This window comes from Oreochromis niloticus, linkage group LG11 (genome assembly GCF_001858045.2).
Source record: "Oreochromis niloticus isolate F11D_XX linkage group LG11, O_niloticus_UMD_NMBU, whole genome shotgun sequence".
NCBI lineage: Eukaryota > Metazoa > Chordata > Actinopteri > Cichliformes > Cichlidae > Oreochromis > Oreochromis niloticus.
In genome coordinates, this window is record NC_031976.2 from 7,731,308 (window position 1) to 7,948,144 (window position 216,837).

Consider the following 216,837-nt stretch of genomic DNA (forward strand, 5'->3'; position numbering starts at 1 on the left):
TTGTCTGTGTATCTGGTCAGTAAACAGAGTGATACATACACAGGAAATTAAAAGCCATGGCACAGAAACCTAAGAACCACCTGGACTTATTTTTACTCCGGGGATGAGACAAAAAGAATGAGATCAGAGTAAGAACATTTAAACCAGCGATTCAGGGAATCGTCAGATGTGTTCATTTAGCAGAGTCGATCTGAAACGGTCGACTTTTACAAACCGCAGTGATTGTATAAGTTTCTATTCTGGGAGAAATGTGTGGCAAACAGGAGTGATGTTTTTGGAGGGGAGGTGAACATTTTTATTGGCAGATTATGTTCTGTTCATGAGGTCTTGGAGAGTAATGTGTTGACACAACGTGACGTCGATCGTGGATGCAGGATCGCAGTCGTACTGCCAAAGTTGGGAGTCCAGCTGGGGCCAACACACAAAAAAATGCAAGTCCTCTGAGATCCTGAGATTAACTTATTCACTCTGTGGTCTAAATTACTTTATAAGATCACATTCAGGCTTGAAAAGCCCAGGTGGTCCAATTAAAGTAACACCGGTAGAGCAGAAGAGCCAAAATCAAATCATTAATACATATAAAAAAAAATCTCTCTTGTGACAGTGACAGCATCCAAAATAGGAAAGTTAAGTAGAAATGTGAAGCATATTGAAAGCTGCTGGGCTGCTTTTAAAGACATTTCTTTTCAGACTGTATTTTTTTTATAACACTGTGTCCTTGATTATGAGTAAAAGTGATGAAAATCCTGCAAAGGCCAAAACTGGGTTTATGAAAAAATGAACTGAATGAAGTGTTGGGATTATTTGTTGCACCAGAAGCCTTTTCTCACTTTGTTCTAGGATTTAAATAGTCAGAAACTACTCTTTCAGTATTTTTACATATTAGGACATAAAAATATGTCTAGTAGTTATCAGGATTTAAAGTTGTGTAAAAACAGCCTCAGATGAACACAACATATGATATGTTACACCCTGTCAATATTTATTTAACGGAAACTGAACTAAAAGTAGTGTGTGAAACACCAACTATGCCCCATAATCTGGTAGTTTGTAGAACCACTGTTAGCACCAATAATGTGAAGTAATCGTTTTCTGTTTGACTTTATCAGTCTGTGAAGCAGCTGTAGAGAAATATTGGCCCACTCTTTTTTACAACGTTGCCTCAGTTCTTTGAGGTTTGTAGGCATTCATTTATTCACAGCCCTCTTAAGGTCACAGCATTTCAATCAGGTTGAGGACTTTAGGCCATTTCAAAACCTTGATTATTTCCTTTTTTTAGCTATTCTGTTGTAGATTTGCTTAATGACATTGACAATGATGGCAATGTGTTTGGCCTAATTGTCCTGTTGCATTACCCAGTTATAGGCTTTAATTGTTGAACACATTTCCCCCTTGAATATTTTGGTATATAGGGGAGGTTTTGATTGACTCGGTGAGTGCAAAGTGCCCAGGTCCTGTGATTTAAAAAATAAAGCCCAAATCATCACCCCTCCACCACCGTGCTGACTGTTGGTATGAGGTGTTTGGTTTTTGCCAAAGATGTCACTGTGCAGTGATTCCAAACATCTCCACTTTGGTGTCATCTGTCCAAAGGATATGGCTGCAGATGTCTTGGAGTTTGTTTAGATGCAACTTTGGAAACCTAAGCTTTGCTGGCATGTTGCTTTCAGAGTGAAGAGGCTTTTTCCTGGAAGCTCTTCCGAATAAGCCGTACTTGTTCAGTCTCTTACAAACTGTCAAAATGTACCGGCATGAACTTTAACATTTTACATGTTAAGTGGCCTGTAGAGGCTGAGATGTGTCTTTTGGGTATTTTGCTGTTTCTCAGGGCTTAAGTTCAGTGCTGATGTATTTCCACTTTGGCACTGTGTTAGCACACACATTAAATGCTCCACAACAGCTAACTGCCAAAACTTCAGGTTTTGTTTTGTTCTGTTTTTCTTAGAGGTGTTCAAATCACTTAATAACCACTTCATGAAGTTCATTGGATTGGCTGCTATTTACCCTCCTAATTCCTATGGAAGCCATGATAAGGGTGTACTTCACTATGTTTTTCACACACTGTTTCTGTATTTTGACTTAACTAATGACATATTGTAACATGTCATGTGTTGTTGTTAATTTCAGGTTAAAAAACTCCTTTTAAGATTATTTGTATTGTGTCCTGATTCATATAAGGTTAGAATTTAAAGAGGCTGTACTCTAATTTTCTTTTACCATGACTGTACTAATTGTACCTATGTGTATCAAGTTATTCATTGCACATTTATCACCCCTGCTTTCAATGCATTAATGCATACAAAATACCTTGAAATTAAAAATATATCCAAGAATATAAAAACGTCTAGTAAATAATTTATTTCCTCTGAATTAACCATAAATATCTGCTGTGCTGTGTAGTGTTTTTCTAGTATTTTTATTGTATGTTTTTTGCTTTCTGAGAGTGGAAATAATGAAGCAGAAAAATTCACTGGAACAGTTTAATTAGCTTTTTGACACAGAGCGCCAAAGAGTGTGACTACTGCCTTAATTAAATAAAGGTTATCTGTGTTATCGTGTGAGAAATAAGGAACCTTTGAATATTACTTAGAAAGGAAAGAAAAGAGGAGAAGAAAAAAACCCCAATGCCTCAGTGATTGCTCAGGTTAATGAGCAGAATGGCTTTCAGGCATGACTACAGTGTTTTCAAGTGAATTGTCTCCTGTCCTCCACTTCTCTTCTCACAGGATGAGCTCAGGACAAGTCACAGCAAGCAGAACTGTTAGCTGCCTGCCAAATGCTTCTTGGGCTGTGGCTGCAAGCTCTGTGAATTTGGCTAGCTACTCTGGCAAGAAGTCACCTTTGGCTCACACAGAATTTCCTATTTCAAACGTATTTTAACAAGTTAATGGCAGAGAAGTGAAATCAATATATTAGACACTGTTTTTAGTTGCTACGATTGACTATAAATGCAGATTTCTTTTCTTGTGAAATTGTAACATGCAGTGTTTTAATATCAGTCTGTGTTGTTTTTCCATTTCTGGAATTGGACATTCAAAGAACCTAAGCATCTGCAGCCACACTAGAAGTTCTGTTGGGCTGTTTGATGATGCACAGTGAGGATAGTGAATATCATCATTATTAACTAGCACTTAGCATGCGCTAGGACTTGACTTTATGCTAATTGCTACCATGGCTAAAGCTTTGAACTGAGGAGCTCTGGTGAATGTGCATGCATGAGATACCTCAGCTCATAGGCACTCAAACAGCCACCTTTGCCCAGAGTTTTCAAATAAATAACTTTACGAGTTAATCACCTCTATCTGCGAGCTGCACCATGAAGTGCTGCTTTGTGACCTTAAGAGCTGTCGGGTTAGCGGCACTGAGAATGGCAGGCTTGGTAGCAGATGACAAGATTGCTAATAACTGTGGCTAGTGGACTAATCAGTAGGCTGTGGTCACTTATGTCTCCTGCTGCCCTCATATTAACCTGCTGCTTGTCATTAACACAACGCTCAAGAGCAATGTGTGTGTCCGGCGTTCACACATCTGCGTGTGCGTAAGCTTGGCCTTGAATGTGTCAGCTCTATTTGAACTTGTCCTGGTCTTTAGCTTAAGCCTATAAGACTAACAAATTAAGCTCTTCTGCTGGTTTAAATGCAGCTTTGTGTGTGTGTGTGTGTATGTGTGTGTGTGTGTGATACAATGAGTTGTTTTCTCTCACTGGGGTAGAGAACAAAGACCCAATGCCTCAGGTTATCTCTGCATCTTAAACATGTCAACCAGCGGGCTTCAGGTGTGTGTTTGTGTGAAATGGAAAGAGAGCACTAAGTGGAGGAAGTGGTTGTTTAAATTTGAGTGTGTTTGTAGATTTTTTGCCACCGTTTGTGTGTGAAAAAAGACACGAGAATGAATGTTGTTGAAATTATGCATTGTGTGAGCGTGTGACCTGACATGCAGAATCTAATGAGCATTACTTCTTGTCGCAGCTTTTGAACTGCAAAAAGGTTGTGCTTTTATTTAGGGATGTTTTCAAGAAACCAGCTTTTTCTTCTTTCTTTTTTCTGTTTTTGTTTTCGGAAAGAAGGGCGTGAGTAAATTCATGGCCCTCTTACTCATTGCTGATTGATGCCACACAATGAACATTCGTCTTTCACACACGTCGAGCTTTAAACATGTGCTGATTCACATAAATGAGGGGGTTTGTGTTTCCTGGGGAAAATCCTCCACAGCACTGGAAGTGAGCCTTTCTCTGTTTGTCTAAACAACATTGGCGGCTTGCTCCTAACAATTACAGTAAAATAAAGGAACCGCGAAAGACCGTGGTGTACTTTGATCAGTTTTTATTACAATACATTGACCAGGTGTAAACAGGAGGTCTTAAACACCAGCGGAGTGACCAAAGGAATCACCAAAAGAAAACAGCTGTTATGGGGATTACAAACCTTGGAGGTTAAGTGTGCCTTATGAACACTTTTATTTTATAAAAGAAACAGTTTTTAGTGTGAATAACACTATGACATATGACGTCTCTCACATACCATCTGAATGCAATTGTCCACAAGTAGACGATTTGGTGGACATTATTTGGTTTATAATGAAACATTTCTTGCAGTGCTGCAGTCTCCCGGGCTCTGTCCTTATCACAAGGTAGAGTATATGCAGTTTTTACAGATATCAGTAGCTGTTTTGTGACTTTAAAAACTTTATGAAGCATCACAGTTGGACCATATGGCACCGAGCTAAATGACCTGCAGATCAACTTCACCATGTGAGTGATTTATTTATTCAACAAAGCCCCAGTCGGGATGGACAGTGATGGCAGAGGAGACAGAAGGAGGATGAAAAGATCAGTAAGGGGGGTGAAAAGGGAGGAAAAAAATGGAAAGGACATTGAGGAAGGGAAAAAAGGAGATGATAACAAGGTGAATAAAGAGAGGACATCAAGAGGAATGAATAGGAGGAAAGGGACCTGCGGTGAGGACAGTGCTGTGGTTCATACATCGGGCAGGTCTTCAGGTCCGTTGGCCTGTAAGTCAGTAGAGCAGAGCTGTCAGTCAGATCCCTCTAAGGACTCGGAATATAAAGTGACATCAATAAGGATTACACATCACAGCCAAGCTGGATTTATCTGGTTTTAGTGCCTCTTTATCTGGTAAATAAACCAGTTTGTCAAATTCCTTTTCCATTCTGAATTATTCACATGAGTAACAAAGACATGGTGAATGGACTGGTTGTTGTATAGTGCTTTTTAACTCAGCTTGAGTAACCACAGTGGTTTATACTACAATCCTCATTCACACAAAGGTTCATGCAAGCACTTTATCCCCTTAAGCATAAATATATGAATATATAATGAATATATTGTGGAATTTTTAGTTACAGAAGTACCACTGATTTATTATCCTTATGTCTTAACCTCAGTCCCTGAATATGACAGCAGACACTGTGGCGCAGTGTCTACACGCTCTGCACTTGTCTGCTGTGTGGTCTTCTACAAACAGAAAACATGAAGGGAGAGGGGACAGCAGAAGGACAGGAAGGGAGGACGGGAGAGAGGGACGTGGACGCAGAATCCTTATCCACCTGATTATAGTGTTTATGACATCTGGACAGTACTTTGGCGCTAAAACGTGCATGTCTGTGCTAAGAGTATTTATGTGCCCCAGGGACACACCTGGAGTGTAGCTGCTCAGCGTTTCAACTCAGCCACTGGCACATTTCACCTGTCTCAGTTTCCCATGACTCCCATTCTTCCGCCCTCAGGGCAAATTTCCTCAGTTTCTTCAAGAGCAGCAGAGCTGAGTGCATAAACAGAATTTCAAAGTGCGCTCAAGTCTTTTTCTCAGCCTGATGGAGGAACCCGTGGTGCTGGCTAATCCATTTTAATGCTCATTTAGTTTGAAAGAATAGTTTGTTGAAGAACACAAAATGTTCTCATCATATAATGCTGTTTTGTCAGGTATGGCTAATTCTCACTTTGAGCGTTTTGCCTTCACTTTCACTCACTGATAAGGTCTAGGCCCTGAAAACTGTTTGGTTAGGTTTTGGTAAAGGTTGTGGTTTCAGGAAACATCCCGAATCCTGCAAAATGACAGGTGGGGATGACTACTCCGTCTGACTTTTGCCATAATCCTGTGCATCATGCTCAAAGGACACCTTGAATGCATAAATGTGGATAAATGTGACCCACCACAGACTTTGACAAAACAACATTAGTCAGCAACATTAGTCGTGCATCAGTATTCACATTTCTCAGCAAGAAAGTCAAAACTAAAGGATTCATTTAAAAATGTCACCTAAATGTGTCACATTTTGGACAGCATTGTGTAAACTGGCAAAAAATTTGCAGTCATCTATCTGAAACCAGGTTTTTCAAGTGCTTGAGAGTCTACATCAAGCACCATAGGCTGTTTATAAAAGGTATATGTAGGCGTCACCCACTGGATTTAGACGCTGCACTCTGAAGCCTCTATGTTTGACCACAGCGATGTTGGTTCACTGGACCATAGATGTTACCATAGCTGGACTACATGTCCAGGGCTGGTTAGGGCTTTTTCCCTCGTCTCTTCTTTCTCTTAACTATCCACTCTTCTCCTTTCCCCTGCCCTCAGGTGGAGTTTGGGCAGACCCACCCTGCAAGTGAAGCCTGCTGCCTTTCCACTCTGCACCTGTGTGCTGTCAGCTCATTACCTTCCTATACTTAAGGACCAGCTCGAGCCCACTCTTCTCGCCAGATTGTTGTTGTATCAGGCTCTCTGATGTTTGTTGAAGCTCCCTGTGAATTCTCCTCATAAACGCCTCGTTCCCCTCTGCTTCCTAATGACTCTCTCAGTCGGCTGAAGGAGCTCTCCCACCAGAAACCGTCTGCTATCCTGAGCTGGTTAGTTTTTGTGAAAGGAATAATCTAGTTAAAGCTCACCTGTCCGCCTTCCACTGCCTTACCTTCTAGAAAACCCCAGTCTGCAACTCTCTCCTGCACACTGGAACAAGAATTCTTTTTAAAGCGCTCCCGTTCAGTGAACTGTTACTCACCAGTGATTTCCCCGCTTCACACTCTTTCCCTGCTGACAAGAATATCTGTTAAATAAACTTAAAAAAAAAAAAAAACCCATACTGCACACTGTGGACTGTGGTCTGCTTTAAAGTCCACTGTATGACACAAGAGGGTGTAGTGCTATGCTATCTGCTAAGCTGGAAGGCCAGTCATAAACCATACGGTTGGAATTCACAGAATCACTCCAAATTAGTAATTAGTTCCAAGTAAAAGACTAAAATACTTGAATTGCACTCAACAAAACTGAAGCACAAACTTCTTGGAAGGTCAGTACCTTACAGTAAGCCATATTATTAGTCATATAATAGCTCAACTAATGCTTCAAATGGCACCAACAGTTCATAGTTGAGAGTTCAGACATTGGCTCTCTTCCACAGCATGTCTTTTGTCCTGTCTTCCTCAACCCCAAATGTTTGGGAGTGAGGGGAGAATGGCCACCACATGGCTGGCCCTCCTGAGCCTGGTTCTGCCAGAGGTTTCATCTTGTTAAAAGGGAGTTTTTCCCTCCAATTGTCGCCAAGAACTTGCTCAAAGGGGGTTATCTGACTTTTGGAACTTTTCTCTGTATGATTATTTGTATGAGTGTAGGGTCTTTACTCTGGTGGTATAAAATAAAATAAAATTGAACTGAATTGAATTTATAGAGGCCAAAACTATTTTGTACCATGCTTGTAAACTTGCTTGAAATTCGATAAAACTAGGGTTTTTAACATGGGAGTCTATAGAGAATGGCTTTTTTAGTCGGCCTCAAGTGGCCATCAGAGGAACTACACAATTTGGCATTTTAAAGTTGGATCCAATTTTGGATAACTAATTCCAATAGCTAGCTGACTGAAGAATAATACATTACAAACTTGAAATTAAGTCAACACCCAGAGGTTTGGGAGACGCTGTCTTAGGTTAGGAACAATTAAGAATCTTATAATTAGATTAAGCCAACATTGTGCACTTATTTATTTGAAAATCTTTTGTACTAGATACAAATTTCTGACACAGAAGAACTTGAGCTCGTATTTGAATTTGAGAATTTCAAGTGATTTCCAAGCTTTGTTCACGAACCCAGAGCTGAACATTTAGGCCTATGGATGCAATAAAGTGAAACTGTGAAACTAAAATGTTCCATATGGTTCCTGTCAGATTCTTTCTTTTAAACTCCAGTTTTGAGCTGAGGTGAAAACCTGTGTCATTGTGCCTTCAACATCAAAGCTGGCAGCGCAGCAGGGCATGGCCAGACACCTGCTCTGAGCGCACAGAGCCTTTTTCAGACTGACTTTTTTCCCCCTACAAGTATGAAGAAGAAAAAAGACCGCGCACACACAATAACCGTGTGGGTCCTTTAAAGCCGCAGATTACAGATACGTCCTCCACGACAAGTCCCGTCGTGACCGCGGAGGCGCACATAAGGGACCCTGAGGGGCTGAAGCCGATTTAAAACCTGCAGGTTGGCAGCGGAGGATTTTGCGCAGCGCCACTGGTTCGCTCCTCTCTCTCTCTCTCTCTCTCTGTCTCCCTCTTTCTCTCTATGAGATGAATCCGGGTGAAGGAAAGGGTTGGGACAGGGAGGAATAGCCGGAGGGAGGGATGGCTGAATAACGAGGAGAGAAACACCCACTCCGGACTGAACGAATTGTATCCGGAGAGAAGGAGTGAGAGAAAGGAAGAGGGGAAGAAAGAGTGAGAAGAAAGAGGAAGCCTTTGGGAGGCAGAAGCAGGAGCGGTCTTTGGTATTCACGGGATTTCCTTTGGGGGATAAAAGGACGCTTTGAATTGATGACTGGAGAGGTATGAAAGGCGATTTCATTCATTGTGCGGGCAACTGAGTCGGTCTCAGGTGTGCTGCTGGCGCTGGAGTATTTCGACCAAATCGGTTAATTTGAATAGGTCTGATAGTTTGAGTGAAATCTGCCTGAGAAACTTAAATTAAATCAGTCGGGAGCACTTGAGCATGATCACCGGGGACGCACTCATGCTGCGGTCATGAAATCAAACTTGCGGGCATGAGGGCAGGTGGAAAATAGACAAGTAATTTGCCGTATGTTTAAAAACAATATCTTAAGCTAAGGAAAATTTCACCTACGAAACAATCAGTTTGTATTTTACTCCTGATGTGTTAAAATTATTTACTCTTAACTGATCCGCGTGTCTTTCTCGGTCTTTCCTATTATATTTAGTATTTGTCTAAAAAAAATCAAGCAACAAATTGCTAGATTTGATTGAAGTTGACGCCTTTTGTCTGGTCTTCAATTAAAGCACTAAACCGGTTGCAAAATTTCCCCTCGAATTAAAAGACGGTTTATCATCACCATCAATCCAATACGGAGACAAGGGGAACTTTGGTGCCTATATAGAGGTTTGCTTTTCATAGGACCGCGGGAGGACCGTTTAAGCTCCCTCTGAGTCTAATCATCTTACTTTAGCAGCCCCGACGAAGTTTTTGTGTGTGTAAAATGTTGCATTGTCAGCGTGTGTCTATGTGTGTGTACGTGTGTGTGAAAGATTTATTATAAGTTAAGTCGTTTCACTTTTCCATCCCTCTCCATAAGTGTGAAAAACTAGGACAAATAATCCCCCATTCTTCGGTATTCTTATTAATTTGCATTGTAATTTTTCTGCTTCTGTGACAACGTCTGAATGAAAGACCTGCTGCTCATTCAACACCACAGAGCGATCGATCATCATCAAAGAACTTTTTTCTTCTTTCGCTCACATGTCCTTTAATCCATGCGGCTACACGTGTGACTGTAGTGAGGTGGGTCTAAAAGAGAAAATCAGAAGGTATCTGTGTGTGTCCATCAGTGCTCATACTAAAGAGTGGCAGAGAGGTGGGAGAGGAGGCAAGGGGTTAGGGGTAATGTGGAGGAGAGAGAACAAAAAAGTGAGGGGTGAAAGGAGGAGATGAGATAGGGAAGAAGTGTTTGCTCTTTTGGTTGAACAATGGCTTTGTGAAATGTTCCCTCTCTGGACTGTCAATCAAACTGACTGTCACTCTGTCTGACCTCTTCTCTTCTCTTCTCTTCTCTTCTCTTCTCTTCTCTTCTCTTCTCTTCTCTTCTCTTCTCTTCAACAAAGTGCTCCACTGTTTTGCCTCTGGCTCGTTTTGTGTAGGCGGGAGGCTCAGCTGCAGCTCTGTGGTCAGTGTAGACTGTGAAGCTTCTGCTCTGTAACTGTTAAAAAAGTTGATATTAAACAAAATAACTGATTCTAGATCAGTGAACTGAAGCATTGAGTCGCCCTGCGGCCGAGTGACATTCATGGAGTTAAATCTCCCCTCTTGTTTCTTTCTTTCTTGCTGATCTGTTTTCTGTCCTTGCAGGTCTAGACTGCTGGTTGTGAGGATGTTGTCAATGGGGCAGATCAGTTGGTGTTTGTGGGCTCCACTGGTGTTACTGGCCCTTGTTTCCTATTACCCCAGTAAGGCACAGGGACAAGGTAAGCACATTTTCCTCTTCTCCAATTCCCCTTGCTCTCTCATTTCCCTTATCCCCCCGATCAGGTCACCCCATCCAATCCCCTTACTCTTACCTGTTTGACCTCCACTATCTCCACATCACCCACCCCCCCTTCTCTTACCTGACCTCTCTGTGCTTTCTCATCCTCCGCCTTTCTTCCCTCATCCCCCCCTTCATCATCTCGCTGTTTGACGTGCGGGCTCAGTCCAATCACATCATGCTCTAGTTCATATCACCTTCATATCATCATGCCGACTCACCCTGGCAGCATGGCAACACTTGCCACCCCGTTGCTGATGCTGCCACGCTTCAGAGGGGCTTTAATAAAAGCGTTGTAATAGTGCGCTTCATGCTGGGATGATTTGCTGCATGATGTGCTGCACAGTATATAACACTCCAGTATGCTTTGCAATTATCTTCACCTCAGCAAACCTGAGTTTCATCAAAATGTGCATTGTTGTCCGATTTGTGCCATATTTTTGATCACATTAAGTATCTGAATGGCATCCACTTGAACATGTGTTATTATTATCATTATGAGGATATATCAGCATATTTGTGTTAAAATGAAACAGTGTGTGTTTTTGAATGATACTGAGACTCTTCCTGCTCGTCCTCCCCAATATCTGTTGATACATTTACTTTATTGGCTTCAGGGAAACAAACAGAAAGAAAGTTTCCACAGGACTCTTCGCTGTCATGTGAAAACTAAGTACATCACAGGAATTAAGATCGTAAATATCATCAAGGTCCCGCTAACCAAATACATTTCATTAAGTGACCATCAGGAAGTCTGAGCACCTTTATAAAAGCAGAAGCTTTGGCAGTTGGCTGGTCTGGAGCAATCAGTCTCACAATCTTCCAAGTAAATTCACCCCAAAGTCCGACTGTGCAATTCTCAAAGAAACTGCAAGCCCCACCCCCCAAACAAACAGAACAACAACAACAACAAAAGCTTTAGTTTTAGTTGCATCTGAACGAACCACAAAACTTCTGTAACAATGTCCTTTTGACAAACCAGCATACCACCTCATACCACCTCTGAAGCACGGTGGTGGAGGGGTGATGATTTTGGTTTGTTTTGCAGCCATAGGAGCTGGGCAGCCTGCAGTCACTGAGCTGTATACCAAAGTATTCTAGAGTCAAATGTGAGGCCGTCTGTCCGACAGCTTAAGCATAAAAATGGGTCATGAAAAAAGACAATGATCCCAAGCACAGCAGCAGATCTCTAACAGAATGAGTGAAAAAAATATTTTGCTGCTAACGGTGGCTCTACAATCTGCTGAATCATAGGGTGTACTTTGTTTTTCACACAACTCTGTGTGGTCCTGTGAAAACATTTAAACATGTCTATAAGATAGCCAGTCCTTTTCGATGAGGTTATTCATGTTGTGGTACTTCATTGGTATTCAGATGGTAAATATTACCACCTGATATCTCCTCTATGGCTGTAGGATGCATTACTGGTAGATTATTATGACTAATGGATCCAGAGGCTCTATACTCAGTCTTATGGATGCAGTGGATGAGTGTGTGTGTGTGTGTGTGCCTGTGTGTGTGTTTAAGTGGATTTTGTGCATAAGTTGGCTCTGTTTATGTGTATTTAGCAAGCTTGTACAGATGGTCAGACCTTTCACGATCAAGATAGTGATCATATTCAAATGACCCTGAGGGAAGATGAAATATTTAGTTGAATGTTCTTTGTTTGTGTGTGTGTGTGTGTGTGTGTATGGGTGTGTATGGGTGAGCCGCTCATATTCCTTCCAGGTTGTGACGTTCAAAATTCATTAGCCACATCTGTCACGATCCCTTTATCGATCTGCTTTTTACAGCTACATTAAAAGAATTCCACCTTAAACATGCGTCAATCACTGGGTGGTGTTCCAGAGGTTACATAGCTTTTGCTTAAAAGCTAATCTTTTAAAACTGGAACTGATTAGCACGTGGCTATTTGTATCTGACCATTGGGAATCCCTAATAAATAGCAACTACTTTAAAATGAAAACAGGAATTTTGCCGATAAGTTGTCACTCTTTTCTCTTATGCTCTCTTTCTCCCACACCTTCTCCATCATCCTGCTCTGTATGTTTATCATTATGTCAGCCTCACCCATTCCCCACCGCCGCCTCCTTTTGTCAAAGATCTTTCTCTGCAGTGTCGATAGTTCCATAGGTCACATTTTTCACTGCAGACGGACAGAAATAAGAGGTGAGACAGAAGTGGGACACAATTAATTTGATGCCAGTGAACCACAGCAGAACATGGACGACCTCCCAGACACTACAGGACTGTGCCCTGTTCAATCCCTTCATTAGGGAGCATGTGATAGCCATTAATTTTGTGCCCAGTCTGTCCCTGTAAGCTGCAACATCTGGTCAGAGGGGATTTTAGCTTGAGGATTAGCATGTGCCCTTCCCATGCAGGATGTCTGTATGTACAGAGCAACCGTCTGGATATTGTCAGGAAGTCCCTTTAATGAGGGCACCGGTCCACCAAGTTTTTTTTTCTTTTTCTGCAAGAATTATAGAAAATTATTGAACATTCAACAGTATTATCAGAAAATAATACTCTAATCTCATTGTTGCTTAATATTAGTTTATTATTTTGGAATAAAATAAAACTAATATCAGTGATTGTATAGCTTGTTTTTACATTTTAAAAAAGTTAGTGTCAGTTACATCATAAGTGACTTTTTCTGAGACCAATGAAATGACAGCTTACTGCTGAAACTGATATGGTGTAAATTATGTACTCATGATTTTTTAGTCTGCTACAAGTCTGCTCCAAAAATATGCTTATTGTAAGATTTGTATCCAGTGAATACCCAATAAGAGTTACGTGTCACATTTGTTGTCCAGATGTAGGCTTACTCTGTACTTACTGATAACATTAACATTAAATTGATGATGTCTGTAAAGCAATATTGGGTTTTTTAATTAGTTTTTAGCTGAAGTTCTGGCAGATGTCTTTAGCTTTGCAGGTATTTTTTAAATTAACCAGTTGATTTGATAAATAGAAACCTTGTGCTACTGTTTGCACTAGAAGGCCAGTTAGAGAATTTAGAGAAGTATGGCACTGTGCTTGAGCCAGGAAATACAGTATATAAGGTATATAAAACAGAGAGGTACAATTCTAATCCGCTGAAAGTCAACATTTGCTATGATCACCTTTAGTCCTCAACACAGCCTCTCAGGCAAACTTTCTAGTAGATTCTTTAAGTACAGTATTGTTCACAGATGGCTGTAGACACTCAGTGTTGTACCTCTCTCCTGACCTCGTCTGAACATATTGATGATAATTTGAATAAAAAATTTCAGATTTGGATTCATCACTCCATCAGACCCATTGCCACTGATTTTCAGTCCAGTTCTTGTGTAATTTGGCATACCTCACCCTGTTCTTCCTGTCCGCCTTCATTATGAATGGCTTCTTGACAGCCATTCATCCACTGAGACCATTTTTGATGAGGCTTTAGTGAACACTAGATGGATCTACTCAAGGGCCAGATGCATCTCTTTTTGCTATTTCTTAAAAGACAGAACTTTCAGATACTTTTCATCTGCTGTAAATAGTTTTTAGGCCAGCTGCTTTTTCTTTTGTCCTCCTCTTGTCCAAATTACTCAGGTTTTTCGAGGAGAAATGCACACTGTGCCACAATATGCCAAGTTTCCAGCTCTTTAAATCATCTTGTTGGTGCTAAAACACTAATTTATGTCTGTCAAACCGTGTTATCTTTTGCAAAAATATGGGAAACAAATTGTGTTCTTGTAACAGAGTGCTTGTAACAAAGTATCAAAAAAGACACAATTTAAAATTTTAAATACATTTTCTGTTGTGTTTAAACACAACATTGGTTCATCTATCTCACACATCCATCCATCCATCCATCCTCTTCTGCTTAACCAGTTCAGGGTCACGAGGGCCTGGGGTCTCTCCCAGCTATCACAGGGTGAGAGGCGGGATATACCCAGGACAGGTTGCTCAAGAGATTCACAAAGTACTGTGTCATAGTGAAAATGTTTCATTATAAGCTAAAGATATTAATTATGTGGTAGCACTAAAGGAAAACAAACAAGATCATCCAAAACATCTGAGTTTCTCCTCACAGGACCATAAATATTGTCTTCACTGTTTTGTGGCAGTCTGTCCAACAGTTTTGGTGACCACTTCATTTCTCTAAATGACCACCGGGCCCTGCTGGTGACGCTAAGTACGTCTGAAAAACTGAGAGAAATTTAACCTGAACTAATCCTTCAGGACAAGATAAATCTCTCTCACAGACATTGTCATCCGGTGTTGAGCTGAAAGATGTCCTCTTGATGGCATACTATTTCCTAGTGGTTAATGTATGTTTTTAGGACACAATATGCAGTCTCTACTGCACATAGTAGATTTATGCTCATCCGTCAGACTTGCAAAAAGCATCTGATACTGTTTCTAATGAAGAAAGGCAGAAGTGTGCAACAAAGCAGATTACGGTTGTTGTTGTTGTTTTGTTTTTCTGGCTTTCTTTTTTCTCCTTGACCTTGAGACGTAACAAAAAGGGAAATGTAAACTTTATTTTCTGCTCCAACTAAGACGATGCCAGCCATGACCTGACACTGGGAAGATGCTTCCAGTACAGCAAAAGCAGAATAGATGGAGGAAAGATGGTGCTGATGGTGGATGTCTGCCATGATTAAATCCGAACTCTGACCTCATTTTAGAACAAATAGGAATTATTGCCAGTCGAGCATTTATTCATTATATTCAGTCGTGGATGGGTGAGCCAGTCATTGTAAAGATGCTAAATGTGTGTAGGGGTTCTCTGCATGTGTGTGTGTTAGAGGGCAGCCTGGTGAATTAGTATGAGTGAAAGTGCGGGCCAATAATTTCAGAAATAATGAACAGGGAGAGAAGCCAATGATGAGAAATCATTTATTCATAAACAAAAAATGAGGATGAGATGGAACAACCTGTTTTGAATTTAAAAAACTGTTAAATTATCTGAACCAAGGCCGCTGTCACCCTGTCACTCCGCTGCGGCTGCTGCTGATGGTAATCCAGCTTGTCATAATCATCAGCCACTTTAGACTAAATGGAGCATTGGATTGTAGGAGATGTGACTCGCTGGAGTTTTTCTAATTTTACCTCCTCGTTACCGACAGAGCACGTAGATCATATTCCGTGATTGTACATAAATAAATTGTAAATGCATCTTAATTTGAGTTAATGAGGATTTTTCTTCTTTTGGTGGTCTCTAGGTATATACTACATATTCAGGTGACTTCCTGCATCTGCTAAATTACTTACATAAAGATAAGATACTCACATACTGCGGTCTGTAAATGAGGTCCTGCTTTGACAGAAATAATATAACGTTGTTATAATGTTTAAAAAACAGCAGTAGTTTGATAAAAACCAAGCAAACAACTTAGTTTCATTGAATCGCCTCTATTTCTTCACTCAAATCAAAATCTTGTGAATACAAACGCTATGTTTTACAGTTCTAATAAAATACACTGCAGTGTGCTCATACTGTGAGTTGGGCTCCATTGGTGGGACACAAGCAGAAAAACAATGGAGAAACTCAGCTGAGGGAAAATTATTTACTGTTATTTCACTTTTTTATTTTTAATCGCTGATCAAATTTATGTGGAGCTTTTTTTGTTGTAGCGTTTAAAAACCACTGCCTTCACAAGTTATTGTGGACTAGAGCAGATAATTGCAGTAGTTTGGGTAATTATAATAATTTCAACTTCATTTACCAAAGAAAACCATCTTCTGTGCAAAGCTTGGGTTTCTTTATTCAAGTCAAAGTTACTGCTGAACTCTAGAGTCGTGTTTATTTAGGGACTGTGTGAAATGACACCATGGTCCTGGGTTTTTGTTATGTATTCATGGTGTTTCTGTCCTGGTGCATTCGTTCTTTCCTTGTCTTTGCCTCTTTCTGTCTCATGCATTTACACCTGTTTATGGTTTTTAACCTTGGAAGCTTGTTTACTCTACTGAATAATAATAATGATAAAAAATATCATTCCAAAATAACAAAAACTGATGCTTAAAATTCGCTGGTTGACAGTAGTTCTAGTTCTTAATTAAAACCAGACACAATTAGAATAATCATCAGATTTCAAGGGCAGGTGCTAATTTTCGGACTGCCACTCTTCACAAACATTGCTGAAACTGGGCTCATATGAATGCAATTATCAAATGTCAGATCTTGTATGTTGTCTGTTTTTGGCCTTTTGACCCTTATTCTGAGCTTGGATTTAAATTGCTGCAAAGCAACATATTTTTAAAATATACAACAAGGAATATTTTTAATTTTCTCTGACAGTAAGCTGCTGACAGCACTGGGAGGTTATCTGCATTTCACGGTGAAATCCGTATAACCTTTTGCATTTCCTCTGTTGGTGCCCTACATTGGTAAATAATTAAATAAGCCTGGTTGTGGAGACATCCAGAGAAAGCCAAGTGTTGAAACCAGCATATCCACATATCATTATATTCAGGATAAATTATGAAAGTGATGTTTCCACATATTATACCACTCCATGTACATGTTGATTCTTCCTGGCACCGTGGGCTCTACAGAAATTTAGTTTGTGTGTGTGTCTGGGTGTGTGTGTAAATAACCCTTCTTTCTATCTAATGTACTATTTCTTATTAAGTCTTCTCTATGTAGCTCTCATGGTGCCACAGTGGTGAGGTGGTTAGCACTCACATGTTTGTTTGGTGACTCTAAATTAACCATGAATGTGAAGTAAATAAAATGCTGAAGCAAAAAGAATTAAGTGGAAATTTGTTTCTGCCACTAAATTGCATTTATTTATTGCATCAGGCAGAAGAAAGTCAAAATTTCACGTTAGATATCTCAAACTTTTGACATAGTAACGCAAACCTCTGAGTAACTTGAAATTTTGTGAGAGCCAACATTATTTCATATATATATAAACTATGATAAAGTTCTTTGTGAATATATCTCAAACTCCAAAGTCATTTGAGTGGTCATTTTAATGTTATTGCATTACATCTATCTAAACAACGTGCACCTGTGTAAAATGCATTGTCCTTGAACTGCGACAAGCTCTTTTTCTTACAGTTATATCTGGCCTCAGCACATCAGAGACCATCAGAAAGCACATTTGATCTCTAGAGCAAGAGACACCAAAAAAAAAAAAAAAAATCCTTGACCAGCGTGATTTGGCCAAAAGTGATACGAAAATGTTTTGTTTGCATCTTTATTCATTTATTGTTATTTATTGGCCCATCTGTACTCATGAGACAAAGCTCCTCAGGACCTGAGGTCCTCGTGTGCACATTACATCACATTTTGGTTTTTCTGCACCTTACACTTCATTCCATTCATTAAAGCGTTTTGCAGTTTGTTAAACAATTCTGACTTTGTTGTGTCATGCTGTAAAAGAAACCAGTTATCCCCCCATAGGAGGGCAAAGAAAAATCTGTTGAAGATGATGCTTATTTTAACGTTTGTCAGGCCCAAGGAGAAACAAGAGCTCAGATCTTAGGAGGTTAAAGTTTATCAGCTACTCATTACATTATCTTTGCAGCAGATATGACACAATACTCTATATAATCATAATATTGACTGTTACTGATGTTAGGCAGATATACTGATCCCTAATTTCCTTTGTTTAACGTGACAAACACAATATTAGTAATAGTGTCTTGGGTGAATTAGACCAAATTATTCCTGCAAAATACATTTTATTTTATGTTGCGTTGCACTTAACACTTCTCTGGGTTTTGAACGTGTCTGTCTTCAGAATTTAATATTTCCTTCCTGTTTAATGTCAGTCATCTGCTGCAGAATTTACCCAACTGAGTATTTCATGGTGATATTTTTTTCACAGATGGTTGGCAAGTATGTGGAATATTATGGCTTCTTTCACCAGACTGCACATGGGGACAGATTTTTCAACAGACTCTTAATATTCAGTCGACTTAAAGAGAGATTTCACACTCTGTCTCTCTCTCATATACACACACACGCGCAATGCAGTAGAGAGATGAGGCATGAAGTAAAAAGGCATCACTTACACAGGTAAGCAAAGAGAGAAAAAAGGGGTGTGAGTCGCTAAACCGCTCAGAAAGGAGGGGTAAACAAGCGAACGTACTTAAATAACTTGATAAAAGAGCAAAATATAAGTGAAGAGGAGAGGTAGAAGGATGTTAAAACTGGAGGATAAGAACAGAAGGTGTGATGAAAGAGAAAAGCAGCAGAGAACATTTTTAAAAAAGGAGCCAGAGTGAATTTGGGTTAAGTGTTACGTCGGTGAACAGAGTAGTTTACGTGCAAAACAAGACGCCGACCACATTGAAGGATGCATGCTGTGGTGCTGAATAGACATTAAATGCACACACACTCCTACACACCCACTGATCTCTCTCATGTACAGCACAGTAGTTATCTTGTGGTGACACTGCAAGCCAACAGTTGTCGTACATAAATCCTGAGTATTAGTGAAGGCCTGAACACTCAAAGTGGAGCCCGTAGGTTTTCTGTAAAAAGGAAAGCAGCAACTTAAAAGAAGGAAGACTAAAATTAAAGAGAGTCTAGGAATGACGATAAAAGGGCAAGAAAGAAAGAGAGAGGAAGTAACAAAGTACTGTCGACTTAAGAAGAGGGTGAAAGTGGAAAGTAGGGGACAAAGAAAGGGAAAGAAATGGATAGGGACAAAAATAATGAGAAAATTAAGAAATGAGAGGCTAAGAGGGGGTAAAGAGGAGACAGAGATGGTGGGAAAGGGGATGGTTGGCAATGAAAATAGAGATTGACAAAAAGCAGAAATCTCAGAGAAGACAAAGGGAAGACATGAGATGAAACAGAGCATAAAGAAAAGAGAGATGAATGGAAGTCGGATAGAGAGATTGTTGAGAAGGGAAGAAAGAAGGGAAGAGAGAGCACAGGAGAGAAGCTGGATGAAATTAAGCCAACACAGAGTGGACAGTGAGCCAAATCAGAAGATGGGAAGAAGAAAGCAGAGGAAGTTTGAAACAGAGACAAGAGCTGAGTGAGAAGATGAAGTGAAGCAGAGGATTGGACAGCAAGCATTTACTCATCTACCAGGAATCCCTGCTAGCTTTCACCGCTCCTAATCCTGGGAAGAGTCATCTCTTCTGAAACTGGGGCATCAAGCTGTGCTTGTATCGCTGGAACCCAGATAATGCCAGTTCATACTGGGCCTCCAGTTAAAAGATTTTTCTAGTCCAGGCTCCCCACCGAGTCGGGAGATTACTCAAGTTCAACCTTGAAATTGGAACCTGTGAATTAAGGTTCAGCGGCACGAGGAGAGAACATGTTAAATATCGTTTTTTCAAAGCGCTTGTATCATTTTCACATTGGGGTTTTTTTCATTGAGGCCTCGGTGATTCAGATTATTTACTGAAGCAAAATTTTGTTGCTATGCAGAAGTCGTGAAGCTTCTGCCAAAGGTTTGGAGGAGCATTTACTACCTGCCAAAAAGCTCCTGCGAGTAGCTGTTGGGGGCTCGCTAATTCCAGTGGTGTAACTCATTCAGATAAATTACTCTGGGCTATGTGATACACCATTGTGTTATAGATGGGTATGCACTGTGCAAGTCCAGGGCAGGTCTAGTATTTCCGCAGAGTATTTTATTGTGAGATACAGAGCGTGGATGTGTAATGTGTTCCACGAAAACATCTTAGATTTAGAGAGGCAGTGCAGAATGTGGAGCTCTTGGATGATATTTACGGCTGTACGGGGATAAACAAGAACAGGCGTGTCGGTTTTTTGAAGGGTAATTTATATCAGAGAACTCTGTATCCTGTCAGCATCCACAGCATTTGTGTCCATATTCATTAATCATGGTTGCTGTCTCTGGTATTGCCTCCTACTTAAAGATCTTGACAGTCATTCTGAAGGGTTACAGTTGGATCATTTAGATTTTACATTGTCTTATTTTTTTATTATTCACTGTGTGTTTGCGTTTTCATTGACATGCCAAGCAAAAATCCAGACATTCAACCCAATTGTCACCACATTATTAGTACCCCTGTCTGCCAACTCATTTCACCTACTATCAGGCGCACTAAACAATACCAAAGTCATAACCTACTCGGCTCTATCACTCGCTTAAATTATTCATAGATTCTCATTGTGTTGTGTAATTATACACTTCCATCCCATGCATTCTGAGGATAGGTGGTGAGATTTAAGAAAAGCAGCAAAAAAGGTGAGACTGTGATGTGTTTCGGAACGATCGTGCGGCATCAGAAGATCTGCCGATGACAAGTTCGAGAAGTCGTCCTTGTTTGAGCCTGGTTTCTGTTTCTTTTTTGGCTTCTCTAAAAGTCAAGGCTTGATTTTACATTTGTGAGGTAATGCCATGACTAACATTTTAAAGTTGTTTGGAAGGGAGGGCTGATGTTGGTTTTGACGAATTGAAGTTTAAGAGGAAAGTGTTTACTTCAAGAAGATGCATGGGTGTATAGAAATTTCATGGTGCGCGACTGAAGATTACACAGAACGCCAAGACTTTTCAACATGAGGCCATTAACCAAGCTGAGCACTGCAGTTTTAATGTTGTCACCTTTATTATAACATCAATTTATATGATACAGTGCCTTTTTTGTTATGGTGTTAATGGGATTTTCCATTGAGAAGGTTGGAAGTCTGTCCTCACCTCTGAGTGGAAATCCTGAACAGCATGTCTCAGATTTGTCAGTGCATTATCGCCCGCTTTTGACTTTCTCCTTCATGCCTAATGCAAGCTCTTCACATGTTCACACTCACTATTGTGACTTATTATCGGCTACAGTCCCTGTAGACTGAAAGATTATTTGAGTGTGCAGTTAAAAGATGAAGCCATTCAAGCTTTATTACTGCTTAAAAGGATACTTTGACATGTAACATTTTATGTAAAGCTCTTTTTCTTCCAGTGGTAAAAACCTTTCAGGCCTTCTCAACAGTTTCCTGATTCAAAACTTGCTCATATGTGCCAAAATTCTCATGATCCTATTAATTACTAGGTGTGAAAAAACAAAGACCTTGCTATTTGCCTAATTTCAGGCAAATAGGATGCCCCCTTAAGGATGCCCCCTTTTGCATCTCTGGACCGCTCCAACGTGTTGCTGTTTAAGTTTGTCTTACATGTATGCCCCTGGACATGTTTGCTCTTCACACAATACTTATTTTTTAAATAGGCCCAATTTTCAGTGAGGATGGGAGCTGGGTTTCTGCCAAAGAGCTGTTTTTAGACAAGGAGTTTCCAAAGCCCAAAAGCCGTCCATTAGGTTGGGAGTATGACCAAGAGGATGATAGTCATGTTTTTGACATTCCCTGTGATGTGCATTACAAATTTGTCCTTCCTGGGGTCAAACTGTCAATGCATAGTTCTGCTAAATTACAGATCTGGCCCCCTGCAACATTACTCACTTCTCCAAAGTGAAATTCAGCTTCTTGACTCCAGAATGAACTGCACAAGTGCAGATCAGAACTTCTAAAGACTACCTATAACGGGACACCAGCCAAGTGCAATTTCACTTTCATGGGTGGAACTTTATGATTTCATACTGTTTTCATTCAGCACCTTTTTGTGCATATATTTGTCATCGTTAAAGTTTCAATTGTATCCTTTTCCCAACAAACTGCATTTCTTAAAAGAGACAATTTTCTGACTGCAAAATGGATCCACTTTTCAAGGAAGCGTGACAAAAATGCGTGTGCTGGGCTTACATCTTTTGAATTAACACTAGCAGAGAATAATATACCAAAAAGGTGAAACGAGGCATAAAGGCATAAAAATGACATCCATTTTTAAATAAAGTGAATTAGTTGGATTCCTACTAATTCCTACATTACATTGCTCTCTCTGGAGATTGGAAAAAGTCCTCTGCCTTTCTGCCACACTTTTATTTGACAAAATGTGCTCTCTTTGTTTGTTAGAAACCACAGTCTGCACAAACTCAGACTCCTGCAGAGAAAGGCTGCTGTCACCATTTTTAACAGGCCACAGCACATCTGTTTTCATTGACAGAGGGTTGCAAGGGATAAGATGAAAATGCCACTGTACACCAATCATTTATCCTTTATGTATACACTATAGATTAGATAAGTGACACACATGCATCTAATAATAATAATAATGATGGATTGCATTTATATAGCGCTTTTCAAGACCCTCAAAGCGCTTTACAATTCCACTATTCATTCACTCTCACATACTGGTGGAGGCAAGCTACAGCTGTAGCCACAGCTGCCCTGGGGCAGACTGATAGAAGCGAGGCTGCCATATCGCGCCATTGACCCCTCTGGCCATCACCAGTAGGCGGTAGGTGAAGTGTCTTGCCCAAGGACACAACGACCGAGACTTTCCGAGCTGGGGCTCGAACCGGCAACCTTCCGATTACAAGGCAAACTGCCAACTCTTGAGCCACGATCGCCCACGTGGCTACACATAATCGGAAAATAATTTTTTTTGCACTGTTTCCTTTTTTTGTCTCTGGAGTGGTCTTTAACATAAATTGATGATAAGAAGGCTTTCCTCTAATTTTTTCCTCCTTTATCCTCTGCCTTATGTGGCTCTCATGGATGTAGGACCTTCAGCCCTCTCTGTGTCCTTCCCTCCAACCATTCATTCATTTATTTCCTGTCAAAGTCACATCGATTTGCAGCTTTTTGTTGGCCGTTCTGGATGTAACTGCTCACATTTTTTTTTTCTATTTATGTTGACTGATATTTAGGACATTTTTGATTAATTTAACATATTTTTTTTGTTTGTTTTCTTTTTAATAATTCTCAAACTTCTTTGGAGCCAATTTAACTGTAAAATTGTTTTTCAGTTCCAGCTCCGAGGAAGCTGCGTTTCAAAGTGCTGAGCTCAAGCAAACTCCTTGTTTCATGGAAGGAGCCCAAAGGAGACTTTGACAGCTATCTGTTTTTCTACAAAAGTACCCCAGGTAGGATTTTTTATTTTTTTATTTTTTTACTGTACAGACTCATGCACAATACGCACACGCACACGTACCTCTATGCCAAAGAGAAGCGGAGCTTAACTTTGAAATTTTGGAGGAAGGATCCCATTATGACTTGGATTTTCTGTCTGTCAGGAAGGATTATGTAATTTACTTCTTATCAAAGCTCCTTTGAAGGGATTACACTCTTGAGAGATATAGAGGACTCAGAGTTTGTCCTGCACCTCGGCCAAGTTTGAGACAAGGGAGAGTTTCTGCTGCGTATGTGCAGCCTGTCAGCACATTTTGAAAATGGGGCTGATAGGTACACAGGACATTAGGAACTATACAAACTGATGGAGAAGTTTAGCCCAGGACAGCCAAATGTCAGCATAGGAGTCATTTTTCAGTGTTAAACCTCACTGAAAGCAGTTACAGCCATGATGGACACATGGTATTTTCACTTTTATTCGATGCCTGTCACGAGGTGATCAGTGCACAGACAGCGGCTATAATTTTGTCTCTTTTTGAGTATGCACAGTGTAATTAAAGTCTAATAGAAATCACCCGAATTACCGCTGATGTGCATCTACGTTTACAGCCATAAATCCTCCTTCACATCACTTCCCTCTTTATTGATATTGTGCTGAATACAGCAGGCAATTCTTCTGCAGCTGATGTAAAAATGAATAAGAAGGACTGAATAAGCACTCTATAGCATAAAACCTGTTTCTTGCAAACAATACTTTTTGAAAAATGCCTCGTCTGAAATTTTTTTGCCACTTCCAACAAGAGAACTAAAACTCAAATTTATGGCCACTTTTCTTGAAGGGAGGAGTGCAATAGTAGCTCACTGGCATTTAACAAATTCAGTAGTAAATTATAAAAACTGTATATGATGGATAAAGCCTTTGTCAGTTGAAAAATAGCCATGAAAGGATGAGCAGCTGCCATGTTCCTGATGTCCACTCTCTTTGTTCTCTGACCAAGTCAAATGAGCTGAACTCAGTTTATCTGAAGAATAAAACATCTTTTTAAATCACAAAGGGGGCTATCGGAGTGGCAGCTGACCTTCTGGCTCCGCATATCACTTTTCTCCTCAAAGTTTTCCTTTCTTTAAAATAAAAATGAGCAAATACTGAAACTTGATAAGGATTCAGGTTTTAAATTGAACCAGATGATTTACTTTTACCTACAAAAATGTGTTTTTTCCCTTAATGCATATGTTCTCCTGTAATTTAAACCATTTTTATGGCACTACAAATTGTTTCAAATGTTCTACTTTTACCTTTAACCTGTGCTTCTTTGTCAGTCAGCTGGTATTTCCTGGATATCTGTTGAATAGCCTGCCTTTTTTATATTTGTACATACACGTACTCGTGTGATAGTTATTAGACCCAGATGTCCATATTTAATCTTTTAAATCTCAGCGGACATGAAGCCAGACCCAGATGAAAAAAGCTGAGTTTTTGTAATATTCATGCATCGGAACATAATGTGATTACTGGAAGGTTTGCTTGTTTGCTTTTTGAGCACTGAAAAATACAAGTAGTGATGGAAATCACTGGTATGCACTTACGATACAGATCTCATAATGGTAAAAAAGTGCAATCATCTTCACTGGTGTACACATTAATATTTTAATCACATTCTTATTTGAGTAAACAAGTTTAAATTAGCTCTTTGAAGTGGTACAAAAAATACAGGTGGCCTACCCAGCTGCAAAAGATGCTTCTGCAAATTGTTAAACAATTTCAGAGTAATGTCCCTCAAGGTAAAACAACAACATATACTCCTGTCCAGCTGATGTTTTTTTCAGGAAACACCTTGCATATTTCGGCAAGACGATGCTAAACCACCAACTACATCTATCACAACAGCAAGAGTCAGGGTGCTGAACTGGCCTGCCTGCAGTCAAGACCTTTAAATAAAAACATTCGGTGCATCATGAAACAAAAAGAAAAAATACAACAAGGAAGACCCAGGACTGTTGAGCAGCTGGAATCTTAAATCAGACAAGAATGGGGCATTTTTACTCCCCAAAAGTCTAGCAGCTTCGCTCTTCAGTTCCCAGGTGTTCACTGACTTTTCTTAAAGGAAGACAGGATACGATACATTTGTAAACATGGCCCTGTACCAACTTTTCTAGTGTTGGGATTGGGCCATGGGGTGTATTTCTGCCATCAAAATCAAAAGGAGCTAATTATGCTTTTTAAAATTTTACAAACTCCTTTTCTGAGTTTAGATATTTGATATTGTCATAATAAGCTGCAGGACTCAGCTCAGGACAGAAAGAATTAACTAAAAGAGGCAGCTTTATTGCAGTTTTTGTGGATGTAGTCCTGCAGTGTCGTCATAGTCACCTCAGCTTTTGTTAAGATCCAACCATGTAAAATATGATTTTTTGCCATTTTTCAAGTGGTCTTAAACTTTTGTTTGGGTCTGTATAAAAGCTGATGACCCCATTGGTCAAACAGTGGATTTTGAGCTCCCGTTTTGAAACCTCGGTATGAGCGTTTTCACATCATGAAACAACCACCTTACTGTTCAGAAACCAGATGTGATAAGCAAAAGCCCAAGCCGTCGGTGAAAGCACATGTTCTCTGACCATGTGGTTACCTATTACCTCTCAATCAGAAGTTATTAGCCTGTGAGCGTACTGTCACATCCCCCTTTGGGAAGACCAATTTAAATACTGATTATTTGGTAATTGATTACTTGTCATCAGGTCAAAAACAAATTGTGAAGTAATGTAGAGTACTAATGACCAAAGCTAATAAAACAGACTTAATGTTTAATTCAACATTATTTTTTTTCCCATGCATTAGGACCTTCTTTACAACTACCAGTATCGCCCCCTGGTGGCTATCCAAAATAACGCAGGTTTAAGTGTCGCATTCGCTTATCAGATCCAGACGAACATCTATCTAAAAATGAATTTCACAGAACAAACTAGAAAGATATATGCGAGGAAAGCTTAAATAACATATAAATACAGTTTAACTTAATAGGAGATAACAGGCAGAGACAGAAGAGCGTAACCTAAACCATGGAAACCATGTTATTACCTCTTTGTTTATGATTTTTTTTATTTAATCCGACTGTGTTTTACTTTGTGTTTTAGAGTATGGTCTCATTTTGGCATGTACTCTTTCTGCACATTTTTGTCACTTTAAAAGGCCAGGAAAGACTGCAGCAGTGTGTGGTTCCTGATGGTTGTACCAGGCCTATTTTGCACTTGTGATAAATTACTTATGTTAAGTAGATTACCATGAGCTCCTAGCCAACTTTCTAACGTTTATTGTAGTTGGGACTGAATGTTTAGAAGGTAAGATAAAGCACAATTTATTTGCCATAATCTTCAAAAATCTGCTTAATTACACTCGATAATGACAGATGATGATTTTAATGAGTTTTCCACGGCTGATGTACTTCGCTGCAAACAAATCACTTTGTGCTGCAAGAATTTGTAAGATTTGCAATGACTTTAAAGGATTAATTCAACATTTTGGAGAAAAGCACCTTTTTACTTTGCATAAGAGCATTAAATTAAAGGATCAATATCACTTGGGCACTGAGAATTGATCCAGGGCCTGAACATAAAACCTAAAAGCAGGTCCAAATTGTTAGCCTGGCTCTGTCTAGCATTCTTCTCTAAAACTCACTACGTGGGATGATCTCTCTCACTCGTTTACAAGAAGAAATCTAAAAATGAGAATGTATGATTTTATAGAGGGGGTTTGTGCAGTAACTAATCCATAGAGATGCTGCATGTGTATGAAGTGCAGGATCAATGACAGAAATAGCTGAAACTTGTAATGCCTAATAAGATGACAGTTAGTGGGGTTTTTGTCTTTTTGTACAAATAAAAATGAAGATGTTTTGATTGCTGGGGTAACTGAGATGCTAAACTAAAGGAAATCTTTGATCCATCGCTGTTCCCATCTAATAAGTCCATGTCAGTCATTGAGGTGATCTATGAAGGCGAAGGACTAAGACGAAACTTTACGAGGAGGCTCTGAGAAAAATAAGACATGAACGGTCAGTTTTCATACAGGGAGTGCAGAATTATTAGGCAAATGAGTATTTTGTCCACATCATCCTCTTCATGCATGTTGTCTTACTCCAAGCTGTATAGGCTCGAAAGCCTACTACCAATTAAGCATATTAGGTGATGTGCATCTCTGTAATGAGAAGGGGTGTGGTCTAATGACATCAACACCCTATATCAGGTGTGCATAATTATTAGGCAACTTCCTTTCCTTTGGCAAAATGGGTCAAAAGAAGGACTTGACAGGCTCAGAAAAGTCAAAAATAGTGAGATATCTTGCAGAGGGATGCAGCAGTCTTAAAATTGCAAAGCTTCTGAAGCGTGATCATCGAACAATCAAGCGTTTCATTCAAAATAGTCAACAGGGTCGCAAGAAGCGTGTGGAAAAACCAAGGTGCAAAATAACTGCCCATGAACTGAGAAAAGTCAAGCGTGCAGCTGCCAAGATGCCACTTGCCACCAGTTTGGCCATATTTCAGAGCTGCAACATCACTGGAGTGCCCAAAAGCACAAGGTGTGCAATACTCAGAGACATGGCCAAGGTAAGAAAGGCTGAAAGACGACCACCACTGAACAAGACACACAAGCTGAAACGTCAAGACTGGGCCAAGAAATATCTCAAGACTGATTTTTCTAAGGTTTTATGGACTGATGAAATGAGAGTGAGTCTTGATGGGCCAGATGGATGGGCCCGTGGCCGGATTGGTAAAGGGCAGAGAGCTCCAGTCCGACTCAGACGCCAGCAAGGTGGAGGTGGAGTACTGGTTTGGGCTGGTATCATCAAAGATGAGCTTGTGGGGCCTTTTCGGGTTGAGGATGGAGTCAAGCTCAACTCCCAGTCCTACTGCCAGTTTCTGGAAGACACCTTCTTCAAGCAGTGGTACAGGAAGAAGTCTGCATCCTTTAAGAAAAACATGATTTTCATGCAGGACAATGCTCCATCACACGCGTCCAAGTACTCCACAGTGTGGCTGGCAAGAAAGGGTATAAAAGAAGAAAAACTAATGACATGGCCTCCTTGTTCACCTGATCTGAACCCCATTGAGAACCTGTGGTCCATCATCAAATGTGAGATTTACAAGGAGGGAAAACAGTACACCTCTCTGAACAGTGTCTGGGAGGCTGTGGTTGCTGCTGCACGCAATGTTGATGGTGAACAGATCAAAACACTGACAGAATCCATGGATGGCAGGCTTTTGAGTGTCCTTGCAAAGAAAGGTGGCTATATTGGTCGCTGATTTGTTTTGTTTTTGTTTTTGAATGTCAGAAATGTATATTTGTGAATGTGGAGATGTTATATTGGTTTCACTGGTAAAAATAAATAATTGAAATGGGTATATATTTGTTTTTTGTTAAGTTGCCTAATAATTATGCACAGTAATAGTCACCTGCACACACAGATATCCCCCTAAAATAGCTAAAACTAAAAACAAACTAAAAACTACTTCCACAAACATTCAGCTTTGATATTAATGTGTTTTTTGGGTTCACTGAGAACATGGTTGTTGTTCAATAATAAAATTATTCCTCAAAAATACAACTTGCCTAATAATTCTGCACTCCCTGTATAGTGACCAAGTCAAAGCCTTAAACTTGAGCCCTGTTGTTTGGTTGATTAATAGTAGTTTGGTTCACCTGCACAGGCCGAGCCTCCAGTTTGTGGAGTTGATCAATGCAGTTACCTCACCTGATCTTCAGTTGCCTTCAGAAGGATTTATCTCCTTTTTCTCAGAGGTGTCATTAGTCAGTACCCCGCAGGAACGGGCAACAGAAGAGCTGAGGAAGTGCATGCACAGACACGTACACCCTCTCTCACACACGCACACACACACACACACACGCACACACACACCTTACTGATGGCTGATTGATTGCTGGGTCAAAATTAATGTGGGGAGATAATACGACCTGTTGGCCTGATTAGGATTAACGGCTGAGGAGAGGACATGTGCACACACACACATTCACACACACACACACACACACACACACACACACACACACACACACACACACACACACACAGAGGACTGTGAGGATCGACTCTTTATTTCTGGGGCATCTGAAACTAACTCAAACCTTGATTCTGTGTCGAGAACACTAACCCTAGTGACGAAATTAAAAACAAAACAGAACTTACTTATGCCACAGTCACACTGGGAAGAACAGTGGCCGGAGACCGCGGCACGGCTTTGTGCAATGAATATGGGATCTTGTTGTTTTTGAAATGGTTACTCTGAAGATGGGGACCAGGTCTGTCACCACTCACAGTCAGGTGCCATCTTAAAAGCAAGATGATTCAAGATGGCGATAAAATAGCAAGAAGATGGAGCCGCCCTGCTATCAGTCTGTGATCGAATGGGCTCACGCTGGAAGTTACATGTAATCAGTTTGATATAAAGTTAATTAAACTGTGACGAGCTGATGAAAATCGGAGTAGATTTTTCTTCTGCTGTAAATCTGCCGTCTACATACACAGAAATAAACATTAAATTCACATCACAGCAAGAAGCTCATAGTTTTGACCAGCAAAAGAAATAGTTGGCAACCAGCTGAGTCAAATCCCCTATTGCTAAGACATGTGTTGGGGACAAGGTTCAGACTCACTTCAGACTTTGTAGCATGCTGGCAATCAGTGTGGATTTATAAATTAGATGCCAGTAATCTGCAAAACTTCACCAATGACCAACTAATTAAAATCAGAATATGAAAAAATTGGAGAAAAAATTAATAAATTGGGCAACTAGTCACAAAGAGGTTGCCATTCTATTTTTACTGGGCAATAAAGATTTAGTGCTTAAAAATAATTTTAGCCTGCCTTCAGTGTTAGAGCGGAGTATTAGTCAGTTACTGTGCTTCATCTGCTCCGTCTTCTGGCTAGATGCACAAGTGCAAACAAAATGTCTGGGACTGACCCAGTTGCATTTCTGCGAGTTCCTTTCTAAAGGTGCAAAATATTGAGGAGGGAGGAGAATAACACACAAACTGATTTAGTAATGTTTGTAATACACAATTTACTGCTTATTATCCTGATATTTAATGCCCCAAAAACACGTTCTTTATTTTTTGCGATTGATATTCAAAACAATATTAGAACCAACTAAATCTGTGCTTAGAAAACTATACAACTTTTGCAAATCACTCATAAAAATAACCACACCCATGAGCGGTATTCAGGGACTGCCAAATTTACCAATCTGGCACTGAGTACTGATGTTTGTCTACCAGACACTGAAATACATGAATTAAAGTCCCTGCGTCTAACACTCACGCCTCCACTTCTTTGTCTTCTTCCCTTTCTCTGTCAGGTGGTCAGCAGAGGGAGATCATAGTGTCTAAATCAGACACCAGTGTGTTGATAACAGACTACAGTCCTTCTAAAGTCTACACTTTCAGTGTTATCGCAGTCAGCGGCAACAAGCAGAGCAGACCACTTCAGGGCAGATTTAAAGGTTGGTTCATCTTGTACTCCTGCTTTATATTCTCCCAAATCTTTTCTGCCTTTCTCCTGATGACTAGTCTCCTCTTTGTGTTTTCCCTATCCTCTGCTAAACCTTACTCTGTTACGCAACTCACTCCTATTTCATCTTCTTATCCATCATTTCAGTTTTCTCTGCTTTTATCCTGTCTCGACTTCTTCTCTTTCCCCTCCTCTCATTTCCTTTCCTCTTTTCTGCGTATTACCTCTCATCGTCTTTCCGCACCCTCTTCCTCCTCCTCATGTAGCCCTTTCTCTTATTGTTACTCAGCTTTGATCTGATGCGTTACACTCTGTTTTTTCCTCTGCTGTGTCCTCGCCTTTGTCTATTCTCGAGTAATGTACTACTGTGTTTGGGATATTTTATTACACTATAGTGAAGGAGACCCAGATAGAAAGAAACTTTCTGCAATAACTGTTTTGAAATAATTTTAAATTAAGAATTTGTTATATTCTGCAGGTGAAAGAAATGAGAGTGACAAGACTGAGTCCCAGAGGTTCACCGATTCAGCTGCTCCTCCGAGGAACGCCAACGAGATCTCTGGAGGTAGGACAAATGCACTGTTTCCAGGAGATGAGGCGATATGCAAAGTTGTCCTCATATGAAACATATAAATAAAACGACTCACGCTGATGAATTGGACTCTGCTTAAAGAGTCTCCCAGTCAGTTTCCATAGCGATGTTTGGAGGAAGGATAAACAGCCACCGGTGCAGTTACATAGATCAGAAGGCCAAAAAAGTATGAGTCAGCGTGTCTGTCCGTGTTTCCCTCCATGAAGAGTTTTTATGCAACAGGTTAACGGTGACATTTTTTGAGATGAGATGCCAAAATCATCTTTGCCTGACTGGCAAATCATTCATGGCTGTGATTTTTTTGGGATTTATTTATTTATTATAATTTTTTTAGCATAACTCCTAAAGTTAGGCAAGTGACCAACAATGTTCACTTGTGTCTGTGTGGCTGCCTGCTAACTTGAGTTCCCGCTCCCATGCAAGATATCTGGATTTATGCGTGTTTATTCTTAAAACCGAGATGTTCTTTCAGCTGGCAGCATGGATGTCCTCATATTACAATACGTAATGGTTCAACCGTCTTCCTATGCAATGTGAAAGAGACAGGGATGCATTTGTTTTCTTTATTGAGGGTATACTTGCATAGCAACTGTCCCCTGTCTGCTGATTTCTTTCCCATAAGAGTGAATTTAGCGGGAAATCTCTGGCTATAGAATAATTGATTGTTGCAATTCAGTTTTCCGTGTGTGCTCATGTAAGAAAGACGAGCCCGGTAATGCGAAGACATGAACGGTGTCGGATTTGAAACACTGTAACTGCTGCTGGTGCAATTGTTTTTTGACTTTCTCTGACGTTTTCATCACAGTTTTGTAGCCTGAAGTGAACACAAAGACAGACAGTCATTATTCAGTGGAGCCGTACTTATTATTTAAGCATACTTGCTTCAGGCTGGCTTATTATTCGGTTTTTGTGCTGGTAATCATTTATCACAGGGCCCTAAAAGTGTGGTTATATAATATAGTTTAGGCATGCAGTTTCCATTAAACTGTACAGTGTGTCATCATATTTATTGACTATAGTACATATATATTATTTAGGCAATTTACCCTCTAACAGTGTATGTGCATTTCATAGTTGCTGTTGGAGCAAGAGACCGACACGCACTCTCCGGGAAAGAATCACTGAGCAATTCATATCCATGAATACTTAATAAATTGGCTCTTGGGTGGAAAACACACTGATAGTAAATCACAGGTTTCATATTGAATGCAATCTCTAGTGGCACTTAAAGTGTCTTATTATAGTATATTAACCTGTATAGCGAGCGGTGGAAGAGTGATGAATTCACCATAAATAATGTTTGATTGTCACATCTATATATTTCTATAGTAATATGAAAATGAGATGTATTTACATTTTTCTCATGTTACTTTTTCATTTTGGGGAAATTGCTTTGCTGTCTGCTATACCTGGCAAATAGAATTTAAACAACTAAAATGACAGCAAAAGTATATGGCAGCAGAGACTGAGGTTGTAGCTGTTTCAATAAAAAAACAAATCTAATCGAAATTGAGCATCAGAATGGGGAAGAGAGGTGATTTAAGTGATTTTGAACATGGCATCATTGTTGGTGGTCTGGTCTGAATATTTCAGAAAATGCTGATCTGCTGGGATTTGCCCACACAACCTTCTCTATGATCAAAACAGGAGAAGGCAACGGCAGTTTTCTGGATGAAAATATGTTGTTGATGCCAGAGGTCAGAGGAGAAAGGTCAGGCTGCTTTGAGATAATAGAAAGGCAACAGTAACTCAAATATAACCACTCATTAGAACCAAGGTGTGCAGAAGAGCACAAATACATGATGCCTTGAAGGAGATGGGTTACAGCAGAAGACCACACTAGGGGCCACTCCTGTCAGCTAAGAACAGGAAGCAAGGCTACAGTTCACACTGGTTCACCAAAATTGTACAAGAGAAGGTTGGACAAATGTTGAGTCTGGATTTCTGCTGCAACATTCCGATGATAGGGTCTGAATTTGGCATAAATAACATGAAAGCATGGATCCATCCTGCCTTGTATCAACGGTACAGGCTGCCTGTGGCTTGTAGTAGTGTGGGATATCTTGATGCATGTTCAATCAAGTGACTTCTTCAGTCAGTCAGTCTCTGTGACTAAAGAAGTCACTTGGATGAGTGATGAAATGTTTCTCACAGTGAATACTCAATGTTCAGGTGTGGAGAATATCTTAGTGGAGGACTAGCTGAGAATCGTTTGAATAAGAAAGCCTACCTGTCCACAGTGTACCCATCTTCTGGTGGCTGTTTCCGGCAAGATAGCGGACAATGTCAGAAAGCTCGAATCATCTCAAAGTTTTTTGAACGTGACAATGAGTTCAGTGTACTCAAATTGCCCCCACGGTCACCATCTCAATCCAATATAGCACCTCTAAAATGTGTTGGAATAGGAGATTCACAAACAGCTGACTAATCTACAGCACCTTGTTATATGAACATAACAGAATGTAACATGAAGAATTAGGGCATTTCTGAAAATAGAACAGAGTCCAGCCTGATACTAGCAATACGTAACTAATGAATGTGGCCTGTGAGAGTTTCCCAAAAATACTCTATGTGAGCTTGCTTGTTGAATTTGCCTGCAGTGAACCCAAACCACACATGCACGCACACAGGTTTAGATCTTTGATGTTATTCCTCTTTGTTTCTCTCGTGCTGTCCTCCCCCTCCTCTCCTCTTCTCCTTCCTATCGGTAGGCAAATTAGAAAACTTCCTTCAGTTTGCTGTTATCAGAACAACTCGCCATTCGCTCCAGCAGAGGTGACCTTGATTGGTGTTCTGCCTCCTACCTGTTGGGGATTATAATAATATCCTGCTGTGCTTCAGTCGTATTTGTGAAAGTGTTTGCATCTTTGTGTACTGTAGTGATGATAATGGGTAACTGTGGATCAATACAGGAGGCTCTTTTATGTACCGTAACACGTAACGGTGTGTCTTTCTTTTCCTCTCTATCAGGCTCAGTGTGTGTGTGTCTACTACTGTCCTCTATCGTGATAATAACAATGAAATATCAAGCTCCAAAGAGATGTCGCTGCACGATGCATTAGAAAGTGTGTGTGTCTGTGTGTGTGCAGCACTTTGTTCCAGAGTAGTAATCAGTTTGCTTCCTGTTAGGGTGGGTTGTTTACAAAAACTTTTATTAAGAGCTCGCACATAATCTCATCTCTACATCCCAAATGTATGTGTTCCAGACATCAGACAAGTCGGTTATTTCTTTGCACTCCAGCCAGCTGTGTGTACAATTTATGAGTGTATGTCGCATCTGAGCCTGAAGTTTAGTAAATACGTCAGACACTGTTAAGCATCTCTACTTGGAAAACCAAGTTGGAAAGTATGACAACAACTCCGTTTGTGAACTTTATTACGACGTTGCATTGAAGAAGGGCAGCAGAGCTACTTCGGCCAACCAAAAAATGTACAAGCGACTTAACCATATCTTGCAGACTGTAAGCACAGGCTCCTCTGCACTAAATACAGACTTTGTTCTTTCCAGGAGCTTTGAATGAAACAAATTTTCTGTCTGCTCTTGGGGTGTCATTGACTGGCTTTGGCTCTGAGCAACAGCAGAGGCTTTTAAAGGAGATTTTACCTTGGTTTGTACCTCGGTTTGTAGTTTGCAGTCTGTCCATGTCGGTCATTTGTAGGCCTGCACTCCTTAAAAGCTGATGACTCAGATCATTGGTCAGGGACTTAAAGCCCTTTTTTACAGCCTCTAAATCAACCCACTGCATTCTGCTACTTGCTGCTGGAAGATGTGAAGAGATTTTGTTTTCTCCTTGAATATCCGTTTCTAAGTTGAAGACTCTTTTGCTTTTTAGTCCTTCTTTTTTTTTTCTTTAGTGGCATCATCTGTAGAGAAAAGCAGCAAATATAAAGCCTAATTTTCATAACATACTGTGATGGAGCAAGGGCAGTTTGCCACTGCTGAATCAGGTGTTATATTATTTGGTAAAAATCAGTGGAGCTGTTGAGTAATGTCAGCGAGGTTGTAACTGTGAAGCCTAATTGCATTAATCTCATTCCCAAACTCCTATAATTACTTTTGATACAAGTGACATTTGATCATTCCTTTTTACAAGCGATAATTATAGCATGTGTGACGCTTTGAGCATTACACTGCTCCGAAGAAAGTGTTTGTTTTTTTTACCTATAACTATGAAGACAGGAAGAGAGGCAGTAAATGAGTGAAATAGAAAATATACATACATACAAGTCAATCAGACATTTGGTTAAGTGACAGGAAAAGTGCTTAACTGTGTGGACTCTATGTACACGCATCGGTGGAGTGATGTCACAGTACTTTTCAGAATTACTGTATGTCTGGGAAAAAAAAGGTTTGTTTTCAGGACAAAACTACTTTAAATGAAGTAGCGGTCTCATTTCTCTTCCCACCAGCTAAAAATGAAAAAAACTTTATATTCACATTTGTCTCCGGAATACAGTTTTCTAAGAAATCTTTGTTGTGAATCTCCTCGTGTTAACATAAGGATGGATTCGCTAGAAACGAGATGAGGGAAAAAAAGGACAGATGAGGTACAACAGCAGCTCATAAAGTCTATAAATTATTCCAAAGCTAATGACACTGAATGAAAAAAACATATTCAGCTCCTTGTCAGCAGGAGCTGCAAGCGGAGTTTGTCAGACATTTAGTTTCCACTTGTATCGGACAGTTTTATCTTTGCCAGCAAAGAAAAGGAAAAAACACAGAAAAAAAGTCTGCATACTTGATTGTTCATATTTTATTCCCACAGTCCAAAGTGTCAAAACACCAACATATGCTTTTTTTTTTCCATTTTTAACTTGGACTAAGAGGCAGAGCAAATAGTGTGTAATGCTATTATCCACGGAGACCGAATGACATCAGTTCAAAAGGTTGCCATGTTTGTGTGCTTGAGTCGATGCCGCCACTGAAAAAAAATCTCAGAGTTCATTTCAGCAGCTTCTCTCCCAGAAGAAGCACAGCTTTTATCATTCTTCCCTCTAAATGATACAGACAATTTAACTTGGAAATCCTTTGCAATATTTCTTCTCTAATTAGTGTTTTTAGGGCATCCGGTGAGTGTTAATTATGCAGAATGTCACTGTGGGGCCGCACACTCTCCTATAAATAGGGGAGGGTTGTGTCAGGAAGTGCATCCGGCGTAAAATATTTGCCAAATCAAACATGAGGATCATAAAGAATATGATTTCTATACCAGATTGGTCAGTGCCTGGGTTAACAACAACCGCCTCAGGTGCTGTTGGTCAGCACCTGAGCTGGAAACTGTGCTACTGTTAGCCAAAGACAAAGGAAGAGGAGATGGAGAAGGCATGTTAGGAGGCAGTGAAAGAGAAGAAAAGGCAGCAATGTGGAGATGAGAGTAGGATACAGATGCTACACATAGGATGGAGGTATATGATCGTCTGTGGCCACCCCTAAAGGGACCAATAATACAAAAAACCTATGAAATGAGGCTGAAGACTTGAGCTCCTAACACAAATGAGAGGACGAGTTAAAAGCTATACAGATTCTGCCTCCATTATTTTTTTACATGAACTGATTGCTGTGGATGATGGTTTCATCCAAAATAAAGTCGTATGGAATTCAGAAGCCAGCAACAATAAATATTTCAGTGGTTTTTTAGCTTAAAAAAAGCTCAAACAAATCCATTAGTTGTCCCCTGTGCAAGACAGTAATGTATTTTCTTTGGAAATTTGCCCTAAACAATATTTCTTTAAAAATAATAACTATAATTTGGACAGCTGGAGAATATTAGACCATAGACATCTGTGTGTCTGTGTATGAGTGTGTGCATGTGTCTAGGTATGTCCATGACTGTATTTGTTACCGATTTAGCTCAGTAGCCTGTTAGAAGTTGTAAAAACAGATGTTTGCCACTCTGAAGACCATAAAGATTCAGAAGACAGTGTAATGTAGTATGAGTGTCTTTACAATCTTAACACTGTAATGTCAAATTAACCACAGTGATTTAAAAATAAATAGGAGAAAAAAACAGTTTGTAAAAAAAGCTAATTTATCTCTTTTGGCAATAATGTTGCAGAAGACAGACAGCCCTCCTCCTGCAGCTCTCCCCTCTTTATTTCTAATCCCATCCACCAGAGTTTTTATGGATCATTCGACCAACGATTGCTCAGAGTGAGAGCCAGTTTAACTCTGAACTGCATTTCTACATATTATAGCGATCACTTTCTGTTTTCATATCGATGTAACTGTTCCTGTTCTAAGTTGTCAGTATTACTAACGGTACTGATGCCTTTCAGACCTTTTCAACTGATCTCATATTATTACCAGTCCGCTCGTTAAACGCTTGACTGGATTTCGTACATGAAGCAATCGGAGTGAAAATCATTGAGCAGTAATGGGTAAAAGCCTCTTCGTTCCTCCACGCTAACGGCGCCTTCTTCAATACATATTAGCTGACAGGATATGAGTGGTGTGTTGCCTTCCTCTCTCCCTCACTGAGGCCTGGATCCAGTGCTCACACACACACACAACCCAAGGGACAGATGTAGTTAAAGTTGAACTCGAGGCCAATGAGATTCTGTTGACATTCACCACACTGCTAGTGTGAGACAGAGAGAGAGTCCTCTGGTATCCATCATCTCTACAGAGGGTTACAAACACACACCTGAGGAGTGAGGTTTCTATATTTACAGCCAACCTTAATTTGTCACATTAATATGTATTTCAACTCTGACACCACGTTTAGCTCCGTGTGTGTACATCTCTATATCTTTTACCTTGCTAATTTGTAGCTTTAGGATTCATTTAGCCTCTCTATCTCTCTGCGGCTGTGTCCGCTGCTTTTTTTTATTGCCCTATTAGTTTCCTGAATTACTACTTATAGACTTCCACAGACTGTGTACATTTCTCTCTCTCTTTTTTTTAAACATTTCTAGCCTTCTTCTTTCATTTAGTCCATCTGTGCAGTGCTCACTGGACACACAAGATGTCAAATGTTTGTGGCCAGAGAGATGTGTCACCCTACTGGCACACACTCAGAGAGATTAAGGGAAGAGGCCCAAACCGACACCGCAGATTAAAGGAGGCAAATACAGGGAAGGCATGCAGCCCGTTCAAGCACGTGCAGGCCACAAAATAACTAATAGGGAATGCTATCATTTCCTTTGAAGGCCTCTTAACATTACATCAGTTCTTTCCATTTGAGAGCAAAATGAACCAAATATGTATGTCATGGCTGAGAGCGTGAAAGGCTCCAAGAAATTTAAAATGGATGTTGTAGACGTGATGTGAAAGTAATGATGTGACGAATGTGAAACGCAGTTTTATTGCAAACTGGTGTGACACGAGAAGGGCTAAGAAAGGACGGGACTGAAGAGAAGTATTCAGGGGAAAACATATACGAATAAACCAAACTGAAACTTGGTTCGACAAATAGTGAGCTCAGGTAAACGTCCTCCAGAAATACACGCTTCATCTCTGTCTGCTCTCGCTTCTTACAAGAGCTGTTTTACTCTTTACTTTGGATGTTTTCCAACTACTAGATTATTCCTGCTGAAAGAGGACTAAAGAAATGTCATCTTCAAATATGTTGGATGTGCTCGGAGATGCATGAGCAGGCCAGCGCACAGTGTGTGTGTGTGTGTGTGTGTGTGTGTGTGTGTGTGTGTGGGGTCTTGTGATATAGACAGATTTTTGTCCTCCATTAAGAGCAGACGTTCATGGGTGAATTGAGCTATTTGTATGATACTTGGTTAACAAGTGTGTGTGTGTGTCTGTGTGTGTGTGTGCTAATGGCACTTTAGTCATTAGTAGCAAGGACTTCTTAAGTGCAGAGGTCAATTAGAATAATTAGAGCCCACTTCCTCATAGATTCCTCTGCTATAACTTCTCTTCGCTCTGTCTTCATTGTGTTCTGTGGATGTGGGGTGAGCTATGACATTTTGTCTTTGCCTGTTTCTGCTGAAATACTCCATGTCCTCTGCACGTGCAATTAAAGCAGAACTGAGCTAACAGTGTTTTTAAATAGGGTGAAAATGATGCAGCATCACATATTTTTACATAAACTTTAAGTTTTATATGGCATTCAATAACTGAAATGCGGCAAGGTTATTACCTATTTAATATGGTACCGTCATGTGTGACAGTTTTCGTCATTGTCCTTGGTGTTAGAGCCATGGTTTTGAGTCATTATTACTACATTTCTGTTCAGTCCTTGGTGGCTTGTTTCGAGTTCGGATTGCATGCTTGGTATTGCTTTTATTGTTTTGTGCCCTCGGTTTCAGTTACAGTTAACATTGGTTCTTTTTCATATTCCTGTTAAATCTGCACTTTTATGTATTTACTTTTATGTTCTGTGTTTAGTTACTTCCTGTATTATTTTGATATTCTTTCGTCTCATGTGTCCTGTGTTTAACTTTGCTTCTCTCATCTCATCTCTGTGATTTGTCTGAGCTGTGTGGTGTTCCCATTTTCCACAATCACCCCAGTCCTTTGAGTCTGAATTTAGGTCTGCATTTCTATTTAAACCATTAAAAAAACTCCAATAAAGGCTTTAAATAATCTCTTGCATTATTTGCAAATGTTTCATCTTTTACCATCCTTCAGTTTTTCTTGCATGTCCAAGTTTAAATGCTCTGCATCCCTTTTTGCTTCATACTACCCAACAGTTGTACTTTTAGACCTCCTGCCTCCTTTCCACTATTCTCACATGCCCTCCTTTCCTTATAATATATTGGTCTTTGTCCTTTGCAGTTGATAAAGCACATGAGACCTGTTGATTCAAGTACATAGTTAGAAGACTGTTTTATTATGTATGGTATACAGGCACAGCTATAGCTCTGTTTTGAATACATTTCCATGATTGTCCAGTGCCTCATAAATGGGTAAGCTGCAGTAAGGCGTCCTTCCAGAGTTTACTGGCCCATTTCCCTTCCCTTAAGTTGATGAATGTATACATTTATCACACTGTAATTTATGCCTGACTAAGACAAACTAAAAGATAGAATAAGAGGAGTGGGGAGTGGGTGGGATGGCAGGCTATCCCTCTGGCCAAATTAATATTTAAGCCGGTGTTTTATTGAATGGCGACAAAAATGCCTACTTTCAGTGCAACACCCATGTCTTTAGATCTTAATGGGCATGGAGTTAAAATATAACCAGATATGATAAGAGAGTGCAGCTCTCAATGCAGAGACACACATATGTAGTTCAATAAATGTTTATATAGACATACCAGACAAAGATTAGAGGAAACAGACAAGCAGAAAAGTAGAAAGAAAAGACCAAGGATAGACAAACAAACACAATTAGAGGAATGAGTTAGAAAGGCATAGAGAGAAAGTTTGTAGGCCATGTGCTGCTTTCCGCATACATCCATTGTCTGTTCTGTCTTTGCGTCTGTGTATTCAGTGAAGAGGAACAGAACGAGACAGTGGATTAAAGATCAAGAGGCCAAGCAGCGAAAGGTCTCTGGTGGAACGACACAAGCCGTCTGAAAACAGCTGTCGGATTTACACCTTAAAGCCCAGTGGAGCTCAGTGCTTACACTCACACCGGCCCACGGGTCTCACAGATGAATATGAATGTGTGTGCCTTCCCGAGTTGCCTGAGTTACACTGTAGGCCACTGAGCAAACGACAGGTGTATCAATCCGCTGTGTGTCTCTCTCATCTGAAAAAACAGGCTCATAAACAAAGAAAATCTTTTTCTGAGCTCTTGTGTACCATTGTTTTTTGAGAGAGAGAAAAAGATAAACAGCCTGTTCTGGGCAGGAAACCGCTCCATGGGGCAGCGCTAAAGCCATTCCAAGCGTTGAATATAAAGTTGTGCCACTGAGATGTTTGCTATTTGTTTGACTAATTTCAGCTACCTTGTTTTCAGCCGTAGACAAAGGCCGCTTTGAAGCTGTATACAGTCGTCAGATCTTTGCTTTACAAGCTGGTGTTGTAGCTCTTTGGTGTCAGGGTTTTTGACATTAGGTATGGTAAACAGCCACAAAGTTACTCACAAATAAAACTCACTTTCAGACCAATTAAATTTCCAATTAAATGTTCAAATGGTTTTTGTGCTCAGTGTTTAAATTGTTTTAGTACTTTTTCCACAGCTCTGAGAATCACTGTGTTGCTGATGTGGCGTTTTAGTCATATCACATGACCTGTATTAGCAAGGATGACTAACACCCTCATTATATTGACGCAAACTTGAAAGCTTGACCACATGAGGTAATGCTTGCTTTAAGGATGACTCTGGCATATTGGGGAAAATGCGTATTTGCCGTCTTGCCACCGGTTAGTTAGAAAGCTTAATGTTAACTCTTTGTGTGTTAACTCACTGTGGATGTGTATAGATGTGTATAGACAAATCAGACAATTCTTGTCTATTACAAACACCTGCTGCCAAGGTTATTGTGGTGGAGGTGTGGCCTAGTTTTTCTGCAGGGGAGGGGTGGTGCAGCAGGCTCGAGGGGCAGTGCCAGGGAGGCTGGCAGGGCAGCAGCTTCTCATCCTGTAATCACGCTCTCACCCCTTGTTTTTAGTGGAGTCACCTGGGAGGCTTTCTGGTTGTGGACGAAACAACAGTGCCGAAATGAAACTTATTGTAAATAAAAAACATCACAAACACGCTGAATAGTGCGAGTCGTGACTGGGGTTCATGGTTATTTCAAACATTAATTACAAAGTTAGGGTGGTCAAAAAACACAAATATCTACAAATACAAAGTTACTATTCTATATTTCCAGAAATATTTGCTCGTCTGCCTTCACTCACATATGAATTTGAGTGACATCCTGTTCTTAATCCATTGGGTCTAATATAATGTCGGGCCCACCCTTTGCAGTTATAACAGTTTCAGCTCTTCTGGGAAGGTTTTCCACAAGGTTTAGGAGTGTTTATGGGAATTTCTGACCATTCTTCCAGAAGCGCATTCACTGTAAACCTGGATAAGTTGAATCTACTTTTAAAAAAATCATGTATACTTTATTGATCCCCGTGGGGAAATTCCTCTCTGCATTTAACCCATTCACTCAGTAAAGCAGTGGGCAGCAGTGTATAGGGACGGCACCTTGCTCAGGGGTACCTCAGGGTAGCCGTTCAGTGGATTCGAACCCCCGACCTTGCGATCATGGGGCCACCGCTCTACCTACTGAGCTACCCCTGCCCTAAGTAACGACGCATTAGTTGAACAATTGCACTGGACTACGTTTAATGTACTTGAGCCCTAAAGGAATGGAAGATTTGAATGTACTAATACAGTAACTGAAGATACTTAGTTACCATGTTTAACTCAGCTTATTAAGTAAGCATTACTCCATTACCAACTGAACTAAATTGTATATTCTCACTGATCAAACTTAACTTTTACAGTTCTTAAAAATCTAGTTATATCTTTCAGTCAATAGAGCCAGGTAAAAGAAATACATACAACAATTTATTATTGGTGATGTCTTTGTTTCAGCAACAAAAGTAATAAAAATGTATTCTTTACAATACTGAACTGTGTCTGTTGAAATATGGTGAATAAACTAACATGAGAAACTCAGCCCTGCTGAACACTGGTATCTTAACATCTACAAATAGCAAATTTGTCCATGAAACGACAAAAAAATAAAGAATACAGGGAGAGAACTGGAGGGTGAACAAAAAAACAAACAAAATACTACATGGAGAGCCCATACTTCCCCTCCACCTCTCTGCTGATTCTTGAGTGTTTGAAGTTTGGGTTCAGACGTTCAGAAGTACTTGTTGTTAAAAAAATCAAAAGTGTTCTTCCTGTACTCTGGGTAGTTGAGATGCAGTGCATAGGTAAGTCTGAAGACAATGTACAAGGCCTGGGGCAGGTTCTCAACATCCAACACAATCTAGCCCCCTAAGATGATTCCCACTGAGGATGCATTGTGGTGAAGGGATGCATGTGTGGAGGAATGTTTTCTTGTTCATCTCCACTGGCACATCATTGTACAAATGTTCCTCATCATCAGTGTCATGAAAAAAGGAACATGGGATCATCACGTCAACATGACAACACAGTGCTATAAACAGGCTCTATATGTACAAAGCTGATGTGCCTGCCCTGTCCAGTGTCCACCCACTGCCACAGAAAATCACTTGGGATAGTCAATGACAATAATAACAATAAAAAATTAACTATTAACATTCACAAACCCTTAAATAATATGTATGGTAGAGAGAGAGGAGGGGAGGTGGAGAGAGGGGGAGATCGAGGGAAAAGTGGAAAGGTAGTAAACAAGTGGAACTAGGGAATGGGGGGATAAGAGGAGGTAAAGAAAAATCAAAGTTCCTTACAAGAACTTGAAGAAAGCAGATGGATCATTGCTGAAAATGACAGGAAGCCCCTTGAGGACAAAGCATCTGACCTCCGTCACATCCGAAGTCTGGTGGAATGAAGGAAGAGAGAGGAGATCACACATTTCGAATAGAGTCAATATGTCACCCTGAACAATATGAGCGCAAACATAATAAAAAGCACAACCATTTAAGTACTGGAACCCCTGTTAACCTGTTAACACACCCAGTGTCACAACAACAGTAACCTCAAGGCGCTTTATATTGAAAGTTAGACCCTACAATAATACATACAGAAAAAGCTCAAACACATATTTACAATAAAATAGGCTAATAAAAAGTAAAACCTACTTAGAATTTATAATTAATGTAAAGAAATTACAGATGTTTAAGTAATATGAACTTGTTTCAGTGGAAGCTGTTGACTGGACTTAAAAACACAATTACAATAAAAAAGGACATGAAAAAGTTCAGTTTAATCAAAAGTAACAAGTAATGTTCACAAATTAGACAAATTTAAGTAATATGAACTCAATATTTTTAAGTTGAATCAAAATCTGGGTTTACAGTGTTTGTGTCAGACACTGATGTTGGATGAGCCTGGCTCACAGTCTCTGCTCTAATTCATCCCAAAGCTGTTCTGTCAGGTTGAGGTCAGGACTCTGTGCAGGCCAGTCTAGTTCTCCCACACCAGACTTGCTCATCCTTACCTTTATGGACCATGCTTTGTGGTAGGAGGTAGGAGCTGAAATGCTCTAAAATGTCTTGGTATGTTGAAACTAGTGCTGTCAGCGTTAATCTCGTTAAAATGACGTTAACGCCATAACCACATTAATGCGGCAAATCTCCATTAGCAAGTTAATGCAGCTCACTGCGTGTGTGGGGCTGCACGGCGCTAACGTGTTAACGAGCTAACCGTGCTAACACATTGACGCCGTGCAGCCCCCCAACATTAACTCCCGAACTGAGATTTGCCGCGTTAATTCGGTTTATCATTTTAACGTCACTTTAACGAGATTAACGCTGACAGCACTAGAAACATTAAGAGTTTCTTAACTAAGGGGCCGAGTCCAAATCCTGAAGAACAACCCCACACCACAATTCCCCTTACACTAAACTTTACACTTGGCACATTGCAGTCAGACAAAAACTGTTCTCCTCAGACTTGTCTGTCAGATTTCCAGACACAGAAACGTGATTCATCACTCCAGAGAGCATGTCTCCAGAGCAGTGGTGGCGAACTTCACACTACTGCATCTAACACTTTGCATTGCACTTGGTGAGGTTAGTTTTGGATGCAGCTGCTCGGCCATGGAAACCCATGCTATGAAGCTCTCTCCTCACTGTACTTGGGGCCACATGATGTTTGGAGGTGTATAGTGACTGACTCTAGAGAAAATTGGCAACCTCTCTACACTATGCGCCTCAGTACTGCTGAACTCTGTGACTTTGCGTGGCCTACCACTTTGTGGCTGTGTTGCTCTCATTCCCAATCCCTTCTCTTTTGTTATAATACCACTAACGGCTGACTGTGGAAATATTTAGTAGCAGCGAAATTTCACAACTGGACATGTTGCATCTGGACAGGGTCCCACACTGGTTTTAACTGAGCTCCTGAGGGTGACCCATTTTTTCATAAATATTTGTAGAAGTCAGGTACTTTATTTTATACACCTGTGACAATGATTTGAACTCCTGAATTCAAAGATTTGAAAGGGTGAGTGAACACTTTCGGCATTGTAACGTATCTTGGAATTTGCCTGTTACTGTTCTTACTGTAATTTAATGGAAAAACAACACCACAAAGTCACGTAACAATGGCTAGTTGGACACTTCCTCTAAATTTAGAAAGTAAACATTCAGTCACTTTAATAAATTTGTCTATGTCTCTTTGCAGCACATATGCTAAAGAGGTCTGCGCTAAATTATGATGTATAAAACTGGCTAGCAAGGCCAGTTCACTTAACTGGTGCTTCACTGCGGCTGTCTCTTTAAATGCGATCCACACTTTCTCTCCCGTTTGGTAGAGCACTCAACAAACACACCTACACATGATCAGAGGGGGTGGAAAGGACCAGACGATGTTGAGATTAAGTGGCCTTTTTTGCTGCAACTTAGAGGAAATTGCCTATATGAAACATTTTGGTTCTATATGGTAAACTGCGGGGTGGAGAAATTGATCTTATTACTATTCATCCTGAAACTATATATTGAGAAAACACCTTACATAAAATATTTAATTCACCCCATGAATAACATTGTTTCAGTGAAGCTAATACTGTGAGTATTATAGCAAAAAAAAATTAAAAATCAACTTGAGTTAAGCTGTTTGGGAGTAAGTGTCAAATTATTTGTGCAGTGAATTAGCCTCATCTTGGAGGTGAAGTGCACTTGTAAGAGTCTGTTCACTAAGGAATCAGTCTAGGAATAAAGGAAGGGTTCTCACTGATGTGGGGACTCTCTCTGCTGCTACTCTCCATCCATCTGCATGCCTGTCACTGTCCTCAATGTTAATTCCAGACACTGAAACACAATCACAGTGACGGGGGAAATAAAACTTAACTAGAGAGAGACTGAAATGACAGCACACTCTGTCTGATCCCTGGCTAAATAGAGGTCAGCAGTAAATCAAGGCCGGCTGGGAAGAATGACTGTTAATGAGAACAGAGACAGACAAAGAGAACAGAGACGACAAGGGTGGAAAAGTTTTCTAAACTACATGTGTGTGTGTTTAGATGTGTTGATAGGAGTCTCTCAATTTATTTGTTACTCTGCTGCACATTTATTACTCTCTGTATGCATACGTTTGAGTGTAAACTGAAGCTGCTTTGCTTTAGTTTATCTCTCTTTGAAGAAAGTATGTATCCAACAGTGACTGTGTTTTTAAACCTCCATGAGCATTTTTGAGTGGCTATGTAGTGTAACAAGTGCTCCCACTAACTGCTTGTCTCACAACCCTCAGTCCTGTTTAGTCTCTGATGCTGCTCCCTGACTTTATAGCCAACAGTGGCTTCCATTGTTACAGTGCACATTTCTAATACCCATTACTCCACTCCCACACAAGTTAATCCAATTGTCTGGGAGCCACATACTTTTCCCCACAGCTCTGCAGACTCCACTGTGGGCTTTGAATTGTAAAATGTGGTCAGTCTCGGTTTTTCCCATAGACACAGGTGGGCAGTGTAATCACGCGCATGCATGCCAGTTATGCTTGGGATTAGGTCCACGTGTGTGTCTATATGTAAACAGTTGCATTCAGCACCTTTACTGACCATGTGCTTCCAAGCAAACAAGGTTTAGACTGTAGATTTGGCTTGAGCAGTACTTTTGTGTCATAGTAGTGGTGTGACATGGGGAAAAATGGTCTTGTGGGGGTTTCTTTTTCAGTCTAACCTATAAAAATTTAAAATCATCACCACCACGTACAGTATTTATGTAGAAAAACTGGCCACACCACAGAATAATCGAAATCAGCAGTAAGCGTCTAATAAAACATGATGACTGAACATAACAGCTGCTTTAGTTTCAGGGTTCCAGTTATATATATATGTTGGTTCACCATCACACTATTGTGTTTTTTTTGACTGTAATAGAGCCGTTACTGATGTTGAAGTTGTACTTGTGTGTTTCTTGGTATGACTTTTTCTGAGCTCTTGTGTACCACCACTAAAAGGTAGGCATTTTAACAGTAAAATGTTAAAATGTAAATTTGAACTTTGAACATCGAGTGGCTTGTTCCCATGATAGAATTGCATTATTTTTAGCCTATGAGAAAATTATTTTTACTTTACAGTGCTGTGTAAAAGTCTCGATCCAACACTAATTTCTTGTTGAGAAAATGGGAAATAGGCTGAGTGAATTACAGAAAATGACCAAACACATATGGAAATACAGTAGGTAAGGCAAAAGCAGAGGTTGTATAGTTCTTACACAGTATTGTACACATGAAATATAAAAATCTAAAATCAATTGTCTTTTATAAAACACAGTAACAATGCAGTACTTATGTAGACAGAAATGCTTATGTATATGAAAATTATACTGTCATAACACTTTGTATTTCATGGCAGGAGTGTCGCCCATTAGTCAGGCAGGTGGAATGAGCTTAGCAGTGAAGTGGAGAGTGGCAGTGAAGTGAGTAAACATAAACTTAGACAAAAGAAAGACTTGGCACCACAGAAAGTGTCAATACATCTGTGACCTTTCGTTGCCCTCAAATACAGCACTTTGGCTTTTTACCTTCATTCCAACTTTGGTTCTCTTCTTTGCTTTCACTCTGTTCCCCTGTACACACTTTGACCCACAGCAGAGGCGTTAGATGAGAAGAAAAAAGGGAAGAACGAGGTAGGGCAAAAGAGGAGAAAAAAGACAGATGGGGCTTATAAGGAGGAGAACCTCTGACTAGCCTACTGGTGACTTTCAGAGAGCAGAGTGGGATTATAATACAGCTACAGACTAACCCTGCAGAAACATACTAGGAGTGCTTTTTCCGACTTATTTTGCTGGGAGAACTACGTTATCATGTCCATGAGCCTCTCAATCTGATAATGCTGTGTTGATGATATTCCTCCAACATCGTAATCAATGTTGCTCCAGAGACACAAAAATCACATTTTTGTGATTTCACAGTTTTGCAGCTTGTGGGGAAAGACTACACATGGGATCAAATTTATCTACAGGGCTATTTCTACCAAAAAAACAATTAAAAGCCCTTTCAGCACTGATGCGCAATTTAGAGTTACCAGTTACCTAACCCCACTAACTGCATGTCTTTGAAATGTGGGGGGAAGCCGGAGTACCCGGAGAGAACCCACACAAACACGGGGAGAGGCTGGGCCTGATGGTGGAATTGAACTCAGGACCTTCTTGCTGTGAGTGCTAACACCACCGTGTTAGCCACGGTTAACCAGTGAATAAGTGTGATGCAAAATTTCCCTTAGTGTCTGTCAATACTTGATTACTGTTGCTTGCGCTAGGAAGTGAAAGGCAGCTTTGGCATCCAGCATAGTTCAGTGTACATTATGTAGGCCGACTGAGGTTCAAATAAAATCTAAATAAAAAATTGGTTATGTGAAAATTTAAATAAATATATGATATTAAGTAACCTAAATGGTGACAAAATAACTTGCCCTAACAATTAAATAAACATTATGGCCAACTCAACAGACTGTTGACAGATGTCAGCAGGAGAAATGTGAAGGACAGCAGCACCCTTGATTGCTGGTTCCGATGTAAAACACCAGTATTATGCCTAATTAACGTTCTCACCACCCTGACAATAGACTCAGGAATGACCAGCGAGCTGTACTTAGCTGTAATTACTGACCCTCTAATCCTCTGTTTACCACCTCCTGCTGGCTTTTCACATTTAACAACCCCCCCCCGGTTTCTTTCTCTCTTAACCATTAACCTTTTCCTTGCCATTCTATTTAGTTACTATAGATAATAAAAAATGAATATCTCAATGTCAAAGAGTAGCTGCTCGATTGATTTGTAACTCCATATGTCCTGTTTTGGTGCTTATTTATGGTTGTTCCTGTAAAATCTTTAACGTCAGAGTCTCTTTAAAGGCCACGTTTGTTTGTTTTGTAATAGAGTAACCTCCACAAAGAATTATCGATATGATCTTTGGCCTTACAGCCTTTTGCCATTTTGCCGAAAGTCTCCAACAAAGCCTTCTTCTTTTCCTCTCCTTAAAACAAGGGGTATTATTCAACTCTGATATAAAATCACACTCTTTTTCCCTTGTCAAAACAATAACCTTTGAGCATTTCACGGCCACCTATTTGTATGTTATGCATTTGCAAGCCAAAGATTGTCATCAGCTATCTCTCGACCTTGTTGTTTTCCCTTTTCTCGTTTGTCGGCCGCCTGTAGCAGATGGATGGTTCAAACAGTCAGACGCACACAGGCAGCAGACAGAAGGCTCCGTCTGGAAAATTGCTTCTTGAAATGAATACCTGTGTGGTTTATCGTTAGATGATGTAGCTTATTTATTAATTTTTATCTTGAGAAAGTGTTGGCTTGAATCGATAACACGGAAAGCACAGATGGTGAGGTAAACGCGACATATTTTAGTTTGAAAAGTGTAAATGTTACAAAGCATATTTTGCTGTTTATAGCATTTATGCATCACTGCCACTGTTTGAATAAATAAGTCCCAGCATTTTTTATATTTGTTGTTTATTTTCGAGCAATTTAGCACACGCCTGTGCTAATTAACATGTTAAACCAAAGACACAATCCCTGTTGTGCTTAGTTCCAAATGGCTTTGTTAAAGTTGGCAGGAGCTGAATTTTTAGTCAAAACACAAATAAATCCACATTTCCTACTGTCAGCTCTTTGCTTTATGGCTTTTTCTTCAATGAGACACAAAGGTCCGACATTATGAGCATGTCATAGATTAATAGCGATTACTTTCCTGTAGACAGGAAAGTGGTTTTGTTACAACTTTAAGTAGATATATTTCTTTTCAGGATACCATAGAAAGGTGGATAAGCAGTTATAAATTACAATGAATGAACTGATTTATGTGCTGCGTTTATATTGCAGTCATATTGTAAAAAAAAACTGCTACTCTTATGAAGTCCCTGTATTGTAAGGATTTGTTTGGAAAGAAACACTCGTGGTAGGTCTCCAGTAAGTTTATGTAAGTCTGAAGTGATGAAAATGGGCTGCTAGTTTTATAATGCTGTTTTTTCAGTCTTTTAAACCACTGGAAGAGCTTTTACTCTGCAAGCCCCAGTCTCCCATTCATTTGCACTTAAGTGCTTTTCCTACCACACTGATGGATGTGCGAGGGAGCAATTTACATTCATTTGCTACTTTGTTAGGTACACCTGTTTAACTGTATGTTTGAGATGGTATAGATGATCGTCTGAAGTTCAAATTGAGCATCAGAATGGGGATGTAGGTGATATAAATGACTTTTGAACATTGCGTAGTTGTTGGTGCCAGACATGTTGGTCTGAGTATTTCAGAAACTGCTGATCTGCTGGGATTTTCCCACAAAACCCCCTCTAGGGTTTACAGAGAATGGTCTGAATAAGAGAAAATATCCATTGAGTGGGAGTTCTCTCAACAAAAATGCCTTGTTGATGTCAGAGGTCATATGAGGATGGCCAGACTCCTTTGAGCTGATAGGAAGCCAACAGCAAATAACCTCTCATTACAACAAACATGATGTTCATTTAGAGATGCAGAAGAGCATCTCTAAATGCACAACATGTTGAACCTTGAAGAAAATGGGCTGGTAGGCAGAGTCCGAATGCCACTCTGTGTACCAGTTCTGTCAGCTAAGAACAAGAAATTGAGGCCAAGATTAACATAAGTTAACCAAATCTGGACAATAGAAGATTGAAAAAATGTTGCCTGGTCTGATGAGCCTCAAGTTTTGCTGTGACATGCATGCAGATGGTAGGGTCAGAATACAGCATGGAAAACATAAAAAACACTGGAGACACATTGCACCATAAAAATAAGAATAATGTGCATTTAATGGTATTATCGTTTTCTTTAATTACTAGTCTTTCTCCCTTCCTCCTTTTTTTTCAGTTGACCAGTTTGTGTGTCACACTGAGGCTATTGCGGATATTGTGATCCTGGTGGACGGCTCCTGGAGTATTGGCCGACTAAACTTCAGGCTGGTCCGCATGTTCTTGGAAAACCTGGTCAATGCCTTTGATGTTGGCATTGATAAAACAAGGATAGGTGGGTCCTGGCTTCTTTCCTTCTTGAACAGATGGGTTCACCATGGGACCAATATGGCTGTTTTAGCCATGAATTAAGTTGTTTTTGTCTATCGAATTAGTTCAAGTTTGAGTGAATAATACTAGGAAATGACAAGCTGTGTGTGTAATTGTGTCATGTTGTTCAATTATCAGGTCTCGCACAGTACAGTGGCGATCCCAGGATTGAGTGGCATTTAAATGCTTTCTCAACTAAAGATGCAGTCGTTGATGCTGTCAGGAATCTGCCCTACAAAGGAGGAAACACCCTCACAGGTACTGACCCTCTGTGATTTTGCCTTTTGTTTTACAATAGTGGATTAAAAGGTTCTCCCTTGCCATTCTCTTCCCACTGTCTTTTTAAAAATCATGTTATGATTCTATTATTCTATCCCTGTTATTTTTACTTATCTTTACTGAATATTTTTGAATATATATACTATATTTTATTGATCATGTATCATTAAGTATGCCACCTTACAGCTACCTGATTCATCCTTCTTCACTTACTACCCTTTTTACTCTCTACTCTTTTTTTCACAGGTCTTGCATTGACTTTTATCTTGGAGAACTGTTTCAAGCCTGAATCTGGTGCAAGGCCTGGAATACCCAAGATTGGGATCCTGATCACCGATGGAAAGTCCCAAGATGATGTTATACCACCAGCAGAGGAACTGAGAAATGCTGGTGTTGAACTGTTTGCTATCGGTGAGATAAACTACAGATCGTATTCTTAACTGAATCACCACAGTGGCAGACCTTAGTTTTTGGACTACTGTTTTTAAGGCTGGAGCTTAGCATTCTAGCTAGTGTCGTCTTTTTTTGTTTTTATTTTTATTTTTCATTCTGGACATGATTTACATGGAAATATGTGGCTTAAAGGTGTTGTTAGCTAAGGCTAGTTAGTTCATTGCTAGCTAGCTTGGTTACTAAGGTGCATTTGTTATATTAAAGCGTAATATTAAAATGCATGCTGCGGCTACTCAAAAACGCAACAAAATAATTGGTACTTACAGCAGTAAAAGTATTTATTCACCCCATATATTGTTATATTTTGATTCCAAGTAGCCAGATTTGCTTTTTTTATAGTGTTTATGAGCAGTAGTTCTCCAGGCTTTCTGAAGGTCCATTAAAGTTTTTTTCTTTGGACATTGGGTGCTTTTTCATTCAGTTGCAATTCTGTTCTTGTACTTTTTAAAAAGAAGTGGTAAGGCAAAAAAAGAAAAAAAAAAAGACAGCCCTTCAACAGATCCATCTACTGTTCACTGAAACCTCATCAGTAATGGTCACTTTGGAAGGATGGCTGTCAAGAAGTCATTACTAAGAAAGGGGAAAACAGGGAGAAAAGGCACAGATATGACAAATTACTCAAGATTTGAACTAAAAATTGCTGCAACAGGTCCTATGGATTCTTAAATCTGAAATTTTTGGTTCATTTCATCATCACTATACAGAAAGGACAAGAGAGACTCGAGCGTTTCCCCTGACAAATCTCCCAGTTAAATGTTTCCTTGTTTTTTTGTAATTTTAATCCATTGCAACATTGAGAAATACTTCAGCCTCATTATCTGTCCGAATGCAAGACTCATGTTTTCATATTTTTGCACATTTTCCATCAAGGCTTCTAATTATTGGACAACTTTTTTATAGATTTAGCGTTGAGTTGGCATCAGTTGGTTTTTCATACTTGCAGGACTTGTCATTCTTTTTTGTGTATTCATGTGGATACAGTGCTCATGTGAGTGTTTTGGGGAGGGGTTTGCTTTTGCTTTTTTAGACAACAACTGAAAAAGATATATCACGTTGTGTCCTAGATGTTAACAGTCATGTATGTGCCAGTCATTCCTATGTATTTTTCCAGGTGTAAAGAATGCCGACGAGAATGAGCTGCGCTCCATCGCCTCAGAACCGGAGAGTAATCATGTCTACAATGTGGCTGACTTTAACATCATGAGCTCTATTGTAGGGGGGCTAACAAAAACAGTGTGCAAACAGGTGGAGCAGCAGGACAAAGACATCAAGCAGAGTAAGAGCAAATTGGAAAACTGAAGAAACCTTACTAACATGCAAACAAGAACACTAGTAGGAACTCTGTGTCATGAGGAGTAAAGCATAAAAGAAAACAGTTGGTAAACAAATAGTATCCTGAGTGATCACTTTGACTAGTTGTGTATCAATAAATGACCAAATGATAAAAAGTTAAAGTATAACTGTAGTTACATAGTAAATTTGTTTACTATGAATCAAACCTTTTGTATGTAAAAAAAAAGTTTGAGTCACTCGATGGTAGGGATGGGTATTGATAAGATTTTCACGATTCCGATTCCATTTTCGATTCTGTTTAACGATTCGATTCTTTATCGATTCTCTTATCGATTCTTTTTAAAAAAGGAGAACACTAAGTTCGATTAGCTTAGAACTTTGTTTTATATCTTCTCATTGAACAAGATAGAAATTTAGGAGTAACATGGCCTTACAAACCCAACAGTGAGATCTTAAGAGATCCACAGCCTACGGCTCTTCAATGGGGTGTCACAGGGTCCCCAGGAAAAAAAATTGTAAATGTAAAATAATAAAATAAATATTCTTCTGTAGCAATAACAAAGTATAACATAAATTATTCTGTAGCAATTACACAAGAATATCCAGTAATGTCCCTGCCTACAATTAAACACATTCACTTACCGAAAATCGGGGGCATCTGCTGTGGCAAATGGGTGCAAGCCTTTGACCACAAGCTTAGTCACTGCTCGGTGACATCCTGGCCTGAAAGGAGACGCTAACGGTAGACTGCAGCGAGAACTGCCAGCATCTGAGCCAGCAGACTCTGTCTGTCTCTCTCATCATGGTCACCTAAATGCAGCGCACAGTAATGGCAGGTTTTGTAATAAGGCAGATCGCGCTAACATAATATGCACTCTTAGTTGATTATTTACCTGCCGCATTAACGGGAGAGGACGTGCAAATGTTACCGCTGCTGCTGGGTTGAGATTCACGAGTCCGGAGCGGAATTAAAAACACGACATTCATTTAAGGTTATCGCGTGTTTTGTGAGCAAATGCTTTTGCATATTCGTAGTGTTTCCTCCTTTAAATGAAATATCTACTTTGCAAGTATTGCAAGTTGCCCTGTTGTCATCCGTTCTCGTAAAGTATAACCAAACTTTTGAGCGTTTGAGCCGCTTAGGCGCCCTGCCAGGTAAATGAAGCTCCGCAACGGGGTGATGTCATTCAGGTCGACTGGGATCGATAAGGGAATCGTTTGCAAAAATGGCAAACAACCGGGTTTCGATGCCCATCCCTACTCGATGGCCTATAGGGACTGTTTAACAGGACACTATAAATCTACCCTAATGTTTAATTATGTTTCAGTAAAATGTTCATTTGATCTGACTTAATGTGATTTGCACTTGAAAGTTATATCCAATCTGAGGCAGCCTGTTGGCCTGTCCTTACATTTTTGTCTTTCAGAACATATACCAGAGACAACGGGAATGCCGCTTGACCTAGTGACATCAGACGTCACGGCCCAAAGCTTTCGGGTTTCATGGAGCCATGCCCCCGGAAATGTAGAGAAATACAGAGTCGTTTATTATCCCACTCAGGGAGGAGACCTAGGAGACCCACAGGAGGTAAATAGTGTATTATTTGCTGAAAACCACACATCAAACCAGCCAGAGCTGAGGAAGTCAACATATTTTATGTCGTGATATATTTATCACAACATAAAATCAAGAAATATCCATTTCATTCCATGCACATGACTCTCTCACTCTGTTCAGCTTTGCATACAGATGTGCTAAAGGATAAGCAGCAGCTAAAAAATACTACAGTCAGTAGGAGGAGTGTGAGGTGGGGCAAAATGTACTTTTCCATAATATTTATGACACCAGGGGGAGTTACCAAGGATCGGGCAGGTTTATAGTTTGAGATCAGTTTTTCCTCGAGACGTCAGTGATATCGCCCATCCATACCTCTCACTTTCATCTCTCTATTCACTTCTCCCCAGAATATCTTTGCAGGTTATGACGGCTCACTAGAAATGATACTGTGGCTTGAACCAGGCACCTGCTTGATTTTTCCAGAACATTTGACCACAGAAGCCATTAAATCTTTCACTTAGCTGGGTTTACAGAGACCAGATGTTCTGGAGCCTCATGTAAAGAGACCTTTCCAGCTGGCTCACCGTGGGCCTAATCTTTATCACAACTGTCATCCTTTTAGTTCAGAATGAAAAAGAAAAATATTCTTCAAGTTTTAAACGTTTGTGCTTTATCCCATTCAATAAATCGATTGTTTCCTTCTTCCTTTCCCATTCTCTTCCAATCTCTCCTTTCTTTCCTGGTTTTCTCTCACTTTCCTCACTTCTGTTTTTCATTTTTATGTCTCCCTATTTATTGCCTCATTTACCATTTTTTGTGCCATTCTATCCCCCCCCCCCAACCCTTCACACCTTCTTTTCCATCTTTCATATTCTCTTACTTCCCTTACTCACCCTCCTGCACCCCTGCAGGCTGTAGTGGTCGGGAGTGAGTCTTCAGTGGTGTTACAGCATCTTAGCTCCCTCACTGAGTACCAACTGGCTGTGTTTGCTGTGTATGCAAACAAGGCGAGCGAAGCTCTGAGAGGATCAGAAACAACACGTAAGTTTATTCTTGCAAACACACATGTATAAGTGGGCTTATAAGGCTCCACACTCAGAACACGATTTAATAACAATGGCTTAAAAAGTGACAGCTGCAGAAGCCAGACATATTGAAAATGCACTTACAGTACTGTGCAAAAGTCTTGAGTTATTTCTTTATATTCTGCTTCCAAGGAGTTTTCCTATCATTTTTTAAAAAGGGTTCGGTCTTGAAGAATAATTCTCCAGGCTCTCTGTAGGTCTTTCAAAGTTTTTCTATCTTTCTATCTATCTAAGCAGATGAACAGTATCTGAAATTCATGTCAGTACGAAGAAGGAAAAAGTCCAGCAAAGACCCGACACAGGACCTTAGAGATGCATCTCGCCCATTGGTTGCTTTTTCATTGCATTTCAGCCAGCAGTGTTGGGGATCTTGTCAAAACTGATACAATTATGAATGCAGAAATCAGATTTTTATTCATAGTCAGATTTTTATTCACCATGAAATACAATCTGGACAGACTGATTGTCAAAGGCTTCATTTTCCCACATGACAATGATCCCAAACACACTGCCAGAGCAGTAAAAAATATGCTTGTAATATCACATTATTAAGCATTATTAAGGTATTAGTAAAGTTTTAGTAAGTTCTTAATTCATCATTTATATATCATATCATCATTCCATATGAATGATGAATTAAGTACTTGCTAATATCTTACTAATAACATTAATATTGCTTAATAGTGTGACATTATTGTAAAATGCTACTGTATACTTATACAGAAAAGCCCACAGTGGAGTACTATGTGTCATGGATTGGCCTCCCCAGAGCCCGGACGTCAACATTGTTGAAGCAGTATTTGAACATCTCGTCAGATAATAAGAATCTGTCAGAGAGACATACAACATCATTTAAATACCTCTGACAGATGGAAAGAAGAGCTTTGAAGGTCCTTCGAGAAGCCTGGAGACAACTTGAAGACGTCTTAAAGAAGAAAGCTTGAAAGCTTGGATAAATATATTAATATATATTAAAAATATATGGTTGGCTCAATACTTTGCACAGCAGTGAATAATACAGCAATAAAGAATTTTATGCTTAAAGGTCAAATCCACCTTAAGCAGTATACCCTGATGTTTATAGTTATTACAAAAATCCATTCATGTGATTCCTCCTTTATTGAAATTTGCCATGTTATTTTGTTTTTGCTGTGTGCGGTCGCGATGTGTGTGTATGCATGTAGTGGCTCTTCCCACAGTCACCGGCCTCCAGCTGTTTGATGTGAGTCACAACACCATGAAAATAAGATGGAACAGCGTGGATGGAGTCTCTGGCTACATGCTGCTTTATGCACCTCTGACAGATGACTTGGATGAGAAAGAGGTAGTAACAAAAAACAACAAAATAAGGGGAGGATGAATTGTTTATTTAGTTCAAAGTTGTAAACCTGGAATTTGTTAACATGACATCCAAAGTTTTGTTTTAAATCCTGAAGTTTATTTTTGTCCCTAGATAAGGGTGTCGGATGCAGTGACGGAGCTGGAGCTGGATGGGTTGATCCCTCACACCGAATATACCGTCACTGTTTATGCCATGTTCGGCGAGGAGGCCAGTGAACCTGTTACAAACCAGGAAACCACATGTGAGTAATGCACACCCAAACAGTTTTTAATTCTAAGCCTTTATCTTAAAATTAATAAAAATTCAAATAACCCAATAGCCAGACATTCAAACATTCCTTTGTAAAAGAGAAAACTGGATCAAATGTCTTCTTCATAAAAAATGTCCTTAATCTCAAAAACTCCGACTGGTTCTCATTAAGCTGGCAAAAATGGCTGAAACAGTGACGTTTTCTCCAAGGTCAAAACTCACAGTTGTTATGGCAGCAATAACTGTAGACAGGTGGATGCTGACCTTGTTTCCATATAGGATAATAGTTTGCTCTGATTGTCTCTTACAAAATAAGAAAAATCAGTCTATTTATTGTGATAAAGATATTAAATCCAAGTGTCTTTGACTGATGACTAATTTAGTCACTAAGTCATTGTGAACAGACGCCCATACAATGTCCACTCCATGTATGCAGACTACTTCATTGTTTCCCAACCATTTGGAGCCACAGCACATATTTCACATTAGAAAAATCATACGGCATAAAAAAACATATTTATAATTTTTCCCCGCGCACCAGGTATAGCGGAATTGTCCCCAGTATATCTTTTTTTCTTTCTTCTGACCACTACTCGTGCTAGGGCCTTTATCTGGGTTGGAATTTTCTCCATGACTACTTTTGCTTTTCAAATATTTATCTACTGCTATTACGCGCTGTGTTGTCTCACTCACAGCATGACTATTATGTAATTTCGTCTTTGCCTTCTTCTGTTTTACTGGCAGTTGGCAACCCAACTGCTAGTGGCAGTACAACTACCACTAGAGGGTAGTTGTACTGCCCTCTAGTGGGAGAGAATGTAATTGTTCTGCCCGTTACTCATGCCGGTTGCTTAGAGAACTAATCAGGTGGAACCTGATAGTCTTCCACGGCACACGTGATCATTTCTCACACAGTTGTTGGGAAACACTGGACTACTTTGGAGCTTGTTTTTGTGTTTTTTTTAATAAACAGGCTCAAATTAGTTCACATGAAGCCTAACAAGCAGCTAGCAGCACCCACCCATCACCCAACAGCTTTATCCTTAATATTAATTTAAATGGGTGAGGTAAAAAGAAATCACACCGCAAGCAGTTAATATGTCCATAAAAACCAAAACTACTTTTATACAAGGCTAAAAACATGCTCATTTCTGCTCCAAAGTCAGACTCAGTCTTTGGCATGGGCTTCCTTTTTTTCACAGCCAAAGTTTAACACCTGATCAGCCTGAGCTTTCTCTGTCTCTCCCCTTCCAGTACCACTGAGTCCTCCCAGCAACCTCCAGTTTTCTGACATTACCCACAACTCGGCCCACATCAGCTGGGACCCCGCGCCTAGTGGAGTTAATGGTTACCGCATCATGTGGGACAAGACAGACGGACTGGTCACAGACGAGGTGACGTGTGACCGTTTTTTTTTTTCTTTCATGTTTTGGAAATTTTGTTTCTGAGTGCCAAGATGAAATAAGAAATGAGAAAAAAAAGAAATCAGAAAGGGATGAACAGTCAAATAATAAAGGGCTAAAAGCCTAACAATAATAATATGAATGGAAAATTTACAGATATTGCCGTTTACGATACTGACAAAGCTTAGTCTTCTGGAAATGTTCTAACTGTGTTATGAATATCATAGATGAAGACTTGAAAAATATCCCTACATTGAGTCTTAGTAGACTTGTTGTCTTTCAAGTTATTAGTGTTTATCTTGTTCTCTGTTTAAGAGGCATAGCAGTGGGTTTTTCTGTGGCTACATGATGTTTCTCTGTGTTTCCTGCAGGTGGAGGGTGGTTCAGTGAGTTCTTATGACCTCGGTGAGCTGACATCTCTGACGGAGTACTCGGTGGCAATTTTTGCCCTGTACAACGAGGGCGAATCAGAACCGCTCACCGATGCGTTCACCACCAGTAAGAAACTGCCGTTTGACTTTTGCAAGTCACCATCACCAGTGGAGAACAAACACGTTTAAATATTTGTTTTCTGTATTCTTGTTTCCCGACATCTCTGTTGAGGACAATTTAGCCTCAATCTCCAGAAAATAGTTCTATCAATATCATTAAAAGGCAAACCATTTCTCTTATAGTGCCAAACAGTGGTGAATTTTATTACCCTCAGTGGTCCTTTTGCTATTTTGGCGGTCTGCCCATCTCATTTACACCTCAGCATAATAGCCCAGTCACATTAAAAGGTCATTTCACTGTCCCTGACTATTCCGTCACGCTAACAGATATTGATTTGTAGGAATATCCCTTTATGCAACAAGCAGTTGGGCTCCAGCGCTGAGTCAGCTCAAAGAAATGTGTCTGGCAAGCAACTATTAAACTAGCCACTTTAAAAGGACCGTTTGCATTTTTTATTTATCTCCTGGCAAAGTTTGTTTAATGGACCAGTTTTCAGAAAGGGGGCTTTATGAACTAACGAAAATGCAATGGCACTTTTCAGCTGTTTGAGTGGAGGAGTAGGAAGCGGTAGGTTCACACCAAAATGGTGCGACGGTGCTTTTCCAAGAACATTTTGCTGAACTGACAGATATGTAATAAATTGGCCCAGCAGAAAAGTTTCATAAACTTACAGTATAATCGGGGCAGAATTGAAAATATTATTGAATTTATGTGAATGTTAACACATGAGAAAAAAGGAGGGGGGAAAAAGTCTCCGCTTTTCTGTCTTTCAGCTCCAGTTCCTGGTCCTCTGAATCTACGCTCCAGTGAGGTCAGCACAGACAGCTTTAAGGTCAGCTGGGATCACTCAGCCAGTGACATTATCCTCTACAGACTCTCCTGGACACCATTCGATGGTGGTGACACAAAAAAGGTTAGTTCCAATAAAATACAGAAGGTACAGCACTGTGCAAAAGTCTCGAGCCATCCTCCATTTTTCTATATTTTGCTGGGAAAATGAGCAGTAGGTTCAGCAATTTATTGAAACGTGCAAACATACATAAAAACACAGTATAAAAAGGTAAAGACTGCTTGTACCGTTCTAGTGAGCTGATATTTCATTCAAAGCTCTTCTTTGGATGTTGGCTGCCTTTTGCTCCATTCTCTGTCAACATGATCCCACACTGCTTCAATAATGTTGAGGTCTGGGCTCTGGGGAGACCAATCCATGACAGATAGTACACCACTGTGGGCTTTTATATATAAGTATACATTATTTTACATTAATGTCACACTATTAAGCATTATTAAGGTATTAGAAAGTGCTTAATTTATCATTTATAAAGCATTATAAATACAGATATATTATTATGATATTGATTATGATTATTACTAGTTACCAGCAGTGACAGTTGTCTACACCGTGCACAGCAGTGATAGCTGTAGATGGTTTAACAGTAACAGATGAATAAACATATCTCTATATATGAATGACATACTAAGGAGGAATGATGATAAATAAATGATGAATTAAGCACTTACTAAAACTTTACTAATACCTTACTAATGCTTAATAGTATGACTTTATTATGAAGTATATTTTTTACTGCTCTGGCAGTGTGTTTGGGATCATTGTCATGTGGGAAAATGAAGCCTTTGCCAATCAGTGTTTCCAGATGGCTTCGGGTGGTGAATCAAAATCTGACTGTACTTTTCTGCACTCATAATTGCATCAATTTTGACAAAATCTCCAACACCACTGGCTAAAATTCAGCTCCCAAAGCATTACACAGTCTCCACTGTGTTTGCAGTTGCAGATACACGTACCTCTCTCCTGACCTTGACATGTTGATGACAATATGAACAAAAAATTTCAGACCTGTTACTTCTAATTTTCATCCCAGTTCTTTATCCCAGTTCTGGCCCTTCAGGCCAGCTGAAGTGGCAGAGGCATCTCTCAGGTCCTGTGTCAGATGAATTTTCTCCTATTTCTTAAATACAGGACTTTCAGATACTCTTCACTGGCCCACCGCTTCTTCTTTTGCCACTTGTCCAGTTTCCTAAATATCTTGGGACTCCAAGATATTTTATCCCAGGTTTTGTACTAATAGCTCTTTGGGAATCTTTAAAAATTTATAAGAAAGTTTGGCTTCTTGGTAGCAAAATATAAAGACATAAAGGCTGTCTTCAGACTTTTGCACAGTACTGCATGTGTTTTAGATCAATAAGAGTCAAGCATCCAACAGCATAGAATCACAAGGTTAAGCTTGCAGTGTTATTATGCAAACAAAACATATTATTAAGCATCTGAAGAAAATAATCTGCATGGATTTCATTTAGCCCGGAGTCCAGTCATTATCTCTTTCTTAAGAGGAAGCAGTAGCTCCACTCCATGCGCACGGATAAAGAGCAGTCTGTCTCCTATAGACTTACACAGAAGCTTAACTATACTACCGGTAGCTGGTAAAACCTCTGGCTTGGTTGAGTATAAATAAAGGCTGAATAAATCTAGAAATTAATGGCTAGGGTGTTTTATTACTATGATCTGGGGTTTAGAGACAGCTGCAAGGCAGCGATAGAGCCCTTAGAGTGTGTGTCTGTGTGTGTGTTTGTGTGTTTTGCTGAGAGTCATCGAAGCTGAAAATAACACTCTGGGGAGCTGGAGAGGTGGGCTGGTAATACCGCCAGACTAGAGAAAGGGATACATGCAGCTTTTCTCTGTTTCTCACCCACATCCTACGTGTGCTGGCACACACACACACACACACACACACACACGCATTTACATCCTTCATCGATTTTCTCGGTATTGTTACATCTGAGAGGGGATTAGACATAATGCATACAGCACAGAATGAAATGTTATCCAGACAAAAACTTTATGATAATTTGATATCTTTCTTTTTAAGTCGCCTTTTCTTTGATAATCAAAAACGTATCTGCATGAGTCTCAGGAAACAATAAAATAAAACAGAAAATTTTACATTAAATGCAAGAAGATGTAAAAAGGAAAGGGAGACAATGACTCATAAACAATACACTTGCTTCAGGGAGAGCACAAATGGCCCCCGTTGGTAAAATCTGCATGCAACTGTACCTCGGAGGGTTTTGCAAAGAAACAAATACCTCCGCATAATCTGGTTATTGAGCCATCTGGAGCAAATACTAATTTCAGGGTTTCTCTCGGTAGAAGTGTGCTGTACTCTTGTTGACCTCTTTGTGTGTACCTTGGGGTCTGATTTTTCTCTGTGTAAAACAATTTGTAGTGGTTCTTTGGACTACTGCAGATGCAGCGAGTCCAACTGGAAGCATTTTGTGTTCGTAGGAAACCACACATGTCTGTGATAGTTATATCATAGGAAACATCTTAATCCAGTAAGACTTATGCTGGTCATGTTGTTTTTGTTTTGTTCAATATAACAATGAAAACACTACATGTTATCTCCATGCATACCTGCTTCACTACCACCTGCACTACCATTTCCTGCTGTTTCTCCCTCTACCTGTAGAAATTATGAGATGACTTATTATTTTAGGTTTTCAGCAGCTTTCTCTCCTGAAACTCAGTCTCGACCTTGGAATTTGACAGCCTGGAGTTTTTCATTAGAGTATTAATAATATCATCAGACTGTTTGATAACATTCTTGCTGTTTTGCAATATTTTAACTTACAAAATTCTTCAGATTCAACTTGTTCTGGCAAATATAGCAGCAAATAAAAGTACAAATCAGAAGACGCAGAAGTGAGTTCATCACTTAACTGTAATTGCTTCAGTAACAATACTGCTGAAAGTACTGTATATATTTTTTGTTTTGTCTGAACAAACGGGTTATAGAACAACAAATCTGACATTTTTGAAAACTATCGGCCATCACGTCTCTAAAGTTTGGAGAGACGGCACTGTTGGAAATCAGATCTAATATGAGGCTTGTTTCTTTTCTGTAGGTGGTCTTGAGTGGAAGTGATAACGGATACACACTGACCGGCCTCAGTCCCTCCACTGAGTATGAAGTTATGCTGACGGCCATATTCAAAGACAATTCTGAGAGCGACACAGTCTTTGTCACTCAAACCACATGTAAGTGTGACGAGGTTGTTTAACTCACAGAGCTGTGGTATTTGCTTTATCTAATCAATATTAAACTTGACAATAGTCAGGCTCACAGCTTTCCTTGAGATATAATTCCTCCTGATAGAGCACTGCTGTCTGCTTATTATAACAGATCAGTGCAATCACATGTGCATTTAAGATAAGAAAATTAGCATTTCTGAGTCAAAGCAAAGCATTGCATGAACACATTTGCATTGATTTGTTTGTCTCAGCTTATCTCAGGAGAAGAAAATCTATTTTACCATCAATGATTTGTTACGTATTCCTGTCTAATTGGCTTACATATCGACACAAAGAGTTGTTGAGCAGAGTTTGAATCCAATTATCTGATTTGTCCTCTCTGTATTTCCCCAGTGCCCACACAGACAACAACAACTTCTACCAAAACCACAGGTAAGAAGCGTCCGAGCTGGCTTTCTGTAAAACTTCAAAATGTCAGCAAAAACCAGAGGCCAGCTCGTCTTAGGTAAAACTATGCCATGAAACTTAGTTTTTGAACCTTAAAAGCAGTTGCTTTAAATTATGTTGCTAGCATGTGTCCAGTGGACAGAAGGCTAATTTCACTTGGTACTTTTTCTGAAAAACTATCCCTGCAAAGAGACTGGCCAAATTTTAATCATGGCTCAAGCCAAGGCATCTGTCAAGAAAGGCAATTTCCATTTTAATGCGAAAGGCTCCACTAGCTGCCAGTGCAGGCCTATGTTGCCAAAGTGCAACCGTAGTTCTTCTTAGTCCTTGTAGCAGATTTTTGGCCATTGTTGCTTATTTACTTTCAAGAAGCAAAAGCAAAATTACCGAGTAATTAGAAAAAGAAATGTTGAAACTGTTTATTTTAAAGAGAAAGTTGAAATGCTGATAAGAGTCTCTCCTAGAAGTTTGAATTTATATAAGTGTGTTTACCAAGTTGGCTTCATCCAGAGACTGGAGTTCAAATTCTGGCTTCTCAAAGGTGACCAAAGGCCATCTGGAATGGGTTTTTGTTGTTTTAGAAGCAGACTACAGCTAATTGAGTCTTGTGGCTTCTGTCTCCTTTACTTAAGTTTTTGCCCACTGTCCTAGAAAGTTTCACACAGCACATCTGCTTTGTTTAAAAATCCAAGCGGCCCTCTAAAAAGCACAATTCAAAGCAGCCGACTAAACACCAGCAGGTTGCCTTTGTTTAAGAAAGAAGAAAAAAAATCATAGTTAGTGCTTTAAGGATGCATCACAAAAGCTAAACAAAAGCATTTTGTGAGTGCTTGTGAGAATACTTTTCTTTAGCACCCAAAATCACAGTGTGCCGAGCTGAAACTGAAACTTTCACGCTGGCTTTTTTCCCCCTGATATTTTCACATTTACAGTGCGAAGAAAATAAAGTTTGAGCCAAGCCTCATTTTTTGAGAAATAATATCTAGAGTAATTCGGTACAGTAACAGCGAATCTGTGATGTGGTGTCTCAGCGGCACGTCAGGCTGTGAGAAACCTTCAGCTGAGTGACGAGACCACCCAGAGCTTAGAGGCTTCGTGGGAGCTGGAAGACCCCAACGTGGAGAGCTACAGGGTCGCCTACACAAGCCTCAGCGGAGATCACAAGGACTCTGTGAGTTGGAGGTTTAAGGGTTTATGTTAGTTCCCAGATTTTAATTATTTTTCCCCCTCAAGAGGTGTTTTAGATCCGGGTGACTTGTCTGCAGCTTCTAAAGCTGCCCTCCATCACAAACTGCCCCCTTGGTGAATTGTGAATGCTGATTATATGGAATAGACAACACTGAAGTTGTGTTTGGAGGAAGATTATTGTTGTTTCCCACCTCCATCCAACTGGATGGCCCTACAGCGGTCAGCGTTGGGTTGTCTGCTACAGTCAGAAAACTGATTACACTTTTAGTCCCGGGCCACTTAGCCCCTCATTCTTGATCCCTCTATCTCTTCTAAGAGCCCTTGAGCTCAGTGCCATGTACTGACCCTGATCGCTGATGCACTCACACACACATACACGAGGAGTCGGCCTTTCCCGTCCTCTTCTTCTGTCCCTCTATCTCTCTGTTTCTCTTCTCTATCCTCCAGCCTCTCTTCACACCCCCCCCCCCCTCCCTTCTTTTAATTTCCCAATGTGGTGTCAGAGCCGTAGAAGATGGAGAGTCCAGGCCAGGCCGGCAGACATTCCATTATCTTTTCAGCAGCCATTTACCTCACTGTGAGTGGGGATGGAGGGCAGCAGAGAAAAGAGCAAAAGAAACAAAGGGAGGTGGGAAGAGAAACAAAAGCTGCACAAAATGCGAGGAAGCTTAAACCTGTCTGCCGGCTGACGGTCAAGGGCCGTTCCAGGTCACACGTCTTTTCCAAGGTTTCGGCATGTTTTGGTGTATGAAAGACAGATGAAAGGAGAAAGAGACAGCGCAGAAAACTCTGTTTGTTTGTTTATGTACCTGAAAATGCGCGCGTGTGTCTGCACCTCCACTTGGACACAGTGTTTCAGCACCCAAGTCACAGTGGACAGCTCCTCCCCATCCTTTGGCTCTGAATAGCCTTGTGTCACCACTCATGTCACGTCTTGGTGTAGAAGTTGAAGACCAAGATGGCAGGATGTGCGAAAATAATATAAACACAAACACTAAATTGTAAAGAATAACTGTAATCCAAAAGGGTCCAGAAAAGATGAAGAACAGGTAATACAAGACATTCACAACTGTACATGGATCATGCGATTCACACCTATTGCCAATTTCTAATATCACTTAATGTTACATCAACTCAGAAATCATGAAAAATGGAAACAAAGTTTTGTTTTCAAACCCAAGACTTATTTAAGAACAGACATAGAGCTCTCTCTGATGCGGTTTGCTTTATAAATATTGAAGCTCTTCGTATAAGGAGCAGGAGTAAGTCAGTTTTTAGTCAGGGCAGTTTTCAATGAGGAGAGAAAATTTGAAAGAACTGAACTTAATTCATAGTAATAAACTATTCGGCAATTAGACTCTGAGGAAGCTACATTAGCAGAGCATAGTCCAAAAGTGATACAAAGTAGGACAGGACCTACCCAGGGCCTAAATCCTGGTGGTGGCAGAGATGAAGCAGGTGGAGACCCAATAATGAAGTACTGTAAAGACTAGACTAGCAGCCCAAACACCCAGGAATGCAGGCAGAAGAGTGAATACTAAATAATCTTCCTTACTGAACTTGCACATAAGTTTCATTACTGAAATATTGAAATAACTTGGTTGTGTCAGTGCTGTGTAGTTTTTCAAGCTCAAATGACTTACAGTTTAGTTACAGATATCCTCAGTTAGATGCCAGAGCAGTCAAAGTGTGCTTTTAAACTGCGTTGCATAATCTCAGTAGTCACAGTTGTTATGGAGCTGCAAATGACTGTAATTTTCATCATTCTAAGCACTTTTAGAGGAGCAATTCGTAATGCTCAACTTTTAGTGCTCAAGCCAACATGACTGAGAGCATGAGTGCTCTGCGTAATGAAAACTTTGACCTCCTACAGTTTCAGGACAGCTGCGGATGAACAATATGTGTGCTACAGTATAGCTGAAAGCACCTTTAATAAAATCCACTTGGTGTGACTTATCGAGATTGTTTTGCCAGCCAGTGAATCTCATTCTTAGTGTATCTCTATCAGGTTTTAAGTATACTGTAAATTATCACTTTCATCATGATTAGCTTGTTGCCACAGAAGAAATACTCAGAGTACAGGGGGTGGAGGTGCGGGCTGTTGGATAAAAAAGGAGCTCATTTAAACCAAGTGGTACTTTTAGGACGCAAACAAACATCCAGGGAAATACTTCAACAGTTATAAATGAAGACGGGGCAGTAATGGGGTTTTTCTCAGCTATTCCCTGCCCCACTTTTGCCATCAACTGACTTTATTGACTGAGCTGAATTGAAAAGACTTCTTAAACTTCCTCCAAATGTCCTTTTAACCCAGCAGAGCAGAGAGGCTGTTTCTATACCCAGTGTGCTATATGTATATATGTATATATATATATATATATATATATATATATATATATATATATGTACATGTATATATATTTTATATATATATATATATATATATATATATATATATGTATATATATATATGTAATGTGTGTATTCACGTGTGTGTTTCCAATCGTAGATGTCAGTTTCTGGAGGTCAGACGAGAGCAGTGCTCGAGCCTTTACAATCAGACACCAGCTACAAAGTGACAGTCACACCGGTGTACAGCGATGGACAAGATGGCCTCGGTGCATCTGCCATGAGTTCCACATGTAAGGCTAACAAACACACAGAATGCAAAGCACACACACACACTCACACATCTCTGGCTTATTGACCACAGCGGTCAATGCTGTGTTTCTCCCTTTTCATGACACAGAGATGCAGCTCCCAGTTTAGGAGAAAACTGGAAGTTAATGACAGTGAATTTCATCGCTGTGAGCAGAGTGTTCATTTGCATTGCATTAATTTCATGTTCATTTACGTTCTTGAAGGAGATTATAAATCAAAGCCACGACAAATACTGATGCATTCCTAATTGTCTTAATGAAGGCCACTCATAATTGCTGCAGCGCCTTTCATTAATGAGACGATTAAATTATTTTGCTCAGGTCTAATTGATTTTCTCAACTATTCTCTAGATTACCTCTTATGAGCCAGCAGTGGCTGTCTCCTCACCGCGCAGAGAATTGAAATGTCAGACAAAACATGTCTTCTTTTTAGATGAGAGCTCTATAAGTCATTGTAATGCAAATAAAAATCTACTTAGCTTGAAGAATTATACATCAGAACCTGGTGTACAGTAAGAGATGATTTTTTTTTGGGGGGGGGGGGTTCAGTGATGAATATTATTCCCTAAATCAGTTCCTGAAGTAATGTGTTATTCCTCTAATTGTGGAAGTGCACAACTCACACCCAGCCCTGTCAAGGCTGGATATTAGACCTGTAACACCTGAAAGCGTCTCTTGTAAAGTCAAAAACTGTCAAGTACTGAAAGCAGGAAAAACTGCCTTTAGATGCAAACTTAATTGATAATCATTTGATTGAATAATTTATAACAGAAAAACACCAAAATTGTTCCATTTTCAGTTTCTCACCTGTGAAGATTTTTTTATTAGCTGAAACTGGTCCCAGTGGTGAGCATTTGTTTTATCAAGCTGAATATGAGAGCTGACATTCAGATTTAAATGATTAAACATTAATTTTATCAGTTTTATTTAAATAAATTTCTCATGTGGCTGTTAAACATTTCTATATCCTTAGGAAGCCAGTTATCATAAACATGAAATGATATTCAGCTCTAAGTCCTACTGTAGACAAATAATATGGATTGGTTGTCTTTACATTTGATGACTTAGGTGAATTAGTTCTTACGTCAGGGTTTTAGCATGTGTTAGTAATATCAGCTGCAGTTCTTAGAAGCTCTTCTATGTTCTGGTTTTGCTTTGTTTTTGGCAGTGCCGCTCTTGCCTCCTGAAAATCTGCGTGTGTCAGAGGAGTGGTTCAACCGCCTCAGGGTCTCGTGGGATCCACCTCTGTCTCCTGTTGAGGGTTACAAGATCGTCTACCAGCCCCTCTATGGTACACACACACACACACACACACACACATTCTGTTAATTATTATTATTATTCTATCTAAGTATATCTTCTTTTTCACCTTCCTTTGTCTAGCAAATGAATATACAGTCACTCAGGGCTCTGCTAGGTATGGCTAATTACATGGCAGCAACTCAGTGCATTTAGGCATGTAGACAAAATTAAGATGACCTGCTGAAGTTCAAGCTGAGCATCAGAATGGCAAAGAAAGGTGATTTAAGTAACTTTGGGCGTGGCATGAACCTTAGTGCCAGATGGGCTGGTCTAAGCATTTCAGAACTGCTGATCTGCACACACACAAGACATGAAACCTTGAGGCGGATGGGCTACAGCAGCAGAAGACCACTCCTGCTTCCAGTAGGTTAACGCCCCCTGTCACAAAACTCAAATGATCTCAAACTGGTTTCTTGAATATGGCCATCTCAATTAAACAAATGTGGGAGAACAGAGCATTTTCATCATGTCAATATGTCAGTATAGTCCAAAATCTATGAGGAACGTTTCCAGCATCTTGTTGAAATTAAGACACTTCTACAGGCAAGTGGGAGTAAAACGTAGTACTAGCAAGGTGAACCTGAGAAAGTATCCTGTGTGTGTGTGTGTGTGTGTGTGTGTGTGTGTGTGTGTGTGTGTGTGTGTGTGTGTGTGTGTGTGTGTTTATATCGTGTATAGCTGATTGTTAAGGACCCAACACTGAAAAATCTGTGACAGACACATAATGTCTGACAAAACAAAAGGCTCTCAAGGTGTTTTGGTTTTCCTGATAGTGGCTTCTTGGTTTTTCTTTTAAAATGAAGTTCAAGGAAGATGTCACCATTTGGCACTAAAATAAGACGTTACCCTAACTCATTTATTTATTTTTTGTCTTGAGGCATCATCAAAAGCCCATTTTCACTGTTATCCTGCTTCTGTAGTTCTAATTGTTTCATCTTTCCAAAACAAAACACAGTTTTTTTTTTCATTTTTCCTTTCCATGTCTGTTTTTAGTCATCTAAACACAATTACTGTGTCTCTGAGGATCCAGCTATAAGCAGGACAGACTGCATTCATCTGATTTTAGGAAATTGTATTGAAGAGAAATAATTTTCAGCAGGCTGCTGTTTTCACAGTAAGAGCCATGGAGGGAAGAAAAGTGCCTGTGTGTGCCTTCCTACACACACACAGCTATACAGCTACCATATACTTAATATAGGTATAAACACACTAAGTTTAGCAAATGATTAAAATGCACAGCACACATGCAAACACACAGCTTGTTTCCCTTCACATTGTTCCAGTGGGCTGTGTGCTGTAAAGATAATTGCTACTCTGTCTGTGTTTATCTGTTTTTATTTTTTTTCTATTGTATTTGTTTCATTTTTAATTTAATTCTTTAATCTCTGTATTCGAGGTTGTTATTATTTTGTAAAACACTTTGCAGCAGTTATCTGGGAAAGCCGCATTAATACAGAATGTTACTGTTATGTCTTTGTTTTTATTTTAGTAGTCAAGTTGAGGGCATCTCTTTGTGTGTTTGTGTATATAATTAAATTCAGGTTTATTTATATAGTGCTAAACCAAAACAACAGTCAGGGGTATTATATGTGTATGTGTATTATATGACTTGATGCAATCCATGTTGAGAGCATTTTATATATTTCATGACACATGAAATAAAGGGAAACATTATTAAAACATTATTAAAATTATTATAATTGTCATGAAACGCTGTGTGGCAGGCAGGAATTGGACCCAAAATGCAGGCTCGTAGACACAAGGGATGAACTCAAAACCACAGCTTTATTCACAGGCTGGGAAAGCATACAAAGTAAACTAAACTGGGGAATAACACACTAAACTTACAGGGAGACACCAGGAGATCCACACAGCATGAGGGACGACGCGACACTGACTCAGAGAAACACAGGGTTTAAATACACTGGGAAGTAACGAGGGGAATGAGACACAGAAGGAGAGCACAGCTGGGAGAAATCAGGACTGACGAGACAAGGGAGCAAAGCAGGACACATTTACATAAGACACGGACCTTCAAAGTAAAACAGGAAGTATGACACAGAGACACGAACTTGGCACAGTGGAGACAGCAACTAAGAAACACAGAGACATAAACCATAAGACAGAGGACTCTAAGAACCGAAAGACACAGAGGGAAACTCAACATGCAGACAGACCACACAGAACAGAGGGGACACAGAGAAACACGAAGGGCAAGGGATCAAAACTAGAAACGATACAACTCACAAGCACAATATTACAAAAATCATAAAGAATTAAACATGCTGGGTCAGGGGACCCAGGACCCTGACAATAATTTAGAAAGTACTTATATCATTCTGATATTATACTGTTAGAGGCTTAGTTTATTCAAAGATACTTGAATAGTTGGTTTTGACTTCCATCCATCCATCCATCCATCCATCCATCCATTTTTTTCCGCTTATCTGGGGCCGGGTCGCAGGGGCAGCAGCCTAAGCTGAGAAGCCCAGACCTCCCTCTCCCCGCCCAGCTCCTCCAGCTTTTCCGGGGGGAACGTTAAGGTGTTCCCAGGCCAGCCAAGAGATATAATCTGTCCAGCATGTCCTGGGTCTGCCCCCAGAGCCTCCTCCCAGTGGAATACCTCACCCAGGAGATGCCCAGGAGGCATTCTAGTCAGATGCTCCAACTGGCTCCAAAAGGAATGGAGGACCAAGCTCCTGCAACAGTTGTTTAACGATTGAATTGCTTGTAGCAATGGGCCAGACATCCCATACACCCGAAGCCCCTCCCTGAGGGACACGGTCGAATGCTTTCTCCAAGTCCACAAAACACATGTAGACTGGTTGGGCAAACTCCCAAAAGACCTGGTCCAGTGTTTCGCGACTGAAAACTGCTTTGTTCCTCCAGTATCTGAGGTTCGACTGAAGGACGGATGCTTGTTTTCGGCACCCTGGCATAGACATTCCCAGGCAGGCTGAGGAGTGTGATCCCCCTTTAGTTGGACACACCCTCCAGTCCCCTTTCTTAAAGATGGGAACCACCAGCCCGGTGTGCCAATCCAAAGGCACTTCCCCTGATCTTAGTGGCAAGGTACTCACCCTGCCACTAAGAAGTTGTTTAACTGCCTCAGTGACCTCACCCCCGGAGATATATGAGTTGTCCCCCTTGTCCCCAGACGCTGCTTCCTCTATTGAAGGCTTGTCAGTGGGATTAAGGAGGTCCTTGAAGTATTCCTTATTATTCAGGCATTTCCTGTGCACCCTCACGATGGTGATCAGTTGACAGCTCAGCACCTCTCTTCACCTGAGTGTCCAGAACATATGGCTGCAGATCTGATAATACGATTACAAAGTCGATCATTAGCCTACAACCTAGAGTCTCCTGGTCCCACGTGCACTTATGGACACCCTTATGTTCGAACATGGTGTTCGTTATGGACAAACCGTGTTGTTTCTGTTTGCAGAGAAGTCCAGTAACAGAACACCACTCAGGTTAGATCTGGTAGGCCGTTCCTTCTAGCCATGTCCTCCCAGGTCTCACTGTCGTTGGCTACATGAGCGTTGAAGTCTCCCAGTGGAATTATAGGGGCCCCAGGTGCAGTACTCTCAAGCACCCCGCCCAGGGACTCCAAGAAAGCTGGGTTCTCTGAACCCTTGTTTGGTTCATAAGCACAGACGACAGTCAGGACCCGTTCCCCGACCCAAAGGCGCAGGGAACAAACCTTCTCATCCACTGGGAAAAACCCCAACCTACAGGCAGCAACCCGAGGGGATACTAAGATACCCAACCCCAGCCTTTCACCAAGGGCAATTCCAGACTTAGTCCAGCCCCTTTCCAGGACACTGGTTCCAGGGCTCAAGTCGTGCATTGAGGTGAGCCCAGTTATAACTAGCCAGTACCTCTCAACCTCACGCACTAACTCAGGCTCCTTCCCCACCGGAGAAATGACGTTCCATCTCCCAATTGCTAGTTTCGGTAGCTGGGGATCAGTCTGCAAAGGTCTCTGCCCTTGGCCGCCGCCCTGCACACATTTCACCTGACCCCTGCAGCGCCTCCTGCAGCTGGTGGGCCTACAGGAAGTTGGGCCCATGTCCCTTTTTCAGGCTGTTCCCGGCCAGGTCCCATGGACTGATGCTCAAATTTAATCTGATGCTCAAATGTAAAAAGTTTCAGGATATGACCTAACCAATGTGTTTGCAAACTTAATACTTTTTAGTGGTAGGTTGAGTGATTCTAAATGTAAATAGTATTTTAAATGTTTTACACTTCTCATAGCTTTGTGTTTATCTTGTTTGTAGCGTGTGACTTAAAAAAATCAGAAACATTTATCATTGTTTGGTTCCTTTTTACACCAGTGTGTATGTGTCTTGTTCTCAGTTCACGGTCCAGTATTGGAGACAACAGTGGATGAAGATGAGAACTCCATGCTTATTGTCAATCTACAAAGTGGGACAGAGTACAGTGTCCGAGTAAAGGCTTCCTATCCTGCAGGAGAAAGTGAGCCACAGCTAATAAATGCCAAGACATGTAAGTGTCCTTCTCATAAACCTGCTAGTAACAGGACAGAAATGTGGATGCCGAGGAACTCGTTATCCCTCACAGTATCTTGGCTGTTACAGTTAATTACCATAAGATTTTGAACATATGCAACCATAATTTTAAATGCACTTTCATTGAAAAAACACTGATTTACTTTTGGGAGGTTATTGTATTTTGGGGGGATTTACTCATTTACACATTCGCCTACCAAGTGAAAGATGTCTGTTTTGATCCCAGGAGGAAACACAAATCCCTTTGGGGTTGTGTCAGAAAGGGCATCTGGTGTAAAAAATCTACCAAATCAAACATGCACAGGGGGTTGCCACAGCAACCCCCTGTGAATAAAGGAGCTTTATTGGGATGTCACCACCAGCTGGAAATTTTTTAATTATAAATTTGCCACAAAACGTTGTGTGGCAATTAGACGGCAGCAGAAAAGCAAAGTAGTTTAAGGAAAGTGGGGAAGGTATAACATGCATATTAAACACCTGCTGATATCATACTCTCTAATTTCCATTGAGACTTTAGCAAACAGACAGATGGATATTAATATTTTCCTTGCAGGCGGTGAGAACAATCTCTTTTGCATATAGATTTGGTATCAGTAGGTGCAGTAAGAACTAATGCAGGCTTTAATGCTTCTCTCATCTAAAACAAATAGATGAAGAGAGTGGGAGGCTGAGACGCAGAGAGAAAAGAGAAAAGTTAAAAAGCACTGCATGCATGCTTTCATTTACGTTGTCTTTTTAGTTTTTTTCTTTATGATTCTGTGTAGTCATGTGAGTTTTCAGAAAACTGCCCTATCATCCCTCTCTCAAAATCTATTGCGGTTTTCTGGGTTTAAGGTCTAATTTCAAGTGGTGGGATAAATACAAATAAGCTTATACTGTAGTTTTAATAGCTCATCACCACACTATTTCCCTCTGAAGCAAAATGCTGAGACACGTAAAGCTGAGTGATTAATCGAGTTGCACATCATCTGCAAATAAATGGGCTGCTTTTGATTTCTTTTTATTAATTTGTGCTGCAGTGTTGTGCCATCCCTCATCTGTTTTTCTCTGTGCCCCAGTAGGATGACTTACAACTCCCTCACGCCTTCCTGTCTATATAAAGCACTCATAATGAAAGATGCTTTCATTTCAAAGAGAGAAAGATAAAACACGAGGCACTGAGATGTAAATTATACCACCTTCCATATATAAACTTTACACTCTGACACCGGCGTGGCAACAAATTTTTAGCAGTGACTTCAGGACTAACAGAATGCATGTATTTTGTTTTTCAACTTAATCCACATGTTACTCTTTTGGGATCCATGCTATCTACCGCATTATGCTTCTAGTACTGTTTTTCATGCTGTAATTAGTTTTTCTACACTGCTGGCCAGGGATCAAGAAAATAGCTCATCACTAAATATTCAACAGAACACATATTCTCTATTAGATGCAATCAATTCTCAATGCGCCGATACATTTTCAGATGTATCGCATTTCCCCATGTTACACAGTGCTTAGTTAAATTCATTGCCAGTAGTTTGGTCTTCTCTGGGGGAACCCTGATTTATAAAGGGAAGTGCATTGAATCATTTGTCATTTTAATAAGGTGGCTATAGTGTCATATTTCCCCGGGCACACTGCATTCATGGCAGCCTCATCAACAGAAGGTGATATGGCATGTTTGCACAAGTAATTTGCACATACTAACATGTAGCATAAAAAGCAAATTTAGTACCCGTAGGACCAGTGAATGAAATTAACTTGTTTCCCTCAGACAAAGCTTAATATTTTTTGTAATTGGGTGCTGGAGCTTTTATCGTATAGGTTAGCACAAGACTGCGGAAGAGTCTTGTGATGTTTTGCATAAAAAAAAGAGAGGTTTGACTCAGACTTTCCAATGTGAAAAGAAAGGCATGATGAGAAACATCCTGAATCAACTAAATATATACTTTTCCTTTGGGTGCAAAGACTTTTTTTCATCCAGTTGTAGCAAAGGGAGCCAAAATCAGACATTCATTTTAACACAGTGTTTATCTGCATGCAGCTGCACCCACATGTGCATCAGCACCAGCTTGCAGGTGTCCGTCTTCCAGTGCCCATCAATGTTGCATGTTTGTATGTATGAGAGTAAGTTTATGTGCATCTTTGCATATTATTAATAGAAATGATGGGTTGCCCTATGCATTATTCAAAAGTATTTAAAATAAGGCACCTGCCATATGGTCCCGGCATAAAATATCCATTTACTGGCACAAGAGCCGAGTTTATTTTATATCATCAGCAAATTCTGTTAACAAGGAGGAAAGAACAAGAGTGAGCAAGAGAGGGAGAGAGAGGAAAACAGAAGAGAGAGTGACTCCAGGGAGGTTTGCTTGCCTGTGGTACACTGAAATATCACTACCAAACAAGTTTCAGCTATTAAAACTGCTCAGCTGTTTTGCATTTCACTGCATAATGTCTCTTGTTCCCCCACAAGACACATCAAACCTGACTAATTTTGTTATTTAATGATTTATTTTAACATCTACCCAGCTGAAGGTTTTAGACTATCTACCCTTGGTGCACTGTTAATGTTCTGACCACTTTCCTGTTTCATACATAATCTGGACAATTCATAATTGTGTCCGAAACACTAAAAGCAAAAGAGCTTTCTGTTTGGGGACTTCAAAATTTCTCCTACTTTAACTCTTGATCGTCTGGTGCGTGGAAGGGCTGGGGACAACAGGAAGTAATATATTAGGAAGTAATAGTGTGTGTGTGTGTGTGTGTGTGTGTGTGTGTGTGTGTGTGTGTGTGTGTGTGTGTGTGTGTTTGTGCGCGCGCGTGCGTGTGTGTCGGAGAGAGAGAGAGAGACATTACGAAATGTATATTAGTGAGTGTATTGGAAATTGAAAACTAGAGGTTAATCTGACCTTTCTGTCATCTCTACAACTCTTTGTTTCTCTCTAGTATTCCTTGGTGTGTCTGGCTTGTCAGCCTACCAGGTGCGACCCAACAGCATGTGTGTTCAGTGGCAGCCTCTTCTACATGCTACAATATACAGAATCTCTATACAGTCCACACTCAGTAAGTACTTTTACTCTTAAGGCCTAAAGACCTGTCAACAACCCTCTGACAACCTCCATTCACTAGGGAAGAATGTGTATTCTCCACCCGGTTAGCGAGTGGTTGCTAGCTGAGGGTGCTGCACCAAAAGCTTTCCCTGTGTTTGCTTTGCTTGTTAGCAGATTGCTGTGTGGTTTGCAAGTGTTTGCACATGTCTACAAACACTCGACATTTACTCTCTGAATGCCTTGCAAACTGGAGACAGAGAATGGTTGCCCTCAAAGTTAAAGTTGATTCCTTCCTGCTGCAATCAACACATTTCAAACGGTGCAACTTTTATTTCAAGGTGACCGGTCTCTGTTTCAGGTTTGCTTCGACATTTCAGTACCACTTGGCAAGTGGTTTGCAAGTGTTTGCTGACAAGTTGGTCTCTCACACGCCAACCAGGCTCTAGGATTACATGAATTGGGAGACCGTTCTCATTCCCAACACGTAACATACCGACGATTAGTTACGTCCTGAGGCGTCCCATAGGAACAAGAGAGGTAACCTTCCGCATCCCTATGGTACGCGCCAGATTGCGGATGGAGTCCAATAGAATGACGTTCCCGGCGGTAACACATATTCCAGCCGTGTATTCCAGCCCTAACCCTAACCTTAATCCTAACCTTAACCACAATCTTAAACGTATTAGATAGTGTTTTCCAAAGTGATTAATGATGAGAAAGTAAAATAAATATACATGTGTAGATTAATTCCAAACTGTTCTCATGTTTCCGAAAGCGTAACATACCGAGGATTTGTCACATGGTGTCGTATTTTACGTTTTGGGATGAGAACGTGTTGGAATGGGATGACTTAACAGCAGCAGCCAGCAACATCATGCAATCGGATGGTTGCCAACTCGTCTCCAGACCTGTGTGACTGAGACCTTAATTATATTGTATACTGGCATATACTTGTATCTGTGCAAAGTGTAAATTTTTTTAATATAGTCCATTGGTAATTTGACCTGCAACAAGCTGCTCACTCTGTCCTGTCAGCTGTGACACATAGTCAATACTTACATTTTTACTGTGCATTTTTACTGAGAAACAATATTTTTGCCAGTTAAGTATCTGGAATACAGTTCAGTCAGTAAATCAAAATCTTTACTAGAGTTGTGTTATGCGGTGATGCGGCTGAATTCAGGCTGCGACCTTTTGAATGTGTGTCCTCAAAGGTTTCCAGTATCCTCGTGAAAATGTCTCCTCTGTTTATTATTAACACAAAGACCCGTCAGCTCCGGACACGTGTACTGGTTACGTGTACCTTTCACATTCATGTTGATTTATATTGATGTGAGCAACTGGGGAAATAAGTGTTATATATATTTGTTTCATTCTCACATGGCACTGGTTTCTGCTGTGAGGGATCATCATAAATCTTGCTATTTGCAGAAGGGAAGGGAGATATGATATGCTCAATAAATGACATGGGAGGAAACTGCTTTGAGAATCGCGCATGTCATCGCAGCAGAAATGAAACCAGGAAAGACACAGAATATGACCTTTAGACGCTGTTTAATACACAGATCACCTTATTAATCAATGGAAAAAGGGAGCTGCAGGAAGAAAAGGGGTTGAAGCAAAGGGAGGAGGGTGCACAAAAAGGAGAAAGTAGAAAAATATGTTTTAGTTAAATAGGATCAGCAAAAGGAAAAAAGTTGTGTTTAAGCCCAGCTTTGTGATAGTTTGCTCTTTCCCACTGAATCAGATGACAAAAATATAAAATCCACGTTGTGTTGACAGAGAAGTTTGGAGCTCATTCTATCACAGTGAACAATTTCAAGTCAGAGCTTTATTTTTATTTGTCCTCAGGGGGCTATCAGCTGGGCAGCACGAGTTCATATAAAATCTAAAGCCCTCCTGATATTTTTCAGAGATGGCTATCGTGTAGAAATTGCTGTATAGATCTGTGGTCATCCTCAAAATAATTTGTAGTGTAGGCAAGTAATGCCTGAATTACTGCTTAGTCCACAGAGTTATTTTTGAAATATCAGTCTCATGCAGTGCAATAGTGTGAAAGTGAGCATAAAAATGAAAACATATTGTAGCAGGCAGGTTGGACTACAGTATGTGCTTCATGGGTTTACATTAAGACTGAAAATATCCTGTCATTTATTCCTTGATTGCCGTTCAGTGAGATTCGTAGTTGGTAAATGAGCTCTGGGTTCCACCCGTTTGATTTGCCATGGGAAGGAAACCACAGGTGTGACTAATACCATTACCAATGATCCTGATTTGCTTTGGTGTGCAAGCGAGGCAGTGTGCACAACATCAAGGCAATGACAGCGCAGCAACAAAATTGAATGCAGCTTTATTAAAATTAAACTGAATAACAGGAATGCACTGTGTATGTATATCAGATCTTGGCTCTGCTTTAAAATAGATTTTTCCGACAGCGTTCAGGCTCGTGGTTGCTGTTGATTAAACTAAATTGGAAGCTAGCGTTGGCTGATAAATGCATTAGAGACACGAACAAATTCGGCGTGTGATTTGTGCACGCATGTCATTGCCTTTCGAGCGAAGAAGACAGCAGGAAGGAGGGAGATTTCTCTCCCGTCTTCCTCGCAAACTTTTCGATTTGTCTTTGTCGCGCTCTCTCTCCCTCTCCTGCCTGAGCAGCGGTGGGATGTTGAAGTCGAAAGTTTAGAGATTTGCTTTAATCCACGCAGAGCCAGCCAGCTGCTTAAACACCTTCTCGGATGGAAATGTGTAGAGCCTCGGTGACAGCTGTTTCCCTAAACTTTATTATCTATGGCTGCTTCCTGCACGGAGGAGGAGCTAATTTGTCAACCTCCAAGATGAGAGACACATTAAGAAAAAAGATTAGACTAAATGAAACTGACAAATGGCAGCCATTAGAGTGTGTACTGTATACGCGAGTTTCCAGTTTGTACCTTTTGGGCTGCCAACATAAATTCTCATGTCTTTTCTTCTCTGTGATCCTCTCGCTGTGCAGCTTGTCAAAACAGACACTACAAAGAACGTGTTTGCAGTCTGCAATCCAGGGGAAATTGTCAAGAGAAGAGAAAAGAGCTCAATAACGTGATTTATTTTGATTTTCAGTTGATTTAAGATGTTTTCCCACACTTTTTGAAAACTTTCTCAGTTACCTTTTTCGGTGAAGTGAAAGCGGCACATGTGACAGATTCTCAACTAGTGTTTGTGTGTGTGTGTGTGTGTGTGTGTGTGTGTGTGTGTGTGTGTGTGTGTGTGTGTGTGTTGTGCTTTCATCATGATAAATATGCCTGAGAATGAATCATTTTGATGAATCACAGTTAATTCTGTAAAGTAAACAAAACATGAAGCTTCATAAAGGTGACAGATCCTTAAACCGAACTCAAATCTGATAATATTTACCTTAATCTGCTAGAAAATGTATTATTAATATTATCTTTGATTTTCATTAAGAACACAGAGGAAAATGAAAGTGTGTCTTTTGTAAAAGTTCATCTAAAAAGGATCTCCAAGCGATTTCAGTCTGTTTGGCGTGCATGACTTTTATTGGGAATTTTAATCACTCTAAATCAGCTCTTTTATTTCTTGTTGCCTTGCAGATGACCAGAGACAGGAAGTGAGGCTGGGAGGTGGAGTTTCCCGACACTGCTTTTACGACCTCACTCCTAGTAGCCAATACCAGATCAGCGTTCACGCGCAAATACAAGAAACGGAGGGACCCTCTGTCTCCATCACTGACATGACACGTATGCTGGGTTTATGTTTGTTTTATGTCAAAGCGGTCAATCATTTCATTCATTTCTATTTATCATGAACATTTTTAAAGCGGTTGCAAGTTTTATTCTTATTTCTTTTTTACTCATTTCTCATCTAATGCAATCAGTTGATCCTTTACGTCTCCATCTTATGTATATTTTTCCCTCTTTGCACCCTGTAGCCATCTGCTTACGTTTTCTTTCATTTGCTCGGTTGCACTCTTGGAAAAGATATCGTGTTTGGTCCTGTTGATTTCTCAGGGGGCTTTCAGGGTAGTGGTTGGCTCCAGAGTGTCCTTCTAATATCAGTGAATGCCAATGTCATTCACTGATAAAAAAAAATGAATAGATAGATATGTTCTCATATTCACATTGCTATGTAGCAAGAATCTTTTGGATGACTTCATCTGTTTGGTTTTGGAAATAGTTGAAGGTCTATAGACAAGAGAAAATTCACTGATGTATTCACAGTAAATGTAATTAATAAGAGTGTGTCTGTGTATCAAAACTTTTAGCTGTCAGCCACAGCAAAGAGAAGCAGCAACTACAAATAGTCATAATTGTATTAAGTGTATTAAGTTCAGTACTTGAAATTGTACTTGTTGCTTTTACACACAGCCAACAGCTACTTTTCCATATCATTTGTGTAAGTCTGTAAACAACCAATGAAGCTCAAAGGGTGAAAAGACACAACAAAGACAAGAAACAGCGTCAGGTAACGAAGGCACGAATTTCACCTGAACTCCTCACTGTTTATCATTCAGTGACAACTGCGTCAATCAAGCAGATATTCCCAAGCGGGCTACATATCTTTGTTTTGTCACCACAGCGGTGTGGTGTGGAAGCTGAAGAAACATTTGTTGAGATAATCTCATCCAGTTTTACAGAGTATGTGTCGCTTCTTTGCGCAGTAGCAAATCTCTCCGAGATGATTCACTTTACTTCTCTCTGGTTTGACAGAACTTTCTCCAAAGTAATTAATCTGACACTGAGGCACAGACTTTAACTTGGGGCTGTTTTTGACTCTTACAGACAATAGATGCTAGACTGATGAAAAAATCACTTGTGCTGTCCCCAATTTAGGATGTATAGAAACAATTTAGAAAGTTCAAATCTGAAGTAAGACAAACTCAATAAAACACAGAAGCTGTATTGCTTGTGTACAGTATCTACAGATTGCATTAGAAATCTTTTTTCTGTAAAGGTCCAGAGCTCAATCGCTGGAGGAAAGGTTAATAGAAACAGACCACTGCTATGTCTCAGTGTGCCAGCTGTGTTTGTGTGCTCATGCAGAAGTGTGTGTTTGCGGTCTGCATGTAGACCCCATTGATGGTGCCACTTGTCACTGTCGTCATGATTGATGACCTTGCCTTGTTTCTCTGTGTCTCTGTGTGTGTTTGTGCATGCTTCCAGTTCCAGCACCCACTCAGGCGCCGACTGAACCGCCCACTACGGAGCCCCCACCCACAATCCCACCAGCCAAAGAGGGTGAGCAGAGGCTTTTAATACTCTTATGTTCAAATGTGGTGGATAATCCTTGCAGTTGACATATTATTTTTTTTAAATGTCTTTTCAGTGGAAATATGACATCCATCTTATTTCTGTTCCTTATTCCCGCCTGGTGTATTCATTGTGTACTTTGAAAAACAAAAATGGCCAAGACATTCCTTCTCATGAGTTTGTTTACATACAAAAACATGTGCATTCAGTAAAAATGATGTACTTAATACTTGTTTTAGAAGTTGTTTTGAAAACTTCTTATCTGAATTTATTTTCCCTGTGCGTGCAGGAAAAATGCGACTGAAGCAACTTAGGAAAATGAATGTGAGACAGAAGAGTGTGTTTAGTGGATATATTGGGAAAATGATGCCAAAGATTGAGCTGCCAGAGGAGAGGAAAAGGGAAATACCAAAGAGAAAGTAGTGATTGAGGGTGTGCAGATGGTGTGACAGAGGAGGATGCTAGGGAGACGGAGGCACGAAAGAAGAATACAGTCCCCAGCATGCTATACCGCTCTGCTGTGGTACTGAAACTGAACATACACAGTAAATCATAAGGAAATTTGGAGAGTCGGCTTGTAAATGTAGGGTGTGCTAAAGGAAAATCTCAGACATTTTTAATCCACAATGACTTAATTATGTGAAATATATTGATTCTGCTGCAGCTAACACCAAAATGAAGAAAAGTAACTTCTTATCATATTACCACAGGCTCAGCTAAGCTAATCTGATCACTCCCACTCAGCTTTACTTCTCCTCAGATCATGCAGGGTACACCTGACTCACCGCTGACCAGCAAGTTATGATACCTGTGAAGTCATGTTTCTCTTCAATCACTAAGTAAAATTTAGAAAATGAGCCTCAGCTGTTCTTGATAAATTCAAACTACAATCTATGTAATAAAAAACATCCAATCCAAGCACTATATCTATTTTAATATGTTAAAAAAGAGAGCATGTCAAATTAAGGCATTTGAACAATTTAAAAAAAGCCAATAATGAATATGATGTCACTAACTTTTTAATAACACTTGAGCCTTTGGAGAGCAAGGAGTCTAATTCCTCTGTTTTTATGCAAAATGCTTATAAAGCCATACTTAATATAGGATTTTGTGCCCTCTTTTATTAGGTGACAGGTCATTACAGCTGGCATGCCAGTTTAGCTTTGGGCTGCTTTATTAAAGAGCCATGCTGTTGTAATACATGCAGATTTAGCACAGTTGACGAAGCTAAAAAAAAAAGTCATCTGGAGAGCAGCATGTGTTGCTCCAAAACTTGTATAATTCCTTCAGTATTAATCTGAAGAAATTAATCAAGTTCAACTTTTGTTTTCTCTATTTGATGCTTTCAAGTTAATAAAGATGATTTGCAATTCAGTCTTTATTAGCACACAGCTTCTTTCTTTCTTTTCTAGACAGGGTTGTGAATGACTCATGAGTTAGGACAAGCAAAAATGTTTTTCAAATGGCTTTTTAAATCGAAAGCTCAAGTAACGAAGGGGTTTGAGTCCACCACCCTTTCACCTACTACCCAGACAGTCTTCGTCCTCCTCTGTTCCTGTCTGATGAGCTCAGGTAAAAGGTCGCACCGCAACACGAGGTCCACAAAAGTGAAAGACACACCTGCTGAGCCCGCCTGGAAGCGCTTCTGTCTAAGTTTCTGACCTTTGTCAGACCAGTGCCTCCATCTGTAATGACAGGCAACCTTTATTCGGGACAGAACTGCAAAGATGGGAGAAACAGAACACAAGGGCCGTGTTTTTGTTCTAAGTAGGAGGGAGAAGACAACGAAACAAAGTTATGCAGCATGAAGAGATGGAAAGAAAATTTACAGGAAAATGGTCAAATGTTCAAGACAGATAGCAACACAGACAGGAAACACAAACAATCCTCTGTAACATTCAAGTTTTCTCCTCTCCTTTGTTTCATTTGAATTTATGGATCCTGACATGGTCATAAACAAGGTTAGAAATTTAGCAAAGACTTGGAGGTTGCAGACTTGTTAAAAGCACAAAACAACTTTACAGCAGTGATGATAAGGCTACTGGGAGTCATCGAGAAACCTGAGACAAATAAAAGAGGGAAAAGTCGCTGCAGGGCCGTGGATATATAAGAGCAGCACAACCTGACAGGATAGAGATGATTTTGTATTCAGAAAAATCAGAGTTTAAAAATGTGTGTGCACCATACCTTTAATCTTATGAACTCCACAGTTGGCAGATTGCTCTGAAGACCTAGTCTTTGCATATTTACCCTTTTCCAGCAGATGTATATTTGCCGAGCTTCATACTTTGCATATTTACTCTGAGTCTGAATATATTAGGCAGCCAGTTAATATTCCACTTATGCTTTGTCCTCCGCTGACATTCACTCTGTGTGAAATTTTTTTTTGTGTGTAGACACAAATCGTTGTGCTGACTAAATCTGAACCCCTCCCTTATCTGTCTGAAGTATGTAAGGAGGCCAAGGCTGACCTGGCGTTCCTGGTCGACGGCTCCTGGTCCATCGGAGACGACAACTTCATGAAGATTACACGTTTCCTCTACAGCACCATGGGATCGCTGGATCTGATTGGACAAGATGGCACCCAGGTCAGTCACATGACAGCATTCTTAGTGAACTTATCTCATGTTTTACTCATTCATACCGATTTTCCTCAAAAATCTGTCATTACATGAGGAAAGAAGATTTATGGATTAAAACGTCATGCTGTCTTGACCGCCTCGCTCTGACTAACAGTGAAGTGAGACTCTTTGCAGGGCTTGGATTCACATTTAGGACTGTTAGTGGTTGTTGTGTCTAGTCTAAATTCCTGTATCTAGTGAAAATTACCGTTTTGCCAGTTTACACAGTTTAACCAACAGAAATCCAAATTGTCCCTAAGGCTTTTCATTTCCTTTCAGTCTCTTTGCAATTTATTCTCTTTGTTTAAGCATTTTTCCTCATGGGAAATATGATGTAAAGCAGACAGTGGGGCTCCAGCCAAATGCAGCCATACTCAAAACCATAATAATGAGGGAATAACTTAATTGCATATCTGAGTATAATCTGAGGGTTAGGAACTCGTTCACAGACGAGAGAATTATGTGTATGCGGGTGTTAATCCCTGCAAAAAGATAGATTAAAAACCCCTGCTGCTCTAGCAAATTACCTCATCCTCTTTCCTCCAGCCGTTATGAACTGCAGCCAATTTCACCAATAGCCAGTCACCAAAAAGAGAAAGAAAAGCTCTTTTTAATTTTTGCTTTAGGATCTGCTGAAGCTAGACTAACATTCAGCGGACAGTAAAATAAAGGAGCTTGGATGCTCTTATCAAAGAGCCACTTAGTTTCTGTAACCTACTGTTTTCTTTGTTTCAAAGTTAGCCACTTAAATTTGATTATAACAGAGATTTGAGTTTAGTCCACATCCTTCGGATCATTTATTGTTTAGGGAAGAAAGGTGCTGACATTGGCATTCACTGATATTAGAAGGACGCTCTGGAGCCAACCACTACCCTGAAAGCCCCCTGAGAAATCAGCAGGACCAAAGCTTTATGTCTGCTGAAAAGTTTGGGAAAGTGAGAAGAAACTTTAAACTCCCCGTGAGTCAGTCTGTACTTTCTGGAATGACTTCTTGTTGCTGAGCGGTATTGAGTTAACTCCACTCATTTGCAGCCACCGTTCCACAAAACAATACTTTTTCTGCAGAAATGGTGACTTTAATAAGTTGAGTGCAGATGCATTAAAGCTGGTATAAACAGTGAGTGGTTCTCTGTCAACTTGATTCTAGCACAAGCAAAAGTTTGACTCACGTTACCACGGGGGATATTACCATCTTCACTCCCTCAGACTGTCTCCCATTTATCAGGTCCATCAATAGTAATGCTCAGCTCTAACTCGGGGCTGTTGCTCCCTGTTGTCACTGTGAACTCATTTATTTGCGCTTCTGTCCTGCATGGCCCCCACTATGTCAGCAAACCTCAGCTGGTTCATTTATCACACTGTAGAGGTGCTTGCTAAACCCTTTTGTTTGATTTGTGTAATGTCTGCTGTTAAGGAGTTCGCTAGCCTCGCTGTGCCCCATAACCCTCTGGCAGTAGGCTACCAGCATCACAGCGCTGGCTGTAATGTGAGAAAGTTGGCTGCACAATAAAAAGGGAGTTGGCTGGTTAATGTAGGCTGACCGAAGCCAACAACAGCACCATTAGCAGTCTGGAGGTAATGACAGTTGTCCGACGCTCTTAGAGTATGGCTATTAGACTGATTTCAGTGCTAGTTTGGGAATGTGGATGTATGTATTCCTAAGTTTCTCTTATGCTTGTAGAAAAAGTTGCAATATTCTCTTTTCGCTTCATGAGTGTTTCTTAGTGTGAAAAATATTAAATACACCAGTAAGGACCACATAAAATAAAGGTGATAACTGTGCCCCGTCTATTGAGCTATAACCTTAAACAGTGAATTGTATATTTAGGCTTCTTGTGCATCATGTACAGACAAACCCATCTGCACTACATTCGCTTTGTGGGGCTATTTAGTCACACCCCAATTTATATGATTACACAATTACCGTCAGTGAACAATAGCAATATCTGTTTGATACTGTTGTTAATGTCCAGAAAAAATTCAGAAAGTGTTGGTGATAATGACGTGGATATTAGGTTGTCTGACCAAGATCACAATCATTTGGCTTCATAACACTTGAATAATGCCAGATAAGCTTTTTTGTGTGTAATTTAGGTTTTTTGTACTATGGGGAGAGGCTGAAACTAACCTGAAAACCCTTTGCGGCAGTATCGTGAATGACATGACTGCGAACAGATGATGACAGAATTTTACTATTTTCTAAATTTTCCCTTTATAGGCAAACGGCACTTTAAATTTGCATAATTTTTATTTGACATGTGTCTCTGTCTCTCTCCAGGTGGCCGTTGCTCAATTCAGCGATGATGCTCGGACCGAATTCCAGCTGAGTTCTCATAGCAACAAAGAAGCACTGCTGGAGGCTATTCAGAGAATCAGCTATAAAGGAGGAAACACCAAGACAGGTTAGAAAAGCACAATGGCAATATTATAGTGGTGATAGTTACTGCAAGGGTTTAATTCAGATTCCACGTTTATATAATTCACTTTGTTTAGCTCCATTTATTAGCAGGACAGTTTAATCTTAATGTATGTTAGTACACTGCTCAAACATTTAACACAGATGGAAAAGAGAAAAATCATGCTGGATGGCCTGGATAATGTTTTAGGAATAAAAGGATGCCAAATCGTTTTGATAAAAAATTAAAATGATGAACCTACAGAGGGCCTAATTCAAAATCAAAGTGAAAAAGTGATGCTAGTCCATTCTGAGGGAGTTTCCTTGCAGCAACTCAAAATGGTACTCAGTAGTTTGTATGCCCACCTCATGTGCTTCTATGCATGACCGACAACGTCTGGGCATGCTCCGAATAAGATGGATGGTGTCTCTGAGTATCTTCTCCCAGATCTGGACCAGGGCATCACTGAACTCCTGGACTGTGAGGTGCAACCTGAGGGTGTTGGATGGACCGAAAAATGATATCCCAAAGGTGTTCTATTGGATTTAGGTCAGGCAAGTGTGGGGGCAAGTGAGTGGTATCAATTTCTTCATCCTCCAGGAACTGCCTGCCCTCACTGCCCAGCCCTTCGTGGCATTTGCCATAGAATACCAGGAGTGACAGTTTCTGTTTTGGATGGTGGGTCAGTGATGCTCTGCGGAGGAGTATCCATGGAGGAATACAACAGACCTCTACAGGCTAGGCAACAGCACCCTGACTGCTATTAGGTATTGGGATTTCATCCTTGGACTCATTATCACACCCTATGGTGGTGTAGTGGGTCCTGGTTTCCCCCAGGTGTAATGCCCGGCTTTATGTGGCGATTATGCAGGCAGTTTCTGGAGGATGAAAGAATCAATACCACTGACTGGCCTGCACGCTCACCTGACCTAAATCTAACAGACCACCTCTGTGACTCTATTTTGGGTCTATGTTTCCTTCTTTTTTTACTTCCTTCTAATTCAGCACTCTGTAAGTAGCTAATTTATATTCCCGTCATATAATGTAGCATCCTTTCGTTTCAAACACATTACTCAGTCCATATCAGTACAGATATCCAGCATAATGTTTTTACCACTTGAGATCTGATGTGTTTTTAAATAAAGCTGTCCTTTATTTATTTTTTGAGCAGTGCATATAACTATAGTACACACGTGTACAAATAACTCTACTGGTTTCATTCGTATCAAATGTGCGTCATTAACATCAAATCAGTATTCTGTCAGTCTTGGTATATTGTACCACTCCTGCTTCATTGTCAGTATGCATAACAAACACTATGGATGATGAATCTATTGTAAAACTCATGTTGAAATGTCCCGCTGCGTTAGTCTACACAAGGTGAAAGCCATTAACTCGATGTGGTATGTGACTGTGCAGGTAATGCTGGTCATTCAGAGCTCTTTTCCTCTGCTAAAGTTTGGGTCAGGGCTCAGTGTCTGCACACAGTAATTGTGTCCTTGAGCTATACCTATGTAATACAGAGCCGATTCCACTAGTCTTCCTACATGTTTTTTCCTCTACTCTCTTTCTTTGTTGCTGATCTTTGTTCCTTTCCTCTTCTTCTTCCTTTTAAGCGTTCTTCTCGGCATTCCTTGTTTTTCGGCCCCTTTGTTTCATCCCATCCCTCTTTCATTTGTCTCCTCTTCCTAAATGTTCTCTTCTGTTGTTCTCTTTGGTCCAGCTTCTCAATTATAGTTTAACAGGTGAAAACAGGTGGTGTTTTAGCTGACAGGGCAATGTGTATATGAGTGCATTTGGTCTACTGCGGAGCGGAAAATAAACCATGAAATTTAATCTTCACCACACAATAAAAAGTAGGAGTCAGTTGGTTCACACAAGGTTAAGCTAATGCTCACAGACTCACCAGTCTCTCTCCAACCCTGATCTCTTTGTCTCACACACAAACACACAAACGCACACATAAACTAGAGCCAGCACAGTAAAATTATTCCTCAGCAGCTCAGCTACGCTGTGAGTTATTCAGGCTGTTTTTACTTCGCCTAAGACACCAACACAGCATGTATTTTAGACCCAATTTTTAACTTGATTTTTATACTTTTTACATATTTCATACAGGAAAAAGAATAATAGAATCTGCATAGCATATCTAATACTTATATTTATGCTATGTTTTTACAATAATGAAGGTGAAGAGTATGTCTCTGTTTGGTTTAATGAGGTTTCTTCTATGGTTTCTACTCTGTGATCCATCCATCCATGCATCCATCCATCCATCCTCTTCTGCTTATCCTTGTCAGGGTTGCGGGGGGGCTGGAGCCTATCCAGCTGTCTTAAGGCGAAACGCGGGGTACTCTGTGATCCCATATTCCTAATATAGCTTCTAAAACATAATGCAGCTCTGTTTTAATTACACAGGTAAACATCCCCTGATGCTATATTTTAGTTATGTTCAGTTTACCCGTATCACTCTTGGACCCATTGTTTTGAGTTTTGTGAAGTTGATCTTGTTTTCTTTTTTGTGAGGTCATTGTTCTTGCTTTTAGTTTTGTTTCTGTTACTCTTTGAAATTCAGTTGGTGTTCTTTATATTTGGTTCCTTGTGTTTTTTTATTCTCCCCGGTTGCTCTTGTATAAAGTTTTGTCTGTCGTTTTGTAGCAGTTGTCTGGAGTTTTGTAGCATTGGTTGTCATTTGGTATTTGTTTACTGGATTTCTTATGTGCTTAGTTTTGTACTTTTTCTGGTCTTAGTGTTTATTTGCTCCCCTCCGTGTTTTTCCCTTATTCTTAGTTTTTTTATTTGGTGCATTAGGTATGCATAGATCATCTGTAGATTTACACTTTCTCAGTGTCTTCTTTCACTTCATATATAATCCTAGAATTGTTACAGTGTGTTGGGATCAGAACTCTGCGGGGGCCCGACAGTCTGCAGCAGAAATCCTTATTCCTCTTGTCACTGATGATAGTCTTTTAGGACTGACTGTGTTTCTGAGGGTTGATATGCTGCTGAATGAATTTTGGACAGAGAATGTTACACAATGAAAAGGACTCTAAATTGCCTAAAGCACAAAACCCAATTCCCCTTCCTTACAGTACATTTTGCTCCTCTGGTTCATTGAGGGACAGGTCAGCAGTTCCTCTGGCTTTCAAAACCGAGGCTTGCAATACAATCCATAAGTCCTTTGTGCTCTCCAAACCCAAACTATTCCCTTTTCATTTTTTTCCAAACCTCAGATTCTCCTCAAAGGCCCCATTAGGGCCCCTCGTTGTGTCCAAATCCACCAAAGCCCCCCAAAATATGTACTTTTATTCCTTTTAAACCTTTAGCCTCTGGCTATCTGTGAGAATACAACAGCTAGCCAGCAAGAACCCCTGCAGTGTTAATGCCCTTTTATGTTTACTGTAAGTGGTTTGCTCACTTTATATCGCCGTCCTATGACCTTTGGAGTAGAAGAAATGTGCCCAGAAGTGCACTTGTTTACGGTATGATTTCCAAAGATGGAATATTTTTTAGGTTTAAGTTCAGTCTGTCATCTTTATTAATTTTGAGAAATAGTTCTGCCTCCTTACCTCATACAGTTGGTTGAGAGTGAAGAGCTGCTCCTGTAGCAACATGGATTGAGTTTCTTGTTTGAAGGCCTGCAAAGGTTTTTGCTTAAGGAGATCCGACAGCTACTTATTCATATTCTGATCAAACCTGTAGTGTTAAGCCTTTTCTATATACCCATTTCATAAACAATATGTAAATGATGCTGCATCCTTTTAGACTGTATAGTCAGATTCTGTTCCAGCATCAGTACGCTCTGATACAAGCGAGAGAGGAGCATGCTGAGGCTTATATTCTGGGATTTTGTTTGTCACTACGCATTTCATTAACGTGTTGTTGAGCCTCTGGCTGGCTTAGTCAATGATTGATGTAACATAGATATAGCTGCATTAGTCCTTATCCCTGTATACACAGTGTACGTACACTGTGTGTGTGTGTTGAGATTTTTTTTTTTTTTTTTTGCTGTATACAAGTAATTGTGTTAATCCCTGGCGCTGATTGGCAGTACAGTATACACATGGCGAATTGTGTTTCTGTATCTTCTTGTGAGCAAATGTAAAAGTGCGTCTTGATTTCCAACTGTAGTTATGTGCATGTATAAGGAGACACAGCATTCAGTGTTACTTTTGATTTTCAGCTATTTAGCAATACACTCATACTTTATTAGGAACACCTTGATGGTACCAGGTTGGACTCATTTACTACAGAAGCCCCTTATTTCTTCATGGCACAGATACAACAAGGTGCTAGAAACATTGCTAAGAGATTTTGCTTCATATTTACATGATAACATTACACAGGTACTACAGGTTTGTCAGCTGCACACCTGTGATGTGAATCTCCCATTGCACCACAACGCAAAAGTGCTCTATTGGATTGAGATCTGATGACTGTACAGGCCATTTAAGTACAGTGAACTCATTATCATGTTCAAGAAACCAGTTTCAGATGATTGAGCTTTCTGACATGTTGCATTATTGTGCTGTAAGCGGACATCAGAAGATGGGTACACTGTAGTCAGAAAGTCAGCAACAATCCTAGACAGGTGTGGTGTTTAAATGATGCTCAGTTGGTTCTAAGGGGCCACAAGTATGCTGAGAAACTTTTTCTCACATCATTACACCAGCAGCCTGAACTGTTGATACAAGGCAGGATGCATTCATCCTTTCATGCCAAATTCTGACTCTACCATCCAAATTCAAATTCAAATTTTATTTGTCACATACACAGTCATACACAGTACGATATGCAGTGAAATGCTTAGACAACTGCTCGTGACCTAAAGAAAAAAAAAGAAAGACTATGAATAGGATAGGATGTCGTAATGTCCTAATGTCGTAGTGGAAATTGAGACTTATCAGACCAAGCAATGTTTTTTTCCAATCTTCTGCTGTTCAGTTTTGGTGAATTATAGCCTGATTTTCTGTGTTTAGCAGACAAAGATGTGGTCTTCTGCTGCTGTAGCCAATCTGTTTCAAGGTTCAATGTGTTGTTCATTCAGAGATGCATCTTTGCATTCTAATGATTGGTTGTTTGAGTTACTTTGGACCTCTGTCATCATCTGGAAGAAATCTGGTCATTTTTCTCTGACCTCTGTCATCAACATGGCATTTTCACCCAGAGAACCGCTCGCTGGATATTTTTGCTGTTTTGGACCGTTCTCTGTAAGCTTTGGGGTTGGTTATGCAGCAACGTACTGCATACTGAAGTACTAAAATCAGCAACAATGCCATGTTCATAGTCACTTAAATCACTTTTTGTTTGCCATTCAGATGCTCAGTTTGAACTTCAGCAAGTCATCTAAGCCAGTGGTTCCCAAACTTTTATTGCTAGGCCCCCCTTTGTTTTACAAGAAAATCTTCAGTTGCAGGAGTAGTTAGTCGTTATAAGAAGTGTTTGTGGACTAAAAAAATAGAATTTGATTTGGAGAGCCCAGCGTGTGCTCCCGACACAGGGGAAACGAATTCTGTCGGGGATACCTACCTTGGAACGACAGCTGTTGTGGAGGTGAAGCCAAAGCCAAGATATGCTTCATGTTCTAGTCTTTAGCTTGGAAGGAAGTTGGTTTGGAAGCATATTTAGCGATGCTTCTAGCTATGCTTTGCGTTTGCATGGGAGCCCCTTAAAAAAAACCTGTCCATTATGCTAGAAGTCTCCAAGCATTTTTTTCTTTTCTTTTATTTTTAATATCATACCGCGCCCCCCCTGTAATGGCTCCCCTCACTTTGAGAACCCCTTGTCTAAGCTATGTTGACAAAAGGCTAAATGCATTGGGTTGCTGCAGTGTGATTGGTTGATTAAACATTTTTATTAAATTGATCAGGCATACCTAATAAAATGGCCAGTCATACATTATATTAGTAAGGGTGTGACTTTTTTTAAGAAAGCACCCTATCTGTATTAATGCAGTTTTGTGGGACCCTCGCTCAATTTTCTAGGTTTATGAGTCCTTTATGAATTCAGAATTAGTGTATGAATGAGTTTCGGTGACTATAAAACTCGTTCCACCAGTACATTAGTCAAACCAGTGAAACCAATAAAACCCTTTCTAAAGCCTTTGTATATTTTCAATAATGCTTTTCATGACCCTGATTAAAATTTTAAGTACTCTCATGAGCTTACTGTAACTTTTTAAAGATTAGAGGATTTAATGGCTCTGTCCATTTATAATACTCCAGAGGGAACATTACAGTCTCCACCTACAGCCACAAAAGAACAGGGAGGGACGTTTCCTACTGCAATATAACTTTTTTCTCTTTTTTTTTCTTCTTTTTTTTGCATGAAGCCTTTGAATTTTAAAACATTTAAGCATCTTTTGTTTTCCCATATTGTTTCTCTTCCTGAGTGACAACAACAAAGCTGATAAACTGCCAGACACCAGAACAAATGTAAAATGACACGGATTACACAAACACTCTCAAAATAATGAATCGCTGATTGATGATGGGCTTCTGAACTCAAGCTGTCCTGACATGATTTGGTTTTGTAATAAGTTTTTTTATCACTTTTTTTTAAACTTGCTCTCCCCATCTGGATCCACTCTTCTGTCTTCTTTCCTATCCTCCACGATCCACTTAGCCCCTCCCCTGTCTCATTGTCCTTCTTTCCCACTCTGTCCAGTGTGTCACTTCATGCCTGGCTAGCTGCTGTCTCACCCATCACGAAGAGAAGACAGTAAGAAACAGATGTAGCACTGGCAGATATCTGACATCAAAACACTTTACAGGCAAAGCACTCTATCATTTTTCATCAGTGACAGCTCACTCTCAAAAAAAAAAAGCAAAGAGGAGAAAGTGAAGATATGATGTGGAGTGTGGTTAAAAACTGGAAGACATCATGCGCACATAGAATAATTCATACCAGTGTTTAGCAGTATCGGTTAATGGGCGGGCCATGTATGGACACGCTGGTTTTAGTGCAAAGTTTCCTGAGTCTGCACCTCTTTTTATAACTCTTGCAAACACATGAGAAGAGAGAGGTGGGAGTTTAAGAGGACAGAGAAGGACTTGAGAAAAAATGGTGATGGTTTTCCTTTTTGTTATTATGAAAAGGTCATCTGGATACGAGCAACAATTAGCACAGCTCAACTAATCATTTCCAGCAAATTATAATGGACAAAATGCAAATGCTGGAATTAAATAGAAACTACCTAGCAATGTATGACTGATTAGACTTTTTGTGGGTGCTCTATATGCATTCATTTGTGACAAATGGAAAAGAAAAAAAGTTGTAAAAGTTTCTCCTTTTATTTAGACCATCCGTCACCTACTCAGAGTTAATTTTTCGATGCTTTTACCTGATGGCAGCAGAAGGAGCTTCCTGAAGCAAAAATTATAAAGAAAAATGTGCTGTAGGTGCTACAAAGTTTTTCTGCTGTTTTGAATTTTATTTTGCATAACTTTTCGAGGTGCTTAAAGCACAGTGATGCACATAAATCATCATTAAATTCACTGACAGGTGTGCACAGAAATCCCCTCAGTTGCTTTGCTGTGGGTGGGTCTTGAAACCTTTTAAAACTGTCTAGACAGATTTTATTGACTGATTACATCCATTAGCAAGTGACTTTTAATTTTTTTTGATAGCCTGCTGTAAACCAGATTGTGACATTGTCTATCTTTCTGTCTTTGGGTGTCATTGAGATACACAAGTCACAAGTTGTTTTCTGGCTTTTCTTTTTTTTTCTAAATGCTAATCGCTCAGCCTAAATCTAATTACAGGGGCTTTTAGGTCACTCATTTGATAATTATGGAGTCAGTAATGTATTTTATTAATGTCATTGGAATAATAAATTAGGAGGTCCATTAAAATTGCATCAAAGGTCACATGGTTTCACCTTTTTGATTGATGTGGGGAAGAGAATTTGAGATTATTAGAGATGACATCCGTGGTTCCAGTAGCTTTCATTTGCCAAAACATTTATCAGCATCGAGCCTCGCTTGGGAAACATGATTGATGATAAAATGACTGCTCCAAAATGTGAAAATATGAAGCTACAAATCTAAATAGAGGTGTTAAAAGTGGTCAGCAAAGGTATTAAACACTATCTACAGGAAGCGAGAGGAAGAAAACATTTTGGGGAAAAAAAGGAAATGATTTGAAAATTATTTCAAACTTGTATTTAATTGTATCCTTTACACACAAATGTTCAAAAAACGTTTAAACATTTTGACTAAGTTGATGACTGTGAAGTTTACTGGAGGCTACTGGTGCCATCTGGCCAGGAACAAGTGTGACTTCACTGCTTTGCCTGAACCGTGCTTCATTTGTGTATGTAACAAAATGAAAACATGTGTGTGATTTTTCTGCTTTATGCTGCTTCTGGTTTTTCTCTTGTTAGGTAGAGCCATCAAACATGTGAAGGAGTCTATTTTCACCTCAGAGGCGGGAGCCAGAAGGGGCGTTCCCAAAGTCCTGGTCGTTCTGACCGATGGACGTTCACAAGACGATGTCAACAAAGTGTCCAAGGAGATGCAGGTGGAGGGTGGGTATTTACGTCATTAATCCTCAAATGCAATGAACGATGACTTACTCTGGCCCTAAAGTATGAGTCTGTGACAGTCGCTGAGATATGTAATGTTATGATGAGTGTGTGTGGTTAGAGTCCAGGAAGAAGATCAGAGAAAATCCTCATTCGACCTCTCTGTTTCAGTCCTGTATCTCTCGCCCTGCTACAGCAAGAAAACTAACAGTGTGTTAGATTAAAGGACTTAATTAATTCCAGCTTGTAATGAGTCTTCGTATTTAATTTCATTCTCAGGCTACATCATCTTCGCAATTGGCTTTGCGGACGCAGACTACGGTGAGCTGGTGAATATCGCCAGCAAACCCAGTGACAGACACGTCTTTTTTGTGGACGATTTGGACGCTGTGAAGAAAATAGAAGAGCAGCTCATTACCTTTGTCTGTGAGGCTGCCACTGCCAGTGAGTAACACCACCTCATGTTTAAAACAGAGAGAGAGAGAGGCCGGGAGGAAAATGAGTTCAAGTCAGATGGGGATACAGACAGACAGAAGGGAAGAGGGACAGAATAAAATTCAGCTGGGAGAAAAGGAGATATGTATCCTGAGGAAAAAAATGGAGGAGAGGAGAATTTGTGCTAATGTTGTATGAACTAACAGACTCAGTTTTTTTCTTTCAGCTTGTCCGTCTGTTTTGATGAGCGGTAACACGTTGGCAGGTAAGAGGTTCAAATACCAATCACACAGGGCCATGCACTGTACTGAAACCCCTGGACAGGAAGTAAATAATAATGACAGCAATTACATGATGATAGGCCACATAGTGGTGCTGGCAGTGATTATTGATTATTACACCAAAGTGTTAATGGAGATGATTCTGCTGCAGGTTTCCGTATGATGGAGAAGTTTGGCCTGGTAGAGAAGGAGTATAGCACCATACCGGGAGTTTCTCTGGAGCCGGGTTCATTCAACAGCTTCCCTTGCTACAGGTTACACCGTGATGCCCTGGTGTCTCAGCCCACCAAGTGAGTAAATGAACACTGATCCATCCGTTCACATCACAAGAATTGTGTCCTCCTTGAGTATTGGTCAGATTTTACTGAAACTTACAAACAGTGATCACCTAATGGGCTTTCACTCAAACTGTGCTCAACGTTAATGAGCTTCATAAACTCCAAACACAGCTCCAAATTCTTTAAGGTTGCATGTTGCTACATTTTGCATGAATAAAATGATAAAGACAGAACTTTGCTGGATACCATTTGATATGATAGCTTGAAGCATCGCTTTGTATATCACTTGTATCCTGTTAGATGGTGATGATCGTGATCTTATTGGTTATGGTCAAGGATGGAGTGGTCCTGTTGGGTGAATCCCTCATAAGGAAGGTGTGGTTCGGGACTTTCTATCACCATTATGCTAACATCAGTATTATGGCCACTGCCAAGTATAACATGCTGATGTGTTTACATATTTTTACATACTTTTTGGCTATGGTTGTAAATACTCCTGAACTCAAACACTTTCTTTTGGTGGTGAACTGAATGAATTTGTCCTGGGTATGACTGCTTGAGAGACTCTTCGACTTCTCATTGGATTTTAATTCTCATTAGTTTGTGCAATACAGCCAACCAATGGCAAGATAACTTATCAGTTTCTACAAATTACACTTTACAAGAACCTGTGAACTGTGATGGATCACAAGACACATGAGTCACTATGCCACTGAAATTGTATTTCAGTTGGCAGTCAATAAAGTTGTGCATCATTATTTCATCTGGTAAGGAAGTGGACTTGCTCAGATTACTGTTCTCTTCATTTTCATTAATGATTTGCTCTGTTTTAGCTGAACACACAGTTTAGCTTTTCTAATTGATTCTCTTGTCAGAAAACTCTTAACTGGAGTCTGCATCTAATATAACAGTAACTTTTAAGCAGCCAAAAAACATCCATCCATTTTCTTAACCACTTATCCAACTTTAAAATGGGGTTGGAACCTATCCCAGCTGCCACATGGTGAAAAGCTGGGTACACCCTGGACAGGCTGCACTTTCTTCGCATAGTTAGCACATACAGGCAGATAACCCCTCATCTAACGTCCAACATGCATGACTTTGGACTGTGGGAGGAAGAGAACACAAACACATGCCAGTAACCTTCTTACTGTGAGGTTATTGTGCTAACCACTGCAGCACCACGCTACCCAAGCCAAAAAACAACTGATTACATTTCTTCTTTATGACTGCTAACTTGCCTGACAGCACAAATGCTTGATGAACAATTGGCACATCTGGAGTTGGCAGCTGGGCATAGCTTTATTCAAGTGTCATTAAGAATGAGATTAGATCTTAGAGCAAATAAGCAAAGATGATTTTGGCCATGAGAATGATCATGACACACGGACACGATAATAAATGAATCAGAAACATCTGTAATGCACTACTTTCTCCTTCCTAAGGTCTGGGTTCACACACTTCTGATAGCTGTGTGCCAAATCAGGAAGCTACATTTGTGTTTTTAATATGTTTGACTTTTTTTTCTGATTTATGGTTAAAGTAAATGCTTCTGTATTTACATTCATGAAGGAGTCTTTTTAGTTCTTGACAATGATGCACCTACTTCCTTGAGAGTGTTCTTGACTTAGATGTTGTAAAGATGTTTTTTTATCCGTGGAAATAATTCTGTCATCAAACACTTTAGTTGTCTTCTGTGGTCTTTCTGGGTTTTCGATCTTGTTGGCCACTGTATTCTTTCTTTTTAAGAATGAACCAGATTGTTAAGATGGTCACTTCTAAAGTTTTTCTTTTCTCTCTGATAGATTTATTTTGGTTTTCTTGGTTAATGATCACCTTTTTTACTTCGTTCGGCATCTCTTTTGATCTATTTTTGATGATTTCCATGAAAAGCTCCCAAATGCAAGTGAAAAACTTTGAATCACCTCCAGGTTATTTATCTCCTATTTGCTATAGAATAATGAGAGAAACTGCTTCACCTGGCTATTAAACTGCCTGTCAGCCAGTTTCCAATTATATTTGAGCCTCTAGAAATGGAGGACTGTTTATACAAATGGCTCTAATTCCGAAACAGTTACAATACAGTACAGTACCTTTGTTACACCCCTTAAATTAAAGCTGAAAGTCTGTACTTCAATCACACATTGATTGTTTGATTTAAACTGTGGTGGTGTACAGAACTGTGTCATTGTCCATTGTACCTTAAACAAAATTAACAATTTTATTTGGTCTGTGTTTTTATATCTACAGTTTTAAACATGTACAAATAAATTGTTTAAATAAACAAACAGACAATTAAATAAATAAGTACATTTTTTATTTTAATAAATAAATAACATTTAATCAGTGTTTTGATAATTTTACATTATGTACACTTTATTCATCCAATAGGAAATTAGTCCTCTGCATTTAACCCATTCACTCAGTGAAGCAGTGGCCAGCCACCAATCCAGCACCCAGGGAGCAGTGTATAAAGACAGTACCTTGCTCATGGGTATCTCAGGGTAGCTGTTTGGTGGATTTAAACCCCCAACCTTGCTATCATGGGGCGAACACTCTACCTACTGAGCTATCACTATCCCCACCTAATCAATATATTCACTCTTTCTTGGAATTATACACCTCTAGGAAGTCAGGCACAGAACTAATAGTGAAAAAAAAACATGTCTTAAAGCTAAAACTGCAACAAGCCAGCCAGGAGTCGAACCTAGAATCTTCTGATCCGTAGTCAGACACGTTATCCGTTGCGCCACTGGCCCACATGCAAGGTCCTGGGAAGAACTTGAAAGCATTCGTAGAGATTTTTCATATAGGTTAAAAGATTTGGTATGTATCTACAGTAGCACTACACTGCAGGTACACGTTTAAATACAACATACATGTTTGCTTACACTCAATAGCACTCAGAGCATTCAGTGGCTACAGTTTCGATCCCCAAGGTCTTTTCCGATGTTTTCCGAGCTTATTTCCACTTGATGCTGTCAACAAACTTCCATTTCAGCTTCCTGTTCTTTGATTGCTCATTTTCTGAAAAGTGACAACCACTCTGAAAAACTGAAGCTTAGGAGATTTAAGCCTGAAGTGCTCGGAGGCAGCTACCTATAAAAAGACTAGGCTCTGTGATTAAAAAGAGGCTGGTGCTCATAGTGAGTCTCAGGCAGCTGAAAACACTCTAAAAGCAATCACAACAGCTAAAAAGAGACAGCACACTTTTAAAGACACCTAGTGCATACAAGTCTTTAAGGCACAGCTAAGCTCGCTATGTGTGTGTTTGCCTGTCTTTTCATGTGTGTGCCAGGTATCTTCACCCTGAGGGTTTACCATCTGACTATACTATTTCTATGATGCTCCGCCTACTTCCCGAGACCCCACAGGAACCTTTTGCGTTGTGGGAAATCCTCAACAAGGACAACGACCCGTTAGTTGGACTGATTCTTGACAGTGAGTTTGAATCACCTATTTTCTTTCTTCTTTACCTTTTTTGTCTCAGCTGGATTTTCGCACATCACAGTTTGACAAGTATAGACTTAAATAGCAGATGTTTGCTACAGCTTTCCCAGCACCTCCAAGTAAACAGAGAAAGTGCATAACGAAGCCAAACTTAGAAGTCGGGCTGCAAAGATATTAATGATTCCAGCTGGGATGCTACATTAACTACAGTTTTAATCCACTATGGTTTATGCAGCTTTAAGAAGTTGGGACACGTTGTGAAAAGAAAAAAAAGAAAAGAAAAAAAGAGGAATGCAATGATCATTTAAACCCATGGTTAATTGTATGCATGCTATATGTGCTTATTTTTGATTGGATGCTGTTAATGTGTTTCAAAATATTTGAGTCAGAGGCATTAAAAGACTGGAAAGGATGTGTACACGGGAAAAAAATGGTGCATTTCAGAAATCACTGACAGAAAAAGAAAATGATGCTTTACAAGTGAAGATGGGGAGGGTTTCATTACTGTTTTGAATAATGTGGCATATTACTTCACAAACTGAAGAATAATGCCTTGTAAAAGTAAACATTAGAATTCAGAGATTGGAGTATTATCTACTGCAGTAGTTATTACAATATATTAATACGTCTGAAATCTGGAGAACTGGAGAAAAATCTGTCATGTAAAGAAAACATGTAAAAACAATCATCTAAACAAGAAACACCACCTTCTCATGATCCAAACTTATTAAAGACTTTTTAGACATGGAAGGCTTTTCAGTGGTCGACCAGTCCACATTTGATTTTAAATGAATCAAAGACTACTGGTGCGCCTCTGTCAAGGTTAACTTTCACTTCACCAATGAGGCTGCACACTGTATACAAGCCTTTATATGCCCTGAAACATACATATCCATTTTTCTGGGAAGGTCTCAATGATTTCCAGAACAAAATGCAGTTTTCCACTTTCAAAATGTCATATTTTATCTTGTTTTTCTTTGTGGAAACAACAAAAACAATAAAAAATAGTTTGTATTTAACCTAGATGATCAATAAAAATCAAAGATACAGACATGGTTAAAGTAAAGCATGGCCTTTTTCAAATCTAAGGTTTTATGTATCAGGACATAAAAATGATCTTTTCCTTAGCAGGTCTTAAAATGATGTAAATACAACTTTAGGTGAACTACAAAACTATTTATTTAACAAAAATTCAAAGAGTATAGGTGTGCAAAACTAAGTAGACCTGATTAACCAGTGTGAGCACCTCTATAAATGCAGAGGTTTTGGCAGATTACTTGTTTGGAGCATTCAGGTGTGTGTTTACACAATGCCAAAGAGGAAAGATGCCAGCAATGATCTCAGAGAAGCAATTATTGCTGCAGATCAATGTGGGAAAGGTTATGAGTCAATTTCCATCATTGTGTGGAAGACCTTCTGACAGTGGCCCAGCAAATTCACCATAATGTCAGGTTTAGCATTGCTCAGAAACTGTAAAAATACCCAAGAGCTACATGTTAGACTCTATAAGCCTCAGTCAGCATGGTAAATGTTAAATGGCTGCCAGGAGAAAGCCTGTTCTCTCTAAAAGGAACATGCCAACAGGGCTTAGGTTTGCAAAGTTGCATCTGAACAAACCACAAAGCTTGCAATGTCCTTCGGACAGATGAGACCAAAATGGAGATATTTGGTCCTAATACACAACGCCACATTTGGGAAAAAACAAACATTACACATGACCACAAACACCTCATACCAGCTACCAGCTAAAGGTTGGCCAAAACTGGGTTATGCAACAGGACAATGATCCCAAGCACAGCAGCAAATCTCCATCAGAATGTCTGAAAAATGTGTTGCAATGGCCTGGTCACAAGTGCAGATTGAAATGCTGCGGCAGAACTTGAACCTGAAGGGAGATGTGCATAAATAATTACTCACAAAAATCAGTGAACTGAACCAATGTTATAAAGAAGTGTGTGACAAATTCTTCTACAATGATGTGAGGGATGATAAAGTCATACAGAAAATTATTAATTCAAATTATTGCTGCTAAAAGTGGCTCTACAAGCTAATAAATCATTGGATGTACTCAGTCTGTCACACACTGTTCCTGCTTTTTGCCTTAGTTTTTGCTAAATAAATAATGACATAGACAAGAATGTCATATTTCTGTTTATCTGAGGTTGTAGTCATCTGATTTAAAGAGCTGATAAGGATCAGATTTGTCATTTTGTCCTGATACAGAAAACCTGACAGACTGTATGCTTTCTTTTTAACGTGACTGTTCCCTGCTTTTTTTGGTAAATACCCGTATTATTTAACTCTTTCTGAATGGTACTGATTATATGTATGAAAAGGGGTCATGGCCTTAAATTTACAGCTGTTGATCAGCCACAGCTTGAGTATGATATAAAGTCAGTTTTAGTTAAAACAGATGGGATGATGATGATAATGGTGGCTGAAGACTTACCATGGTGCAGTGGCTGTATAGTAAGTGTTTGTGTCAGACTGTGATAAGCCATATCACAGAAAACAGTGCACACTCGGTAAGCTCACCCCTAGGGTGAACTTTTAGAAGTGTTTTGGACATCACTGACTTGGAGAAGACTTGATCTGCTGCCATTTCCATATCAGTGTATGAGATCCCATGTGAGATCCCAGGAGTAGCTGGAGGATGTTAAAAAATCATTTAGTTTTTTTCTGCTTTCCCAATTCAGCCCGATACAGCAAGAAGGCAACAAAATTGCATTTTAGTTTGGGCTTGAGTTACTTTTGAGTGAGTGACATGTATTTGCTTACATCTTGAGTCTTTAGTGTGAATACAACAGTGTATGTGTTATTCAAAAAGCTGTTTCTGTTAGTCCAGGCACTTGAAATATGCAGTTTGATTTTGTTTGTTTCTGATTGAATTTCTTTTTTCCTCCCAACCTCACTACCACCACTTTCCTCCCACAGACTCTGGAAAGACACTGACGTTCTTTAACCATGACTACAAAGGAGAGTTCCAGACTGCTACCTTTGAAGAGGCAGCAATCAAAAAAATTTTCCATGGCAGCTTCCACAAGGTTAGTGTTTTTTGCAACTCTACGCTGAAAATAACTTTACGTAGCTGGATTCAAAACGTAGGCATCACAACAGACAAAGAAATTGCATTGTGGCTAACATTCTGATGTCAAGCAGGTATGATGTTCACAAAAACTGTATATAAAAGATGAACATAAACTCCGGGGCTTAAATGTAAAGCCAGCATAGGAGTGCTTGCTTAACCATGCTTTCTCTCTAATGGCCAGCAGGGGTGAGTTGGCCAGTTGTTAAAGCAGATGTAAGAAGTCACATGTTGTTATTATGACACTTCAAGTCTCTGTCTGTCTGTCCACAGACTTCTCCCACGTGATCAGGCATTCAGTAAACAAGATTGCCCACACAGGCACATGTTCTAATCTAGATAACATATTATAGCCTAACGATGAGATATAATGACCAACACTTAGCATTGTATTATTCTAATTTCACCATAATTACATAACTAATTTATCACCACAAAAATTCAATACAGTGGTCCCACGTTTTTAGATACGTTCTAAAAATAACCCGCGATAGGTGAAATCCACGAAGTAGCCAACTTTATTTTTTACAATTATTATAGATGTTTTAAGGTTGTAAAACCCCTCACTACACACTTTATACACTTTTCTCAGACAGGCATGAACATTTTCACACTTTTCTCTCTTGTTTAAACACCCTCAAAGTTCAAACCTTTGTAGAAAAACAAGTTCAGTATTATACAGGGTGCGCCATTTATATGGATACACCGTAATAAAATGGGAACGGTTGGTGATATTAAAGTCCTGTTTGTGGCACATTAGTATATGTGAGGGGGCAAACTCCTCAAGATGGGTGGTGACCATGGTGGCCATTTAGAAGTCGGCCATCTTGGATACAACTTTTGTTTTTTCAATAGGAAGAGGGCCATGTGACACATCAAACTTATTGGTAATGTCACAAGAAAAACAATGGTGTGCTTGGTTTCAACGTAACTTTATTCTTTCATGAGTTATTTACAAGTTTCTGACCACTTATAAAATGTGTTCAATGTGCTGCCCATTGTGTTGGATTGTCAATGCAACCCTCTTCTTCCACTCTTCACACACTGATAGCAACACCGCAGGAGAAATGCCAGCACAGGCATCCAGTATCCGTAGTTTCAGGTGCTGCACATCTCGTATCTTCACACCATAGACAACTGCCTTCAGATGACCCCAAAGATAAAAGTCTAAGGGGGTCAGATCAGGAGACCTTGGGGGCCATTCAACTGGCCCACGACGACCAATCCACTTTCCAGGAAACTGTTCATCTAGGGATGCTCGGACCTGGCACCCATAATGTGGTGGTGCACCATCTTGCTGGAAAAACTCAGGGAACATGCCAGCTTCAGTGCATAAAGAGGGAAACACATCATCATGTAGCAATTTCAAATATCCAGTGGCCTTGAGGTTTCCATTGATGAAGAATGGACCCACTATCGTTGTACCCCATATACCACACCAAACCATCACTTGTGTTGTTCCAGCAGTCTTGGAGGGATCCATCCAATGTGGGTTAGTGTCAGACCAATAGCGGTGGTTTTGTTTGTTAACTTCACCATTCACATAAAAGTTTGCCTCATCACTGAACAAAATCTTCTGCGTGAACTGAGGGTCCTGTTCCAGTTTTTGTTTTGCCCATTCTGTAAATTCTGTGTGCCGATCTGGGTCATCCTCGTTGAGATGCTGCAGTAGCTGGAGTTTGTAAGGGTGCCATTTGTGAGTAGCTAATATCTGCCGAAGGGATGTTCGACTAATGCCACTCTCCAGTGACATGCGGCGAGTGCTACACTGTGGGCTCTTGCTACACTGTGGGCTCTTGCTGAATGAAGCTAGGACAGCCACTGATGTTTCTGCATTAGTGACAGTTTTCTTGCGTCCACATTTTGGCAAATCCAACACTGAACCAGTTTCACGAAACTTAGCAAGCAGTTTGCTGACTGTAGCATGGGAGATGGGTGGTCTCGTAGGGTGTCTTGCATTGAAATCTGCTGCAATGACCCGGTTACTGCGTTCACCAGATATCAGCACAATTTCAATCCGCTCCTCACGTGTTAACCTCTTCGATATGTCAATGGCTGTGAACAAAGAGAAACTTGTAAATAACTCATGAAAGAATAAAGTTACATTGAAACCAAGCACACCATTGTTTTTCTTGTGACATTACCAATAAGTTTGATGTGTCACATGGCCCTCTTCCTATTGAAAAAACAAAAATTGTATCCAAGATGGCCGACTTCTAAATGGCCACCATGGTCACCACCCATCTTGAGGAGTTTGCCCCCTCACATATACTAATGTGCCACAAACAGGACTTTAATATCACCAACCATTCCCATGTTAATACGGTGTATCCATATAAATGGCCCACCCTGTAGAATGAAACCAAAGGCACCCGCGGTTCCCTTTGACGGTGCAAAACATTTCATCGACATTGTTGTGTTTGTTGAGGAGAAAACTTACAAATATACAGTGCAGCACTTCAGAGTCACACTGCTAGCGATCGAAGATTTATGTAAATTTGACAAGCTGAACGCATTCTGTACTGTACAGGAGACGTGGCATGAGATTGATTGACAGTGGTCTACAGCCAATCAGCACGCAGAACACAGTGCGCTGTAAAAAAAAAAAAGAGAGAGAGAGGAAAAAAAAGCATGCAAAATTGCACAAAAAAATCCGCAAAACAGCGAGGCCACAAAAGGTGAACTGCGTTAGGGAGCACTGTATTATGATATGTGATTATAGCATGATGATATTATGTTGCCTGATGATTACATTAAAAAAGACTAAAATGAAAATCATACAATAGAGCAGCTCGTGACCATTGAAGGTTATCTATAAAAATGTCCTAATTACTATACTTAATCACATTCTCTCAATGTAGGACTACTTCCTGCTTGATTTATGACCTCAGTAAACCATTTCCTGTTGAGTTTATTTTTCCAAATAAATGACTTTAGGTCTTATTTTAACATTACCCATTTTCTAAATTATGATCCCATTTATAACAAACTTAGCAGTAAGTATCTGGGTGAACGTGGGTTGCAAAGTGGCTTTCACATGTATATCATCTGTGTGCATGCTAAAGCAGCTTCAGTATAACAGATAATTATTAACTGAGTCATCAGACGATGTGGTCGGACTATGAGATTAACTGATCTGCTGGGACTGCAGCTGCTAATGCCATGCTAACATAATATTTGGTTTAACATATTTGCTGTACCCATAGAGTGATAAACTCTGTTCAGAACTTTTAGGTGGTAGTTTTTCACATAAATGTTGAGGTTTGCTGCCTTGAAACTCTGGAGAGCAGATTGGGACAGAGAGAGAAGGAATTGTGGCGGTAGCTGCCGTAGAGAGCCAAAAACATAAGAAAGCTGTATTGTATTTTTGGTGTTTTTGAAGCTGTGGCTCCTGTTGGGTGGTTTTCCAGAGGCTCCTGGGCTGAAATTTTTCTCTCAATCTGTCAGCACCGCTGTGGAGAGTGTTTAAAAATGTGATGATAGCCCCCTTTCCTATTCTCTGTCTCCCTCCCACTCTCCACTGCTTTTCTTGCACCAATTGTTTTTTTAAACCAGTGGAGAGTGCAACGTGGGAGTAAAACTGCAGATTTCAACAACCTTTAAGTAATTTCTATGGTCTCCTGTGATAAGGTTATTGTGGACTTTTGTCATTATTTTTGATGTGATTTAAAAGAAAAAAGGATAATCTCATTTTAAACAGTCTATTTTTTTAATCAGTGCAACACAAGTGACTTTTTTTTAGAGTGTAATCCCTTTAAAAAGTTGATTTTATGAGTACACCATTAGAACAAGGTCTTTAGTTGTTTATGCAGTCATACCTATTCCCTGGAGAAACCATATTATTTATTCCCCCCAAATGATTTTCTTCCAAAGGCATTTCACATTTACCTCGATGACTGGGATTACGTCTGAGCATTTTTATGTAAATTATGTTGTATCTAATTACTCTGACTGAGTGAAAATAGCAGATTCTGATGGCTTTCCTCCAACAGAAGACAATTTTGTGCTCACTTGAGAGGAAAGAGCATTTTGAGAAAAAAATAAACACAGAAATAAATACTGATGCAAATGCCCCCGCTGAATAAATAATGACATTGATTTAGCCTCAGCAGGCCCAGGAAATGACTAATTCACACTGCAAAACAACATTAGCTGAGATAAACGAAATAATGATAATCAGGCCTTTTGTCTTTACATGCACGTTCTTCTTTGAGTGCCATTTCAGGAGCTCTTTTAATTCAACCAGTCGCATTTAGATTTTGCTGTATTTTTTGTTTTTTTAAAAGACTAGTAGACGTTTGTTTGACAAATGAATAGAACTCCAAGAAAAGTTTCTATAAACATTATTTTGCTTGTTTCTTTGCTTGGAATTTCTGTGGATTTCTGCTGAAAACAACAGCAGCCCACTAACTGTCTCTATCTCAGTTCTCAAAATGTCATGGAGTAGCTGTCCATCATTCTCTCTGCCTTTTGTCTTCTCTGTTGTTTCTCGCCGTTCTCCGGGAGAACATGACAATTTTCAGAGAGGGAACAGATGCAGAGGACTGCCTGACCAGAGGAAGTCTCCCTCTCCATTTAGACAGGATGACAAGTGAATAAGAGGAGTGTGTGTCTGTGTGTGCATGTTTGTGGGTCCTTTATAAAGGGATTACCATATGAAGACACCTCATGTGAAAGCAGGAATACTCAGCGGGATCTGGCACTGATGGAAGCACACACACAAACATGCTGAGTGTATGTTTGTGTGTGTGCTTCCATCAGTGCCATCAGTGTGTGTTCTCTCTCTGTACACAGAGGGAACAAAAACAGGTAAAGGAAGAGAAAGGAGAGCAGGGGAAGAAATGGATATGATGAGGAGTTTTAACACTTAGAGGTGAAAGTTATCCGCAATACACAACTCATTTTGCTCCAAAACTGTGCGGACACTATTTCTGTGACCCAAATGATTGAATGCCCCGCATTAAAAAGTTACTAGCAGCACATAAAGCTGTCGTTGTGTGCGCTGTAAAAAATTGACACTAAGGAAATTTCCACCTGTACATTTGTTACTTTCTACAGCTAGTAGAAGCACTCTTAATTTGTTTATTGATTGTTGTTATTATTATTTTAAATCCATATTCATGAATGTTGGTAGGTCCCCGCCTTTGACAGAACACTTTAGAACATAAACTATTTGGTCTAGAAAGTAAAAAGAGTCCCTGTAGGAAGTAAGACGTTTTTATTGTCCAGTGTAAAAAGCAAAGGATTTTCACCTTGGAGAGAGTTTGAACCCTAAGTGCATCAGTGTTTAATGAACTGTTGTGTGGAGGACACATTTATGGACAGAAGTGCAGGAATCTTGAAACAGCAATAAACTTTAAACAAGCTTTAATGCTTCCGGTTCCAGAAAACTAAAAAGAAAGCCCAAAATCCGAATGGTGATAGAGTGCCATGCCAAAGACTACAAACATACTCAGAAAACTCAGGGAAAGCAGAGCAAGGAAATGAACAACAATGTGCAAAATAAAACACAAGACAGGGGGAGACTCAGGAAATGGATACATACAGGTGGGGAACGCAGCTGAAACTAATCAAGAACGAAGGGACAAGGAGGACAAAATCAAATAAAAAAACACCAGAGGCAAAAATATTATCAAAATAAAACATGAAGAGAAAATTATCTGTGGCGCCCATGCATGGACTCAACATATGGGTAATGACCAGAGATGGGCAGTAACCCTTTTCAAGTAACGTCCAAGATCCAGGGACCATTCTTGTCTTGTGGGAGAGGTTTAGGGAGCAGTTTCGTTTGTTTAGATTTATTTTGTTTCTGCTTTCCTAGATGTTTCTATATTTATCTGACAGATAAACCCAATCCAATGCAAGTGATGTTAGTCTTGCTATAGAAGACTATAGAAAATACACAAGGTTCATAATGTACATCCATGATTTCACTTCCTGCTGGTAAATCTTTTGATGCATGTCATACTCTTCTGTCTCTTACACTTCCCGTTGCTCTCTGCAGTGACTGTTCAAATAAAGGCATCATTTTAAATTTGTTTTTAAAAAAACGTTTATTTTACCAGAGCTAGAGTAAAAATGCTCAAATCTGCTCTAGCTTCTCATTATGTACACTGATCTTTATCAGTAAGACAGGAATAATGAGACTTGTTTGTTTGTTTTTCAGCATCTCTAAATGTCAAACCAGACCCAGTTACAGGCCAAATAATGGTTTACATCAACAAAATAAGTTGAGCATTTAATAATTCAATTCAATTCAATTTTATTTATATAGCGCCAAATCACAACAAAAGTCGCCTCAAGGCGCTTTATATTGTACAGTAGATAGCACAATAATAAATACAGAGAAAAACCCAACAATCATATGACCCCCTATGAGCAAGCACTTTGGCGACAGTGGGAAGGAAAAACTCCCTTTGTATGGTCAGCTTACAGCATACAGTATGAGCTAGACAACTTTTTTTTCTCTTGCAACTACACAAAAAACACATGCAAGAGCAACAGTTTCTTCATGTGTAATCAGGCATCATCATTTAAAATCTGCTTCTAGGGTGTGAAGATATCTGTATTAAAACCACAAAACCAGATACAAATTGAACTTAAGAATCCAACTTTATTCATGTTAAAGTGATAATTCAAATTCAAATTTCATAAACAAAACACTTTGTTTATCAGGCACAGAGAGCACCAGATGAGACCTAGAATATCAAAAAATCATCAATGCAAAAACGTCAATGCTATCTAAAATGACCAATCGCAAATGTATCCAGATCATAGCCAGACTGTGTAGAGCTGTAGTCATCAGTGCAGAGGTTAAACAATAAAGGCAATAAGACATAAGTTAACCAACACCCTCTATGTCCAATCTGTAATAAATCAATAATGCATAAAATGAGTCCAGGTGAAAGCTCAGGGCCATGCAGAGATGTTTGAAGTTAAAAAGGGGCACATAGAACCAGGCTGAATAACAACAACCCACATTCATCAAGAATCCAATATGGAATCGTATCATACTATATCACTGTCATTAGGTGTTGACAATGCAAAGCAAACATAGCCTATGTTTTTCATGGATGATCTGATATCGTCGTGTTGGTGTTGTTCCCAGATCATCATGAAAATGTTGTTCCAGGTTCAACATTGCAAGTGACCAATCACATTGTTGTGACGTTATTCTTTTGCGCGCCAAGCCATTCGTGCATTTATGAAATTCCAATGTTGCAAGGACAATATCAATTCTGCTTAGCGTTTATTAAAGGGTTAGGGTTAGGATTAGGGTCAGGGTCCGTTGATCGGTGGACAGAGGCGGTTTCTCGCAGCTTAAGTACAGTTTTTTGTTTTACGGCGGTTTTTCCCGAAGTCGCAAAAGTATGACGTCACAACATTCTGATTGGTCACTTGCAATGTTGATCCTGGAACAACATTTAGTATGATGATCTGGGAACAACACCAACACGACGATATCAGATCGTGTGTTTTTCATGATGGGTACAGTGTTGCTGTTGAGGGGTTACTGCTGCTCCTGCTACTGATAGTGCTGGACTGCAGGGCTGTGTTGATCTGAGACTGTAGACATTTAAAGTCCATAGGAGAGATGGTCTCTGATTAAACAAGTGTTATGAGATAATAATAAAATCCAAAGATTGTTGACAGCACATGGAGCCATGAGGCAACAGATTAAAAAAAACTGTGGGAAATAAACTCGGCTCTGCCTGTGAGTCACTCTTTGCTGTTGAATTAATCTATTATTTAATTTTCCACACTTAACAACACCTAATCCATAATAAAGTAATGATAGAAAAATGTTATAGGACCAAAACAATTGTGTTTATTATTGTTTTTATACTTGAGTACCTCTGCAATGCAACAACTGGTACATGTGTTATTGTTACCTGTGCTCTTTGTAAACCAGCTGCTGAGGGATCCACTGCCTTTATCAGCCTCACACAGCTCCTTCTGTCACTGTTTCCTCCTCCTGTCCTTACAGGGCATGTCTAGACAATGTTATATCATGAGGAATAATCTAAAAAAATCTATACACATAAAACACACACACACGCACATACATCTATACCTTCTCCAGAATACTGTGTGTACTATGTCCACAAGTTTTCATCATGTTGCTGATCCAGAATCCTTCCCTTATTATTTATTCCTAGTACTATAATAATAAAATAATAATAATAAAAAACAAAGGAATAAATATAAAATAATGTATTTGTGAGGATTTAATTTGTTTCAGTATCCACTCTGTGCAGGCAGAAAGCTTATTAAATGTTTAAACTGTAGAGATACAATAAGTCTGCTGCTGTAAAATCAGTATTTTGTCATATATGAAATATTAATTTAATATATCTGTTTCTTAATGTAACTTCTTTAAAACAGTGTGTTTTTAAAATATCATAATTATATTAATCCATAATTATGTGGATATGCATATTAGATAGTTTTTAATTAAATATAAGCCCTCCAGAAAGGTGGAGAAAAGCCTTGTAACTTACTTTAAAACTAAATATGTTCCCTAAAACGGCGGACAGAGCTACAGATCCATGACACCCTTACCCAGTTAGCTAGCAGCTAATGACACCACTACTTGTGCAGTTAATAAAAGGACAGGTAATGTTTTATCGCGCTGTTGCACACACAGCACGCTCATTTGTTTCAATTCGTCAGTTGCCACAAGACAACTTAACAGCGTGTACATAAAAACCTAATACTCCTGTGTGCTATAGACTACAGTGTAAGATGTACAACCTACATACTGGTTTCCCAATGAATTTGTGTTTCCCCCGCAGCTCCGCACCGCCCAGGCGGCAAAAATCCGGGTGCTCTTTGCGAGCTCGTTCCCAGCTCGTAACCAGCACGCTCTGCCGTCAAGGGCGAGCATTGGTTAATGGTAGTCATGTGACTGATGCAAGCGAGATCCTTTTATTTAGCAAAATTGTGATTTGTAGTTAAATGTTACTGTTGAGAGGTACAGGCAGGACATGCACACACACATAAAAGGGGCAGGTGCTCAAGCCTGATGTGCCTGGTGCAGCTACATACTACTGAATCCCCAAAATAATAATTTCTACATATTTTACTTTATGTTGACATTCATATGCAGCCATGATAATAGTGATAGCTCTGTGTTATGTTTTTGTTTTTCTGATATCATAGTACTTTTGAGTTCAATTTGTGAGACTCATCACCCAAGTTATATCTGCAACATGACAAACATAACATAGCGCTGTCAGTCACACAGTCACAAATTTATTTATTTATTTAACCTGAAAAATAAAGCAAAACAAGTTGTGTTAAAGTGAAATAAACTATCTTTTGACAGGAGATACAAGCAACTGAGGTACTTTATATTTCACATGCAGCTGATGTTTAAGACAGCAGAAAATAGCAGCGTGCGTGTGCGTGTGTGTGTGTGTGTCTGTGTGTGTGTGTCTGTGTGTCTCTGTGTGTGTGAAGGAGAACGAGCGGGAGACAGCAACAGAGTAATTTATCTTGTTATGGCAGCAGTATTGGCTGTGAGCGGCTCCAGCCAGCCATCTGACCTGCAAGGTACAGCTCAATGCAAAAAGCATTATACTAGTTATATTTCTTAAATTCCATTCTCAGTTATTGTTGTCATGGCTTTTGTTTTACTTTATTGTCTTATGCCGCACTGATAAGTTATATTTCCAGGTCTCAGTTTTGAGAATTTATCTCTTATTAGGTGTGTGTGTTTGTCTCAAATGGACAAATACAAACACAAAACAGTCTCGTAATGTTGAAGGTAGTTTTAAAGTCACTCATTTGTTACAGTGTAAATAAAAGAAGGCTGTTTAAAAGAGTCATCTTTTTAATTCTGTGTGTAGTCTTTACTGAGTCCTTCTCTAAGGGATGCCACAAGGCCACTGACACTGGGTGGTCTGTGCTGGGATACTAGAGGATGTAGTTGATTGTACCTAACTATGATGTGAGATCAAGTGCAGCCCTTTGAGATGAATCTCTGTGGAAAATCATCACATAATCAACAGGGTGAGAACAAAACTATTAAAACAACTGGTGAGCTTCAGTGTAAAAGTAAGATATAAGCTATAAGAATATGAGCTACGGATGAAAATAAAAACCTATATGCAATTAGTCGTGTATAAGAGTATGAGGGGTACAACGATTCTTAAAGCTATATACATTATTGAAAGTCTTTTTAAAAAGATATAAAGTATAAATGAATTATTAATAAGCCTTTATGCGTTATTGAAATTCTGTGTACGCTCTAGTGCAAGTCAGGAAACAATATAAGCAAGGCAACGCTCGCAATGCTGCATGTGCTGATTGTTCACAAATAACTGTGCATGTTTAACTTCTAGCCAGTCATGATACTTTCATATGCATGTCATAGGACAAGGGTGTCAAACATAAGGTTTGGGGTCCAGAATCGGCCTTGCAAATTCACCAGTTGGCCCCATAGGATGGCTTTGAAAAATATTAACTGTATCTTTGCATTTTATAGCAATATAAAACATATTAGAAAGCATTATAAAGATTTAGTTTTATGGCTTTAAAATAAATAAAGACCTCCAGCATTGGCCCTTCATACTACACAGAAGTAATCAACTTAGAGATGAACATGAAATGACAGGAAAGTTCCTGTATGTTCTAATAAAATGATATTTTCTGTCAATTATAATTACAGGACAGTCTGACCATTGAGCTACTTTCTGTAATTTTACACATTTATTTCTTTAAATTTAAGTCCAAAGAGCTGCGCTGACAGATTTCTTTCATTTACCACAGCAGAGATGTATTATTTAAATTGCACTTCTTTTTCTTACATTAAGATATGTCAGATGTGTAGTTAAACATCTTTACACTGACAGAAAATAGAGTTTCACAAGTCCGGTCCATGTCTTAGGGTATAGATACTGGAAGAGGCTGGCAGCAATTTGGCAACCTGGGACTATGAAATGTTAGTGAATTCAGGGGCTTTAGACACTGATTCATCCATTTGCTTAATTGCTTATCCATTTCAGGGTTGTGGGGGCTGGAGCCTATCCCAGCTGTCATAGGACAAGAGCAGCTAAGTAATTGGTGATGAGTGCATTATACATGGAGAGGGGCTTTATTTTAGTTCAGAGATTGTTTTTTAATGATTCATCAAACAATGAGGAAAGCAATAAAAGACATTTAATATCAATCTGAAAACCTGTCAGCTAGTCTACTGATTTAAGCCTCTGGGGATACTGGATAGCCAGAGGATAGAAGGGGCAAGACTTTTTGTTGCATCCACCATTCAAAAACATATATAATCAAAACAGATATTAAAAATGCTAAATCAGCACCACAGGATAGCCGATTGTTTCAAATTGTTATTCCACAAATGTTTTCCCTAACCAAATGGTTTTTAAATGTGCTTGGTCAAAAGTGCTCAGGCTGCAAGCAAACTATAAAAAACAGAAAGTCTTTAGTAGTTAAAAACACATTTATCTGTTTATCATGAGTGCAAAATACAGTGAATGAGTAGAAAACAGCGTATATCTGCTTCCTGCAACTGTCAACCCGATTATTCCGATTTCACACAATCCACTGTTAAGAAGGGAAGAGTGTATCAGTCTTTAGTTTTCAAGACATCCACAAGCCTGAAAATCAGTCATTGCTTTAGGAAATCCAGCTAGCCTGAAGGTGAGTGACTGACATCTTTTCTGCACACACAAACACACACTGGCCTGCATTCATTCCCTAAACACCAATGTTAACCTGAACTGAAACCACTAAATGCCACAGAATGTCGGCAAAATGTCTGCACCATAGAGGATTTCATCATCTTTTATATCATAAAAGTGTAGCACTCACACACTCACACACCCTTCATGCCCAGTGAAGTGTGCAGAACAGAGGATGAGAACAGAAAGTCGTTCTACAGTAAAGCGGGCGCGTACGCGTCAGCTGATGAATGGTCTCTGACACTTGAATATGAACTTTGTCAAACTCCACATTAGCTGTAGCTTGTTTGTGTGGCTTTGTGCATGCATTTAGAAGTGGACACATGCATTTGTAGTCCTGTGGCTTAAAACCGGCTTAAGTAATGTGAAAGAGCAAAGTAGTTCACGTAATTGTGAATAATGCGGACACTAATAGTCTAGTTTATTCCTGTCCTTCAGCATGATGCTGCCCTCTTTGCTCATTAACTGTGTGACCAGTTGAATTTCACGGTTCATGGCTCTGGCAGCGGTTTCCTCTAAGGAGGCAGTTTTAGCTCACAGGCATCCAGCACTCAGCTCAGACAGGGTAATTGAAGTGTGTGGATGCTTTTAGACTGGTTTTATTAAAAAATACATACACAAAAGAACTCGTTGTGACTGATTAGTAAGTAAAAAGATTGCAAATTGTTGACGCGCTCTTCTGGAACATTCACAGTGAAGGCAGTCAGATGTTTTATACTCTGGCTGATCATTACCTGTGACAGTGCTGCACTTAAAATCAGCAGCTCCATTTGACGTCTGTGTAGCTGTTTGTGTGTTTGGGCAGACCTGCAAAATGGTAAACTCTATGTAGTGCTCCGTATAGTGTGGAGTGAGTGATTTCAGACACACCGCCAAAGCATTTCTAATGCACCCAATTATCTTTTTGCCCATTCAGCTCCATGTGACCATCAGCAAGACGTCTGTGAAGGTGGTACTGGATTGCTCAGTGGTTGGGGAGAAATACATTAATGCAGCTGGTAACATCACCACCGATGGAATGGAGGTCCTCGGAAGGACGGTTCGATCCAGAGGTAGACAAGACAGCTCTGCTCCGGTTAGTATGAATACTTGTTTGGATCAATGTAAAAAGGAAGCACTGACTCCAAAGTGTATTAACAAATGCACATGTAGGTTTTGTTTCAAGACAGCAGCCGATAGGATGACTTGAAAAATGAACAGGGAAAGGTGAAGTTGCTTCTTGCTAGAGTCATTTTACAATCTGTTTCAAATTACCAGAAATGACCAGGCACCTGAGTGAGTGTGTGTGTGCGTGTGCATGTGTGTGTGCATAATTATGGCCTGTTAAGTGGCAACCATAAATATTCACAACCATTTCATTAAGTCACTCAGTAGGAGTTCATTTTATTTATTGCAAGTGGAAATGCACAAAGTGTTTTATATATTCTGTGTTAGCTGTTCTCTACCCATTAAATAGCACAGGCACTCAAAAAAAGAGCTTTTGGCAGACACAGTGAGGGATGAAGGTAAGATAACCTGGGCGTTTGGAAATAATAAGTATTTCCAAAAGCCCAGTAGTAAATGTATACTACTGAGCTTTTCCAAAGAAAAATATCAGCTGATAAATGCTCTTTAATTATATTTTCTCTACCTAACAGATTGTTCTCCACTGCCAGTGAAGAAAATGGCTATTTATTTAAAAAAATGTCTACTGGGTTGCCAACAGTATTTGCAAAAAGCACTTGAAAATGGAATCTGAATCTCATGTCGTACAGAAGAATCAATTTAGTCTAACAATTCTATGTTTTACAAGTGGAAACAAATTGAACTGGAAACAATCGTAAACATGTTCATGTTCATAATTACCTTTGTGTTTAGTTGATTTAAAGGAGTACAAGTGTGACAGAATAAAATCATACACTCACTGGGTGCTTCATTAGTTACACCTTGTTAGCAACCGTTTCAACCCCGATTTGTCATCAGAGTTGCCTTAATGCTTTTTGGTACAGATTCAACAAGGCGCTGGAAATATTCCTCACAAATACTGGTCCATGTTCACATGACAGCTTCACAAAGTGATTTCAGATTTGTCAGCTGCACATCCGTGATGTGAATGATGTAGTGACTGTGGAGGCCAGCCGAGTATTGTGAGTGTTTAAGAAACCAGTGAGAGTATTTGAGCTTTGTGACATGGTACGTTATCCTGCTGGAATACAGAATGGTCATAAAGGGATGGACATGTTTAGCAACAATACTCAGGTAAGCTGTGGTCATGTAAATGATGCCCTGTTTGTACTAATGGGCCCAAAGTGTGTCAAAAAATATCCCCCAGAAATTGAGACTCATCTGACCAGTTAATGTTTTTACAGTATTCCCATTTTAGTGAATTAGTGATAACTGTAGCCTCAGTTTCCTGTTCTTACCTGACAAGAGTGACGTGTGCTGTGGTCTTCTGCTGCTGTCCCCCATCTGACACTCAGATTTGACATGCTTTACCTTCAGAGCTTTACCAATTTAAGCTCTTCCTTACATTGGTTGTAACGAGGGGTTATTCGTGCTACTGTTGCCTTCCTATCAGCTTAAACCAGTCCAGCCGTTCTCCTCTAACCTCTGGCATCAAAGAGGTACTTTTTACTCAGATACACACTCACTGGATGTTTTTTTCTACTTTGGACCATTCTGTGTAAACCTTAGGGATGGTTATGCTGGAACATACTAAATCAGCAGCTTGCAAAATACTCTGGCACCAACAACCATGCCACATTCAAAGTCACTTAAATCCCCCTTTTTTCCCATTCAAATGCACCACTTGAACTTCAGCAGGTCATCTTAACCATATCTACATCCCTAAATGCATTGAGTTACTGCCATGCATTTGCTTTAACGAGCACTTGAACAGGTGGACCTAATAAAGGCTCTGGTGAGGGTATAATGAGACATATAGCATTTGTCAGTGAGCTCAAATTATGAAATGAAAATGGGTCAAACCCCCAAACGATTCACAGCAAGCCCGTATCTTTTGCTCTTAACATTAGTTCCAGCTCTACTGTAAGAACTCAGGCTCTTAAATTCCAAGACCCCCTGCGGTGCTGCAATACAAGCACTACAGATATATAATTACAAGCAGTGCCACATCAGCAGCAGGAGAGCGCACCAGTCTTTAGGAATTAAAAACATCTGAGCCAAATTTTCATTTACAAATTTTCATCTTCCCAATAAATTGAACTGCATATGGTATTATTTATCATCTGATGATATTATGTAAATAAGGGTGTTGGGTATCTTTTAAATTAAATGTAATTTAACTGATTTTTGTTTGTTTTTTTAACAACCTTAAGACTTTTATCAGCAGATCTGAAAACAAATGTGCAGCAAATCCCATCATTATAAATGACACAGTAAATCTGATGATTATAGGAGTAATACAACAGTGTAAAGAAATACAGTTTTCTACTATATTCAACATGAACTCAGTTTCCTAGATGAAACTGCTTTATTTTAATTTTTTTACGTTTAAGAGGGGGTTTCCGAAAATATAGGTTGTCTCTGATTATATATGCATTACACTGGAATGACGAAGTTTGAGGTACTGGGAATGTCAACACTGCTCTTCTAATAAAATAAACAGTGTACGGGAGCAGAGCCCCTCTTAAGTTTTGATGCTAAAATTTTGAAATGAATCAGACATAAGCCAGTGACATAATTTATAGCCAGGCCAAGACCAGCGGAGCATTGAGAACATCCAGTTTGTTTATTAAAGCAATCAGCTAGACTTCATATATCTGTCTTCCAGCACATTTCAGCTTGTTATTAAAGCTCCTAAGCAGCCAAGCTGTCTGTCTTCTTGCTTCTTATCAACACAGAAACACAGCATTACAAAAATCCTGGGTAATATTCCATTTCTAATGCAAGCTGTCTTTTAATTCAGCATTTTATTTACCTAATATACATCGCAACTGCAGTATTAATGCAAAGTTTATATGTATATCCATATGTACTCATACATCCACATGTGTTTTACAGTTCCAGCTCCAGATGTTTGACATTATCTGCAGTACTTCCTGGGCCAGCAGAGATAAGTGTTGTGAGCTGCCAGCATTGGTAAGTAACATTTCTCCCTCTACTTAAACCTACTCTATGAGATAATTTGGTACGTACCTGACCTCTCTTCTTCTGTGCATTATTCACAGAATATTAAAACTCCATATAATTAAAGTGATAAGTATGGTTCCAATCAAAGCCAAAATGCTTATTCAATTAATTTAGTTTAATGTGAAAGAAATTCTCTTAATGAGACCAGTTGTGTATTATGCATAGACAAAAAGTCACAAAAAGTGTGTGTCTGCCTTTATGGTAGCACCAATCAATTAACACCCCAGGCAAAAAAATGTAATCCACTGAGCAAACACTAAGATACTTATTAATTGCACACCTGTACAATAGGGTTCAAAATGCAATATCTCAATGTACTAACCAATTTCTCTGAGGCCTGAGTGTTATCAACACATCACTGGGTAATAAAATGCATGGCAGTTATTGTCATGAGTGCAGAAACTCACGGTGTCTGAAAAATTAAATAACTTCAAGGTGATAAGCTGCATTGACTTTTATTTATTTTCAGTGTGTTGTTTTTAAGGTAAGTTGTACGGCTACAGCAAAAGAGTCAAATCTTATTGTAAAAATGTGTGTTTCTTTGGCTGCCAACTCCTCCTACATGATCAGGAGTTGAGCAGCCAAACTTGGCATGCAGGTAAGTAGATATTATGATATTACCGTGTTGCCTAGTAACTACCTAGCAACAATGGCCTGTTTTTAGCAGAGCCCTTGAGTAAGTCGGAGTCCTGTCAGCAGGGGTTAAGAATTCAGGTCTTCACGTGGGTCATGTAGCCTTGAGTGCTAGTGGTTAGCTGGCAATTAGAATGTGTGCTGACTTGTTTTAAAAGTGCAGGGGCTGGGGCTGGTACCCAGCGTTTTGAGTTTATTTTGTATTTCAGTATTAAGTTCTTGTGTTATTATTTTAGTTAGGGAGTAGTTGAGTTTATTCAGTAAGTACAAATTTGAAACAAGTAGGCATGCAAAAAGTATTGATTACTCACTCTCACTGAAGTATAGTTTTTAAAAAAACTTTATTTAAATGCACTTTGTAAGGACATTGCCTGCATTTACGGTTTGTAAAAAAAATATGCAGTTGTGTAGTAATAATAAAGAAAACAGTTTATGCTGCATTTAAACTAAAAATTAGTTGTTTCTGTAATTGCAAAATGAACTTTCTTAAGGGGAAAGATGTGCTTTTCTCTAAGAAAAAGATGTATTTTTAGCTGGTTTGTTCTCCATTGACCAAAGAAGTCCACAGTATGATATAAGTTATTAAATTATTTGTAGTAGTCAAGGTGACCAGGCAAAACTATTACTTTTACTGGGCTGTAAATTTAACACGGATCCAAACACCTAAGACAAACCGGCCAATGATAGCATGTTTTACAAGTGTTATCTTTTTTTCCGGCAAAGTCAAAGCCTGTTTATGTGTGTTTTTAGTGCAGCTCAAGCCTGACCTGAACATTGACCAAAGAGACTGCACACACATTCTGTGAACTGTCTATTTTCAGAGAGTTGAAGAGCAGTGCCCTCCCATGCCTCATGCCTGTACCTGCTCTCAGGACAGTAAAGGACCTCCAGGACCATCTGGACCACCTGTAAGAAGATATTTATACGCATTTATTCTTTAATGTAGTTACTTAAACACTCATACTCTGCCTTTTATGAACAAATCATCTGATGTGGAAATCCTTTAAATGTTTCCTCTGCTCTCTGTGCTTTTTATCCTTCTTTGTGTTGTTAGAAACTCAGTTGAACTCTTCCTTTAGATCAGTTACTCATTCGCTTCATCTTGTCTCTCAAGACTCTCATCAACTAGAAAATTCTACAGAAGTAAAGAAAAAGTGTTTGGATGGTCATTAGTGGACACTGCTCGTAATGTCAAAGTCAGTCCAACATTTTCAATGTGAACATACTTCGACTGAATTAATTTTAGTCAGTGCTGTCGATTTTACTCCACATAGGACTTCTATTCAGCAAGATGTTAATTAATACTTTTGCAATCAAAGGTGTTACCTCCTGCTTCACAGTTCAGATACAGAAGCTTAGTCTAACTATAGTTTATGACAAAATCACAAAGACCAGAGCAAAAGACATCTAAATATGTAATATATCACACTGTGAATAAACTCTAGATGGAACAGGGTGAATATATCCAGCAACACAAAACGACATGATATCAAAGGGTAGATAAAAGTGCTTTTAGAGTCTACCCTGTGTTTTGTGACATATACACAATAACAAGTCTTTTTTCCTTTCATCAATTAATGCCTGAAGACACTTTTCCATTTCTTAGAGGCATTTTCACCGAGGTGGCTGAATGTTAGAAAGAGTTGGGGTGTACATGCCGAACAGCTGTATTCCTCTCACGCAATCGCAGATTGTACCAGAAAGAGGTCGGGAGATGAGAGCGACTAAATGAGCTCATTTGCAGCCCGAGACTTTTTGTCTAAATTCTTCTTTTTCTCTCTTCACCACTTTCATTTGCGCTATCGCTTCTTAAGTTCTCTCTCTTTGTCTTTGTCGGCACCTTTGGGTAGCGGGGGGAGGAGAGGGGTGTAGATCCACACTGGTATAGTTTGAGAAAGTAATTATTGGGCGACTCCATTTATCACAGCCAAGTAAAATTCCCCCCTATTTTTTTTCCTTGTCCAACGAGCCAGATCTGCTTTCTCATTGGTAGGGTTATATCCACAGGTCACAGCCCTCTCCCTCTGGATTTGTTAAAACTCCAGTTCTATAGCAAAGGCAAGCTCTATGTTGTATAAAATATTCACATTTTATGGGGAAACTACCGAAGAATTGAAATTTCTCATGTAATATTTAGGATTACATATTGTTCTCTGTTTCTTTCATGTTTTCTATATACAGTCTCTGTTGCTTCTTCTGTTTTCCAGAGATCAATATAGAAAATACCTTAGCTTCTCACTTTTCATTGTTTTTCTCTGTTTTATTTATTTTACCTCCTCCTCCTGCTTCGGGCTCTTTCTCTCGTTTTATTGTCGTTTTATGCCTCTCTGTAACTGTTTCTGTCGCTCTGTCTGTGTCTGTTACTCTCGCCCACATTGAATGGGCTTCTTAAATCACATTTTAACTGCAGGATATGGGAATAGATGAATGGTGTGATGGCGAAATCATAGCTGCTTTTGTGCTAAAACTGCACACTGTATTGTCATTGGGATTTAGAGAAAGGAGGAAAAATTATTACAACTCCCCTTGTTAAAGACAATATAACGGTTGGTTCACGTGTACTGTGAAAACAGAGATCGACTCTTCTGTTGTTGTGCTGCTAACACTTTGTTCTCTCAAAAAAAGGGGGAGGGGGGGTAAAGCTCAATCAAATAAAGCTGTAAAATAAACGTGTATCAGGTAGATGGATACCTGATACAGCGTCTAATACTACAGTCACATTGGGGGAAACAGTAGTTGAAGACTACGGTTCAACTAAAATTAATGCAACTGTGTGAAATGAACTTGCAATCTAGTTGCATTTGAAATGGTTGCTTCAAAGATGGGGAACATGTTTGCAATCACTCGCACTCGGTTGCTTCTTACTAAAGCAAGCGAGTACCAAAGCAACTTTGGTACAAAGATGGCAATAAAAAGGTGGTAAGATGGCGTTAATCAGCTATCAGTTTGCGATTAAATGGGATCAAGTTGGCAGTTACATTTAGTCTGTTAGTGATAAATTGGTGAACATTGTAAATCTGTTGCCATCTACATACATATACATTTACATTAAACATATTATTAACACTGTAACTACTTACATTCAGAGTCCAGCCACAACCTCATAGACTTGAAACAGAAATTCTGAAATTCCTCCACAAATAGTGACGTAGTTGCTGCAGGATGGAAATTTCATTGCATTTCATTAAAGATGTATGCTGTGCATGCATTCCACCCTGTAAAAAGAACAGTTCCTTAAAAACCTAAAATTACTGTGACATGGATGAATGAGTGGATGTAAACTTCTGACCACAACTGTACTGGGGCTATAACCAGAATACAGGCAGTGGGTAACCAGTCCAATCGAGTCTTCTCTTGCAATTAGACATCTTGCAGAGATGTTGCATATCCTTGCAGACTTACTTAGATTGATTCCAAGTGAGTCTTTAGATTGCATCAGTCTGTATTTATAAATTAGATGCTAATTATTTGCAAGACTTTGCTAATCTGTCTGAAAGTGACTGTAATAAGTCCAAGTTGGACCACAGTCGTCAGAAACAGGTTGCCTCCCATCATGTAACCATTGCAATCAGCTAGTGATTAAAAGTGATCACCTAGAAGTTGAAGGTTTTGCACACTGACTTAATTTTAGAATAATATTAAATGGGTAATTTCAGTAATGTCATGAAAAAAAACAAGGAGCCAAATAAGAAACTGTAATAGCAGAAAGAAAGTTTTTGTAATAAACAGAACGTGCACTTTTGTCTGCTGTATTTTTCCAGTGTGCAGACAACGGACGTAATCACTCACAACAATGCTGAGCCTTTCTTCCTCAGAGTAATTTTTATGTTTGCATTCACTGCCAGATGTACGTCTTTTCCTGCCTCACACAGCAGCAGACCTCTTCACTTTTCAGCATTTCAAATACTATTGATTGGCTGAGCTGAACTGCAATCTGTGCCGTCTGATTTGGCACAGACTCAACTCAACGCTGAACATCAGTCAACAATCAATCTAAAACTAAGGAAAGCAAGACATGCTCAACCTGCCATGTCTGTTTGTTCAAAATGAATAGTGCCCATGCTGTTTGAGATCCAAGCATTATTTAAAAAATGTAAATTTCCCTTCGGCATAAAATTGTTAAGTTGAACAATAATTGCTCTGTTTTTTCCACATTCATTAAAGTCTCGTGGAAAAATCCAAATATAATTACATGTGCTGTTACTGTTGGAAGCTCATTTCAGTTTCTCTGCAGGTTTTTCCGTGCCTCCATCAAGTGCTCTGATTGTTTAGAAGAATCCATTAAAACAACAGAGATACATTTTTGAACTGATGAACAGGCCCAGTCATTTTAAATACTACTTTTCCCCTGATGTGATTTTACAAAGAGCCATTTCACCATCGATTGAAAGTATTTCAAAATAATTCTTGGGGTCATTGGTCATTGTAATCATTCCTGTCCTACCTGACAAAATGAAATTAAAAGCTTCATGTTGAGATATTGGCTGTCATCTGTAGCTTTTTTGTTAATAGAGTTGTGGCCCAGGAGCAAACCTTTGGCTGTCTAACAACGAGTATTCCTCCACATCGAAAACTAAAAACACTGGAAAAAACCCTTTTTGATTTGGTTAACTTGGTCTGCTGTTACATTCGCTTTCATTAAACTTTGATTTTGGTTTTGTTAGCTAATTTAGCCTGTAAATTCTGTCACTTTACGTTTAGGTAAACAATCCAAGACCAGCACAGACATAAGGAATCCCTGCAGAGAGCACTGACTACATCTAAAAGAGACAATATATCCTACATCTACCGAGGGCATATTAAAGCAAACTGATTGGTGTTGACTTCCAATTGATAGAAATTATCGAAAAGATAATCTGCTAAGAAAAAAAGTAAAGTATGGCTCACCTCTTGCTTTTACCACATCTGCATGTCTTTTCTCATATTCCTCCTGCCCTTGTCCCCTACGGTTAAATACTTCAGGAACTACCTAGTTGCCCCCAGCTTCCCAAGGCAGACCTAGTTAAGCAAACACAGGAAGAGGATATATCCCAAATGGGCCAATGATTAGCAGATGTGTGTTGCCTGTCCCTGGATAAACCTCGAGGATAGAAGGGTCAGCCTGAGGTTTACGGCTTTAGATTCTCGCTGTTAGTCACAGATGCAGCGTAATAAAGTGTAGAGCTCACAGGGGCAGTTTACAGCATTATGATCAGTGCTGGCTTCTGTCCATGAGCCTCACAATCCATTCATATGAAAGACACGTGGCATTCTACATTTAGTATATTTTTAAACATAAACCCCAGTTTCCATGTTTTAGTGGAAGTCTTGATAAATTTACACTCTTACAACCCATGTTTTTTTTCTTTCTGTTATTACCGTGTGTCTCTGGTGTTTGTTTCAGGGTGGTCCAGGCATACGAGGAGCCAGAGGAGACAGAGGCGAGCCAGGAGTGACGGTTTGTAAAATGCTCTTAAATTCTGGGACACTCTATTGTTCTGCTACAGTCTTGAACATTTACTGTATTTCACACGGTTAAGGCATGAAAAATGTTCCACAGTGGGAAAGCAGAATCGCCGCATGAGTTAAAAATAATGTTGAGACTGGATTTTGCCAGACGAAATTTTGGTGTGTGCTGTGGCAAGAAGCAGGTGGGAAATGGCTGCGAGTACGGCTGCCAGCATAAATGGGCATAATTTCCGTGATTTTTACAGAGGGATAAATTGAGCCTTGAACTTTGAAATATGTTTCTTGGATGACATCTAACCCCTTTAGTAGAGCCTCATGATTTCACCTGTCACAGTTCAGTCAGTCAGTCTGCATGAACAAAATGAAGGTGGATCAGTTTGCAAAAGCCAGTGAGTTTGTCTCTCACTGTGTAATAAATTTAAATGGATGCCCGGATGATTTGTTTATTTTTGTGGGGTATTCTGCATGTGCTGGTCTACATCAGTGGGTCCAAGAACAAAGCAACCATCGCCTTATGTTTAACGACAGAGTCAGTGATGAAAGTGTAAAATATCTGACTTTGAAAGAGTTTCAACAGCATTCAGGTTACATACCTGTGGTTTAAAGGAAGCTGATATTTGCAAGGGTATATCTCACTTGTCTAGTTTACCTCCACTCGCCGCCATCCTGACTGACTGTGATGTTTGCATCTGCTCCGGTTTTGGTATGGTCGTCTGTTCCAAACTGTTACTAAACATCCAGCTGCAGCAGTCGCTACAGATCCTGATCCTGGTGGAAATTTCTCTGAACCAAAACTCAGTTCCCATGAGTGGAATTTAATCTTAAAAAAACAAGTTCTGAAGCTTTTTCTTCTTTGAAGGAGGCAACATTGGTGCTGCAGCTTGTGCTGAAAACCTCAGGACTGTCAGTCAGGAAAATAAGGTTGCATATCGCAACCATATGTTCCACTTTTTTACCTCAGCGGCAGCACGTCAAGTGCGGCACATGAAGTGTCCCACAAAAAAATAAACCAAAACATATAGTCAGTAATGACTGTATGTGATGTTTTTCATGGGTGTAATTATGTTAGCTATGAAGAGAGATGTGGCTTTCTGTACTGCAGGCACAGACACATACACACAGTAGAGGATATTAATATACAGTGCTGTGCAAAGCTCTCGAGTCACCCCTTATTTCTTCAGATTTTGCGTCCAAGGAGCCAGACTGAAGTGCTATTTTTTCACAACACATTCTCCCAAAGCGTAACATTTTACACTAGGTGACAAATCGTCAATATGTTACACTTCCGGGCACCCAACACATCCCTAGATTATGAGATTGGAAAAAATGAGGAAACATGAGAACCATTTGGAATGAATCTACACATGTACGTTCATTTTACTTAAATCGCTTTGGAAAACACTATCTAATGTTATTAAAGTGGTGGTTAAGGTTAGGGATAAGGTTAGGGTTAGGGCTGGAATACATGGCTGGAACATGTATTACAACAGGAGCATCATTCTACTGGATTTCATCCATTACCCAGCACGTAGCACACGCAGATGGTCACCTTTCGCGTTCCCTAGGAACGCCGCAGGACTTGACAAATCAGAATTATATTAGGCCTCGAGAGTGAGAGCGGGCTATTTTTTCAGAGGAATTTTTACAAACTCTAGTTTTCCCTTCTATACTGTATTTACATGAATGTTTGCACATGTTTCAATAACTCATTGCACTTTTTCCACATTTATCTGGCAAAATATAAAGAAATGATTGGTGATTCAAGACTTTAACACAGTACTGTATGCCTGTCCGATCATCCTAACAGCAGCATTCGTACATCTGTGTCATCAGTGTGCTCCTCCCTGAACTCATCTTTATTCAATGCTACTAATTCATTTTAGTGAATTACAGATTACAGGATAACGGTGGATAAAATGCAAAATAAATTGTTCTGTTAGCAAAGTAAACCTTAAAGTGATTTACTTTGGTGCCATATTTTTATGAGAATAATATAAAGTTTAATATGAGATAAAAAACAACATTTCTCTCTGTTTATTTTCATTTCCTCTCCACTCATGTATATCTGATCCATGCTTTCTTTTGATCATGTGCATGGATAAGGCAGCCATGACCCAACTACCTCTAAGGCTGAACTTTAAAATAATAAATACAGCTGGAGCAACGATTACTTTGGCTACTGCTGCCGCTCAGCCAACAAGCCACAAATACTGCGAATCAGTCGTGGTTTGTAGGAATTTCTCCTTTCTGTCTCCTGTTGTGTGAACTCGGTTTGTAATCCATACACACCAATGAAATGAACTGCAAAGACCTGACTTCGGATGGATGGCAACCATCTAAACTCGATGGACATCATGCTGAATTGGCACAAAAAATCTCTTAAACATTCTTTGGAGATTAAATTGATCAAAAACATGTAGAACAACCTGAACAGAAGCAGCGATCGTGTCCGTTTTTATATTTAGTAAAGCTATAAAGCTCCCACGCTCTTTTAGCCTTGTTTATGAAAATGAGCCTCTGAGCCCGACTCAGGCCAGTTCCTTTATCTCTCCAACAGAGAGTCTCACATCAGGAGATGCTACAGACGGTTAAATTGATGGAAAAGGCTGTCATGCCTTTAAATGACATTTTTTTATTGCTGACTATGCAGTCGTGTTCTGCGCTCTTAAATTTTGCCATTCCAGATTCTGGAGAGTGAGGAGGTCACAAAAACATTTTTATCCTCAGGGGGTCAAACTAAAGAACCACGGGGTTTATCTTTCTCAGCAATCTGTGTTACTATATGTAACTTAAAGTTGCTACTTTGGTTCCATGTGGTGTTGTTTTTCACAGGGACCTCAAGGGCCCGTAGGAGAGGTTGGCCCTTCTGGACTCCCAGGGCAACCTGGTCCTCAAGGACCCAGCGGACTCTCCATTCAGGGGCCTCCGGTAAGACTTTACTGGCGTAAAGGTGGATTTTTCCACAATTGCTTTAGCGGTGAAACTCGCACAACTTCCTGTAATAACAAAAATAAAACTTTGGGATCAAGTAACATATCAAGTTTTGTCATTCCCAAGCAGCACTTTCACTGAATTATGATAACTGGTCACTGGATGTGTGCTTTTTGCAGTTTTGTTCCCATCTTTCTTCAGCAAGTTCAGAAATGTGTGCAATTATGACTGCACTTGATATTAAGCTGTCTACCACCTGCCATTGTGAACTGACAAATGTTGACATATGCCTCAAATAGACTTCCAGACCTTTCTCGGATCTTGTCCAAAGAAATGGCCCGGCATCTTATTAAGATAACTGATGTTGGCTTTTCCAGTCCGTGGCTATCACGAGGCCCATGAGTCCAGCCCAGCCGCAGTGACATTGTTTGTTTTACAGGGAGCTCCTGGGGAGAAAGGAGAGAGAGGAGAGACCGGCCCTTCCGGACCAATGGTAAGAACATTTCCCAAAAATGGTCACTGCTGTAAAACATAGCAGTAAAGTGTGTTTCGCGGCACGCTGATCTGATTCCCTACATTACAAAGTACAACACGGAGAGGGAATTACTTTCCAGCCTGCCTGAAACACAATGTTTTCCTCCTGTGTTTCTCTCTTACCTATAGGAGCTAAGTACTATTAAGTATACCCAGCTATGGATACGTGTGTGTGTGTGTGTGTGTGTGTGTGTGCAGACTTGAAATGAATCCTACATCCATTAAAAGGTGCCGTGGACCTGTACGCTCACAGAAGTGAGACGTGTTACTCTATAAAAGCATATTTCTGTGCTTTCATTTGATTTTTTAAAATTATTTTTCTTGTTTCCTTGATACTTTTGGCCACACTTATAACACACTTTTGTGTGTTATTTCTGATGAACTTTAGCAGATAACCTAGTTAGGAATAAATAAAATGTTTTACCAAAATGATTAAATCACCAGTAAATATCTAATGTGATAGATAAAATGCACTGGACTGAAAAAAATCAAAAATGACTTGTACGCCAGCCTGTGTAGCCAATATTGGTGACATGTTTGCCAGGCCAGTGCTGACAGGGCGAATTATTGGTTTGTTTAGAACTACTGTGGCTTCATTTGATCAGTTGTAGACACAGTTGTTGTGTTGCTCCTGATCATTTCATAATTGCACAATGTAAATGAGTGGGAGAGAAGGGAGGGGGGAGAGAAGTGTGATTAACTCTGATTGACTTGTTACAGTGGCCCTCTTCAGGGAGGTGGACACATTATAGCAGCTCTTGAAGGTGATGTTTTGAAACCAAGATAAATGTCCAAGTGTGAAGATCTCAGCAACGTTTACTCAGACTCAGCTCTCATTGTCATTGAACTATTTGACATGATACAAATGAAACAGTGCTTTACAGTAGGTCTCAGTATATGCAGCATTCTACTGAACGATGGGTAAAACAGCTGGAATAAATAGAATAAATACTCAAATAAATGTAAACCTAAATACTGAAATAACTAAAATATAAATAACAGATCTTATAAATTACTATATGGGACAGTGTGTGCAGGGAACAGCAGCAACTCAAGGAGGTCAGTGCACGGTCCAGGGTAACAGCAAGGGCTGAACTTGCTGCTCTTGTGGGTGTTTCCGGTTTAATACCTGCCAAATGTGGTCCAAAGGAAAAGAGGTTAGCCTGGTCTGATGACATCATGTAGACGGCCGCATGGCTTTGCGGTGTGAGGCTCTGGGCAATATTCTGCTGGGAAACTTTATCTGGATGTTACTTTTGCTTGCACCTAAACACTTAACCCCCAGTTTCATGACAGAGGTACACCCTGACAGCTGTAGGGTGTCGACTTGGCCACCTTATTTCCCTGATTTCAGTCAGGCTGAGCATCTGTGGGATGGGCTGGAATAACATGTCAGATCCAAATTAGAGGACTGAAAGAATCTGGTCTTAATGCTAGTGGTTGGTGGGTTTTAGTGTGTGTGGGTGTGTTTTAGCAGTCTACACATGCACACGGTCATGGAGCAGTCTAATGGAATCAGTGAGATGTGAATAATCATCACAGGCGTCTCCATTATTCTGCACTGAACCAATCCAAAGTAATACTGAATTAATTTAATGGTGTTCTACTGGGAGCCCTGGACATCAGCAAAGACACAGTCATTGTTTCAGTAGCTGTGTACCAGGAGACGCTTATTTTTCAAGGAAGAATATGTCACTTATGTGCTTCTCTTAATGTATCTGTATTATAATAAATCTGTATTTAATCAGATTCAGGTTAGGTCATTGTGGAAGGTCATAGACCCAAACCACTAATATACAATGTCTCCATCACTTCAGAGGACATTACTTTTACTGCCCCCCCAAAAAACCTCACCCTACTACAACCTTGGATCAAGTTTTCACCATAAAATTTAATGCTATGGTATAAAGACTTGGTATTTAGCCTCCAAAGGGAAATAAGTCTTAAGAATGTGACTATGTAAACAGATTTATGTCCCCAACAAAGGTAATATACACGCACGACTCCTGAAAACAGAGCTAATCAGTCTAATTAAGTGAAAACAACTGTGAGGGTGAGTAATGGGTGTGTAAGCTGAGCTGGAGTCTGAATCTCTGCTGTTTTGCAGCTAGACTGTTTAAATATTAAATGAATCACTTACCTGTAGGAGTCTACAGAGAGCACAGAGTTTCATTATTGTAGAAGTGCTTCTTGACGGACCATTTTTCTACTTTTTTCAAGTTAGTTTTTCTGTTTTTAGCTGATAATTAAAAAAATAATACCAAGCGATGTGCATGCATTTCAGTGAGCCTCGGAGGTTTGCTGAATTTACTTTGTTTGAAAGCGAAGAAAAAGGAAGGCGAGAGTCGTAAAAGTTCTTTCTCACTTCCTCACACTTGTTCGCACTGAGCTAAAGCAGCTCCTGACGCAGCACTATCCACTCCGCTCTGTGCAGGCCCGCCTGTTGTAGAAATGGTGGCTTTTATCAAACTTATGAACTGGAAAAGGAACACAGATAATGCTTTTCGGCTTCTGACTGGGAGACTGAGAAAATCCATTGACATTTGAAGTGGCCAAGAACCCTTTCAGGCGTGTGGTATTTATCTGGATGCATCAGCTTTGGTTGAAGAAAAGAAAATGCGTTTCAACACATTTGAGATGGAGTATTGATATAATTTATGAGTGTCATTTATTAGCACATGAACTAACATCTAGAGGCCTTCTGCCTTGTGTCTTTGCAAACCATACCTCCAGACGTTTACAGGGATAAGAACATTTCAGAGAATAATTTGATAAAACTCATCTTAAATGAATTACAACAGCTGCACTCGAGTTCTACACGCAGAGCTGACAGTGCAAAAGTTTTGATTTTGAGAGATGGCTTCAGCACAGAGCAAAAAAAAAGGAGCAGTCTTATATTTTATTTATTTTTATTTTATTTTTTTTACATCGCTGAGCACAATTTGTTACAGTCACTGTTCCCATCTTCCCCCTGATCGTGTCACACTCGTACATCGATCTGCAGAGCACACAGGCTCCATGTTTGAACGGTCGTTTTCTGATGGTTTCCTCAAACAGTTGAATCAGCCGATTTTCTTCCGTACTGTAAGAATTATCAACTAATTAATAATTCTCAGTGGTCAAGTGAAGCCTGGGTAGTCAAGCTAATGGCACTCGACATCTTTGCACACAACAGGATATTTAACATAAGAACTCTTTTTAATTTTGCACATATAATAAAGCTCGATTGGATGGGGGTGCTGGATCATTCGGTAGTGTAACAGCATGGTGGAGATAAAGTGTGCAGCTGTAAAGCTGTTTGTTATTTTATGCTTCAGGATTTTAACTCACCTGCATTTCAATGCCCAACAAATTGCAAATTTTCATTTTCTGAAAGAATTTGAAACTTTTTGCTATTTGCCCCCCAAAAACATGTTTGTGTCTATTGGTTAATTTTCAGAAGCGAAACGTTAGCCACTCTCAGGAGGCGAGAACAACTAGTCTCCCAACGAGCTCACAGAGAGCTTCAGCACTCCTCGATGCGGCACTATCTAGCGCTCTCTGTGCCTGCATAGCCCTATTAATAAAAGCTGGCAGTGCTGCCCTGTGCTGCACTATGTTACTGAGTAATAATGTGTTTTGTCACAGCGAGGAATATGAATGGGTGTGTGTGTGGCTCAGTGGGGGAATAATGTAGCTTCCAGGGCCCTGTTGTAATATACGAGGGACCACAGAGAGTATCACAACTCTAAAGCATCAATTACCTCAGTCTCTCTCTCTCTCTCTCTCGCCCTCGCTCTGTTTCTTCCTGCAGTAAATACAATGTAACCTTGTCGTCAGCGTCCCCTCCACCTCTGTTTCAACTTGACAATGAAAAATGCAGCTGCATCGAAGAGCGGCGACTGTGTGTTTGTGTGCGTAGCCATCTCTCTCATCTCTCGCTTTCATTTTGTTTATCGGCGTGCATGTGTGGGTTTGTTATCGACTAATAATTTTGGTTTTGTCTGAGAGAGGGATGCGGGTTGTTTTGGTATAGGCAATAATTTCAAATTGGTCTCATTCTTGATCTTCTGCGGATATATATGGTTGCCCCACATGACCCCCTCATCTCAGTCAGTCCTTTATCTGCCAGACACCAAGGGAATTTACAGCTGTGCATTTCCATGTGTGTGCAAATCCCGAGGCTAATGTATTGAATCAGAATCACTCGCACACACCAATTATTAATTTCTTTGGCCTGCCTGGTCATTTTATTCTCAGGGTGTTGTGAATTATGCAGCATTTATCAAGAAACAAAAGAATATTTTAATATTTTATGATCAAATACTGAATATTTTATAGTTAGACTATAACTGAAAGTTAAAGTTTTTTTCTTAAAAGTGGTTAAAAAAAAATCGGTACAGGTAGAGAAGTTCAGAAAACTGTTCCAATAAAGTTTGACTTGACTGAAAAATTTCTTCAACTGCTCTCCAAAAAAAGAAACCAAAAACACTAAATGGGATAATGTAAAATATGAATAACTATGCAATACCATTATATCCAAATTAATTAAACTCTATATTAAATGTAATAATACAAAAACAGCCTATTTAATGTTGAAACTGACATTTTATGTGTTTTTAACACATATGCTCAATTTAAATGTTATACAGGGAACTCATTCAAAGGAAAGTCAAGACAAAAGCAAAACAATAAAAACAATAATAATAAAAATAAAGACTTGAAAGCCTCTCTAGTTCTCTACAAAAAAAAATCCACATGGTGTATTATCTCAGAGCTAATTGGGTTAAATAGTGGCATTATTATAAGGGCGGAGGAGGGTGGTGACTTATCAGTAAAACAGAGCAATCTAAATTTGCAGTTCGAGTAATTTATCTTGCACAGTATATGATATCTTTAAAAGATTAAATTAAAGCCAGTAATAAACGGCTGTGATCTTCAGGGCCTCATACAGTGTTGTATTATAAACACAGCACAGTTCTGTACTGGAAATGACTGCATGTGGTCAGGAGGACATCCTGTCTGAGAACAGAGTTAATCACTATCCACAAATGCAAGCTGAAACTCTATCATGCCGAGGAAAAAAATGTATTGAAATAACATTTAGAAATGTTACTGTCCTTTTTGCCTGAGCTAATTTCAGAGACTGCGGTAAAGTGGAAAACTGTCCTGTGGTTTCAAGTTTAAAAATGTTAAATTCTTCCTTGAAGTAAGGAATGTCTCATCCTCCGGACTAAAGAGGATGTGGACCATCTAGGCTGCAAATTTCTCTGATGGTGTGTGGTGGGTTACATTAATGCATGTGACATGGATATAGTCTTCTTTTGTAAAGGCTAAACTTACGCTGCCACCCAGATAATATAGTTCTGAGGAAAGGTTTGACTTATGAAAGCAGAAGAACCCAGAACACATGTACAGCTTATGACAGCAGGGCTTGATAGTAAAACAGTACAGCTGCTAAACTGGACGTGTTGCACACATATTTTGGCGTATTTACCATAAAAAGAAACCCAGAAGTGTCGAGCAGCTGAAATCATTTTACTATGAAAACTATGAGAAATTAGTCTTACCGCTTTTTTGAAAGAAAAGATGATGCAGCACACTTTTTATTTAACATTTAATATGTAGTGTTTGTTGATGTAGTGTTTAAATTATTGAATTATTCTTTTTATTTACATTTTACTTAGAGTCACAATACTTTCATAACATTTTTTGGCTTCTTTTTTCTTTTGCAGTTTGCTTTAATAACTTTGTCTTTAGGCCTCAGTTGTCAACAATGATTTTCATCAGTCTTTGTGTTTTGTGCAGACGTGGAGGTTTGCCTCCCCGCTCCACGTGTTTCTTGAAGTTTGTCGATATCTGAGTGAAAGTTGCAGGGGAGGTATTATTGCAGCTGTCATGGGAGAGTGCACATCAGCCAACATCTGAACGGCGGCACATCATTAATCATATGAGGCCTGTCCTCCGCGACCCCGTCCTGTAATTTGTAGAACCTTTAACAGTGTTAACTGTCCTGTTTTATGAGCCCTCCACTAATACTGAAGTGCGGATATAAATCACCTCAGCACGTAGTCCGTGGCTGCATTTTGGAATTGGCTGTGTGTGCATTGACCTGCGGAGAGGCGGATGAAGGGGAAATGGGGCAGGAGATGGAGCTGATATGAAGACTGTCTGTGTCCAGAGGGTTAAAAGCTGGTCCTTTTTATAAATCAGATTTATGTCCACTGCCGTCAAAGCATTGTTGAGCAAGATAGCAAATCCTCAGCTGTTCTGACCTTTAGTAGCACGTCTGTACGTATTTTAATTATTATGAGACATTTATGGATGAAGACTTTCCTTGTTATACTGTACGTGATTCGGCAGCTAAAACACTTTTTAAAAATTCACTGGGCTGTAATGGATTATAGTGCAAAAAGAAGAAGAAGAAAGAAATCAAATGAATTCACAATTTTAAAGAAAATCTGATTTTGAGGGCTGATTTAAGTCCTTTGGTTTCCTGCTCATATCAGGTCAGCAGCAACCAAGATGACTGCATGGAAATACTAAAAATACATTTTCATAATTATGATGAGATTCCTGCTGATGGACAACGATGCAACCTACACAAGCGGCCGATGATGTCACTGGCATTTATGAATCTGTGTTGTGCATTATGTGTTAATTAACGTTCAGTCATGTCCCGCTGATTTATGCATGGAGCCAGTGTGGTGTTCAGTCTCCAGGAAGTACTGGAGAATGTCTATTGTTAAAAAAATAATTTGCTTCAGCAGTTAAAATTACAAGTTACAGCACTGGACCTCTCTGTGAAATCAGCCATCTGTCTTCACAGAAAGGATGACCCTGGATCAAGCCGTGCAGTTTTATACCCCAACAAAAACAAGTATTCTTCCGGAAGCGACATGGTGGTCCTGCTGTCTCCCCACGAGTCTTCTCTCCGACCTCGGAATTAGCTCCTTCCTGGAATAACGGAGACAGAAAAAGAAAACACCTCCCTGCGTAGCCTTGATTATAAATATCCTACTGATTTATTATCTAAGTTTGGGACATTCTGTTCAGACTGCCTTGGCCCAGAAAATATCATCCTGAGTGTTAACTAGTTATGATGTGTAAGCATGCTGCAAAAAAACCCTCTGCACTCTACGTCAATTACAATATTTCAATTCAGTCATAGCGCTGAATGAAGCTTCCGACCCTCAAACACGGAGCTCCAACTCTTTAATGAGCCCATCACAATGTGTATATAAAAACCAGCTAATAATAATTTTAATCCTAACACCAGCCGATAGAAACAAATAAAAAGCTGGAGCATCTTCCCCTCCTGGGCCCTTGCTCTTTGCTCTGATTAGTTTTTTTCAGGGACAGACATCTGTGTACCTCCAGTTTTTCCATTTATTTGTCCATTCCTTCACATCCATTCCCACAGTTTTAACAAAATCACTCCATGATTATGCTGACATTCGTAAGTCCTTACATTAATGCTGTTATTATTTCTTATATTGAAATAAGTTGTCACAGGTAAATTCAAAACCTGGTGTAAAAAAGTAGCTGGAGATTGACACTGCTGAAAAGGCCATTCACAATAGCTGCGCGCTGTCTCAACATGCCGTGTGGTTACAGTTTTAGGCAGGTTAGCATCAGTTTGGACCGTAGGGTTTCAGATTTGTTAGTGGTTACTATGTAGCTATGGTGTAGATTTCCCACTGAAGCATAAATCCTCAGTCAGTCACAGTATTTCAAACCCCTGTGTTTGTGTTTTTCTCAGGGAGTTCCCGGAAGTCCTGGCTCACCTGGTAGAGATGGTCCCCCAGGATCAAGGGTAAGATACTGACCTGATGTTCACCTGTGCTGGTTCGTGTTACACTGCCTGATTTGTTGGTTGTTGGAAATATAGAGTGTAGTGTACTGTCTAATGCATGCATTTAGTTAACTACAGTCTGAAATACAGTACAAAGGGGTGGAAGTTTTAATTTAATTGGGTGTAAAATACAATTCTGAAAGTGATCATCTAAATAAAAAAGGCACTATGGATAAGATCTGCAAAGACAAAACAGTAAAACAGCTGCATAATCACTCCGCTGTCATCACGAGAATGTGGTCTAATACATGCAGTAAATAAGTTTTGAGAAAATATACATCGATAAACTGCAGTAAGTAAGGAAGATGTTAATATAGTATATATTCATGGCATTTCTTTGTAGTTTCTTTAATATGAAAATCAAAGTCTGCATTCAGTTAAGTGAGTTAAAAAAATAATACCATACAAAAGAAAGTGAAAACCAGCTTTGCACAGCGACTTAATGTCCAGCTGCATTTCTCTGTTCGGTTTTATGTGTCTTCATAAAACCATGCATGTCTTCCCCCAGTTGTTCAGCGCTACATCACCCTGGTTTCATGCACAGCATTCACAGTATATTCGATCCAGTACTTTTAGGGCTCTGTGATACCAGCTGGTCTGTAGTTGAAGCTGACAGTGGGATCAGGCCTTACAATGCTCAACTGGACTGTAAATACCAAAACAGAAACATAGCGAGAGGGTAATGTATCAGCAAGCAGAAAAAAGGAGGTTTCTTCCAAATATGTAACAGAGTCATAGAAGCATGTTGTCCTGGTCTGGCTCCTGGAGAGGTGAAAGTCTTGCACTTCATCCATCTGCTGTCTCTTTTTTGGCTGACGCATGTCCAAGCACTCATCCCCTCAGTGGTAGTTGTCAGAAGACGTCTCGCATAGTTTTCAGGCTTGTCATGTGGTTTTCTTGAGGATGCTTGCATGTTGGCCAGAGTTTCTTCTCACAGTGCCAGAAAGGTTTGGAGTTCATGAACTTTTAGAAGGAAAACAACCAACTTACATTATCATTTGGTTTAATTAAATCAGTCAATGACATCTTTGTAAACTTCAAACTTTTTTACTTTATCTTTTTGCCACCTGAATTTCAATACAGTATTGAGAAAGTTCAAATTTGATTATCAGACATTTTCTACAGAGTCAAACTGAATTCAGAGTGAAGTTTCCACAAATTGTACAACTCATGCTGACCTGAAGTTGTTTTACACTCAGTACTTACTTATGTAGCACATGACTTTTAAAATTTGTATTGTTGTCTCAAAGCAACATCACACTGTGTACTTACCAGAAATGCCACTTTCACCAAAAACATTTTATTAAGATCTGCAAGCATTTGTGCCTTTGGCCTTATGTTTTTGCTACACTTTTGCACGAATACAATAAATACTGTGGGAAGAAATCTCGAGCCATCCCTTATTCTTTATTTTTTGTTAGGAAAATGAGAAATGTATTGAAATGTGCAAATGTACATGGAAATACAGTATATAAGGCAAAAAAAAGAGTTTGTATAAGTCTAACAAGCTTGTCAGTCAGTCAGTCAGTATTTGGCATGACCACTATTCTTCTTCTACAAAGCCTGAACTCTCTTAGGCAAGCTATCTTTCTACATGTCCTTTAGTAAAATAAGTATTTGATCCCCTACAATCCAATTATGGCTGTCAAAGATTGATTGTAATGTGGCCACAGCCAATTACAGATACTTCTGATCTCAACTCGTTATAGATAAAGCACACTTGTCCACACATTCAATTTCTTCCATTCCAACCTCTCCATCACCATGGACAAGACCAAAGAGCTGTCAGGAAAATGATTATAGAAACGACTGTGGAAACATTATGCTCTGAAGCTGTTTCTCTGTTAAGGGAACAGGACAACTTCACAGCACTGAAGGGCCCATGGATGGGGCCATGTCCTGTAAAAATCTTAGATGGGAACCTCTTTCTCTCTGCTAGAACACTGAAGATGAGTCATGGATTGGTCTTACACCATGACAGTAACTCAAAACATACCACCAACAACTGGCCTAGCCAGTCCCCAGACCTCCATCCTATTAAACAAAACCTGTGGAGGGAGCTGAAGCTTTGAGTTACCAAGCAGCAGCCAAGAAACCTAAAGGACTTAAGAGAGTTTTTGTGAGGAGTAGTAAGTCAAAATCCTTCCTGAGATCTGGGTAAACCTGGTAACCCACATCTTACCGCTGTGTTTGCCAACAAAGGTTTTTACTTTGGTATCAAATACTTATTTTATTAACTGAAAACTGCAAATTAACTTATAATTTTAAAGTATTGTGTTTTTGTCTGGATTTTTGTTTGATATTCTGTCTCTCTCCATTAAAAAATGAGAGACTACCATAAAATTAAAGCCTGTTCACTTCTTTGAAAGTGAGCAACAACATACAAATTCCCCCACTGTATTGATGAGACAAAAAAATTGAGACAAAAAAATTTAAATTTTGATTCATCAGTCCATAAAACCTGTTTCCACCGATTTTCAGTCCAATACTTTTGTAATTTGGCACACCTTAGCCTTTTCTCCCTGTTCCCTGTCCTTCTTGACAGCCACCCTTCCATTGATGAACAGTAGATGGATGAATTGGAGGCCAGATGCAGCCCTCAGAATTTAAAAAAAAAAAATGTCTTAAGGACATGACTTTGAGATACTGTTCATTTGCTGTAGATAATTTTTTAGTCTTGTCAGTTCTTCTGTGCACCACGTCTCCAGTTTCCTCAAATTTTTTTAAGGACACACTGCACACCATCCTGATTATATGTCAGTTTTTAGGTAATAGCTCTATGGGAATTGTCTCTTTCGTGCAAAATTGGTGCATGTTTTATGCTCACTGAACACTGTCATTTTGATTGTTTTGGGGTTTTTTTGTAGATTCAACTAAAGAAATTAGAAAATAAGCCTGTTTTGCAACAGACTGCTGCAGGATGGCAGGATGTGTAAAGAAAAACTTTTAAAGACTTTCAGAAAGCCTGAAAAGGTTTTGCTCAAGTTTGGCTCCTTGGAAGAAAATCGTAAAGAAAGAGGGGTGGCTCAAGACTTTTGCACAGTACTGTAAGCACATAAACAGTGTAAAAGCACCTAGCATCGGCATCATCAGCTAATGATGTGCCCGTTCTCTTTCCCTCTTTCCACTGCATAGCCACGATGGTGATATTTGTTTACTATGAGTGCACCATACAGGTACTTGTAGAGCACCTCACATAGCAGTACTGGATTGTGTGAAGGCTCTTAAGCATTTAAGTTGTGCGTAAGGAAGTACGTGATTTGAGAAACACAGCAAGTGTATCTGTCAGACTGTGCAGCAAATACAGTGTAATGATGCGGTCATTTAGTAAAAGAGTCCAGGAAACTGTTGCATGATCAGTAGCACTTCTCAGCTGTCTTAGTACACTTAAGCCAGTGAACTTAATGCTGCCGACTGGGATTTGTTCTTTTTTTCCTATTTCTTTTTTTTTTGGACTCAGTTCTTTAATACTTTTAAAATATTAATGCTCAGTTTGATACCACTTGACAGACTAATGTACATCATTTATATTAGACTGTGCACCATATTGTAATATTTTTAAACGTTAAAGGCTCTGCAGAGCTGCTACAAATGTGGATCGAGAGTTGGCTTGTGTGTTCAAACGCTACACTACAGACTGCATCCAACAACACTCTGGTTGTAATGGAAAGATTTACAATCCAAAACACTGAGTCAGAATACGCTTGGTTTTTCACAGCTGACATTTTGGCTCATAGTAAAAGAAAAAGCTGAAGAATTGCTGTTAACATAAATCATAAGAGTAAGCAAGCGAGCAGGAGCAACGCAAGGAAAGTAACACTGAAACTAAAGCAGCTGTGCTTTCAACGTATGTTTACTCAAAATGTCTTTACATCATCACCTCAATTAACCTGCTAATTATTGAAGTACAGTATTTAACTAATTAATGTCATAGTTGCCCTAAATTAACAGCATTGTTAATTACCAGAATATTTTTATTTCTGCTTCTATAATGATTAATCAGTATGTGCAAGCTCTTTAATCAAAATAATAATTTTAATGCTATAATATAATTATTGTTGTCATCCATGAAATTTCAAATTGACTGCTTTACAAAACGGCAGATAGATTAAATAATAAAGCACATTATTATTATTATTATTATTTTTAAGATTTCAAATGAAAATCTTTACTTGCATCTGAATATTATACTTGATTGATTTCTGACTTCTCAGAGAACTCCAGTATGCCAGCTCAAATTTGGCTATAACAACATGAATTCAGGAATTTTTAGTTTTAAAAGGTTTTTGACAGGTTTCTAAAATAACATAACATAATACTGTGTGTAAAGTTTTCTGAAGCTTCGTAACTAAGCGTATTTGCACTAAAAACAGATTATAAAACAGTTCAGGATTATAGCTGAAGCAACATGTTGAATAATTTCCATCTACAGCTTTTTCCCTCTACAACTACCTACAGATGCTAGGTGTAAGTTCAAAAGGGCAGCTTTTACTTGAGGGGTTTAGTCTGCGCGTGACTGGTCCAACACAGCTAACAAAATGAGAATGAGTGACAGAAACAAGGCCAGACACACGCAGGCCGATTGACACGATAAAGGGGTTATTGGCCGCTTGACACATTGCTCTAACCCTGTCTGGCAGAGGAAGATGGAAATAGCTTGAATACACTGAGGGGGGGCAATTAAACACAGGTGCAGCTCATTAGGGTGGAGTGCACAATCACAAAGGTGGGAAATGCACCAGAGCAGGAAGTATCTGAAACAACAGACACGGGGAGGTACGAAATCTAACAGGAAATTACGGATAAAATCAACAGTTAAAACCATAATTTTGGAGCCCTGGTGGGACATCGCAATCACCAGCCTGCACTGTATCATACGCTCAAGGAATACCGTGTTTACCAACCTAATTATTGAGTGTAATCGTGTTCAATTACTTTTCAGGAAGCAATTTTAGCTGCTCTCGATTGGAGAGGCGTCCCCTCTGCGCCACTGTGCATGACTGACCTCCCACATTAATATTTCATCAACATGCTACAGATCTGCCGTGAATTTTATGTTTTTAAAAATAACCCACAGTGCACTGGTGTGTAAACTCGCAAATTGTTAATGAGAATTTCGTTTCCATGCAAATAGAGAAAATATCTCTAATCAGTGCTTTAATTGCTATGGAATTAAATCCAGCAGTGCTCTCAGGCTGAATGCATCCAAAGGAGGGGGGAATAGCGATAAATATCAGTTCATCAGATGTTATCGATGCAACAGCAATTTCTGATATCAACAGTCATTTAACTGCAATATAGAAAGGAAGCTTTTACCAATTGAGCAGTAATTAGAAAAACTTAATAGCCATTCACAATGTGTGTGGTACTTTTGGGATTAGCAATAAATGGGGATTTACACCAGCCACCAGCCTGTATCATCCAGTGTGTACAATGCAAGCTAGGGAAAGCAGATGGGTCTTTCCTGACAGTAAAACTGTATCAATATCACTCTCCTCCTATGGGCATACACACTGTACAGAAGTCTTTAAGAGGTGTATATAAGCCAAAGATAGCCTGGCTTGGAGAAAAAACAAACACAAGTCTGCCTAAAAGTGGACTGCTGCCAGTTAGATCAGGTGAAACAACAGCAACTGTCTCCGAGGTGCTTTATTTGTTCGTAATATCACAGAGAAATGGATCAAGCAAAGCTATAAATCTTTATTTTGTCAAAGTTTCCCAACTCAGGAGAAAACTAAGTTGATCCAAGTTTTTCCCCAAGATCCAGACTCATGAAAACCTGATGAAATTCTCGTCAAGGCCATCACTTTGGCTCGCACATTTATTATTTGGGATCTACCGGTGACTTATAAATTATCCAACACTGCGACGCTACAGTTCTCACCCGTCTGTGTCCTCGCAGCACTTTGCATAGAAAGTTTAAAATTAATACAAAGACTTTTTAATAGAGGTTACAAAAACAGAGCCCGTGCACTGTTTGTGGATATTATGCTGCAATTAGATTAGGCTCCCCACAGTTTCTCAGACTATAGCCCTTAAACCTGCAGCTGCTCTGATTCTGAAATGCAACAGCAGTGATACATTTTCATGAGCCTGACCTCTGTGAGAAAAGGCCGGAGACTGAATTTCTTATTTGAACCTCAGAGACAGAAAAGGAAAAATCAGGATTGTACTATAGCTGTACCTGATGATGTTTGTGTGTACATTAGACATTATATTAGTGCTGGATGGATACATCCTTACTATACTTGCATTAATGAAACATTTTGTGTGATTAAATGGTGAGTATTTAGTGCGACTGCTGGCGGTCTTCTGCCCAGGACCTCAGCAGATTTGCTTCACAAAGATTTGAATTCTTGTTGCTCCTCATTTGCTTCTGCTCAGACTGAAAGGATTTCAAAGTAAAATGTATTCGACATTTTCAGGCATGACTACTGGGAGGATCTGAGGCCCTCTCCAGAGTCCCATTAGTGGGTTGACGAGTGTTTACTGTGTGACACCAGAGTAACTCTCACTGAAGAGTTTTCAGATGTCTCATACCAGCTCAGCTATTTCAGAGAAACTCCGGCATATCTTGTTGTGCAATAAGTGCAGATTTTGTTGTGCTGTCACAAAGTGCTTATATTTATTTGAAAGGATGACAGTTTAACTTTGGTGAGAGTAGGATGTAGCCCCACTGGGGAGTTTTCATTTGTGTCATACTCTCCATGTTTATGTCGCTTTGTTGTTATTAATGGATGGCTTCCCCTCACAAAGGTTAATCTGAGTCTGTTAAGACTGAAGGGGACTCGGTGTTTAACCACAAAGTTAACCTCAGGTTAAGCTGTTCTCCAGTCCACTCTGATGCCGTGTTCACCGTCCAAACTGTGTATTAATAACAGGGAATTTGTTCAGTTTGAATTACAACTATATTTTGACATAAAACAAATCCACCATCATGTCATTTAAAATCATGTAATTATAGGCCGGGCATTCAGAAAATTGGCCTACACAATTGCAGTGTGCTTCTGATATTAAAACTGGAGTTTCACACACATTCATTAATGTGCTTTTGAAAAAGAATCACCGCATAGTACATAAATGTATCATCCTACAGCAATAAGCGAGCACTTGGCAACAGTGGGAAGAAAAAACTCACTTTTCACAGGAAGAAACCACCAGCAGAACCAGGCTCAGGGAGGGGCGGCCATCTGTCAGGACCAGTTGGCGGTGAGGGGTGAGGATAGACAAAAGACGTAGTGTGGAAGTGAGTCAGGGATGAATAATAACTTCTGATTAAATGCAGAGCGGTGTGTAAAAGTAAAAGAGAGTGAAAAATAATAAAACTGTGTTTTGTATAAAATTTAAGTAGATTTGATTTGGTGTGTGCAGTTACCACCAGCAGAAGCTGCAGATGCAACAGCGTTTGGGTTCCCAGAGAAGCCCACAGGAATTAAAAGAGTGCAGCTGACTTTAATAAATGTACTGTATTTCACTCATGCAGGGTCTGCCAGGTAATACTGGACCACAGGGACAACGAGGACCACCAGGACCAGTTGTAAGTCTGTTTTCTTATTAGTTCCACTGTGATTTTGTGTGAAAAATCCACTTGATCCCTCAGCTTTCATCCATCTTTGTTCTCCATCTGCACCTTTCTCAGGGAGCACCAGGAGCACCAGGGGCTCCAGGACCAGGTGGGCCAACAGGGTCACAAGGGGATCAAGGAGTTCCTGTGAGTGAAAATGTTTTTTTTGTTTGTTTGTTTTTGGGTTTTGTTTGTTGTTGTTGTTAAGATTAGTATGATACTGCATTTATCTGAGGACTTTGCAATGAAATGTTTTGACATGATGTGCTGTGTATGCTGAGAAAACACCTTATTGTCTGACTAGAACCATATTAACCAACCCTCACATAAACCTGCCTACACAAGGTTTAGGAAGTGTAAATACACATTTTGTTTTTTCCTCGTATTAAGATGTAATTAGTCCTTGAGGAAGTCTTGTTCTCTTCCACTTTATATTTCCCTTTTCCTCAGCTTTTAAGCAGTAATCAAACTAACATCACAACCTCTGCCAGGGAGGTCATGTTTTTGGTAATGTGTGCATATGGGTCATGTTAACAATCTGTTAAAATTCATCTTACATTCACCGAGGTCCTTAAGGTCAACTTAATGATTTATTGGTCGCAAATTGACAAAAAGCCTTAAAACTTTTATTTAATATCAGAAGTACAGTGAGTCAGACTTGTTTAGCCCTTTAAAAGAATTTGTGCAGGAAACATAATTTTAGATGAGGATGCTGAGGAGAAGGTGTGGGGATCCAGACTTTGTGTAATGCTAACAGGAACAGATGATACTGTGGATTCCTGTGACAGCTAATCTAGTCTTGGGTCAGCTTTGCAGGCCAGCAGCAAGTTTGGCTCAGACAGTAGGGCTATAAATCACTTCCTCTCTCCTCAACATATACCCAAAAACAGTGAGAGATCACATCTGGCGATTCTACGAGATACAGAAGGAGGGGGGAGGAAGCAAACACTTTATGAATGTACAAACATGCATCTGTTAAATGAATGGAAAAACACCTCCCTTCCTGGCGTTTAGTGTTTTATTAAACTTTGAGTTTCAAACTTTAACTCAACCAGAAATTACTGATTCAGTGTCTGTTCTGCCCCCTGCAACCTTTCGCCAGTGCTGCAGGAGAATATTTTTCTTCTTAAACAAGTTGTTTAAAATAGCAGACAGTTGATTCTGGAGGGAAATTTACCACTTTGCTTCAGAAGTGAGTCCTAGAGTACTCTACCTGTTTGTCTGAGGTAGAACCTGGCACATTTATCCCACTACTCTGACAAATTAGATAAGGGACAGTTTCTTGAGCACAGAGTGAGCATAGAGTTTAAAAATGCAGAGAAGAAGGTCATTCAGCACTTTCTACAAATTCTTGCCTCGAGCATCTAATGTGAAACCCAAACTGTTCTGTTAGGGAAGACCTGGTGCATCTGGAAATGCTATGCGCCATCTGTAAATATAGGGATTTATGAAGCTTTTTAATAGAGACCCAGAACAAAACATATGCATGGAGGTCTTTGGAAGGGAGAAGACTGAATGAGAATCTAAATATGCTTTACTGCTTGATTGACTTGCATATTTGCCAAATCTCATTCTGGTTGTCAGTAGATGTTGAAACACGTCGTAGCTCTCGCCGATGTCCTGTGTTTGTGGTACTGAGATCATGTGACCTGGACCGGATACAGTTTCTGGATGCGGTTTCCAGCTACTCAACCACCTGAGGGGTTTTTAATTTATCTTGCTTGACTTGGTAGCGAGGAGTCCTGCATTTGCCAGTTACGAAAAGGAAAAAAAGGAACAAACCTAGTGGCTGTTTTATGAGTCCACATTTGAAGTCTTCGTAAGTGGACTTTCCTTCGTTGATAAAATGGGAAACATTTTGAGTGAAAAAACACCAACTCTGCACTTTGGAAGGACTCTTTGTATACAAGACATGATGGAAAGACACTTTTGATTGAGTCATAAAAGAAATTTGATTTATACCAGAGCTGTACTTCTGTCTTTCTTGTGCTCTTTGGCACCTGATGAGATAGTCGACATTTATGTGCCCAGGAAGATTCAGAACCTCCAAACAGGCACGCAGCGGAGGTCCAGGAAGAGACTTTTATTGTTCAGACCTGCACTCCAATTCAGCCACTGTGTCAAATGTTGGCAAAGCCTTTTTATCATCTGTGGTATAATATGCATATAATATCCCAGGCCAGCATGCATGCATTTTCTCTATCCCTTTCAGCTTAGCCTCCCTCACACACACAAGCGCAGCCTGTCAGTTGGTGGTCAAGGACACGTCTCCCCAAGATAAACATAACTTTATGCAAAAGCTGTAACAGCATCAAACTGATATTTATTGTATCAGCTCACGGTTCACACAGCCAGGAAATCTTTGTCTTTTATTTGCCTCGCGATTACAATACGTTACTCTCTGATATGCAGGCTTGGCAGGTATTTCAGAGTATACGCGTACTGTGTTCAGATATGCATCTCTGTGCTTTACAGTGTTGACATTGGAGGAAAGCAAACCCATCCAAGACACAGATGATGCCCTCTGTTTGTGAGCACACTAACTTTGGAGCTCATGAGTGTTATGGAAAGAAAACAAAGACTCTGGGCTCATTTTGTCATATTTCAGATGTATTTAGTTGCACTAGCTGTTATGTCAGAGTTGAAAAGAGATGAAGAGATGGGGCTTGATAGGATGGGGACAGAAAAAGAGATGGCTATGTGTGAGCATTCAGCCCTGTTGACTGTTTATTCTCCTCTTGTGCTTTTATGTTCCAGGGTCCTGCTGGTACCAAAGGCGATAAAGGAGAAAGAGTAAGTCTTTCCACTGTTTTGCAGCTCTTTAGAGCAAATCCTGTTTTACTGGTTTTATTTTGCTGTGGAAATACAGTTATTTTTGCTGAAGTAAAACTTCTAACAATTACTCACTAATACCTCCCGCCCTTGTTGTGGAGAAACCGCAGCACTCCGCAGCACGCAGTCACCATTTCCTGTTCGTCTTTTTGCACAAACATTCACTCTATTCCTCTTGCTCTCCCTCAGCCTCGTTTAAGGCGCACCAAATCAAATCAGTGTTCATGGTCCAAATTTGCAGCAGTGCAGGGTCTGTATTTCTGCTGACACGGGAGAGAGGCTGTCACCGCCGAGGGCTTGAGAGACACGCAACTTGCCAGCTTGAATCGAACCTGTAATTCCTGTTTCTGCTTCATTTTAAGCAACTGTTGGGGACATTTGTACCCTGCTGCAGTTAATTTCAGTACAACGTGACATGAAAGGCTCGGAAAAAATGTGCGAGAGGATTTTTTTTCTTAGTGTATATTTGGGTGAGGTGGCCCAGTTGTGATGGTAGGAAAGGTCTAGTGAATTGTGTAACTCTGAAACAATACATTTTTAATCCAATGTTATTTTAATTGCTCTTGTATAAACTAACACTTAAAAAAAAAACATCTGATGCTCATAGTCAGAGAGACAGAGGTTCAGATAATCTGACTTTAGGGGGCAAATTTAGTAAGCAGGACAAATTAGCGAAGATGCACCCATTCGAGTGGAAGGTAGCCAGTCCACTTCAATAATGATCCGCATTTTATCAAAAGCAGCACACACTTCAGTCGTACAAAAACAAGCAGACCTGCTCATGTTTGCACAGCTGTTCTCTGGGTAAACCCGACAGCACAGGTGGAGCGCCAGAGTAACAGCTGACCAGCACGATATGTGAAAAAAGACAAAGAATTATCGTAGTGTCAGATTTCCATCATTCGCAAGAACTGCGAGTGATGCCGGCATTAATTAAAGTAATATTACATACTCTAAGATAAAGAAATTAATCTACACATTTCAGACCTCTATGAGTCCTGTTGAATGCTGCATTTATTGCATAAGAGCTCTGATATTAGAAAGCTTAAAAAATACATGAAAGTTACACTGTGTGTGTGTTTGTACTGGGATTTCCCTTCCTGAGTTCTCGTCTGTTTCATTAAAATACTGGTATCTTTGAGGACTAGAAATATGGGACCATGCTCATAGCCCTGAGCCATCTACCTGTGGCAATTACACATTAATCCTGCTTGTCCATATAAATGAGACATGCTTCTATTCTCTGTGAAATTTGATGACATTTGTGGTAAATTACCTTTTAAATACTTTCCTCTCTGAATTTTTGCTTGGCAAAACTGACACAGTGCCTCTTAAGTGACTACTAACAGCCACCTTTTAACACCAAGATAGGGTTTTGTACTAGAGATGCATTTCGCATCTATTACAACAGCAGTCCAACTATTTAAAACATTTGGCACATCATGGAAAAACAATATGACAATGAAGACCCAAGATCTTTCTGAGCAGGTAAAGTCCCATGTCAGTCAACAATGGGACAACATTTCTCTCCCAAAAGACCAACAGCTGGTGTCTTCAGTTCTCAGATGTTTATAGACTGTTGTTAAAAGAAGAGGGGATGCTACACAGTGCTAAACATGGTGTTGCTCCCATCAAATTGCTAATATTTTTCATAAAATAGTTAACTTTCTATGTTTTAACATTTGATATTTTTCTATTTTTTTATTGGGCATAATATATGGGTTTATGAGAGTCACAAATCATTGCTTTTTTAAAAATTTACACGTAATACAACGTCTCAACCTTTTTGTTATTGGCCTTGTAATTTCATCTTTTTTGAGATGTAGTCTGGGTTGTTTTTCACACTTTGAAACGCCTCTTGTGTAGTACTCCTCATGACAAGTTAACCGCTGTGGTTTAAAAAGAAAAAAGATTCATTTTTAAAATACAAACTATAGAAGCACACTCAACAAAGTTATCCCAAATAATTAGTGTAATTAAATCTTGATTTATATTTAATCATGCAGTTTTCACATACTTGCCATGGTTCTGTCTTCCTGTTTTGTGTCAGTGTGGAGAAAAGGTGGAGTACACTCATTAAACAAACATAAAAAAAAACACCCGCCCACCACTTTATCAACGTCTGGTCTGGAAGTGTCCGTGTGGTTGTGTAAAGTCAGATCCTACGAGCTCTGTGTTTGTTCTTCCAGGGTGATGTGCAGTCCCAGGCGTCTGTGCGAGCTATTGCACGTCAAGTGTGTGAACAGCTCATCCAGAGTGAGTAATCTCGATTTTTTACAGATTAACACGAGCATGCTTCATTACTTCTGATTTTTTTTTAAATAACAAAAAATACATAAATGTCAAAAGTTAAATCTGGATATTTTCAAATCATTCATTCTCCACCATCTATTTCAGGCCACTTGTCGCGTTACAACTCCTTCCTGAACCAGATCCCCATGCAGCCAGCGGTGTCAGTCCGAACAGTGCCTGGACCACCAGGAGAGCCGGGTAGGAGAGGCCCCCCGGGTCCTCAGGGAGAGCAAGGTCCACCCGGGAGGCCAGGCTTTCCCGGTACTAACGGCCAGAACGGGCAACCAGGCGAGAGGGGTGAGACATAAAGCTGTGCTCATGGTTAAAAACCGGGTTTGTTGACAATAGAAAACTCATGTCAACAGGCACACATCGGTCATTTTTTTCCCTTATCACTGCTATGACTGATGAGTCTATTGTCACTCTTTCACTAACCGGGTTGTGCCAACATCCCACATTTAACAGCATCAAAAAGACAGAAACTTCAGTATTTATTAGGCATGTGTTTGTGTGTAATATTTAGGAAGATATAAACAAAAATACAGTCACCAGCCTTTGGAGTTTGGGGAAGTCATTTAACGTCTTTAAGACAAATAATAGGAATATTAGTAGCGAGATACGCGTGAAATAAAAACTGCATATATGGAGTCAGTCACTAATTATCAGTGAGAAAAAGAAAGGATTCGGGGAGGGGAAAAAAGCAAGAAATTCTCAAACCCGCCTGCTTGTTTGCTGTATTTTGTGGTCTGTGTAGGTTCCAGACAAACTCACAGTCAGCATCAGCGCTCCTGTGAGGTTCAGTCCAGGCCAGAAGACAGTAACTCTAATATCCATGAGGTCATTCCCCTGCCACGAGCCCTCAGAGGAGAAACAGCCTTTATGAGGCTCCGTCCTCATCACGAAAACACGCAACCCACACTGAAGAACCACATGCTGAATGAGCCTGCGCATACACACACACACACACACACACACACACACACCCACACACTCACACGGAGAAGGCTTTGGAAAGCTCAGAGCACTTGAACTTGTGTCAGGAAGTGTCAAGGTTCAGGTCTTTGAGTCTCCCTAATGACATTTATGATCTGTAGCCACTGGTCCACTACAAACACACACGCTAATTTACTGTTTTATAGACTGAACTGAAACCAGAGTAAGCATCCATTCTAAGATGTATGGCTTTCATATGAACAGATGGTGAACGCAGGGCTACCAGAATCGGGCTCAACATTAGAAAATTTTTCAGTAAAATTGACAGACAATGAGACAATGGAGTTGCAATCATCAAGTTACAGTCATAATGAAGCCACCGTAGTAGAAAACGCATTTTTATTTGAGGTAATGTAAAATGTTTTCCAGCCTCGTGGTGCTTACTTCCTTTTTATTGATGCGATTGATTAAGGCGGCCGTAAAAGCAGCACGACAGAAAATCTGCACATTAGTTTTATGTGGTTCTTTAATATTAGAGTGTACAAAAAATATTCCATTAGGTCATTTGAACAGCTGTGCAGAGCAGACGTTGGGTTTATCATACATTTTATTGGGCTGATCACAGAGGCATAATTTATTTAGCACATTTTCTATGAAAATATTCATATAGTACAACGTTGGAAGAGCAAGTGTTGGACAATTACTCAGAAGCTTAACTACTGATAGAGACAGTAAATGTAAGACCCACTCATCCGAACAAACAAACAAAAGTAAGAGGGTGTGCCATATTATACATTGTTTGGTAATAGTGTTCACACTTAACACTTGTGGAGGTGCAATTTGCTCATGAAACTGATCAAGTTACAGTCTGTAGACACCTTTAGGTTTGGGACATTTTGGAAGGACGACTACAACAAATGAATGCTTAAAACTAAAGTTAGGCTAATAATTTGTTGGAGACAGACAACATTTTTGTATTTTTGGCTCTGTACACCGCCGTGGTGGATTTTAAGCCAAACAACCAAGATGGGAATTATTATTTGGAATGTTTTTTATACACTGTACCTCATTTTAGTCTAAAGTAATTGGACAGCTGACTGAGGAGCGGATTCATGACCAGGAGAGGCCCGTTCCTTTGTTATTTCATGAAAAATGGAGCAGACATATGTGACATTGATTCACTGTTGAATTTGTATTTGATATTGTAAATAAGAGGCTCAAAAAGATAGGCCATCGTTAGACTGAAAAAACAAATGGACCTGTCAGAACGTCAATAATCTGGTTCATTTGTAAAAAGAATCAATGTACTGACCAGCTCAGCCAAAAGGCCTGAAGACAATTAAAATGCAGATAAAGTGCATTAAAAACTCGTAAAAATGTTTTTGTTTGTTTTTTTTAATAGGAAAAAATAAAACTATGGCTCTTAAATATAACAGACAATGTTTTTCTAAATTTGGTTCTGGACATTACCACAATGACTTTTAAATTAAACAACTCAGATGCAGTTGAAGTCCTTCAGACGTTCAGCTTTGATTGAGTGGGCTGAACAAAAAGATTGCATAAAAATGAGATGAGCGTTTTTTTAAATGCAATCCCTTCGTTTCAGGAGCTCAGAAGTAATTGGACAAATTAAATAACTGAAAATAAAATGTTCATTTCTAATACTTGGGTGAAAACCTTTTGCTGGCAATGACAGCCTGAAGTCTTGAACTCATGAACATCTGGTGATGTTCATGAGGCCTTTACTGCAGCGGCTTTCAGTTGCTGTTTGTTTGTGGGCCTTTCTGTCCGAAGTTTAGTCTTCAACAAGTGAAATGCATGCTCAACTGGCTTAAGATCAGGTGACTGACTTGGCCATTCGAGAATATTCCACTTTAGCTTTAATAAACTCCTGTGTTGACTTGACTGCATGTTTTGGGTCATTGTTCATCTGTATTATGAAACGCTGTCCAATCAGTTTGACTGCTTTTAGCTGGATTTGAGCAGACAGTATGTATCTGAACACCTCTCCTGTGTCTCCTGTGTGCACGTTCAAGCCATCACACTGCCTCTGCCGTGTTGAATGCCAATTTGAATGTGGATACCCTGAAGTAAAGCTGAGAGTCCAGACATTATGTCCCTGTCCATTATATAATTGTAATTGTAATATGTTACAGCAAACCGGTAAAAAAGTATTAGGATGTTTCCCTGCCTGTTGAGAAACATGTTGGTTCACCATCAGGTTCACCATTTACTCCACCTGTGCCTTCCCTACTGCATATAAAGCGTATAAACTCTTAATTTGTGCAGGCACCCAAGAGGACAGATGTAAAATGTGAATTTATGTTTAAATGTGCATCTCTTTGTTGGTTTCCAGGTCTGCCAGGAGAAAAGGGAGAAAGGGGGACTCCAGGGGTTGGGACTCAGGGGCCTCGAGGACCATCCGGACCTCCTGGTAAGAGACGAGCCCGGGAATACTCCACACTCTCTCTCCAGCATTCTCCAAGCTACACATCAAGGCGCTGTAGCTGCTTCTAAATCTGATCATTTGGCATCATTCTGCTCCTGAACATTTCTTATTGGTGTTTTCAGCTGGAGCTACCGTATGGGAGATATTCACTGTGTTTCCACTGAATAAAACCACAGCGGCTTCAAATATTGAAACAATGGAATTAAATGGCACAGAGACTTAATCTGCTTTGGATTTACTTTACTCTGTTGAATCGCTGTCTGAGGAAAGCAAGCAGGCATTTTGGACCATGAATATAATTCTCTGTATTGATTTCCCGGTACGCTTTGTGGAATTTGAGGCTTGTGTTATGAAAATATGTCAGTGCTGGGTTTTTCTGTTTACTGCGATCAATACTTCTAGAACAAGCTGACAAAACTTTGCTGTGATCAGATAACTACAAAAAGGAAGCCCAAACTTCAGATTTTGAAAAAGGAAGTCTCTTCTAAGAGGAGGGTGCTGAGGGGAGGTGTGGGGATGGGGGGGCACTCTGTCCTCATCCATTGTACTTTTCTGAAATATTTGTGGGATGATAATTTTAGCCCCTGGCAAAAGAAACTCCCATCCAAATATTGATTTCATATTTCTGCTGACTGCTGAAGTGAGTCCTGGTGGGGCAGTTTCTCCTGTGAAAACAGAAAACAGATGCCTCTGGCTAAGCGTGAGCGAAGAACTGTGTTATTCCTGCTCCTGCCCTCATGACATTCACCATCACCTTTCTCATCCACAAATGACAAACAAACATTTGCTGCCCTCAGATCATGTTTTTCCAGCTAATAGAGGAGACAGGATTTAAAAGCCATTGAAGAGGTGACTGTACAGTGACAGGTTGTACACAGGCTGCCATTGTTAATTGTGTGTTTTTCCCTTTTTTCCTTGACACCCAGCATCACCTGCCGAGAATCGTTCTGCTAAATGTCAAACAAATACAGTTGGATTTTGGGGTTTTGTTGTTTTTTTAACCAGAAAACTTTCCTTAATCTTAAGGTTTGCCAGGTGAAGGACGGACAGGTAGCCAGGGCCCACCTGGTCGACCTGGTAACCCAGGGACACCGGGGAGGCCTGGGAATCCAGGTACCACAGGAGCAGCTGGCCAGCCTGGATACTGTGATGCAAACTCCTGTTTGGGATACAATGTGGGAGGTAAATATCATCCACCATTGGTACCATTTTAATAAAGGGTGTAGGATTTGCCAGAGGTAAATAAAACCTGACCGATATTGGATTTTTAGGACTGATACGAATATCTGTCAATTTAAAAAGCCAATATATCGGCCAAATGTTTTGTTTCTTTCAGACACACAAAACATAAGTAGTTGAGTTCTTACTGAGATAACATGAGATTGCAGTTGTATCACAGTTATAAACAGTATGAAAGATGGATGTCGCTACCGTGATGTCACACATTTATTTCTTAGATACAAAAAACAGACGTAATGAGGAGGGATGGATCTGACGACACACTCACTGGCTACTGGCTTGTGATTGACAGATAATCCTCAATATTGAATCACAGTATGACCAAGATTTACAAAGCAGACTTCACATTTTATTCAACATCAGCAAAGATGATTGACTGAACCTATAAAATCATCAGGAAAGTGTTTACAAAAGTCATGTCAGAAAATGTTTTCCTGCAGACTTCAAAAGGAGCAGAAGTAATACCAATATCCAACATCTTGTTACTCATGATTTGTTTTTTAGCTTAATTCTGGTGAAAATCGTAAATACACAAATGCTTAACTGATATATTTATTCATTGTCAGTTAGACTGATTTTCTTTGAAAATATGATGAATGCAATTAACAAAGTATAACTTAACATTATGACTCACGATTGCAGTTAAATTGGCAATATTGGTTCCCACATGGACGTAGTAGTACTTACAGGTTTCTACAGGTAGTGTTACTATGCTGTACTTGTTTTTAATGCTAATTTAAAGAGGTGTAAAAAAGTAATTCATAATTCCCAAAATAATTGTTATTGCACAAATGAAAAATGTCACTTTGATGAACCTCAATTTACATTCAGTATTCCTGTTTTCAGTGTAATCATTAGCTGTCATAACCTGTCAGCTGCTTTAAAACCTCACCGAAGGAGAAAGCAGCAAATTCAATCCCCATCATTGAGACGCCACTCTCAGATATTTAATGACTGGTTGGAACAAAGCTGCATTACAAAAACAGAGAACGAAGTGATCCACATATTTGTGTGTGCTTTGATTTTCTGTAATAACTCTTTATCAAATCAAGGCAAGGAAAAAGAAAGAGAGGTGCCTGGAAACAAAAGCATCGGTGCAGTTGCCCTAATTTTCCTCCAGTATGGAAAAGCTAATATTCCACATTAGATTTTAAGTGCAAATTATCAGCAAGAATGCAACTACAATGTTGTCTTATCCACACAAAGGGATCAACTGATTGCTCTTTAGGTTTATTTATGTATTTTTAATAGCTTCATATGGGGGGCATAACAGAGCAGAACGTGTGCTGCAGACAAATGAATGCAAAAGCGCATTCATAAAAAGTGTGCACAGTAGGTGAGGAGCTGCCACCAGGAATCGAAATAACATCTTGACTGGAATATTTTTGTGACCAGAGTCAAAACATGAAATATCCAGACCTTACCAAAACATTCTTCACTGCTGTTTATCCAGACTTGCCCTGATTTATCCTTCTGTATTCGAACAATATTACTGTTATTCTGAGCAATTTGGTTTATTTTTATGTTTGTTAACTTGCTGCTTTAAGCAGCTTAAACAAATCCAGGCCTGTTTGGTCTTTATACACCCTTATAAAGCATCTTTTATATGTGTAAAACACTCAAATATTGTTTTCACAGTGACAGCTGTTTCTGGCACAGTTATTGTTCTTGTAAAAGTGCTCGGAGAATTTGAGAGCTACCCGACTTTTATGGCTGTTCCACTGTGAAGTTTATACATTCATGTCCACACCGATGGATTAAGACGTTAGAAGGCCAAAGCTATTCATCTGTATTTAGATCTAATAAAATATGCAGTTGCACACACGTCTTTGATGACTTTGAATATTCATACCGATGAGGCCATTGCAGGGCTTTACAGGGTCTTGGGGCATGTCAGCTTGGACGTTACACATCTAACAGACTCTGACAAGTTGCCCTGATGATGTATCATCGTCTAAAAGTAGCTGATAGATGAGACATTACTTCATCCATCAAACCAGATTTATTTTATAGTGATGGATTCCAGTCTGAATGGTGTCTTTTTGTACTTTATGACTTGCGAGAATCCTGAGTGCTAGTCCCAAATGTGCACAGATTAAACACAGGATGTGCATTTGTATTTTAATTTTAAAACAAATAAAATGTGGCCTCAAACTGTCTTTACAGTTCCGTTAAGTAGAATTTATTCCTACATTTGTATTTGTCAGCCTGAATAGTGTAGTTAACATATCATGGCTCAGTTACTGCATTACACAAGGATCAGTGTCACGGCTTCAAGATGATATATAAGGTTTTTAACCATCAAATGTCAGCCATTACCAATCTGAATATATGGAAAAAGTATAACATATTACATCAAAAGATATATGTAAATTATTAACTGTATTTTGCCTAATCAATCTTATCCCAAACAAGGATGATTAAAGTCGTTTTCCCACATTCCTAAGTTGTTAAAATCTTGTAAAATACACTATATGGATAAAAGTACGCCTACAGGAGCTGCTCGGCCATGTAAACTCACACCACGAAACTCACAGTGCACCCTTTCTGTGCTGATGTTAATTCAAAGGGAGGTTTTCCAAAGTCTCCAATGCTACTGAGTCAGCAGAGCGTCTGAGACTTTTACACACTGGCATTTGATGACCTCACTGTGTGACTTTACGTGATCTGTAACTGTGGCTGAGTTGCTATGACTGATAAACCCTTCCACTTTGCAATAATCTCACTTACAGCTGATGGGAAGAAATTTCGCAAACTAACTTACTGAAGCACTGTTCCACGTTCAAATCCAGTGAGCTCTTCAGAACGACCCGTGCTTTCAGGAATGTTTGTAAAGGAAGATTGCATGGTTAGGTGCTTGATTTCCCACACCTTTGGCAATGGGACTGAAAACACCTAAAGTCAAAGATTAAGAGGTGTGGCCCAATACTTTTTTGCCTACAACTGAACCAAAAGCTGCTTAGCTAAACATTAAGATTGTATAAAAGGCAGTCCAGCTGTCTTCAAACATACACACTTCACTTAGTTGCTGTTTGCCAAAATAATCTGGCGCATAGCCTTTAGAAAATGCAGATTGGTTTATGGGCCCTTTGAGATGGTGAAAGACAGGATGTTGTTACTTTTAGACAGAGCAATGCGAAGTGTTTCACACTATATGTTATGCTCAAGATCAATTTAAACTGTTTGCAGTTTATATTGATCTTGTTTAAGAAAAGTAATCTATGTTTTATATAGATATAAATGGTGATGCATCAGAAAAACTGCCACAAGCTTCATAGGTCTCATTCTTTCAAAGCTATTTTTTCTGAATTTGCCTGAATGTACATTTTTGAATGTGACTGCAGCTGTTGTATTTGACTGCAACAGATGTCTTCCTAAGATCTCAGTCAGGGTGACTCATAAGGCGTGTTTTCCTTGTCATCTGTTTTCCGTGTTAGAAATCTTTATTTGCACTTTCTAACATCCAGAAAGGTAAAATAAAGATCTGACACATTCTCTAAACATTCTCCAAACACTTTATAAAAATGTCACAGTGTTTATTTGAACTAATTTCTCAGTTTGTGCTTTTTGTTTCTCCTAAGAAGAAACATAGATTACAACACTGATTTTTTTTTTCCATCTCAAAAGCCACATCGAAGCAGCTGAGGAAGCACAGTCGGTGTCGTTTATGAGGTTTAACTCTTTTGGTTCACTGGGTTTTCTTTCTGATATGAGGTAACATCTTCTCTCTGGTTCTTTTTTTTTCCTTCCCCCTCCTCCCTCTTCTCTCCTCCCTGCATCTCTCGTTCTGAAGTTCAACAGGACTATAGGAATGACTACTGAGGAGCATTCTTGAACCATGCTCCTCTCCTCCACCTGTGCTCACCTCCTCCTGCGTCCTCTTTTAAAAAGAAAAGACTAGAAACTGAAGAAATGTGATAACTCCTGTTATTCCCTAAAGGCTGCCATATTTCCTGGGATGGATAAGTCCTGACACTTTTGAAACTGTAGTCCCTGCAGCAGCGATTATCACATTTTTCTTCTCTGGAGACCTTTTGTTTTGTTTTTTTTAGCTATTTCTAAGATTTTTGTTCTTTGGGGTTTTTTTTAAAGGCACATCAGTTTAAAAGGAAGGTGGTTTTCTCATTTCAGAAATCGTTACACCATCGTTTGGTGCAAGTTTTTAGACAAACACCAGATTTCCAGACTTCATGCACCCGTGAGCAAAATTTCTTGATAAGAACTGGTTCATTAAACTAGTTATTTTCCCGTGTCGAAGGAAAAATACGAGCAACTTGACTCATTTTTCCACAAAAAACAGCCACCGCTCATCGTCAACAGGGCCACCTGTCGACAGATAGTCGTGTATCCAAAGCTTTGCTCCCGCAGCCTTTGCTTCACCCTGCTTTAAACTCAGATCTCATAAAAGCTAATCTCATCTTTCAAAAGCCAGACAAATCAGCTAAATAGTGATGGATTGCTTTGATGCTGACTGGCTGCTTTCATTACTGAACATCCCAGCTATCAGTGCATCTCAGTTTCTGCAAGATGGACAGAAAATCTCAGTTTTTACGCCTGATATAACGTGATCATTTTCATTCCTGGAAAAATAATCACATCTGGGCGATACTGGGGCAGAGATTAGATTCTTCAGTTCCATTAAACTACTTCCTTATTAACACAATCTTTTGGACTCTGTCCCGGGTCCTGAATCTGCTTCTGCAGAGAAGTCATTTCACCATCAAAGAAGTAAGAATTGTTGACTGGTTGAAATGATTTTAACCTGCTGTGAAGCTGTATCTGAATCTGTGCATGCCTCACTTTCCCGCTGTGCTTCTTTTATACCGCACTCTTGTGTTGGCCTTAACCTTGCTCCCCGCACTCCTGTAGTACTGGCTTTGTGTTCGCTGTGCTGATGCAGAAACACTCCGACTGATCCTAAATATTCCCACCACCCCAGTTCAAGCTTTGCCTCATGGCGCCTACCAGCCCTACAGTCCTCCCTACAATCAGCCACACCACCCTGCTGCAGAGGCTTACGACAACCAGGGAGGGGGTGAGGAGGAGGAGGAGCAGGACCCCTATTATCGTGGTTATCCCCCTCAGTACTACCCTCAACAGCCTTCTCAGCTGGCTCACATCAACTACGGTTACCACTTAAGCCCCACCTACTCCGAAGACATGGAGCTGAGGTCACCGGGCGTCGCCAGGAGGTTTTCGCGGGATGTCGACGTAATGGAGGAGAGCGAGGACGGAGGACTTTAGAGGAAAGACGAATTAAAGTCCTCAAGATAAGGACACAACACAGATGTTCCGACAAAACGCAAAGAGCTGAGACATGCATATAAAACACCTGAAACTGTGGCGAGAACTTCCGTCCCTTCCCTCCCGTGTCCGCGCTGGGATCCCCCAGCCCCACCCCCATCAGGTGAAACATTGTAAATAGCTGTGTGGACTCTTGTACCATATCTCTGTAAAAGGGAGGTCCGAAAAGTGCCTGATCTATGTTTAGCAACGCCCATTTGATAATGTCAAAGTAAGATTTGTTCCTTCCCATCTCACAGCCGATTTAACTTTTGTGTGGAGTTGCATGGAAGTGGAACACACGCCTCTTGTTTTGGTTGTAACTAACTGGGTTGTTTTAGTTGAGCTGGTAACATTTGCGCAGGCTGCTTTTTTATAATGATGAATCATGTTTCCTCTGGTTGTCTTTGTTTTAGTACTAACTGTTGAAAAGTGGTGTTCTTAGTGAACATGAAACCCAGATCAATCAAACTCCTTTCCCCGAACACTTGGAAGCACACTTTTCAAAAGAAATGATCATTGCTTTTTAATTTGAACATTGGCACTCGTTACTGTTCTGGATTTTATTTTATTTCAGGGGGGCTTATGTGAATTTAAAGAACATTGTTATGTTCCTTATGTTCCTTTTTTTTTTTTCCTTATGCAAATTCGGGCCTGCTCACTGTGGAAGCTGTTTGCTCACTGGCTGAACTCTGACCTCTTTCTGGAATAAGACCTGAAGTCAGTTATTATTACAAAAAAAAGAGAAAAAGAAAATCCTCTCGCCTCTCTGTGAAATCAATAAGAACTGAAGTGTAAAATCTTCCCCTCTTGCACTGCAGTCAGAAAAACAAGCAGCAGACGTGTTGCTACGAGCTGGTCCCGGTCTAGATTTTAACTGTCGACCGTGAATAGCTTTAATAAGGAATGTGTCTCGCTACCGCACCCTTTGGTACAATATGGACTTATTTATTTTCTATTTTGTTTGCTTTTATAACCAATAAATCTGTAATGAGACTACAAGAATGGGTTTAGGTCATTTGTTTAACAGCGCAAAAGGGTCAAAAACCCAGACTTTACAACACTTTTGTAAAAACAACATTCGACAAGAAGAGGTTCGTTAAACTGTTTATTAGCCTTTTTACAATTCACTTAAAAGGGGAACAGATTTATCGATGGAAACTGAATAACCAAAAAAAGCAAGATCAAGTTAACATTTTGGGATTCTCATATAGTAACACATTAACTGGTTTCACTGTGCATCCACAAGCCTTTAAAGGCAGGATCAGCTCTAACAGATGCCACTTTTAATGGACCAGATCGGATCATTTCATGGTGTGTAATCAGAGGAAAAACCCACAGAATCTGATTTTTCTCACAGCTGAGCCACATGGTGAAATCTCAAGCTGTCCTTGGATAATTCAGGCCCACCGCGGTCGCGCTGGAGCCGACAGGAGCGACAGAGAGGTTCCCCTGGTAGGATAATGTTGATGTTCTTGGCATCTATGTTATGTTAAGTGCTGTCGAGCTTTGATGCCAGTTCTGCAGGCATAAACTGCGGGCTAAATTTACACAAATCAATAGCAGAGGATGGTGCTGCTTTCAGTGTTGTGTTGATATAAGACCTTTTTTCCCCTCCCTTTCTCGGTCTCATTGGGCAGCCTTCATTTCATCTTGTAGTCTTCAGGTCTGTGGAGAAAATACAACACAACGCATTAGTATGAAAGGGGGGGGAAGGACCGATTACAAGGAAAAACATGGATAGAATGGGACAGATGAGAAAGTGGGCAGATGTTATCTCTTTTTTTCCCCCCCGCCCCTTTTTCAAAATGACTTCAGAGACGGCGTTGTTGTTTTCGGTTTTTCCGCTTTAATTTCAAGCAGAGTTTGCAGCAGACAGATATTATCAGAGCGTGCTGTATTGGTTTTGATACAAAGTAGAAAAAATGTTGTTATCAAATGTAATAGCTCTGCTATCAACTACACCCGTATGCTGTCGGTCTTCTGTGTCTGAGCACTTGTTTGTGTGTTGACTGTGTGCGTGTGTGTTGTACAGGGGTGGACAGGGAGCTTACATTCAATAATAATCTCTCGCCTGGGCTCCAAGGTTTTTCTGAGAGAATATTAACAGTGTGTTTAATAAAGGGTAACGATTGAATCGCCCTGGATGACCTTAACCCCATCTCCCCTGACACACACGCACACACACGATCAGTAAAATGAGTGAGGCAGCGTGTGAGCGAATATTAACTAGACTGAGGCCCATCTCTTAAATAAACCAGGATTAGTTTGACCTTGATGGCCACACAGCGACCAGCCTCAGCACACAGACTGATTGGCTGAGGAGATTGAACCAGTAAACAATAAGAAGTGGCTCATTTATCACCTCGCACAGGCACACACTCTGACAGCAGTGGTGAACGCAGCACCGACATGCTGTACATATCTGTACAAGGCACACAGGCATATACACAGAGCGAAAACTAATGTCAGAGAACAAAAATAAAACTATTGGCCCCGTGTGGCACCACTGTCCCTTAAAAATTTCATGTATGCATTTTTCTATTTAACAATACATCCTGCGTCATCACTGCTCAATAGGACGAGGAGCAGAAGAGGGCCTGACCTTCGACCTGGGGGTGGAGCTATCCTTTTAGGAACCAAATCTGCATGAGACAGTGCCCGCAAATGCTGAGACTATTCTCATGTACCCCTAAATAACTATATTGTTTGAATACATCTACTTGGTGGTTTCATTTATTTACTAGCATTTTTGGTTTGCTGCCTCAGAAAAGTACAGTTAGACCACATAACGCTAAAGCAGTGCTTCTAAACTCTGATCACTCGAATGCTCATTTTAGGTTTTTCAGTGGTTCCCTGCTCCAACACACTCAATTCAAATCATCATCTTTAACCTGCATGCAATACCCTTACTAATATTTTCCTACTCAAGTAGGAAAAAAGCTGAATTGTATATCACAAAGGGGTGAAAACACTGATTCTAAAAACTGATAGTAGTTTAGTTCAAATGTGCTGGCTGTTTGCAAAACTTTAGGATCATACTAAATTGTTCAGTTGACTCTTGTGAAGCAGATTTGGTTTTGATTCTGAGAGTTTGAGATTTCTGTGTCGACACAGAGATCAATGGTATTTTGCTTGTGGCGTGTGCAGCACCGCAAACAAAAAACATCAGCGTTATTTCCAACAAAACAATGTCAGTTTTGCTCCAACAGATCACACCACATAAAAAGGAGGAAGAACAACATGACGAATTTTGCCATTTTGCTCAGTGTAATTGTTAACATGCACCGAATCCTGTTAACAAAATCCCATTAACATTTATTGAAGTGGGACATCACAGAGGCATCCAGCATCTGAAAACCACAAAGGAAACCTAGCTGCATAAATAGATTCATGTGTTTATGGGGTTTTACATAGAGAAAGTACGATTGCAGGAAAGCAGGGTTTGGATTCTCTGCCAATAACAACAACACATTTATTAAATCCTGATTTAGCTGCTGTCTAAAATGTTAACAACAACCTGGAGAAACAAAATCCAAGCTTTCGAATTAAGCACCTCAGAGTGGGTACAAGAAAGACCATCAGAGGTCCTGGGTGCTGAGCATGTCCGGTGGATGACGAGCAGTGACCCTGACCCAGAGAAGCAGCTGGGCCGCGGGTGAACGGATGGATTGATGGATGAACGGATGCAAAGGCTACTGCTGAGCAGGTGAAGCGAGAATGCTCTTCGTTAACCTGTCAGAACGATGTTTACTGCGGCTGAGGCCAGGGAGAACGGCACGATATTATCATGCCGGCAAACCGCGGGTCACAATGCCAGTCTAATCTCCAACCAGAAAATACTTGACTGAGAAAAGCTATGAATATGATTAGGCCGAGTAACAGATGCTCTCTCACACATCCTTCAGAGAAAACTTGTGTATCCAAGCACTCAGGAAGTGAGGGAATACAGCTGATTTTCCCAGTGTGCATCTGAGAGAACCGTCCTGCTCTGTTTTTGAGGTTTGGCTCCTCGTTACGATGTACAGTGTCCTACTTTTTTACAGCTTTTCGATTGAGCTCACAATGAAGCCAACTTGCATCAACTTAAAAAAGAAAAAAAAAAGTCAACTTGGGGACAACTACTCCTATTTTCATGTAGTAGTGCACACAGGAACCAGCTCCTTAGTGGTTCAGTACTTCAGTTCTTTGTGCATCGCGTCACATAATGACAGCTCTTAGTTGGCTGACAATCATTCGCACCGCAGCTACATGTGTTTGTAGTTACGATGAAAAATGTTGCACTTTATTTTTTCCTGCTTGAGGAGAAACTGTCATGTCACAATGGCCACAAAAAAAGGAGCTGTCATACATTTGAATTAGATCTATTTGTGTGCGTGTTGCTTAGTAAGACCATGAAAACATTACAGGACTGCGTCAAAGCAGAAGAAGGCAAGCCTGGGTCGAACGTCCCCGTCTTATAAATATCTGAAGATTGTGCCGGCACACACACAAGTTCACAAGCTGTCTGTTTCTCATTTTAAATGCTTAATTTAAAGCTTTGCACTGCTATTTTTTCTTCTTTAAGATGAAACACAGAGCAGGCTGGCATAGGCATAGAGAGAGGGACCGTGAGATGGTACACAGTTCAACATCACCCCCTTCTGGACCATCCTCATCAACACAAGACACCAAACTGATTGAGTGTGACGCGTCACCGTAAATGTTTCAATTTCTTCCGTGCAAATGCACCAAAATGGGAGACGGTGATAATTTCATTGGCCAAAAATTTTCGGCGACAACATTTTTTCGCCCCTAACGAAAATGTGACGAAATGTGATGATTGTACTGATACTTTAATCACAAATAAAAACGAGATGAAAATATTTTGGAGAGACGACATCCAATAGGAACTAATTAAAGTTGTGTAATAAAGGCGGGACGAGTTTGGAAGTGATCCAATCAGAAGTGATCTTGTGCGGTAAGGTTAGACGGGCACATTTGATCTGTGGTAAAACCAGCGCCCATCCTCCCCATTTCTCATGAAAACAAGAGAAAATTTCAATACTTAGCAGAAAGATCAGAGTAGAAAAGACACTTTGAGAAACTCTCACCGGTAAAAACACGACAAACACTTTCTTTTAATCATCTGACTTAACTTTAGATTTAGTCTGCTGTAATCTTTTGTTATTTAGTTGACTAAAAGTAGACTAAAAGCATTTAAATACCTAAATTATGAATAAAACTATTTAGAATTTGCTGTCAGAATCAACACTGATGGGAGTTTGGGCTTCTTTTTGGATATTAATTGAGAGTTACAGAATGTTTTGGTGTGCTTCTACATACGGTGTCCACAGCCTGGGGAAGGCATCTATTTCCTCCTGAGTGTACTCGCTGAGCTTCCTCGGTATTTCTCTGGGCTGAGGCAGCTCCTCTGTCAGGTTGGCTTGAATGTCATATGGCAGCTCCTGGAAAGAGGTGGATGAAGGAGACGTTAAAGGCATTTGATCCAGGACACAAAAATTCAAAGAGAAAAGGGAGGAAATGGGAGAGGGGAAAGAATTTAAAGGAAGTGATACAAATAAGGAGACAAAAAAAAGAAAAGAAAAAAGAATGAGTAGAATATCTGATTACAAATGGTGCCTTATTCAAAGGCCTGGAGGAGGTTTTTAAGCTGGGAATAACACAGAGGAAAAGAAAAATAAATAATCAAAAGACACCAAATGTTCAAAAGAAACACTGCCTAAACTGTTTTGAAATGCCTCAGGCTTAGAAACACCATCTCTAAGTACCTGCAACTTGCGATTCTGCTGTTAGGACCAAAGTCAGGTAATCAGTCGTTCCTCTGTGTATGGACACATTCATTCACAGTATTACAAATCAAAATACCTACGGTTATATGTGCTTCAAACTGATGATGACGCTCCCACCATGATAGTAATTACAATCCGCTGATATTACGATGGACCCCGTGTGTCAATTAACAGCCCATCAAGCACTTTTTATGTTAAATTCATTTCAGAGGCTGTGATGTGTGACGCTGGCTCCAGCCAGTGTAATTTGAAACCAATCAATATGCTCTCAAGTGCCAAAAACGCATGCGAGACATAATTCACTGCAGCGATGATACGACGCATCTGCTCCGCTTTAAATCAACGACTGAGACGGGACAGTTTGTCAACTCTGATAACCGATTGGACGCATTATTTAAATTCAGCCTCAGCGGCATTTAATGACTTTTGGCAGCCAATAAGATGTCATTTTCCACAGTGGGTAGAAAACAATACTTCACTGACATCAACAGTCACTCGTTTATTTACACGTCCCTATTTACATAACCCCAACATTAGCATTCATTGGAGGTGTGTTTACTGGCCGCCCTGTAAAGTTTAATATTTACTCATTTTATACTGTTTAAGTGTACACCACCTCCTAAGGGTCTCTTTAACAAGTGGCCAGTTACATGTGCTTTCAGGTACACACTGTGGGTTAATCTGACAGCATTTAAGTACTCTAGTTACTTTTACGTAACAGTTGCAACAGTAAAGTTACCACATCAGACCCAAATAAATGTACATATCACTTTTAACATGGCACAAGAATTTACACTAATGTAGTCGCGGCCCCCTCTCTGAGCCTGGTTCTGCCAGAGGTTTCTTCTTGCTAGAAAGGAGTTTTTCCTTCCCACTGTCACCAAGTGCATGCTTGTAGGAGGTTGTTGGGATATTCTCTCTCTTATTGTATTGTCTCTCTTACAATATAAAGCACCTTGAGGTGGTCAAATTGAATAATAAAATAAAATAATAAAATGAAAGCAAAAAGCTCTTCCATTAGTGGAGGCAGTTTAGCACCAAGGGACACACAAAAAACTGCAGTTTCAAAAGCATAAACGCTTCCCCAGAGTTGATGCTTATTAAAGTGAAACTAAAATAAGTCTGAATGGCTTTAACACAGTGATGAAGTCGGCGATGTTACAAATCTCATGTCTAAAAAGAGCGTGTGTTCATGAGTCCTCACCCTTTTTTGTGATTTGTTCTTCTTGGGGCATCAGCAGGAAGTGAAACAATGGCCTTAAGCACTAAAGAGCTAAATAGTACTTCTCGTTTTGCAGTGAATTGATAGAAGAAAATAAATTGTAGAAAACTAAACAGGAAAAAGTAGAAGAGAAATAACAATTTCACATCAACCAGTGACACACCCCGGGGCCTGATCAACCCTGGCAGGGCCTCCATTTATGAGGGTGTCTACTGGTAAGGGCCAAAACACCCAATGAATCCAAGGCCCACTACTGATGATGTGTCACAATATTTTAATATTATAATCTGGATTTGGTCTTTAATCCCTAAACCTAACCGAGAACTTTAAAGATTCATGAGCTGAACTGCAGAGTCACTAGACAACTCCGTTTCCACAATATTCTTGGTGACGCATTGTAAATATAGAGCTGCTGATAATCCATCCATCCTCTTCCGCTTATCCTAGCTTGTCATAGGGCATGAGAGACGGGGTACACCAAGAACAGGTTGCTAGTCTGTCATACGGCTAACAAATAGAGACAGACAACCACTCACATCCACATCTATGGGCAATTTAGAATCACCAGTTGGCCTAACCCCACTAACTGCACGTCTTTGGAATGTGGGAGGAAGCCGGAGGACCCGGAGAGAACATGTAAACACCACACAGAAAGACCCTGGCTAGATGGTGGAGCCGAACTTAGGACCTTCTTGCTGTGAGCCAACAGTGCTAACCACTGCACCACCTTGCCAACCTAGAACTGCTGATAAGTAAAGCTTCAAGTTAGAAAAAAAAAAGGGAGAGAGACTAGCGCTTCTGAGAAGAGGACAACAACGACCAGATTTAAGTAAAAAACCTTAACCTTGCACCCATGCACTCATTCTCTTAATGTACCCTGACTGTCTTTTATTAGCGAGATGATCTGAAACAGGGCTTACATCTTCAGGAAAGATGTGCAATCGCTGCATCATGGTGCGCCGGTGCAGGTTCCGAGGCAGCATGCCGTAAACTGCTAACCTTACGATCTGGAGAGAAGAAGGACAATGAAAATATTGACATACAAATAAAAATATTTTCAAAAGTCTGTGTTTATAGCAACAAATGTTCTGTTTTTCTTATATTTTCTTCTAAAATGTAACCATGTTCCTCAACGCGAGGCAGGTTACACAACTTGGATGAAGTTACTGGATTGAGAGAGATTGGACAGATACACTGGAGAGAGATGTTGGACAGAGCCAGTGCTGACAAATCATTTATCTGTCCAAATCTATTTCTTCCTCTTCGCACGCCAACCCTTCAAATGTCACATCAACTAAATCACCTTCAGGATGCACGTCTGTGGTCGCTGACTGGCCTGAAACCAGCAGCTTAGTGCATGTCTCTTCTGGTTTAGTGCACTTCGGACTGGAGGCCAGTGCAGGTCATGCACCTACATCGAGTCATTCCCGCATGTCAGGAGCAATTTTACGGTGTACTTTTAGCCTACACTAGCTGCATATGGGAAAAAAGTCGACAAACCCACAACTTCTGCAAAAAAAAAAACAACAAAAAAAAAAAAACAGACTTACTGACTGCACCACTGCAGAGGCATGCTTATCCTTCACACAGCATCAGGCAAGGCCTTAACATGCAAAATTCATTTTTATATATTTAAACTTAAAAAACTAACCTAGGAAAAAAATGTTTGATAGATTTCTGGGGAAAAAAAAAAAAAAAATCATGATAGGTATTCTCCAATACATCAGTGAAGTTTATTCAAATATTTAATGAAACAGAAAATGCTGTAAATATGGGACTAACTATAGTGAGGCAAGTACTTGATTTACGGTTATGTGCACTTCTTTTCACCCACTGATGTCTCAGTCAATTTTTGTAACGTTTGAATGAGGACCTGTGGAGATTTTCTTTCCCTTATATTCATATTTATTCATTTATATCTTCACCCCGTCTGTGTGCCTCAAGTTCATTCATCATTTTCTCATCGTTTCTTTTCAAAAACAGCTCACAAACATTTTTTTCAAGGGTTAAAAAACTTCCTAAAACAGCTGGATGCTGTTATTTTCTAATCAACTCTAACCAGAAGTACTGAGGTGTTCAGGGACTGTTTAGAGGTGCAGAATAATACACATCTGGTTTTCTAGTAAGTGTCCCTGATGAATAAGGGAGCAGCTGAATGTATCTTTTATTTTCAGTGTGTAAATGGTAAACGGGCTGATTCTTGTATATCGCTTTTCTATTTTATTTGAGCACTCGTAGCTCTTTCTCCTACGAGCCCTCACACATAGCACACACACACTTTTTATACTTTAGAGCTTTTATCTGTCACACACAGACTCTGCAGCAGATGCATTGGGGGTAACTTGGGGTTCAGTATCTTGCAGACTGGAGGAGCCGGAGTCTGAACCACCAACCAACTACAGTACCCATGTTGATTATAATGACGTGACACCAGAGTACACGTTTGTGTCAGGACTGATTCAATAAAAAGACGCGATGACCGTTACTAGAGTTATCCTTCAGCTTCTGTGCTGTTGTTTTTCCTGTTTCTTGACTCACTGCTAAGTAACACAGGAGTTTGCACCATTTGTTAAATACAGTATGCAGGTCACGGGAAGTTTGGCTGTAATAATCACGTATGCATGTAAAATATTATGTAAAAAAGCTGCCACACTGGGCTCTAGTCTTCCTTCTACACAGGAGAAGAGTTCATTACCTTGAAATCATAAATATGCATCACAACCAAAATCCCAAGAATTATCCTTAAACTGACATTCTTGGTCTGAGTTTCAGAAAATATCACAACACCTCCATCAACCAGCACAAATCCACTGCTGCTTAATCCCACTCCTCAGCACTTTATATTAATATGCATGAGCAGCACATACGAGGAAAGGGATGAGTGTCAAACCAGGAAGCACCTCCGCTGCAGAGCATGTGGCACACTTATCTCTGTGTGGTTTAATTAATCATACCTACAACATAATCAAATTCTTGGTGTGAGGTAAGGTTTAAAATTCACTCTAAACAATACAAAAAGGAGAACAGAAGCCAGCAGCACTTACAGCTTTTGGGTCCTTATGATGGAGCTGAGCAGCTGTGACTTGTTTGAATCCACCAGGGTACCTTTAAAAGAAAATGAATAATTTACGACAAATCTCTGCCAGTCCAATTTTCATTTCATGAACTGAAATTGGTATTTATTGCTCTGATGATGCTTTTTTAGTTACCGGTTCGGATTATTTTTTCAAATTAGCCCAACATCATGCAGTCCATTTTACAGAAATACACATGCTGAAGGCAGCATTTACTGCTGTATTTATAAGTTCATGTGGAATCCAGCAAGCTCACTAAAAATCCAAAGGTAACTTTTTAATTATAACGTTTTGTGAAGCAGTGGCTGCTGCTCTCATTAGGAGGCATGTGTGTATGCAGACTTGAAGTCAGAAGAGGAGGGACTCTGACGTGAAACAATGAAATACACTTTATTCTGAATCTGAGGATTTCATGGCTTCTTTTCATACAACTGCCAGAAAAATGTTGTAGGAAGAAACTCGAAAATTCTGATTTAACTTTTCAGACTGAGCTTACACAGCAAAGAAGTCAAATCAGACATGAATGAGTATTTCTGATGTTCAGTGACCCAAAAAAACTCATTTACATCACTGATGGCAGCAGACTAAACATAGCCTTATGTAGGCCTCACTTTGTCCTGCTTTGAACTGGAAACATGAAATTAAAAGAGGCCATGACAGATGGCACTATACACTTACCCCGTGTGTGATGAGTAGACTTTCTGTTCCCATTTGTTCCCAGAGAAAGCTATGTGTTTGCTGTTTATTACCACCACATGGTCACCACAGTCACCTGTGAAGATGTTCAAAAGGTTTGTTTTCAGGCTCAATGCAAGATTAAAAAAGCCACATTATTCTGTTTTTAAAGAGAGGAAGACTAGCACACATAGCTGCTCTACCAATGACACCACTACTAAGAGCAGCCGCTACCTTGTGAGACTAAGGCTTAGCTTTACTAAAACATATTGTTATTCCAAAGAGTATAACTGAGTAGGAAGGGAAAAACCTTTTTAAAGCTTGTCCTCTGCTCCCACCATGTGGCAGTTCTATATAAAAGTACAGGTTTCCGTCATAATGTCTTGATGCATGCTCAATCACCCAGGTAAGGAAATCCCAAAAACTGATTCAGTTTAAAAGGATGTAGCGTTTTTAGTGGGAGAAATGTTTCATCACTCATTAAAGTGACTTCTTCAGTCTCAGCTGACTGCAGGTTTCCTTAATCTTACAAACAGTACATTTGCGTAATGACTGAGACTAGCCCCACTGAAGAACAATGGGTGGGATGAAGGCCAGGAAGGAATAAAGTTCTCCTTTTTACTTCAAGTGCTGCTTCAGCTTTTACCTCTGCAGTGCTGTACCACAACATGCTCAAACTAAGGGTTTGTTGTGGTTTCAAAAACAATACTTCATATATACACAATGCAACAGTTAAAGTGAGTTACAGTGTTAAAGTGAGAATTTGTTCATGACTGTCTGGTGAGTGTGAGATGGAGTTCCTACTCACTCAGAGCATGGTAGATAGGTTTGTGTTTCCCCTGTAATCTAATAGAACACATAGTTGCAATCTTCCCAGGCGGCTGCATCCTGGCATCAATCAGGAACCAGGAACGGGCAAAGGTCGCCCATTGCTGAACGAAGTAAAGGAGAAAAACTTAAATTACATATGCTAACAAACTGAGCCATCACAGCATAAGGAACTAAAGAAGGCCTGTTAATTTTCACTTAGCTTTGACATTTTCCAAGCTCCAAAATTTTAACGATGCACAGCTCAAAAGAAACCACCTGCCAAACTGTCCCTTCAAACTAGAGTTGCCAAAATGTTTACTCTTCCTTGTAGAAAATTTTAATAACCTAACCTTTCAGCAAAACAAGACTACTGGACGTCTTCTGGTCTCTCTTCACAGGATATAATAAACTAATAAAAGGTTATCTTATCTTATATAAAATTTCTAGCCCGCCGTCACACCAAAAAGTGATCATCATCTCCTTCACCTGCTCCCACAGCGGATCCTCTGCCTCCATCCCACCCTATCCCTAGCATTCTGTTCTGTCACACCAACCCTCTGCATGTCCTCCTCCACTACATACATGAATCTTCTCTGTGGTCTTCTTTCCTCCTGGCAACTTCAGCTTCAACATCCTTTGTCCAAGATAGCAACTATCACGCCTCTGCATACATCCAAACCATGTCAGCCATGTATCTGAATTTTTCTCCTAAACACTTAACCTGAGCTGTCCCTCATTTCTAATCTTATCTATCCTGGTCACTCCAAACAAAAATTTCAGCATCAAAAAACAAAACTCAAAACCATACATCATAACAAAGTCTCGCTACCATCTTGTAAACCTCAGGGTAAAAAGTCACTGCAACTGTTTGTATATATTTTTTAATGTCTACATTATAATCGACCCAATCCTTTCTCCCAGTTAAAATATATTTATAGAACTGTTATGTTACATTTATGGCAATTTCTGCTGCCCTTTTGGCCAGAAAAGACATTTGTAACATTTGTCACTGAACAGCTTCTACCTGGTTACAGAAATACTCTTTCTGGTTAAAAATGACAAGACATCTTTCATGAGAGATAAAATATAGATCAATTAATCATTTAGAACAGTTGAAATGCATTTGGCACATGATCGTTTGGCCATGATCATGATCATTTTTTAAACACCAGCTCATGTGTTTAAATTATTTAAAGTATTTCTTACTTCTTACTACAGAGCCAAGTAAGAAGTAAGATAGAAATGGTGGCGAGGATTAAATCTCATGTTAAGCCAAAACTTAAGAGTCTGTAGAAGAACTGTTTCAAACAGCCAGCATCAAAATAGCAGTATAGCAACTCTATAGGCTAAAACCATATGAGAAACGATGTTATGTCAAAGACTAGACGTTTTAAATGGCACATTTCACTAACTGAAGGTTAGAGTTATAGTAAATGGACCATAAGACCTTCGATTTTTTTTTAGAAAGCCTCTAACTACTGGAGGCAGTGCATTCGTTCACAGCTAACTGTTAAAATTTCTCTCATATGACAGTGTCAGTGACGTTTAGCGACGCTAGCTAACATTGACCGCAACCATTAAATAACAAAAAATACAAACACAAGGTGGAACTAATGCAGCGCACAGCGTCTCAGATTACCTGTGCAGATCTGGAGAAACTGGACATTTTAAATTAAACTACTAGCACATCCTCTAAATACTTGACCCCAACGTGAGCTTCGGTCCGCTACGAAATTATGTTCGGTTGAAATAAGATTTTTTTAAGGGTTCCTAAGTTCCAAATTAATCTGTATTTATCGTAAGCTCATGTAGTGTCGGGCGCTATTGTATATTCACGATTATACATATTTTAACTGACAGTATAGCTTAATATTTAGATTTAAACTAGCTGTCAATGATAATTCTGTAGTATTTAGTTTCTACCCGGTGGTATTTTTACGTGACATCTTAACGTGATTACCTCACTTCCTTCCCGCGACAGAGAGAGCGGGGAAATTTGACGGCCCTTCTTTGGCAGAGTGATCAAATTACTTTGACTTGTTTGTTATTAGAAAAGGAGTAATTGCTTTGGTTTGTTTCCCCCTGTGAAATTTTTGGTTATTGTTGATCTAACCTGCCGTCTGACTGACAATGAGGACTTTAGAGGAGGTGCGGGCCACTCTGCAGATCGCCAAGCTCAAAGAGGAGGACTTACAGAAAACTATCCACTGTCTGTCCTTTGGGCCAAACGTTTCATCTGCGGACTACTGCCTGATGGAGCTCGACGACACACTCTGCAAACACATCGAGGCTGGTCAAAGGTAAAGCTGATAGTAGCGAAAATTCGTGTGACGAGACTGACAGCAAAGAAAAGGTTCCTCTACTAGTTTGGGGAAGTCAACAACCTTTCAAAATTATTGTAGATTTAGGTTTTAATGATTGATTAGTGAAAGGGAACCATAATTTTCTTTTTCCGTTATAAATCAGAGCTGAACTGCAGGGTGAACGTGCATGTAGCTATATGTAAATATAAACTAACTGACCACTTTTTAGGTATACCTGTTCAACTGCACATATAATGCAAATATCTATTCAGCCAATCACATAGCAGTAGCTCAGTGCATTTAGGGATGTAGACATGGTCAAGATAACCTCCTGAAGTTCAAATTGAGTTTTAGAATGGGGAAGAAGGGTGGTTTAAGTGACTTTGAACGTTGGTTGTTGGTGCCAGGCAGGTTGGTCTGAGTATTCCAGAAACTGCTGATCTACTGGGATTTACATAGAGTGGCCTGAAGATAGATAATATCCAATGAGTTGCTGTTTTTCTGGGAGAAAATCTCTTGTTAATGTCAGGGGTCAGAGGAGAATGGCCACTTAAAGCTAGCAGGAAGGCAACAGTAACTCAAATATCCACTTGTTACAGCCACGGTCTGAAAAAGAGCATCTCTGAATGCACAACAGGTCAAACACTGAAGCAGATGGAGTACAGCAGCAGAACACCACACCAGGTGTCACCCCTGTCAGCTAAGAACAGGAAACTGAGGCTACACTTTGCACAGACTGGTCAAAATTGGACAACAGATTTGAAAAACATTGCCTGGTCTGAATAGTCTAAATTTCTGCTGTCACATTCAGATGGTAGGGTCAGTATTTGTCATGAAAACAGTTCAGGCTTGTGGTGGTTTTGTAAGACAGGGAGAGATATTTTCTTGACACACTTTGGGCCCGTTAGTGCTAAAAAAATGATGCCATCATGCCAACATGGACTAAAATCTCAGAGGAATGTTTCCAACAGCTTGTTTAATCTATTCCATTAAGATTAAAGGCAAAAGGGTCAGCTAGGCAAACTTAAAAGTTAAGTTTACCTGGTGATAACTAATAACTAACTTATTTTCCTCTTTGCCAGCCTAGTGATTCGGGGCGATAAAGACGAACATGCAGTGGTTTGTAGCGACGACAAGACCTACAGTCTAAAAATAGCTGACACATCCAACATGCTGCTGTTTCTTCCTGGATGCAGAACACCAGACCAGCTGACCGACACCGAGGACAGCTCTCATGTTGTTCACGCTCAGGTATGTAGCACGTACACAGGTGTCTTTCTTTGACTGACGAGCACAAACTTGCAGTCGGTGCATAATAATCTATTCCTGTTGCAGATATGGGGGTTTTGTAACAGCTACTGGGAACTGAGGAAACAGCGACCAAGACTGAAGAAGCTGAAGAGACTTTTAATGGAAAATCCTTACGAAGGACCTGCGTTAGGAGGGCAGCAGGAGAATACAGAGAACAGGGTGAATACACCCCCTTAGATCTTTTCATGTTGATGGTCATGTTGCTGTAGCTGTTAGTAACCAGTTTGGCCTATTCCCAGTACACAATGCAGGATCTGCTGGAGAGAATTCAGGCCAGTGAAGAGGAGATAAGGACACACTTAGAGACCATCCACGCCTGTCAGATAGATGGTAAACAGTGACGTCATTTTTATTTAACATCATGACAAAACAGATAGCTACCAGCTCTTCATCAAGAGCATCCTTTTTCCTTTCAGGCTACTGGCGCGTTCTGGACTTTGACTATGAGATGAAGCTGCTTGGTCATGTGACTCAGCTGGTGGATTCTGAGTCTTGGGCCTTCAACAGGGTTCCCCTTCAAACCAGTTTAGATGAGCTAGCCCCACTAGAGCCCAGGTCTGTGATCCTTATCTTCACCTCCAGAGATCAACAAATAGTAACATAAAGATGCAGATGGAGTAAAGTTGCAGTGATTGTTTTTAACATACCCAAATGACACAGTTTAAGAGGCTATAGTGACTTTCTGAGCTTGTACTTTATGGCTACATAGTGATGTTTCCTTTTCTGTTCACAGAGAGATGATCGAGCACTGTTTGAACTGCTATGGGAAACGCTATACTGAAAACGGTGAAAATTTGACCTTCGCACCACAAAACTAGAAGGATTGCACACATTTCTCAGCTGCTTGGTAATGAAATGTGTTTTGTGTCCTTTATCTATACAGATGAAGTGTTTTATGCACTAAATGAGGACAAAGTATGTTGGGGTTTAGCACTGATGCTGCTGCACAATGCTGTCAAGTTCAACCTGAAGGAGTTTCAGGAGGTCTGGCAGCAGAGCGTCCCAGAGGGCATGAGTACAAGACTGGACCAGCTAAAGGTGAACCTGTACACCTTTTATCCTTTATAATGTATTCAAAGAAAGACTCTGAGTGAGAAAAATGTGGAGTGGAATGTTGGGAGTTAGAATATAAGCTGTGTATTTGGGCATTTTCATTTTTTTTTTTTTAATTAAGAAAATCCTCACCGGCTTGGCATTCACTTACCTGAACTCATCCATATGATTCCCCAGACATATCTTTAGTTTTTATTGAGTTTTTCTCTGTTTCTCTCTTAAGCCAGTGTGTATCCTGTTGTGTTCGAGAAGCTACTTTCCAGAGTTTAGCTTAGTTTCCTGACCGGTGTTGTCTGTATTGTATATCTTCCAGGGCATTGCCCTGTTGGACCGCACCTCCCGCCCAGAGACCATCTGCCTGCTGCGTGTGGAAGACCTCCCAGAGGACACGGTGGAACGCTTTAACCACCTTTTTACACTTCGAGAGAAATGGACAGAGGAGGATATAACACCATACATACAGTTAGTGTTATCCATACAAATTATTAAGGGCTTTAATTAAAGAAACACAAAGAGCTTGGGAGTAACCTGAGTCCCATTTTTTGCTTATTACAATGTGTAACGCTCCATTTCCTCATCCAGAGACCTGTGTGGAGAGAAACAGACCACCGGAGCCCTCCTGACCAAATACGCTCGGTCTTCAATGCAAAATGGGATCAAGGTTTTCAACTCCAGAAGGCCCGTGGCTACGTGAACACATCTACTGTAATGCTGTTTTTACTATTTGAAGATGTATCCATGTGAATCTGGTCATTTCACCCTGTCACTTTTTTGATGCTCTGTGAAAATCTATTTAAATTTACTAAAAATTCCTTTTAGCACGTTTTCAGCTGCTTCTTTTTATTTCATGTGTAAAATCATTGAATAATAAAGTTATCAGAAAAACAAGTTTTTGTTTTCTGTTGACAAACTTAGACCTTTTTTTATTGTTGGCAGGATAATGCAATGTTGGAATTGTCCACAAGGTGGTGCCATATGCTGAGTAATATACAGCTGTCAAAGGTTTATGTCCACTCATCTTGGGGATGAATGTCATTGTAATTTGGGGTTTTAATGATTTCTTTGACGTGTTTTGTTTTCCAAGGTGGACTGATTGTACAGCAAACATCATTAATGACTTTCAAAAACAAGAATTGTTTGCACAAGTTTGAATTTATTTTGGGTTGTCTTTAATCCACACAGGGTCAGACGTATACATATAGAATAAAATATATATACATATAGAATAAAATATATATATATACATACCCCCACTAATATTTCATTATAAATCCCTTGGCAACCAGTCACTTTTGAGAATTCATCAATACACTTCTGGCTTCTTCATCTTTGACCCACGTTCTTGGCAGAATTGGTAGAGTTCATATAAATCAGTTGGTTTCCTAGCACAGACTCGGCTTCTAAGCATAGTCCACAAATTTTCAGTAGGGTTGAGGCTTTGGGAAGGTCATTCCAAAAGCTTAATGTTAGCCTCTTTATCCTTTCCACAACCAATTTTGTTTTGTGTTTGGGATCATTATCCTGTTGGAACACCCAACTATATCCAAGTTTTAACCATTTAGCTGTCGATCTGAGGTGAAGTTGAAGAATAGTCCTCCTCCATTACTCCATACAGTGTGAAATGTACCGGTAGCACTGGTAGGAAAACAGCCCAGAGTATGATGCTACCACCACCATGCTTGACAGGTGGTAATGTGCTCTTAGTTTTGAAAGCCTCACCTTTACTCCTCCAAAGGTGCCACTTGTTGTGGCCACACGGCTCTTTGTATTGACCACAAAATCTTTCTCAAGAACACTTTTGGCTTGTCGATGTGAGCAGCTGCAACTTCCAGTCATTTAAGGGCGACAGTTTAGGTCTTCTTTGAGATCTTGGTGACACATCTTACATACAGTTCTTTGAAATGCTGATCTTGAAATCTGTAGTTGTTTAGAAATGGCTCCAAGAGACTTTCTCAACTTGTGAAAATCTATAATTCTTCTTCGAGATTCCCTGAGTTCCTTGGACTTTCCCAGTATTGGCCAATCCAGTGAGTGCTGTTGATCAAATCCCTTTTATGGTAGCCAAGGCAAACCACAAGTTGTGGTCAAGCACGAGCACTAATGAGAGGTTAATAGGCTTTGGCCATGTCAAGTCAAAGGTTGTTGTAGGGTGCTGGTTTAGCTCACTGGATTAATCAGGGAACCCATATGCTGCTACGGCTAGTACAGAGGGTTGGGATGAAATCTGGCCATTTACAGCATGTCTTTCTCACAGCTTTCCAGTAGTCTTTATCCTGTCATAAAGGCTAAAAAGCAAAAAACACGTCATAGCACCACTTATTAAAAGATTTAAGTCAGTGTAGAAATAAATGTGAGCCTGTATGTGCACTTTTGACCCTGTGTGGGTTAGAGAAAATCCAAAATAGTTTCAAACAGTTTTTTTTAAGTCATTAAAGATGTATGCACTGCAATCATTCCACCATAGAAAAAGCACAGTTAAAAGAAATGATGAAAAGCCTCAAATTACCATGACATTCATGCCCATGATAAGTGGATGTAAACGTCTGACCACAACTGTACATAAACCGAGCATGCTTTATTAAGTCTGGTTCTCCAAAGTAAACAGATTACATTTGAAATTGATTGTTTTGATTCACTAGCCTGCCTGATGTCTTCTGGTTGATTAAGACTATCGGATTACTCCAGATAGGAAATGAATATGTTTCATGTTTAGACAAAAAAAGACATGTTAAGCACAGTGTAGTGGTTTACAGATTTGCTTAACAAGTGAACGATCAGTTTGATCTTGGATACTTTTGATCGGATCTGATCCTGGGAGGAGACACAAAACCCTTTGAGATCGTGCCAGGAAGGGCATCCAGCATTAAATATCAGTGGAGCTATCTGCTGTGGTAACACCTTGTGAATAAGAGGTCACAAGCAATTGAGAAAGCCTTTGCCATTTTCATTGCAATAGTGCAGCTAGCCAATTCAGTGGTGAGTAAAATAAAGCAACACTGCTCGCTACATAATGGAATAATGTCGTTCATTCAGGGTGAATATTTGAGGATACTGAAATTAAGTTAAGCAGGATAAAATAAATCCAGAAAGCACTGTGCTTGCTGATAATAATGGGTGCATGTTGTTTTTTTAATAGGACACATCAGTGGCACATATGTTTGACTCCAGCATGCAAAACACCCACAGATGCAGACAGTGTTCCTTCATTACCACAACTGTCTGAATGTGAGTCAGAGTTACTGACACATGAAGATCTCACCAGACACCGACACAAAGCTGATAATTTCTGTGTTTCAACACACACGCAAAGTTTATCTGGATGGGCTGGCTGACTAACCTTGACTTCACCCACTGGAAGTGCTGACTTGTCAGTGCATGGGGTAAGAGATCCCAGCTGTGTTTGTTGTAGCTGCTGTGATGGTCTATATAACACGCACAAAGTGATTAATAATCTTTACTTCCTCTCTTCCCATGTGTGATCTTTTTTTTTAACTGCGATTCTGCTCTCTTCTTCTTTCTGTGAACTAGATATGCAGCGTGGTTTGCTCTGGTGTCGTTTTACCTTCCCCTTTCTTCACAGAAACAACATTAAAAGAAAGAATTGCAGCTAAAGAGAAGATGAGTGTTAATGTGTAGTACGATCAATACTTTAATGACGTCAGCTGTTACATAAACTGAAACTGGCACTGGGGGAAATACAAAGACTGAAAATACTTAGAAAAATTAACCACAAACGATTTTTTTCTTAAAGTGAAAACCATTACAGCTTTTAAAAGTTCCTTAAAGAAGACTAGAAACAGAGAAAGACGGACTCAGGACATGACAAGATCTCAGCACCCCTCTTCTTCTTCAGGAGCTTATCATTGGGTATTATTGCTTTGGTGGACTCTAAGCCAACATTACAAATGCAGCATGAGTTCCACAACTTTGTAATTCAGTTCTTTAATTTCACACACCGTAAAAAAAAAACCTGTTATTGCACATATCATTACAGTACTCAGATCTATATTTTATCCCTTCTTGTCTGCAATAACCCTAAATTTAAAAATATATTCATTAAAAAATAATTTCTCCTCATTCGTAACATAATATGCTCTTCTGTGTTAAAAATCATTACGTATAAGCATCTCTTTGATACGAAGGAGGAGGATCATTAAGAAAAAATGTACAGATCATTTTGAGAATAAAGTTGAAATTTCGAGTCGAAAATCTTTTTTCATGGAAAAAAAAGTCATGTGGATATTACAGTTGTTTCAAGACAAACTGCCATGTTTGCTCTACCCTCTGAGTTAGTGAAATCATGCTTCAGATTCAGTTTTAGTAACAATAAAGGAAATAATTTCTCTTATAGCACACAAACACAGTATGGTTGATAAGTATAAAGATGGTGCAGAAAGCTGCATGTGGTCAGATGGAAAAAACACAAACTCGGAGGAGTGGGTTTGTGCAAAATGAAATAGTTGTTAAGCTATTATCAATGGTTATACTGTCGTGCAATAAAGAGGATGTATGTTGTATCACAAGACGGCTGATCAGTTTGTGTCACTAACTAATCTACACAAGGCATTTTGTAGATGGTATAGCAAAGGTGGCAGTTTGTCTTGAAACAAAACAAAGAAATCATTTTGAACAGAATGTCAGTTTTTCATCTGAATGGACTTTGGATCAAGTCCTTTTTAGAAATATGATTTAACAAGAGTTTTGCTTTATGTAAAGATGTACAGTTCACAGCAGGTCATGCTATCTGGGCAGCATTTCCTGCAGGTCTGCCACGACATAAGCAACCACGGCCCACAATGCCGAGCAGAGGTCCATGTCGCGAGGGTCCTGGACGCTCATGGTGTCACCTTCACTGTGGTGGAACCAAAAGTAACGGCTGTCTGCCACGTGCAGGCTGGCACCTGGATGACACAGGGACAGAATGATGCACAAAGAGCGTCACAAAACATGCTGGAAAATCTGAAACTTCAGCTTTGGAAACAGAGTTTCACAGCTGTAAAGAAGCATCAGCATTGTGTCTGATTTATTCCTTTAGAATATTTCGCTTTAAGACTAGTCACAACTGAAACTAACGGAAACCAAGAAAGGAAAAAAACCTGCTCTGAGCCTCAGTTTACATTCTAATTTTATATCGACTTCTTGTCTAAGCTATTAAAAATGCTTTGCTTATGTTTATGCATTAGAAAAATTTTGTATTTACTGTGTACTCAAGGCTTTAGTTTGTGACCTAGAAATCATACTAAACCTATATTTAGTAAGTGACATTCAGTTAACAAAGGATTTTCTGAGCTAATAGCTGAAAACTGGTCATGTTTTGACATGTTTTACAAGCGTTTACAAAAAAGGATGTGGCAGGCCTAAAAAGAAAAAAGAAAAAAAACTATCAGCACATGTAGAAGCCTCATCAGAAATGGTCTCAGTGGAAGAATGGCTTTCAAGAAGCCATTTCTAAGGAAGAGAAACAGGGAGAAAAGGCTGAGGTATGCTTAATTACACAAGACCTGTGTAATTTAGTTTACACAAGAACTGGATGAGAACAGAGGAACAGGGTCTGATGGAGCGATGAATTCAAATTTTAAAGTTCTGTTCAAATCACCATCAATTTGAGGTCAGCAGAGAGGTACAACAGTGAGTTGGAGATCTTATAATTGATGGAATTATGAATATAGAAAAGTACAATCACTATGCAATACCATCTTGAAAGTCTCTGAGTGGCAGCGGGTCATTTTTTTGGTATGACAATGAATGTAATGAATGTAAAATAAAAGCATACCTGGATAGAAAAAACACAAAAACTATCAGTCATTGATTGGCCTCCCCAGACCCCAGACCTCAACAATATTAAAGCAGCGTGGGATCATCTTGACAGAGAAAAGACAAAAAGGCAGCCAACATCCAAAGAAGAGCTTTGAATGTTCTTTAAGAACCATGGAGAACTATTCCTGAAGACTACTGAAGAGTTCAGGTTGTGGTCAAACCAAATATATATTTAAACTTGTTAGAATTTTACAAACTCTGTTTTTGCCTTATATAGTGTATTTCCATGTATTCTTGCGCTTGCCTCATCAAATCACTGCATCAATTTCTCATTTGCCATGCAAAACATAAAGAAATGAGGGGTAAGTTAGTACTTTTGAACAGTAGTGTACATTAGTATTGTTAATGTTGTATTGTATAAGAGTCTGTATATAATGTGAGGGTTACTTTATCAGCTAAAAACACACACAGGTTTAACAGATTTGTTGTAACAAAACAAAGTTCTGTTATGGTGACTATTTGCTGTTCTTCTTTTCTTTTATGGGGTGTAGTAATTGTTATTCTGCTTTTATACACTTGTATTCATTGAAGGAACCGCAGACTACTATTTTCTAAAACCATTTAAAGGCCAAGATGACCCTGCTTGTACTTGAGTTATTCTTTATAATGTTAAAGTCTTAAAATCTCCACCCATTCCCTAAATAAATCTTTTAGCTTCCATCCAGATTATTAAAAGAATTTCCACTGCTAGTAATGCTGACCAGTCACTCACAGACACGCGAGTTCCCTTTAACACTGACGTGCAAACAGTGTGACCCCACATTTATCCAAAATTAGCAAAATGTTCTGCTTAAATATCACTTTAAGGTTAAAATGTAAGATATAATGGAAAAAATATAATCCTGTAATATAATCCTGATTGGTGACCTGTCCAGGGTGCACCCTGCCTCTCCCCCTATGGTAACTGGGATAGGCTCCAGCCATTCCTGCGATTCTGATAAGGATAACAGGACAAGAATTGATTGATGAATAGAAAAATATACATTTATATGGGAAAGTTTAGGAATGCTAAGCAAACTGTGACATAACTGAAACTCGATGAATACAGAGTGTGAAATGCATACAAACTGAAATAAGGTGTGAAAAGATAAGAATAAGATAAGATAACCTTTATTAGTCCCACACGTGGGAAATTTGTTTTGTCACAGCAGGAAGTGGACAGTGCAAAAGTTATGAAGCAAAAATTAGAATAAAATAAAATAAGAATAAATACAGTACACAACTGTACAGAATAGAATAAAATAAAATACTATATACAGTAGAATAAAATAGAATAAAATATACAATAAGATAAAAATAGAATACAAATGCTATATACAACTGAGTAAAAATACAACGATGCCAGAAAAGATTATTGCACATTAGTCTTATTGCACATGTGTGGATGTGTGTGTTTGATCAGCTGCAAAAGTCTTTATTGTGGAGTCTGACAGCAGTGGGGAGGAAAGACCTGCGAAATCTCTCCGTCCCACACCGTGGGTGCCGCAGTCTCCCACTGAAGGAGCTGCTCAGTGCTGTCACAGTCTCATGCATGGGGTGAGAGATGTTGTCCAACAGGGATGACAGCTTAGCCGCCATTCTCCTGTCACTCACCACCTCCACTGGGTCCAGAGGGCATCCTAGAACAGAGCTGGCCCTTCAGATCAGCCTGTTCAGTCTCTTCCTGTCCCCAGCAGAGATGTTGCCACCCCAGCAGACCACACCATAAAAGATGGCTGAGGCCACCACAGAGTCATAGAAGGTCTTCAGGAGTGGGCCCTCCACTCCAAACGACCTGAGTCTCCGCAGCAGGTACAGCCTGCTCTGCCCTTTCCTGTAGAGGGCGTCTGAGTTATGAGTCCAGTCCAGTTTGCTGTTCAGATGAACACCAAGGTACCTGTAGCTGTCCACAGCCTCAATGTCCATACCTTGGATGTTCAGTGGTTGCAGTGGAGGATGTTTGTGCCTGTGGAAGTCTACCACCAGCTCCTTGGTTTTACTGGCATTGATCTGGAGGTAGTTCAGCTGGCACCAGTCCACAAAGTCTTGAGTCAGTCCTCTGTACTCCTTGTCGTCCCCATCAGTGATGAGGCCGACTATTGCAGAGTCATCAGAGAACTTCTGCAGGAAGCACTGGGTGGAGTTGTGGGAGAAGTCTGCAGTGTAGATGGTGAAGAGGAACGGAGCCAGAACCGTTCCCTGTGGGGCCCCCGTACTGCAGACGACCCTGTCCGACACACAGCCCTGAGTCCTCACATACTGTGGTCGGTCGGTGAGGTAGTCCAAAATCCAGGTAGTGAGGTGATGGTCCACTCCAGAGTTCTCCAGCTTGTCCTTCAGAACCGAGGGAAGAATAGTGTTGAAGGCACTGGAGAAATCAAAGAACATGATTCTCACAGTGCTCCCAGCGGTCTCCAGGTGAGCGAGGGAACGATGTAGGAGGTGAATGATGGCATCATCCGCTCCAATGCCAGGTTGGTAGGCAAACTGAAGTGGGTCCAGTGATGAGCTCACAAGGCGCCGAAGCTGAGCCAGGACCAGCCACTCCAGGGTCTTCATCAGGTGGGATGTCAGAGCCACCAGCCTGTAGCTGTTGAGGTCCTTGGGGCGTGAAGTCTTTGGCACTGGTACAACACAGGAGGTTTTCCAGAGCTGTGGGACTCTTCCCAGCCTCAGGCTCAGGTTGAAGAGGTGCTCCATCACCCCACACAGTTGGTCCGCGCAGGACCTGACGACCCTCGAGCTGATGCCATCTGGACCCGCTGCCTTCTTGGCTTTAATCCTCCTCAGTTCCCTCCTAACCTGGGTGGTTGAGAGAGACAGGCTGGAGCCTTGTGTTGAGTGTGTATTGGATGCTGTTGTTGGGGGTGGGGAGGGGTGAGCAGGGTGAATAGAGGAGGTGTGAAGTGTCTGAGGTGTCAGAGGTGGAACAGCAGCAGTGGGGGTGGGTGAGTCTGCAGCCGATGTTGGAGACTGCCTCATGGCTGAATCAAATCTGTTGAAGAAATGATTCAGTTCATTTGCCCACCTCACATCCCTCCCAGGCAGAGCGTTCTGATGTTTGTGGCCTGAGATGGTTCTGAGGCCTCTCCAGACTTCACCAACGTTATTTTGCTGAAGCTGGTTCTCCATCTTCTGCCTGTAGCTGTCCTTCCCATTCCTTATCAGTCCCCTCAGCTCTCTCTGCACCCTTTTCAACTCCTCTTTGTCTTTGGATTTGAAGGCCCTCCTCTTCTGCTTGAGGACAGCTTTAATTTCTGGGGTAATCCAAGGTTTGTTGTTGGAGAAACACCGTACAGTCCTGGTAGGTACGGTGTTGTTCACACAGAAATTAATATAGTCAGTAATGCATGTAGTAAGGCTGTCGATGTCCTCTCCGTGGTCGTCACAGATCACCTCCCACACAGTCGACTCAAAACAATCCTTAAGAGCCTCCTCGCTCTCCTCCGACCATCTCCGACCAAAAGTCAGAGAATGTAACACATATCCTAATAAACAACTAAACTGTTTTGGTTTTTCAATGTATTGATTTTTATTTTTTTAAATCAGCTTCATCAAACTATAATAAATTGCAGTAAACAGAACCTGCACTACATAATACGGTACTGTAGATGGCAGTGTAAAAAACATAAATCTGCCCAGAAACAAACAGAAGAACCCAGGAACAGTTTGGTTTTGGTTAGCGGTGTCAATCACGTCGAGGAGGCGTTATTTTCTTCAGTGCGAATGTAAACTCCCTTTGTATACACTGCCAAAGGAAGACGAAGTGAAGGAGCAGTGGTTGAATTCATTTTCACTACTATTCCTCAGCAGTACAACCCCAACCGCGTATTGTGCTCATTCACTTTACCGAGAGCTGCTTCCTGAACCGGTTCAATGCTGGATTTTCGCAGCGGTTAGTCCTGAAAGACGAGTCAGTTCCCACTTTGTTGGTAAAGTCTGGAGAGTCAGGAGTGAGTGTGCTCTGTTATATTTTTAAAAAGGAACCTGTTGTTACAGTGCAGAGCTGCTTGTGTAGTAGCAGTAGAGCACTGTAAAATAATATAAACCTGCAAATAAGCCCATTTAAAAATGCGTATTCCTTTAATTTATTGCTTTAATTTAACCATCCGCTCGATCTACCAATTTGAAAGTAGAACCCAATATAAGGCAATAATCCTGCAGGCATTTCCCAATAACACTTATTCTGATGCTTGACAGGTGGTTTCAACATTGAATCACTGGAGTAGATATGCAGTGCAGATATCCATCAGTCACTTCTTCCCAATCAAAAAGAACATCTCATTTAACCCTAGCACATAATAAATGAGTTACTCATGGCCGTCAAAAAACAGCAGGTGAATGGAAACAGTGACGTCAATTTTGAAGAACTGAAGCGCTGATTTTGGGTGTATTCCAAATACATGGACCGGTTTCCTTTGCTTCTAGTGCTTTCTTTATTTGCTACTTTAGCACAGGATACACTGTGACCATCCTTTGCTAAAGGAGAGGAGAAAATTTTGGTATCAGTCTCTGTATTGGTACCAAGTAAATACAGGGCCAGTATTGCCAGTACTCTTATACTATAAAGGTAGCATATATAGTGGAGAGAAGTGTGACATGCTCTGTGAGATGAATCATCATCAATTTGCAAATTCTGAACACATTTTAATGACCACTGGGCTACATACTAAACTTAGAGGATAGAATCAAAGCATCGATCCTGTCACACTATGATCAATCAGATATCAATACCAGCGTTGGTATCGATACTATTTGGATCGAACCGCTCTCCTCTACCGACCATTCACGAAAATAACCGACATAATGAACAAAGTGGGGCGGATCATGTAAATGTTCATTCATTCATTCATAAATGTATTTTCCATTTCAATCCATGACCTGCTGATATATTTAGTTTTTAAATAACAGCCTGTTGAACCCACAGCTGAACTCTGAACATCCCACTGCTGTAATAAAACCTACTTGTTCAGTTGTTGCCTTGCATGAAAAACAGATTTATATAAGCGCTCTAAAGATTATGAGATATATTAACTGATCAAAGTGTGTTTAGGGTTCTCTATAATTAGTTTGCATTAGCAATTGCTGTTAGGATTGTCATAAATCAATGTATACTTCAGGTGAGCTGGGATAAGTGATGGATGGATATGCGTGTGAGGCAGTTCAGATAAATGAGAGGAGGCTGAATGGAAATCAATATGCTTTTGATATAATAAATAACTCTTTCATTGAAATCGCTGAGCATGAGGACTCAGGTGCAGAGCAAGACTTATCCAGAAGAGTCCTTAATGTTCCCTTTTCTTTAAAATACCAACCTTTGTACTGAAGAGAGATTTTTCACAGGCTGTTCGCATTTATATGGCCTACATAAAACAGCAGGGTTTACACATGGCAAAGTAAGGTGTGTACTTTTTGGTCCATCTTCTGATCATTGTAATATTAACACAGCAGATATCTGGCATTACATTGTTAGGAGACTAGTGTATGTTCGAATTCTCAGCACACCGCTCTTCTCTTTTTTTAAACTCCTTATCAGTTGTCCTGCACACCCTTTTGCCCTTGATGAAGTACAATGACGTTTTCCTAAGAAGCATTTACCGGGGAAATCTATACATATCTGCTCTCACTGTGTATTTTCAAAATGCCAGATCAGATAAGCCCGATTTCCATCCAGCCTCTAAAAATAAGTGCAAATCCTAAACTTTTAATGAAACAGTTTTGTTACAACCTTTGAATTTAAGCTGAAAACCTGAACTTCAGCCACATCTCAGTGATTTGATTTGAACTCCTCTGTGGTGTCATCATTCCTATCATACTATCTATGAAGTTATCTAATTAAACAATCTGGGCAGCTGTAGCTCAGGAGGTAGCATGAGTCATCTACTAATTGGAAGGTTGGTGGTTCAATGTGTGTATGATTGAGTGAATGAAGCTTTCAGTAAAAAGTGAATTGAATGTGGAGTTAAGAGTTTATAAGCACGAGTTCATTTACCGTTTATTTGTAAAAAACTTGGCAGGTGATTGGCTAACTTAACACTAAATGGAGAAAAGTATTGGGCCACACAATCGCTTAATCTCTGCATTCAAGTATTTTCAGTCCCATTGTCACAGGTGTATGAAATCAAGCACCTAGCCATGCAGCCTGCCTTTACAGACATTTGTGAATGAATGGGTCGCTTTAAAGAGCTCATTGTATTTGAGTGTGGTGCTCTAATAGGACGCCACTGCTGCAACTTATCAGTGTGTGAAATGTATTACCTCCTACCTACTCCATGCTGTTACTGATATTGTTGCAAAGTGCAAGTGTTTAGGAACCACATCAACTTGGCCTTAAAAGGATCAATAACTGCAGAGTTGCAAACGTCCTCTGGCATTAGCATCAGCACAAAAAGTGCACACTGGGCACTTCATGGTATGGTTTTCCATGTCTGAACATGTTGTGTAGATTTACATGGCCCAGTACTTATGTATATGTAGTGTACTAACTAACCACATGATATGCAATAGGAGAACAGAAAGAGGAAAGATTAACCAACGTCTGAGACACTTTGAAAGCAAGCAACAGCCAGTGCAGCAAGTTTTGAAGTTATAATGTTGGCACTGAACCGTACCATCTTTGGAAGTAAAATTTGCACATAAAATGCACACTAAAAAGATTTGAAGATTCAAAGTAGGTAGTAAATGAGAAAATTCTTAACAGATTTAGGGTTAAAACTGTGTGAAGATCACGATCTACAGATGATTTTGCCATCTGCAGAAAAAGCAAGAGGAGGAAAAGAGGACCAACGTCTTTGAAGATAAAAAGATCTCATGTATAAAAACTTTTTTAAAAACCCCCAGCTAGTATCTGAAGTGTGATGCCAACTCTCACGTTATTTAAGAACACCTGAAATGTCTGCAAGGTGAAGCCTGACAAAGACAAATTAATATGAAATTATTTTTGTCAATACTTATGCGCATTATTTCATGGCACTTAATTTCAGCTTTATTCACTGGCAGTGGAGTGCTGGTATCGACATCTCTGCTAATTTACGTTACGATTCACTAAACCTAGAAAACCACTGTCAAGCCATTACCAATGGCTGTCTAGTCCTGTCACTTGGCAGCCATAGGTAATGCTTCTGGACAGTTATTTGGGCAGCTGAAGTCCCGATTAAATGAATAGGAAGATAGTGATAAATTTAATTTTATTGGTCACCAGGACATAAAACTGCATGTACAAATGTCACAGGTCAAGCTTGATAAACTGCTTAAAATTGATTGCAATTTGGACAGAAAATAATAATTTAAAAGCCACATTCCTTACAAAGGTTATACTTCAAATAAACATGCAATATTGCATTCCCTCAGAGTGCCAGCATGATCCATGTCTGTGGCTACCCCAGCAGAGCACTGAACAAACTCTACGCTAATTCACAATGTGGACAGTAGACAGCTAAACATGTTTGATTTAGCAAATCTTTTTGTGCCGAAAGCCCAGTTAGACACAGCCGGGATTGAACTGGTGAGCTTTGCTGTTAGGCCACTACACCATGAGATAGATAAATAACCGCATAGTTGAACATAGTTGAAATGATTGAAAAGCATTTCAACTATGTATTCAGCCAGTAAAACGACCGGCTTATATGTGTTGCACATTGGCTGCTGTAAAGCAAATGATTGCTTTAGAAAACCATTGTTCATATAATGAAATTCTCACATGGATTCAAGTAATTGCTATGACACTTCAATTATTACTTGAGTGTCATAGCTCTGCTTTGTAATTGTTCATACTGTTATTGCTTTTTAAAGCTACGTAATCCCACAACTTGAGGTTTGACTAGTTTCAGTTGTTTATTTAGATAGATGGCTCTTGTAGGGCAGGCCCTGTTCCTGAGTCATAAAGCCACAGCAGACATTCATGGATGAGCTTAATCTCACTAAAATTAAATGATAAAATTTTCTATTGTTAAATAAATATTAAAAATTTGGGGCCATGAACCTTTTTTGTTTAAAAAAGAAGAACAGCTGATTTAAGTGAAGAGCTAATATTGCCTGTGTCATTATTTAGGGCAGTAATAGAGGCCTTTGTGGCAGCTGACCTCTGTCTGTAGCCTCCCAGACTGATGCCCCAGAAAGAAGATTAGTCAGCACACAGCTGTCAATGAAAACCTGGCCGATATCCCTCCCTCAACAGTACAGGTCTGTGGCCCTTCAGATGATCAAGTCATGCAAAAAAAATTCTTTTTTGCTTCCATTATAACGGCATATATGTGGAGGTTCCTGTCAGGATTACTTGTTCTTTGTATTTGCACTTAAGCTACCCAGGCATGAGTTCCCAGCACAGATTGTGATGTTTGCACCGTCACCTTGGACAGCCCCATGGTGTTCCTACAACCAACATTAGTAAAGTGATCATCTAAGAGTCCTCGACTCAGCCTCGAAACCGAGGAGGAGGAGGACCCTTAAAAATGCGCCTTCGTTGAAGGTGGTTTGTAAAGAAGAAGATTTAGCGTGAATGAGGACGGTCTTTTTTAGGTGCCTTTTCATAGAGAGGAGTTAATGAATAACATGCCAAAACGACGTACTACAAAATCAATTCTCAGGTGAAATGCAAGAAATTGGCCCTCAGTTATGGATAATGTGCATAGAAATGATCTTTTCTGTGGATAACTCTAGCATTCAGCTGCTGCTTCAAGATGTTAACAGTTGACACTTATAGTGGTTTTCTACTACAAAAAGCAGTGCATGTTTTCATATCCTACAATCACCAGAAAAGAGAAAGTATTCTTAAAGCACAGAGTGTCCTGTAGCAGGGCGTGAGCCACTCACAAACCGTTAACAATATAAAACTCCAATTAACTGTAATTGAGGCAGCTAAATCTCTGTCTCTTCATTACATCAAAGAAGGGGTGTTTCTGCACCACATGTTTAATGAGGTTTTAAGTCGTCTTTCACACATTATTCCATGGTGTCTTTGTGACTGCAATGTTTCACTTCTACAAAACGCCTCATTTTAACGTTTACAAAACCACTAACAGAAACTAACCAATGCCTACTCTCAAAACCCTGAAAAACTGAGGTAGACTACAGCTCGGTGGAGATTGTTGTATTTACTGCTCTGCACACTGGTTCGTTTGAAGTACTTGGTTTCCAACTTGTAAAAAATGGTACCGTGCAGGTCTGCATGAAAACTGATTTAGCTGTTGACTGCTCAGTTGTCAGGAGCCTTTGTCAGCGTATGACAGCTCCTGTTATATAGGTTGCAATATGATGTGTAGAGGTGCTTATATTTCTTTTGGAAATTATAAAAACACACACTGTTTTAACAGATCTGTTGTAATAAAAGTAAATTCTTCTCCACTTGTAATTTTTTTTGTGTATGTATGTTACTTTTTTCCTTCTCACTTGATTTTGTAGCTGCAAAATCCTACATCAAATCCTATGAATGAATCTCAGAGTCTCTAAAGTTAACATGACCTTACTTGTGCTCAAGTTATTCCTCTTACTTACAGCAGTCCCCTGTCTGCAAATAGGAGAACTTCAAATCTAGAGGAATCCAAGTAACTACCAAGTAACCCCACTACTATTAATGCTGACTAATGACATGTGATTTCCAGTAAGTAAACTCTAAAGGTCAAATGCCAAAAATGCTTACACTATCCTCGAGATTTCCCCTGGTTTCCCCTGAGAATGTCACTGTTGCTCAAGTAAATGGACTACAAGGAAAAGATGAAAACTTGTGGAGGACAAAGAGCGCATGATGTGTCAGCCTCAGACAACAAACTCACCGCAGTGAACAAAAACAAGAACCGATTCTCCAGCATCGGTGGGATAGTTAATCATTTTTGAAATACGAGGTAGTGGAACATGATTCAATTACGGTGTCAAACATAAGACCTGGGTGCCAGAACTTGTCCGCCAAAAACTGGCCCACTGGACTGCTTTGGAAAATGTGAAGGAAGGGATCAATTTTAGACTTTTAACTGTTTTTTTTTAATAAGTTTTACAGCTTTTTTTAATGGATAAAGACTTTCCCATTGCCATTCATACTACATGAAAGTAAGAAACAGAACAATTAAATAACAGTAAGTTCCTGTTTTTCATTATCGGCTCTCAAAAGTTCACAAAAAAGGAACATATTCTCCTTTATCGACCAAGATTTATACAGGCCTAATGACTTATTTTTGAAGTTTGGCTTTAAAATAAAAAAAAAGTAATTCTCATCTTTCAGTAACCATTAGAATTTTCTCTCTAGCCCAAAGTTGCTGAGGTAATGGTTGATGGTAATGCAAAGCGCACGTGGTAAACCATAGGTGAAGATTATTTTTTTCTGTCCATGTTGAGACAGCAGTACCTTATGAATGCCTCGTGCCACCGTAATAAACCAAATCTCCCTGTAAAGCTCGTCTTCTCCCCTTTCTGTGACTGTTTAAATTTTGTCTCTAGCATAAACAGTAACATGGTAAATAAAGGGCTAACAATTTTTTTTATCATAATTACAAGAAAGTGTTTGCAATGAGCTTACAGGACTTTTTCTGTAATGTTACGCATTTAAAAGTGTCGTGCTAACAGACTTTGGCTGTGGAATTTAGACGATGCTCAGTTGGTACTAAGAAAATATCTCCCAGACCCAGACCATTACACCACCAACATCTTGAACTGTTGATACAAGGCAGGATGGATCCATGCTTTCATGTTTACCCCCAAATTTTGAACCTACCATCTTAATATCGTAGCAAAAATCAAGAATCAACAATGAAAGTTTCCAATTTTGGTGAACCTGTGTGAACTGGAACCTGTTTCTTTATTGTACGGTGTGGTCTTCTGCTGCTGAGGCCCATCTGCTTCAAGGTTCAATGTGCTGTGAGTTCAGAGATGCTCTTCTGCACACTTAGATTGTAACAAGTGGATATTTGGCATCAGATCAGCAGTTTCTGAAATAGCCTGTCTACCATCCACAACCATGCCCCAATTGAAGTCACCTTCTTTCCTCATTCTAATGCTCAGTTTGTACTTCAGCAGGTTGTCTTGATCATGTCTACGTGCCTAAATGCACTCAATTGCAGCCATGCGACTGGCTGATTAAATTTTTGTACTGGCAGTTAGAGATTTAAACTGAGATACAGCGGAAAAGGAAGTGGAAGAGGTCTGTATGTTTTTTTTTTAAATACAACACTAAACAATTTCAGACAATTGATTTGATTAATCTATATTTAGTACACTTTATTTCAACTCTATACTGTATTAGCAGTAACAGGACTGTTACAACTTTAACTTTAATATCCATAATTTAGACGTCTTGAAGTGTTGCTTCATAGTTTTAAGTCATTCTAGTTGCAGTACCCAACTGGCTTTGAAGAAATGGAGCCAGACTGTATTAACTAGAATCTGTTCATAGACCATCAGTGAGGATGTGATTCTTTGTGCTCAGCACTTTCCGCCAAAGAGAGATCATTAAAATTCCCACCACTAAAAGTAGGATGTGTTACTTCCTTTTTAACTTTGTGCTCATTAGTGATGTGGCTTTGGACATTTTTTAGTAGTTTTATCTACTAAATGGAATGGAGCCTATCCCAGCTGTCATGGGGTTAACACTCAGAGGCAGACAGCTATTCATGCTGACATTTACAACTATGAGCAATTTTGAACAATCAATTTAAAAAAAACACGCATGCTAGGTTAATTGGAAGGAAGATGGAGAGAACCCATGGACGCACAGAGAGAAAATGCAAACTCCAATGTCCCTATACAAACACGCTGCGGAACTTGTATACTGACTTTCTTTTTGCCCTTTTTAGAAGTTGTTTTTTTTGTTTTGTTGGTTCCCCTTTATAATAAACATTTAGTTATACCATTTAGTTGCAGACAGGCATATTGATTTGACTGACCTGGAACTCCTGCCTGCATCCATGGTGAGATGTCTGTCCCTTCACCGTGGGCCTCGAGTTTGGTTGTATTAATGGGAGCCAAAAGTTTGACCACTTCTTCCATCACCTGTTGAGATGGAAAAAGAGACAGGAAATTATCTTTATATAACTATTATGACAATATTATGATTGTAATTTCTAGATTTGAGCACAATTGAACATTCAGCGACAACGTACAGATGTTTTGGTTCCACATTAACATGAAAAATGCTGCGGTTCCTACTACTTCCTTTTTACATGTAAATATATGGAACCTTTCCAGACTTTAAACAAAAAACAACTACATTTACTGGACAAGATGCTATTTTCATGTCAGTTTGCAAAATCTGTGTGCAGCAGAATTCACAATCTAATACCACTATGTTTTTAAATAGTTGGGTTTTGATATCACCTTTTGTGCTGCATCACTGCCTGTAAATTGCAGGCCAATGGGGGTGAATGTCCCCAAGTCGGACTCCATGACAAGGTCAAAGTTGGACATGTTTACCTGTGTGCAGAGAGGACGCAAAAAGGGGGAACATGTCATGATCAGAGATAAAAGGTGAAAGAAAGCAAACCGAACCAAAGTACTTTCAAACAAAGCATACACACTCAGCCAGCCACTATAAGTACCTTGAGCAGCTGCCTTAACTAATTTAGGCAATTTAAAACGTAATTATACATCAAATGTAAGAACTGGACCAGTCCCACGGGCTGTTATGGTACACTGGTGTTTCTGGTTTTTAAAATGCAGTATATTACAGGTCAGGGCCTGGTGTGCAGCAACAACTCCAAAGAAGGAAATTGTAAGACTCCAGATTCTTATTTAGATCCTTTGCACAGGAAAAACATGGGAGTTAGCCAAGTCCCCTCAGTTTGGTGGAAGTGCCTTTTTAAACTGCCTTTTCACAGTTGTGACCCTTCGTGCTTTTTGGCAGCTGGAATAACATTGGCTTCGTGCTTGTTTTCTACTGATTGGCACGGTAACAGCAGACAGTACCTTGTGTAGATTAAAATATTGCTGTGCTCCGACTCCGCCCTGCTCCTCGGCTGTCCACAGCACTGTTCGCAAAGTTCTCCTTGGACGCAGACCTACAAAGAGATGAAGACACATGCACAGTATAGAAAGAGGAGGATAACGGCTCTAAATATTAATAATGAAATTTTTCTTTTCTTTTTTTGTTGTTGAATAAAAGGCCTTTGTAGTCTTTGTTTGATGAGTCAGTCCTTGTCCAAGGCTCATTCAAGTAAATTGTCCACAAAAATACTGTACTTTATATTCAGGCCTGCTTCCTATTGCAGTTGTGTGTATTTTGTTCCTCTGCAAACACTGGGGTGAAATTACTGTTTACAGTCAGAGGATTTGTTTTTCATTTTGTCCCTGTGTTTAGAACTGGAAACTTTAGCTCCACTTAATGATATTCTTTTTTTTTTAATTGGTCTCAGTATCGCCACTGCTGGTTATTCTGCTTTCTGTGTCTGCACATACTGAGTGTTTCCTCTCACTTTTTAATGAACACATTCACTTTTTTTAAAAGAATTATTAGACTTCATAGTAATTTTTGTGACTCAAACAAATCTCCTCCTATAACATTTAAGCAAAACTAATGAACTTGAGCTTTCATTGCACTCAACAACATGCACATGTTATTATTGCTTAAGTTTATCTGTGATTTACTGTAAGTATTTCTCTGAATATTACCAAGGTCTTTGATGAGTGACAGGGCCTCCCAGGAAATCATGGCTCCGCCTCCGTCATCCATGGCACCCTGGCCCACATCCCAGCTGTCCAAATGTCCGCTCAGTAAGACAACCTACAGTAAGAGATTGTACAGATAAAGAGAAAATGTGTAAACAAGAAACAGAGGAGCAAATCTGAGGAAACAGATAGGCAGACAGTGCTGCCCATATCCTGTTGATTTTTTATTAATGTAGACACAAATAGTTAAAAGTCCAGTTAATTTGATTCATTTTTTAACAATAAAAATGGTTTGTATCAGCAGGAAAAGTGAGATTCATTTGAAGAAAAAACAAACAAAGAAAAAGATGAGAGCACACGGTTCAGTGTTATCTGTGCTTCCAAGAATTTCCAAGATTCCTGTCAGTGGGGTGTAGATGAGCCATTGTTCAAGGTTGCAAAACATTTTCTGACCTGATCTAGCCCTGTCCGTGCAATGACCCAGAGTCCGCACATTCCCGTAAAAACCAATGTGTTTTTTTTTTCACAGTGTTTGCTTTCTTATGTAACTGAAATGGTAATATATGCCAATGTGTTGGTTAGTCGCCCATTTGATTCCAGACTGAGATGTCTAAACTATAACATTGGAATGTGATTATTTCCAGATACCGATGTTTCTCACAGAATGCTTTGCAGTAATTTAATTTTTTTTCTCCAAAGCAAGTTTAAACTGGGGAGTCTAAATTACAGTATCTACTTAGCAACGGAAAAGTGTAAGGAGTTTACCTTTATTATTAATGGTAACGTCACTATTTGTGAATGATGCATAAATAGTGAGAAGTTCCACTCTCTTTTATTTCACAAGTTTTCATGTAGAAAAGATTCAGGCTAGGTGAAGCAGCAGTGTGTGAAAAATTAAGTACACCTTTACTGCTTCCAAGAGTTTAAGTAGCAGCCAGCTGCTGCTAATCAAATGCATTTGATTAATTTCTCATCATCAAGTGTGAGCACCCGTATAAAACAATGTTACAGAGTAAAGATATCAGCAATGTCTGAGAGAAGAAACCACTGCTGTCTATCAATCTGGGAAGGGCTATGAGGCCATTTTCCAAAAACAGTGTACAGTGAGAAATACCATGCATATATATCCCAGCAAATTCATCCCAAGGTCAGACCATGCAGTGCTCAAAAAAAAAATGCACAAAAAACAGAAAGCCACAGCCTCTAAAGGCCTCAGTTAGTTTGTTAAATATTAAAGTTCGTGGCAGTACGATTAGAAGAAGATTAAACAAGTATGACTTGTTTTTGGAAGAGGTTCCAGGAGGGGTTACATTCCTCCATATGTGAAAGACTGATAAAGTCATACATGAAATATTTAATTCAATTCCATTCAGTTTTATTTATACAGCACCAATCCACAACAACAGTCACCTCGAGGCGCTTTATATTGTTAGGTAGACCCTACAATAACACACAGAGAAAAACCCAACAATAAAAATGACCTCTTATGAGCAGGCACTTTGTCAACAGTGGGAAGGAAAAACTCCCTTTTAACAGGAATTAAGCAGGCAAGTAAGCAGAACCAGGCTCAGGGCCGGCCATCTGCAGCGACCAGTTGGGGGGAGAGAAGGAAGACAGGATAAAAGACATGCTGTGGAAGAGAGCCAGAGATTAATAACAAGAATGATTCAATGCAGAGAGGTCTATTAACACATAGTGAGTGAGAAAGGTGATTGAAGAAGAAGTACTGGGAATCCCCCAGCAGCCTACACCTATTGCAGCATAACTAAGGGAGCATTCAGGGTCACCTGATCCAGCCCTAACTATATGCTTTAGCAAAAAGGAAAGTTTTAAGCCTGATCTTAAGAGTAGAGATAGTGTCTGTTTCCCGAATCCAAATTGTAAGCTGGTTCCACAGAAGAGGGGCCTGAAAGCTCAAGGCTCTGCCTCCCATTCTACGTTTAAATGCTCTAGGAACAACAAGTCCAGAGTCCCCAAGTCCAAGAGCGAAGAGCTCTAATGTGGTGATATGGTGATACTATAAGGTCATTGGGACTGATTATTCAAGGCAAGGATTTTGAATTCAATTCTGGATTTAACAGGGGGACAATGAAGGGAAGCCAATATAGGAGAAATATGCTCTCTCTTTCTTGTCCCTGTCAGTAATCTTGCTTGAGCGTTTTGTATTAGCTGAAGGCTTCTCAGGGAGTTTTTAAGACACCCTGATAATAATGAATTACAGTAGTCCAGCCTAGAAGTAATAAATGCATGAACTAGTTTTTCAGCTTCACTCTGAGACAGGATATTTATAATTTTAGAGACATTGCACAAATAGAAGAAAGCAGTCCTACATATTTGTTTAATATGTGGATGGAAGGACATATCCTGGTCAAAAAGGACTCCAACATTCCTCACAGTGTTACTCGAGGTCTGGCTTCATGGATAGATAACGTTGGGTGTCATCTGCATAGCAGTGAAAATGTATGCTATGCCTTCTAATGATACTGCCTAAAGGAAGCATCTATAATGTAAAGAGAAATTGTCCTAGCACTGAACCCTGTGGAACTCCATAATTAACCTTAGTGTGTGAAGCGGACTCTCCATTTTCATGAACAAATTGGAGTCTATTAGATAGATATGATACAAACCACTGCAGTGCAGTACCTGTAATACCTACAGCATGCTCTAATCGCTCTAATAGAATATTATGGTAAATGGTATCGAACGCTGCACCTTAGTGCACAAAGCATGAACTGTTTTTATTGGAAAATTACAAGACCAAGCAATTTGAAAAAAGTGTACTTAAACAGTGTGTCATCTCTGTGCTTGTCTAGCAGGACAAGCACAGAGATGAGTCCACTGTCAGAGGCCATAAGAAGATCATTTGTAACCTTCACTAAAGCTGTTTCTGTGCTGTGATGAGCTCTGAAACCTGACTGAAACTCTTCAAATAAGCCATTCCTCTGCAGATGATCTGTTAGCTGTTTGACAACTACTCTTTCAAGGATTTTTTTAGATAAAAGGAAGGTTGGAGATTGGCCTATAATTAGCTAAGACCGCTGGGTCAAGAAATGGCTTTTTAAGTAAAGGTTTTAACTACTGCCAGCTTGAAGGCCTGTGGTACATAGCCAAATATTAGAGATAGGTTTATTATATTTAAGATTGAGGCATTAATTAATGGTAGGACTTCTTTGAGCAGTCTTGTAGAAACTGGGTCTAAAAGACACTGATGTTTTGGAGGAAGTAATTACTGAAGTTAACTCAGAAAGATCAATTGGAGAAAAAGACTAAATAATTATCAATGATACTGAAAGTAGCTGTACATAATGTACATAATGGTTGAAATTTTATTTCTGAAGAAATTCATTAAGTCATTGCTAGTTAACATTAAAGGAATGGTTGGCTCAACAGAGCTGTGATAAATATTTGAATATTTACTTCATATATTACTGTTAAACATAGTTCTACAAGCTACTGAATCATGGAGTACTTTTTCACACACCACTTCACACTGTGTAATATGTCATGATGTTGTTGCTATAAGTATATTAGAATAAGTATATTAGAAAAGTGTTTGACCACCATGCTGTGAGAACAGATATATTTACTGTTTCACACAAACTCCTCATTTATGGGAGCACTGTCATCCTAGAAGGGGATCACTCCCATCAGGTGACTCACTACAACAGTGATGCTCCCATCCAAGGAAGCAAGTGGGCCCATTCCATTACAGCATAATAAACCCTTCAGATTCCCACGCTGTAGTTCTCAAGTATTTGCAAATACATTACATTAGTAAAGAGGCCAGTACAGCAGCTAGGCATGGTTTCACATTAACAGAATCATATACAGCCAGTTCATCCCAGGTTACAAACTGCATGAGGGATTTTGCAGTCAAGTCGTCTCTGCATTTAAACCATTTTTATAAACACATAGATTTGGGTCACCAATAGCGCTGAAACATCAGGACATTTGTATATAAAATGAAACCTCAAAATGTGGATTTATTTTTCTATTGTACTGTAATTCTTACATTGGTTACACTCAGAAAAATAATCCTGCCCCTGTTAACTTGATATTATATTTATATACACTCAGCCACTTGGTTAGTTTTGCTATGAGTCTGTTTAAAGCCTGATTGTACATTGTGGCCATAGCAGAGACCGCAGAATGTGCTTTGGTTAAAAGTGTAAATTATAAGAGACCACAAATGTATTTTTTTTAATGATTCATTGTGGTGTATGTAATATCCAAGCATGTTTTCCCCAACAAAGGGAGGCTAACATTTACAGTCAGTTCAGAAATCATTCATACCACATTTAATATTTGAAAGCTTAAAACTTTTTTAAAACTTCAAACTAAAAAGGAGGAAGAAGAAAGATGTAGAAGTTGGAGTGGGTGGAAAAAGTCTGTGACAAACTGTGGGAATGACTCATTCAGTCCCAAATGTACATCCTCTAATGAACTTACACACACACACACAAACGCACAAACACAATACGTCAGCCACGATAACTGCTACTGCAAGAGCACAAAGTCACAGGGCCAGAGATGATGTCAGCCATGTCATGTGTTTAATTTCCCTTTTCTATAATAAAACTCCAAGTCCTGGTTCCTATATCAGAATAGTAAAAGCTTACATCAGCGCTCTGGTTCAAGAGTCCTGACGGATTTTAACCTATTAATTCAGAGAAACTTACAAAGAAGAACAGAATGTCCTTGAATTCTAAGCAGCCAGAAAACACTGCAGCACACTGGACATTATCACACAGTAATGCCACAAAGTGCTGCTGACGATACTTTACTAGAAATCAAAGTCAAGACTCTTATGTTTGGCTACCTTGGACTTTGCAGTTAGGATGTGAACTTTTTAAACTGTTAAAGGGGGATGGCTTGCATTTGTGAGGGAGTCAAAGTTTGCACAGATATAGTTCATATATCCCACAGTGGTGGGAAATTTTCAAGAACAAACATCATATACCTTCATATACCTTCATCTGCCAACAAAGCGGATATTAAACACACACTTCCTTAATAACAACAGCAACATCCGCATACCAGGCAACCTCTACAAATATACAGTATACACCAGGGTTATCAGATGCCACTATGGAAATTTCACACAGAGCGTGATAAACTGAGATGCAAAATTTAGTGTAGTCAAATTGAACAAGACACCCTCCCCCCCATTTCCCCGCATGTTTGTTCCACACACCTTTCATCACTTGTCTTTGCAAATAACTGCTATTATAATTTACATACCCGCTCAGCTATTTAGGACATGTTGGTTTAACCCAACATGAGCTGCCTTGTGTGAATGTACAAACTCCAAACAGTTACTTCCAGCACGCCAAGATAAATCTGTCCCTTTCGTTTTAACTGCAAACTGTTATGTTCTCTGACCTTTTGGCCTCTTGGTGAAAGAGAGCTGCTCTCTCCCTATCCAGTTCCAGGTCTCCCACACACACACACATGATTGCCACAGCTCAGCAGCATTTTGCTCATTTAAGTAACTGCATATACGGCTCCAGCAGCCTCACTGTTTGGCCACTGGGCTCTAAGATGTGTGGTTGCTGGAGCTGTGCTGTTCAGTGTAACTTAAAGTGATCTTTGGAGTTGAACTGTGGCAAGCCTGTGGGACCTGTCATGCTCTGTTGCTCTGTGTTTAAGGAAACCCATCTGTATGTTAGTGGAAGTTTTGTGAGGGTTTGCTGTCATTTTATGTACACAACTGTTCTCCTGTTTTGTGGCCAGCCAGAGCACTTGGGCATCGTATTTTTGTTTCAACACATAGCTCAGTGTTTCTTCTCATTTTAGTAAGAATGGGGGATTTTACTTGCTTTGGCCCTAGAACCCCTGGTGTCTATTTGCTTTCCTTTTTCTACTTAATTTAATATTGTAAAATAGTTGTAAATAAATGCTTTGTTTCCTATTCAGTAATCTTTCTAGGAGATTTATGGTTATGTTATAACTCAGCTTCTAGGTGAGGCGTTGTAACACAAACTGAAATATATTTACATACATCATGTACATGGTGCTGAACATGCCTCTAAGCCCATTTAGCCTGAAAACCTTGGGTAGTATTTCCAGGGGACTCTAAAAATATCTCCTCTAAAAACTGTATTTGCATACACTGAGGTTTCTGCAGGAGCAAGTAATCTATTCATCAGGTTCTACCTGTTAGATGTGTCATATATACAAAGCACCTGCAGTGAACTGAAAAGGTATACTCTGCAGTTCAGTATGTACTCATTTAGTCTGCTCATAGGCTTAAGAGTTAAAGCAGGCCATAGTTTGACATCTCATTCTGTTCTTGACAGTCTGATATTGAAAAAGTTTGCTACCTAAAACTGTCAGTTTGCTATCCCTGTGATGAACTAACAACCTTACATATAATCCATACTGGAATAACATGATATTTATATCACAACTGATATGCTTCATGTAAACTGACTGGTTGCAGTTCGCAGTTTTATGCATTATATTACCTTAAAAAATCCTGGGAGTAGTAAAAAGCTTGGTTACATTTAGCTGAGTTGAACTGATCAACTATAAATTTTATATTTTATGGTCAAAATGTTATAATTGGCTTATGAGGCAAATGAGAAAAGAAAAGAAAATAATCACTTATACTTACCAGATTATCTCTTAAAAACCCATCCAAGAAAATATAACAGACTCATTCTATTTAATTTTCTTTAAAAAGTGCCAAAATACAACAGCAGTCACCTCAAGGTGCTTTATATTGTAAGATAAAGACCCCACAATAGTACAGAAACAACCCCCTATGAGCAAGCACTTGTTACAGTGGGAAGGAAAAACTCCCTTTTAACAGGAAGAAACCTTTGGCAGAACCAGGCTCGAGGAGGGGTGGATATCTGCTGTGACAGGTTGGGGGTGATTACTGTATTGTTTAAATAATGCAGTGTTTTCATGAAAGCCTACTTTATACTGGTTCCTGGAAAGATTAAATCACATAAGCAAACACAAAATACAGGCAGAGTTAAGGGCTGTCGGAATATCTTCAGTCAGCAAAAAAACTCACACTATTATTTCCTTCTCCACCGAGCTAAGATAAAGACAGAATTAACTAAGAAGGAGATTAAAAAAAGGATTATTGGGACATCTGATTTCCTTGTGGTTTGTGTAACATCCGACAAAATGGATTTACTCTCATATCAAAGTGGAAACTGGACAAATAATAGATGAGATAAATTTGTCAAATATGCGTATCTATGTTATGAGTGAGTGATAGCTACCTGCTCAGGGTGTTGCCACCCTTTTATCTCAGCCACTGTGTTGAAAGAGTCAGCATCAGGAAGGGTCTTGGCTCCCATGGTGAGTCTGACCACAATTTTCTGACCTCTTTGTGCCATACGCCACATCAGCTCAGCATCCTCCACAGTGATGCAGGCTGTGGGGATGCGCTTCACTCCATCTTGGTAGTCCTGCCAGCCTGTGTGGGGACTACACAGGAAGTGATAAAGACAGAGATCTATGTAATATACCAGTGATAAAGTGACACTACAACATTTCTAGACAGTCAGATAGCTGGACACTTGGAGAAGATAGATATACCTGTTAATAGAGAATGGAGTGACTGATCGAATGAGTGTAGCCACAGCTCCTACTTTGGCTGCCTCAGAGGCACCATAACCACGGTATGCCACTGTCTCTCCATAGCTAACATATGGCTGGTTAAAAACCACAATCTTTCCTGCGGCCTCACTGGCTCGATGCTTCAGTTCCTCAAAAGACTGAACTACCAACACTTCTGCCTCAATACCTACAGGAATAACAATCAATCAGTGAGCAGTAAAGGAGAAACAGATGAAATGAAAACTGTTTTATACGACTATGGTCTTTACCTTCAGGGGGTGTTCCTACGCTGCTACCCAATCCCAGTATAGCCAGAGTCTTGGCTCGAGGAGCAGTCATCTCTGCACTCTCCTTCCCCCGTACCCAGTGTGGGATTTTTGCTGGCTCTAGATAAGACAATTAAACTGTTTATATTCACCAGAAATCAGCTAGAGTTCCCGTACGTTCTGAAACACATGTTGGATAAAAACTGTAAAACTTACCCAGGTGTACATCCAACCCATCCTGCACCATGGCATTGTACATGTATTTAATAGCCATCTCCAAGTTGTTTGAGCCACTGACACGGTTTCCTATAGTGTCAGTAAAGTCTGCGAGCCGTCTGTAAGAGCGGTTCTGGGCAGCACCGAACACAGCCAGGTCAATGATCTGTTTGGCCACATCAGCATAGCCTGCTACCTCAGCTGCTACCCCAGCTGGGATCATGCAGAGACACACAACAAGAACATATCAAAACACTGTAAAGGCTTGCAAAGACTGTGTCAGTTCGACCAGTTAGTTCAGGTACACTGTTGTCATTGTAACTCAGTACATAAATCCCAACATTAAACTGGTCAAGGGATCCAAAGTAACTGGAAAAAAATGCGTGGGTACAGAAGGCATTTATTATAAACTGGTTGTTTTAATAAAGGCCTTACTCTCTCAGAGTTTGAGTTACCTCTCTTTGCAGTATCATTGGATAAGACTCTGACAGCAGATTCTGAATTTATAGTTTGTGCAGAGTGGGGATGACCATCACAGAAAGACGATAGGTTGAGAAACACATTGAGGGAGAGGAGGATACAAAGTGTCCCCTTCCAAGTCATCTGTGAAAAGAAAATATGAGTGTGTTGTTGTCAGTTGATGTTAAATTTCTACTAAATCCTCCTTAAACCTCACACACACTGCAAGTATCCTCTCATCTTAGTAAGAACTAAAAAGCAAACATGCATCACTCCTGCTAGGGACGAGAAAACACAAATAATCTAGCAGATATGATTCAAACAGGCAATTCACAAAGACACTTACTTTGCACTACAGCAGGTATTTTCTATTTTTGATAAGTGAGTGTGTATATGTAAATGTATATGCATGTGTCTGCATATGTATATGCAGTTGTGCTATAAAAAACAGCCATAAATTAATCGTAGTTTTGGGCTTTTAATGATTTCTTTCAACTGTGCTTTTTTCATAGTGCAATGATTGCACAAGAATTTGGTTGAATTTATTTTGGATTTTCTCAAATCCACACAGGGTCAAAAACAAATATACAGGCTAAAAAGTGTACTTTAACTTGACTGGGCCAAGGCCTATTAGCTTCTCATTAGTTATCATGATTGACCTCAAATTTTACTTTCTCTTTGCAACAATAGAAATGATTTGTTTGACTGCATTCCCTGAATTCCAGTTGAAAGCAATGGGACAGTCCAACAAACCTCCATGAAAGTTTAAGAAGGAGAACTGTACAAGTTAGGACAGGTAGGGATTCAAGATCATCAGTTTAAACAATTATACATAACTACTAGTTATTTGCATGTGTCATCACTTTGCTAAGGTCTGCAAGAAGAGACAAACGGTTTTCTGCCTCAGATTAGAGGAAATTGGTTAGGATGTTCGGGAACAACCCAAGAACCACCAAGGCTCAAGCCTACCATAAATTATAAACTACTGAACTACCAGCATGACTGTGAAGTAAGGTTTTACATTGCCATGGACCGAGAGGCTACCAACTAAGAAAAATGTTCCAAAATCAACATCTTCAAGCTCAACTGAAATTTGCAGTTTCCCACATGGACAAGCCAAATTCCTTCTGGAGAAAAGTTTTATGGTCAGACGAGACACAGATTGAGCTGTTTGGCAACAATGACCTAAGAACACTTTACTAGCTGTGAAGCACGGTGGTGGTAGCGTCATACTCTGGGCTGTTTGCTGCCAGTGATACTGGCACAAATTGGATACAATAATGAAGGAGGACTACCTCCAAATTCTTTAACTTCACCACAAATCAACAGTTAGACAATTGAAACTAATGTTTGGACTATTCTTAAAAGCCAAGTACAATACAATACAAGGAAACCAACCAATTTAAATTAAATCTACAAATTCTGTCAACAAGAATTTCCAAATAACCAAGCCAGAAGCTTGTTCATGATTACCAGAAGACTACCATCTGGTCAAGGTGTGACTTGCTAAGGGACATTTAACTAAACCTGTATGTATACTAATACTTGTGTACCCAATTCTTGTTTTTTAACCAATTACCATGATATTCGCCCCCCAAGATGAATATCATGGTAATGTCTAAATACCTCTTTTTGGTATGTTATTGGGTTTATAAAACCTAATATATGCGGCAAATTTTGATAGGAAAGGACATAAACAGGAAGTAAGGTGATAATTACAAAACAGTGGAGAAAGGGTGGTATTAAATAAGTTTATGCTTATTCCTACTCCTTTTTCAATATGTTAAGCCATGTATTTTTGTATGCTTTTTGCATTATTTATTATTATTATTTTACAGTACTACACTATACGTGAATGGCGGTTTATTGGAAACGTTACGCTATCCACAGTTACAGTTTTACTTTCACTTTAGGGCATTACAGTTATACTTTATTTCTGAGTAAATGTAGCTCGACACCACAATTGTTAATTTATCATATTAACACAGACGACTTCATTCGTTTTTAAAAACCAAACACGATATACAAAAAAGTATTGCAACACAGACGAATTGAGAAGGAGAGAAACGTAACAGCGGTTTAAACATTTCACAGTAACAATGAGCGCAAAACTCGCTTCTCCATAAAAGCACAAACCATTCGAGTCAATTCAAAGTCTTTGGTTTTGTTGACGTTGCAGGACTTCGTCCAGTTTTAAGGATATGCCAAACACACAAATACCGCAATATAAACAGTTCCGTACTCGTGATTACAACCTGCCTAGCGCACTTCCGGTTTGTCTTTTTTCACAATAAAAGCGTTATGCTTACAATAACAATAATTTTGTTATGCAGGTATTAAAACATGGTTACACATATATATGCACATAAAAATGGGTATTAGCTAAGCTTATGAACTACTAAATTCGTTAAAGAATAAACCACACCCAGCCCTCCACTCTCCCGTTTTCCCCTCACAAAATAAAATAATTCAATGAAACAGATTAGTATGCAACAACTGGAAATTAATAGTTTCAATAGTTCATACAAAACGATTTTTGTTTAAATTACCCCTCATAAGTAGTATAGTCTATTCACATTATGGACATCATTACTATTATACTCACCAAGCTTTCAAATATGAAAAGTATGTCGGACATACAAAGATTCAGGAATTCATCACAGACTCTTATGGCCAGCGCTTCCACATAGACAACTTATAATCAGTGTTTCGGTTCACATCTGACCTGTTGTTTAGCTGTGCATAAATGATACCTTCCATGAGTAACTAAAATGCACACAACAATAAATATTATTTTCCAGCATAAATCAGTGTTTAAGTACCCAAACCTGCAATTGCACATTATTCCAAAACTGACATTTCAAAAAAGGTGCTCTACTTTGTCTGCGAAGCTTTTGAGAAAGCTTTGTCTACCTTTCTTTAACGTGTTACAGGCTGTTTTGGGTTCACATCTGACCCGCTGTTCAACAATTTGAATGCACACAAGAAATTGAAAGTTTACACACAGAGAAATACCACTACTGAATGAAACAACACAGCTGTATAGAAGAAGTGTATCAATCTCACTTTTGGTATTATGTCAAGAAAAAGGAACTGCCTGTTTAGAAACTATTTAAAACCAAATGCTAGATCATGCACTTTTTATGAGTCTTCTCCTAGTCATCCCTCCTTTTTGCAAACATTGTTATGGATAAAATGATGCCCAGTGCTAACAATGTATTGTGTGCACACTGTGGGAAACACAGCACATCTCAGCCCGTGGTTTTTATTTCTCATCTTCCCCTCCCACTGAACTTCTGCATTCCTCACCAGTCATAGATATTCACTTCAAGTGTCCCACCCATGTCAGATTCATATTAATTTATTTTATTACACTTTACTACCACTTTTATGCTATTAACTTATGTGCATGGCTCTACTTTCTATTCATGCATCTTTTCTACTAGAGCCATCTTCTGTATACATTAAAAAAAAACAAACCTTTGGTGCATCCAGATGTTCTCCTTTTGTTTCTGCTTTGCTCTACATTTCAGATCAGCTGAACAAAAGCTACAAATAATAGCTTTTACCTGCAGCTGAATGTTGACTTTTTGGTTTTGTCTCACACAATAAAAACAAAATGCAAATCTGTGATAACACGTGGGCTTCAAAATGATGCACAGAAGGTGCTTAATTAACAAATAAACACAAAGATCGTGACCTTGAACAAATTAGAAGAAAAGGTGAATAAACAGGCAGAAATTAAGAGCACACATAATATTAAACCTGTCGTGTTGATGTGTGTATATAACAGGGGGGAAAAGCAGTATTGTTGAGAGAGAGAGAAAAAACAGCCACTGCATTAAAGCCACAACTTTTATTCAGTAGTGAACCTCGTGAGATACACCATTTGAGCAACAAAGTTCTCTATTGGTCATCTTGGTAAGTTGATAATTGGCTGGTCCTCATACCTGTGTAGTTTATTTCTAAGAACCAGGATTTCAGTCAGCTTCGATAAAAAATAAAACTGCAACATGTCTCCAATAAACTTTCTGTACTTTTATAATTTTTAGATGCATTCATATAGAAAAAGGACTTTAAAAAAAAGCTAGAAAATCTTTTAAAGAAACTGACAATAAACTAAAGCTCATCAAATGCACCAAGATACAAATAGGCATATAAAACTCAAGCTGAAGGCACAAAGAGGCTTCAACCACGACTAAATACTGTACAATCCCAATAATGACTGACATATTTACCTACATTGTAGTCTAATAAAGTATAAATTATTACATACAAATCATATCTTTTATATATACTGCACATAGATGATAGAAGAGAAAAGTTATTTTGTCTTTGCCAACAAGTGCTAACCTGTGGTATTAACCCTCTGGGTTTGTTTTTGTTTCAGACTGAAGTTGTTCTTCAACCACACTGGCATAGTAGATTTTAACTCCAAACTTGCAGTTCTGTACAGCTCACAGTTCAAAGTGTGACCCTAATACTGCAACTGCACTGCAAACCAAAGGATATAATGTAACATGAGGCACTGAAGACTCAACAAATGTCATCGACAAAGAGTCACCACAGTGGGTTAATGACTACATCTTCCTGTTTATTCCTTACACAGTGAATAGGTAGCTTGGAAATGCATTCAAATGTACTACTTGCTTTAAAATATTCATTTTTATTATGACAAACAGTAAGCAGTGTTCTTTGAAACATTACAGGCAGTAGGTAGCTGGTTAAAAAGCCATAAAAAGGCAAATTCCTAATAGGTTTATGAAAAGGGTCTACACACTTATGTGCTGTCGAAAGGGAATAGAACCCTGTTGTCGTTATCTGCTTTGTGCATCTTCATTGGAGCCATAAAACATGCTATGCTGCTCTTGTTGCTTGAGGTAAAGTCTGAAAATCAGGAAATACATGTTTCAAACCAAGCACGTTTACACTTAAAAGAAACAGATTAGAATTAAACAGACACAATTAACAACTCTCTAACCCTGCTAAGTTGATAAACTCTAAAGTGTAAAAGAGCAGTAAATGCTCTCACTGGCCTTTAAACCTTAAACCAGCTATTATAGCTTTATACAGAGGACAGCGAGAAAGGAATGCGCTTTGGCTGTTGTCAGAAAACCTTGATCGCTTCTATGGTTTCTGAATTATAGTCATTAGCTTTGACTCCACCTGTCCACATGCTTGCAGCATTCAGTCACCAAAACCCCCCCAAAAGTCCTGAAAATATTACATGTGTTCTAAAGATGCCTGAGGGAGTTTTACTAAGGCTGCCACTGTATGAAGTCAAAGAGAAATTGCTTAAAAAATGGCTTACAGAAATATAATCTCTAAACATGAAAAAAAAAAACACATTGTAGTAGGTTTTTTTTTTTCAAATATTTTTTTACAAACAACAAAGCACATCTATATTTGGTCAGTTCTGCAAGTGCCTGTGTGAAAACAACAAATGTTTGTACCTGCAAAGTAACAAAATCTCTCAATGCAATACTGGGCAGCATATAAAAATGTTCATTCACGTAACACCCCTCCCCCCTCCCACCCCTCCGCACAAAAACCAAAACAAATCAAAGAAAGCATATAGGAAGTAAAAAGCAACGCAGACAGCTTTTAACACAGAAAAAACAAAACAAAAACACAATCTGACCTCAGAGGAAAGAAAAAAAAAAAAGTGTCAACCTTTTAAGGTCCATCTTAATACTATTCTTATACAGAATATAGTACCAGGCTGAACTGGGCTGGTTCAGCTGTACATCCATCAAAAGGAACAATCAATTTCTGGGTCACACAGAATCAGCTCTGGTCCATCGTAGTTAATCTTAGGTCTAAAGGCACAGCGTCACAGATCGTTTCACACTGACGACTCGCCAACACTACAATGATCCACTTCAGGATTTCATTCTTAAAACTTTGGATGGGTATTTACTCCTTCCTTAGCATGGGATGACAAGAAAGCATTTTAACAGTCTGACTTTATTTTTTTTATGACCCCTTCGTCACAAACACTGAACATTAAGTAGAAAGATAAAGTGGCAGCGGATGAAGTTGGGAATGGTGAAGAAAAAAAAAAAAGACAAAGAACAAAGAAGCAGCACTGGAGAGGAGCAGAGGTGTCTACTTCAAACTTCATCAAGAAGAATCATCTTCAGCTGGTTATAGATCCATTTGAGTCCTAATGGGCAGGAGCCAAAATCCACCCTGCTTTGTTCTTATTAGTCAGTTCAGGCGTAGAACTCCTTGGTGGGTGCTTTGTGATATGCAGTTGCAGAAAGTTTGTTATCTCCCAGGTCGTAGCTACCTTCATCCTTCTTCTTCATGCGGTAGGCAAGCAGAGATAGGAGGGAAACAGCACAGAGGAATCCAATGACTCCGCACACTATCACAGCTGGAGACGGAAAAAAGAAATACAAAATTATTTTTAAAAAATAACATTTTTATCACAGTTATCTATACTTGTTAACATTTGAGATTCTTCAACAGAAGTCTAAATTTTCTTGAAAACTCACTACTGTAATTTTGTAATGAACTGGTAAGACAGTAGAAACCTAGTCCTTACCTGCTAGCACCTCTTTTCTCTCCAGCAGGTTCTCAGAGGATACCTCCATAGAGTTTTCACCAAATAATCCTTCTCGATCAGCTTTGGTAAGAGTTTCATCAGACTTTTTGATAGGCCCTTCATATTGGGTATTTAACACATCCAGGCGTCTCTCCTTGCCAGAATTGATTACACCATCAGCTCTAGTACTGCCACTGGGAGGCACATTGGTGGTGCTGGTATCCTTTGCAAACCAGTCAGCTGTTGGGCCAACACCAAGCCCCTATAAGGATATTAGCACCATTTTTTTTTTAAAAAGCTGAGACATTATGTGGCTTTAAATACTTTCCATTTACCACTATTCACACCTTAAAGCGGTAGTAAATAAATCACAGTTAGTTTCTCTGCTCCAAAATTAATCAACCTTAACATTTACTCTCACTATCACCAATTGAAATGAAAAGAATAAATATCCTTGTGTGTGCGATGCATCATCCTGAAGATGGACATAAGTCATACTTCATGAATCAAAAGGAACAGTCATACTTTACCTTGTCTCCATCAGGGAAAATGTCAGTGTCCTTCGCTGTAGTTGCTGGATTGTGGCTGCGCGCCACTGTGGTTGGTGGGTTGTGCGGAGAGTGTACTGTAGGCTGTGGTTGAGGCTGCTCTGTTTTGCTGGAGGGGCTAGGCAACGTCAGGACCATATCCCCTGCATCTGAATGGTAACGGGAAACTGAGAAATCATCAAAACAAAACACTTCAGAGGAGGCCTCTTTTCATTATTATAGAATAGTTTTGGTTTTTTTAATCTATTGGATTAACTGAAGGAATAGGACAGTTTTTCTTGGATAACGAGTTGACATCTGAGGTTACTTGGTTCTACAGCAGAGTCTGCCACAAATGTGGAAACAGTTCCTACTGCAAGTTTTATAACTTACTGAAATTCACCTGAACGTAATGCAGTTTTAGATCACGCTGAATGTGCCACGACATCACTCACTACAGTTTACGCAGGTGAGTCATTCAAAGTCTGTGAGTTTCCAATAAAATGTCACCTGGTTCCACTGTATCACCTCAGGACAAACATCTGGTACATTGTAAGTGCTTCTGTGTCTGAACATACAAGCACTTGTGGCTTACTTCTGTATTACTCACAAGCCTGCATGCATGATCGAGTGGAGTTAAATAATGTCTAATAATCCGTGATGAAGTTTCTATTTAATAAGCAATACAGGGAAAATATACATATAGATATATTATACATATACACACATATATGCATACATATCCTTACCATAGTCCCCAGATCCAGAGCCTGACCCACCATCATCATCATCTTCATCGTCTATAGGTAGGTCACCAGATGTTCGGCCCTCTATGTATAAGTCATCATTTGGGCTAAATGACTGGGAGAAGACAAAGAGCTGCCAAAAAGAGGGGGGGTGGGATAAAAACATGCAATTTTATTTAAGTAGGAGAGAAACGCACACATAGATTCACACAGGCAGAATTCCTTTCACTAATTGACAACATGTGGATATCGCTACAGTTCTGGAGTAAGACAATACCTCTCACAACCAATGATGTATGCTGGCCAAATATGCAGCAGTGCATGCTGCTGTCTGAGAGTATTACATCCATACTATAGTATGTGCAGTAGATAAAGGCTGTTTTCTTGATCATTTCACGTGCTGTGGCAGTAATTTGTGATACTTTGCAGAACCACACAGCAGAGAACTAAGTGTGTTTGAAAGGAGGAGGGACGAGATAAAGCAGCTTCAAAGACAACACAGAGAGCAGGCAAGAAGACGCACACATGGAAAGGGCTGCTTCACATATTAGATTGCACCTCGTGAAATCCTTCCGCCAACCCGAATGCTACACAGAGGAGTGTGATGAAAACCAAAGACCTTCTTTTCCCTTTCATCTAAGGCCTAGGCAGACAGAAGGTAATGAGACGAGTGGCTCAAACACAACCGGAGATCACATGAATCAAAGAAAGACACTAACTGGGCTGAAATCCATAAAAAGCCAAACAAAAAGAAGCTCAAACATATGCTGGTGTTAAGAGAGGGAGAGACACTCACACACAGAGACATGGATGAATATGGCCCATTGAGACCTGAAATATGTCTGGTATGTATACTATGCTTCCACTAACACAGGTGCTGAGAGAGGGTGAAAATAGGGAGAAAGGAAAGGAAGCACGGTTTAGTGTACTTCTCATAAGATAACTGCTCCAGAAAAAGGTTTTACTCCAATAAAAATTCACAAAATATGTTGTCAAAGCAACAGTTCTTTTCAAGTTAACACCATTTTTCTTTTGCTAACAAACCTTTTTATCAGTATGCAATAATGCAAACAGCCCACAGAAGGGATACAGACATAAAATCTGTCTATCTGATCTGCAACTGTACACCTAACATTTAAGGTCATTCTGCAACATGTCACCAAGATGTAAACCCAAGGGTGACTGAAATAGCAGAAGAGGTGCTGGCATTCTCACTGACTTCAGCCAGAGATTAGAAAAGCAAAAGCTGTGACTGTCTGTGTCACATACACAATGGGAAATATACTCTATGCATAGCTTGAGAATTATCAGGTTATAAGGCTATAATCAGACATCAGCAAACTTATGGTAGATCTATGCAAAATCTGTCCAACTATTTTAAAAGACCTCTAAAGACGTATCTTTTTTAACTGCTAACAGTCAAGTCTGAGGTCCATCACGGATTGGAGAAGTTCCTTTATATAGCTGTTTTAATGATTGTTAGAGTTTAGTTCTGCTTTTATTCTTATTTTCTGACTTCTTTTTAATCATTATGTTTACTATGCTGTTTATGTGAGTTCTGTGTATTGTAACTGGCTTCTTGGAGACCTGGATTGCAGATGAGTGTGCCTGTAAAGCACTCTGGGTCAACGTCGGTTGTATTAAAATTAGCTACATAAATAAAATTGAGCTGATAGTCATACAAAAAAATATTAGATCAAAGTATTTTATTGTGTTTCACTGGCATTTATTTCACCAGACCAAATCCAGATGTTAACCGCACGATTAGCTGAGTCAACACATATAACATATTATCTCTTTTAACTGATGAATCAAATATTTTTAATTTAGAATTGATTTCACTAAATGCCATTAAAACTTTGACCTCCAACCTACTGGCAGTTTGTTTTCTGCTGACTCTGAATCAGTTCTCCTTGACAGATACAAGTTTTACACTGGAGTTTACTGGAAGATGTGATTTAGAATTTATACACATCTGGAAAGCATACGTATGCACGCAGGATTTACACACACACTCTGTATATAACAGTCTGATATCCTGGTGCTTTGTCACAATGAAGACAGTTTACCGGAAACAGCTGTATCACTACACAGACATACGAGAGAAGACTGAGTGTTGGTGGAGGGCAACATTAAAGCTGACAATCATCAAACTCTTATTTTTCTATATATCCCCAGTGAGCTGCAAAGTAATGAGAGAATGTTCAGATCGAGAGTGAGTTTAGATAACAACGAAAAGCACACAACAGATCTGTCATCACTTGGATAGCAGCAGCAGCAGCAGCAGAGTGCTGTGTTGAAGGTGGTGTATGTTTGACTAAGGCATAAAATGAATTATCCACAGACATTAAGCAGCTGTAGACAAAATTATCAGATGCCAAGAGAAAATGAATATTCCTGTTACAACTTTAGTGATCTGACAGAGTTTGGTACTGCAGTCTTTAGTGATGCCAACAGGCAAAATGTGACACAATATCTACTTCTGTCTTACATGTGATTGTTATGTCCTTAATTCAGATTACAGTAATTTGAAACTGCTGACCCCAGACTACAGGTCCCAGTCCACTTCATGTACGCAAAGAGCTAATATAGCTTTGTCCACTAGTTGTGTGGTGGTCAAAGAACAGTCAAGATAATCAGCGATATGTGATTAAAAACCAAAAATATATATTGAAAAAAAATAAAATAAAATAAAAACTCTCCGAGGGCATGCTAACACTGAAAGTCAAACAAACTGCTACAGCAACTCATCAAAAGAAAAACCTCTTGCAGCTAATCGCATGTGTACAGACTGCCCTTGACACACAGAACAATGTTGTGACTAATGCTGATTAACTGTGAACACATATCTTCCGGCCCACCAGGCTTTTTAGTTCTCCACAGCAGCAAGTGTCAAACTACATAGTTTATATTCATGTTCTTTTGTTTCTAAACAGTTTTTTTCTTCCTCACATGTAGGCGTTTCAGTGGAGTGCTTTTGAAGCGCTACGAAAATCGTCATTAATAGCACCGTGAGGAGGTGTTACACTTTTCCTCTTGCTCTTAGCAGTTGGATGAAAAACTGCTCATATCCCACGCAGTTGCGTGCTTGCCTGGACTAGCCCAGTGGAACTCGCTGTTAATCATCCATCCAGAAAAATGACACAGCTACCAGATCACAAACTGTCAAAGGAAGAAAGCCTGTTTCAACATTCATCCTTTGGATTGGAGCAACATCACTGACTGACTAACCAGTAATTCTACAGCCACACTTGGGGACACAGATAGTTTGGATGTATGATGTAGCCCATCACACCCAGCAATTTAAGACTGGAGTCTGTGTATTAGTGGTATGACATGAAGACGAATCAAAGCATCTGTGGATCAAAGTATGAGATGACACAAATTAAAGTTAAGCAGAAAAAAGGTTTGTTTGTTTTTTGAGTGGCCACACCTGTTTATAAGCTATTATATTCAGAGATTACAACCTGTGGGGCCTTAAAGCAGGACAGGAATGCCAAGCTGTATTCATTTTCACCATATCCACAACTCCCTGAGTCCTACTAAGGGATTGTATGCCTCTTTCCTCTGCTACAAATATACACCAGAAGCAGTATCGTGTTTCAGTTCCCTCTCCTTTCACAATATACAGTCCATAAATCTTAAACAAACTGCATTTCTGCAGAGGTGGTGAGGCTCCCTGGCTCTCATTAGAGATTTCTTACAGTCAATAAATCACCAGCCTGGATATTTGTCATACTTTGTGACGATGAGCAAAGCTCTGCTTCAGCCTGTCATCCCCAGGTGTTTTCCAGCTATAAAGCAGCCGCACATAGAGAAACAATGGAAGGGGTAAAGGAGGAGGATTTTGAAATACTCTGGGTTTTTTTTTATTAAACAACCTTGGTTAAATATTAATCATTTCCTGGTTTAGAATTTGAATTTGCAAAGTATAACATTATAAAAACGTGTGGGTGAGAAATTCAGGCCAGGCCTGGTTTAAATGTCAAAGCTGTGAGCTAAACGGTGAACAGACTTTGGCCCTGTGTGAACTTGACACCAACTGGACGCTTGGCCTCGGTTTGAAAAGGCTGCTGAGGTCAAAAATCACCCAGCCTATAGAGCCGTAGGTAACATATATTTATGTTTTAAAAAGACAAATTCGTGCTGTTCACTGTAAAGGTACATTTAACGTAAATACATAATAATAATAATAAACACAGAGAAAAAAACTGAGGATATAACATTAAGAGTAATATATTTATTTTATGTGTGAACTCTATGGGGTAGAACTCAAACAGTCAACATGAACATAACAAACGTTACCGAGGGCTGTCGTTTTCAAAAATATCTTAACGTTTTAGCCTTCTCGGTTATTTTACATATTAAAGATAATTAATATGTATTTTTCCACTAATACGTCAACTGGAACATTTTTTAATTAAAAAACATTTAAGAAAAACCACTTACTTTTCCACTGATTGACCCAGTTGCCAGCCCGACGAGGAACAACCACCACAGATTCCCCATTTTAACTTCCAAAACAATTTAAAAAACACGCTAGTTGAAAACGAGAAAATATATGTAGGTATAGTTCAATCGTTCAACTCGCTCTTCGGTGTTCAATACTACGGATAATTTGTTGTAGCGCTTTCGCTGCCGCTGTCGAGTCACTTCGTTAAATCTCAGTAAAGTTCCCGAGTGTCTCCTGGACTCGTAGTGAGAAGGACTTCGGCTGAAAAAGTTGTTTAGCCTGGTCGTGAAGCGTGGCTCTCTGCGGTGACGTCAGCACGCCGGTCCTTGACGACGGTAGTAGAGACGCACACGCGAGCCGGAACCGTTGACAAGGTGACGACATTAGCTCAACTGCCTTACACCGAGGTTAATAATAGGCTGAACGAGCGCCTTTTTCTTATTTACATTTTTAGTGTTGATATACGCTTCTAAAACCCAGCAATTCATTTTGCCCTTTTTTGGAGGACTTGAGTCTGAGGCAAAGGCCATTTATCTCTATGTAATTTACATGAATCCTACTGTTCTATTGATGCCATATTTGCGGGGGCTGGGGGCTGGGCAAACAACATTTCTTTTCAAAATGGACTCCCCTCCCTTGTGGCTATAAAATATGGTGATAAGCTTTTGTTTTTGTTGTTTTTTTTGTAGCTATTATGATTCTATTGCTTAAAAAAAAATGAGGTTTTTAACTTTTACCCCTTCCAAAACAAAACTTTAATGCCTCACATTTTCAGCCTATTTCAGGAGACAGAGGGCAGGGTGAGGCCCAAAGGATTTTAATCAAAATTGTGGTCTGATTAGAGCTGTCAGGAAATGAAGTGGAGGGAGGCCAGACAGGAAGGTAAAAGCTCAAAGGGGGACATAACAGCAGGTTTGTTATCAGAAGTATTGCTTAATGTTTAAACAAAGCACACACAAACAGAAAAAAAAAGTTTGATTCCTTCTTTTCTCTGCTGATTTATATAATTAATGATGTATAAGCTAAAGGTGCATTAACCTGTACCTCCATTAGAATGAAAAATGAAAACAGGACGATATTGCTAACAACCACCGGGACAGGAGGCCCTCTGATTGTGTCAAAGTGTAAATAGGCAACCAGGTTTCTAAAAACATGTCAGGGCACACAAACCAGAGGGACGTGCTCATCTGAAAACATCCGTTTCACGGCATGACTCAGATATCCTAGGATCTGAACTTACTGGTTCCTCGTTACAGTCAGTTCAGTAAATCAAGGCACATTTTTCAAATATTCGGGAGTCCTTCAAAATAACAGATGATCTTAATGTCTCCGTTAAAGGGGAAAGAATGAAGCTCTCTGGAAGGTGAGACCACTGTTAAACAGAATGCAACAG

General features: G+C 39.6%; 5 protein-coding genes and 1 non-coding gene across 10 annotated transcripts; 2 read left to right on the forward strand and 4 right to left on the reverse strand.

Moving 5' to 3' along the window:
* The first annotated feature begins 8,342 nt into the window (after positions 1-8,342).
* LOC100699146 (collagen alpha-1(XIV) chain) lies at positions 8,343-160,496 on the forward strand. Of its 4 annotated transcripts, XR_003222272.1 has the most exons (49): positions 8,490-8,818; positions 10,350-10,465; positions 23,293-23,409; positions 30,763-30,906; positions 31,393-31,479; positions 51,343-51,498; positions 51,672-51,791; positions 52,059-52,223; positions 53,377-53,541; positions 54,986-55,146; positions 56,028-56,157; positions 57,386-57,525; positions 57,655-57,784; positions 59,047-59,186; positions 59,567-59,693; positions 60,461-60,600; positions 63,612-63,744; positions 64,132-64,170; positions 65,217-65,356; positions 67,883-68,015; positions 69,202-69,324; positions 73,695-73,844; positions 76,802-76,918; positions 80,499-80,645; positions 82,068-82,142; positions 84,603-84,742; positions 87,054-87,177; positions 95,555-95,698; positions 95,975-96,139; positions 96,357-96,395; positions 96,563-96,701; positions 99,988-100,130; positions 103,074-103,183; positions 115,840-115,998; positions 118,926-119,003; positions 120,509-120,595; positions 125,071-125,124; positions 127,968-128,063; positions 128,506-128,559; positions 136,342-136,395; positions 143,918-143,971; positions 144,074-144,145; positions 146,756-146,791; positions 149,020-149,086; positions 149,228-149,419; positions 152,412-152,489; positions 153,531-153,686; positions 157,537-158,087; positions 158,613-160,496. XR_003222272.1 is itself a non-coding variant. In XM_025911718.1 (48 exons), exons 2-48 carry the CDS (start codon positions 10,372-10,374, stop codon positions 157,563-157,565), a joined length of 5,343 nt encoding a protein of 1,780 aa, XP_025767503.1. In that variant the 5' UTR covers positions 8,343-8,477; positions 10,350-10,371; the 3' UTR covers positions 157,566-160,496. The 4 variants fall into 4 exon arrangements, 3 of the variants coding, with proteins under 3 accessions (XP_025767503.1, XP_019220181.1, XP_025767504.1); XM_025911718.1 differs by lacking the exon at positions 8,490-8,818 and adding an exon at positions 8,343-8,477 and having other exon boundaries at positions 157,537-160,496; XM_019364636.2 differs by having other exon boundaries at positions 157,537-160,496.
* On the reverse strand, positions 99,376-99,448 carry trnar-acg (transfer RNA arginine (anticodon ACG)). The gene has a single exon. It is a non-coding gene; the product is annotated as a tRNA-Arg (tRNA).
* mrpl13 (mitochondrial ribosomal protein L13) lies at positions 160,326-172,388 on the reverse strand. Its single transcript, XM_003452083.5, has 7 exons — positions 172,239-172,388; positions 170,598-170,721; positions 169,793-169,886; positions 169,085-169,145; positions 166,961-167,047; positions 164,352-164,473; positions 160,326-160,694 (listed from the first exon to the last, which is right to left on the reverse strand). The coding sequence occupies exons 1-7, from the start codon at positions 172,263-172,265 to the stop codon at positions 160,670-160,672; spliced, it is 540 nt and encodes a 179-aa protein (XP_003452131.1). The 5' UTR covers positions 172,266-172,388; the 3' UTR covers positions 160,326-160,669.
* Positions 172,389-172,547: 159 nt separating this feature from the next.
* dscc1 (DNA replication and sister chromatid cohesion 1) lies at positions 172,548-176,154 on the forward strand. The gene is made up of 9 exons (XM_003452082.5): positions 172,548-172,899; positions 173,985-174,153; positions 174,238-174,372; positions 174,453-174,543; positions 174,630-174,768; positions 174,947-174,999; positions 175,097-175,251; positions 175,580-175,728; positions 175,849-176,154. Exons 1-9 carry the CDS (start codon positions 172,730-172,732, stop codon positions 175,958-175,960), a joined length of 1,173 nt encoding a protein of 390 aa, XP_003452130.1. The 5' UTR covers positions 172,548-172,729; the 3' UTR covers positions 175,961-176,154.
* Positions 176,155-178,897: 2,743 nt separating this feature from the next.
* Positions 178,898-205,461, reverse strand: LOC100699413 (carboxypeptidase Q). The gene is made up of 11 exons (XM_003452118.5): positions 205,305-205,461; positions 203,165-203,312; positions 202,710-202,922; positions 202,497-202,613; positions 202,207-202,414; positions 201,888-202,095; positions 194,653-194,764; positions 193,951-194,042; positions 193,363-193,458; positions 192,933-193,038; positions 178,898-180,167 (listed from the first exon to the last, which is right to left on the reverse strand). Exons 1-11 carry the CDS (start codon positions 205,305-205,307, stop codon positions 180,007-180,009), a joined length of 1,464 nt encoding a protein of 487 aa, XP_003452166.2. The 5' UTR covers positions 205,308-205,461; the 3' UTR covers positions 178,898-180,006.
* Positions 205,462-207,741: 2,280 nt separating this feature from the next.
* On the reverse strand, positions 207,742-215,763 carry LOC100699683 (syndecan-2). 2 transcript variants are annotated; one of them, XM_003452119.5, is made up of 5 exons: positions 215,441-215,763; positions 210,995-211,124; positions 210,249-210,415; positions 209,719-209,980; positions 207,742-209,547 (listed from the first exon to the last, which is right to left on the reverse strand). In XM_003452119.5, the coding sequence occupies exons 1-5, from the start codon at positions 215,498-215,500 to the stop codon at positions 209,384-209,386; spliced, it is 783 nt and encodes a 260-aa protein (XP_003452167.1). In that variant the 5' UTR covers positions 215,501-215,763; the 3' UTR covers positions 207,742-209,383. The 2 variants fall into 2 exon arrangements, with proteins under 2 accessions (XP_003452167.1, XP_005456796.1); XM_005456739.4 differs by having other exon boundaries at positions 210,249-210,433; positions 215,441-215,761.
* Between the last annotated feature and the right edge of the window lie 1,074 nt (positions 215,764-216,837).

Excerpts from the sequence above, each read along its gene's own strand:
- LOC100699413 (XM_003452118.5), bottom strand. Across the intron at positions 202,923-203,164 it reads CAATGATACTGCAAAGAGAG|CTGGGGTAGCAGCTGAGGTA; the intron begins GTAACTCAAACT and ends GCATGATCCCAG. Across the intron at positions 193,459-193,950 it reads AATATTTTAATCTACACAAG|GTAAACATGTCCAACTTTGA; the intron begins GTACTGTCTGCT and ends CTCTGCACACAG.
- mrpl13 (XM_003452083.5), bottom strand. The coding sequence starts at position 172,265 with ATGTCCAGTTTCTCCAGATCTGCACAG. Across the intron at positions 170,722-172,238 it reads GTTTCTCCAGATCTGCACAG|CAATGGGCGACCTTTGCCCG; the intron begins GTAATCTGAGAC and ends TACTTCGTTCAG. Across the intron at positions 164,474-166,960 it reads TGCACATCTTTCCTGAAGAT|GAGCTGCCATATGACATTCA; the intron begins GTAAGCCCTGTT and ends ACCTCTTTCCAG.
- LOC100699683 (XM_005456739.4), bottom strand. The coding sequence starts at position 215,500 with ATGGGGAATCTGTGGTGGTTGTTCCTCGTCGGGCTGGCAACTGGGTCA. Across the intron at positions 211,125-215,440 it reads CTGGGTCAATCAGTGGAAAA|CTCTTTGTCTTCTCCCAGTC; the intron begins GTAAGTGGTTTT and ends TCTTTTTGGCAG. Across the intron at positions 209,548-209,718 it reads GAGAAAAGAGGTGCTAGCAG|CTGTGATAGTGTGCGGAGTC; the intron begins GTAAGGACTAGG and ends TTCCGTCTCCAG.
- LOC100699146 (XM_025911718.1), top strand. The coding sequence starts at position 10,372 with ATGTTGTCAATGGGGCAGATCAGTTGGTGTTTGTGGGCTCCACTGGTG. Across the intron at positions 31,480-51,342 it reads CGCCAACGAGATCTCTGGAG|TTGACCAGTTTGTGTGTCAC; the intron begins GTAGGACAAATG and ends CTTTTTTTTCAG. Across the intron at positions 95,699-95,974 it reads CAAGGAGATGCAGGTGGAGG|GCTACATCATCTTCGCAATT; the intron begins GTGGGTATTTAC and ends TTTCATTCTCAG.
- dscc1 (XM_003452082.5), top strand. The coding sequence starts at position 172,730 with ATGAGGACTTTAGAGGAGGTGCGGGCCACTCTGCAGATCGCCAAGCTC. Across the intron at positions 174,373-174,452 it reads AGGAGAATACAGAGAACAGG|TACACAATGCAGGATCTGCT; the intron begins GTGAATACACCC and ends GCCTATTCCCAG. Across the intron at positions 174,544-174,629 it reads CCACGCCTGTCAGATAGATG|GCTACTGGCGCGTTCTGGAC; the intron begins GTAAACAGTGAC and ends TTTTCCTTTCAG.